This window comes from Maylandia zebra, linkage group LG20 (assembly GCF_041146795.1).
Source record: "Maylandia zebra isolate NMK-2024a linkage group LG20, Mzebra_GT3a, whole genome shotgun sequence".
In the NCBI taxonomy this organism is placed as follows: domain Eukaryota; kingdom Metazoa; phylum Chordata; class Actinopteri; order Cichliformes; family Cichlidae; genus Maylandia; species Maylandia zebra.
The window spans coordinates 1,389,447-1,675,792 of record NC_135186.1 but is presented as its reverse complement, the minus strand read 5'-3'; the positions used below and the strand labels follow the sequence as shown (position 1 = coordinate 1,675,792).

Sequence of the window (286,346 nt, the reverse complement as noted above, 5' to 3'; positions counted from 1 at the left end):
GTATAAAGGTATTTTAAATGTCCAAACTGAGCTCTGTCAAAGCGAATTAACAACACGAACTCACACTAAATAAAAGATCTGAGCAAATTTAGTCACCAGTCAAATGACTTGACTTTAAGTTTTAAAACTGCAAATCTTTGATTCCTTTAGATCCTACCAGACTTTGGGTGTGCCTATTCAAAAAAAAAAAAAAAAGGGGGGGGGGGGGGGGGTGCTCTCAGCACTAGACTGCTGCGTCCAAAGCACCATCATCTCAAAAGACATTACGCTACAAGATGAACCATTTAGCATGGGTCATAATAGCAGTTTGTGGAGAAACAGCTGGAGGCAAACATGTAAATCTGTTTGCAGCTTTCCTTTTACAAACTGTGGCTCCATCTCAAATACTCATCTTCCTCATGTAATCACACATCAGCCAGCAGCAGCTCCCCTTCCGGACAACCTACAGAAATAGCATCAGTACTCTGTGGCACGGGGAGGTGCCAATGTGTACCGTTATATTTGAAACTACAGTATGTGGGTATTACCATGGAAACTGCAGAGAGCTGTCCAGATTACATACTGCATCTTGTAGAGGCTTGTGGTTCCAACGTTTCAACAACTAAGACTTTGTTTTTTACACTAATGCACCAGAAATTTGCTTCCAGCTATTTCTCTTTGGGTACCATTAAACTCCCTAATGTGACTTTTAAAGAACTGTTATGATATGATTGTGAGTGCTCATAATAGGCTATTGTGGCTTAATAATGCTCATACTGTAGGTGAAATGTTCACCCTACCCCGGAGCTCGTGCTGTGTTTTCACAGCGTACTGCACCCTGGGGTGAATGAACTTGCGAGGGAATGGCATGTTAAAAAGCTTAAATCCCTCTTGTGTGATTTCCTGTTGCACTGTGGGAGAAAATAACTTGGGTCAAAGTCCATTTTCTTAGACTGCACCAGAGGGGACAGAATAATAATGACAGCAGATTAAAATGAAGACTTAATATATCCATAAAAAACAAACGAGAAAACAAAATCTTTACATAAATGATGTCATTATTCTTTAACCGTAAAGGGGAGGGCCAATTTAACGGTTAAATCCGTTCAGCCAATAGCGTGCAGGCGGTGGCACCCGAAAACACTGTGCGATGTTTAAGTGCAGTTAGACTTTTTTAAGCTCAGCTTTGGGAGAAGAATGCAGTGTCTCACTCTCTGCCGAAAGTGTCTTATTTTCGCCAAAGGGATGCAAGAGTTTTTGTTTTTGTTTTGTTTTTTGCAGTAAGGTAAAGTGATGAGAACCACTAATACAGCTTGCATCACTGCTTGTTCACATCTGAAAATAGGGGCAGCCACATTGAGTATTATGTTGCATGGAGTATACGTTGACACATTGTATAAGATTTGGCTTTTGCCTGCATTGCCAAATGGTGTAGTTTGTAAATTTATAAGAATTTTATATTGCATCTTCATTCCAGTGCAAAAATTGCAAACATTTTAGAATCTCTGATGTGAGAATTTCATGCTGTTCTTTACCATCTACTAAATAAAAGAAGAAACAATGGAAATGGCATTTCTACTGTCTTACACACAGCACTGTGGAAAGCTGTTTCCACCAGAAGCGTTCCTGTTTGTTTGTTTGTTTGTTTGTTTGTTTGTTTGTTTGTTTGTCTGTCAATCAATCAATCAATCAGTCAATCAATCAAGGCTGTATTCGCCACGTGCAGGTTGCCCTGCAGTGAAATAGAATCCCCCCCGACTTTACACACACACAACACAGACATCACATGGGGATACAGGTCGGAGATCGGTAGCTTTACAGAAAAAACACTGAAATATACACTACAATGGGAAAGTTCAAGAGGAAAAAAAGAGACCTCTGCTTATGGTGGGCTCCTGGGAGGACAGCATGAGGACAGGAAACATTCGCGCTACCATTCCAGCGCGGGCTCAGACCCGCCGAGTTCCCAGGAGGGAACAAGCATCGAAGGCGTTTGGAAAGGGAGGGGGGATGAGTGTGTGCATATCAGTGTATATGTATGTGTGTGCGTGTTTGTTTGTTTGTTTGTTTGTTTGTTTGTTTTGCCACCCATAAGTCAAAATTTCAAGTCATTAATTCAAAGTTTCTACCTTATAACTCCAAATTTCAATTTGCTCTTCCCATTCGTCTTATTTTCTCAGAACCTTGAGTTAGACAGTCGATTTTGTGACAAATTTGTGATAATTATACATAATTATGATAGTTATAGCTTGCTTTTGTTTTTCAAGTGGCGAAAACAAGCTTGTTGACAAAATAGCAGGTAGTCGAAACACTCCTGAACCTGAAACCAAAAGAACTTTGAGTCTCCGAGCGGTCTTTGAATGCACCTGAGAGGGAGGGTCTAGTCAGTTATCTGTAGGCTGCTTCTCGGCCGTTCATTCTGATTACGGCTCCTCAGGAAAAAGGGCGACCACAGGAGGGGAAACACGGAGCTCTTCGCTACTTTGAGAGGATACGTCTGAGAGAGGTAAGGAAATAAATGCTTCTATACTTACGCTTACTCGGCTGGAGCTCCGAGAGCCGTGTAGAGTGAATAAAGCGCTTGAGACTAAAAGGAAAAGTAGTTAAGAAGCACCGCTTCGAGTGGAGCGATAACCTTAGTCATTTAAGATTCCAGCAGCACCTCGGTGAGTTGAAACCTGTTACTTGTTTAGAAGTTTTCCAGCAGTCTTTAAGGTTATTATTGTTCGTTTATTCGTATTATTATGTTTAAAATGGGGCAAAGGAGAAGGACACACGGAGGGCACACCTGTTTGTTTTTCTCCAACCATATCCTAAAGAAGATGTTGTTGTTGCCTTTCTACCCACTCGATACTTGCGCAATTGAACTAAATGGACTTTAACTGTGGAGCCTTAGAGCCCGTCTTTAATTGCTGTGAGAAAGTTCTTTCTGTTTGAGAACCTGTTTGTCCAGTAAGCTGGAACAAAATGTTTTTTTGTTTTTTCTTTATTTCTTTTAGGCAGGAATACTCGGAAAGCTCAATTATTCGAATACATGATACCGACTGTGTGGCTTTTAAAAATGTAATTATCAATATTTGGTGACAGAAGTCTGTCCTTTTCACCTGAACTAAAATAAAAAACCCCAAAAGACTACATTCGTCTGTCCCGAGGAAATTCCTCTCTGGCAGTCACCACACCCTTGTTGTGCTGCTCGGCTTCTGTAGCGCAGACCCTCACATCTCAACAGCGACTTGTTCCCTTGTCTTGGCATGTTCACCATAACAAAACTGCACTGCCGGTATTTGGGTCTGCGCCAGAGTCAAATCTGCAAAACTCTGCTATTCTTCAACTCAGCTGCTCCCATCTTTCGAGGCTGACGCGCACACTCAGGATGTTGCACGTGAAGAGTCCTCGAAAACGGGTCTTCTCGGTTTGTCCACTGCGCGCGCGCGTGTGATTGCAACGTCAATATTTTTGTGGAAGAATGATGATATATATATATGTGTGTGTGTGTGTGTGTGTGTATATATATATATATATGTATATGTATATATATATATATATATATATATATATATATATATATATATATATATATATGTGTGTATGTGTATATGTGTATATATATATATATATATATATATATATATATATATATATATATATTTTGTAGCAGAACTGCTGACCCAGCAGGTAGTGGACAGAAGTGAAAGTGTTGTCCAGTGTAACAAGCAAAACAAAATCAGTGCAGGGAAATGTAAAGGAAATCCCCGATCTGAGGTATTAAAGGATGTGGCCGTGTGACGAGATGTAATCCACAGTGTTAGGGCTGAGAAAGTAGGGATATTGTTGTAGACCATGGAGTGGATATACTATTGAATGCACACGGGAAAGAGTACACACACACACACTCAGAATCCATACAGATATTATGAAGTTAAAACATAGCATTAGTTAATGCATTGCAAGGTTTTCCGATAATGCGCTGGATAAACATGATAACCCAGATTACACATATTTCTTACTGTTTATATTGCATCATTAATCACAGCAAAGATTCCACAAAGAGTTTAAGCAGTGTAAATATAATAACCAGCTACAAAGGCAGTAAAGGCATCCTTAGCGGTATTTTCATTACTGATTAAGCTGAGAGTTATTTTCTTGATTAATCGTTTGGTCTGTAAAATGTTGCATGCAAAGAGCCATGTTGATGCTTATTGTTTTTGCTTGAATGAGGATGATAAATCAAACTTAGCTGCTAATTAATTTTCTGTCGATCAACTGGTTACCCAATCCACTTATTAATCAGAAGCATAGACAGTGTAAAAGAGGGATATCGCTTCTGGGTTTGAGAAGTGCCTTGAACTGTCTTTTTTTGGGGGGGGGGGGGGGGGGTTCATAGTGAGCAGGAGAGACTTTCGGTTGTATAGACATCTATGGGAAATAAGTCCTCGGCTCCCTTCACATGTGACCTCAGTTAGCACTTTTCTTATCTTTATGGTCTTGGTTGCTAGTTTCATTTTATACTGAATAAAAAAATGGGTTGGATAATATGGTCGTTATTAGAGTCGCAAGTGAGGATTAGTCGCAAATCATTAGCCAATGAGAAAATTTCCCATTTCCTCCAGTTGCTCATCAGTTTTGTTTACGGCAGAAAAGCTCGACTTGAGGGGGAGTAAAAAACAAATGGACAACTACACGTCCATTAGGCCTTAACTATTACTGGAACAGGCCTTGTTCTTTGTATAGGATTTAAGTTGTCCTAAAATACTCACAGAGGACTGTATTTCCTATAAAAATAAGACGTTGTCTCCAACTGATGGAACTGCCAAAGATCCATTTATTATTTATTTTTTTTAGTATGTGACCTTTTCTCGTCTTTTTCCAGTATTGAGGCCAGACAGACAGCTGAATAGCTTTGTAGGTCATGAAAGCTTTCATGAAAGACTAATGTGGATCAAAAGCTGCATGTATGCCTTTATAGCCAGAGGTCCTTTCACCCTGGTGTTTGCACCTCGTTTTGTTCCTCTTGACATTTGACTGACCCGCTCTGCTGTATTTTTACTTTTCAACGATTGATTGCGGCCACCTAACCTTTAGGAAGCACACTACTAGCACTCGATAAAAACGTAAAACGCAACGATTTAGGAAGTTGGTGCTAAAAAATGGGAGGGTTTGTTTAGATTTGAGTGCTGAGATTTGATCTTTTTTCCTTTCTATGGGGAGTTCGAAGGTTGTTAAAACCATAGGTGTTTATCAGCTGATGTGCTTATAGATCTTCAAAGTATTAGAATGGACCACCTTCCAATAGTAGCGATTTCCAAGAAAGCCAGTCTTCCTGGAAACGGATCAAACTGGAGCTTGTTTTACACGCTGATGAAGCACACATGTTTTTCAGTTTTCTAGTCATTTGTCTGCAATCGACAAGCATGGCTGCATGGAAGATTGCATCCGTTGGATGTGGGGTGTACCACACATGGGCAGCATGCAGACAAAAAAAGAGAAAAAAAGTCTGGGAGTGTTTCCTGTTTGGATCTTGGGGTTTGAGGCTTCAGGAAGCCTTAAAGGGATAATGTAAACATTTTTTTTTCTCCTGACAGACTTCAGAAGTACTGCTCTCTCAGACTCTTGTAGCCTGTTCCATGTTGAGTCAAGATTCCCTTTGGGAAATTGCTTGGATCGACACTGTATTTGCTCCAGCAGAACGTTTGGCTGCTCTTTGGTAAATGCTTTCAGTTGGTGTCACCAGTTATCAGTTCTGATTTCTGCTGGTTTTTCCCCGTCTTTTGTAGTACTGACTGCATTAAAAAAGCCATTTTAAAGAAGTCCTCTTTACACTGCATTGCCAAAAAAATATGGACTAATCTTGAAAATCAATAATGAACATAATTGTTCTTTGCAACCCTCCGTTTATATTCTTTCAATCCTAATAGTTGTGCAATTGGCGCTTCAGTTTTTAGCCTAATTGGACTGCAGCTATTAACTGGATACATCTTTTCAGACAGTGTAAAAACATGTTTTTGATTATTCTTGTCAGCATCTAAAGATCATGCCTTTGTAGTTGGTTTGTAGTTCTTTTCGCCTTCAATTACTTCCAACTGTTGATGGCTAAACCTAATAAGATTTGATGAGCTATTTCAGAGGATTCAGTGCTACATTCGATAAAATGCACTCGCTTCACAGGCTGACAGGACAGATGAGAGACACAGTTGGAGGATTGACTCCATACAGGCTGTGCACATGTGTGTCAGCTTTCGTTTTCAGATTTCATTTGTGCTGCGTGTGTGAATCAGAAAGAAGCAGGGATGCGGCGCCCTAAGGATATGCAACATTAGCTCCCTGATGGTGACATCACACTGCAACACAGAGGGAGAACGCGAGGGATGAGATGAGGGCTGATTGAGAACAAGAGCCTGGAGGAGGATGGGTAGAAAAGAGGAGCTAAAAGAGCAAACAGAGTTAGGAACAGGGTGCAATCAAGTCGGCTCCTTCACCACGCCGAGCTGAGGTGGTGCGTGTCTGTGCATATGCACACTTTATAATCTTGGAAAGCGAAAATGCATTCCTCATTTCTATCCAAGTCCTGATTAGCTATTTTCCCAAGACAGCCCATGACTAATTCAAAGATTTGTTTATTTTATACTCATGGAATATTAATCAAAGGCCTCATTGCTGCACTTTAATGCTTTTAAGTTTCTCCATATCGTTTGCTGCTGCAGCAACTCGTGTTCTAGTTTTGACCACAGTGCTTCACTTTCCTCCCTCCAGCTTTCTGACTTTTGTTTGTACTGCAACCAAGAGGCGGGTGAAGGGATGATTCTGTGTGAGATTTCTCTCTTTCGTCCTCTGCTCTCAGCCGAGTTGTGTGCACGGTGATAAATTGGGTTGGGTGAGTCTCAATGGCTCTGTCCTATTTTGGGCTCCAGCTAGGTTCTCTGACTTTAGCTCCTTCCCTGGCCTGGATCTTGAGCAGTCACTTCTGCTCTTAAGTTTGATTCAACCTTGAAAATGTTAGCTTGGCTGACCAGTATATTAGGATATACTCTAGAGATAAAAGTTTAAGTAGCTTGAAAGGAAAGTGACTCAACGTGAAGACATTTTACCTCTAATACAAGATGCTCCTTCAGTTCAGAACTGAGAGGGGAAAATGTCTTTACAAAACTTAAAGAAGTCCAGTCAGTTTCTTTCCTAGCTCTTACTACCATGACCTGGATGACTGACGAACTACATGGACTCGAGGGATAAAAGTTCTGGGGCTGCCTTCACATTTTACCAAGAGGAAGTACTCATCCTGGAAACCCGTGCCATAAAGTGGCACATGTTTTTGTGCTGATGTTAAGAATGGTTTAGATGGTCTGCCCCTTCACGGCTGAGTTGCTGTTGTTCCTTAACACTTCCACTTTGCAATAAAATCACTCGCAGTCGATCGTGGAATATCAAGGTGGGAAGAATTTTCACAATCTGACTTGTTGAAACAGTGGCATCCTGTTAAACCACTCAAATTTAGTGAGCTCATTATAATGATGTGTTCTTGCAGATTGCATGGCTAGGTGCTTGGTGAATGTGAATGTTGGGTATTACAGGTGGGTTTGTTTTAACAAAGCAATTCATCAAAGCAGATTAATGAAAAAAGAAAATATCCAGTCTGAAATTGCCAGTTGTGATACTGAAAGTGCTTTTAAGACACAGTTCGAAATATCAGCTGTATTTAGACTACCAATAATTTAGACTTTGTTTGTTAGTGCTTTGGTTTATAATCAGTATTTGATTGATAGATTAGTTGATTGGCAAAAAATAATGTAAATGTTTTTTAATGACAATGTTTAAGGAAATTTAACAAAAATGCTGATCAGCGTTATGCATGGCCCCACTTAGGGATTGGTAATTAATCGACTTTCATTTTCGAGTTGTTGTTTATGAGAACAGGTTAATTGACTTAATTATTATGGTAAATGGCCTGTATTTGTATAGCGCTTTACACAACCAGTCATCCACACATTCACACTGGTGATGGCAGCTACATTGTAGCCACAGCCACCCTGGGGCGCACTGACAGAGGCGAGGCTGCCGGACACTGGCGCCACCGGGCCCTCTGACCACCACCAGTAGGCAACGGGTGAAGTGTCTTTCCCTAGGACACAACGACCGAGACTGTCCAAGCCGGGACTCGAACCGGCAACCTTCCGATTACAAGACAAACTCCCAACTCTTGAGCCACGATCGCCTGGTTTTGGAATGTAGCTGTAGTTTTGTGATGTGCTTTGAATCCTGTTTGTACTTTTCCTTAATCTGTGATTTATAGTACCAAAAATGTTGTTTGTTTGCATATGGGTTTCCACAAAGACAGTGCACAGAAAGATGACTATGCAACTTCACCAGGAATGGGAGAAGCACAAAAACCCTATTAAAGATTAAAAATATATTTAAAAATGTAAAAAATAAAATGATGATAATAATAATAATAATAATAATACAGCTTGAAAAAATGTAGACAGTGGCTGCAGCAGACACTTCTGATTGTTTTTAACTCTTCGTAATGTTATAACGTCACACTTCTCGACAGCTAGTTGACAATCCAATGGCAGCATAAACAGGAGTAGCCACAGACTGGTTGTACCTAGAGCTGGGCGATAGAACGATAACGATATGTATCGCGATATAACTTTTACTCGATAGAGAAATTAAGCTATCGCGATAGACCTCGCCGCTCTTGTCCTCTTAAAAAAAAAAAAAAAAAAAAGGTCAGCCAATCCAAATTAAGTAGCGCAGAGCCGAACCAATCACAGCCGCAGCGTCACGTCGCGTGACTTGTTACGTACAGCACAAGTGCCAAGCCGCACGTGTGTTTGTTTGGGAAGCAGCCAGCGCGTAATGGAGGAAATGAGTGTGCCGACTAGAAAAATCAACCGAGCGTGACCGAAGAGAAAACAGATGATGGTTCCAGTGCCGGAGAGATTGTCGAACGGAAGAGCCATAGAAGTTCCGTAGTGTGAAGGTATTTCGGCTATTTCAAGTCTGACAAAAAACAGAGTAGCGTGCACTGTAAATTGTGCCGAAAGCAAGTCTGGAAATACAATGAACTGGTGCATGCGTCACACTGTGCGCCACGTTATTGTTTCGGTGAAATGAATTTCTACAATACTGTTACTTCTACTCTCTGCAGTGTTTAAATGCTTACATATACACACAGTTACTGTCCCTCCACACATACGACTCGGTTCTGCTTCTATGCCCCAGCTTTGTTTACTTTTTCCCACCGAGGCTTCTAGACTTCTGATTGGCCAACATTTCTGCACGGTTAGGAATCTAGCACCACCTGCTGCTTTGGCATGTTCATAGCAGCGTTTTCCTTCATTTCTGCCTTTATGTGTGGACGGGATTATTTTTAAAACGAAAACAGAAAATCTCCGTTTTCAAAAATACCCGTGTACGTGTGGACGTAGCCTCAGTCTCTGACTGGAAGCGCTAATTCGTCATTCGGCTTTTGTCAGACTAAAGTAACTGTTAAAACTGTTTGAAAAGCTCAGCTATACAACAAGGAGAGATTGAGAATTTCCTTTTAGTTCTCAGTTTATTTGATATTGACAAAAGTTAGTCAGTTTTGTCTGTTCTTCTGTAAAACAAACTAAGATTTATTTTTAGAATTAATATTTTGTTTCTAAGTGGAATTGACAATTTAGTCTGTTTCGTTTGTTCTATTTTGAAACTTAAACGCTTTAGCGGCTGCCTTTTGTGTAGTTTGCAATATTTGCCTTTATTTATCTGAAAAAGTCTCATGTTCCTTAAGTACATCTACCCTGTTGAACTTATTATGGGAAATAAATATTTAAATAAAAACAAGCTGCTGATTATTTCACATTTTACTTGTGAGCAACGGCACATTTAAATCTTACAAATATAGTTATTTGGCTTATATCGTGATAGATATCGTTATCGCCTGAAATGAAAAAAACATATCGTGATATGAAAAAATCTCATATCGCCCAGCTCTAGTTGTACCACATACTTTGTACACTGTCTCCATCGATGGCATACACTCCCTGCAGGTAGACGGATAGTCCCCGATCGCTTTCGCACTGAAACTTAGTTTTGCTGTCTCTGTCATTTTTTACTTCAGCTCACATTAATTTCATGTTTACATTTCAGACATCACACAATTAATTAATCAACCAATTAATCAAGAAAGTAATCCTCAGATTGACTTGAAAAACATCAATGATCCTAGAAAATGTTTGTTTGTTTTCTGGCAGACAGAAAGTTAGCGATGCTGTAGAGGGATGTTGTGTGTTCAGAAGAAAAGGGTGAGGGGTGTTGAAAGTAGGTGAGAGATTCCTCATGGCTTATGTATTCCCACATTTTTACACAGTCAGACAGGGCTGTGTGTGAGCGCTTAGTGACCCGACATTAATCATCGCATGGAATGCACTTTGCAGCTTTGGCCAACCACTGTGTCAGATTGTGAACTGCTAATACCCAGTTAATATTTTTCTTTAACAGCTGTTTGTTCATACATCACCTGGAAGTGTACAGTCAGTTTACAGCTAGCAGGGGTGCGCTGTGCTGCTTCCCATGGAAAAGGAAAATATGGGAGATGAATCTGGTCACACGGAGGACTTGCTGACGAGTAAAATGATGATTTTATGATCAACTAATTCTATATTTTTTCCCACCTTTGGTCAGATGCTGGTAGTCTCTTTAAGTGAAGATGAGAGATTGAGTATCGTCTCCCTACCTCTGAACAACAGGAAGTTCAGACACTCAGATAATTTAAATTTTTCTGTTTGCACTCAGAACAAGTATGTTTCTGCCCCTTTCCTGCTTCTGCGTCAGACCTGATGGAAAATGGGATTGTTGGTACAGATCTTCAGTCATATTCTCAGATTTGTCCTGAATCACCCCGGTTTTGCCTGTTTGGGCCTGTGTACTCTCTGGGTCTTCAGTCTGAGTTGTGATCTAGTATTTTGGAAGACATCCGGCAGGCGACACGACTAACAGGAATGTATAAGGCACGATAATCCCTGTGGCATGTTTCTGAGGGGGAGGTGAACGTGTGCATTCCTCACGTCCTCTGCTTGAGGTATTGGTGACACATTAAATGTGATTAATGTATTTTATCTTCAACAGTTTAACTGTCAAGCTAACTGCTGTATAGCTTAAAATGTGCAGCCCACATCTCTAAACTTCAGACCTAACGAAGCCTGAAATATAAAACTTATAAGAAGCAGAACTGCTGTCTCCAGGTGACTTTTTCCTCAGTATGTTGTCTATACGAACTTGCTGTTGTATTATTAAGTTAACATACATCTTCAAACTTGGAGATATTATTTTTCTGTTGCGCCCACACTGGACATCTCCTCTAGAGATGCCCAGCAGAGGACGAGGATGGAGAGTGGGGGTGGGGTTGCATAAGTCGGAAGAGTTTTATTGAAGTAGAGATGCAAACGCTGCCGCAGTTTTACAAAAGAAACCTTTATGTAACAGCACCAGTCTATGTCAATATAACTGATATTGTCTTAGACTTTACTCTTTCAAAAATCCATTGTAAGAATGCATGCTGACGTGTCATCCAGCACTAATCACTGTCCAGTAAAGTTAAAGCCCTTCGTTGTTTTTTGGCTACATTGGCAGAGTGAATGAATTTGCTCAAATGAATCAGAAGCTGCATATACACAGGTGATGAGCATTACATGGACATTAAAGTGGTTTATGATGATTTTTGTAATGTGTTTTGTAGAACACAGAAATGTTCGTTGTGGCAAGAATAAAATATCGATGTTCAAATAGTCGTCATTTAAAAGTCGAAGCTCCTCTGGAAACAAAAGCTTTTTTTAAACCCATATCAGCTCTGACGGTGTTGAACTCCGCAGTACCAATTATGCAAAACAGCTGCCTGTTAACAAAAATCAAAATGCAGCTTCACAGTTGCTTCACCCACTCACAGCGCTGTGCTTTTCAACAGCACAGCAGGGTGTTATACAGCAGCTGGCACGCTCGAGACATCAAGAGAAGGAAATTGAAATCCACTGGGCCATCTATGCCTCTTTTCCACTTGCACCTACTCGGCTCTGCTCTACTGTACTCTGTCCTTTTCCATTGCAGTTGAGCACCACATCAATGTGGGTGGGATCATTACAGTAACACGGCCCAAAAAAATCCTGTGATGTCATTTGTATGCAACACAAAACAAACAATGGATGACATGGAGGTGATGGTAACGTCTGCACCTCATCATTGAAGCAGTGTTTGCCTAGTTCCAAAAATGGCAGGTTTGAGACTTGTGAAGGAGTGGTCAATCGGTGGCATGCGGTCTGCTGATGTCTCATTTTCAGCTCGACTCAGCTTAATTGAAACCTGGGCCCTGTTTCAGGAAGCCGGTTTAGTGGAAAAACTGAGTAAGTATACCCTGAGTTAACGAAAACTCTGGGTTTTCGGTTTCAGAAAGCGAGTTCAGATGAAGCCTCAGTGAGTCACTATGACGACACACTCCGTGAAGCTAACCTGCCCCCTAGCAGGTTTACTACAACTAACCCTGACTGTCTCCGCCCCTTTGTCGGAAACCTGACAGTAGGAAGTGTCGGACATGGCGTGCCCCTTCCTTGAAGAGCCAGTAGATGTTGAAGCCCAAATTCTCCGCAGAGCTCTCCGCCGGGAGAGAGTGATTAGAGCGCGTTTGGACATTTTATCATTTCCTGATGATTTTCTGTGTGAACGTCACCGTTTCTCAGCACAATCTATAATTTATTTGGATAACATCCTCAGGCCATATATTACGCATGTGACACATCGCGGACATGCTCTCAGTTCTGTACATATTATTTGTATTGCACTTCGGTTTTTTGCAAACGGGAGCTTTCTGTATAATATTGGTGACGCTGAGCACGTTTCCAAGGCTACCGTCTGTCGGGCAGTCAGGAATGTTACAGTTGCACTGAAACGTCTCCTGTACTCGTTTGTGGTGTTCCCCGGTCATAGACCCATAAGATTTATCAAAGAGGGATGCCACAAAATTGTAGGTAGCAGGATGACCAAAACTTAATTTATGATGTGGTGATACTTGAACTACTACTTAAATTTTACATTTATTTTCACGGTTCCCAGGCATCTGTATAGATGGCACTCACATTCCAATCATTGCTCCTTCAGTAAATGAAGGAGACTATGTGAACAGGAAGTCTTTCCACAGCATTAATGTACAGGTACATAGTTCCCTGTAGCATTTCAAACTAACAAATTATTTCATCATAGTAATGGATGCTAATTTGTGTTCTCTGCACTGTGAAGATCATATGTGATGCTGCCAACATTATCACAAATGTGGAAGCCAAGTGGCCAGGCTCTGTCCATGACTCACAAATATTCCGTGAATGTACACTGAGCACAAAATTTGGACATGGTGAGTTGAGAATACTTTAAAATATATAAAGACCAATTGCTTCAGGGACATTTGAACTGAAGTGTATCCTTCTGTCTTAGGAGAGTTCACTGGCTACTTGCTTGGTGATAGGGGGTATCCATGTTTACCCTATTTGCTTACCCCTTACTCTGACCCTGAACCGGGCCCACAGCAGCGATATAATCTGGCTCATTGCAGGACAAGAGCCAGAGTTGAAATGACTATCGGAATGCTTAAGGCCCGGTTCCAGTGCCTGCAAAGACTCAGGGTCACCCCAGAAAGGGCATGTGACATTATTGTGGCATGTGTGATTCTTCACAACATTGCCACAATTAGAGGAGAACACTGTCCTTCTGAACCAAACATCAGCAGTGATCCAAACCATGAACATCCTGACCCTCCCACGGACATACAAGATGGAAGCGCAGTCAGAGACACCATATGTCACAATCATTTCTTTTGACCCATCACCTCAACATGTTGAAAGAAGAATAAACAGATTTTTTGTTCAACTGGCTTTATTGGTCACCTGTGTTTCCTGTACACAAAGTATTAAAAGATGTAAACCTCATAAAGTGTCTCTGTTGCTTCCTCCTCTGTAACAGCTGTCAATGTTTCTTCATTATTTTCCTGTAGTAAAGAAATAAACAACATTGCTGGTCTACTGTACACTCATATAATCTGTGGAGTATTACTCACAACTGCATGTTGGTCTGGCTCAACAGGAGGCTGCACCAGATGCAGTACACCATCACCATCAACTGATAGAATATGAGGTTTATACAGGTCACTTATAACTTACAAGGGACCAAATGGCAATTAACAAACATACCAATCACCTTACACTTCATTGTCATTATGCTCTCAAAGACAACCAAGACTGAGGGAAGGCAAAATCAGTAGGAAAATAACTTCACTACAAACAAATTCATTATGGTGAAGAGTTTATCAAATGAATGAGTAGCACTGCGAAGGTGACTGTGAAGAAAGGATGTACGCACATCATGTATTATTTTGAATTTACCCCTTATGTAGGCACTTGTGTCTTGCGGGGTTATTGACTCAGAGGATGTCCCTGCAGAGATGCCTTCGGCCACAGGGCGCCCACTGTTTTGGCTGAGGGCCAACTGCTCAGCCTCTGTGAGTGGTGGTGGTGGAGGACCCCCACCTGTTTTTCGGGCCTCCGCTTTTTTTCTGTTGGCTATAACGGGCCACATTTGAGCATACAGAGTAAGCAAATATGTACTTGTAATGTGCTCAGATAATTTCAATAAGTGCTTACAGAAAGAAAATTAATGTAGCCTCTAACTGCAATTGATTTACATCGGACAAACAGACCAAGCACTATGGCTCATAATACAATTACACCTTACCTGTTTGGACTATATTTTTATATTTCATTTTTACTTGCTGCCAGGAACGTTTGGGGCCTGTTGGGTTGCACCTGCGCTCACATCACATCACAAAATAAAATGTATAAAATAACAAATAAAATAACATATGATAAAATAACGTGTTGAATGGGTGGAAATCCCTCGATCAATGTTTAAATTAACACTCACGCATTGACTCTGTCGGCTATGTTTTGCCATGCATGCTCCCTGTCTTTTGCAGCTGAGCCTGTGTTACTTTTTTCCGCGGAATTTGCATGTTATCGGCATATGCTGCCATCAGAATTTCGGCCTCAAGCGCTGTGAAATACATTGACCGCGCCTTCTTTCCCTCCGTCTCCATGGTGACTCGCTTAATCTGTGCTCCGCTTATCAGGGCTTTATGTATCCTCGTCCGCGCGCTTCACTTGGGGTTGACGCAACTCCGCGTTGATTGAACTAATTGTTATCAGCCTTTCTGAAACCGAATATTCCGAGTTGGACAGTTCGGGGTTACTCAACCCTGCGTATCGTTTTTCACTCTGAGTTTTCTAAACCGGCTTCCTGAAACAGGGCCCTGGTCCCAGGTACTACCACCAAATGGAAAACCCCCAAAACAGTGACACTGAGCCAAGCCTGGTAGGTGTTATTGGAAGAGAAGCTGTTTAAAGGTTTGGGTGAGCTGGTCAGAAGATGATTACCATCTTTTGGTGCAGAATGATGAGCTAAATTAATTCCTTCTAAAAGGTTTTTTGCTTTCGCACTGAAAGCTGTGATCAGAAATATCTCTGCTGTCTTTCAGAATGCTTGTTTGCCCTCTTGTTTTGTTGGCTGCCACTGTCTTCAGTTCAATAACTTACAACTTTGCATTGCATTATATTTAGTGTTGTCCTCACTGTTTCACAACAAATAATCTAGCTTTGTAGATTTGGAGCCATTTGGAAGTTGTTGTAATAGATTTATTGATGAGATTCATGCAGTTCATTAAATAATTGAGATTGTGAGCCAAATAAAATAATATAAAACATTAAATCACCCTCCTCTGCTGTACATGATAGCAAATCAAATGAGGTACTATGTGTAGGGTTGTTTGAGTGCCTTGAGTTTGTGATTAGAGGTCAGTCCGTACGTCACGAAGAGGAAGATTGTTTTAAATATATTTATTTTTTAGTCTTAGTCCTTCTCCTGGTGTTTCATGACAATTTTTGTGTTTTGTTTTTTTTACCCCCACCACCTGAAGTGAACAAGACTGGCTAATGTGTTACCCCTGCAGATATGAGTCACAACCTGCCAGCGAGGAGAAACGAGGGAGAAAACGGCATCTGTGCTGCTTGTGTGGGAAATGAGAACTTTGTCCTTTGCTACTCCACGCAGGGCAAATATTATGCAAGAACCGCTCGTTCATCCTAAGACACGTGCGAACACGCACGTTGATATGACCTGTTTGAGGCTCGTGTGCTTAGGCCGTCGCTGCATGTGCGCTATGGCTCATCACTCAGGATATGTTGTCATTCTTCTTCAGCTCGGCCTTTGTCTCTGTGCTTGTTCAGCAGTGATCGTAGTAGCACAGAGCTTGCTACAGTGCAGTTATTCACAAGTGCATTTTGACATACACTGGTCACATGTTTTGTAAACGTGATATATGAAGAGCGCCTTGACTGGAATTTTCTCAAATATGACCGTAAAGTTTACTTGCACCCAAAGCTTAACAGTTGATGTTTGTGTTTAAGGTGCAAGGCCACTGTGACATCACATGGATCCCATTCTTGTAACTGTGACACACCCAAGGCACGCTTACTGATTTTTGAACATGGCCTAACATGTCACAATAAAACTGTAGGAGGTTGAGGGTGGGATTTCTTGCAATTGCTTTTTATGAGGTTAATGTTGTGGTTTTATATCATTGTAGTTTGTTAAGTGTTTTAAATGCAGCCACGTGTACATTTAAAGCTACAAGCAGCACAACAAGTAACCTAACATGCTTAACTATGGGAGGCCTTTGTGCAGTGATCAGCATGGACAATGTTACTACTGTAATACAAAATGGTTGTTTGCTCCGTTTCCAGTAAAGCTTATTGAAAATGACCCAGTGGAAGAAACTCGGTGAGGAAGAATGATGGTAAATAACAAAACTGGTGAAGTCCCACAAGCTTCACTTCTTCCTCTCCAGTTGCTCTCATGTTGTTCTTACCAGGAAGTCACTTAAAGGAGTCTAAAAGATAAACGAGAAAGATGATTGATAATAGCAGAGGCAATGCTTGGCAGTTATTTAAATGTGTAAGGATGACATAAATCACTTTTTAGGGTGAGATGAATTGATCAGAGTTCCTTTTCTTACCTCCTGAAAGAAGCCTCGGTTCACTACTTATCTCTGAGAAGACTCCTCCTGTGGTCAATCTGGTTATTAGTGTTTACTTACTGTTGTATTAGTTCATTGATTTGCTTTTGATCTTGCATAATACATGAGAAAAAATGCAGATGTTATATGTGTGAATATTTTATAACCGTGTATGGTATGAATATTGTATGAAGGTTTTAAGTGAATTGTTTCTATCCGCAATCTAAGGGTAATGGAACACACCGGTATGTAACTCTTATTTAGGGAACGAGCGCTCGTAGTGCCTGCTCCTGTCCTTGTCCTGGCACAGTATGCACACACAGACACATTAATGCAAAGTAAAGGGGCCATTATCCCCAGTAAGCACCATTTGCTGCCACTGTCACAGTGGGGAGCCTGCTCTGAGTGCCACGATCATCAATATGCCGCATTATTTTATCACAGCACAAACTCTGCAGGACTAGCCCCATTTTGTGAAGCTTTCTGGGGCTGCGCTGTAGCTCCAAGTCACGTGTGCATGTGTTTCTGGATGAGTTTGTGTGTCTTCCCTCTGGCAGTGACAGTATGATGTATGGGGGAGCAGCAGCCTGCTATCAGAGAGAACAGGTGGCTCTCTCAAGAGACAAACTGACAACACACTGTCCTGATTTAATGTGTAGGAGAAAAAAGAAGACGGAACGATCGTCTTTATTCTCGTGGTAAAAATTAGTAGCTGTTATTCCCACGAGGGGAGGAGAATGACTGAGGCCCACAACATGATGGAGGCTTGTTCAGGGTCAGTGGTTCATTGTAAGTAGGCTTTCAGAAGCTACTAGAAAATATTAGCTTCAGCTTTTATGAAGGTTTAGAGTCCACGGCGACACGGCGCTCCACCCACAGAACATTTTTAAGGAAACAACTTTTTTTATCTTTATTATTCTATTTTCAATGATATGAGTATTTGATAGGACTTTTGATTAGTGGTGATGAGTCACTGGCTTTTCCACTCAGGCTTTTCCTGGTGGCACTCATGTGAAAGATAATGAGAGGTGTGGCATTTAAGTCTGTGGAAACATCCTGCAACAGGAAGATGGCGGTAAAAGTAAAGAACTTCAACGGAAAGTAATTTGCAGAAATAATCAGCAGAGTATTAATTAACACTCCCAGACGCACACAAACCCACACACTCTTGTCGTTAAGCTTTAAAAACCCAGAGGCATTTCAAGATGGCTGCCAAGCGCCCAGACCTGTTTCACAAAGGACTGGGGCGTCATGCCTCTGATACTGGGATGCTGGCATGCCATGTGAAAGCACGCACTGTAGTGGCGTTATGCTGTTTTTGTTTGGTATGAATGAGCAAAGGCAACATAAACGGGTCTTTTTAGCCACACAGACCACCATTTCTGTCTGAAAGAGGCTTAAACGTGTGCTCAGGTGTATTTGTGCTTATTAATCACCACGAGTTTTCATTTCTACCTGTGTGTGCCGTATCCCTCGTTTGGTCATTTGGGAGTAGAGGAAACGAGCCCAGAGATATTCTCACCTTTCAAGTAGCAAAACAGTTGTTTAACAAAACTTCCACCGAGTCCAAAGGTCATCCTGTCAGTTTGGCCTCCTGAGGGAAATGTCTGACTCGTTACTGCTAAACTCTGTTCACCAGGTACTATAAATTATATTTGGTGTCGAGTAAGTCGAATTCATTCAATTTTTACCAGCAAAAAATAAATAAACAAATCGTGCTGCAGGTCATAAAACAGAAACAATCAGCAGATCTGGTTTTTTATTGGTTCATCATCTCAAGTGACTACTTTAAATAATTGGGAGATATTACTACATCTTTCATCAGTTATTACTGTGTGTGTGTGTGTGTGTGTGTGTGTGTGTGTGTGTGTGTGTGTGTGTGTGTGTGTGTGATTGCAGAGGTTTTGATCCTAATCTTGGTCCAGGTAGTTTGAGGCTGGTGGAAGCTGAAGCTGCTGGCAGGCAGCCAGTGTGTTGTCCCATCTCCGGCTGCCTTCCCTCCATTATTGTCAGCCCGTGGGAGATGGCTATTGATCTCTGTGTGTGTGTGTCCCCCTCTTGGTCTCTGACTAGCCACATTTCACTCAAATCTATGCCTTTCAGGGATATGAGAGAAGAGAAATGTGTGCAGCATCGAGGTGTCAGACCAAACCAGTGTGAGCTGTATATCACTTGGCCACAGGGATGTAGAAGTGACATGTTAAAGATCATTATGATTGTGGCACAGAGGTCATGAGTGTACAGCAGCATGTAGACCGCAGGCGATGCAGGCAAGCTGGCATCAGTATTTTGTGCTGTGCTGTACTCTTTACAACTCTTTATATAAATCCATCTGAGATCACATCCCTGCACATCTGTTCTCCTTTACCTTTGTGTTTGGTGATTTGTGAGACAAAATTCTGTGGCTCCCTTCCCTGTTTGAAAGCACTTGATTCTCACCAGTTCACTAATCATCACAAACGTGTTTACTAATCAAACTGTTGTGTTTTGTAGATGGCTGCAATCAGAAAGAAGCTGGTGATAGTTGGGGATGGTGCGTGTGGGAAAACCTGCCTGCTTATTGTCTTCAGTAAGGACCAGTTCCCAGAGGTCTACGTCCCCACTGTGTTTGAGAACTACATCGCTGACATTGAAGTTGATACCAAACAGGTACGTTGTAGAATATATATGTACTGGAAGTGCTGGGTATACAAGTCTGGCCCAAGTCTTCAGTCAGAAAGACTGCTGCAGTCCAGGAGTCTAGTTCACCGTCTTTAATGAAGCTTCACAGAAGAACTGGTTACAGCAGGGCTTGCCAGGATAAATCCAACTGTGATGCAGCCAGATATGCACTTCTAATTGTGGCAGATGCAGTATAGGTGACTATAAGCATGGTTGTCTGGAAACAGAAACAGGTAATACTATAATTAGCAGGGTCAAAGATATCCAAGCAACAATCAGAACACATCATCTACTCAGACACAGCAATATTTTACAATGTCCACTAGGGGTCGCCGTAAGACCCGAAGTTAGCTAAATAGCGCAAATCTTCCCAGTTGCTAGTACTAAGGCACAAATGTGGCAAGCTAACAGCAGCTAAACTAAACAATAAACAACAGAAAAATCCTTTAACCGCGGGATGTAATCATTGGAGGAGATTCTGGCCACTGGTATTAACTTAGTGCAAATTAATTAAATAAACCTACTAACGTGATATCTGTGTACCGGGGCATAACTTTAGCTTTAACATGCACAAACAACTATAACTATTTTCATACCAGTTAACCTGTCAAAAGTATTAACACTTACAGTTTCATTGACGCACACGGAATCGCACAAACTGCGGGGAATTTGCACATACGTCGTATTTGAAATATCGGTTTTCAGTTTGAAGACTATGAATAATTTAAACTATTGAAATAGAAGTAATAGTTTGACCTTTGTGTATTTGTAACAACTTCACTTAAAGAGGTTCAAGTTTCCATTTGACATTTATTTTTTGTTTGGAAAAGTAATAAAAGCTTCTTTTTTTTTTTTCTTTTTGTTTTTTACTCAGTGGCTCTCAGCCATTTATTTGTGATTCTTACAAAACATCAGCATCTATTTGGAGCTCCTTGTCACTGTTTAAGACATTTGTTAGGTTTTAGTATTTCCCCTCCAAGTTTCTCCTGTGGTGCCATTTAAACAGTAGTTAGGTTGTTTCTGAAAAGTAGAACAAATAAGAGTCCAAAAAAACGAGTTTGCAGATTGTTTATCGCGTGCTTTGGGTACTAATGTTCTCTGTGAACCTTCAGTTATTAAATGAAGAAAATGAAAGTATAAGGATATACTTTTGTAATAAAGGAGCAAAGACTGACTACACTGTGTATGTATTGATAATATTAATAGGAGACATTTTATATTAGAGGTATTACTCCTACTCTCACTACTTTTGCTTATATAATATTTACACAAGTGCAGAATCTAAGAGCAAATTTGAGCTGTTTCTTGGAACAGGCAGGTTTATGTGACACTCTTTGACTCTGTTGATTGTGGACCACATCCCATCAAGATTGACGGCAATAAGTGCCTGCTCTGAGAGAATATTTGTGCCAGAGGTGGGACCAAGTCATTGTTTTGCAAGTCTCAAGTAAGTCTCAAGTCTTTATCCTCAAGTCTCAAGTCAAGTCTCAAGTAATGTCAGGCAAGTCAGAGTCGAGTCTCAAGTCACTGGTGTAAAAGTCCAAGTAAAGTCACAAGTCTGAAATTTTGAATTTCAAGTCCTTTCGAGTCTTAAAAAAAAAAAACGAAAAAATAATGTTGCAGTTATGCTAAATGTAAATATTAGACCATGTAATTTTTAAATCTGTGTTTTTCTCAACACATGACAAAATAGTGAACTTAGAAAATATACACAAATTGTGAAATTGCACCTCTTTAAAATGCAGCTCAATTAAACCTAGCTCCAAGAATAATTTTCACCGACAGTTCTGAGATAAGCTGCATGTTATTCTTGGATGCGCTTGTAGGACCGGCTTTAAAATCGCATGACAAAAATATCATACATAAATAAATGATATTTTTTTTAAAATATCATTTAAAAAAAAAACTGCATCACCAACGTAGCCTGGACAACATTTGCTAGTTAGATGAAGTCAGCTATCTCACCTTAGCATATTTATATGCATATTTATAATCATACGGTTCTTGGAGTGAGTGCATACACTCATGAAGTTTAGTAACTTCCGGTCACTGCAACAAGCCCAGGTACAGTTTACCGACGGATGGGTGCAGGACCTTGAAATGCACCGTGTAGAAAGTAAAGACCATCGTATGTATCATAAGTTTACCAGTCTCACAAATCGTCGTCATAAATACACATTCGTTAACCGTTTATTAATATAACCTTTGAGCTCAACGGTAATTAATTAGCAGTGGAAATAATTTCTGGTAGCATCACAGAAATGTAGCAGTGACAATAATATTGTATGCTGTAATCGCACTGGGCAATTAGTGATACAAAACAACAGTTTTATCCTGTGAATAAAAGTATATGTTTTTGTCAATGTACCATAATAACAGAAGCGAAACGCAATATTGTGTCAGGACAATTCACTATTTATGCACAATAAACAAAGGAGCATAGCGCGACAATTTCTGTTCAGCGCCAGACTTGCTTGTAACCTATATCACCAATTATGTTAAGAAAAATGACGCATTAACTACAACAGCAGACTGACCTGTGTGGAAATGCTTGGAGCAGACTAACCTGTGAGCTGGAGTGTTCTGGGACGTTATAATTGGTCTTTGAATGGCTGCAATCCAGTCGCCTCTTTATTACTTCGGAAACATGGCTCGAACAATTTCTCTTCAACGACGTAATCCGATAACAACCGATCTCTTTACCCGTCGGCTTCCCGTGGCTGTCATGCGACCGGCTATTGCAGTTAATAATACAAAAGCTTCTTGACATTTTTGTGTTTCTTTTTATCGCTGTATAACTGATTTTAATTGAAAGCCTGCGTGCGCTAGTACCGCTTGCCACGAGTTCCCAGAATCCTTTGCGGTTCTACCCGTGAATGACGTCACATTTTCAATCTCTATATAATATGCGTGTTAAATTTTATATTTGGGGTAAAATATCAAGTCTTTTCAAGTAAACCGGTTCAAGTCCAATTCAAGTCCCAAGTCATTGGTGTAAAAGTCCAAGTCAAGTCACAAGTCTTACAACATTTTTTCAAGTCAAGTCTAAAGTCATAAAATTAATGACTCGAGTCTGACTCGAGTCCAAGTCATGTGACTCGAGTCCACACCTCTGATTTGTGCTATTTCATTGTTATAAAGCCGCAGATCTCCAGCTAGCAACAGGAAATGGATCAGTGCCACCTTCCTGTGCAAGGTCGGGACCCCTCTCCTAATACATCATGACTAATGTCCCGTTTCCTGTTCCTTTTTCCTGTGCTGTAAAATTGGGGATCAGCTGGTTTTTACTTCAGTAGGTTGAATGTGATGGAAGAATTTAAAATGTAACAACTTTATTTGATGCAGTGAAATATTTTATAACACACTGTTTGACCTTATATTACGTTACAGTTAACATTACTAAGAAAAAAAGATTTCTCTTGGGAACCTGACTCCTGAGAGACATCTACTGGTAATAGAAGCAAAGGGCAGCTGACTGAGGTTCTTCCTGGTGTGAAATAGCTTATTTTACAACAGTTTACGTGTTATATCTCATTAAATATTGAAAATACCCTTCCTGTGGTAGACTGTAAGTGCGGTGTCTGGGCAATCTTGCTAAGAAGCTTGTGAGCCAACAAGAAACATGTGAGATGTAAGAAAAGCCCAGAAGAATTGTTGAGGTACTGTTGTTGCACTCTGGACTACAATCAAGATGTTCTCCAGCTGTGATTAGTAGAAAAAATACTGCAAATGAAATCAGCAGAAGAATAAAATGCATAAATAATGCAGTTTAATCCTCAGTTTAGTTTTGACTTTAAAAAAGCCATAATTTCCTCATGAAGTGACATTTCTAGGCTAGTGTGTACTAAACATTCCTATGTAGTTCCTTGTGGTTGCATTGTAATTAGAGCTACAGCTCATGCTGACCTCTCGCAAATGATTTTTGCAAGCGTTTTCTTTTATCTGGAGCAAGCGAGGCGCTGAGGGATTTCTAACAGCTTGATTAACAGCTGAGATCCTGTGGGAACCACCTCCACCTCTGCAGACTTGCTGTTTAGGCCCGATAGTGGAGGATTGAGTTGTTCTCAGTTATGTTCCTCCCTCTGTCCAATGGGATTTATTTTGTTGTCTGTAATCTGTTTTTGTATTTTAATGCTAGCAAGTGTGTGCTCTGTGTTGGAGCTGCTTGCTTCATATGTTTTGTTCTTTGTCTTCCTCTCTCTCAGGTGGAGTTGGCATTGTGGGATACAGCAGGTCAGGAAGACTATGACAGATTGAGGCCTCTCTCCTACCCTGACACAGACGTAATCCTCATGTGTTTCTCCATAGACAGTCCTGACAGTTTAGGTAAGGCGGCGGTGAAAGTGTGTTTTAGTTCATTGCTGTGCCCCAGTTAAGATATTTTTCTGAAATCAACAAGCAAAGTCTCCGAGTTCCTGAGACAGTGTTGTATTATTCTTTTGTAAGATTACTTCACAACAAAGGTCACCTGGCAGGGAAATGTTCCAGATTTTATCTGCTCATGGGGCTACATCTTCTTACAAAGGGTTTTCCCACATATTTCATTGGTATCGTAACCTGCTGTTGAAATTCCATCTTCCACTGTCATGGAAAAGTCATGACTTGACTGGTTGAACTGCATTACAATGCATTAATATGTAGGCACACACGAGATTACAGTCGCTCCTCCAATGAACTTTAGGAATGAAGTCTGGGCATCAGCAGACCTTTGTAGCTTTGATTGCTATGGTAGACATGACGGACTGGACAGGGTTCACCAGGAACATGCAGTTACTATGGATGAGATGCAGGAAACTTTTTGGGCGCAGCTTTTAAATGCAGTTTCCTCTACCACCTCAGCATCTCCTCAAAATCTCAGCAGGGAACTTCTTTTATAGTCCTTAGGTGTTAAGCAAAGCTTAGCAGAGCGTCACGGTCTCTGGGCTTGGTTAGATATGTGGAGCAACCGGTAGTGTGGGATGCTTGTGTTTACTTTTGTTGTGTTGTCAGTCCTTTAACATTGCCATGGCCACAGAGAAGACAAAAGTCACGAAGTACTATAAATGTCTTTTAGAAGAGCGAAAATAAGGGTTGTAACTTAGCATTACAGCCATTCTTTGCTTTCCTCATCCATGCTTTAGGATATTCCTACTCTAACACAAAATGTAATCTCTGTTCAGAGAGAAATCGCTTGTTTTGCCGACTGTGTGTGTGACACTAGCTCTCAGTGACCTCTTGGTATTTTTTTTTTTTGTGCACAGTCACAAGGGAAACTAGTGACTGTCCTTACAGGAGGAAAAAGGTCTGGTGCAAAACTAATGCTCTGATTTTCATATATGGAGTTTTTCTTTATTCTTTTAGAGAACATTCCTGAGAAATGGACACCTGAAGTGAAGCACTTTTGTCCCAATGTCCCAATCATCCTCGTGGGCAACAAGAAGGACCTTAGGAATGATGAACACACACGCAGAGAGCTCGCCAAGATGAAACAGGTCTTGTATTTGGGGGGGGGTTTTGGTTTTTGTGTTAAAGGAAACACATCCTCTCAGTAGATAAATGTCCACGCACAACCACTGAAATTTTAACTGGCTTTCTATATATGACACCCAGGAACCAGTAAAGCCTGAAGAGGGCAGAGACATGGCCAACCGCATCAGTGCCTTTGGCTACCTGGAGTGTTCAGCCAAGACCAAGGACGGAGTGCGGGACGTGTTTGAGATGGCGACCAGAGCGGCACTGCAGGTGCGCAAGCGTAAGAAGAGGGGTGGCTGCCAGATTCTGTGAACAGCCAGAGTGTTGGCCACAGCACCTGAGGGAGGACTAGCCCCTCCCCGACACACAGAGCAAACCTAGCGAAACCTTAAATCAATGGCTTCCATGGACTTCACAGACGCAGATGTGCCGCCGGCAAATATGAAAGACTGACACACCTGTTTAAAAGCAAAACAAATCAGCCTTCTTTTTTTAAAGCAGCCTCCTCTGCAGCTCACTCTGTTATTGCTTCTTTCCTGTTTGTTCTCTACCAGAACACAAGCTTGTTTGAAGGACCAACCCGCTTACTTTACTTTTATATGTATGTTTGTATTTATGTGCATATACTTTATAAATGTCATGCATTGGGCACTGTGTTATGTTTGTTTACAGAGAAGGGTTTTGTGGACTTTCTCTCACAGCTATGAGCTGCACACAGCTTTACGTCTGCTGTTTTCCTCTGCTTCTCTTCAACCTGTGTGTGCCACTTAGTCTCCTTTTATACATCAGCTTCAGTCCTGATTCCTTTTTTGTCAGACAATTTATTTTAGACCCCGAAAGTTCTATTTCACCAAGTGCTGTGTCAGCAGAGTGCTGTTTTCCACAGCTTTCTCTTCTGACACAAAGGACTAAATTTACAGCCTGTTCACACTTCATTAATCCACTGAAACCTACATAAAGTAATGCAGGAGCGACTGTATGGAGAGGCTTCGGCCTGCACCTCGGTCTCTGTCTTTCTCCATGGCGATGGCTTAAACTGGCACTGCAGACAGTGGTCTATTGTCTTGGACACAATATGTGCAGTCGTGCTCACACTGGCTCTGGCAGACGTCATTACAGCTTCCCCCCGATGAGCCCTGCATCCTGCCTGTACTGTTTGAGGTCCAGTATACAGTCATCTCACAATACTGTGTACTGGACTCACTGTGGATGAATGCACACAATATACAGCCATATTAATATTACATAACATCAGCCTAGTCTGTGTGTAAAAGTAGCTGACAACTAGATTAGCAGCTCAAACATCATTGCGTGGTGTACAGGAGCCCTTAGTCACTGTATGGTCGTTCTTTGAGTTGTGAACAGGCAAAAACCAGAGTAACAGTGATGTCTTTTGGCCCTAAGCTAGAACCGTAAAGATGAAGAGATTTTACACCAATGTGACAAAACTGTAAAACAGAATTTGAATAAAAAAAAAAAAAAAACATATTGGGGAATGAAACGCCAGAGTTTACGCATGTGTCTCCTTCAGAGCCAAAATAAAGAAGTACAGGGCAAAGGCTGTATGCACTCCTGCTCAGAAAGAGCCCAGATCAAATTGTTTGTGTATTACATCGTACAAATATTCATCTTGCCACAATAACAAAAGCAAGACATTCTTCCACTTGGAGTGGGCGTGGGCTAATGTCTGGCCAGTGGCTCTGTCTTAAATGTCACAACGAAATTTGAGAAAAGGTTGATTGAAGCTGCTTTACAAACAGGAGCAGGAAGTTTTGAATGTCTGAAACATGACAAACATGTTAATAAAGTATTTTTGAAATACTACTTTGGTTTGGTTTTGGAGATGGTTTTAATACATTTACATCTCAATAACGGTTTACTCTTATTTATTACAACTGACTTCTATTCTATAAGTAAATCAGCATTTAACTTTCTTTTGGCATCCCCTTGGTATAATATTTAAAATGAGAATTAAAGAGACCTCAGACTTACAAGTAAAAAAACAACAAAACAAAATTGGTAGGTTTGAACATTAAAGTGACCTCGTGTGTTGTCATCTTAGATTTATTTAAATAATTTGATTTAAAATGAACCTTACAATTACTCCATTGATAAGAAAATGAATAAAATTGCTGTTTGGTAACTGTAATTAAGAAATACATTGAAAGTCTCATACATGGGCAGGCAACACTATGTACACTATGACATGTACATTTCAGTTATTTAACAACCAGTTAATACTTAAGCACAGATTGATTTAAAACTGTAAATTCAAGTAATTTGCTCCTTCGCAAAGTCAGGCGTGGTCCCTAACTGCTCCTTTTGGATTCTATTGATGATCAGATGACACAGAAGAATCCTTGCATATAAAGTGCACGTTTGTAAAGCACACTCGGTCCTATGCACAGACTGCTTCATCTGTTCTCCTAGTGCTGGAAAAGTGCACTTCTGAGCTGCTTGAGGAACTTTTCAGTCTCAAGATTTATTGTCACCATGTAATTGTGAGAAGTTGCTGGTGTTAGTGGTGCAGTTCCCTGAGACAACATAGTTGCTTTAAACACAAAACAGTTATGTCTATCATTGTCTTTGGTCAAGATTATCTAGTAAAATATACTTTGGTTATTCTCTCTTGTTTTGGACATTTGATATAGCAAAGTGTTCATTTAGGACAGTTTGATGGTGCTGAAATGAATTCCTCTGAACAGCTTTTGGGGCTCTCCTTTGGCTCACATGTCATTCCTCCACTCAGGGTCCAGCTGCTGCTGAATGACACTCTCTGCAGTCTCAACTGGTGTGAAAAGCAAAATTCAAGGTGGAGAATTTTAACATGTTCATATGAGGAAGGTTTTTATGAAAGAATTACCCTCAGTTTCATATGTTTTTACTCAGTGGCACAATTATTGTAATTAGCCTTTGTTTGCTACCTGTGGGCTCAATTGAGATGTAAAGTGCTTGAAGTCGAGCAAACACATCTACATCTTCCTCTGCCCGAGTGAATCCAGTGTAACCTCCTTCATCTCTGCAGTACTGGATGAAGCTGCAGGCGAACAGAGAAAGAGTGAACAAGAAAGTCAGCACAGATCACTCGTTCAAATTTAAAGCTGAGTTTAAAATTTAACGTTTGCTGAAAGCGGAAGTAGGAGTGTGTCACGTGCCGGGCCCAGGTGGAATCTGTTTCCAAAATTCTGGGGTTTCCCACCACAATCAGCAGGGCTTTAGCTCGAGTCACAGCCACATTAAATCTCTGGACAACAAAAGAACGTGTCACAATAATCTGTAAATGCAGGCTCTTCATTTTGTGTGTCTGTGTATGGGATTGCGTTATTTACCTTCTCGTTTTTGACAAAGCCCAGGTTGAACTTTTTGTCCATCTCTGTGTAATTGGGGCTGCTTCGAACTGTAGACACCAAAATCACTCTCCTCTCCTGGCCCTGGAACTCCTCCACTGAACCAACCTGACACACACACACAAATATGCATTTCTGACACACTTGCTACTCTGTGTTTTGAAGTCTTTTACTCTCCAACATTTAGTTACCTTAAGGTTTTCCATACTCATAAATTGAAATTCTTTTTCCAGACCAATTTTTTCCAGTGCCTTGCGGATTTTCTGCACCTGTGTGACACAAAGAAAAACATAACCACTAACCACACCTTTAAATCTGCATCTTATCCACGTGTGTTCATTTGTAGTTATAGCAAAGGTTTGTAACCACTACATAAAAAAAATTTAATCACACCTGCTTCCTGTAGGGGGCGATGATGCCTATGTCTCGGGGTGCAATCTTTGCCACGCCCTTCTTGCCTTGTGCCTGCAGCAGTTTCCGCACATAGTCCATCAGCACCTCCACTTCAGCTACATTGAAGAAAGAAGGACTGCTGGCCTCACGTTTGTCAATGCCAGTCACCCCATGGAAGATCACTGGGAAGTTCTGAAAGACATAAATTTTGAATTGGTGAAACTTTTAACTACCTCACTGCTCTGAGTAGTTGCAGCAAAGCTTTTGTTGCTTTGATTTCCAAAAGCAGTAGAAGAAGACTGGATGTGTAAATGAATTATGTGGAGATATCATCTGAATTTCAGGAGCGGGACCACTCCTCCTTCACGCCCCCTCCGGCCTCAGGCTATAAAAGCCCCCCTTCACCAATACCTGCTGTTCTCATTTTCATGCCCCCCCCCCATTTTCCCTCTCTTCTCCTCTTTTCCTTTCATTCATTTCTCGTTAGTACCTGGGGATCTGCCCGGCCCGGGGCAAGTTACTTTGAAAAAGTAATTAATTATAGTTACTAGTTACTTCTTCAAAAAAAGTAACTGAGTTACAATATTCTAAAAGTAATTAATTACTTGAAAAGTAACTATTGCGTTACTTTAAAAAAAAATGTTTAACCCTCTGGGGTCCAGGGTATAATTGTCCATTTTTAACTACTTTTGATGTTTCCTCCACATCTCACCTTTAAAAACTGTTTACTTGTTTGGTCTCATCCTTTTCAGCACAACCTCACGTGTCTGAATCTACAGTTATGTTTTCATTTTTTACAGACTGTATTAACACAATTGATCTAAAATCAGACAAAAAAAACTAAATCCGAGGAGAAAAGGTGATATTTTTTACTGTAACAACCACAAACATGTTTAATGAATCATATTTCATAATGTTAAATGCAAATATAAATGTCAATTTTAAAATCCTATGCACAAGTTTTGCAAACAACAAAGTTATTTGCATCCATTTACCTTTTACCTTGATTTTTTTTAAATAACCATTTCAAACTATTTACAGAACAATCAGCTGTTCTTCAATAAGATGCCACAAATTATTTGTGCCACTGCAAAAACATCATTTCTGTCCACTATAAAGGAAACATCACAGCCTGATACCTGCAGCTCTGACAGCAGCAGGTGTATCACTGCTGTTTCTACCTGGAGACAGCAGTCGCCTCATTGTTCTGACACACAACACAAAACTATCCACAACACACTAACTACACAAGACAGCACATTAACTACACACTCCAAACACGCTAAACGTCACAAATCTCTCACGTCTCAAAACTCGCTCGCTCTCTTTTTCTACTCCTAAAACTTCCCCTGTTAGGGAGGGGCATAAGAAGAGAGTGCTTGCTAGCGCTGTCCTTACGTGACGACACTATTGAGGAATAAACAGGCATATATCTTGTTTATCATGACTCTGGTTTTAAGTGGCCTATCAACACAATTTAAAAACTGGTATATGTCACCTTGTTGCTTTGTCTTTAAGTGGTCATGTGATTGGCTTACCATGACTACTTTATTCTTGCTCAGTCAAACAGCAGCACTCAGGTGTTGTGATTATCGTCCGCGGGAGCGCGCAGCTGCTTAAAGCTGCAGCGTCCAGATTACTTACAGCTGAATACAGCTTCAACCGTCTGTTTGTTGAAAAATAGTAACGGACCGCGTTTCCTTGTTAGTAACTGTAACGGCATTGTAACAATCCGGTTGTTCAGTCTGACGTCACTAGCCGTGTCTGGGCCTAAACTCCGCTGTAGGTCCATATATCAAACGATCACTATGGCATTACTGAGAGTTGAAAAACTGTCTAAAGTCTTTCATCTTTAATAAAATGATCAGCGTTCTGCTCTACCAGGTGTAACAATTGAGTTTAACATCCAGGCATCCGTGAAAACGGAATTTATGACATTTAACGGAGTTAGAAGTTAGCAGGAAGTTAGCTCGCTAGCTTCTATCTAAATACAATATAGCATGTCCTGACTGCGGGGTTTTGGAAACAAATTAAAACGTACAGCTCTGCTATTACTTCCAGCATAAATGAAGACAGAAAACTAAACAGCAGTGACGTTTGTAGGGTTACTGAAGTTTGGCTAGCTGGTATATAATGATGTGCTACGTGACCGCTAGCGACACAGCTATGTTAGCATAATATAAACAAGCTAACTTTTTTTCCACTCGATAAAAGTTAACGTGAGTGTTCTCGGTGGTCAGGAACAAATGTAATCGCATGGCAGGATGCTGTAAAAGGACCAAACTTCAGCCAGGAGAACAACTGAGATAATCCATCCACAATACAAGGTTAGTCATTCATATACTGCTGCATGGGCTGGGCTGTAGCTACATCCTAAGGTTTTAAAAACTGAGCTTAAATAAATGATTAGCGGTAATAAAAGCCGAGGGAGGTCAACAGTGATCACTGACTGTTTTAGGAGCTTTTTGAGATTAAATAAAAGAAAATACAAAACATTAAACATGTTAACAACACAAAAGCCACATTAAACGCAGACTACTTTAGACCCGGAAGTAGGATTCGTCGCGTCATCACTGAACAACCGGATAGGAATAGTAATTAGTTAGATTACTTGTTACTGAAAAAAGTAACGCCGTTATTCCCATCACTGGTCGCCAGTCCCCTTCGAGGCCTTCCCCAAACCGCAGCACCAGTTCACACTTCCTCATCCCTCATCGCCCATCATTACAGAGGATGTGGTCCCAGCTAGTGAATTGTACATACACTGCACAGTGCACACTTGTTAAAAGAAGAATCACTACCTTTTTTGGTAGCTCTTCCCAGTTGCAGTAGAAGTTTCGTGCGTACTCATCTGCACAAGCCTGCAGCTCCCCGTCATAGAAAAGCTCATTGGGAATTTTGAGAATGGCAGGATGAGACCTGAAAGAAAAATGCACATTGTTGCAAATCAAGCAAATCAAGTTTTTGTCACCGAGCATCCTTAGACTCTCTTCTAGCACACCTGTAGTTACGCAGCAGCTTGGTAACAAAACGTTTGCTGAACACACCATCAGCGTTCTTCTGGTACACAGAGAAGTTATTCATCAGCCGCTCCAAGAGGGACACTCCTGTAGACAGCACAGAGTTTTTAAAACCAAATGTCAGTTTGCTACACACAGGGAAACAGTTCCGGGCAGTATCCATCCATTCATTCATCTTTTTTTTTTTTAACCACTTGTCCAAGCCAGGGCCATGGGGGGGGGGGGCTGAAAGGCTATCCAGGGGTCGCCACAGTAGCTCATCTGCCTCCATCTCACTACATCCATGAATCTTCTTTGTGGCCTTCCTCTTTTCTTTTTGCCCGTTCAGTCCACATTCAACATCTTGTGTCCAGCATATCTACTTTCCCTCCTCTGCACATGTCCAAACCATCTCTGCTCAACCTAAGCTGTCCCTCTGATGTACTCATTTCTAATCCCGTTTATTCTGGTCACTCTCAAAGAAAATTTTAATATGTCAAGCTCAGCAAGCAAGAAGGAGATCAGAGCCAATCCTTGATGTAATCCCACACCCTTTACTCCACACCTCACCACTGTCTCGCTGTCCTCATGCACCACTCTCACATATTTCTCTGCCACTCTTGACTTCTTCATGCAGTACCACAGCTCCTTTGTTGGCACTCTATCATCTGCTTTCTTTAGATCCACAAAGACACAGTGCAACATCTTCTGACCTTTTCTGTACTTCTCCATCAACACACTCAAAACAAATGTCACATCTGGAATACTCTTTCTCAGCACCTTGTGGCCAATTCAGAATCCCCAAAAACACGCACGTCCTTGGACTGTGGGAGGAGGAAAAATACTATGTAGCCTTATTTCTCTGTATTACAGTAGATTTGTGCGCAAGGCAACATAAGTGTTCTTACGTCTGTACTTACCCATGCCGTATTTCAGAGCATAAGGAGATCTAAGAATGGGGCCAAGCTGCTTGGGGTCTCCAGCCAGAACAACCTGACCAGCCGTTGCATCAAGCAACCCTTTGGTCCCACAAAATAACAAAAATCAATCATCATATAAATCAAATTTAGTACAGCTCTAGAAAGGAAAACTCTTTGTTGTTTATACCTGCCAATGGTATTATACACTCAGTCTCCACAGCATGTCCAGCCTCATCAATAAACACATGAGTGAAATGTTCTGCTGGAATGTCACCTGAGACGAATCTGCACAGATCAACAAATCTTTACATGGCACAAAGTCATATTTGCCACGTTCATCTGTCATGTTTAATGTTGTGTTAATGTTATAGACAGTGTCATGCAGATATGACTGCAGTGTGAGTCATTCACTACCTTCCGGCAGTAAACAGGGTGGTGACCATGATCTTATACGTCATCAGCTCTTCTTTAGCAGGGAAAATGTAACACTCCCCAACCAGGTTAGAGCATTCCTGTAAAGTGCCATCGTATCATAAACCTCAGTGAGACTTAATACAATAGCATCAAGCACTAGAACGCACATCAACACTGTGGTTAAGAAATGAGTGAGTGAGTCCTCATTCAGTGTGTCATGCATGAACATTACAGTCATGAAGTGCATTTCACATATAGTAGATACTTAAATGTAAACTACTGAATGAAAGTTTGCTCTAATATCACAGGTGAATGAAAGGTAATGCAGAGTTAGTTTCTTGATAAACTGCATCTCCATTAAAAAAGAAAAACAAATCATTTTCATTAAATGAACTCCCAGCACTGACCATTAGTTCATCAGGAACAAGTTTTGGGTCCCAGCTGCTGGCATACATGCGATATACTTTACGCTTGTCCACATGCTCCAGAATCCTCTTGCAAAGCAGATCAGCAGCACTGTTGGTTGGAGTGCATGCCAGAATGTAGCAGTTAGCTTGTGTCTTCTCTATCTGCTTGATGGCCTCCACCACAGTCACTGTTTTTCCTGAATAGAACAGGAAACATAAAAACGGCATCAGCTGAGTTGCATTTTCAGACTTATGATAAGTTCCTTCTATAGCAGCTCAAAAGCAGAGGGTAGCAATCTTTGGGACCCAGTACCAGTTCCAGGTGGACCAAAAATCAGGTAGGGGGCAGGTTTGGATGAGCCAGCTACAATGTGTTGTACTGCCTGATATTGCTCTGGATTTTTCTCCAGCTGCCTATCAAACAGCCTGTTGATGGAAAAATAAATGGAAAAAAAGGAATAATTTTAGAGCTGAATCACATGCCTGAATCACTCCTGTCATTTCAGGATGATTTATACATTTTAAGTGTATACAGAGAACCAAAATTTCAGCCTCGGCTGAGTAGTGCAGCACTGATGATCATCCATTATTTATTTACATGTAGAGAAAAAGGATAACACATGCACTGTGTATTAAAAAAAGTATATGATCAGTCCACTAGAGTTTCTAACCTGAGATTGGGAAGGTCCTTTGGCTGAAAGGACATGTTGGGTTCAGCAGGAAACAACACGCTTTCCAGTCTATATGAAGAAGCCAGTTCTGCCGCTCTGTGCTGGAGACGCAGAGTCAGGCGGGTTATAGTGAACTCAACACTGAACTTCATACCTTCTACAAAGCGGCTGACCAACCTGTAAAGAAATTCACAAAACCTAAGATGCCACAAATATCACTTTACTAGAAATGTATTAATCTCCCTTGATTTGTACTTTTATAATGCTAAACAGTCATCATCTTACTGGGAGCTGAAACCCAGTTTAACACTGTCCAGGTGCACACTGTGGACGTAGCCACAGTACTTGACCCCTGGTTCTCCAACAGGATACACCAGCAGCTTATCTCCTCGGAGCACAGAGGGACGGTTCTCAGCCACACCAGGCACCTGGGAAAAGGGACAAGAGCTATCTGTCACAAGGATAACCGTGATGACACAAACATGAGCTGAATGTGTCCCACAAGCTGCCACAAGCAGTCAAGGTTGTGTAGAGGTCCTTGTCATTTTTAGGAACCGACATGAAAAACAAGCTTAACATATGAATGGGTCAGTGAAGAATGACCATATTTAGGTATGTAGTATGTTTTGTATGAGTTTGATATGGGTTTAAATGAATGACCTTCATAACTGAGGGGTATTTTTCCGTGTTAATTTTTATAACTCTTCATGAAATGAATGAAACCTTCAGTTATATGCTCACTAACAACTTGCTTATTTCTTTAATTTTTCAGGTGTTGTACTGTTCTTTCTCACCATATTACATATAGCACTAAGAGAGGCTGAGCTGTTAGTTGGTCTTATACATTTTTATAATTGAACTAATGGTAACAACTAAATGTGATCAGAATCATATGTCTGACATATCTGATACATTTACCTCCAGAACAAGAAGCTTCTTGTTCGTTTTGTCTTTAGTCATGGTAGCATGTCCTCTGTCAGTGTTGGGGATGTTGTATCTCTTGATGTCCACCTCCATCTGAAGCTCCTCCAGATACAGCAGCACCTGGAACCTCTCTGTGTAGTTCTCCCAGTTCAAGGGACTCTCCAGTATGGCTCTTTGAGACACACCACATGAAAAACAGATGACATTGTATACTGCAAATCATATCACAGAAGCTGAGTTGAGATTAGAGGATCTCAGTAGATCACATCAATTTCTTAATTGCTGATCATTGCTGTTTGTCACCAAGATTACACAAAAACTACCAAGCTTGAATTTTATGAAAAATTGAGCCATATCACACACAAATTTAGGACAATCTCAGGAGAATGAGATGACGTGTTTTCCACAGTCGCCCTTTCTCACATATAGCAAACAGCAGTGTCTTTTAGAAGGATTGTCACTACTGGAAATACTGGATATGCAGGGAAACTAGACATCATGCCCACTTTCTAGTGGTAAAAGCACCTGCTCCTTTCCCACAATGTGGAAGACCAACTAACATCCCATCCAGCTGGGAAGGACATTCACATACATTTACGATCGATAACACACAGAAAAGTTGTGTAAAACTGCTTTGGTGGAAAGGTGTTCAAAAAAAAAGAAGAAGACTAAATTAGTTTTAGTGCAGAATGGAATTGAAATAACATTGCCTTGGTGTATGTTCTTCCACTGCCCCTCTAGTTAATCTATGTTTTTGTCCTATTGTCTCAAAAGAGATCATTGTTAAATATCATAAAAGATGTCACCAGATTAGTGAAATCAGAAGACACTGACAACAAACTGATAACACTGCAATTTTTAAAACACTTTAACCTCATAAAAAACTAATGGAAAATAAACATGAGTGAGGCAAACTACCATTTAACATTTACCACAATCTCAAGGCTCTTTCTTACCTTTTAGCATTGAATGATGAGTACTTCAGTGATGTAAGGAGGTTACGGATGTATGATGGTACTCGATACTCTTTCAGCTTAACCACGTATTTTAGATGTATTAATGCCAGCCTTAAGGAGACAAATAAAGGTGTAGTATTATAAAAGAGACAGAAAATGTATTTTTGTACATTTACAGAGTACGTTTAACAGCTAAATAAAGCTTAGTACCCTTCAGGTGGCACCCCTTCCACAGTCATGCAATCAACCTCAGGAGTCCAGGCGGGGATGGAGCGAGGTTTGTAGGGGGCTGTAGGTGCTAGCTCCAGTCCCAAGGAAGTTACACACTCAGCCTCAATAAAGCGCACAATGTAAAATGCAGCAGAGGATGGCTGCAGGTCTGGTTTGAATTCAAAGGCGAGTGTAGCTGGATAGAAACCAACCAAGCTGAAGCGGAAGACAGCCTGGATTTTATAGCTGTCACCTGAAACCCGGATGTTGAGTGCATTAATGGTCAAATTCAACCTGTAATCTGTGAGTCAAATGTGAGTCAAACGAGCTAGCTTATCTGTGATGCTCGCGTCACCTGGTTTTAGTGTCAGGGGGTTCTGTTTGGTCACTTTCTGCTCGTCAACCAGCGACAAGCACTTGAGCCAGTGTAGAGGTGTGTAGTAGGTGAAATACACAGTTTCTGTTCCAGTGTTCTTCACATGCAGGGTTATCTCACTCTGTTAGCAAAACACATCATTTTGTAAAGTTTTTTCTTTGTTTGTTTGTAAGCACATGTATATATCGGGGAACATTGCAATCTGATGGCTTAAATACCTCAAAGGTCTCTTCCACACGTAAGTGAAGTTTTCCATTCTCAAACGAACGTTCGGATGTGATGCTGATCCCATTTTTGTCAGATATGAAGTGGGTTCTGTAGGTGGGAGAAGATCAGAGGCATTGATTCACTGTTTTACTGCAGGGGTTCAGGCCACTTCTTTCACGTTTGCCTTTCTTTTCTAGCTGCATGCAGAAGTAATACAGGCAGCAGAGGCGGATGCTCTGAGTGAGTGACAGAGGTTAATGGACTGAAGTAGCCACACTCGCACCTCCATGTTCTGCATACATGCCTGGCCTGTTTGCCACAGCACATTGTTGTGATATTTTGATACCACGGTTAGCATTTACAGGATATTGTTTTATACAGGAAAACTGTTACTCAATAAGGCCCATCTACTAGTTGTTTTTCTCTTTCTCTGTGACCCAAGAATTAATGTGTAAGACTCACAAGCTGGTACCCCAAGGTCGAAAACACCACAGAGACGAGACCACTTCCTTACTCCCATCCTCCCTTTTTCTTTATCTCCTGGAAAAGGCTCGTTAAAGGCTAGGTGGTTTGTTTCAGAATTCACTAATGAAAGAACTCTGTATTTTATGTCTAGGAGTGTATTTTGCTGGGATGATCATAAATTATAGCTGAACTGATAAACCACACAAGGGATACTTTGCTCAGAAGGCAGGAAGACGTTTCCTTATTTAGTCTGTACCGGTTTGAACTGGGAAAGCTGACACACAAACCTTTTTTTCTCTATATAAACTGCTGTGTACCAAATAAACCTTTGAGTTGATTCTGGGAAAGCAATCTGAACAGTCTCTGTATCACTTTGTTCTCCTAACTGCTCCCGATATCGTAACTAACCCAGCTGAACGGCATACCTGAGTGTTACTTTGAATAATTAGGAGTCTTATAAGGAAAGGACAAAACTCTGGTTATCGCTCACGCCACGGAGGAAACCCGGGACGGCAATTTCCTTCACACATGAGTTGTGTTTTCCCATGTTTCACATTTCATTTACTCATTAAACAAAAACATTCCTAATGGTTTGCCTTAAAAATAAAAAGCATGTTCACACTGTGAGTTGCATTGTGCCAGGTTACCTCTCTGACTTGAGTTTGTTCATCAGGAGACTGGCCGTTTTCCTCCGGTATCTTACTCCTGTCTCTGCCTCATCTGCAGAGGCTGCTGTCTGTCCCATCCCCGGACTGGCTGCTCCATTCTGGGCAGGCGTCGGTTTACGGTCTCTCTGCCACTGCCACTGGTCCACGTAAAGAGCTTTGACCTGTGTGGATCATCACTTCATGTCAGTTTTATTTTAGGATTTAGAAAAAGAAAAACCACTGTCACGTTTCTGGCTTTATTTATCTGAGCTTATAAAGTTGCAACCAAGAAAGAGAATGAGCGTCATCTTAAGAAACTCTGAAGTATTTTCTTCAGACAACAGGATGTATTTTTGAGGAAGTGACAGCATCCTGTCCTTACGTGAACTCTGATTCCTTAACTCGCTTTGACTTCAAAATTTTAAACTGATTCCTGTGGACAGTTTAAGAATATTAAGTCCTATAAAATGTTGTCCTATAAAAAAAAAAGCTATTTTATTTTAACCATTGCTAACACAATTAATGATCCTCCTATTAACAAATACAAAAAAAGAAGAAGAAGAGCAAGCTGAACCAGTTTTGTTTTAGACAATAATAATACCTTAATGTCTTTTAGAACCTGTTTGGCTTTTTACTATGAGGTGAGGTCAAACATGCTGAAAACAAGGAAACAGTTGCCCTCTGTCAATAGCAAACTAGGGTAAGAATGTTTACTGTAAATATGAACTTTGCTTCCACTTGCACCTCCTCTAACACTGAAGTTAGAATACATGAGGTGTACAGTAGATGGCACATCATGATTTAAAACTCACAATACCAATTTCAAAAGCCCATTTCAATAAATTTCTCTGATGTAACATTTATGTTGCTAAAAGAACAGATTGCAGCTATACCTTTGTGCTGGGATAACCTTTATTAAGTACTCATGGCTCAAAGCACACTCCCTCCAAATAAATCATCACTTTGATTTCAACTGTTACACGTGTGTGAAGTTCATGATGGTCTCTTAGATGGTTTTAGTGCTATCCTGCTGATAAAATCCTTCCAAAGGCACGAAAACAGCTAAAAAGTGCTCAAAATGCTGAACGGATGGACGGACGGACAGACACAATAATACACAGAAAACCCCAACAATCAGACGACCCCTTGTGAGCAAGCAAGAGCCAAGCAACGGGGAGGGATATGAGATAAGATATGAACACTCATATATATCAACATATAACAGGTTGAGAATAGCTTTACTCTTTGACCTCCTCTGTGATAACCAAGAAGTTTGCCTTTTTACATTAAAAAAAATAAGCCTGCATAGCCCAGATTTAACTCTGTGGCATTCTCAGGTATGAAAATGGAAGGGCAGATAACTGTTTTATTGGTACGGTTATATTAAAATACAAAAGTTATTCTGGAAAAGTCACAGAAGGAAATTACCAAAATGATAAACACTGTCAGAGAAACTACGACTACTATCAATGACCTGTATTATATCTGTAAAAACATCACAATTTGGAAAAAATTGTTTCATTTATTCATTTTATTGTCAAATGTTGAAAACATAAAACCTTGAAAACCAAATAAAAATATGTTCACTATTGTGCACTGGAGAAACAGGAAGTAACAGCTAACAATGAAGTCTTTGCTGATGCCTAAGTGGTATATATGCCTCACAGTCACTGTAAAAACATTTGCATAATGTCAGCGGATTAGCTGTATCCTGACGCTTGATGTAAACACAATTATGGAATAGATATTCCAAATAAAGCCCTGTTCTTCTTTATACTGTATGTTAGGGAAAATGTTCTAAAACACTTCTTCAGTAAAGACTCAGAGAAGAGAAACACACAGAACTTCTTGCTAGCAAGGGTAGCCTCCACTCTAAGAGACTCCAGTGTGTGTGTGTGTGTGTGTGTGTGTGTGTGTGTGTGTGTGTGTGTGTGTGTGTGTGTGTGTTGATCAAAGGGTCATATAACATGAAAGCACAAAAGGTACATCCTTGGTCATAAAGAGGGTAGTCTCCCCCACCCTAGATGGCACGGTGAGGAAGTCCAGCAGTTAAAGCACTTAGACTAAAACAGACATAGCTACGTTAAAACAATAAAACAAGGTACGACCTCTCCCATGCTCCCAGGATGTGGGGGTGAACCAAGCCTGCTAAAAATCACACATCCTGTCACTACCAAATAACTACAAACAGCATCCTACCATAAGCAAACTTATATCACTAAAAGATTATACTGACTACTAAATACAATTTTCCATTGACACTGTAGCACTGACTCTAAGGGAACATCAGTGTGGCACGTGATCACCAACTCAACACCAGCACCGCACCTACCTCAATCCACGAGCTGCCATCTGGACTTTACCCAACAATGACTAAAGGCTAAGATTCATTTCATTGGGCTATAATCAGCCTCCAGTATTTTGTTTTTGTTTTTGTTTCATCAGATAAACATTATTTACCTGTATGATTAACTGATTTTAAATTTAAATGTTTCACTTGAAGTTGTATCACTGAGAGATTCTAAAAAAATATCAGACATGCCTTGTTATCTCAACTACAAGACTGAGTGATGTGCTTAAATAAAATGTGAAAATGTAAGTTTTATGGTAAAAAATCAATCAATCAATCATTGAAATCAGTAATTGTTAAGAAACACATGTACCGTTAGAGATTCTGGTATAACAGATAATGAAAGAGGAGTAGTGCATACCTTGGAGTTGAAACGAATAGTGTCTCTTCGTCTTGTTATTTTGTTGGACACTTTCAGGGCATACAGGACTGACCCAAAGTTTGGATCTTTGGCCTCTGGATTCCTGAAGTGTTTACAAAGAATATCATTGGTAACAAAGTAAGTTCACTTTTCAAGTGGCAGAAAATATCAAATGCAACATTTCTATTAACTCAACAAACATCAGCAAGAACACAAACTGTGCGCAGTCTGCCGCACAGTGTTGCTAACGAAAGGTCCAGCTGCTGTACTGCTGCTTTTTCAGGGAGAGAATTCTAACTTTAGTCAGAGATGGAGAAAATTGTAAGACAGACAGGAGACAAAAGGAAAAAGAGGGGTTATGTGTAAAGGGAAGGACTGCACAGTGATTTCTGATACAGATTTAAAGATTAATGTCGTCATTTTCAATCACATCTGTGTATGACCTGTAAAATTTATACCAATGCTGTTTGTTTAGGAAATGGAAAAAAGCCGAGATAGGTTGTGAAACATCTGCTGACATCTTGTTCAATTCATTTCTGTAAATCCACAAAGAGCAGCAGGTTAGCCGATCATAAAATTGTGAGTTATCATTCTTTTCCCCACTAAACGACAACAACTGATCTTAGGGCTTCCATACCAGCCGAATTCCACTTTAACCTCTGATTGTACTCAAGGCAAAGTCACCCTCCACAATGTAGACATCAGAAGAAAAATTTATAAATATAAATTTGTTTGTTTTGCTGGTATCCTACATAACAGACTGATTTCAGTCTTATATTAATTTGGCACAAGGTTCAGTTGCACAAAAATTGGTGGTAGAATTCCCTCAAGGACCTACTTTTTTACGTTCTCACTTTGAGTACATTTCAGAGCCTGCACTTTTTGGCTTTTACTTCAAGAAGTCGATTCAGTACTTCAACTTTTACTGTAGTTTTTGGTTATGGATACTTTTATAAATAACAGTGATCAAGAACCCACCTCATCCGGAACTCATTGTTGTAAATGTCTCTCAGCTGAATCCTGTCTGTGATGGATACTCGATTAGTCTCCTTCAAAAACTCGAAGAACTCGAGTCCAATTTGGCAGCGGATAGATAACTTCACATTAACCATGATCAATAGTTGATATTATCAGAGTATATCCTAAATCGTCCGTGCCGATCGTCTAAATGCGGATGTAACGCATCAACGCACAGCTTGTGTTTATTTCATAAAGCAATACCCTAAGACTGGGCTTTAGCTTTCCATTCCTTGACCGCCCGCATGGGCGGAGCACCTCTATGCTATCTGCTGCGTACTGAAACAGTCATGCTCGGAGATTAAAAGCAGGCACACCCAGAGAGTCAGTCAGGCCGGAGAAATGAAACTTAACGCGCTGAGATGCAAAATCATCTGAGAGCATCTGCAAACAAAACATAACAGCGCAATAAAGCGATGCCATAGGACGAGGCAGTCTCTGCCACGTCACTATTAATTGCGTGACTGTTATCTCGCTCTAATATCTGTTGAAACCACGTACTGGTTGTAATGGCACGAGACAAGCTGAGTTACCTTCCTTGAACTTCTTTCCTTGAATCAAGATGGGTCAACACAACGCCCATAATTAAATTTGTCTTAATTTGTTTTTGTTTTATTATTGACTCAAAAATAGAAAAAGAAACATAATGAATGGTATGGCTGTAGCGTGCATTGAGCTTTATGACTTAAAACACGACTTATACTCTGGCCCATCATCCCACTCCTAAAGTGGGATCAAGGACAGAAAGGAAGACAGATATATATTCGCTTAAAATGATATGCAAAACATTGCCATTAGGTGGTAATAACAAGCCGCCTGTTTATCAAAGCCATGGAAATTCAATAACAGCGACGAACATGCTCGCAAACAGGCCTCGACCTGTAATCTGACATATCGGGCATTTGCCCTGTGGCCCGACCCACTTGTGGCTGCGCACCGGCCCTACAAACACTGACAACACTGACAGCAGCCCATTGGGTCATTTTCTGTTCTGAAACGGGATTGTCCAATCAAGTCTCCTAACGCAACCGGCCCCTCCCCTGCGCGCTCGTGCACGTTGTAGAACACATATAAGTGCGGAAGAAGCGGTCCCAGGAGATGAGAGACAAATAAAAACGACAAAATAAACGTGTTGTTATGTCTTTCGATGAAAACACAAATAAGCAGTTTGATGCCGTTAATGAGGTGTCTGAATGCATGTCAGTGCTAAAACAGGGCTCCTCTGCCTGAGTAAGAGTTCACTCTGAGTCTGACAAACTGAGTTGAAATGCTGAGCATGCGTCGAGTATTGTTTATAGTACGTTCAGTTAAGACTTTTTAAATTATACATGCATGACTTTTTTTTTAAGTAAGGCCCTAAGTCGTCAAGGTTTCAGCCAGAGAAACCATGATTTTTTAGCTTTGACACCACAGTCTGTATGAGTCACATCACACACAGAACAAGATGTTCAGTGTTGCTTTTCACGAGTCTAAACAAAGAACCACATTCTGGTTGTATTCCTCAATCTCTGTTGTCAGCAGAAACCATTTATCTTACAGAAAAAACAGGATACTTAGACTCTTCCTCATTTTTTGACATAGTTTAATTTTACACTACATACACTTCACACAGAGATACTTATCTGCAAAAAAGAAGGAAACAAGTTGTGTGATTCAGTACACAGTTGTGTGGAATAAAAACTCTCATCAAGCCACTTCCTGTGTTAAGAGGACTGTTCTATATTGATTTGATTGTTTATGCCTATTTAGCTTGATAAATAGTGTTTTTAAGTGTTCATTGAGCATTAACACCTGTTAGCTCAGCCAATTAATAATCATTATTAATCATTACTCTGAAAAATAAAAGGTAAACCCTTTTTTACATTACATAATGCGTTTGAGTGTTTGAAAAAACTGAACCAGGTACAAAGCGAGTACCAACAGCCCTGTGACTCTTCTACTTCTGGTAATAGGGCAAAGAGAGACTTCTTGAAAAACAAAAAGAGGACACAAAGAAAGAGATAGAGCCCCTTAAAGGCCAAAGTGCAGCCTTTACACACCAGTGGAAACTTTAATCGACTGCAAATGAAATTAAAAGGGGAAACCTTGAAAATGAAACCTTGGACAAGATAAAGATAAAACAAGATAAAACAGAATACACAACCCTACTGACTCTGTGCGCTCTTTCCCCTCTCTGGTGTTGTGTAGGAGGCAGGCAGGTGTGTGAGGCGCAGAGACAGCTCACACCTGTTGGCATTCAGCTAACTGTTTAAAAAGACTTGGAAGCTAACATTTTCTCTCTAATCTCTCCAGCAGGCAGCGCGTTGTTTGTTTAGTTTTGAGTTTCTTTTTTTAGTTTTAATTAATTAATTAATTAAATGTTCTTCAAAGCTTCTTGGGATGTGTGAGCTTCTGTTGGCAAAATCTGATAGAAACTGAGGTTCACACAAACGGGTTGTCTTTATGAGTTTCAGTAATCTCTGCAAAAGGGTCAAACAACAATGCAAACTGTATGACAGGAATCTGCATGCTTTGTGACCTTGTCTTTATAGAGACAAGTTTTCCATCTTCCATGGTCACACGATACAGCCAAAACATTGCTTATCAGAAGCAATGTCCTTGTGCATGGACATGTGGCATATTTGAAAGATTACATAGACACAGAATATAACAACAGGGTCAGCTTGACAACTTGTCTTAAAACCTTCCTTTTGTTTTGTCTTGGCTTTGAGGTGGTTCATGAGACAAGGAATAAGAGTTTTATTAAGCCACAAAGAAAAGTTCAAACAACTGATGGGTTCTCAATCAGAACCTGTCCCCTTGGGGCATGTGTTGGGCAAGAGCAGAGGTTTGCAGACTCACACTTTACACAGTCCTGTTGGGAAATGTAGGGCCCAGATGTGCCCAGTGGGGTTGCCCATGATGTGGGTTGACTGTGGACTGCCCACACTAAGCAAAGCAGAGAGGGGGCCACAATGGGGGCTCATGTAGGCCTGCAGTAAACTAACAATATGCCAACACTGTAGGTTTCGGGCACTATTTGGGCCCCACCTAACAGCACAGGGCCAGATGTGCCCCACATATCCAGTAATGGGGCCTATAGTGGGCTGCCCACCTAAGCCCGATGGTGCTGGGTCCATATGTGCCCTATGGTACATTACCATAACCAACTGGTTTGCAGTTCATAAAAAGAATCCAAAGAAAAGCTACTTTCAGCTGCTTCCTTCACATGGGGTCACCAGAGCAAGTAGCACCAAATCTTTGTTGTATCACATTTGATTCCTGCTAAAACAACCTCCAAAGGATTTGTGCATCCTCATAACCTCAAACTGGGAGTATTTTACGTATTAGATAAACATGTAAACCCTTTTTTATAAATACCCTTACCCCCCAAAAAAGAAACAAACTCAAGTCTTATCAAACAAGTCGGCATGTTTTAGAAAATGGAATAGGGCCTGATAACTTTAACTGAGGGTTTCAATCAGTCGCCTTTTCTGCGCCTTATATTTCTAAGAGTGTAAAAAAATATGTTCTATGTTATACGATTTTCACATTCCCCTGTGTGGTGCTTCCCTATTATATATACAAATATAATAAAAAAAAATGTAAAAAATACAACAAATTAAATAGAAACCGCAAACCCCAAAATGCACGAGATTAGGAATTAAAAAATATTTCATATGAATTCAAATGCAGAGCTTAAAGTGTTCTGCTTCTACTTATTCTTCTTCTGACTGCTACCTTCAGGGTCGGTACAGCAGATGTCTCTGTCTCACCTTAGCATGTAACAGAACAGGCCTCTACTATTAGACCTTTACTACATCAAGTCTTTTCTCCGTCTTCTTCTTTTTTTCTCCTGCCTGTCAGCTCCATATTCACCATGTTTATTATATCCACTATCCCTCCTCTGCGCATGTCACAATCAGCCTTGGCTTTCTAACTTCATCTCCACACAGCTCAACCTGACTCTCTCTGATATATTTCTAACCCTGCCCACCCTGCTCACACCAAACAAGTCTTAGTATCTTCCACTCTGCCACCTTCAGCTTCACCTCCTGTCTTTGTTAGTGTCACTCTCTCCACACCATGCATCACAGCAGATCTTACTACCATCATGTGAATCTTCCCTTTCACTCTTGTTGCCATCCTTTTGTTACATATCAAGCCTGACACTAGTCTCCATCCTGCCTGCACTCTCTTCTTCACTCCCTTGTGCATTCTCCAGTGCTTTGAATAGTTGACCCCAGGTATTTAAACTCATCCATTCTTGATCTCTACACCTTGCGTCTTCACTGTGACAGTGTATGTGGTCTTGTTTCATCCCTCTTCTCTCCAAATCATTGCTCCACTTCTCCAGGCTCTTCTCCCTCCCCCTCCTGTTCTCAGTATAGCTCACAATGTTGTCAGCAAACATCAGTTTATTGAGACTTGCCTGACCTCAGGAGTCAACCCATCCATCACCATTTGTTAGAGATTTTCTACATTATACATTATAACCAAATCTCTATAATACAATATAATCAAGTAAACCTTATATTCTAACCAAGTATGCCTTATATTTTGTGTGTTCATATATTTTCACATAACCAAGCCTATTGTTGAAGAATCACCTAACCAAGTCTATTGTTAAAGGAAAACTGATGCATTCCTTACCTCAGTGTCTGAGATGTTTGACAGCATGATATAATGATGCATTCTTTTCCTTTAGTGTCTGTGATGTCAGATAAAGCATGATATACTTCTGTATTCTTATCCCAGTGTGTGAAAGATCAGATAAGCTGATTTAATGTTTAACCTCTTCCCTGACAGTTAAAAGAGGAAGTACTATGTAACCCATTTTTGCCTTATAAATAAAGCAAGCGAGCCTGTGCTCGGTGTGTGTGTCTTCTCAGAGAGACATTCACCCGTGCGCACGTTTCCTAATTACACTCTGAGTCGGTCTGCAGTTGTCTCATTTCTCTTACTTGTGTTTGAACAAATGTCTACCCTTGACACCATTGCAAACAAGAAGAGGCACTGATCGTTCATGTAATACCACCCTGTTAGGAAAATATATTTTATGTTTTATTTGCTGTGTATTTTGTCTTATGCATTTAATAACGAGGCCACCTTTCAGTTATAAACTGTGCCAGAGGTCATTAGGTTCTTTACCCAGACTGAAACTATGCAGAGCAGGAAGCTTTGTGCAGAGTTGCAGAGAACATTGCCTGTTGTTATGTATTGGTTGTTTATTCTCAGCACATCAAAACTGAATCAGGACAACCCCCACCTCAAAGCCATTTATCATTCCCACTGCACGTATCACTACTGTCTCACTGTCCTCATACTTGTCCTGCACCACCCTCACATACAGAACCACAGCTACTCTCTTGGCACCATCCTCTGTTTTCCATAGATCTTTAAAGACACACTGCAACTCCACACATTGCATCTGTGGTGTTTTCTGTTAGCATGAAGCCAAACTGCTGCTCACTGATTGTCACTTCTCTTCTTAACGTACCTTCATCAACCCATTCCTATAACTTCATGGTATGGCTCAGCAGCTTTGTCCCTCTGTAGCTACTACAGCTCTGCACTTAACCTTTGCTATTAAAATCAGCACCAGTGCACTTCTAGATTTTTCAGCATTTTCATTCATTTTTATTCAATTTACATATGAACTTTACACAATAACTTACAATAAAACAGTTAAATTAGGTGAGCTATTGTCTGGTAGATGTGTCTATGTGATGTGATTTAAAAAAAAAAAAAAAAAAGCGATGACACCTAATTAGTCTTCAAAAAAAGACGACCAGTTAGCACTTTAGTTGTAGTGTTGCTGTGGGTTCACATGGTGGTGCAGTTTGCTCACCTAAAACAAAGCACATGTACTCAAGGGTCCCACAGAAACCCTGAGGTCAATGTGTGTCAGGCTTGAAGTGTGTTTGCTTTGGTCTTATACACACAGAAGTGCAGACCCACAATAAACTACTATTACCTTTTTGTTTTTTTTACTTTTTGCTGTGTTTAGGTTTAAAGTAATTAACTTAAGCAATTAAATAAGAATGACAATAGGATGCCCGCATGAGTGGTAGAAAATAGAAGAATACTTAGATTTCCATTTTTGACACCAAAACGTCAGATTTACATCAACATAAAATCCAAATAATCATAATAAATAAAGTAGATGTGTTAGAGGTGTTTGGCTGACACACGTGAACCTCGAAGGAGAGAGATGAGAACATTTGCACATTTGTGAAAAACGGCACAGAAAGTTCACAGAATACTCAGTGATATCATCTTTATTTAAGGCTCTTATCATGATTTAACCCATTAAATGCTGAAGCAACAGTTCAATAGTAACACCCCCCCCCCCCCTTTTTTTTCTCTTGCTGTTTCTATAAATCAAATTTCCATTTGAACGTTTTTATTTTATTTTTAGTTTTAAAATTATTTTTTGTTGTTCACACAAATAATGAAATACATTTCTAATTTGTCTGTTTATCTAGATATTAATAGATTTAAGTCAAATTTATTTATAAAGAACATTTAAACAAAGCTTTCACTGACTACCTATACACAAATGTGCATGTAATTATGTAAAACATGGACACGGAATTAAGAGGCCATCGGCAATAAGCAAATGAATAACAACTACAACAACCACCAGAGGACAGCAGGAGACAGAGTTACAGAGGTAACAGCAAACAGGAGATAAGTGGGATGGAAAGGACAGAGAATAAAGATGAGTTTTGAGCCTATAGTCTCAAAAGCAGAGATGAAGGGCACTCCTTTTGTGTTAAGCTGTAGCCAATTTCACAAACGTGGTGCAGCAGCTGCAAAGGTCTGTCACCGTTTCGTTTGAGGCCTGACCTTAGGACATGTAAGAGATTTATGCCAGTAAATCTGAGAGACCTGGGAGCTGAACATAAACAAACGACACTAGTGATATAAACTGGGGTCTGTCCATTACGAGCCTTAAAAGCAATCAGTAAACTCTTAAGCTGAAAATGGACAGGAAGTTGGGCCAGGACTAGAGTGTAGTACACATGTGTTTCATATATGTGGATCCCTTGTATTAGATTCATGTTTCAGTTGAGAAAGAATACCATAAAAAGATAAAGGTGAGTGGTATATTTACAGTAGACGAGGCCTTATAAGTAATAGATTTCATTCAAGAAATGGATTTTTTTTAAATTGATCCTGTTTGCTGTGTGGACAAAGTGTGTTTGTGTTTTTTGTTTGTGACTCTATCCAAAATACAAAGGATTTGTTTAAACCTCTTCACTGGGGCACTAAGTCTCAGCAATAAGTCTGAGGTACACCTTGGCTCCAAAGGGTATGTGAAGTCTGTCGAAAGGAAAGCTGTACCCCGAGAGATCGCACACACCAAATGATCCAGTGCAGAGATTTCTGGTACAAAGGGACCAATTCTGACAAAGAAGAGTTTGAAAAGACAAACACAAAATGAAGAACTGCAGAATGAGCATAAAGACAGGGAATAAAAATACAATCAACCAGAGGAGAGTGTAGCAAAAATCTAATAAAGAAAATTTAATTTAATAAAGAAAAGAGAAACATTTGGTACAACTACAAATACCTGAAAGAAGAGAAGAAAAAATGGGAAACCATAAAAAAATTGGAGGGTGAGGAAGAGCAAAAAACAGAAAAAAGGGGGGAAAAGACTGATGAGAAATGTCTGAAAAGATATTTCATGACCTTCAGTGAGATATCATATGGTATATATCAGTATAGGCTGACTTGCTATTGGCTCTTCCTGTATAAATCAGCTGTTAAGTAAAAGACTTTTCTCTTTGTGCTTTGATATGAAAAACAAAACAAATATCAATGCTACTTGATGTTAGATAGTTGTGGAAGGCATTTTAGTACAGTAACCTGTCATGTTCAAGAAACCAGTTTGAAATGATTTGAGCTTTGTGACGTGGGTAGACTGTAATTATCAAAGGATAGACATCATCAGCAACAGTACTCAGGTAGCCTGTGACATTTTAACAATGCTCAGTTGACACAGGGAGGCTAAAGGTGTGCCAAGAACGTAGTTCTAATCTTATGTATCTATCCACTTCTGTTGTCCCGTTTTGGTGAGCCTGTGTGAACTATAGCCTTGATTTCCAGGAGTGGCAGCTGGTGTGGTCTTCTGCTGCTGTAGCTTCAAGATTCTACATGTTGCACATTCAGAGATGCTCTTCTGCATACCTTAGTTGTAAAGAGTGATTATTAAATTTACTGTTTCCATTCTATCACCTCGAAGCAGTCTGCCCGTTCTCTTCAGACCTCATTTTTACACAGAAAACTGCTGTTTATTGGATATATATTTTAGGACCATTATCTATAAACCCTAGAGATGGTTCTCTTGGGAAATCTCAATAGATCAGCAGTTTCTTAAATATTCTGACCAGACGTTCTGACATCAACAACCATGCCACAATCAAGGTCACTTAAAAATGACTTTTGTTCAGTTGATGCTCAGTTTAACTTCAGCAGGCTTTCCTGAGGATGTGTACTGGTCTTAAGCGACTTGGGGTCCTGCTTTGTGATTGGCTGATTAGGTTTTTCCATGATGAGTAGCTGAACATATGTACCTGATAAAGATGTAGGTGAGTGCATGCCAATATGATTGCACAAGTTAGCACTTAAGTTATTTGGCATTTCTATTTTATATGAATTTTCTAGCAATAATGCTATTATTAGCACCTTAGCTGTAACCTGGGTACGCTATATAAATCTGACAATAGTTAGCTTGTACAGCTGGTAAAGTAACTAATAAAAACAGCTAGCTAAGCTACCACCTAGCTCAACCACAGGAGTTCAGATTATCAGTATTTTATATGTTGGTATTTTCTACAGCTGTGTAAAAAAAGCTAGCAATTAAACTGTGATACAAGACGAGCTAATGTTACAGAACATTAGCCAGGAGAAAAATGATTATAGAAAACACCTTTGGTGTAGTAGTCCACCATAAAGTCCCACATAAAACACTATACCGGTGCATGTAATGCAGGCTACTGTGCACCCCAGCTGGTAGGAAATGACTTTGATAAGGCAGAGCTCATAAGTTTCATACATTCAAACTTTGGCCACTTTGCTCTGTATAAGGGACACACTGTTGACTTTCTCTAATATTCAGCATCCATATTTCTGATAAATGTAAGTATACAGTTAAAACAAACTGTAGATTATTTATGTGCAGGGCAACCTGCCTGTGACAAATAAAGCTTTGATTGATTGATTGATTGATGTGTTTTTGATGTTTTGAAGTGTTTAAAGTTGTTGTATTAAGCTTGCATGTAGAGTATTTCTGCAGTGCTCAGTGATCATAGAATGAGGGTCTTGTAAAATGTCAAATTTAAATGTTTTGTTGTGGTATATTTATTGTATTTTTTAAGTTCAACGATTTTTTTAAGCTATTAGATTTCTTGCAGTGCTGTGCAAAAGTCTCAAGCCACCCCTCATTCCTTTATACTTCTATAGGAAAATTGGAAACCGATCCTGTGATTTATTTTGAAAGTGAATATTTGGTGTGACCACCTTTATTCTTTAATACAGCTTGAAGTAGACTTCAGGTATAGTTTATAGGTTTTTTGGAGAAGGACATTCAAAGCTGTTCTTTGGATACTGGCTGACTTTTATCATGTCTTCTGTCACGATGTTCATACTTTGCTTCAATAATTGTTTTTTCCATGCTCTTGGAAGACCAATCCATGACTGGGTGCATCCCACTGTGTTTTTCTATCTATGTGTACTTTTACTTCATTGGCAACATGTTTGGGATCATCGCCAACCATCAGACACACTTTATAGTGTCTGATGGTTGATTCATGCAATACTTTGACCTGTGAAAATCGTCAGGTCTGAAATGTCCGAAGGAAACCTGGAGAACTACTGCTTGAGACCACTATGGCAAATGGACTGGTATTTATATGGCATTTTAAAAAATGGAATTCAAAGCACTTTTTACTACAAGTTTCATTCAGGATATCACCCATGTGTTTGGTAGAATGAGGTGCTTTTGTATTAAAATAAATTACATTGAAGGCACAGAAAATATCACATGAATTGGAAATTGTTAAACCTGTCAAATCCATTTAGATGTCTCTTAAGGTCGGATGTTAAAACACAAGCAGATGGAGGATCTGATGATCAGTGATTACTATTCTAGATTTAGCTTGTGGTTCTGTTTTTCAGGATTTTGATCCTAAGGTAGCAGAACAAGAAGGGCTATTGATGAACCCTCACCACACAGACTATAATGTTATTCCCTACCCCAAGACGGGCTAAGAACAACTAAACTAAGAGCAAAACTCTGAAAGTTGGTGCATTTAGAAAAAAGCAGAACAGAGATGAACTGAGTTCAATAAACCTGAGCTTTACAGTATGCTCATTAGGGTTAGGTAAGCTTTTCTGGAAGATGTCGAGTTTGGTGGTTTATAAGAATTATTTGGTGTGTGTGTTTGTAAGTGTGTGCAAGCGTAGGAGGTGTCTACTGATGACACCAAAGGATTAGTGGAACAGGGGGGTCGGCTTTGTTTGACACAATCTTCTGAGCATCCCGACGTGTTTGTTTACTCTGATCAGTGTTTGTGTTGTGCACGCATCTGTCGTGTGTTTCTGTCAGCCTCCTATCCATCTACTTGACTACGTCTGTGACTGTGTTTGAAGCCAAATTCTGTAACAATGGCTCCGCCTTCCAGGCTGTCTTACTGTACCGTCTGACATCCATGTCCACCATCTTCCTGCCCGGTCAGCCGTGACCCCACATGAGCCAGACGCCCAGACAGCAGGACCTGTGCATGTTTCTGCTGTGCGTGTTGGAGGGAAACAGTGCCCCAGATAGCAGCGTGCATGTGTAAATGTTTATCAGTCGACATGTCAGCGCATTGTGTGTTTGTGTGCGTGTGTGTCAATGACCCAGAGAGACAGCAGGGCCAAGAAATGACTTAAATGGCCACAGCTGCATTTCCATGGCAACAGGGTGTTTTAATAGAGGAACATTATGGGCTAGAGCGCAGGGTAATGACCGCTTTGGCTGTCGGAATGCCTTGATCTTATCACCATGGCAAGAGGGGATGCTCCCACTTTCTGATGGTCTAATAGCCCCGGCTCTAATAGACAGGCAGACTGGGCCACTGGGGTCACCCGGAAACACAGACCTTCCCAAAACACTCACAAACCAGTAATGCTGCTTGACTTTGTCCGTCATTTGTTCTATATCTGGTTTAAGCGTCTACCTATTACAACGCTGTCTTCCTGAGAAATAGGCTGCATTTTGCAAGCGTATTTGTGATGGAAATGTAATCAAAAGGCGTTTCTTCCAGCAGACGAGAGGACGAAACAAGGGGATGGATGAGGAGAGAGCAGGAGATAAGAGCTTTGCTGAAAACCTGTTTGTAGAAGAATGTCCTGTCACTGTTTTGGCACACACACAAACACACTCATACTTGCTAACCCTCCCGAATCTCACACAGCTCGGCCGAGTATATACACGGACAAATCCCATAAGTCCATTTGAATACCACGACGGTCGTCTTCTAATCTGTTTGTTTGAAGCTTGTGATGAATCTACAGTTTTTCAGCGGACCCAGCACAGGCCTAATATCCACACTTATTTGTTCATGTTAAGGGTTGAGTTATTTCTCCACACAATTGGTTGGATGCCAGCAATGGAGTGTGTGTGTGTGTGTGTGTGTGTGTGTGTGTGTGTGTGTGTGTGTGTGTGTGTGTGTGTGTGTGTGTGTGTGTGTGTGTGTGTGTGTGTGTGTGAGAGAGAGAGAGAGAATGTGGCTCTTTATCTCACTCAATGAGTGAGTGGAGGTTGGTTGTAAGGCCATCTGTCCCTCTCAGACACCTAATCTGTCTCTGTCACTGTGCGCACACACACTTAAATGCTTGTACCTACCTATACAAATGAAATATCCTCTGCAGTGATGCTGCCTTTATTAGATGCACCATCGCTGGACTATATGGTGCTACTCAGACCATAAATGACTATACAAACTAACACAAGTAAGCAGTTTTTCATTTGAATTTTGTTGTAATCAAATGAAAGTCTCTGTCCTTCATACTCTCAGACAGACGGTGCTCAGGGTGAGAGCTGTGCTTCTGCTGAAGTGTCCCATTGAGTTTGGTGAAGTGGACTTATCTCCTACCATCCCCTCTCGCATCACACTCACTACTGGATCCAGACAGGGCTGAGTGCCACACTGATCCTGCCCTCCTCACACCAGAGAGGCCTCTTTCTTCTGGGCTCTGTCCCACACTCAGACCCCCTCAACCTACCGCCGTCCTTACAGTTGTCGGAGTGCTGCATATTGCTAAAGGTAATAATCGTGTGTGTGTGTGAGGACTGGACAGTCGATGGTTGTGATAATGATGTCTGGAGATGCCAGATGATACTGTTTTTTTTCCTGACATGACAGTATACACACAGGGCCTGAGAGAGGCACGAAGGATCCTTGGTGCTATAGAAACCGGCCTTAGCAATCTATGCAGACTTTAGCAGATAACATTTATCAGACTATCTGAACATGGTCTGCTCTAAGATTCCCAACCAGGCCTCCAGTGCTTGCTTCTTGGGTAATTGCACACGTGGCATGCAGATTCCACTCATATTTGCAAAACAGATTGATTCATTTACACCAATTTTGCATTTTGGATTTTCATATTAATCACATAATAGGATTTGGATGTGCTGTGTCTGTGATTTTATTGGCCCCTTTCTTCTTACATATTGAGAAAGAGAAAGGGAAAGAGATTCAGTCAGTTCTAAAACCATCATATCCTACAGAAAATATGTGGCTCAAACAGATTTGATAACATACAGTAAATGCCACAAAAATGCTCTTTATGCCATCCAGGATCCCTCTGATCTCTAATTTGTAAAATAAAATGTCAATCTTAAAAAAATAGAGGTCATATAAAGACTTGTAATGTACTTTCCTTTTAATCTTCCTCACTCTTGACTTGGTCTCCCTCTTTTCTTCCTGTCTAGCAGTTCCATCTTCAACATCCTTGACTAATATACCCACTATCCCTGTTCTGCCCATATCCAAACCATCTCAGCTTTAACTTTCTCTCTTTGTCTCCAAACTGCTCAATCCTTTCCATTTGGGTCACTCCCAATAGAAATTTTAGCATTTTCAGCTCAGGCTCATGTCCTTTTGTTGGTGCCAATATCTCCAAAGTACGTAATTGAAGATCTCAGTACCTTCTGTCCTTGTGTCAAAAATCCCCTCTGATACTTGTCTCCACCATTTCCACCCTGTCTGTCTCTCATTTTTACCTTTCTTGCGCTCTGTCCATTGACCCCAGGAAATGAAACTCATCCACCTTCACTTCCTCTGTTCTTTCCGTCTTCGCTCTCTCTCACCTGCTCCCTAATCTGACTACAGTTCATAATGTCATCTGCAAACATCACAGGATGCTCTTGCCTGACCTCATCTGTCACCATGTCAAACAAGGTGGGGCTCTGATCAGATCGCTGATGTAATCCCACCCCCACCTTGAACCCATCTGTCACTCCTACTGCATACATCACCCCTGTCTCTCTGTCCTCATACATGTCCTGCACATACTTCTGTCCCACTCCTGGCAGTACCACAGCTCCTCTTTTGGCTCCCTATTATATGCTTTCTCTAGATCCACAAAGACAGAGTGCGACTCCTCCTTACCTTCTTTGTACGTCTCCATAAACACTCTCAAAGCAAGCATCACATCTCCAGTGCTATTTCTCAGCATGAAGCCACACTGCTACACGCTGATCGTCTGATTCATCGTCACCTCTCTCCCTAACTACCAGTAAACTTTTCCTCCAGGAAAAGTTTCTCAGGCTTCCTCTCACTCAGAGATTGTGTTAAACAACCTGGTTATTTAACCTAAGCATGAAAAATATTCTTACAAACAGCAGTGCGGGAGGTCCTTGCTCACAGGACAGACAAAAATAGCTGTTTGAAATACTGCAACTGTCCACCTTCACTCACCCCCCACACGCACACAGACTACAGTATATACAAACACTAAACCTCACATGTCAAATTAAACAAAGAAGATAAAAATTACTAAATTTAATAACAAATGGTATTTAATCTCATGACTTAATTTGTGTAAATCTCCACATGTGAAAAGTCTAACCTGGTTATAGAAAGTTACACAGCCCAGACAAAACAGCCTGGTTCCATGTAACCAAAGCAAGTTGTGTGTGCACAGTTTAGACAAACATGATAGTGCTGTCGAAACATGAAAAAATATTTTATTATTTGGTTAAAAAAAAGATTGTTAGTAATGTAGTCTGCTGTCAAATGTTGCTTAAGAATATAAATAAGCTGAGACAGGTTGTCGAACTGAAGAAGATTTGATCCGTCCATACACTTACTGACCTCTTTATTAGGTACAGCTTCAGGGTGGACGGCCTTTTGGCTTCAGAACCGTCTCGATTCTTCTTTGCATAGATTCAACAGGGCGCTGATTTTGGTCCACATTGACATAACAGCATCAAGCAGTTGCTGCAAACTTGTCAGCTGGTCATCCATGATGCAAACTCCCATTTAACCTCATCTCAAAAGTGCTGTTTTGGACAGTCACCAGCTCTCAGTTCAATAACTCAGTGTCCTGAACTCACTGACATGTTCAACAAACCAGTGTGAGATTATTTGAGCTTCTATCCTGCTAGAAGGAGTCGTTAGAAGATAGGTACACTGTAGTCATATAGGGATAGACATAGTCAGGTAACATTGCTCAGGTAGGCTTAAACAATGTTCAGGTGGTAATATGGGGCCAAATTGTGGCAAGAAAACATCCCCTTATGGAATATCCCCCATGTGGTTTAGCTCATCTGATGTAGGATCGATGTGCTGTTCATTCAGAGATGCTCTTTTCCATACTTTGGAAGTGGTTATTTGAGTTACTCTCGCCTTTTAATCAATTGAAAGTAGTCCATTCACCTCTGACCTCTGGCATCAACAAAGACTTTTCACCCAGAGAACTGCTGCTCACTTTTTTTTGGACCTCTCTGTAAACCCTAGAGTCAGGTAGAGATGGATAGAGATGTGAAAATCCCAGTAGATCAGCATTTTGTGAAATACTCAGACCAGCACATCTAGCACCAACAACAATTCAAAGTCACTTAAATCACTTTTCTTCCTAATTTTGACAGTGAGTTTGAACTTTAGCTTTTCATCTTGACCATGTCTTCATGCCTAAATGTGCTAAGTTGCTGCCATGTGGTTGGCTCATTAGATATTTGCATTAAAGACGGGTACCTAATGAAATCGGTATTAGCACTAACATCTGAAGCAGGAAGAGCTGCACCTACACCACACAACTGTTCTAACTTTGCTGCACAATATGCAGTTTTGCAGGTGTGTGGTGCTTTGTTAACTCCCCACCAGCGCTGGTTCTAACTTTTCAGTCTTTGCTTGCTGCACAGGTTATGCAAACAGTGTCTGGTAGTGTTTCCCACCACTGAATGCAATTTTTCCACTCGCAGTCTTAAAACAAGTTTTAATGTTAAGACTAGTAACTTTGAAGTGGCTGGTTGGTGAGGTTTTATGAGTTTTAAACTATGCCATGCAAGCTATTGTAAGCCATTAAACTAAACTCAGTTAGTCTAAGAGACTAACTGAGTTTAGAAAATGCATATTAATTATACGGGCTTTAAGCATTTTGTTTTTCATCCAGCTCACAGCAAATTAGCATACAGTAGCTCCCAAAACATCCCACTGGTTTGGTTTTGGGTTTTTTGAATAATGCTCAGATCGTATGTTGGAGCATGTCATTATTCAGAATGGATGAACATGGTTTCATGCCATAAACGTTAGTGTTTTGTTTTTATGATACATACAGAATGTTACTTTTAGGAAATTGTTTTTATGTCATTTTCATCCACATCTGAATTTAAAGAAACTATGCCTTGAATTAAATTATGTCTTTGAAGTAACCTGGCATTCTTTTCATTAAATCCAGTTGTAAGAAGCATTTACTCTATGCATAGTTAATTTATCAGTTTTTATTTTAAAGCATGGCTGCATGCCTCACTTTCTTCCTTCTGGTTGATTGTCTGGCACTGTATTTATTTGTCAAAATGCATTAGGCAATTTGTTGATTGACTGGCACTAGTAGTAGGAAACGTTAAGGTCTCACTCTCCCTTTCTCTGTTGAAACGATAGTGGTATATTGCAGCAGCTGGATATTCACATGGGGGGTAACTATACGTTCACATTCTCCCAAACATTTCAAAGGCAAAGCCCTCTCAACATCACCTTTCACTTATACTGTGCAGTGCCATCAGACTGCATGTCCTTGGTGCTGTTGTTGTATGCGTTTTGGCTCTCTGTGTGGTAAACAGCTGTTGGTGTGTGCTTTAGTGCCTGATAAACACATTAGACTGTTGTTTACTCTCCTCTAAACTATCCCAGTTCAAACACTTGATAGATTTGGATCTCTTAGCCAGTAATGAAGATGTGAGTGCGCTTTATCTTAGCATTGTACAAAATCACGCTACCCTCTCGTGTTTAACACGTGCATGCATAAAAGTCATGTGCAGTTAACATCTATGCCTCTATGTTGCCAGAATGGAAAACGTTTCTGATATGTCTCAAATAATTTTCCAGCTTGCAGCTTTCTTTACCGTAATATCGAGGCGTCCATCATGCAGATGCCATAAATTCAATTCTATGACCCAGTTTTAGTGTTTGCATATAGCACATGTGTTTGAATAGAGCATCTGGTGATTTAGTGAACTTGTATGCTGCTGCACAGGTTTTGCAACTGTGAAACATATATGGAGGATAAGACGAAATGTTCTTTTAGATAATTTATCAGTTGCATGTAACACTGTGGGCATGGGTCTGTGCATGAACAATGTATATACAACACATTCATAAGTTCCATGTGTTATGCATGATGTATACTAACTATAGTGCTGCTGGCTGCTCCTACACTCTCTGCACGAGAGGAACAGTTTTCCATTCTGAGATGGATCAAAACAATGTCAGTAGCTGGCTGTAGTTACTGGAGAGAGATGTAGACACAATGGAGTATTGCCAAAAGAAGGTGTGGTGTGCCCCTGGGTGCAATTTAAAATACCACCACTCTTTCAGGCACTGGGGCACCAGTCACAACACAAAGCTTCTATTTTCCACCTAAACCTTTATCTGCAATAATGCAGGTTGTTGCACTGCGTTATGATGTCATCTTTTCCACACTGCTTTAGTTTTGAGTTGTGTTTTTTTTTAAATGTCCAAATAAACCACGAATGTTAATTTAGAACAACATTAAACTGATTCACTGTTTAGCAGTAAAACTACATCCTCTGATTTTCATTAATGTCAAATTATGAACAGTAACTTTAAAACCTCTCATCTGCTGCTGTGGTTCAGGATGAAATGCTAGATATATGAGATCAGGCTCCAGGTTTGGTCCGGCAGCATTAGGATTGAAGCTCGTGTGAAAGCTCTATTATACTTGATTGAATTATCTCCTTACACAGAGTGGGAGGCCAGAGTATAAACAAGTCACTCCGAACAGGCAGAGGGACAGATGAGTTTCCGTCAGTTGTTTTTGTTAGGCCAGCACTTTATTGTAAAACTGAAATGATATTGTTCCTGTGGCAGCTCTATGTAAATGTTTTGTGTGCAGTATTCCTCCATTTCATGCCGAGCGCTTGCTCTGTTTACCACTGTTTACTGAGCGATAGGGGCTACTGTACCGTGTCCTTGCTCCTGATCAACTGTCTCAATGTGGGTAGAAGGTGAAATCACGACAGGCGAAGCAGGGAGGCTTGCTGCTTCTGCAAATGGCTGTAGATGGAAAAGTAAAACAGACATGAAGCTAAAGATAATGTCAGGTTTCTGTAATTGTGTGTATGGACCGACTTCTGTGCCAATGCAAATTTACAGAGCGTTTGGGGAAAGAACACTGGATAAATGTGCACCTCCGAACACAAACAACAGCCTCCCACATTCCACATGGAGAGTGTTTGTTTGTGCGGTCAGAGTTTGGGATCCGTCACATGGCTGAAACTGTGTGTGTCTTCAGTGGTTTGTGTTTTTGAAGGTGAGGACGATTGGAGACTGACAGAGGGATGTTGACTCCAGTGACTCGACACATCTACACCACTCTCAGCATCAACAAACACACAGTTGTGAACGTGTTTGAGTACAGGTATACACTCCAGTGGATGCTTTTACTTTCTTGCCTCTTAACATTGTTATTGAGATCTTTTAAAACAGAGGTGTCCAACGTAAGGCCCAGGGGCCAGAATGGGCCCAGCAAAAACTCCAATCTCACCCACATGGACATTCACATTACACCAAAGTGATTAAGTAACATATAATCAATTAAATGAGGCGGAAAGTCATGTTTTTCCACTTTTGGCTATATAAATTTGTTTTTCACAATTCCACAGTAAAATAAATAAATAAATAGGAATTTTTCTGTGAATTAACAGAAACTTTTTATAATCACAGGACAGTAATTTCAGTCCTACTAACAAATGTTTCTCAGCTCAACCACGACATTGCACGATAAAGCATTTCTTTATCATGTAGAAAAGCTGGGATTATTGAAATTTCACTTCTTTTTATGAAAATTAGAAATCCCAGAGATTAAATGTGCAGTTAAACTACTTTACCTCAACAAAAAAGGGACTTTTACTAAGATCAGATTGGACGGTTTGTAACACTGGTAACACTAGATATTGTTCCCACTTCCAGAAGTCTGAGGAACAAGGATAGCTTTGTGGCACATCACATGCTAATTAGAAGCCGTGATTGTGTGTGCGCTCCAGGATCTATCTGTCAATGCCACTCAGGTAGCCATGCTATCACTGTTAGTGTCAGCATCAGTGTGAGTCAGCTGGTATCACTCATTGGTATCTGTATCTGTGAGGCCTACACCCTGACCCTGTATCTCTCCCATTTCCCACACCTCTGTCTTGCTTGTGTATTGTCAGCCTAAACCCCAGATTTCCTGGTATGTTGGTGGAATTTCGGCTATTTTTCCAGGTCACTGTTGTTTGTGCCTTGCGAGGTGTGTCTGTAAATCCCCACACAGGGAGGGAGATAAACACACTCTCACTGTCACACACATATACAAACCTCGTCACATTGCAGCCCACACCTTGTACGGTGAAGAATTCACCGTGACTAACTCTCTAACTGTCTGACTCCGGCTCAGCACTGAGCTCTCGCCTGTGTATTCTTCAAGCCAACACTAAGCTTGACTTCTGGCCCAGCAGTCAGGAGTTAAATCACGAATATATTAGTGATGACAAATTGATGATGGACCAGGTCAAACAAGCTTTCTGCTCTGGAAAATTCCTTTAGGTCCACTGACATATGCTTGTATGCGTCAGTTGGAGCAAATTGCAAAAGCAAGGGAAATATTGCATCTACAACAGTATGTGTGAAAGAAAAAGTTTAGAGGAAAGGTTTTTTTGCCAGAATTGATTTGGCAAGCCTCTCAGACCAGTGTGTTGACTATAGTTTTGGCGTTGCACTGCTGTACCACAATGCTTTGCAGTCACTCAGCTACATGAGCGGCTGAGCAAAGGCAGCAGTTAGTGAAAAACTGGACAATTTGGGGGTTGGAGGGCAGTTGCAGTGGATCTCAGCAGATAAATCTTTAATGTCATAATCCCTTTTTCCACTTAAAGCACACATCAATTCATACTCGTGCTTTTTTCCTCCCTTTCTGTCTTTACACTCCTCAGGCAGGTCTCAGGAGGTCACGTAAATATTAGTTTGAGCTCCCTAACAAATCTGCACCTCCTGCTGCTCCCAAAGGCCCTCCAATCCAACAGTGTTTCTGCAAAGCTACACCGTGTAATACCTAATGGCTGACACCCACCACATCAAATAGAGGCAGAGCAAAAGAATAAAAGATGAGTGAAGGAGTTGACAAGAGTGAGCAGCTCACTGCAGGCCAGATTTAAATCCAGCAAAGCAGGTGTTCTCCTGAATAGCTTTACCTCATTGCTGGCCAGCCTGAGGAGAGCTTAGCTACATGAGCAAGCTCTTAATGTTTAGGAGGTGTCAACAGGCAGCAAATCGCTGCTGGTCATTCACAGTGCCAGAGCTTTTCTGTTAATATGCCTAAACTTTATGACCCCCGACCTTACTAGACTCACGTTAAACCTGAAAACAGGTCCTTCTGGCCTTGAGGCGTAAACTCATCCCACTGCACACACACACAAACACTTGTATGTTGCGATGCATTGGTCATGATCGGTGAGTGACACAGTAGGAAGGACCGCCAACACGCTGAGGGTTTTACCAGACAGGTGATAGGGTAGTTCAGGGAGCAGTGATGGGGTGCTATACAAGCGTGCAGGTACGTACATGTGAATATGTGTGCAAAACAGATCGCATGGCCGACACCCAGACCACCCCCAAGGTGGATCTCCGGCTAGATTCCCACCAACAGGACGCCTGTATCGGAGGTGGTCGAGGGAGGGGGGAGGTGGATGGAGGGCGGTCAAAGAGATGTGCCACACGGGGCGGGTAATGATGATGAATTGTGAGGAGCATAGTTTGGCTCAGATTAGGATCTGCTGATAAACATGCCCGCCAGCTCTCTGGGTAACCTTATACATTTCTTTCTCTCCTAAATCTACCAGTTTAAGTCAGCGTCTTCCTCCCCACTGTCATTAAAATCTCTCTTCCAGTGTAAGCTTAAGTTCTGCCTATGTACCTCTAGCATGAGTGTTCACGGATTTATATGTAACCGGAGTTCATTCTCTATTCTCAGAGTTGTTGTCATTTGGCTCCCAGAGCTCAGACTGACACGCATTACAGCCGGGGCATAAGGTTTATCAATCTTTTTAACTGTCAGTACTGAGACACAGGAGGAGTTTAGAGAGCAAGACAGAGAAAATATAGAGCAAGTGTTTAAAATGAAAAAACACTCAAAAATTTAGAAAATGTGAAAAAAAAAACTGTAAAAAAAAAGCGAGAGAGAGAAAAATCCAAAGACACTTACAGCAGCATTTTTCATTATACCAGTTTGAACGCTCTCTGCTTTTTAAAGAGAAAATGCAGAAAATTCAGCTCCATCTGAGCAGCGCTTGTACCTTGTGACTTTACCACAAAGCTCCTCTCAAAGCAGTGATCCAAGTCAGGCTACTTGGCCTTACGGGATTAACGGATAACTTTGATTTACTACAGCCTAGATTTTATGTTACAGCTTTGGCCATTGTTTGTATTGATTTTGATAATAGCCCACTAAGTTAATTGCTGAGAACTGGAAACATGGCAAGCGCTGCTACAACAGGGGAAAAGGGGTGGCTTCTTTATTTGGAAGTCAGAACACGCTGGCACACCTGTAATGTCAGTAATCATGAAATAATTCCTCGCTGTACTGGAAAACCAACCACCTCCAAAAACTTTCCTCGAGATGAGCGGTGCAGTCTCTAAAATGTGACGGATCTTTGCAAAATTGTGTCCTACTTTTGGTTTGTTTACTTTGGCTATTCTGCATCTTACTGTTTGTGTTAGTTAAGCTACCCAATTAAAAAAATCCTAAATGCAGCAGTTAATTTAGTGAGTAATCCTAACCTACTGTGCCAGTAACCAAACAGGAAAGGATCTAAGCTGACCAAGAAAATGATGTATCCTTTAAACCCTCTGTGTTGTTTGATGCTTTATTTGTCCCCTCAGTTAGTACAGCCTCCCTCTTCTCTTCCTGCTGCCTGCCAGCAGCAAAGAGTAATGGTTTGCCTGTCATACTCTTGAACTGGAATGCTCCCAGCCTGGCATCCAGGACACAGATAGACTCTGCCACCGGACGCTGGCACTAGAATAGTCTCAGTGACTGGAATGGCTTGATAAAATTACCCTAAGGGACAATAAAGCTTATCTTATCTAATGATATTGGCCTCCCATGGCTATTAAAAGACCACTGTGGTCTCCAGACCACAGCCTGCAGATGCAGAGAGCCCAGAGATGATCTCTCCGGGCTGAGGAGAAGAACGGATGGTTTCTGAAACAGCTTCAGGTATTACAACCTTACATCAAAAAATTGTAATAAGACAAATTTTAGCTGTGGTGAAGAAGCAGCAGTTCAAAGCTTTATCTGTCAGGTCTTTTTGTTCTTGTATGTGATATCCCGTACATCTTATCGGGAGTCTCTGGACTCTCTAATATAACTGAGACTGAACTGGACAGAGTCTGGGGAGCTGAGGGGGCTGAAGCAAAGAAGATTGCTGGAAAAGTATTCCCTTTGATAAGCCGGCCAAGAAGCCTTTGATTAAATGTGGTCCCAGCAGGAGCCCACACTAGGTCCTCTGTGGCACAACCATGTCCAATCACCAGCTATCAACAGCCCCGGGTAATTACAGCCATCTAGTCATTAGCCTGGGACCCACCTGGAATTCCACATAGCGCAGGGTGGGATAGGGCCAGCAGGGGTTGGGGTTTAAGCTGGGCCTTTAATCAAACACTTCCCTCCCCTTGACTGATATCACACACCCTCCCCAACCCACACAGAATCAGCCTTTGTACTGACATAGATTGTATTATTAGTGCTCCATTGTGTGTGTGTGTGTGTGTGTGTGTGTGTGTGTGTGTGTGTGTGTGTGTGTGTGGGCAATAACACGGCACGTTATGACAGCATGTAATGTTTACAGACTGGCTCTGCAGCCTCGATATGCTCATCTGAACAAAAAACCAGGATTCCAGTGTCAGACTAATGCACCATATATTTCATATGAACATCTGCTTAGATAAGGCAATATACACAATGTTATACAAGCAAGATGAAGAGCAAAGAAGTGAAATCTGTCTGATGTTATGGTTTGGTGTGACTGAACAGCCATCAAGGCCTCGGTTTTCTTCATCTTCTTCTCAGCAGCAAGCTGAAAACTGGAGCACACCAGATAATCACAGTAATGGGAGTGCTCTTCTCTCTCCTTTTGTCAGCCAATGTAGTGCAGCGTCTTCCTCGAAAGAGAAACCAAACAGCACTTTACAGCTTAAATAAATCGCTTTAAACAGCTTTTTTTCCTTCTTCTTCTGTTTTTTTGTTTTCGCAGTCGCATTCAAAGTTCCAATAACACAATGTCTGTGTCTCCGTCGTCTGTTAGTCCTCTGTTTGGACTGCTTGGCCGCACACAGCCAAACTTACACTCAGATGTCCACTCAAATTGCACTTACCAAGTCCAACCTAGTATTCTTTTTTTCGTTTTCTTTTTTAGGTAAAAGTGTGTTTCCCCCAAAACGAAGCAACGTTATGTGAGTATATGATGTTGTTGTAATAATACTGGATATGTCTGAAGGCTCAGTTAATGTCAAAATTCGTCTTTAAAGCATCATGAAAGCAGCAAACCATTTCAACCCAACAACTGAGTCTTCAGTGAAAGCCTAACCCACCTGAACCCCAAAGGTGGTATCACTGTTCATCTGATCCCAGCAGTTCAGTCTCAGGGCCTTTCACAAACAGGGGCTAATGGGTATTAATTCATATTGACGGGTACTGAATTCTAGTGCTTTCACAGAGACGGGGAGAAAAGCCATGCATTGAGTCGAGGTTGCGGGAAAGGGGAAGGCGGAGATCCAGAGCACTTTTGGACAAACTTTCCCAGAATGCCGTGTTCCACAGGATATCCTGCACAGGGGAAAGGGGCGGGGTTGCTTTGCAGGGAGCGTAGGGGGCGTGTCCTCAGGTCTGGTCCAGCCATTCAGCTCGTTTGGGAGCCTTGCACGTGTGTATGTCTACAGCTTCCTCACAGTCCTTACACTCCACAGAGCAGCACCACTTGAACTTGCACTCGCACTTGGTGATTTGCTTGACTCTCGTGGTGTCGTAGCCACGCCCACAGCACATGACCTCACAGCCGTCTGTGCCGCGCGATGTCTTATTGCAGACCCGTCCGGCTGTGCCCAGGGAACCTGCAACAGAATGGCAAAACAGAATTTACTGGTCCCGTTTCACTTCTCTGCTACTTACTCAGCTCTAAACACAAGGCTGATATCGATAGAGTCACGCTGATGATTTACAGGTCTCAACTTGTGCATAAAATACCATACACTAAAAGTGTTCTGAATTATTTAGATTGATCATAATTCAGTCATCCTTATCTACACTCTTTTTTGTCTTCCCCTCCTATTTTCATATCTGAAATTCATCTGGTCGCAACATGGCTGCATTTACGCATTGGCTCCTTTTGTTAGTAGCTGTCAGCAAAAGTAAAACTTAATTTCCTAAAAAGTTAAGACATTGTGTATGTTTTTTTAATGAATACATAATTTAGAGCTTATAAAATATATATATATATAAAAGAATGTTGCAGGTTTTTGAGTAACATAGGCTGCTGTCCAAATTAAGTCTTTTTCAGGCAATGACTTGCTTATTTCAGGAAGACAACAGCAAACCACATCCTGCATGTATTACTGCAGCACGGCACCACCAGGCTGCCTGCAGTGCAGAAAACATTCAGCGCATTATAAAATGATGCAAAGGAGGCCTTGATATCTAACAAGAATGGGAAAACATTTTAGATCTGCAGCAGTCTGCTTAGCTCCCAAACATTTACAGTGCTGCTAGAAGAAGAGGTGAAATAACACAGTGGTAAACATGACTCTTATCCAGGTTGTTTTTAAATATATTGCAAACATAAAATTAAACCTTTAGCATCTTGGGGTTTTTTTTGGTTTTTTTAAAAAAAGAGACATTTCTCAAGCACACACAGTTTAGCACACCCAGCAGCCCTCTCGCCAGATACTTTCCATCAGGTGGCAAGACATAACGAGACCGAGACAACGGGGAAAAACATTAGGAAGAGCATGTAGCAGTTAGGTCACGTCTCCCGATGGCTGACCAATCACCTGCCAAAGCAAACTGTCTTTGGGAAGTATAAAGAGGATGAAAATTGTGCCATAGAAGGTATGAAGTGATTCTGGCACAAGGATAAACATGGAGGCAAGCAGGTAACGTCAGCCCTGCAGGAGCACACCTGGATCCAATGTGTTGAACATCTGATAAATATCTTTGTCTTGTTTTTCAAGCAACCAAAATCTTTATTAGAAACGTGGCTGCGCAACAAAGAGGCAGAGCTGCATGTCTGAATTATAAAACAAAAATGAAATACAATAAGATATGATCAGAAGATAGGTACTCTGGCTGCTAAAAACAGAAATATGTAAGTACAACAATTTACTTTTTTTAAAAATTCACCATCTTTAAGTACGTCCCATAAACACGTTTATCTTTGCCTTTGCAATCACTGTAATACAAATAATAATCTTTTTTTTAATTTCTGCAACAGAAGTCAGAGGTTTGATCAGTGCAACGTGTTGGCCAATAGTGAATGTATCGTAGCGTTGCCGTTTCATATCGTCTGTGTCTTATGTGAAAGTCACCCCAAACGAGATTAGCGCTCATGTTTGGTGTGAGAAGCTCCCTGTTTGAACTGCTACCTATCACAACAAGCTGCCCGTAGAACAACAAACCCACACACACAACTATGCGGTGTTGGTAGAGTGGCCTATAGTTACACTGCCTTTCCCAAGCCACTGCTCCCTTTGAAGCCACCCTATGTGTGTGTATGGGTGTGTGTGTGCGGGTTAAATGGACAGTGGAGCGTGACAGACAGACAGGCTCTCACACTCTGAGGCCCACTTTGGCCTCCAGCTATGCTTAGTTCAGACAGACAGAGAGGGAGAGAGACTGTGACAGACAGAAATTAAATTAGCTGCTTGTGTCCCTAGGCTGTGGATTCCACTGGGAAGGTGAGAAAGAGGGGGAGGACAGATGAGGGGCAAAGGAAAAGGCAGACAAAGGGAGCAAGGGTGAGGGAGAACTGGGAAGAGCTTCTCGGTGATGCGGGCATTGATGTCAGTGCCCCAAAAACTGTCTGATAGTAATGCATCCATCAAAGAGCCAATCAGAAACGGACATAAATGATCAGGTGCATTGTGCAAAGGTTGATGAAGACATCCCCGGACCATGGGGTCATGTGTATATGTGTGTGTGCGTTGACAGAGACTGACAGAGGTCAGGTGGTCACGGCCGTCAACGGCTGTTTCCCCAGGGTACAAGGATATTAGCTTCCACAGACATCACACAGGCTGTGTTATCTGACTACCATTACACACACACACACACACGGACACACACAAACACACTAGTCATGCATGAGTATACACACAGCATACACATAACACCACTAAAACATAACACAGTCGGGGCAATCCATCAACATCCATGAGAAAATGCTTCCCCGTCTTTCAGTTCTGCCGTCTTACCTGCTGCTTTGTCCTGCAGGCAGTAATCCGGGGAGCTCTCAAAGTACACCAGGTCATTTTTGGTAGGCTTCCTGAAGTCCTTGTTAGCTACAGTGAGACCTGTCCCATCTTGATTCATCATCACCTCGATAGCCCCGTTGTATTTTCTCCTCAGGTAGTCACCCGTCTTCCTGAAGTCTGACATAGCATTCCAGCATGTCCGTAGCGTACAAGAGCCGCTCACTCCGTGACATTTACACTCCAGCTTCATGAAGCGCTTCACCGCCTAAGTGAAGGAGATTTTGCAAATTCTCAGAATGCAGCACCACTGCAGGATTTTTTATTTTTATTTTCTTTTATGCAAATTATGACATATTTCCTCATTAAATGCACCTCTTACTACACCCAATGTCTTGTGGGTAGTTTTAGCTTTGTTAGCTCAGATTTTGAGTTAATTAGCTTGTTTTTTACTGAATTTCCCAACGTCACTGCCATCAGCAAATTACCATGGGGCTGGATGCCATTTCCAGAAAGAGATGTTCTACTGAATTTTGTAATGAATCCGATTCACATCGGATTAGAATTAAAGACAACACCGTTTTCATCTCTGCCTAGATGGTTTCTACGGTGGCCCTGAGAGGTCAACCACACTGCAATTTAAGAAAAAAACAGCAAAAACACACAAAACACAATGGAAGTGTTTTTGAGAGACATTAATGTGATGAAACAGCTGCAGAAGTGACAAAAACCAAAACATGTGAAGGATCGCACTGAGACAGAATGTTTGGAGTAGTGAGGGAGAAAAAGAAATGCAGGGTAACGTGTGTTTTATTCACTAGATTCTAATAAGACTGTGTGTAAATGTTATACAATTATTGATTTGTTGTTGTGCTCTTCCAGATTATATAAGATGTCAAAATCTTAATCTGGAACACCCCCACCAACCCTAAGTCCCAACAGTCCAAGTGAATGTAAACAGTACTAAAACTCTAAAACTTGCAACTGTTGTGTATTTGTGAGTTGCTAAATAAGCCATACACAGAGCACTGACCAGGCTCTATGCATGAAGGTGCTGCAGCCGTGCTTTTAAGTGGAAAAGAGCAAATATGCTGCATTGCTGGCTGTACATGACTGGTTCTATCCTGCTAATAACCAAAACAAATCCTGTTTTCACTTTTAAGACTTTACCACGGGGCGCTCGTGGCTCAAGAGTTGGGAGTTTGCCTTGTAATCGGAAGGTCGCCGGTTCGAGCCCCGGCTCGTTCAGTCTCGGTCGTTGTGTCCTTGGGCAAGACGCTTCACCTACCGCCTACTGGTGTTAGCCAGAAGGGCCGATGGCGCGATATGGCAGCCTCGCCTCTGTCAGTCTGCTCCAGGGCAGCTGTGGCTACAACTGTAGCTGCCTCCACCAGTGTGTGAATGTGTGTGTGCTTTGGGGTCCCTAGGGGGGACTAGTAAAAGCTCTATACAAATACAGGCCATTTACCATTAGCGCTGTAACGCGCTAACTCGTTTATTTGTGCTTTTGCAGCATTTTTCTATTTTGCTCCTGTTTTCTTAATCAGCAGTGTTTTTAACCTTTCAGGGCCACCATAGTTTTCACATGTAGATTCAGTAACAATGTAACTGTGAAAGCCACTGATGATTATCCAGTTCGCGAATATAAAACTGAAAGTGTCTGTTTGCTTTTAAATGTTGTTAAATGTACGCTTGAAACATCCACATCAGGGGTTCCTTATGTTCAGTGTGTCTCAATGCATAGCAGTCACACACTTACTGTTCTGCCACAGCGGTTGTTGTGTAGGTTCATGAGTGCCCGAGCATCTCGGACCGTTCTCTCTTTGGCATCTATGAAGGTTTTGGAAAATTTTATCCCGTAGTTGATGTTATCGCTACAGCCACCCCAGTCAAATTCTCCTCTATCGTCTTTATCTCGTCCGCGTTTGTGTGGGTCGCAGTTGCACGTCCTCAGCTCCCCCTGGCTGCAGGCTCGAGTGAGCGCGTAGACTACTCCTGCTGAGGAGATGGCATAGACGAATGCTGCTTCACGGCTGCCTGAGAGTAAAAGCAGAAAAGCCAAATGAGAAACAGAGGTTAGATGGGGGTAGAGGTTAGAATAACATAATCCGTTTCTGAATACGGAAACTGCAGTTACTCATATCATGCCATGCAATAGATTCTCTGAGTTCCAAAGACTTTGCAGCCCACATGTTATCATGCATACACAAATATACATAATGCTATGACAGGGCCTAGGTATGAGGACACTGAAGGTGCAGCTGACAGGGCATATCAGGCTTGAAGTAGAGTATACACCAGCTCTGTTTAAATATTATCATGGAAATAATCCTAGCTGTGGGGCTCTCCTCTGCTCACATAAATTGTTTGAATACAGACACAGTGATACCCCATTAATCAGCGCCAGGGTGATGTCATGACAGCATTATCTACCATTGCTCTGCTCATCTGTTCTTTTCTGGTCTCTTTCGTTCTTTAGAATATGACTCATCTTTTGTTTGGCCAAAGACACAGAGAGAATTAGATATAGTGTTTGGTCACAGTTGCTTTTTGCAGCACCTCCGGGAATGAACAATCCAAAAAACATGGCAGCAAGAGGCAAGGAGCTTCTTCATTTTTAGACAGTTTATCGACGGGATAAAAACCATTTTTATTTGGTGTCTCTGTGCTCAAAGTTCAAAGCAAACGGGAGAACCTGAAGTGAAACTGAAATGAGGTCGTTAATCTCTATTTTTAAAACTGGCTGCTAGTGAATTTCACAAGCAATAACTTGGCTATTTGGTCTGTCAGTTTGCCCAGGTCAGGATATTTAAACAGAAATTAGCCATGAAAGTCGATAAAGATAAAAGCCCTAATGATTTCACAATCTCGCCCTGAGAAAACAAGTGGCATTTAACAGAAATCCAAAAATCATTAGTTGGATGGACTCAGTGAGCATCATCTTGGAACATTCAGCTCCTGGAAGTATAAACCGTAATTGAGACATTTGCATTTTGATCCAACGCACTCAGGCTAGAAAAGCGCTCAGGTTTATTTCTCATGTTCATGTTTGATTTGCACTTCATATCTTTAGCTGAACCACCGCGTGCGCCCTCCTTTTAAAGATGCTTGCATTTGTCTGATAACCTGGAAGAAGCTAGGATACAGTAATGCTGACTGCATTCATCAGAAGCGCTTTTGCATTTCAAGCTTTTAGCACCTAGCTGCATTAGTGAAGCGAGACCTTCTTCTCAAAATGTGTCAAAGGATTAAGTTTCACGAAATGAAAATACCAGCACTTTAGCTAACTAAGGGTGGGACACTTCACATTCACCCTGCTCCTGAAGAGTTTGTGCGATCCAACCTGCATGCTCTGTATTCACTGGAGTGTCCCATTTCGTCTGTGAGGAGATGGGGGCAGTGGGGGTGGGGCGGGGTTGTATGTGGGAGAGGGCTGGGGAGGGCACTGCTGGTCATCTTTCAAACCTGCGATGTTTGTCTGACAGTGAGAATATCTCTCTAAATATTTACATCTACATTACTGTTTATTCCTCTCCACCCCACACACACATGCAGCCTTTATCTCCATATCTGCTACTTTTTGTTCCATGCATCATCAGCCCCCACACATGCTTGGGATAGCAGTAGCAGGCCACGGAAAGTCAGTGATGTCAGAAACCGAGTTCGCAGATCATTACATGGAGAAACCTTTGGAATGCAAGCATGCTGATCCACACAGGTATGCACACATGGGTATTCACAGACGCGGACTAAAGCTTTCTTGGCTGCTGCCTCAAAGCACACTGTGCGCTGTCTATCTTGCGTGCTGCACAATATCGTTTATTACTTAGTAAATACTGATATCTATGACTAGCTAGTTTATTGTGATGGTGCTTTGTTTTCTCTATTATTATGTTGCTCTTTGTTGTTTGCTGTCTCCTCTGTTTGTTTTTTTTGTTTGTTTTTTTTTTTCTCCATACAGGTGACCCAGGAGTTCTTTTTTTTTTTCTCTCTCTTCCCCCCCCTTCTCACCGTCTCTTCTCCCCTTTGGTTTTCTTTCTTTCTCTCCCCCTCTTTCTCTCATTCATTCCCCCTGTCCTATTTATTAAAAAAAAAAAAAAAAAAAAAAAAAAAAAAAAAAAGACAAAGGATGAACTGAAGCTCTGCCATCACGTAATGTCGCATACTGCTGTTTCTGATGTCATTAAAAAAAAAAAAAAAGAAACCGAGTTCGCGGAGACAAACAACCTGCGCCCCGACACAACAGTGAGCAGCTGCTAATGGAGGATTTCCTTCTATGCAACAAAGTGAAACAAAAAGCATAATCCATGCATATAATTTGAAGGATTAGCATCACAGTGACACTCCTTGTACCTGTACCCATGCTACATTCAGAATGCAACAATAGTCATTTAGTGCTGAGAAAGCATTTGGGAAAGAAAATAATTATGAATAACGTATCATTTAATCTTCAATGCTAAATCACCAGGTGATTGTTCTCACTTGTAAAGGTCTTCAAGAGGATGAATTACACATCCGCTGCCTTAGAAAAATATGTATGGGACTGTGCCTGTGTGTATGCATGACTGTGCAGCAAAGTTGAAATTTCTGGCAGGGGCTGAAAAACCAAATGACGACAATTCCACGTCTTGATGTGTGTGTGTGTTTATTGATGAGGCATAAGCATTACAACAGTCCATTGCTGACTGTAAACACGGCGTACTAGCATACGTAAAGTAGGAAAAGCAAGAGAGAACAAAGAGAAGTGAAAGAAAAGGAAGAAAAACTGAACGAGAAAGGTGAAAATGAGGATTCCCATAGTCACAGTCAGAGCTTGGCTTCACCCTCCATTCCCTCTGGCATCACATTTACTTTCCACACACACGCAGACTTACTCCTCAGCAGGACACGTCCAAAGACAGTGTGGTCACGGTCCAGTGTGCTGCAGTTCCATCGATGGTGTCTGAACTGGTGCTGGCACTCTCTGATCCACTCTTTGGTTCCCTCCCCAATTGCCTGCATGATGTCAGGGTGGCGTTGGCAAAGCTGCCGCTGCTTGTTCACCAGGCCGGGGATGTTGTCACAGATTACACGGGCACCGAGTGCGCCGATATACCTACGATAAACAAACAAACACATTTAGAGCTATTTCAAACTGAATCCACCATCCCCTGGCCATGCGTACTCAAAAATCAGCAGGCAAGAGCGATTGATTATATATTGTAACTGATTGCTAAACCCTGGTGCCCTTATGAGAACATGTAGGCACAAGTGGAAAAACGCACCTATAGGTGGTGAGCAGCAGTTCCAGTCCTCTGTAAGTCAGAGTTCACTACACTTAACAGTTTAAGGTTTGCGAGTAGGAGGGGAGTGGAAACCATTTACTCCGCTCTCCAAATAAATAAGCACTTAACCTCTCCCCACAAGACCTGTGTGTGTATGTGTGTTTAAATGTTTCCCAAAGACATAGTTGAAATCATGCTGTCACAAATCAGAGCAGGACGTCTGGGGCCTCCAATAACCCTGTCAAACTAAGAACCCATTTACTCACTTTATTCCTCTCTGTCCTCTGCCTGATTGCTCTCATCTTGCTCACTGTTCCCCTGCATGCCTCTTGCAGTCTCTCTCCCTCGCCATAATAAAACAGACTTTTACAATGTCCTATCAAGATAAATGGTGCATTGAGATTGCCCAGAATAAACTCTAATTGTGATAGGCCTCTCGGTGTGTGTGCGTGAGCGCGAGACCTCTTGCAGCTTCGTAGTCACAAGGCTTTGGCGGTTCAGTGAGGAGAGGCCAGGGAGCCTGTAGCTGTGTGGCCATGTTTTATGAGGCCGGGCAAGAGGATGGAGACTGGAGACTCTACACTCCCCAGAGAGGGATTAGAGGGGAGGGAAAAAAGAACAGAGTGCTCATCAAAGGAAAGTGCCAGAGCAGCAATTCACACTTAATTTTCTCTCTTCGCTCTCGCCCTCTTTCTGAGAGTAAGGAGGACTTGTGGATTTTATAGGATAGTAAATCATTATCCACAGGTCTAAAACAACTTTCTGCACTGTGGGTCACCAGAGGAAGACGACTGGGAGACATGGTGACACCGAGCTGGGCTCTGATTTTAAATGACACAGACAGAACTTGTAACTAATGCAAAAGAAAAAGAAAACAGACCAAGTAAATATGAAATTACTTTTCTTTTCTGTTACATATAAGGAACCCAAGTTAAACTTCTGATAGAGGCACGCACAAAGGATGAATGTCAGCAACACACACTCACATCTCTGTTTTATCGTCCCCTCCCAATTAATACAGCAAAGTCTTCATTTCGGATGAACATATACAGCAATTTTATTAAATCGAACATATTATTTTGCTCATTTCTGAAGTGGCTACAACAGCCCGTAACATTTTTGCTCCCACCCTAAGGTGGTACAGCTCCTGATCTGTCCATGTCACCACTCAGCAGCCATCCACCAAAAACAAACAAACAAATAAATCTATGAATAAATATAAGGAACAGTTAGAGGAAGCAGTATATCTCCTACACACTGAATCCCACCCAAAGTCAGTAATGCCAAGTCAAAGCCTCTACCCATAACTGCTTTCAATCTACACAAACTATTAGGCATTCCATCATCGCTACGCCTGCCCACACACAGACACTTCTCCTGTAAACACACTCACAGGCATGGACATTTTCACTTATGTTAGTGCGCAGGCACTGAGATATTTTTTAACCCGTTCGCCTACGCTCCGCGCGGCTGGTTTGGGTGGTGTTTTAGTGAAGTCATGTGTGTTTGTGAGTGGTACCTGGTGAATTAATGACTGCTGTGCCTCGTCCAATGCGGGCTCCAGCTGAGCCGAACACGCGCTCAGCCAACAGCGCCGACATAAATTACGTTTATCGCTCTATTATTATTCCAGCACACCGACACGAAGAAAAGGCATTTTAGAAGTTTGAATCTTACTCATGAACTCATACGATTTTCTTTTTCTTACTTTAACGTCCTGTCGTGCTCTTTGCTCATTTTCGAGTCAGTTGGAATTAAATTGGACGATGACAGAAAAGCGCATTAAGAGTTTTTCTTTACACTCACTACCTCGTAAAATCAGTCGTGAGCGCAATCTGTGGTGGCAGATATGCGACTATTACAACCCAGCACATTTAGATTCTGCATAAAATTTTCTAAACAAAAAAAGAAAAGAAAGGGAAAAAGAGAGTATTAAAATGTTGCCATCAGTTCCGATGAGAGAAGCACTGTCAGCTGTGCAGTGCGTCCGCGATAATAAATTAACTGATCCAAACCCTCATAACCGCCTTTTCTGTTCGCTGCTGGAAAATTAGCTGGAATGAAGGTTTTTGGGGTTTTTTGTTTCTTTTTTGCTTTCGGAAAAAAAGCGATTAAAATAATCTTCATAAGTTACAGTTGATCTCGCTTTGGATCCCTGAACAGTTTTCTAGGGAAAGAAAATAGAGCTGAGTTAAAGCTTCAGTTTCGTTAGAATAATCCGTTATATTTTGTGGGCATTTGTATTATTTAAAATCGTTATGCTGAATTATCATTAGCGTAATAATGATGATGATGTAGTAAATAAATCAGTGTAGCAGGTAGGCCAGTATGTGTGATGGATGCAGACTCACCACCATGAGGAGTCCACCCGAGGCGTCACAAGCAGCAGCAACAACAGACACGCGCAATAAATCCTCGAACTGGCACCGGCGTTCTGGCATGAAGAAGATCGGGGTGAGAGTCTAGCTCCCGCCGGCGAACCACAGCGCTGAATCTGAGCTGCACGGAGACTGGGAATCCTGTTTAACCCCAACATGACTTTTCCTCACTTTTTTTTTTTTTTTTTTAGCCCAAATGTACCAAAAAAGACCACAAAAAAAATCAAATCTCAGAAGAAACTCCAAACTTCACTTGATATTGTGAGGTGTGAGAGTAGCCGTGCAGCAGGGAGGCCTCATTATCCAATGTTTGGCTTCATGGAGCGCGGCTGTCAGCAAAGAGAGGAGCGCGTTGTCGGTGCCATGTGCGCACCAGACTCTCCACTGAGAGCTTCTGGATGCCAACTGGAGGTTTACCTGGAGAGGCGAGCAACAAGTGTCGGTAGTTAGTTCCCGCACAAACACTTATCCTTGTTTTCGTTTCGTTTGTTTGTTTTGTTTTTAACTTGGTTCAGGGGCAAAAGTAGGGTCCGAATCAGCGCTGGAGCCAAGTGTTTTCAGACGAGAGACTGCGGTTCTGTCGGCTGTGTGCTGGGTCGGATGCTAGCACCGGATCTCTCCTTTATTAGTGCACGGTGGACAGTGTCCGAGCTGAGAGAGAGGGGGGAGAGAGAGAAAGAGAGAGAGACATGAGGGAGGGTTCGCGCTGATAGCTCCTCTCGCTCATTGGGCAGAAGAAGGGGTTACAGAGTTTGACGAGGAAAGAGATATTAAAAAGGATGGAGAAAGGTGCGCGCGTGTGTGTGCGTACGTGTTGGGTGGAGGGGTGGTGATGATGCTGAGGTGGAGAGGGTCCTATTGTGCGCCGTTGATCCGTAACCACAGACAGAAATGATTATAACTAATGATTTGTTTTACAACCCTGTAAAATCAGATAATTCAATCCTAAAAATATTTTACTTTTTATTAAAGGAGTTTTCGATTTTAAAGACTATTTTTTTAAATGTTTTTCTATATATCTTTAAAAAAAACACACATATTGTGTGCCAGTCATTAATAATTTTAGTGACCCAGTATTGTGCTGTTTCTTCTGTATCCTGTTGCTTATTATGCTGTTCCTGCCCTTTTCAAAAACTTCATTTTGAAAGATCGATCATAAAAGAGACTAAAATAAACCTCCAGCCCAGAAAAACGTTTATCAGATATTGTTATAAATTACAATGATTTGTAGGCTGATAAATAAATAAAGTAGTTCAGTGAGAGAAGTCATTATACATATTATTATATTACGCCTAAATATTTATGAAATCTGCTCCACTTAAAGCCGAGCAGAAGGAGAAAAACAGGGAATGTGCGATTAGAAGAACAGAGCCAAATCGTCCAGTGGAACAGCACTACGGCTTAAATACGAACCACATGTGTAAGTCAGAGAGTGCTGAGGCAGCGCTGGATACACACACACACACACACACACACACACACACACACACACACACACACACACACACACACACACACACACACACACACACACACACACAGTGTCTGGAGTTTACCACTCTCACCTTCATCCCCATGTTTGTTTGTGCGTTCGTGTTGTCTTCAGGTTTTGGCCGTTGTCCTGTCATCCTCTCAAATCACTCCTGACAGATAAAAAGACCTCGGAAGCATCCAGAGATCTTTCACAAGCTCAAGAACCACTTCTTGACTTTTTGACATGCACAAATTCAGTTTTCATCAGCCGGAGCTGAACATTTGTAGGCCTCTGACGTTGGAAAATAGGAATACCGCAGTTGCTTCAGCTGACCCCATTAATTCTAGCAAACGCGTAAACAAATCGGGAAAAATCCCTGTCGGAATTGAAACTATTAGAATTAGCAATAGCTGCTGCAAAGTGTTACTTCTTCAAAAGCTTGAGAAAACAGTTCCCCGTGTTTATGCCAAAGCTGGTGTTAAAGCTAAGCTACTTTTGTAGACATTTGTATTTCTGCTTAGAGCTGGCCAGACAGGCAGCTACTGTCTTTGTTTTCAGAGAGAAGCACATGCACGACCAGACAGGGCAGAGTGGGTACAGGTTTGCGAGAGGCCGCGAGGTGAGGCAAAGAAGCTAAGCTCTGGAGAATATTTGTGCACTGCAGTTTAGCTCACAATTTTCTGCAAAATCAAAAGGTATTAGGGAAGCACAAACACGGCTGAGTTATGCTTTCCCTCCTGGGGCTGGAGCTGGAACAGACTTTCTCCCTCTCTTTCCCTCTCCCAGCCTGTGAACTTGACCCCAGCTTTCTCTTCATAAACAATAACAGAGTCAAGTGCCTCCTTGTCAGTTGGAAGAAAAGTTTGCCCTGATGTACGGGGTCCAATCTGGCAACCATCTCCTCAGAAGAGAAGTACTGAAGGGGGGTTGCTTTGTTTAAACGCTGAGGTGAAAGGGGGATAAAGGTGAGATTTACAGAGGCTGAAGGTTAGGACTAATCTAGTTAAATTATATTTCGATAAATTGTAATTGCTTGGGATTAATTTCTGATGGAAAAGTTGCTGCTGGAAAAAGGACTGGCTCGAATGGGAGACCTAGAGGCATGCAGTGAAGCTGGAAGAGGTATGTTGTTGGATGCCACCAGCCAGGCAGCCCAGGGATGAGCTCAGTGTGTATTCCCATCCCCTGGCAGGCTGCAGGAGGGAGAACAGCCTGTCGTCAGGCTTGGCAGATTCCCATTCTGATGGGACAGGTGGAAGAGAGACAAAGACGTACGGAAAAGCTGAGACATCTTCCAGACTGATACCAAGAACTTCGAAACAGTGAAGTGACTCATTTGCTACAAGTCCAATTTTTTAATCATCTTGTCTAGATAAGTTTTTTGATTAGACATCTTTGTTGTCTGCGCGTTACACACGTGTTACAGTATTTGGAATGAATCCGTTTTGTGATTTTCAGGGTTTGGTTGGGTTTAGGCACAAAAGCAGCCTAATCAAGTGTTGTTAAAGAGCATAGTTTGAATTTGATTTTGAAGACATCTGATTTGGGTTAAAATGACGTCTTCACTAAGGTTTGGAGGCCGTTATCTTCATGGCTACAGTAATAAATACTTGGATAAAGTTAGGGATTAACCATCGTCATGTTGACTGTTAAATTGAAATGAGGAACAAGCAGCAGTCTTCTCTGTTTGTTGATCCATTCACGCACGCCAGCCTCTTCTCCACACAAGAACGTCACCTCACTTCCTCCTTTGCTCCCAGTAAAATTTGTACAGACGCATAACGGCACTCGCTGATGCGTTTAAAGACAATTTCCTTGTTTGCCTTCTCATAAAGCACTTTGAATACGTTATAACCTGGTTTCCCATCCAGAGAGCATCGTCCATGCTTCACGGAAAAGAGTTAGAAAAGAATATCCATGACCTTTGGGGATCTCAACATGTACTTCTGTTGTTTCATTTATTACAGACAATTGAACTGTGAACTACACAGTGATCCTCTTTCCTCTTCTAGCATAGCTTTTGAACAATCACCATCTCACGCAACTTGCTATTGGATCCTGTCAACGGGACATCGTAGCCTCTCCATTGGCTGAGTTGTCGCTCTATAGGCTGAGTTTTATTCAAATGGACCATATTGTTCAGCTCAGAGTGCATGAAGCTTCTGTTTATAATCATAATACTGATCATTTTAGATTATTTTACTGGAACTTGTCTTAATTTCTTGTAAAGTAAAGTAATGTAAAGTAGGCATGGTGATAAGATGAACTAGCCTAGTTACCTGAGTAAACAACAATCATCCTGAAATCCTTTAGCATTATGTATAGATCTAATGAAAGGTCAGAATACTACCCACACTCTAAAAATATACAGTCCTAAAGGGACGGACAAATCACAAAGTGTGTGTGCACGTTGGCACACATGCATGCAAGCCACCCGGAGAACTAGATCTGAGTCTTGTAAATTTAGATCTGTGGACAAAGATGAAGTACCTTGAACAAACACAGCTTCACTGGAACTCCAGAAGCTTCTGAAATGTCTGGCCAGCGCTCAAAGAAGGTGTCAGAACTTATTTTGAACCACTTCACCCCTTGGTGCAAACTGTGCAATATTAGACATGTCCATTGAGAGAAAAATTGTGTTTGCACGGGTGTAAAAACTTTGCATGCACGCACATATCCGTAACTGCTACTCTGTGCACCCTCGTGTTACATCATGGTTGGCCCCTAAGCTCTGCATACTTGTATACTTGTGAGCTTTTCCTTCTTTATCCTCAGGACAGCCTGTCATTAATAGATTTTATAGCTGCCATGAACACTCGTAAGTGTCCATAGATGTGCTTGTGATAACTCTATAATAGAACGTTTGCTGGGTCGCTGGAGGATGCCGTCATGCTAAACAGGTCCGAAGCATGCACTCACATAAACATGTACAGAAAAGAGAGCAGGTGACACAGATGACATCAAAGAGATGCCCAGGTCTGCATGGCCTCTTTGATGTTTAATACATCTCAGGCCCTTCTTTGGAAAAAACAGGTATGCCCCGGGCAATGCAAAGACTGATACGCACAGAAAAACACACAGCGATCAACTTGCTGCCTAGATACCGCGTTTCTATTCGCAACGTTTACTTTTTAAAAGAGTCAGATGTTTGAAAATGATCTCATTTGAAATTTACCTTAATAAATGTTGGCCAGCTTTACAGCACACACAGAGTCCTTGTTCCATCTGAGTGACTCTGACTTTGTGCTGAGTAGTTTCCTGTTTTAGTGAGAAACCGTCTGCGTGACGTACGCTGCAGGTCATAGGCAGCTGGTCACATGGTGGCTGGCTGAGGTAGCACAATGAAGAGTGAATCAGTGAATTGAACACTTGTGCAGTGGATATTGTTACTGAAAGAAGAATGTAGCAGTTTGTGATTTTCATTTATTATTTTGAAGTTTAAGAAATCTGCCATTCTGGGTCCAAAAAAAGGAAAACCCAGGTACGTTGTAATAAGGCTTTTGCATAGTTGTGTACGGGTAGATGATTGTAGGGATATGCAGATGACAGCTAAATTATCAGTTTTTCATAAGCATTTCATATAAGCTTGATTAATTAATAAAACATGGTTTCTGCAATAACACTTTCTGAATATTCCCTTTTTTCTAATACATCTATTAGTGGAATCATGACAACTGATATTGATGATAACTATTACTTCACCCTAGACTATCAGTAAAGCATTCATGATAATATAGTTTTAAAAACCTGCTTGCTTTCATGTCTGTTCCCCTGTTCGTGTCCATCCTCTCATTATGCTGTGTATTTAAGTTTTCCTCTGTTGTCATCTCGTCGTCATTGCCTCCTCGATTGTGCCCTGTTTGCTCTGTTATGTCATCAGTTCTAGTTTTCAGTTTAGGTGGCTTTTCTTGTCATTTTTTATTTTATTTCCTGAGCTATAAAGCTGTTCAAGTTCTGTTAAGCCTCTCTGTCAAGTCCTTTTGGGACTACACCATCTCAAGACAGTATTCAGCAGCAACAGGTGGACATACGGTGGCCCAGAGAGGCCAAACAGACTGCAACTTAAGGAGACACCAGGAATAAGAAAAACGCTGCAAAAGCACACAAAACACAACGGAAATAGGGAAAAACAGATTTCCAAAAGCACAAGGGAAGTGTTTCTGGTGTTTCCGTTGTCATTTCTCCTATTTCCATTGTGTTTTGTGTGCAGCGTTTTTCTTATTGCACTGCCTTTGATATAACCAATGTTGGGAAATTTTGCATGATTTGTCTGAATGGGTGATTGTAGATTGAAGTGTATATCACTCCTAGCTCTGGCTAAGACTGAAAGAAAGAGCCATTCACTGGTTAATAGGTGTCTAAGATGACTATTTCTCTCATACTTTGGTATAAAGTGAAAATACAGATTAAATGAGAGCTGTATTAGACCTACAGCAAATTCACAAGTTGAAAAGAATCATGACTGAAAGTGACATTTAATATCATTCTGTTCCTGCCATTTAATTTAAGAACTTCATGAAATAACGATACTCTGCCTTTACAAACACTGGGGAAAGATTTGTTCTAAAGAGCTGGATTTGAGCGTGGTAGTGGAATACCACGTAATACAAGTCTAGAAATTCCATGATCAGCTGTAAGTGGTCTTATTGGAGAATAGAAACAGTTATTAACCACAGCAGCTCAGCTGCAGAGCAGACTGTATACATTTCCAAACCTCCTGTGGCATCAACATCAGCACAAAAACTGTGCACAGGGAGCTTCATGGCATGAGTTTCATTACTCGTCTCTGTCATATTTAAAGCTGTTGCTTCGTCTGAGAAAAGGGGGAAAAACCTGAATGGAGGTTTAATAATCATGTGCATATTTCTGCCTTGATTACTGTATATAACAAGTAACTCTGATCTGGATTAGGTTCACTAAGCCTCCCTGGTGTTTTAGTCTCATAAGTCTTACCTTAAAAACTCCTTCTACACGTAGAAAGCTATAAGCTGAGGGGAGTTGGTGTGCGCTACATCAGTTGTGCTTTTCGAGGTCATTCCAGCAGATTCCATGATGAATTAAGAGCCGTTCATTCTGCTCAGACCAGTTTAAAAAAATGGATCCTAGAGAGTTTAATCCCCCAACTCACACCACAGTACATACAGGAATCAATGTTCTTAATAGAGCATGAATGTGTACATAATCCATGCATGTAATATGTAGTATTTCAAAATATTTGAATATGTACATGCAAGCTAGCGTTTTCCTCTTCTCCTTTCAATTGTTCTTGACGGTAAGGTATTTTTATACTCATGTTGAAAAAAGTCACAATATGAATGTTCTGGACATTCGTTTCTTTAAAATTGATAATTAAACAGAATAAAACACATGAATGTGTTCCCTTCTCTGGATTTAACTCCTTAATGAGCTCTTTGTGACCTGTGATGGAGTCTCTGTGAATTTTCTGTGATCCATCAAAATGTGTGATTGGTTTTCATTTTTGTGTTGAAGGTTGTACAGGTTGCCTGGTATTTTAGGTTGAATTCTTGAGTGGAGGCCATCATGGCCCTTTGGCACACGGATATGTGGCGAGGGCTCTGAGTTGTAGGAGAGGTCCCTCCACGCCCTGAGTGATGAGAGCAGGGTTTAACCGGCTGCAGGTGTGCTCAAGACAGGCGGGTTGGGCCTTTGAAGTGGAAGCCAACTGGGACCCCAGCCCATCTCTGACCAGCAGCCAGAACAGACACATTCGCTTTCAATTAACACTCTCCCTTCTTTCCCAATCCCTGCTTTTTATGCTTTGTGCACATTTTTTTGTGCTAATATATGTTCAATAAAAAAGAGCATGAAAGTTGTGGTGGGGTCGTGTTCATGATTCAAGTAAATACTTATTCCTACTGAGCTGACGAAGGCAGTAATCTGCCTATGTGCATTCAGCTCTTGCTTCACCTCGTGAAGCTCAGGGCCAGGTTGGATGTCCAGAGGACTGCGAGTTCTCTGACACCCTGAACCCTCAGTCATCTTTATACAATGAAATCATGTTTCTCTGGTCACACTCACACCCTGTCTTCTAAATGAAATGCATCCCATATTTAGTGCTTCTACAAAACGGAAAAAGCTATACTAACCCTGCTACTTAAGAAGAAGAGTATAGCAAATGCTGTTGTGGCTTATAAGCTGTTTTCACGAAGCATACATGCTTACATGCCCCTCTCATTACAAAGAGTGAAAAGTGAAATAAATGGCTGTTTCGATGGTAAGTTCCCTATAGGCAGCTACATCTGGCTCCTGTTAGTCACAAGCGTATAAAAAAATGCGGTTAAGTCCCAGGCATTCTGTATTACAGACACACACACTGGGAGGTAAGAGTCCAGCATGGTGGTCACCCCCAGTACTCCCAGTCTATGCAAACCCAGCAGACAACAAGGGGCTCAGACAGAGACTAGTATTGCTGCATAAACAGTAACAATAACCCATATACAGCCTGTGTATGAAATATTAAACCCCCATATATTTGTACCTGCCGGCTTCTGCTGATATGTCTGCATGAGAGTCGGTGTCAATAATTGAAAAACGCAGCTCTGTCTGTAGAAGCAATAATGGACAAAACCACAGCAAAAGACTTAGAATGCAAAAGTGACTTTGTGGGAAGACACAGTCGCGCTCTACGCTGTGTTTGTTTGGGAGAGGGTTTGTGTGTGTGTTCCCAAAGCTCGAGCACCTACCCACAATGCAATTTGACCACCAACAGTTCAGGCTCAGTTTCCTGTGTGCTGTGTTTCTCGCAGCTAATGTCGCCTCAGGCAGAGAAAAGCAGACAACAGAGGTCTTGCACGCTTTCCTGACACGCTCAGCAAGTTCTCAGGTTTGACACCGTTTTGTTTGCAGTCGCATACGAGCTTTTTCAAGTTTCTCTGTGAGGGTTTTGTCATATCCATCCATTTTCTTCTGCTTATCCTATCAGGATCACAGAGAGGCTGGAGCTTCACCCAGCTGCAGTAGGGTGAGAGACGGGGTCCATCTTAGACATGTCGCCATTCCTTAGCTTGTAACATTAACATCAGTTAATTAACGGGTTTGTATTTTGAATTAAAAATGTACTTTTAGCTGCTCCTGTTGCAAAACCCCCAAAAGTTTTTGATTCTTAACTATTGAACAGATAAAGGAAGCTAAAATGTTTCACCATATACTCAAGTATAATGATAATAACTTTACTTAGACGCCCACGCCTGGTGAACTTTGGATTACAAGCCTGTAAAATGAATGAATATGAAAGCATGCCACCATTCAAAAGAAGAATGCAAAGATGATCAACAGGATGTAACAGATGTAAACATACAGTCACAGACAAGCAAGTGAACTCAAGACAGACTACCTCTACATCCCAGAAGTCCAAACAAGTCTGTGTACACTTGGTGACACATTGCCGTGCGATGCTTCAGTACAATTGTGACTCACTGATCAGTCCTCGTTATCACAGCCGCTGATAGAGAAACTACTGACACAGACTTGAAGCATGTGCCGGGGTGTATAATGAGCATCTGATTGTGTAAGTGTAATGTTGACAAAATCATTAGCAAGAAATGCTTATCCCTTGACAAGTCAGACTCAGAAGCAGCTGGAAAATGGTGATGTTTATAAGGTTTTTCATCTTTTCGCCCCATTAGAGACTGAACTTTGATTTTTATGTGTAGTGCAAGTATTCTGGTAGTCTCTAAATGTTACTAACGTCAAAGCCAGCTAATCTTGAGCCAGCAGGCCTGTCTGAATAACTCAGAAGCCCTGGGAGTCTGTCTCTATCCTTTAACCTCCTGCTGCTTTAAATCCTGGACAAAACAGTTCTATTGATGTGATTTCAAATTAAGTGGGTTCTCCTAACAACTTTTGCATTAGCGATATTGAAATTCGATGCCGGAGTAATGTCACCACTATGTTCTGACACAAACAAACCTGTTCAAAGCTGTTAAATAAGAGAACTGGTCATCATCAGAAGTGTGCACATCTTTGGGTCTTGACAGTCCTGCTGCTGCTGGCATTATCTAAAGACTCACACTGCCCTGCAAGGAATAGCGACAACAGTGTGCTAGCCTCATAAATTAGCCTTCGTGCATGCCAAGCTGATGTAAACAAACTGTAAGAGACCACCGGCATCAAAATCAAAACTTTTTTCTTCTTGGTAAAGAGCAGCGGCCTTCACGCCATATTTTAACAATAGATGTGTTGTGGCTACCTGAAGCAGTCCAGTAAAAGCTGGCATTTGTCCTGGACTGTCAGAGTGAAATGTTGCCCTTATGTCAGCTCTCAGTAAACTCTCTGACTGTGATGGACGGGCCCTCTCGTGGTCTCCTGAGATCTAACACACTGTAAGATACACTGAGGCTTAGATCAGCCTCTGGAGTGCTTTAAAATCCTGGAAGCATCTCCTGGCTTCTTGCTGCCAGGTTTCAGTAAATGGTGAAGTTCAGAGAGTTTGACGCCTGGTTGAAAAGTACTTCAGGCAGCAGTGGAAGAAATACTCATATCTTTACATGAGAAAAAGTAGCTATTTGGTGTACTACTTAAGCAAGGGTACTAATTAAGAAGAGGGATGTGACAGTTTTAGGTTAGCATTAACACCTATGTATTATTGGGGGGGGGGGGGTTATGTCTCTGAGTGGTAGAGAGGGAGCTATTGTTTACTGTATTGTCAGAGATTCCCAATCTAAGGTTTTATTTGTTGACTTTATATTTTTAAAAATGTGAATGACTTTAATGCATTACTAACAGTTTTTATCCCTGATACATGTCATGGGCCCTGAATCTTTTTCCTTGAAATGGCCATAAAGCCAAAACTCAAACTGAGAAACAAATTAAATGAAAGTACAAATAGCAGTGCTTACGTAAATAAACTTTCCATCAGTGAAGATTGGAAGGTTGTTGGTTTCTTTTGGTTCTTGGCTTACTTACATTTTGGAATTAGACTGAATTCTGGCTTGTGTCCCGCACTGTTGTTCCTTTGAATCCTGTCAGTCTGTCCATCCAACGGGTGGGTCAGTTCAGAAAGTTCCAACAAAAACTGGTCATCTGGCAAAATAAGTGGAACCCAACTCAACTTTTGTTTCAACGCAACACAACCTCAACGAACCTAGACTGATGCTGGCCAATCACATACAGATAATAGCTGGTAGATTGTTCTATAACGTCAATAGTCTGCTACAATGTGAATTTCCAACATTAACCTCATGATTACAACAGAGAAAGAAACAAAGAAAGATGCTGGTGTAACAACCATTATTCAATTCAATTCAATTTTATTTAAATAGTGTCAAATCACAATAACAGGTGCTTTCTATTGTAAAGTAAAGACAATAATACAGAGAAAACACCAACATTCAAATGACCACCTATGAGCAAGCACTTGGTGACAGTGGGAAGGAAAAACTCAATTTTAGCAGGAAGAAACCTCAGGAAGAAAATTATGCAGTGAGTTTTCTGGGATTTTTTATTCTTTCCTTGTAGCAGCATACTGCCACAAGTGCAGCCTTGTGTGTCGTTTTAGTGCAGGCCTTTAGCCTTGCATGAACTGCTGTCACTGCAAATACTTAAGCCCTTGATCCACTGGGATTCTTCCAGTTCACATCTGAACTCCACTACCAACTGTGGTCATCATTCATCAATGTTTCTGTGCATGACTGTGTAACCTTGTGCTTCTAAGCCAACTCCATGGTCCTCTTTGTTGGTTATCTGTCGCTCTAATGTTTCATCAGTTCGCTCTCTCAATGAGTTTCCTTCACTGTAACATTCTTGTTTTTCCACCCCAAGTCCTTAACTTGGCAATGAAACTTGTGCCTGACACAAACTCATCTTTCTGAAGAAAAAAAAGGTAATCCAGAAAGCGTCCAATTAGATCACAGAGCAATAGATCCATCCATCAGTTTGTTTCCGCTGCTTATCTAGGTCTGGATTGCATGGACAGCAAGATGCCCAGAGCTGCCCAGAGGAACTGGTGGAGGTCACTGGCAGGAGGCCAGTGACCTCCACCAGTTCCTCTGGGCAGAGAGTGAGGTGTTACCAAGCTAGCTGAGATGCATGATCTCTCCGGTGTGTCTTTCCCAGGGTCTCCACTAATTTGGATATGCCTACAACACCTCACAGAGTCTACCTGATCAGATGCCTAAACCACCTTAACTGGGTCTTTTCAATATGAGAGTCCTTCTCACTCTAGTGGAGAACCCCAACACAATTTGGAGGATGATTGTTTCCACAACTTGTATCCAACATCTCATTCTTTAAGTCACTATCAGCAGCTCGTGGCCGTAGGTGAGTGAGTCTTCCAACAGAAGACTATAGTAAATCAACAGCTTTGCTTTCAGGTTCAGGTCTCTCTTAATCATGCCAGTCTGCTACAATATCTGAATAATATCTGTCAACAATATCTGCCAATCTTCTGCCCCCTTCTTCCCTCACTTGTGATATACATGAATTACTCAAAACTCTGCTCCTTTCCAACTGTGAACCATGAGGTCAGACTTGGAAGTGCAAAATGTTCCTCCAGCTGCTTTGCATTTGGCTGCACATTGCCCTAGTACAAGCTGAAGGTCATTGTTCAGTGAAGAACCACATTGTCAGAAGAACAACATCACTCCAAAATTCAAAGACTCAGGCTACCAAAACCAGTACCCTATTATATACTCAGTACATTAGCCTATGCAGTCCAAAAACTTATGAACAAAAGCCCTGGCGAAGTAACTTACTGCCCAATACTTTATAATCCTCAAACACCCCCTACAAGTCCAAGGAAGACATGTAGAAAGTTTTGTAAACACCCATGCACCCTCAAATATCCTCAAGAGAGGTCCGGTGTTCCATGACCAAGAAGGAAACCACATTGTTCGTCCAGAATCTGAGGTTGATCTCAAAGATGGACTCTTCTCTCCAGTAGTCTGCACTTCCCAAGGAAGCCGAGTGTGATATCCCTAAATCTGAAATACACCTCCAAAAGCCAATTTATGGGTAGGGGGACACCCACCCCAGTTTGAAGGGCACAGTCCGCAACATCCATGCAGTGTTGCAGATGCATGTCAACCCAAGAACATCCAGAGCTTTAAAGGATTAGGTGGAGCTGATCATTCCAAGGGGTAAAATCACTGGAGAGCAAACTCTGCCTCCTCTCCAGAGGGTGCTGGGGCTGAGGGTTGTTTTTCTATAGACTTCTATAAAACTAGAAGGCATTTTAGAACCAGAAGAATTGCATTCATCTTTAATACTGTCTATGGCGGTGGGCTGTTATCTGTTTTTTTGCCTCAGATCTTTTGCTGAGGCACCAACTGCACCTAAACCAAAACGTTTTATGTCGTTAGAATGAGGCTGACATGGACATTTATTTTATGTGTTATATGTGAGAATGTCCATTCTGACTCACCCCAGTATTTACAGGAGTTCATCTGTAAAACCACTTTTGCAAATTATAAGCGCAGGTGTTTCTTGGAATATCAGTTCTGAAACTACCAGATAACTTCTTAAAGGGGGCATTGCTTCATCTACTAAGATTGAGCATCAAGATAGTTTTTTGCAGGCTGATAGAGATAGACTACAACAGAATTTGCATGACGTAGCATGAACATTAAATTAAAGGTCTTTTAAATCAAACAGACTGCCTTATCAGTCTCTGCATGGGATTTAAAACAGACGCTGTAGCAGAGAGAAACACATGTCCACGTTAAGCAGTTTCACTGATCAAGCTGATATGAGCTATGAGAACCGAGCTGGAACGTATCCCCTCCTAGAGGTGCTGCTGCAACCTGTCAGGAACCATACTTACTCAGTCTTTTCATGTTGTCATTAAAACTATCAATGTGTGATGCTGCTTTCATGAAGAAGGTAACTAGCAATGATCAGACAACATGTAATTTGTTGGGATGTGGATGTTTTGGAAACAGATGATATAAATTGTTTTGCATTTCTTTGGTTTTGCGATCTGTGTTGGGACCATCTCTGCTAAGAGAAGAATGAAGAAGAAAGAAATCGAAAGCAAAGAGCAGAGGAGTGACTGATTGCAGGGCACACAACCAAATGGGAACCAGAGACTGTGAGTTGTCAGCGCTGCTACAGATTTATACTTTACCTGCTACCCTGGGATCTGCCACACATACACCTGGTCAGAACAGAACAAAAGAGGGGGGGGAGATGTGAAAAGGTTTGTGCACGGAGTCAGAGGTCAAACGGTGTGATAGGATTAGTAATAGATGCCTACAAAGATGATAAGAGATGGAGAGGGCTGGCTCTGGGGCAAAAACAGCAACTTCAGCTGGGTCTTATTTAGATCAGCCTTTTGTACTCTGGAGCCCTGTGCGCCCGCCTGTGCATCTGCCCTCCGCATGTTGGACAGCACTGGGTGGGTTTTTCTGCCTTTTCTGCCCTTTACTCACACACTGCCCTATTTCTTTCTCCAGAGTGTAAGAGCTGAAACTGTCTTTCCAAGGAGGGTATTTATTCTTTTTTTCTGATTTAAAAATGACTTAAATCAGTTAATGATGACTTCCTATTGAATTTGATTCTGAAATTAAAACCGATAGTGAAATAAAGGTATAATAATGCATAATATGGGACAAAGATATTAGAAGCACCCTGTTCAATTAGTTAGAGTTATAGACTCTGAAGGCTGATCCTGAACATCAGGAAGGCAAAAGTTATCCAGCATCTGCAACAAGCTCATTTCCCCTTTCATTATTAAAGTTTCGTCACAGCTTAAACTAAAGAAATACTGAGTCATTGAAGGAAAACTCACAAAAAAGTGTTTAAGAGGCGAAATATTAACCAAACTGGGCATTCTCAAAGCAACACTTTCCATTTGCTGAACAGGACAAATATTTGGATTTCCAGCCTACAGCAGATGCATCACAACTCTTGAGTACCACACAAACATGCAAACATACTCAACTACTTAGTGTTGGATTGGATCTCTAGAAAGCCTTTACTGTCCTTGTTCTCTGCGAAATACAACAAATTTAGGAGTGCAACTCCCAAATGGTGCATTAAAGCACCAGCAACTGTGAAACACTAACAATAACTTCCCATGTCTAATCAACACACACACACACAACATATCCTGCTGATATTCTGCTGGTCGCATCACAGCCCTCGGGTTTGAAGACTTAAAGCTCTGATCTTATTAATGTGGTCTGGCTCGCCACAGGCAGCTTGTGGACAGCAGTATATGAAACCACTGAGTGTAACTGACAGACACAGATGACAGAACATGCCCAGTCTACAAGTTAACACACCGCAGAGCTCCTAACTGTTACTTTGACTCAGGTCTGGTCTGAATTAGATCCTCTCATCCCTTCTGCAGACCGCATACCCTGATTTAACCCCAACACCTGGATAAACCTCAACTGGTCATTTCTGAATCCCAGAATCGGTGCCTTTTTATTGGCTTGTTGGTCAGCTGGTCTCTGCTCTTTATCTCTTCTATGCTCTCTTATATTCATCACTGAGTTAAGTTAAGAGGAGATGCAAATGGGCATATCCCACCTGTACAGAGTTAGCTCTTGGGGGGCCTGCAGACAAGACTTTTCCTGAACACATCTGCAAAATCTTTATGGATATGTCAAATAAATTTTTAACATTCAACCCACTTAAAGACTGCTAAATGGTTGCTCATATTAATTGTGACCAACGTTTCTAACAAAGAGATCAGGTCATCTAAGACGCACAGCTTTGACTATGCGCTAACAGCTTGCTCACCCATTTGGTGTTTAAACCTTCTGTTTGTGAAGGGCAGCCAATTAGAAGAAGGATGGGTTAAAGGGAGAGCATTTTTCAAATTGTGGGTCAACTGAGGACCTCTACCAAGTCCCAATTTAAGATAAATAGGAATTACTGTGAACTCTGAATCATTCAGAGCTGTTCTAATAGAGTCCAGGAATAAAAAAAGAAAAAGAATGGCGCACCTTTTAAAGACCGACTGATCTGACTACGTAATGTTTTATCTACAGGGAATGGTGGAAGTATAATGCATAAAAGCTATGGCAAGACAAGAACAGGTGGCAGGTGTATGTGTGTTTGTGTGTGTGGTCAGATCTTGGCAGTCAGTCACTGGTGGTGAGATATGAGGCTTAACTGGCTTTATCTTAGATGGTACTGAAAGGCCACACTGGCTGCCAGACGTTATGAAGGTATAACTGCTTGAGAAGAAGTATATCCAGATGTGTGCTGGTGTGCACGCTAATGGCCCTCAGTTACTCTCAGATTAGCGAACACACCACCCACCCACACACACACACACACACACACACACACACACACACACACACACACACACACACACACACACACACACACACACACACACACAGCCCAGCAAACAAACACATAAAAGTACTGTCAAAAGAATCTCCTCAGGCTCCCTCACAGGAAGGCCCCATTAAAGTGTGTGCATTGATTAGAAAAAAAAAAGTCTGCCCTGTGGCTCCCGATAGCCATCTCCTCCCCTCATTGGGTTTCTACTCAAGCTGCAAGCTGGGCAGCTCCAAGTCTATAACTGCACCCCCCAGGGGGAAACACTATAATGGAGTTAAGGAACCTCTTTAAGCTCCAGATAAAGAAAATGTACCCATACTTAATGCCAGATTCCCCATGTTGCTTGTGGGCACATATATATTAGCATGCTGTGTTTTAAATGTGTTTAGTAATGGAAAAAATGGACAAGTAGAGGGATTCATGTGCATTCAAACAACAGAGAGTAAGAGTCTCTCATAAAACATTAAGGTGTAACTCAGCTGGTCTTAGAGAAACACAAATCTGAAAATTCATGTCCTTTTTATACACAGAATAATCTTGCATTAAGTAAAGGGGGAGGTGTCAGTCAGTTAAAAGAACTTCCCATCCTGAAGACAGAAAAAGTGTTGAATCATTATTAGCATTTCCTCTATGCTGCCAAAGACTGCCATAAACCATTCACTTCCTGATGGCACAATTATTAATGTTGGTAATAAGTAGCATAGGTAACATTTTCAGAGGAGCCTGACTTTAATGAGCAGCCTCACTCGCATCTGCCACACAAGCAATACTATGTCTTACATGGGAATTCGACTGAGAGCCTGTCTTTCCCCTTGCAGTTGAAGCAATCTCATCATGACGTTATAATGTAGATAGATGGCTCTGACCTGGCAGACTATGCTCCATAACTGCTAATGGAAGAGAAAAGCAATATTTTACTTCTTGTGCAATTCTGCTGGCAGTCAGTCTGAATTACAAGGCTGTGGACCAAGACCGCCTTTGCTTTGTATTGATCTGTCCGAAAGCAGCACATCTAAGACAGTGAGAGAAACAGCGTACCAGATATGCATCATGTTAGTGGCAAAACAATGTCTCTCACCCTTTCACCAGCTCTCTTGAACCTATAATTTCAGTGGCTCTAATCAGCCATAGGATCAGCCTTGATCTCCACTTGACCTGGAAACCTTAATAAATTGCACTCTTTGATTGACACCACATTTGTACACTATACTTTTTCCCAGTGGCCCAATAAGTTTGTGGCTTATCTTTTTTTTTTTTTTGACTTCTCATTTTTGAGCACAGTCACAGTGTGGAGGAGTCATGAGATTTCCTTTAGCATAGCTAGACTTTCCCATGCGTGAACAAGCATGGGAACCACTTAGTATAAAGTTCTGTCTTCACACTGAGCTAACATTTTAAAATCTGATCCTATTGTCAATGTTTCTCAATAGGAACAACAAACAGGCCAGAGGGAGCAAAACTAGCTCCGGTTAAACACTCAGCGACGGCAGTGTGTGCAGCAGTCCCTCTCCCTGTGAGGGATAAACACTGTGTCGTGGCCCGATCTGTTTACGAGTTCGCCTCTGGCCGGCCAGGGTCGCAGAGGTTTTGTGTGTGTGTGTGTGTGTGTGTGTGTGTGTGTGTGTGTGTGTGTGTGTGTGTGTGTGTGTGTGTGTGTGTGCGAGAGAGTGTTGGGGAATGTGTGATAGAGGGATTACAGGCGAGCTAGCCGTCGCTTTCATGAGGAAAAAAACAAACACAAGCAGAATGCTAGACCTGCTCCATGCATAGCGTTTATGGTTGGGAAATTAAGTTTTGGGGCTTGGCAGACTCATTCTCTCATCAATGCACAGTGTTGATGAGCTTCAGTCTAGGATGACCAGACAGAACAAATAAAATGTGGGGCAAAAAGTAACCTGTGTACACCCACTGTGGGGGGTTGTTGCTAATAATCAGAGGTTAACAAATAAGTTAACAAACACACATACACAAACAATGCAGGTGTTCTCTTGTTCTCTGGAGACCATCTATCCTCTGTTTCCTTTGTTCTGATTTTCTCTTTTATCTCTTCTTTCCCGGCAGATTTGTCTTTTTTTGTTCACCTGTCATATTCCACCTTTTCCCTGAATGACGCATGTTGAACCCCTCGGAGAGGCGAGCCGAAGTCGTACCAGCCCTCCTGGCAGTGCTCAGCTCTGGCTCCTGATTTTGCAGCTGTTCCCTGGAACCCAACTCGAAGCCGGTTTTACCGCCCTTCTAGGGAACGTGGAGCGGCCTGGGATACATGCTTCTGAACTTACCCACAGGGATGTTTCACAAGAGGCCAGCTGGGAAGTCAGTGGGAGCCAATAGGAAGGTGAGGGGGGTTGAAGGAGAGGGTCAATACCAGAATCCGAAGAGAGTTAAGAGAAAGAATTGGAATGGGTAACGGATGGAGAAAGATTAAAGAAGGTTTGCTTCTGGTTCTGGTTTGTGTGTGAGAAAACCAGAAAAGATGGTGAGTTAGATGACGCACTTTTGATTTTGTTGTCATAAATGTATAATGACAGCTTCATTTTTTCACGTTTTTAAGCCATTTCATAAGCATGCAACAGTCAGCAGGACAACAGCTCACTTCAGAATGCAACCAGAACTTTTCATATGTATCTCCTCTCACTGCGGTGGGATGGGGCAGGGTGTCACCTCTGAGCAAGAAGGTCCTCGGTTCAAACTCACTGGCACACTGGAGCCCTTCAGTGTGGACTTTACATGCTCGCCACTATGTAAGTGCCCCAACATGGGGTAACTTTTATATGCTTTCACCATGACTTTTACCTCTACAGTAAAAAAAAAAGTGTACGCACAATGAAATGGACTGGCCTTTTGTATTCAGTGAAACAAAGCATTTTTTTCCCTTTCTTTGACTCTGAATTCATGCAGACAGGGTTTATGCACGATTTAAAAAACATCACATTGCAACAAACTGAAACTAAAGTACATTCAGCTGGTCAATAAAGAGGGCACGGTTCTACAATGTGGTCCATACTGTACTGATCACAGCTGTGTTATATTGCTGGTGATAGAGCGACCCCTACTGGAAAGTTATGTCTTTACAATTTTCAAACATTCTGAGTTGCTTTGGTGCAATTCTCAAATTCTGTGCATCATCCTACTGTTATGACAATTGTGAAATATCAATGATTTGGGGGGGGTTAATCAATCCAATTTTTTATGACTTAACCAATCAACTTTTTCCTTAATGGTATGACCTCATTGTTTTGTATTTCTGACCGATTAGTAGTATTAAAAATTCAAATGTTTTGGTCCTCCCAGGGACACCAGTGCATGGGCGTAACTTTGTGCTGAACATTGGGGTGAACAACTTTCTGAGATGTGAACTTCAGAAATGTGCCAGACATACAGTCCTGTGAAAAAAATCTATTTGCATGTTTATATTTGCCATAGTCATTTCCAATTATGATAACTCCATTCTGTAAATACTCCAGTTATCTTTGTCTAATGTTAAAATTTGCCTGATGATCTGAAGCATGTAATATTGACATTATTTTATTAACTTAAAAAAGTAATAAAAACTATTTCATTGTAATCATTTGAAGTATATGAGCAGGTGATATTTGCAGGTAACACACGATTGCTTGGGTTTTTGCCCACCTGCAATACCTTCATGGCCCACGAGGGCGCGTAAAGGGGCCTACATTTCGGCTATCGCTGAAACAGCCAACATAAATATACTTCAGTGCGGTAGGGGGCGGAACATAGCAGTTGCCTTTCATCCGCCACTACACACAAAGAAGAAGAAGAAGCCGCACTAACAGAAAGCGAAGAAGAAAGCGATCACCGTAAGGTGTTTGTTTTCGTGTCATCACTGGTAATCTGCCATCTTTATTTCTTTTAGATTATTGGAATAGCAGATGCCAACTTTTATGCATTTATATGAGGTAAGTTGGACATTTGTGAGCTATAGGCACCAACTGACTATCGCTCGTATAATGTAGAATAGTTAAATTCAGGTCCTGTGGACTTGCACGATAGCTACCTGATGCTAGTTATCGTTCTAACGTTACTGGGGCGTGTTAATGTGCGTGCTAGCTAAAACAGTGCTATCTATCAGTAGTAGCATTGGCGACGCTTAGTTGAATGTCCCTGACCTGTTGGTGATTGTTGTCAACAGTCAGCTTTGTAACATTGCAGTAATAACAGTATGGTTGCTTAAATCTAATGGACTTGCAGTGTGTCCTTAAAAAGAATCATGCAAAGGTTGTATCCAGCAAAGCGCTGACACAGAGCCTGAGAGAGGTGCAGTAAGTGTCCACATCCATCTATAAAACACGGTGAGGGTTCGGTAATGGTTTTGTGCGGCATTTGAGACACGATGTGTTGTGAGTTTCTCAAAATTGAAGGAAATATAAATGCAAAAAAGTACAGTCAGATTTAGATCCATCGTGCGCTATCATGTTGAAAGGATCTGATTCACAACAGCTTCATTTTTCTGAATTGCAATGATCCCAAACACACTGCAAGGCACTAAAAGCATACCTGAATGGAAAAACACACAAGTATTCTGAAAAGCAGCCAACATCCAGAGAAGAGCTTTAAATGTCCTGTAAGAAACCTGGACAAATGTTCCTGAAAAAGTAAAGAAATGAGAAAAGCTTGGCTAACAGACTTCGAGCTATGTTGAAGAATAAAGATGGTCGTGTCATGTGACCTTACAAAGCTGTTTATTGTCTTAAATGAATGTATGAACATAACATGTGGTAAACTTTTCTTTCTTATTATTTTATCCAGTGATGGAGCCCGATTACCCTCCAGAAACACTACATACTGAAAGTGATCATGATAGCGTTTGCAACACCTCCTGGGTCTCTGTGTGTCCCCGAGGCCTCTGGAAGGTCCACCAAAAGCGACTAAACAGTCAGCAGACAGCTTCTGATCCAGCAGGTGTAACACGTATGATACTCATTTGTTCCTTGTTATAATGAATGAGTTTTCTTTACTCCAGCTAACAAATATTTCTTTGTATCTTACAGCAATTTCATCAAATAATTGTCCAAGGTTGGGTTCGCTGTGTAGAGTCCAAGTGCGTCTCAAAGCTAACAATGATGAAGCAGAGAATGTAGCATGTGAAAAAACAGGTGAGAAGCTGCCAGCCCAGCCTGATCCGTTCACCGCTGAACTTACTGAATCTGGTACCACACCCTTTGTGAGGTGTAAAGACTCTGTGCTGCAGGTCCCACTGGGTGACTGGACAACACTGAGGCTAGGGGATGGTCAGTGTGATATCACAGAGGCGTGTTTGGAGGGAATGAGAGCTGGGGAGAAGTGTGAGGTAAGATTTAACTGAGTATTGAAGTCTTTGTTTCAGTATTCTGTTTTTTGATGGATGAGGCAGAAAAAATAAATGTAAACTTCATGAAATAAGAAAAGCTTAAAGTGTATTTGGTGTCACAGAAACAGGAGTATTTGAAAACTTTCTTTACAGTTTGTATTCTGTACTATATGCATTCTGGGATATCTGTCTCCAAGTCCACTGTATCAAGTCTGGGATCAATCTTAGCTTGCAGTAAATGATAACCAATCAGACGTCAGGGTCAGTTGACGAGCCGCAGTGATGATTTAAATTGTTTCTTGATTCCCTGCAGCAAAGGAGCCATGAAAAAATGAATTAAATAGACAAATAATTAAATATGTGTAAAATAAAATTAATTGATATTTTAATAAATTGAAATTTAATTAATTATTTCAGCATTAATTAATTTGTGACACATTTGCCCCTTATTGATAGATGTATTTAATTTCTTTAATTTTGGCACTGCTTGACCTCCACAGTGTTTCTTATTTATTTATTTATTCCACACTTGGTCAACAGTTTGCACAGTTAGTTCTTTCAGACAAACCAACCACACTTTCTATCAGTAAAGCACTGCAACCACGTGTGAAAAGCAGCAGGAAGAAGAAAATATTCTTATTAAACCCTGCTGCCTATCTACAATCCAACTTATATTGCAAGTGGGCACCAAAAGTCAAGGAACAAACTAACATTAACATTTATCTCCGGTCCTAACAACACATTTCCAATCAGAATATACCAGAATAATATATATATAAAATAAACGAGGCAAAAAAATAATGGATCCTTTTTCAATTAACTCCAATTTCATTCACATTCTTCATATTGAGTTATCGTTTTAGACATGTAACACTTTTTAAAACAATATAAATTTATACAACTCTTTAAATTATAATGAAGAGACTTCCACAGTCGTATACTCCTAATCGTTGGACTCAATAATCTTTGTGTTGTCCTAGCTAGCTGATGCTTAAAGTAAAATTTCCTTCTGTTGTCTTCTCCCCCCGAACACCTTAAAAATACTCTTTGTAACTTAAATTAATATCTCCAATTTCTCAAATTGATCTCTAATTTCTGGCTGACCATCATTTGATAGCTCATCCTAAAACACACATTTCTCTCAACCTGTGTAAATACTGTTTTGTTTAAATGATCTTTCCCTTCATCTTTCTTGATGAAATCGTGATGGCTAAATGACCGATGCTCTGTCGTGTTTATCCTTGGTTTTGTTTTTAACTGTCAACCGTGTAAAGATGAACGGTCTTAACATTGTATTTTGCTACCCAGATACAGCTTTCTCCTTTGGAAACTGGACCAGATGCTGCTGTTCCCCACCCCTCAGATGAAAGCCTTCCCTTTTTTGCCACAGTGGAATTGCAAGCTTTCACACCAGGCAAGGAAGCCTGGGAGATGTCTCCTGGTGAAAAATGGGAATGGGTCAAGTCACACAAGGACACGGGCGGAGTGAGATTCAGGAGCGAGGATTTGTGGGGGGCCGCGGACAGCTACAGCAAGGCCATGAAACTAGTCATCACTTTTTGTAATCACGTTAGAGATGTGGCGAAAAAGGGATGGGAGTATGAAGCTGAGGAGCAGAGAGAAGCAACTCTGGAAACACTTGATCCTTCAGCTGAAGAACTCAACAAAATGAAAGCTGACCTCCACTCCAACTTGTCCCTGTGCCAGCTAAAACTGAACCAACCAGAGCGGGCTAAGGCCAATGCTGCTAAAGCCACTCAGCTGGAACCTGGCTGTGCCAAAGCCTGGTACCGGCTGGGGAAAGCATGCCAGATTGTGAATGAATTGGAAGAGGCCAAACAGGCATTTAGGAAACTGCTGGAGCTGCAGCCAGAAATGCCTGCTGCTCTGAAAGCGCTTAAAGATATTGCAAGTAGAGAGAAAGCAACAAATGCACAGCTGGGACTGAGACTAAGCAAAATGTTCAGCTCAAGATAAAATATCAGTAGAGAGAAATGTGTGTTCTCATGATTCCCCATTAAATGTAAGTGCATTAACAACCACTGCCTCGATCTAAAATAAAGCCACTGTGATGTTGATTCATGTTTCTCCTCCAACTCTGTTCTTCCTTTCTTGTGAGAGATGCACGAAGGTAGAAATCACACGTCAGAAGGTTTATTTGGAATTGTAGTTGCAGGAGAAAGAGACAAATGACACCATGACAACATTTCTTTGTAGCCTATCTTTTATATTATGGTCTACATCAATTCCCTCATTGCCCCCTATTTTTTTTTTCAGCTTTAAAAATGCATGGATAACAACAATAATTATACTTTAGCATTATAATATAATTTTGATACAAATCCTCCTTCACACCGGTAGATTAACCACGCTAACATAAGAAATGATTTTGGTAGTTACCAGTGCTGAACCAACCAGAGCGGGCTAAGGCCAATGCTGCTAAAGCCACTCAGCTGGAACCCGGCTGTGCCAAAGCCTGGTACCGGCTGGGGAAAGCATGCCAGGGCAGCTATGGCAGAAACCCTACACTGGGTGGTGGTCTAATTTTTTGTTTTATTTCTTGTAAAAGAAAAACCAGTGTTGCCAACTTAGCGACTTTGTCGCTATATTTAGCGAGTTTTCAGGCCCCTTAGCAACTTTTTTTTCTAAAAAGCGACTAGTGACAAATCTGGCGACTTTTTCTGGTGTTATTGGAGACTTGTTTATGACGACTTTTTGACGTGAAAGAGCGTGTTGCTCTTACTCTGAACAAACAGCGGTGCTGCCGTGGGCACCTCACCCGTGCTAAAGCGCTCACGGGCGGAGGATAGTCCTCCCCCAGCTGCAGGAGATGTTCACACCTATGCGTCCAAACTGCAAATGAATCGCGCATGAGCGAAGCCGCTGCTCCGCACTGAGCAGTCAGTTCTTATTTTACTGTTATGCTGTTTTGTGGATCACAAGGTTTAAAACTACTTATAAACACACACACAAAGTAACTCCACCAGAGTGCCTGTTTCGGGTCACTTTTGCCGGTCCAAGACCGCGGTAAAGTGAGCCGTCATTTGTGAGCCGCGGTCAAGCCAGACGCCTCCTATCCGCCGCATAAATTTCCTTGCGCTTTTACACCAGTCTTTACGGTAGCGCCTTTCGACTGAAAGCCTAGACTCGCGCGCACACACACAAATTACAATGGAACAGCCCAATCCGGTTGTTCAGTCTGACGTCACTAGCCGTGTCTGGGTCTAAACTCCGCTGCAGGTCCATATATCAAACGATCACTGTGGCATTACTGAGAGTTGAAAAACTGTCTAAAGTCTTTCATCTTTAATAAAATGATCAGCGTTCTGCTCTACCAGGTGTAACAATTGAGTTTAACATCCAGGCATCCATGAAAACGGAATTTATGACATTTAACGGAGTTAGAAGTTAGCAGGGAGTTAGCTCGCTAGCTTCTATCTAAATACAATATAGCATGTCCTGACTGCGGGGTTTTGGAAACAAATTAAAACATACAGCTTTCTTATCACTTCCAGCATAAATGAAGACAGAAAACTAAACAGCAGTGACGTTTGTAGGGTTACTGAAGTTTGGCTAGCTGGTATATAATGATGTGCTACGTGACCGCTAGCGACATAGCTATGTTAGCATAATATAAACAAGCTAACTTTTTTTCCACTCGATAAAAGTTAACGTGAGTTTTCTCGGTGGTCAGAAACAAATGTAATCGCATGGCAGGATGCTGTAAAAGGACCAAACTTCAGCCAGGAGAACAACTGAGATAATTCATCTACAATACAAAGTTAGTCATTCATATACTGCTGCATGGGCTGGGCTGTAGTTACATCCTAAGGTTTTAAAAACTGAGCTTAAATAAATGATTAGCGGTAATAAAAGCCGAGGGAGGTCAACAGGGATCACTGACTGTTTTAGGAGCTTTTTGAGATCAAATAGAAGAAAATACATAACATTAAACATGTTAACAACACAAAAGCCATATTAAACGCAGACTACTTTAGACCCGGAAGTAGGATTCGTCGCGTCATCACTGAACAACCGGATACAGCCATCGTGACAGTCTGGTTGCATATTCAAAAATTCATTAAAAATCATTCTTAAAAGTTGATGCCAAGCTTTCAACACAATCCTCTTCTCGGACACCTACTTTACCTCTGGGCCAGGTTTTACCCAGATTTACTGTAATATTACTCAGAAATCACAGTAAACTCATATTCAGTGCAATACAGTCAATACACTACAATTATGTTTATTTCAAAAATTCATTAAAAGTCATCCTGAGTAGTTGATGTCCAACTTTCAACACATCCCTCCTCTGGGACACCTACTGTACCTGTGTGCCAGGTTTCAGCCAGATTTACTGTAAAATTCCTCAGAAATTAAAGGACATTTATATGCAATTCAATACAGCCAATACACTACAATTATGGAAATTTCAAAAATTCATTAAAAATCATCCATAATAGTTGAGGTCCAACTTTCAACACTTTCTTACTCTGGGCGTCCTACCGTACCTCTGGGCCAAGTTACATCTCAATTCACTGTAATCTTTATCAAAAATTGAAAGAACAATTATATGTCAATGCTGGATGTGTGTCCTTTCAAAGTGACACTAAATAACAGAACTCAGGCACATCAGGGAATAATCCAAAAGGCAGATTTATTAAACAAAAACAACATACAAAATAGCTCTAACCCATACTACATAACCTAAAAAGAAACAAAGGGACACTTAGAAGCACAAGGAAACAATACTGAAAGGGCAAGAGACACAGTCCAAACATAATCCACAACTAAAATGCCAAAAGAACAAGTCATCCCACATAGCAGACGGGTCTTGCCTGGATCTGGTGTCAAGCCGGCACTGCTGGCTGACTTCTGGCATGGTAAGATGGCACTGTTTATGTGATGGCATGCCACATTTGGCCTGATTGGGTGAATGTGACATGTTGTATAGAGCACTTTGAGTAATATGGGTGAGTAAAAAAGCGCTGTATAAGAATCAGTCCATTCACTGTCTGAACAGAGTTTCGTCATGTTACTTTTGCACTATTATGTTCCAGCACATGTTGTTTATTACATGGCTTACATGGCTAAGGTACACATTAGGCTGACATCTGGGGCCAGAGCTGAAACTTGGCCCAGACGTACAGCAGGTTTCCCGGAGGAGGGATGTGTTGAAAGTTGGACCTCAACTACTCAGGATGATTTTTAATGAATTTCTGACATTTCCATAATTGTAGTGTATTGGCTGTATTGAATTGCATATAAATGTCCTTTAATTTTTGAGGAATTTTACAGTGAATCTGGCTGAAACTTGGCACACAGGTACAGTAGGTGTCCCAGAGGAGGGATGTGTTGAAAGTTGTACCTCAACTACTCAGGATGATTTTTCATGAATTTTTGAAAATTGAGAGAATCCTATTGTATTGACTCTATTAGATTGAATACAAGTTTCCTTTAATTTCTGAGGAATTCTACAGTACATCTGGCTGAAACTTGGCACACAGGTACAGTAGGTGTCCCAGAGGAGGGGTGTGTTCTGAGCCCCCTGCTGTACTCTTTGTACACATATGACTGTGTGGCCACTACCAGCTCCACCACCATCATCAAGTTTGCTGACGACACCGTCGTGGTGGGCCTGATCTCTGATAACAACGAGACGGCCTACCTGAAGGAGATTAGGAATCTGGAGAACTGGTGCCAGAGGAACAACCTCCTTCTAAACGTCAGTAAGACAAAGGAGCTGATAGTGGACTTCAGCACTAAGCAGGAGAGGAACTACCAGACCCCCGTCATCAACGAGTGCCCAGTGGAGAGAGTGGACAGCTTCAAATACCTCGGAGTTCACATCACGTAGGACCTGTCATGGTCCTGTCACATCAACACCGTGGTGAAAAAGGCCCGACAGCGTCTCTACCACCTCAGACGCTTGAGAGACTTCCAACTGCCCTCCAAGGTGCTCAGGAACTTTTACTCGTGCACCATAGAGTGCATCCTGGCGGGAAACATCTTAACCTGGTTCGGGAACAGCACCATGCAGGACAGACGAGCTCTACAGAGGGTTGTGCGGTCAGCTGAGCGCACCATCCGCTCCGAGCTCCCTGACCTGCACTCAATCTACAGCAGGCGGTGCCGGACCAAGGCCAGGAAGATGGTGAAGGACCTCAGCCATCCCAACAACAGACTGTTCTCTCTGTTGAGGTCAGGAAAGCGATTCCGCTCCCTGAAGACCAACACAGAGAGACTGAGGAGGAGCTTCTTCCCGCAGGCGATACGGTCTCTCAATCACACCACCACACAGTACTGACCCACACATATGGTTCTTACACACACACTGGACTTTCTGGACATTGTTTTCACTTCATTACTTAAATCACGCTGCTGTTATTGTGTATATATTTATATTTCTTCATACATTCTTATATAGTTCTATATTGTGTATTTTGTTGTACAGTTATTTTATTTTCAACTTTAATTTATATATTTTATCTTATTCTTTCCCAGTTAAATTTACCCTTCATTCTAATTTGTGTTGTACAGTTATTTCATTTTTAACCTTAATTTATATTTTATTCCTTCCTAGTTAAATTTACCCTTTTTAATTTTTCATATTTATTTCCTATCTTATTCATAGCCTTTTCCTTTTTTGTTTTCTTTAGGTCACGAGCAGTTGTCCAAGCATTTCACTACATATCGTACTGTGTATGACTGTGTACGTGACAAATAAAATTTGAATTTGAATTTGAATTTGAAAGTTGGACCTCAACTACTCAGGATGATTTTTAATGAATTTCTGAAATTTCCATAATTGTAGTGTATTGGCTGTATTGCATTGAATACAAGTACCCTTTGATTTTTGAGGAATTTTACAGTGAATCTGGCTGAAACCTGGCACACAGGTACAGTAGGTGTCCCGGAGGAGGAATGTGTTGAAAGTTGCACCTCAACTACTCAGGATGATTTTTAATGAATTTCTGACATTTCCATAATTGTATTGACTGTATCGGGCTGTTTCATTGTAATTTGTGTGCGCGCATGTGCGTGCGACTGTTCGCGCGAGTGCACGTGTGCGCGGGTATAGGCTTTCAATCGGCACATAAAGCGAAAAGGCGCTACCGTAAAGACTGGTGTAAAAGCGCAAGGAAATTTATGCGGCGGATAGGAGACGGCTGGCTTGACCGCGGCTCACAAATGACGGCTCACTTTACCGCGGTGGTCCAAGCCCGGGTAAAGGAGCAGGGTTGGAATTGTGACATTAAAAAACAATAATTGCTAAAATAAATTTAATTTGTAGTTATAAATAAATTCTAACTGCATTTAATACGTTTTTTGCTCACTTTATGTCTCTTCCACGATGTTATTTCTCTCTCCAACAGTTATATTAGCATGACCCATTATGCAAATTAGGCGATGACGTCATTTAGCGACTTCTAGCGACTTTTAGGACAGCCAATAGCGATTTTCCTTACTGAGGAGTTGGCAACACTGAGAAAAACTTCCGTGTGAACTTTGACAAGACTGTGGATTGCACAACACTGGTCACTACATTCTTCATTTCCGGTTAATACTTGTACAGCTGCTGTTATTGTGTGTGTGTATATATATATTTATTTATATTTCTTTATACATTCTTATATAGTTCTATATTGTGTATTTTGTTGTACAGTTATTTTATTTTCAACTTTAATTTATATATTTTATCTTATTCTTTCCCAGTTAAATTTACCCTTCATTCTAATTTGTGTTGTACAGTTATTTCATTTTTAACCTTAATTTATATTTTATTCCTTCCTAGTTAAATTTACCCTTTTTAATTTTTCATATTTATTTCCTATCTTATTCATAGCCTTTCCTTTTTTTGTTTTCTTTAGGTCACGAGCAGTTGTCCAAGCATTTCACTACATATCGTACTGTGTATGACTGTGTACGTGACAAATAAAATTTGAATTTGACCCTAAACAGCCTCGACACAGTTTGCAGCACATTTCAGGCTAATAGATTCACATTTTTAAGGTATTTTTACTGCTGTCAAATGTAAAATTAGGTCACATTTGACACAAACCGTGTGTGAAGGGTTAAAACGGTAAAACGTTCTTGTACGTTTTACTCCCCGCCGGGTGGAAAGCCGACACACCCAAATACACGGTTGCATCAAAATGCCGAAACCCGGGATCGAACCAGGGACCTTTAGATCTTCAGTCTAACGCTCTCCCAACTGAGCTATTTCGGCACACGGTGTTGAAGGTTACCAGGGTCTACAAACTTTTAAATTGGCTACAAGGCAAAAAAAGATGTTTTCATTCCTGATGCGTGATTAGTTTGAGAAGAGCTTAGCCTGTCTTAACTCGTCGAGTTTAATACGTGACGTGATTTAGCCCCTCAGTTGTATGGTTCCGTTTCACCCACGTGAATATACTCAAACCTACATTATGCATTCTCGTTAAGTAGAACGTGGACTTATTTCAGCTTGGTTTTAATTATCTTCCGAGTTCAGAGGCGAATGCCTTTAAATAAGTAAATCGCTGCAGTCACATGTGAAGTCAGTTTGGTTCAAACGTGCATAAGCCCCAAATGTTAATTATGAGCTGGAAATGGTGTAATCCGTAATCACTGAACAGGGTGATCCGAAGGGCCAGCTCTGTTCTAGGATGCCCTCTGGACCCAGTGGAGGTGGTGAGTGACAGGAGAACGGCGGCTAAGCTGTCATCACTGTTGGACAACATCTCCCACCCCATGCAGCAGACTGTGACAGCACTGAGCAGCTCCTTCAGTGGGAGACTGCGGCACCCACGGTGTGGGACGGAGAGATTTCGCAGGTCTTTCCTCCCCACTGCTGTCAGACTCCACAACAAAGACTTTAACTGAACAAACACACACATCCACACATGTGCAATAACACTAAGTGCAATAATCTTTTCTGGCATCGTTGTATTTTTACTCAGTTGTATATAGCATTCGTATTCTATTTTTATCTTATTGTATATTTTTATTCTATTTTATTCTACTGTATATAGTATATTATTTTATTCTATTCTGTACAGCTGTGTACTGTATTTATTCTTATTGTATTCTAACTTTTGCACTGTCCACTTCCTGCTGTGACAAAACAAATTTCCCACGTGTGGGACTAATAAAGGTTATCTTATCTTATCTTATCCACTAAAGTCTATAATGTTGGCCACGTGACAAAGAAATAATACAGACAATTCCATGTGAAAAAATTAGAAATTTAAAGTTTTTGTCAAAATGTTCGCAAAGACATTGTGTGGTGGACCACTAGAGGGCTCCACTCACACCCAGTGTAAAGAAAGTCTGTTGCTGTGTTTTGGAGCGAAACGTAGTCAGTTCTGTTGTGATGAGGAATAAAGCAGGAGTTAGAATCGAGAGCTCTCGTGTCGTCTGTGTTTACCTCCACAATAGCATTTCTAAACATACTAATTACATTAAGAAAGATAATTATTTCAGGGTAAAAAAAATACTGGGATCAACTATTTTACCCATCTAGCCACAACACAAACCACTGCTGAGCAATGATGTGTTTTAACTTTGTTAACGTCAAAGCTTGTAAAATCAAGTTAAAACTGAGGGTTATCTTCCAGTTTACATACGTTATAAAAACCTAAGCAAGGTTTTGAGCTGCCACTTGAGAAAGCATCGGTTTAAATGTGAGAAAAGCAATCGTTGATGCTTACAAAGTGTTCACTGCGTTTCCAAGTGCTGGGCAGCAGGTTGACTGATCTGCATGGAGAGTAATTTGTGTGGATGGAGCTCAGATGGATGCTCTCCAAGATAAAGACAATGCTGGATACCTCCCACGCAGTCCATGACATGCTGGCTGGTCACAGGAGCATGTTCATTGAGAGACTGAGATTACCAAAAAGCACCACTGAACCACACAGGAAATGATTCCTGTCCGTGGCCATCTCCCTGTACAACTCCTCCAGCTAATACACTGTAAACTGCAAATCGATCAAATATGAAGGAGGTTGGGATGGCTACAAGAAATGACTCCAGCAAAAAGGATACACAGTTCACTGTTAGCATCAGAGCAGGCTAATAATTTCCATACTGGTAATTTTTGGTTCATGTGAAATCTCTTCTTCTTCTGTGGTTCACACCACCCTCACCCTCATAGAGCAGAAACATTCCTACATCCGTATGCTCTTCGTGGACTTCTCATCTGCTTTCAACACAATGATCCTACAGACACTTGTTGATAAATGACTGACTCTTGGACTGAGCTCTACAGGGACACCTGTATCATGAAGGACCCCACTCACCCAGCACACTCACGCTTATTTTGCTCTTCTCAGAAAAGAAGTTGCCAAGTAAAAAAAAAGAAAAAAATCAAGGAACTATTACTTTATCAATATGAATGTCAGCAAAGTCTCATAATGACAGAGATGTAATGTTGCAGTATTAAATGCCCCCCCTCCCATACACGCACACACTCAGTTCTTCTTATTCTTCTGAGACTTTGTGCTGTCCGTTTGCCTCTGGGCTGCTGACAGATGTTTCCATGCATCCAAAATGAGCGCCAGCGGTATGACAATCCACAGGGTGTTCATAAACACAAAGTAGAACCAGAAGTAGATTGGATGTCCCAGCTCGCTGTGGGCGTAGCCATCTCTGTGCTCTGTGAAGAAGTAGAGTACCGCTCCATATGCCTGGCCTGAGTCAGATTACGTGAGAAGACAAAATAAAGCTACAATTAAGCAACAATTTATTTCCACCTGAGGTTGGCATGAAGATAGCTTCTGTCCCGTCTTACCTACTGAAATGATGAGCTGCAGGAGAAATCTGTAGGGCTTATTGGTTAAAAAGGCATAAACAGCCCAAAAGCTGAATGGACCCCACAACCAAGCAGTCACAGTCTCCATACAAACAGTAAAGTTATCAGCACTAGAGAGAAAAGAAACATCAATCGCAACTTTTTAAAATCATTTTTATGCACAAAATTGAGAGCAGAAATGAGCTTACATTGCATATCGACTGTCTCCCTTGCAGTACTCTTTCCCTGTGAGAGAAAAACATAAAACACATTGACCAGATTTTACACACACGCACACACACGCACACACGACAGGTAGGTTATGCATTTTTCTAAACACATGTTCTCCGTTAGTACTCACACAGCTGTGACAGAAAGCGCTGATCTCCTGGAATTATATCATAATATAGCGAGAACCAGCCCTCGATTACACAATGGATGAAGCCACAAACAGCAAACCAGCACACAGCCAGGCGCCTCCATGCGCCCAGGCTGCTGGTGGCCTGGCCGGTGATCAGCCAGGTCACCAGCATAAACAGCCCAGACACAGAAAACAGAAACACCAGAATCTCTGACATCGACCGATCGTTGGCCACATAAGTGGGAATTGAAAGGTCCCGAGGCCAGTAAGGGTGATGAGATGCTTCAGAGGAGTCCATTATCTGTTTGAATACAGAAACATAATCAGCACTAGACTTAAAAGTGTAGAGTTAAACATTCTCTGTATTACATTATATTACATTCTGTTCTAGTTAATTCACAGAGTTAAAAGTGTAGCGTTTTATGTGAGAAGTTCATCGGTGTGCTTTTATCCTTACCGTAGATGCCACCAAATGGGTGTTCAGCTCCACAGGTAATTTGACCTAACACACAGCAGGTCAAAGATTCACTGCTATCTAACATACCCGCGCACATAAACTCAAACGAGGAACTCCGTGCCTGGGGGACGTTACCCGTGGATCACAACAGCCAATCAAACATCTTTAAGCATAGAGCTATTGCACATGAGATCTACTGGCTCACTGATTGGCTCTTCCTCTCGGAACATGGACGTTGTCTATGACATCTACCAATGAAAAGGGATCAGCCCTCTTTTTCAAGGCGAAAGTCATACAATGTTTTAGGGTAGGGTAGAAAATGGCCTTCAATCGGAAGATGCTCCATCTGATAATGATTTAGTAAGGAAATATTTACAGTTAACCTTTCACTCGCATGGACTGAAAATGACGAGAAACAAAATGTAGCTGAAGTAAAGCCCTCTTAAATATACAAACCTAACGTGGAGTGCACCCATGTGATTTCCGATGATCATTTGGTCTAAATAGGTTAAAGGAAAGACTTGTAATTACCCTAAAAACCTTACATTTTTACTTTAAAGTATACGAAACAAAATTTGCTCTTTACGGCATAGTAAGAAAAGAGTCGTCCCAAGCCGTGCCAGGGTTTTATCCCTGCCGTGACCCGGATTCGAACCGGGGTTGCTGCGGCCACAACGCAGAGTACTAACCACTATACGATCACGGCGCGCTACTGGGAGACATGCTCAACAGTGAAGCAGAAGCGTATATGTAACTGTGTGAGCTGCGTCGTCGAAGAGTGGTTTGACGTCTCGCGGCAGACGACTGCTGTTTAAAGTGACGTTGTGACCGTGTGCGGATCTGCTTTCCGTTAAAAATAGTTTAATTAATTAATATTCTAATGTGAGTCCTGCATAAATAGTTTCTTTTTTAATACTGAGAGTCGTTTTCATCTTAGCTGAAGTTTTTTTAAGCTGTTTTTTTAATCAGTTCTTCAGATGGTACCTGTCAAAGCTACAAAAAGGAGGAACAGTAGTAAATATTAAATGTCACTTAAATACTAAATATATGTACAAATAAGTCACAGTTCCATATATATCCTTCATCTATAGATATGTAGTGAGGGCCGTTATTGCTCCCATATGGTCTAGCGGTTAGGATTCCTGGTTTTCACCCAGGCGGCCCGGGTTCGACTCCCGGTATGGGAACTTCGTTTTTTTTTTTATGTTGGTTTTATGGTTTTATCAAATTTGGAACAAAATGTTTTGTATTCATACTTTAATGAGATTCGACAATTTACTTAATGACTTAGAAAGTCAGTTACTGTAAAACAGCAACAAAAAATTATGGGAAGGGTAATCTTAACAATATCTCAATATTATTGCTTTCGTACAGCGTTTCTTCGAGTCCATAACAGTACATAGGATTCCAGGACTCATAAATGATTCAAAGTCACACTTCACAAAGTGTATTAGCGATATGTTTGGTATTAGTATTTTCTGTACGTTTGATATATGAACACGTGATGTATACCACGTGGTTACGTGTCACGTGACGGTACACGGAAGCACTCAACAGATTCTGTTCGGTTTACTCAAACGTTGTACATCAAAATAGCGGTAAAGACTACCCGCGAAGGAGGCTTAAATTGGCGCAGAGAGTGAGTATGGGTGTGTCAGAATCAGAGGAATCTTCTTTGTTACTGGACGAAAAGCTGCTTCGTTTCATGGAGCAGCTGGAGTTACTGGAGGAGAAGCGAGCCACTTTCAACTCTCTCATAGAGCAGGTACCTGTAGTGTCCTTGTTGATAAATAGCCAACATCAGACATTTAAGTTCAATTTTTGCTCCCTAAGAATCTGTAGGTAAAAATATAGAAAATAAATCAAAATGTATATGGCATTTTGGGCTGTAGGTGTTATATAATGGGAAATATCTTAGTGTGGTATATTAACAGACTTTAGGGCTATGTTGACTGTGTTTAAATTCCATAAAAAGCCATATAAGGATTTTCAAAAATAAATTTACGCAAAAAAGGTTTGTAATAAAAATGCTCTTTTTTTACATTCTGCCTGTATAATTTGACTTTACCATTTTCCCCTCAGGGGTGGTTTTCTATGAGCAAGGCACGATATACGATGGGAAACAAACAAGTCTCTGCACTTCAGTATGCAAGTGAGATTGAGCCACTAGTCTGTGTTCAAACTAGGTGAGGAAGCAGTAATTTTTATGAAAAACGAAAAGTCTGTTGATCACTTTAATTTGTTTAAAAGGCTCTTTTAAAACGTATATTTGTATGTAACAGGACACTGGACAATGGTGAGGTGGAATTCACCACTGAAAGATGTACACAAACGTGTCGTAAAGAGTCTGGAAAAGATCAGAGAGCTATAGAGGATATAGGACCTCAAGAAGAAGGTGATGCAGTATTAAAGATGTGTGTCGTTGATGTCTACTATTAACTCTGTTATTGATGACACTATTTGATTTACAAGGTGTCAGGAGAAGAAACAGACCAAAAAGAGAGATTGGAGAAAAAGAGGAAAGCGAGAGCACTGGTAGCGAGAAAGCTCCAGCTGGAAAACGTGACCAGAATCCTCAGCAAGACCCACTGAAGTGGTTTGGAGTTTTGGTGCCACAGTCTCTAAAACATGCACAATCATCTTTCAAGCAAGGTATGTTACATGCCAAAGGACATCTTAGTGTTATGGTTTCAGGTGACACCTACTCTGCCTCAACTATGGATGAGATTATACTTTCAATGTCTGCAAATAGGCTAGGGTCTGCTGTCATCTGAGATGGAAATTTCATGATCGGATGGTGAGCACGAGGGTCCGTGCGAATGCAGAGAAATTACCTTATACTACACATGTGTCCCAGCTGGTTGACTTCACAGAAGTATAACAGGAACCATGTGGAGTAACATGTGACTACTTCTGGACATATATCAGATGAACCAGTCTTTGAATTTGATCCATATGTGCCAGTATTGCCATCTCAAAACAATGCAGCTAGAGAGATCACAACCACAAACACAAAAAATAAACAAATCTACAAAACTGACGATATGCATGAATAGCTTTTAGGAAAAAAAATATGCTACAGAGAAATCAAACACAGGAAAACTGAAAAACATAAAGAGAACACGTGCAATATAATCTGCAGCACATAAAACGCCTTTTTTATTATTGTGTCTATTACCATGTAATGCAAGACTCTAGATATGCAAACCTTAACTCATATGCATATGAATCAAGGTTTGCTTTGTGCAGCTTGTTAGATATGAATAGAGGTTTCCAGAGTCCTGTGTATACTCACAGCACGATGGCTACAGCTTCTGTTGCATAAGTAAATTTGGATATGGGCAAAGATATTTCTTGAAGGTAGGAGAAAGCTCCTGCTGTTCTGCTGCTCCACCACTCACCAATTTAATTGTTGTTTTCTGTCATTACAGTAATAGAACTGTCTGCTGAGATCGCAGCACTCCAGGCTGCAGTTTTGAGCGCCAGACAGGAGCTGAAACACAGCTTGCAAAACAAGCACACTCCAGGGGAAAGGCTCAGCAACTCAGCTGGACAAGGTAGCAGACATAATACTTCTGCTGAGTCAAAGCAGGAGGAGGCTAAAAAACAGCTTTCAGCCAAGGACAGTCAGTAGATGATGCTTCAGGGGCTCGTTAACTAAAAAGAGAGCTTCCTGGTGGAGCTGGACGAGCAGATCCCAGCAGTTCAAGCTTTCTGTGGAAATCATTGGTAATTTATTTATTTCATCTCTTTTTTTCCTTTTAATTGAGATGGATGTGTTTGTGAAAATGGTCTTATTACACATGTTGTAAAATCATAAAATGTTAGCAGAACCTGTTTAAATGTTTTCAATAAATGGCAAGCAGTGCTTTGGCATAAGGCTGCCTGTTTTTGTGTGTGTGCTGTAACTAATTACTTTATTAATTGTTAATAAAAGTGTAACTTTATTTTATCAAACACAATCCATTAATTAAAAAAAGTTCAGGGTTGGCAGCTTGTGGAAATGTTTCATAGATGTTGTTTTCATTTTGATGAAACACATTAGAAATAGTATATTCTCTGCATTTTCTTTCCAGGCGTATTGCTCGTGGAGCCCAAAAATGCTGAATACTAAAATGTAAAAATATATCGAGTAATTATATACATGAAATATACAAATGAACCAACAATTTTTGAAAATGAAATCACATTAAATTAAAAAATATACCTCAATCATGCACTATTAAAAATGTCTGAACCTCTTTGTGTCTTGTATTTATAGCCTAACAACAAGTCAACACACATTTACATCCCACGTCTCCGCAAAACCTCGTTTAAAAACACACGAAAAGCTGAAAGATGTGTTTTGTTGTGTTTACTAAATATTATGGAAAGTAAAAGTCACCGTGATTTATTGTCTTTAAAATGCGCTCAGAATTTTCACACCCACCATGTTTCATATGTAAAACACGACACGATGCTATGTGCAAGTCAGTATGAGTGTTTTCTATTTATATGTTTTCTATTTATATTATTACCAAGCCAGAGACGCAGACCTAATTTACATTTTTGGGAAATGATGCTGTACATCCGGAGAAACTCTGGCTGTTATCATACCGACATGAGCATAATTGAAAACATTTGACCGAGCGCCACCACCCTCCGACGCCAGCAGTTTCACTGGGGACAGCCGAACATTACCGGGAACTACCGAAATGGGAACCGAAAGTCCCGTTTATTGTGTGTACTTCCTGGTCCAATTATAATACTCCCTATATGCCTCCGTGAAACGCAGCGCTTTGCGTCCGAACGACGGATGGGAGCGCAGAAACAACGGATGTGGCCTCAGTGTTATTATTGATGTGTCCAGACATCCGCAGCAGACTGTGCAGCCTGATCGTGTCCGATTTTGGACGTGCGAGCGACGCAACTCCTGCTCGAAATACAATTTTTCTTTTGTCTGCGCAACTGGGAGCAACATTTGTGATGTGTGATAAGGGACTGAGAAGTAAACACTCAGGCCTGCGCTCATGATCAGAGACGAGGTGAGATTGATACCTCGGACTCAGATTGCCCTTGATTGCAAGTTGATTTCACTCCGGAGCGGAGGAACTGTCTGCTCCAATGGCGTCAGTTTCCAAGGTCTCTATTCTGGATTACTTTAACATTGTGTTCGAAGGGGAAAATGGGAAAATCGAGTCCAACTGTAAGGCTTGTGGCACCAGGATCCAGGCGAAACGGAGCGTCACGTCCAACTTCGTAACGCACCTTAAGGTAACGGTTTCCGAATAAAATTGTGCATGTGGCTGTTAACATCTGGCTCATCTTGTTCTTGTCAGGAGCAGCAGAAGCAGCTGGCTCTACGACAGCTCTGGAGGATTAGCTGTAAAAACCTGACTGTACAGGCAGTCTGTTGCTTCTCTGCAAGGGGAAACAGAGTGGAGGGGAGGGATGGGGGTTACCTATACCTTATCATCTCCTGCAGAAATGTACTCAGCATGCTGTGTAGAGGTATAGAAATGAACTACAACAACCTCATGCTCCTCTGTCTCTCTCCATTCAGCGTAAGCACCAGGCTATGTATGATGACTTTGTCAAAAGGAAGGATATGAAGAGAGAGGGCTACTCCTCTGCTTCCCTGCACAGTTTCAACGCCAATGGAGGGAATACCCGCTACACACTCCCTATTAGTGCTGGAGTGGGAGGAGGAGGTGGAGGAGTAGCAAGTGGAGTTGTTGGAGGAATGGGAACTCTTGAGGGAGGAGTAGGAGGAGGCTCTGGAGGAGGGGTGACCAAATTTGACAGACATGATCCACGTCAGGTGTGTTGTAGCCCGTTAGCGCTGGAGCTTGCAATGTTGCAAATGTAACAGATGATTTATTGAGACATTGCAGTAGAATCATTAGCTATTTTTAAAAAGTGCAATTTGTGGTGTTTCTTTTTAAACTACAGGTTCTGATTTCTGAGGCTATAGCTAAGATGATCGTGCGTGATCTCCAGCCAGTGTCCATAGTGGAAAATCAAGGCTTCAGAGAGTTGCTTCAGCTCCTGGAGCCACGTTACACCCCTGAGCCCCAGCATTACATCCAAAGCCAACTTCTTCCAGCCTACGCCTACCAGGCCCAGCTGGCCACCCGTCAGGCCTTGGCCTCAGCACACGCCCTTAGCCTCAGCCTGGATCTCTGGGGAGGATTATCTGGAGTCACTTCAGGGTAAGGAGGTAAAACAAGCCAGAAACTACAAAATGGGAACTTGGTTTGAATCCCTTTACTGAAGACTCCACTTCTCTCTCTCTATAGGTACCTTGGTGTCACCTGCCATTTTCTTACATCTGAGTGGCAAATGCGCTCAGCTCTCCTGGCGTGCCTTCCACTGACTGGTGGCAGCTCTGGGAATCGCATACTTTCCGAATTTGATGAAGTATGTCACTCTCATGGCGTGTCAGGCAGAGCATTTCGTGTTGTGGCAGACCCTCTCCTGCCGACGAGAACAAGCGGAAAGCCATGCTGCCTTCCCGGTTTTCTGCTTTCACCTCCTCTCGGTAACGGCCAAGATGGAAATGATGAAGAAGAGGTGGACGGTAGTAACAATGTGGAGCGAGAAGAGATCAGGAATGGCCACGGCGACGCTGGAGAAGAAGGAGAATGGGAATACACATGGGAGCAGGGTTTGGGCGTTTCTCGGGTGGACTGTTTCTCTCGCTCTCTTGAACAGTGTGTCAGGGAAGGGCTGCGCTCTTGTCCACAGCTCTCGTCCACACTGGCAAAGGCAGCCTGTTTCTACAACTACATTACCTCTGCCGTCCCACCTGAGAAGCTCAGCCAAGTGTTCGATGGTCCAGGGTTGATGATGGGGGGACAAGGAAATTTCCCAGAGGCAGCACAAGACTGGGCTGCTCAGCTTAAGGCAAGTTAACGTTAGGGTTACATATTAGTAATATCACCAAATAAACAGATTGCATCAGCTTCAAACATTTAACATGAGCAGTATGTTAAGCAGAAGGTGCACAAAGAAAGTGTGGCTAGCAAAATAAATGCATAATACCATTAATTCAAGGTTTACATTATGACACTGAGATATGACCACAGTCTTGGTTGGCATCGTTAATAATCTTTATGTATTTGTCTGCTTTGATAAAGGTCCTTCGGCGGCTGCTGGACTCTGTGGATTTCCTGGAGGAGATGAGCGGTCCAGGGGAACTGGGGCTGGGTGGTACAGAGAGAGCCCTGCTGAGGGAGTTCACGGACACTCTGGAGCCCTTCACTGAGGCCTGGGATATGGTGCACGGAGACAGACAAGCAGACGCACAGACGGACAGACATGTGTCTATCAGTCTCGCTCTGCCTTGTGTTCTCGGCCTCCGCAAGCATCTGTCCGAGACGTCCACCCCCCACTGCCCCTCCCTGGTTGTGGGCCTCAGCCAGGCTGTAGAGCGTCTCCTTGCGCCTATCCTGGAGAACCCCCTCTACATCACTGCCACCACCCTGGACCCCCAGTTCAAACTTACTTGGAGCAGTAACCCTGACTGGCACAGACAAGTTATCATAGAGGAGGTATCCAAACACTCCACAGCCTCCAGCCCCGTAAATCTCAACACAGACCTTCATCCACAGTCCCACACTCCTCCTGCCCCAGCTCCATCACCGATCTCCTCACTTTCTCGGCCCTGCAAGTTGTTCTCTTTCATCAAGCAGAGACCCACGACACAGGCCAAGAGCCTAGAACAGGAATTGGCTATCTACCTACGTGAGGAACCCACAGACGAGGAGGCTTTGCATTACTGGCGACGTAAAGCTATTGACTTCCCTCTGCTTGCCCAGGTGGCCAAGAGAGCTTTTACCATACCTGTTTGTGGTACTGTGGTGGAGAGCATTTTCACTACAGCTGGACGCTTCCTGCTGCCAGAGAGAGGCTGTGTCTTACCAAAGAACCTGGAGACGCTCATCTACCTCAAAGCCAACTACAGATTATTATGGACTTAGAGCTCTTTACACTTGCAGTAAAGTAACTTCTTGGATTCTAACCTCCATACCATTCTAAGGGAACCTGAGCTAGCACCATAACATAATCCTCATACTGCACATGATTTCATATCAGATAGAACGAATCACCAAGAAGAATTTCAGAGCTGCAGCTCATTTTAATCCTCGAGATCGGTTTTCCCGGCTACAGCGGGCGTGGATGGCTGTCTGCTTCCCCTCGTAGCCTACAGACTATCGCACCACATGCTGTGGACTGAGTTTGCTGGAAGCAGATCCATACTAAAGCATTTACTTTGACATTATTTTGCCTGATCAGGGTCTCCAGACAACCACAGATCTCCCTCTTTCTCATGTATCCATCAGTCAACACTGACAAACCAACAATAACCAGCTAGTCAAGTTTTGCACACTGTAGCAACTCGTGTTTTTTTTAGCTTTAGGTTGTGATTCATTATTTCGATTTTTAAAGGAAGTCATCAACTGCTCAACAGTATGTTAATGCGGGGTTCAATCTTTGTTTTAACTATGTGTGTGTGTGTGTGCCTCATCACTGGGAGATGATAATAAATTAGTTTCACTTACTTTAACGCTGCGGGTGTGTGCAGTTTGCAGATGTCAGTGAATGCACATGTCCTCATGTGACACGCTGTTTGTTATATACGGTGGACCCCCGACTTACGAAATGAATTTGTTCCAGAAGGTCTTTCGTAAGCCAAAATTCTTCGTATTTATTTTGAAGAAGACATGGATTGTGCTTCATGTGTATCATTTTGACCCTTATTTATATCGTCCTCTGTCAATCCTTCAGAGGAGAGGTGAATTTCATTTCATTTTTATTATCAGCACCCCCCACCCTCCTTTTTTCAATTTCATGTGAACTTTGAGGAAGTGAAATGGGTTTGACCCTGTGTCTGTCACAGAAGACTAGCAAGGAATGACTGTTTGTGCCACGACAAAGATTTTTCTTTGTTGAACTTCACATAGATATTTTGAAATAATTTTGCAGAGCATCCTTACGAAGGAAAACAGGGAATAAAGTAGTGTGTGTTAGCCTTTTTTTGCTTTCTTACTCTGGGCTGGGCCTGCAGGGAGGCTGGGTAATTGCAATAATTCCATTACAGTTAAATTTGAGTCAGCAGGCAGGCAGCAGTCACATCCTGCACCCCCTCCCTCTTCCCTTATCACAGGCAACAAGCCTCACAAAATCTTATTTCTAAAGACCTGAGAAATAAATGTCAGGACTGCATGCAGCTACTGTACATTTGTTCTATAATACCACATTAAAGGGATGAAGCGTTTCAGTGCCTCAATTAAGGAGCTATGATCAATAAAGTGACCATAAACAACAGTATCAGTCAGTCTAAAGATGAACCCCTGATAGTGCTCTCACAAGGCTTACATCTATTTATTATTATTACCTGCAAAAAAAAGAGAAAAAAACCCAGTGTAACAGTTTTTGTTTTTGAAAATCAATGTGCTAATCTGTGGGCGATACAAAGAGATCCCCCTCATAGATCATAATTATCAAAGATTGCTGTGATCTTAATGGTTATCACCCCAGGACGTCTCTGGATTTAGATATGGAACTAGATATCTGTGTGGACGTGCCACTGTGTTCATCTTTGAAGCGCGTGTTTTCCCAGCTTTCCATGGGTGTGTTGTTGTTGTTCTTTGTTAGTATATGTGGAGCAGCTTGAGGCACCCACCTGCCCCTCCCCAGCTGTGACAGCTCATCCATTTGAGTTAGACGACTGGGCTGGGATGCAGCCCTGTTGGTAATTGCCTCTGAAATGAATTACTTGGCAGACAGTGAGACCGGGGGAGGGGGAGGAAATTGTAATTGAACTGCCCCCTCACTCCCTCCCTGGTCCTTATACCTCAAGTTATTACATCTGCAGTGCAGAAGGACATTTTCCATCCGCACACAGACACACAAAATGCTCACACCCTTACAAAACCAATTCTTCCCTCTCCCCTGCACGATGGCCTCAGCAAAGCACCATATTGATGCAGGGTGATTTCATAGATTGATTGTTCACGGGCACATGCACACTAGGCCACTGCACACTCTCGCACTCTTATTCACAGCACAGAGACAAACCCTCTTTTACACACTGAGTTTGCATTTGCTTGTGCTGCTCTGCTCCAAATACTCTCCTATTTGAGGTGCCCTTTAGCTGGCCTTCCTAATGCCTAATGGGCTGCAGGACATCGGAGTTGGCACAAACAGAAGCGGTGTTTAGTATCTTGAAAGCCCTGGTTACCCCGTACACACAGACACGCACACTCAGCCAAGCAGTGTTATTAATAACCTGCCTGTTGCTGGCCTGCTGACAGTTAGAAAGCCTGATGGATTGAAAAGCACTCGTGCTTGAGGCGGCACATTTGTGCACGCTGTTTGGTTTGTCTTTCATTTTTTGGACATTGCCTAAATTATGGAAGAAATTTAAGGCTCGTCTTGTCCCTTTCACCACACGCACACACTGGCAGTCAGTCATGTTTGGTCATTTGGCCTTTTAATAGCCAGGCCACTGTAGGCAGGGGACTTAGTTAACTGAGCCACCTACCCCCTACCCTGGTCAGATATGCACATGTTTTGACTCCAACCTTAGCACACAATAGGTGCTATTTCTGTAATGCACTAGGGTCATGACTCCACTTATACCCTCCACCCCTCCCCATCTGTCTCTCTCTCTCCTTTTCACCCCTGCTCTTCATCCGACACCGTCACCTACTTGCACAGAATCATGGCGGACAGAAACAGCCGGTTCAGCGTCAAGAGGAAAGAAAAGAAGGCGGAAAGCAAAACGAATAGTGAGAAGGACAAAGAAAAGGAAAAGGTGAACGAGAATACGGCAAAAAAGCCAGAAAACCCCCAGAAGAAACCAGAGAAGGTCCCTGAGCAGCCAAAGACAGATGAAGAGAAGAGGAATGGGGAAAGTGAGGGGGCAGCAGGCGCAGACGCAAAAAGCAGTGATGAAAATGGGGAGTTTCAGCCTATAGAACTGCCTCCGTTTGAGATCGTCACAGGGTGGGTAAAATTTACTGCGTATGCCATAAAGGAGTTCAAAACAGTGTGTCCCACTAACCTGTTTTAGTCTTTAACACAAGCATGTTTTATCTTATAGATGAAGTCCTTTCTATGTATAAGTCATATTGTTCTAAAGTGCATGTTCTTTACTTGATTTCAATGAGACAGGAAACTGGTGACTTGCACATGCTGTTATTAGCGTAGTGGTAAGAATAGGGATGAGTCACGAAGTGAACACTGAAGCCGGCCCCAGATATATCCCCCTGCCTAGCATCTGTTTCCCGTATCTGTCCTATGACTATGTGCTGTCAAAGCAAAGCGCCATCAACATTATATGAGATCTATTTTGTGTGATCCATCTGGCTCTCCTTGTGCAGTAGAACAGTAGATTATTAAGTCCGGGCAGGTGGAGTTGGCTGGTATAGGTTCTTTAGGCCATAACGTTCAGTCGTTGGCTCTTTATTTTTCATTTTATTTATTACTTTAGTTTGGATCATCACAAAATGAGCAACCCATGCTTAGGCAAGCAAGTGCACGTCTGCCCACCTGGAAAGTCATTTGTGACTTTTTCTCACATTGCACTGTCATGAACCACAATGAGAGGTGACAGAGGACAAACCTTTTGACCCTGATAATGAGAGCAGTTTCTGCCAGTAAACCACTTCCTTTTAGATTCACTCACAAGGCAAAAGGGCGTCTTTGTTAAAACTCACACTTTTACTCTACCAGGGAACAGATGAGCCCATTCTACTTCAAGTTTCAGTTCAGGAATGTGGAGTACTCATCAGGGAGGAACAAAACCCTCCTGTGTTTCAGAGTGGATACAGCAGGAGGCAGCGCAGAGCCTCTGAAAGGTTACATGGAGGACGAACATGCCACCGCTCACGCTGAGGTGGCCTTCTTTGAACAGGTAATGCCATTGTGCCCAAATGTGAACTCTAGTTTTCTCATTTCTAACTTCATAATACAAACTAGACTCAAACCTCGACTCCCACATCTGTAGGTGCTCCCTAATGCCTCTCTAGAGTGTGATGTCACATGGTATGTATCATCTAGTCCCTGTGTGGCCTGTGCAGCCAAGTTGGCCAGCATCCTCCAGCAGCGCAAAAAGATGCGTCTTTGTATATTCTGTTCCCGTCTCTTCGAGTGGGAGGAGCCAGAGATAGTTGAAGGGCTTAAGGGCCTGGTGAGAGCCGGCTGCAAACTGCGAATGATGAAGCCGTCTGACTTCCTGCATGTGTGGGAAACGTACGTGGAGAAGGAGGATCAGAGCTTTACACCCTGGGAGGATTGTCAGGAGAACTACAACTACTATATGGAAAAACTGGCAGATATCCTCAAGTAGATGTGAGTCAGTGTGTGTGTTGTGCATGCAGTGAGCCACCATGCTGTTTTTGGTTCATCACAGGTTTATTTATAGATGGTAACTTGGTTTTCCATGTGGATTCTGTCCTCTTTCTTGTCACTGCTACAGATGCACGGACCTCCCCACCGACTGATCCACAAATCGCACTACTTGTGAAATTCCCACTGGCTGAATGCGTGCTTCTTGCAGTCACACGGTGCAGAATGTTGTTAGTTTATGCACTCTTGGCAACATTTTATACTTTTTATTAACACAATTCATGTGGAAACTTAAAATGCTTGAATTTTTACATAAATACATCAACTAATCAACATCCAAGTGGTTAGAAAACGAAGCAAGAAGCAAAGAACAAAAGTGACATTCATCGTTACGGTAAAAATAAAGTTTGGACAACACCACAGCCTGTGTTACATCTGCTGACATCTGCTGCTTGCTCGGAGAACTGAAGATCTAACTGAAGAACAACGAATAAATTCTCCTCCACGTCATCGTACATGTAAAATATATACAGCAACTCAAAATGAACAGTGGTTATAAATGATGTTCAGCTCATAAATAATGTTTTTTCTATTTAACAGTGCCTTAAAATCCAAATTCATTCAAACAATGTGAATTAAACGATGCATAAATCCTCAACAGTTTTGTGCTGTTTGGAAATGTGTGTATAAAATATCTGTTCATGCATATTTTATCATATGTTTATTTTTTTCAGTAGCTGGTTTTTTAAAACTATCTCGCCCTGAAGAGTTTCCAGCTGTCGGGCCATGACAGAGTACGTCTAAAACGAAAACCTTTCACATCAATTGTAATGATCTTCAGCTGAGTTTCAGATGTCCTGTGACTGCCACATCACTAGATCGCACAAAGATGTTGTTTTCTGGTGTGCACTGACCATTAAAGCCTCACAGAGCTGAAGTACGTCTGCTGACTCATTGATAGGCCTGTTGTTGATGCAAAGACTTCGTCATTCATTTTAGAAAAGAACTCAGCCCACCGTTGGTTTCTGTTGTTTCCTGGTTGTCAGTCGTTGCAGCTAAAGACCAGGTTTGTGGAAAAACAGAGAAATTGTGTTTTATGTTTTAGAAACGCTGACACAGGATCATCATCATCATCACCGCAGATTAAAAAAATAAGCGCATTAGCAAAGTGCATTTGTGATTTAAACTTTATTACCTTGGTCCTCCTGCTTGGTTATTGGTAAGGGTGTTGTTTCACTGCAGACTGTGCCATTCTCCTCCTCTTCTTCTGTTCAGACGGATTAAGAAAGAAAAGAATCAGCATCTTTTACGACAGCTGAGCGCTTATTTAAGTATGTCAATCAAATCTTCTTTGCTTACAGCGATTTTCTTACTTTTCAGTTTCAGACTTACTGCAAAATATGACATTTAAAGGAAGTATTTTGTTTCTCCCAAGGAAGTGATGTATTCTCAGTTTCCTCATATTACATAGTTACAAAAGCAGCAGATGAATCAATCATGATAACGACTTCTTCGAAAAAGGACTTATGTGCTCACTCATTACGAGATTTATTTATTTTTACCTTTAGCTGGTGCATTCAGAGAGGCATCAGTGATGTACTCAACCAGTGGACACGGCACATCTGCAGTAAGAGGAATAAAGAAGTTAAATACAGGAAGTCACACCTAAACTTTTATGTGCAAGTCGGTAGTTTCCCAGCCTTTCTTTTTTTTTTGTTTTTTGTGGCGGCCTCTATCTACAGCATACTTGGAAAGGGCGACCAAAACCACGTCACTGACATGGTGCTAACTTACCAGTTATCTTTAGCTCGGCCATTGTCGGAAACAGGTTGACCTCTTCCATTTTGTCATCACGACCATCTGTGTGAAAATTAACAGCTCAAGTTTTTGTGATACTTGTATTGATTTGGACATTTATATAAGTTGGGTGTCACCTTAATACTGTGCTGATTTTGGATTCCATTAACCCTTTAAGATAATAGTTTATCTTTAGCTACAAAATGATTCACTAACTTACTGGTACGTAGTCTGTTTAATAATGTCGAGTGGGAGAGATGCCCAAGAAAGACACTTTGAGAGCAGTGCGAGGGTAAAAGTGCAGGCTGAATAGATAAAATTTCTGCACCTGTCCAACCAAATGCAGCTGCAGATTTAGGTGCAAATCGTTTTTCTAAAGGTTTTTTATTTCACTCTTCAGTTTGCCCACTTTCATTCATTCTAAAAGTTATGATGTTGGTTCTTACAGAGTTTTAGAATTTGCACAGTCAAAAAGATAAGAAAGCATACTTGGTTTGCGGAAGACTCTCAGGGCCACGCATCCTATCAAGACCGCAGCGATACCAAAGACGATGCAGCCAGAGATGGAAAGAAGCACCCGCCTCTTTAACACTAAACATTAAAACAAAACAAAGCACAAGATTAATGACAGAATATTATTTTGAGAGAAGATTCATAACTAGCAGAGCTCAGTTGTACTTACGAAGGTTCTTGGTCTTGAAGGAGTCACTGGATTTTGAGTATAAGGGTCTCTCATCAGCATGTGCACAGCAGGTGTAAGTACTCTGGTCGGGGTCATTGCTGGGAGTTACTGTATGTGTCACATTGAATGAATCGATTCGTTCCCCCTCTTTGAACCTATTAAAATTCAGTTTATTGAAAATCTGCATTACTGCTGAATTTTCCTAAAGAGCAGAATCTACACAGGGCACTAATAATTATGAACATTGTTATATTACCATGTGTAATGCATCCAGTTGTGCGTGCTCTCCTTTACTTCACATTTTAGACTCAAGCTATCAGTGGAGAAGACGTCTGACCAGCCAGTTAGCAGGACTATAGAAGCCTTTGGGCGCTCTGTAATAAACGCAACCAAGAAGTGAATAACGAACATTCAAAACCAGAAGAATGAAAGGAGGAAATCAAAAAACGTACCTTCAACGTTGAGCTTTATTTTGTTACTGTAGCTTGAATAGAAGACCCTTTCTGTTCCTCTGCTAACTTTGCATTTATATGAACCAGAGTCTTTTGTTGCCACAGAAGTGATGTTGTATTTGCTTCCAGATAAGTCTAACTTGCTGCCATCTTTGTACCACAGATACGTCCATCCAGAGGAAACATTAACGTGACAGTTAAGGGACACTGAGTCCTCAGAGTGCATCAAATTATGTGCCGGATTCTGCTCCAGTGTGACTGTCGGTTTTGCATCTGAGGGTTGATAAGAATCAACAATAAGAGTTGTACAAGAGCACTGAAATACAAGTCAGACGGCGTACCTGATCTAAAGGTAAGACGACCATTAACTAGTCTGCACTGCTTTAAATATCCATTTTCTTAACGAGAACACTTCTCTGCCATGATGAAAAAACTTTTTTATTTGAGGTAGTTACAGAGTTACACGATGATGCTGCTCCATCCCTATGATGCTACAGTAAACACAACAACATTTTTAATGTACTTTTTAGTGTGTAAATACAATAATAACTTTACTAGACTTCATGTGAATTAACCGCTGACTTCCTGAAGACTTTATCACCTTTGCATTGAATGAGGTTAACATGGGTGTTTGTGTTTTTATGGCTTCTCTAATTTTCAAGCCAACCTTCCCCCTCTGGTGTGATCTCATACTGAACATCGCATTTGTAAACGGGTCAACACTCTCACAGTCTAACTGTTAGCAGGAGAGTAAACAGCCTTACATTCGCAACATTTTAAACCTTTACTTTAAAATTACAGCTAACACAGCAAAACTGAAAAAGACAAGTTTCAATGAAGAACCGTGTCAAAAATCAGAAGAAGAAAACAAATCTCACCATAGACATGAAGATTTAGTGGAGAACCTTTGGTGCTGTAGACGTCCCTGCTCTTCAGTTTTCCTGAGCAGCTGTAGTTTCCCCCGTCTGAGGTTGAAGCAGAGGTGATGGAAAGATTTCTGCCCTTATCTGAATTATAATGCTGGACCTTTGTGCCATCTCTGTAAAACGCGTATGTCCAGTCAGCGCTGTCCTTCTGCATCTCACAGCTCATATTTACACTCTCAGTGGGGAACACATCTGGCCATTTGGTTACTAGCTTCAAAGTTGGAACAGGAATTTCTAAAAAATAAAATATAAGAGACTTGTTAATCATTTTACAAATCATTAGAGATTTTCTGTTTTGATTCTCCCCATAATAATACCCCAAAGTATCTCAAATCACATGATTTCAAAGTGTCTTTCTTTAGCTCACCAGAGATTTGTACGGTCCGCTGGTCACTGAATTCTGTGTTGAATCCTGTTTTGTCTCTTTTGGCCTTGCACTTATAAACTCCCCCGTTTAACAAAACGAGTCCTTTCATTTTTAAACTGTTGCTGTTGTTGGGAATTGATGCTTCATCTTTGTACCAGTCATAGCTCCATCCATCTGAGTTTTCAACTTTGCATTCAAAGGACACGTTTTCTCCAACGTAAAGCTTTTTAGCATCTGGCTGTTGAGTTATTGTAGGCTTAGGCTTGTTTTCTGAACAGACAAAGAAGAAGTAGTGTTTTTTTAATTTTAGACAGAAGCAACTGAAGTGTTCATGAAAAAGGTTCTGAAATGAAAGCAGGAACAAAGCTGCTGGACTACAAACAGATATTCTGAAGAAGAGTCAATAGAAACTTACGTTGCACTTTAAGTTGTTTAGCTGCACTTGAATCAATGATGAAGGCTGAATTTTGACCTCTTGTTGCTTTGCATGTATACGATCCCTGATCTGCTGTTCCACGAATTTGAACTTTAAGTTTGTCTGATGATCCAGTAACCTTACTGCCATTTATGTACCACAGGTACGTCCATTCAGACTGGACACTGATGGCACAGCTGAAGGTGACCGCTTCTCCAGCAAACATCACATCGTATTCTGGATCTCGTGTCAGTGTGAGAGTGGGTTTCTCAGCTGAGGGGATATGAACATGACAATCAAAAATTATGCAGTATTTAATGTGGACATTGTGACGTGCCTCAAACAATTACTCTTGTATTTTGATATAATATTTGATATGTTTTATACCTGAACTTGAAAAAGTTCCTTTGTAAAAATACACAAAAGCATTTGTGATGTTGTGTAAATTTCTAAAACTCACCACAGTGAGAGAAACTTCAGAACAGTTTTTATAAATGAAAGCAGAAACAAACCTGCTGGACTACAAACAAATATTCTGAAGAAGAGTTTATATAAACATACCTTGCACATTTGTAAATGAGTTATCACTGTCATTCTCTAACTGTTAGCAGGAGAGTAAACAGCCTTACATTTGCAACATTTTAAACCTTTACTTTAAAATTACAGCTAACACAGCAAAACTGAAAAAGACAAGTTTCAATGAAGAACCGTGTCAAAAATCAGAAGAAGAAAACAAATCTCACCATCGACATGAAGATTTAGTGGAGAACCTTTGGTGCTGTAGACGTCCCTGCTCTTCAGTTTTCCTGAGCAGCTGTAGCTTCCCCCGTCTGAGGTTGAAGCAGAGGTGATGGAAAGATTATCTGAATTATAATGCTGGACCTTTGTGCCATCTCTGTAAAACGCGTATGTCCAGTCAGCGCTGTCCGTCTGCATCTCACAGATCATATTTACACTCTCAGTGGGGAACACATCTGGCCATTTGGTTACTAGCTTCAAAGTTGGAACAGGAATTTCTAAAAAATAAAATATAAGAGACTTGTTAATCATTTTACAAATCATTAGAGATTTTCTGTTTTGATTCTCCCCATAATAATACCCCAAAGTATCTCAAATCACATGATTTCAAAGTGTCTTTCTTTAGCTCACCAGAGATTTGTACGGTCCGCTGGTCACTGAATTCTGTGTTGAATCCTGTTTTCTCTCTTTTGGCCTTGCACTTATAAACTCCCCCGTTTAACAAAACGAGTCCTTCCATTTTTAAACTGTTGCTGTTGTTGGGAATTGATGCTTCATCTTTGTACCAGTCATAGCTCCATCCATCTGAGTTTTCAACTTTGCATTCAAAGGACACGTTTTCTCCAACGTAAAGCTTTTCAGCGTCTGGCTGTTGAGTTATTGTAGGCTTAGGCTTGTTTTCTGAACAGACAAAGAGGAAGTAGTGTCTTTTTAATTTTAGACAGAAGCGACTGAAGTGTTCATGAAAAAGGTTCTGAAATGAAAGCAGGAACAAACCTGCTGGACTACAAACAAATATTCTGAAGAAGAGTCAATAGAAACTTACGTTGCACTTTAAGTTGTTTAGCTGCACTTGAATCAGTGTTGAAGGCTGAATTTTGACCTCTTGTTGCTTTGCATGTATACGATCCCTGATCTGCTGTTCCACGAATTTGAACTTTAAGTTTGTCTGATGATCCAGGAAGCTGACTGCCATCTTTGTACCACAGGTACGTCCATGCAGACTGGACACTGATGGCACAGCTGAAGGTGACCGCTTCTCCAGCAAACATCACATCGTATTCTGGATCTCGTGTCAGTGTGAGAGTGGGTTTCTCAGCTGAGGGGATATGAACATGACAATCAAAAATTATGCAGTATTTAATGTGGACATTGTGACGTGCCTCAAACAATTACTCTTGTATTTTGATATAATATTTGATATGTTTTATACCTGAACTTGAAAAAGTTCCTTTGTAAAAATACACAAAAGCGTTTGTGATGTTGTGTAAATTTCTAAAACTCACCACACTGGGAGAGAAACTTCAGAACTGGTTTGGCTGGTGACAGCCCTGTTCTGGATTTTTCCACTACACATTTTTTCCTATATGACCAGCTGAAGCAGAGCCTCATTCACATCTAAAGACACAGTACCATCAGCGTGGACCTGCGTCCCATCTCTCTACCATGTATACATCCAGTCACAGGCGCCCTGCCCCATCCCACACTTGAACTTCACACTCTCGGTGGGGAACACATGTGCCCACTTGAGTGTGTCTGTTGAAGTTGGAACTGGAATCTCTGACGAAAGCAGACGCATTAACCATTTAACATAGCATGCTTTTACAGTTGCAGCTAGCAATGATTTCTATTATTTAGTGTGTAAAACAGGATGTGTCCTTTTACACAAATGATCTTATTCTTTCCCTCACAGCTCCACCTATGTTCTAACACCCTGACGGCTTTTGAGGCATCCCTCTGTGCTTCATGCTACGCCACAACATCCTGTTTCGACAGACGATGCAGAAAATAACGGAAGGAAGATGCTCTCAAAATGCTGTTTCACGGAGTACAAAGAAGTTTTGAGGTTTTAATAACAGTATGGACAACGCAAAATATGACCTGCTTATACACAAGATTAGCATTTTGCATATTCACAATACCAACTGCTTATTTACAACAATAATTTTACTTGTGTTCACCTACTGTTGTGGTGAGGTTTGAGAAAACTGATAAGAATCTCATGTTCGTCTGTGAGGTATATATGAAGCAACGCAGAGGGCCAAAACAGACTGTTTGGCTCTGTCCACAGTGACAGAATCACCCTGTTAGCCTGTCGTACTCTTATTACTTTGTTATTTCTTAAACTGTTAATGCAAGTTAAAGTAATGCCATGCACATGCAAGAAAACTCACCGCTAACTTGGATCATAACCTCGCTGCTGAATCCAGAGTTCACTCCCCTAGATGTAAGGTGAGCTTTGCAGGTATATGATCCTTTATGCGTCTGACGGACCGGGTTGATTTTTAATGATGATCCGTTCCCATTAATGATCTCAACTGGGTTATTTTGGAGCTGCTGCTTATTTCTGTGCCATGTAAACGTCCAGCCAGGGGTGCTGCTGACAACGTGACAGCGAAATTCCACCGCCTCACCTTCAAACACATCTTTCCAGGCAGTCTGAAGCTGCAGACCTGGTGTTGGTGGGTCTGTAACACAAAAAAAGAGAACTTTTAACTGCAGGTTAAAAGAGTATCAGTAAGAAAGCCAAATTGCTATGTACATCATCCAAGTACTATACATGCATCCAAAGTTACACACAGCTTGGGTGTGCTTGCTGCTCAGGACACAGAAAGAAAAGGGCATGCTTCAGCAGTCTACACTCTCTCTATAAACACAGCACAAATATTGCAACGAACCTTACCATAAACTGTAATTTCGACAGGTCCACTTTCTTTAGTTTGACTGGGCTTCTTTTTGCCCTCAACCACACAGGTGTAATTTCCAGAATCTTGTGTTGATGACGCTGTGATTGTAAGCACTGACTTATCTGGGGACGGAGACAGATTTGGACCAGAACCTAGAGGGCTTCCATCTTTCTTCCATGTGATGATCAGCTCCGAGCTGCTAGTGGCTTTACATTCTAGCACTACTTTCTCAGAAGAGAAGACGTCTGACCAGGAGGACGTTCGCTCCAGAACTGGTACCGGAGGCTCTGAAAATTGATTTAAAAAAGTGAAAGAATGGGAATGAATGAGGGTTTACACTCCTAAAAGAAAAACAACTGGGAGTTTAGATTCCATTCGTATATCCAGAATCTGAGCAAAACCCCCCTAATGATGGCTACAGACGTAATATAAAAATATCAGTAAATCTAAAAGAATAATCACAAACGAAGTACACAGAGGAGCATCTGTGAATGTAGAACGCAGTAAAAGCTGAAGTAGATGTGAGCACAAAAACACCAGATGCTAATCGTGTCAGGTAAGAACAGGAAACCAAAGTTACCAAAACTTGACAATTAAAGACCGGAAAAAACATTTTGATTGGTTAGATTTCTGTAATGACACAACCTCAGAATTGTTGCGTTGAATGGGGTGTTTTATGGGTCAGTAGGAAGTCTTTAGATACTCTACAGCATCAATCAGACATCACCTAAAAAGCTTACTCAAGTAGCCCGTTGTTGCTGGCCCTGCCCATTCCTTTACTGATAAATTGTACCCATCTATTCAACAGGACGGCATGCCAAAGCTCAAACACTCGCGCTGTATTCTTGAACACAACGAAGTGTTCACTGAATTCAGATCTGACTAGATGTCAGTGAAATACGTCACCTATCGGATGTGGTTAAATAAAACAAATCCATCATGCAGGTACTGCTGCCCACTAATGCGCAGGCTGTGCATGATGCTCGGCATGCCAGTTAAGGTAGCTCTGAAGCCAAAAACGAGCCCGACATGTTAGCGGCACAGTGCAAGTGGCGTTTGACGAGTACATATGATCAAAAAAACTGAGGTCATAATCTCACCAAAAGGAGGAGGTGCTGTCGATTCACTTTCTCTATAACTGTAGGTGGTTGCTGGATGAAGAAGAGAAAAGATGTGGAGAGCAAAGTTTAGATTTTAAAAAAACAAGGTTTGAGTCATATCCACAATGTAAAGGTGAGACTTCATAAAAACACTGGTAACAGTTAAATCAGAGCTCCAATCTCAAACTGCGATGCCTAATTCTTTTTTTAGTAGACATGAATGATTGAAATGAATACATTTTTCACAACTTTTAAGAACTTTTAGTTTGACAAAACAATGACTTAAAAACACTTCTCATGTAGAAAAAGGAGGAAAACATCCTTTGTGTCCTACATACAAAACAATTACACAATACATCCACTCTCAATACTGTCAAGTGAAACCTACGGCATGATGACAGGAGACTATTGAGATTAGGCTGGCGTGAGGTAATACGGACACATGAGTTTATAAGTGTGTGTATCTAGTTGTAGGAACTTTCAGACTCATGACAATAAAGTACTTCATGTTCCTCTTGTTAAATTTACCCAAGTTCTACTTCCTAAACATTGCTCTTGCTCGACTCAGACTCAGCCATGTAGGCATTCAGTGCATAAATGTTGGTTTAAGAGACACTTTATGATCTTAACAGTTAACTTCTGTACTGAATCTGGTGTTTTTGCTCAACATGAAAATGTTTTAAAAAATCTTTTTCCAAAAATCATCTTCAACTTCTAAAACAGTGCAATCTGCTCAAATGTGTGAAAATCTGCTCTCGGCATGAAAGACAGTTTTTCCTACCATCGTTATCCTCAGAAGCACAAACAGCAACCGCATCTGTCAAAGAACCAAACATTGTTCAGTTGCATTAAGATTTGCATGTAAGTGAAAATATTCTTTATAAACTACAGAATTGAACATAAACGCTTAAAAACTTACATATTACACTGAAGACCTTGAACAGCCACATTTTCCATTGAGCTGCACGTGTAGCACATGTAGAGACTGGGTGTCTCAGTTGACTCATTTATCTGCTTCGCTGTGACATTCAGTAAAGGAAATAGAGCACAGTTGCAGTATAAATGGGCGTATGTGACAGCTTCATTTCTGAACTCACCTCAGGACAGCAGCTTTCCTGTCGCTCTCTGACAACTGCCTTTTTTTGTTAAGGCAACAGGAAATGTGTTGGTGAACCACACTCAGATGTTTGTTGTTGATACAAAGTTGAACTGCTGATTTGTGTGAAATAAAAGGAGGGTTTAGGGAATTGAAAGAATGTGCAAGATGCTAAACTGTTGACAAAGCTCGATATTGTGCTCAATTTGACGATTTTAGACCTAAAGTCGTCTATGACTTAGCCAGCATGTCGTAGCTGGGATATTTCATTGTGCAGAAAAAAACTAAACAAAAGAAATAATTTTAAAAAACTACCGACATCAACAAATGCATTCCTAAAATCAAAGTTATCCTTTTACTATGGTGCAGGCCATTTGGAAACTGTAGCTGAGGCGTGATTTGAGGGGATGAACGGAAACTGCAGGTTATTTAAATTATACTTTTTTTATAAACTTATATGAAACTAGCGTCTAACCACAAACTGTGACTTCCTTTTGTCTTCAGCTGAAAGTTGCTCTCGAAAAACAAGAAAGGAAATTTCTTAACAGTTTCATTTTGACTGAAAACACCTTTTAGAGCACACATGTAACTACATTATATGTAATATTCAAAACAGCCTTAACGAGCACATCAGTTTTAATTATTACGTGTTGAATGAATCTTTCTCTCTCTGGTGACTTCCTGTAAGGCTGGGTGTTTTGCACCGAGATGCATCACATTTCAGTTCCTGTGTAAGCGAGGACTTCACTCACCCTACTCACCACAAGGTGTCTGTATAACACAGAAAATCCCGTTATGTCATGTCAAACTAAAATAAACCTCGGTTCATATCAAACCTGGGAATAACAACCATAACCTATCTTTAAAAAAACATTTGTATATATCAGTCTTTTGATTTATCCAGTTTATTAGAGCCTGATTATAATGATTAAATTTCACCAGGCCATGTATACTCGGTGGCCACTTCATTAGTTACACCTTGCTAGTACAAAGTACTTGGACTGCTCTTTTGCTTGCAGAACATCGTCAGTTCTTCATGATACAGATGATATAAGATGCACTGTTGCACTATATAAATAAAACTGAACAGAATTTAATTCGATTGAATTGAATGTGGACGAGAAATCGAGATAACTGCATGATTTGTCTAAAGTAGTATTTAGTGAATCATATGTTTTGGAGTAGTTTTATTTTGGTATTGATGCTATTACTACTAATAATAATAACAATAATAACAAACAATAATAAACAGGCACTTACAGGTACTGTTATCGGTGGCTTGAACCACGTACAACAACCTCGGCTCTGTTTAAAACCGCAGTTTAGCGGTTGTTAGTGTGTAGTTGACATCAAAAGTTACCGGTGCTGTTGTGTCGCTTCTGACACCATTAATACGTCAGCAAACATCTTTTTTTTTTTTAAAGTTACATAATGTAAAACTTACGTTGTCGTTAACGTTACTGTCACACACAATGATGCATTCACGGGTCGGTTTCACTTCCAGAGCGCACAGTCTCCTTCCTGTCTTCTAAACTGGGATTTCCGTAGTTTTTCTTTTCCCAAACTTTACTACTTCCCAGTGTTGCCAACTTAGCGACTTTGTCGCTATATTTAGCGAGTTTTCAGGCCACCTTAGCGACTTTTTTTCTGAAACGCGACTAGCGACAAATCTGGCGACTTTTTCTGGCGTTATTAGAGACTTATTTATGACGACTTTACTCTCAATAAGCAGCGGGTGCTGCGGTGGGCACCTCGCCCGTGCCAAAGCGCTCACAGGCCGCTATCAGGGCAGGGCTCCCGCACTGACTGTAACGCAGTCAGTTCTTCTTTTACTGTTATGTTGTTTTGTGGACCACAAAGTTTAAAACCACACACACACACACACACACACACACAAACAATAACTCCCCCAGAGCGCCTGTTTCGGGTCACTTTTGCCGGTCCAAGCCCGGGTAAAGGAGCAGGGTTGGAATTGTGACATTAAAAAAAACAATAATTGCTAAAAGAAATGTAATTTGTAGTTCTAAATAAACTCTAAATGCATTTAGGACGTTTTTTACTCACTTTATGTCTCTTCCACGATGTTATTTCTCTCTCCAACAACATAGGTTACAATTACATTAGCATGACCAATTATGCAAATTAGGCGATGACATCATTTAGCGACTTCTAGCGACTTTTAGGCCAATAGCGATTTTCCTTACTGAGGAGTTGGCAACACTGCTACTTCCAACATCGCAAACATCGTGCAAACAGCGATGAGTAACTGGACTGTTCCTGTCATCAATGTGTAAACAGGCTAAACAAAAGATGCTTCCAGATGTATGTACAGTTTCGTTTGACATTTTCCCCCCAACAGGACCTCAGGTGATTCTGGCAAAGACAAAAATGGGCAGAGTCGTGGTATTTCCCTTGTTTGTCTTAAGGTCTCGCCAATCCTGGAAGCTGTGCTGTGCATCTGGACTGCATACTTCTTTTCTTTTCTTTGTTACCTTCATATTCAGGTCCCGTTCAGTTAAACTGTTTCATTATTAATAAAAGATAATGTACAGTCACTCACTGTTCCTGATGAAACACCGGTGCAGTGTCAATAATATTACAAATATTAATACTAGTAACGCTAATAACTGTTTGAAAACTGAATCATGAAGTGGTGCTTTTTTTCTTTCTGGGGATTTTCGAGAAAACATTTCAAACTTAAATGTTTTTTTCACAGAGGCAATGGTGGGGAACTCTTCAAAGAGTGTACAGTTGAATAAGATAGCTCGGCAGATAGTATTTCATTTCAACATTATTGTTTTTTAGAAAACAATAGATGTTGTACAACATTAGCTTCAAAGACAATCTTGTGTTTGGTGGCAGAAGTTGAGGGGCTAACAGAGAGAAACAGACATGTGCCTGCAGCCAACATCGAACCACCAGTTAACCTGACATACGTACATGTAGGTCCATATATATTTGGACACTTTTTACCTGTATACTTAAACATATTCCAATTATTGATACATAATGGACATGGACATAATATGCAGACTCAGCTTTCATTCAAGCGTATCCACATTCAAATTGGATGAAGTGTTTAGGAGTACAGGTCCTTAACATGCACCGCCCTCTTTTTAAAGGGACCAAAAGTAATTGGACAATTGATTTAAAGGCTATTTGATGGGCTCATTGTTTCATTACTAATGAAGCAGATAAAATGACTGGAGTTGATTTGAGCTGTGGTGCTCGAATTTGGAAGATATTGCTATGAACAGCATGCGGTCAAAGCAGCTCTCCATGCAGGTGAAACGAGCCTGCTTAAGCTGCAAAAACTGGAAAAAAAAACCTCATCTGAGACTTTGCTGCAGTGTTAGGATTGGCAAAATCTACAGTTTGGTACATCCTGAGAAAGAAAGCATTGGTGAGGTCAGCAACGTAAAAAGATCTGGATGTCCAAGGAAGACAACAGGTCTCTCCAGGAGGTAGGTGTACCAGTAACCAACCATGAAAGTAAATACAGAGTTCACTGCAAGGTTCAAGCCACTCATAAGCCCCAAGAATAGAAAAGCTGGATTGGACTTTGCTAAAAAACAAACAAAAAAACAAAACATCAAAAAAGCCAGCACAGGTCTGGAAAAATATTCTTTCGAGATGAAACCAAGATCAACGTCTCTCAGAATGATGGCAAGATGGCAAAATTATGAGACAGCTCATGATCCAATGCATTCCACATCATCTGTAAAACACAGCGGGGCGGTGTGATGGCTTGGCCATGCATGGCTGCCAGTGTCATTGGGGCACTAGTGTTTGTTTGTTTGTCTGTGTTCAGAGACAAATTGAGCTCAAATTGAGCTAAATGCAGTCAGAGTGATTGGGCAGCATCATAATACAGATGGACAACGACCCAAAACATGCAGCCAAAGCAACACAGTTTATTAAAGCAAAGAAGTGGAATATTCTTGAACTGCCAAATCAGTCACCTGACCGTAACAAACTGAGCTTTTAACTTGCTGAAGACTAAACTTCTCCACACAAACAGCAACTGAAAGGCCTGGCAGAGCATTAACAGGAGGAAACTCTTTTATGCAATCTTTTTGTTCAACCCACTGAATTAAAGCTGAAGGCCTGCACTTCAACTGCATCTGAATTGTTGCATTTAAAATTCATTGTGGTAAGGTACAGAAGCAAAATTAGAAAAAGTTGTCTGTGTCCAAATATTAATGGACATAACTGTACGTTTGGACTGTGAGAGGAAGCCTGGAAACCCACTAAGTCACAGGAACAGGAACAGAAACTTAACGAAGGCTAGAAACATCTTATTGAGAAACAACAGTACTCACCACTACGCCACCAGTAACCAGAATTTCATCAAAATGCCAGAGAACCAGTCTACAAAGGCTGTTTCATTAAATGATAGCAACTTGAACTCTCATTATTGAAATCCTATGAATCTCTTAATAACTGTAGATAACTCTAATAGCATATGGGACACTGTATTATAAGCATCTTTAAATTTATGTTTTTAAAAAGAAAATCACATAACATATAATAAAATATAACCTTTATTTAACATCCCTACAGGCATCGCATCTCCCAGGATTTACTGTTTCATTGAGCAGTACATGTACCTTATATATACTTACTATAACAAACAGAAAAAACATGGTAAATATAGCTTTACATACATGTCACCAACTGAAATAACATACAACGTTTGGCAAACGGGGATGGGCTGGATCTTCCATGCATGCTGGAGGGAGAGTCAGGGTGTCTGATTTGAAATAGACATGGAGATGTTGGTATGGTGTTCTGCCCATTTCTTCATTATGTACACACTGCCGCACAGCCAACTTGCACCTTCTCAAACACTCTGGAAGAAATAAGAGGGATTTATAAGGTTTGCACACACGCAGTCATATTTCCACAGAGGATATAAAATTGGCATATTGTGCATTAATTTAATGAATTATTTTACCGGTAACTGAATGATGTACACACACACACACACACACACACACACACACACACACACACACACACACACACACACACACTCTTACCTTAAAACATAAGACCTGGACTTCTGCTGGTCCTCTAAAGCCAAAGAAAGGTGGAAAGATAATTAAAGGAAGAAGACATTAAATGGAATCATGAGATATTGGTAATCACTTTAATCAGAAACATTCTGACAGAAAGCTTGACCGTTCGTTTAAGGTCTTGCTGTCTTGTAGGTCTGGGTGTGTCCTTATGTGTGAGATTGCTTAAGTGCGTATTTTCCATCAGGGATTATCTGCCTCAGTTTCTGCTCTCTTAGCCCATTCTCCCCTCTTCTCACAGCACTCGGCCTGTTGACTCATGGTAATGTGAAGAGTTTGGCTGTGTGTCAGATCATCTGGAGTCATTTATAGAAGCTGTCGAGTGCCGCACTGACATCACCCCTATCTCTCGCCCAATGGCCAATCCTGCCTAATCCTTCTTTCTCCCCATGCGGGGCCATCCCATGTAAGGCTGAGCTGTATGGGATCACATACTGACACCTTGTAGAGACTTATAAGCAGGATCACGTCATTTATAGGGCACAGTTTACACTTGGCCTGAAAACGCTTTTTCAGTAATCTGATCACAAGAGGACAGCTGTACATAAATACAGGTGTGAACCCATCCAAACACACTGGAGTTGCATTCGGAGTAGAAAGGTATGTGACCCCATTTACGTAACAGCATGATGTGAAGACACTTGTGTCCCTGACCACACTCAAGGTCAAGTTTGAAGTGTGTATGTATCATGGCAACTATTTTATTCCCTCAAGTCAAACAACTAAGAAGGACACTGAAACTGTTCAAAGTGCAAAAATAATGCACAATGGTTGTTCTCCTATATTGCATATTACAAAATGTAATTGGAGCTGAACAGCAACATTCAATCACAAGTGGTTATTTTTAAATATAATCAGTTAGAGTTTCGTCAGGATCCCTACACTCTGAGAAGATTTTGTTTGCTGTGACTGCTTTCTGGAACCTCTCCATGGAAAGCACATAGCAGAAAGAGCAACACCATCACAGCAGGTATCAAGAGATTTGACACTGATGAAGTCAGATACAGCATAAAAAGAAAGTGGGTTGCAAAGCTGCTTGCAGGTGAGCATGAAACTTTAGGCAGGCTAAAGCAACATAAATAGAGCGTTCTGTTTGAAATTTAACAACAGGCTGTGTACAAAAATAACAGAGTGAGTTATCAACGGATGTGAATCTGCTGATGTGTCAGATCTTAATAGTTAAAAGGAAATTTTTAGCACTCCCTGTGAAATTCTACACCACTGGAGTAATTAAAACACCAAAACACAAATGTGGCAGTCTAAGAGTGAGGATATAAATAGCATAATAAAAGCAGTGAAAACATCAGATTTGGTATTTCTATTTAGCCATCATTAATCCTCGCCACATTACCACATCTAAAAGCAGGGCTTGCAATGTACAAAATGCACAGAGGATAAAGGCTGAGAGGAGACATGAGGAGGGAAGAGGAGAGCAAGAGCGGCGTTGCTTTTAAACTGATGAGTTTGTCACTGCAGCTCATGGCTGGTCAGTGGCTCTGCAGGTTTTATCAGTCTGTCCCATTTCATCTCCAATGACAACTGAGCCAGTAAACTGGGTTTGCCAGTGAAAGCTTTAATAACAAATACTTTGTCATAGTGATGTTGCATAGCATACAGGGAGAGGCCATCATCATCATCGTTTATTTATATAGCACTTTAAAAAGAATATATATACAATATCAGGGGACTTCAATCATGCCTCTTTGGACTCCACACTGCCCACCTTCACCCAGTATGTGACCTGCTCAACCAGAGACAATAAAACACTGGACTTACTGTATGCCAATGCAGAAGAGGCATACAGTTCATCACCTCTCCCTCCACTGGGCAAATCTGACCACAACCTGGTGCACCTTGTCCCTGTGTATGAGCCCTTAGTGCGCAGGGAGCCACCAGCCACCCGCACAGTGCAGAGATGGTCAGAGGAGAGCGAGGAGGCTCTTAAGGACTGTTTTGAGTCGACTGTGTGGGAGGTGATCTGTGACGACCATGGAGAGGACATCGACAGCCTTACTACATGCATTACTGACTATATTAATTTCTGTGTGGATAACACCGTACCTACCAGGACTGTACGGTGTTTCTCCAACAACAAACCGTGGATTACCCCAGAAATTAAAGCTGTCCTCAAGCAGAAGAGGAGGGCCTTCAAATCCAAAGACAAAGAGGAGTTGAAAAGGGTGCAGAGAGAGTTGAGGGGACTGATAAGGAATGGGAAGGACAGCTACAGGCAGAAGATGGAGAACCAGCTTCAGCAAAACAACGTTGGTGAAGTCTGGAGAGGCCTCAGAACCATCTCAGGCCACAAACAGCAGAACTCTCTGCCTGGGAGGGATGTGAGGTGGGCAAATGAACTGAATCATTTCTTCAACAGATTTGATTCAACCATGAGACAGTCTACAACATCGGCTGCAGACTCACCCACCCCCACTGCTGCTGTTCCACCTCAGACACTTCACACCTCCTCTATTCACCCTGCTCACTCCTCCCCACCCCCAACAACAGCATCCAATACACACTCAACACAAGGCTCCAGCCTGTCTCTCTCAACCACCCAGGTTAGGAGGGAACTGAGGAGGATTAATGGCAAGAAGGCAGCGGGTCCAGATGGCATCAGCTCGAGGGTCGTCAGGTCCTGCGCGGACCAACTGTGTGGGGTGATGGAGCACCTCTTCAACCTGAGCCTGAGGTTGGGAAGAGTCCCACAGCTCTGGAAAACCTCCTGTGTTGTACCAGTGCCAAAGACTTCACGCCCCAAGGACCTCAACAGCTACAGGCCGGTGGCTCTGACATCCCACCTGATGAAGACCCTGGAGCGGTTGGTCCTGGCTCAGCTTCGGCGCCTAACAAGCTCATCACTGGACCCACTTCAGTTTGCCTACCAGCCTGGCATTGGAGCGGATGATGCCGTCATTCACCTCCTACATCGTTCCCTCGCTCACCTGGAGACCGCTGGAAGCACTGTGAGAATCATGTTCTTTGATTTCTCCAGTGCCTTCAACACCATTCTTCCCTCGGTTCTGAAGGACAAGCTGGAGAACTCTGGAGTGGACCATCACCTCACTACCTGGATCCTGGACTACCTCACCGACCGACCACAGTATGTGAGGACTCAGGGCTGTGTGTCGGACAGGGTCGTCTGCAGTACGGGGGCCCCACAGGGAACGGTTCTGGCTCCGTTCCTCTTCACCATCTACACTGCAGACTTCTCCCACAATTCCACCCAGTGCTTCCTGCAGAAGTTCTCTGATGACTCTGCAATAGTCGGCCTCATCACTGATGGGGACGACAAGGAGTACAGAGGACTGACTCAAGACTTTGTGGACTGGTGCCAGCTGAACTACCTCCAGATCAACGCCAGTAAAACCAAGGAGCTGGTGGTAGACTTCCGCAGGCACAAGCATTCTCCACTGCAACCACTGAACATCCAGGGTATGGACATTGAGGCTGTGGACAGCTACAGGTACCTTGGTGTTCATCTGAACAACAGACTGGACTGGACTCATAACTCAGACGCCCTCTACAGGAAAGGGCAGAGCAGGTTGTACCTGCTGCGGAGACTCAGGTCGTTTGGGGTGGAGGGCCCACTCCTGAAGACCTTCTATGACTCTGTGGTGGCTTCTGCTATCTTTTATGGCGTGGTCTGCTGGGGCGGCAGCATCTCTGCTGGGGACAGGAAGAGACTGAACAGGGTGATCCGAAGGGCCAGCTCTGTTCTAGGATGCCCTCTGGACCCAGTGGAGGTGGTGAGTGACAGGAGAACGGCGGCTAAGCTGTCATCCCTGATGGACAACGTCTCCCACCCCATGCAGCAGACTGTGACAGCACTGAGCAGCTCCTTCAGTGGGAGACTGCGGCACCCACGGTGTGGGACGGAGAGATTTCGCAGGTCTTTCCTCCCCACTGCTGTCAGACTCCACAACAAAGACTTTAACTGAACAAACACACACATCCACACATGTGCAATAATACTAAGTGCAATAATCCTTTCTGTCATCGTTGTATTTTTACTCAGTTGTATATAGTATTTGTATTCTATTTTTATCTTATTGTATATTTTTATTCTATTTTATTCTACTGTATATAGTATATTATTTTATTCTATTCTGTACAGCTGTGTACTGTATTTATTCTTATTGTATTCTAATTTTTGCGTCATAACTTTTGCACTGTCCACTTCCTGCTGTGACAAAACAAATTTCCCACGTGTGGGACTAATAAAGGTTATCTTATCTTATCTTATATATATAACAATAAATATAAATATAGGAATAAAATAGCAAAAACCAGACATAGCAATAAAATTAATAAAAATGCCAGTTACCCACAGAGTTAAAAGCCAGGGAATAAAAATAGGTTTTTAATCTGGACTTAAAAACTGGCACTGATGTAGTCTGTCTAATAAGGAGAGGAAGGCTTTTCCAAAGCATCGGAGCCGCAACAGAGAACGCTCGGTCTCCTCCAAGTTTCAGCCGTGACTTTGGGACAGAAAGCAACAGTTGCTGACCGAAGCGCAGGAATGGGGACATGTGGCTTCAACAAGTCAGACAAACAAACAGGTGCCAGACCATTTAGAGATTTAAAAACCAATAAAAGAACTTTAAAACGGATCCTAAATTCCATTGGAAGCCAATGTAGAGGCCAAGACCGGAGTGATGTGGTCGAATTTCCTTCTGCCAGTTAAAAATCGTGCCGTGGCATTTTGCACTAGTTGCAAGCGTGAGTGGGATGTGTCTAAGTAGCATGACTGCCAGGAAGCAGAATATTGGATTGGAACATGATGAGCTAAAATGATGATCCATATCAAAATCATCCATTTTATCTGGCAGTGGTTTTATTTTTATGGCCAAGTGGTACCACAAGAACTTACAGTACAGGCCACCTACAGAGAAATAGGGAGACACCTCGAAGAGTAAACAAAGCAATAAAAACAAACTGAAACAAAACAGTACAGGTAGATGCAGAGCACAGGGGAAAGCTGTCTGCTTGTTTACAGATGGATGTTCACAGTGTCCTATGTTACTAAGGTATTTACAGTGAGGGTTTAGGCAAGTGAACAGAGGTAAGTTGCTAATGAACTTACCTCTAGAAGTTTAGATAATAGTTTATTTCCCCTTCTCAGCATCTGGAAGAATGACCTCTGTTTAGGAAAAAAAAGTGTAGCTGTGGTTAAAAAAACTTCTGCTTTTCAAATTGATGTAAATGTCTTTTTATAGTTACAATAATTCACAACAGCTTAGGGAGAAAATATTGAAGAGTAAATGTAGAAATATTTCCCCATTTGATCAACAGTAGATACATACGTTTGACCTCGAGCTTGCAGGAGACGGTGGCCTCTCCCTGGGCATTTTTAGCTCTGCAGGTGTACACACCACCATCAAAGCTGCAGGGCTTTCGGATCTCGAGGGAGCAAATGCCCTGGTTGGAGATCTGACGATACTTGGGGTCGTCACCAATGACCATTTGATTCTTCAACCACTCGATCTTAGGCTGAGATGAAAGAAAAATGTACAAAATAAATTAACTTTACCACAAAATTACCAAGACTGATGTTAATGAAAATCAACATCTTGCATGAATTATCATGATAACAGCAGCTGGGATGTACGAGGTTGATCTCTTCTGCAACATGAGAATATTCATCGGACACATTCAGGAACCAATCTGTAAAGACACGATGACTAATAGAGACACGTGAAAAAGTGTGTGACAGTTTTGGCCATGAAGCATGGTTAAGGTAGTCAGTTGGTCTACCACTTCCAAGCTGAATACTCAACAACTATTCGAAAGATTGCCACGAAATATCAAGATCAGGTTATGTTTGTAAGTTAATTAAATAAGTTAATTAAAGACATCCAGGTTCTGTGCACCTCGGTTTATTTCAGATTTCCCCAAGACTAGACGAACCTCCCAAATATACACATTGGTCACACTGTCATAGTGTATATTTGAACATGCTGATTTCGATGTTAGCTCTTTAACCTATGTAAAGCCTTAGAGAACTGTTGGCATGGCAACGGACTTGGTCACCAGAAAAATGGTTAAATGGCGAAACAGGGAAAATGCAAAGAAATCCAGTAATTTCTACAGGTTAAAGGTTGATTTTCAGACCAATTCTGTTTTGACTGAATGTGTCCTGTGTGACAAAACACAACTGGCGTCTCAGTAAAGCCTAATAAACCCCTGCCAATAGTCAGTGAATGTTACCGTTTCAAACTGGTCTTTAAATCTCTTAATCCTGGCAAAACTGACATTTGTGGTCCGCCTCTGTAGCTTCACCGATGTGTTTTTTTCCACTTCAGTTTTACATTTCTTACTTTAAACTGTCGTGGTTTTTCTTTCCTGTCTGCTTGGTACAGAGTGAGCTATTTAAACTTGTTCTGCAGCTGTGGTCTGTTTGGGCGGCAAAAATAGTGCTTTCTGTGTTACAAACACATCTTCAATCACCCATGAAAGGAGAACAATCTATACTTCTTATCACTGTCTCTTTTTCTGTCCGCCCTTCTTATCACGCATCTCTCACCCCCTTAATGCAGTCCCCTACTCTATGTGACAGCTCTTTATCAGAGACAACAGGACAAGCTATCACACTACTGAGCATGCCTTTGTACTGGACCTCTCCACACTGAACTCCATGCCAGGGAAGAGGAGGTGGCTCGATAAACACATGCTATAAAACACTTCAAGCCCACTTACAGGAGTATAAGAGATTTCAATTTACAGTGATTATGTAAAGACGTGAAGTTAAAGTATCGGTCATACAGCGGTTAAGTAGATGACCAGGTGTACCCTGCCCCCGCCCTATGCCCAGTGGGATAGGCTGGATAAGCAGAGGACGACAGATTGTTGGACGCATGGTTAAGCAGACATACAGATGATACAACTACTTGGAGAAATCTTTTTACACCACAGGGAAAGGCAAGAAAGACCTATTTGGCAAGGACAGCTCTCAGTCTGTAGATACTAACTTGAAGGAAAATTGCTTTCTCATTATTCTCAGCTACAGACTTTGTCTGTGATAAGTTTCACTGTCCCAAACTGTGGCATACTGTCATAAAACGACTAATAAATACTAAACGCTGCAAAAAAGAACAAATACAAAGCTACAAACAAATTACCCATCAATCCCTGTTTTCTTCATTGTCTAACGTCAGCTTTTGTGCCGTGCTGTACCAAATTTGTTAGCTCTGTCTCATCTACACCGGCACGCACAGGGCAACTAACTGCTGCTGTCCTGGGGAAAAGCCAAGGACAGCTAGGACGAATAATCAACTGCATTTCCATTCTGAACTGCCACTTAATCTGCCTGCATCTGTCAGACAACTGTAAAGATAAGTTTAACCCAAGCAGTTGCTGCCAAACAGTGAGATACATTCTGAAAATCCCCATAAACATACCAGTGGAAGCCCTCCCTGAACTCCAGAGTGCATCCTTTTTTAACTGTGGCACTAATATCATATTTAAAGTGCATTTGTGAGGTTTTCTGGTGAGAATAAGACCGCTTCAGTTCAAAAAGGAACATTTGCTATGTTTGTGTAACATGGAAAGTCCCCCAAATCTCAATAGGCCAGTTCTATTTATAACCAGCAGATGCTTCCATGTGTCCTCCTAGCTTTGTACCTTTAGTGTGAGCATGAGCTCTAAATATCCAGTCAACTGTTAGGATACCACCACGATACCAACTGATAAGATCTAGTATCAATAAATTGTTGTATAGACACTGCTGTTTATATAAGATGTTGGTGTTTTGGATGTTTTTGTTGTTAAAAATGTGAGCTCTAATATTAAACCACTGTCATAATAGTTCCCTAAAATCTAAGGCGTCTAATTACAAATGTTTTAAGAAGACAAACTATCATAAAATACTAAGCAAACATTCAGACAAGAAAAAAATATGAATGAAACCTTTTTGACATCTGTAAATGAGAGTAATGCACGTCTAACCTTAGGACTCCCACGAACAGAGCACAGCAGCTTGGTGGTGTATCCCACGGTGGCGGCTCTGTCGTTGAGGGCCGTGGTGAACTTTGGAGCCTCGTTGAAGTCATGCTCCGGGTACTCAGGAGGTTTGTAGACAATACCTGTAAAGGAAGCAGCGTTAAGCTTTTATGAGCCAGATATAGTGCAGATCCTCTTTTTTACTGCATTATGTTTAAAAGTGGAACTACTACACACATTTGCTTAAAGAATAAAACACACTGTAACACAACTATGGTAATCATCTTAATGATTTCACAGCCTATTTAAATTTATTTCAGTAATAGCAGAGCACTTGCCAAGAGAGCTATCCACTTATGTTTAAAGCAGTGCCAAGGCCATTCCCACTCCTCAAGTCTCCACTTCAGATTCTTGCAACTAACCACAGCTCAATAAAATCTAAGTATCCATTCGTACTGCAGCCGTGCCACTAAAACTTTATGCAACAGAAACAAACTGATGTGAGACAAATGAAAGTACTGTGTGCATTCAGGGGGTCACCTGTCTTCTGGATGGTGGCCACTTCCTTTGTGACAGTGCTCTTCTCGCTCATGCCCACTTTGTTTTCAGCAAACACTCTAAAGGAATACGAGTTACCCATGACAAGGTCTGAGATGGTGGCACTTAACCTGTGATAGTGCTCCAGCACCGTGAACCATTCCTGCGTGAGACAGCAGACAGTCGGATCAGACGTGTGAAATGATAGCAAGACTGGTCCTTACTGGACTGAATTCATCTCTATTCATTTCGTGTAGATTATTTCAATTTTCAAGTATACTCAGTATACTTACACATGTAATATGTGAAGTCCCTTCAAGGCCCTGCCTACACTCACACACAATTTAAACATTTATTTAATCATAAATGGCGATCGTGGCTCAAGAGTTGGGAGTTCGCCTTGTAATCGGAAGGTTGCCGGTTTGAGCCCCGGCTTGGACAGTCTCGGTCGTTGTGTCCTTGGGCAAGACACTTCACCCGTTGCCTACTGGTGGTGGTCAGAGGGCCCGGTGGCGCCAGTGTCCGGCAGCCTCGCCTCTGTCAGTGCGCCCCAGGGTGGCTGTGGCTACAATGTAGCTGCCATCACCAGTGTGTGAATGGGTGGATGACTGGATATGTAAAGCGCTTTGGGGTCCTTAGGGATTAGTAAGGCGCTTTATAAATACAGGCCATTTACCATACCAGGGTCACAGTGGCTGCTTTGTTGTGTAAGTTCTAATCCTGCTCGTTGTAAAACAAATACGACTCCAGCTGAAAAATGTCTTTGTTTCACTAACACACTTCAACAAAGACCATTTTCACAAACATTCTGGTTAGTGCATTTCTGTAAATGGAACATTTATGCCTCGTTCCAGCTACCTGGATGTCAGAAATTGAAAAAGCATTTGTTTTGGTTTTAGCAAGGTTGAGTCTTTCATGCATCACTACCAATACAGCACAATACCTGTGCTTTTGCTCTGAAAAGCACCGCTGCAGCACATCCCCGAATAGTGGCTGCTCTGCAAATGTCTTATTAGCAAATCACAAATACACAACAGGGGCTGTACAAATGAAAAGATTTAGATATCCACTACTGGTTACATTCACTGCCGCCATCTTTGATTGTTAACTCCTGCTCTGAATTTCCGAGTTGGAAATCCCAGTTGAGGAGACAATCCAGATGAAACTGTTATTGGGAACTTGTTAATTCCGACTTCAGAGTTAATCTGAAATTCCCCAATAATACAGAACCTTTATAAAACAGATCAATATGCTGCAGTAAGGCTTCACTCTGACTGCATCATATTGAATGAAACACTGAAAACCGAGTTAAATGCACATAAATGTGCATCTTTCTGTGTCGTGTTAAAGATGCCAACACCTGTGGGGCAACTCGACCTCAAACTATGAATAGAAAGTGATGCTCTGGGTTTGTGAGATTCATGTCAACATTACTGATCTGGTGTAACAGATGGGTTTTGTGCAGTTTGAGTAAATCTCTACTATACCCCAGTCTTCTTGTCAGCTTTCTGGACAGTGTATCCAGTGATGTCTGTGTTGCCATTATCCTTGGGTGGAGTCCACTCCAGAGCAGCATTGAAGCCCCAGGCATCCACCAGCTTTATACTAACAGGAGGACCAGGGCGCTCTGATGAAACACATTACTGTAAGTATCACGGTATTACAATCATAATGAGAAAACCATCTATTTAAACTGTATGTATTTTAAGCAGTAGCTGGCACAAGGCTCAAGCACTCTGGCATCTTTGTCAGAGATGTCATTTATGTTGGCTAATACCCAGAGAAAGTCACAAGTCTAGAAACAAGGAAGTCAACACGTCAGCTGCAAAGCCAGTTGAGCAGATTTAACAGGAAGGCCTCGCGTGAATCAACAGTTTGACACGCTCACATATTCCTTTGTGTAAATGAGATTGTTTTATGTCTCATGTGTCACTCACCCACAATCTGAAGGGTAATTGTGCCTTTATCTTCAAAGCTATCCACTTTTAGGGTCATCTCATAAACACCAGAGTCCTCCCTCTGAGCGCTGCGGATGAACAGGATGCTGTCCTTGTCACTGTTCCTGATATTGACCTTCTTGGTATCCACAGGCTGACCATCTTTCAGCCAGGACACTGCAGGTTTAGGCTTTCCCTAAGGAGTTGAAAACGAGAACGGTTAAAAGCAAAATAAACCGAAGTGTTCAAAAATGTATCTGTCAGCCTTTTATGTTTCCTCACTGACTAATGCAGTGAACGTGCACACTAGCCCGCTTACAAGAAACGGGATGACGAGGTTGATCTGCTCTCCGACTTTCTTGACATAGCGGGACCTGAGAGCCCGAGGCAAGCGGATCTTGGGACGGTCTGCAAAGTCAAATCAAGCATGTTTACTTTTCACCTCGTCCGTCTTCTACAGTCTGACTGAGCAGATTTGCTGCTGATTTACTGAACAGTTAACATTACATGCTAACAGCATAAAGCACGGTGTATACACATCCTGTCAGACTCTTTAAAGTGTGGTCACACATGCATATAATGGCAGGTCAACAAGATCTAAATAGAGCAGCTACTGCTGCTGCAAAGTCTACAAGAACATGATTGAACAGGCTAAAATTAACCCACAACAGTTTTAACAATGCAAATTCATGACAGAAAAATAGTCATAACAGCCGAGAAGCTGACAGTCTATTTAACTTTAGAAAGAGCAATGACTATAAAGTGGAAAATGCACTGTTAGCAGGACAAAACAAACTAATTTGAAACAGCGATGTGTGCGAAACGCATACAATTAAAAACTAACTTGATCATCAAAGATTTTTTAAAGCGTCAGCTCGTCGCACTTTCACTTCAGTTTTTCAACGTAAAACATTTCCTTAAAAACATAAAAAACAAGCTAACATGAAATCTTTTCCATACTGATGCAAGTAGACCTGATACATCGTCACACTCAAGCCACCGTTTAAGTGCTTATGCCTCATGACCCAGTTTTGCAGGACCAAACAAAACAAAAAATGAGGTGAAATCTAAACAAAGGTTGTGTGTGCTTAAAGAAAAGTGCAGTATCTGGGCAGGGAGAGCCGAACAAGTAAACCAGCAGCTCCTAAAATAGCTTTAGTGACAAGAAAGACTGAACCCTGAAAGCACAGCCCTCACGTCGTGCCCAAAGGAACCACAAATACATGTCAACGCTTTCAGCTGAGCAGTGGTTGCGATATCACGTCTGCAGATGACTGCAGCAACTCCTGATGTGAATTAAAATCAAACAGGTGAAGTTGCATCGCAGACATCTAGCTGGGGTCTGTTGGATGGTTTCCTTCACGCCAAGTGCTAAGTATCAGGAACAGCATCTCTCACATGTTTCTGCATAAGCAGCAAATGTCTGAAAAGCTCTCTGGGCTTAGAGGATAAATAAAACCACCAGGCTCCTGCCCTCCCTCACCTCATTCACCCCCCCCTACAGCCTGCTTCTCCTAATCCACTCAAACTACCCTCCCATTGGGCACCACATCCACTTCCATCTTCTTCTAGCTATAAGAGTGTTTACATCTTCTCCTTCTGATGCACTAAATCTAACCTGATATCTTGCCTTCCTGTTCTTACATTTGTCACCGTATCATTGCTTCTCAGGATGGGATCTTGCTTCTGGAACAACCATTTCCCAAGTAGATCAGGGCTGCCTCCAGATTTGGCTCAAACACTAATCCTTGCTAATCAGCACACTTCCCAGCAATGCCCCGAAGTGTTGCAGGCATTGTGGCATCCAGGAGCCTGTAAGTCCCCCCTGCAAGGAATCTATAATCTGCCATTGTCTCCGGATAAAATGTCTTTGTAGGGGGCTTTCAGCATATGTAGGTCAGCATGTCTTCCTCTAAAGCTTAAACCTGTGGATGGGTGTCTGGTCCGGACAGCTTGTGACTGACACACAGCTGAATTTAACCTCAACAAGCCATACAGAATCCAACAATTAGGCTCATGTTTCACCAACCAGGAAATACGCCTAGAGACAGTAAGCTGTGGGTAACTGGGGCATGTCAACTCAGGTCGGCACTACGTCAGTGTGTGGGTTCAGAATCAGAACTACGGAAAATAAACCAACTGTGGTTTAAACCACAGAAAAAGTACTGTGAGCGAAGTGTGGTGACAAGAGAGTCTCTGTGTATTCTGGAGCTGTACTTCTCAGTACACAGCACACCACAATAGTGAAGCAACAGTTAAAGTGAGGAATTTTACAAAGGTCATAATAACCATCAGCCAGATTTTTGCATTTTTAACAAGAACGCATTGGTCAAAGGGGAAAGAATAGTTGTTGATGCAATCGTAAGCAAAAAGGCTGCATCCATTATTAGTTATATAGTACTAGGCAGTCTCTTTTTGTGCTTGGAGTCAAATGCTTTAACACGTTTCCCATGGTAGTCATGCTAATATAACAATCTTAGGGCAAGCATGTTAATATTTGCTAATGAGCCTATTTGGGCGTGGTGCAAACGCCTACTTACTTCTAGCTATAACCGTGTTTGGCCTTTTTTTGAGTAAACTGTGACCCAGTGATAAGTAAATGAAAGACTGTTTTACACACACAGTTCATGAATGAATGTACCAAACTGTATCGGCAATACAGTACTGTGCAAAAATCTCGAGTCAGCCTTCAGTTTGCTTTCTTGAGCAATAATTATCGAGTCTTTCAAAGATTTAGAAAGACACAAAAAGTAACACAAAGGTCAAAGATAACACAGTTTGATAGACATAAAATTGTATTTTTGCACCAACAAGGTGATTTATGGAGAGCAACCTCTCACGATACCTTAGTAAGATTTTGATCCATCACACATTAGTATCTGTAAAACATCTCTGGCAGCACTGCCAGTAATGTAAAAGCATTCCTGGATAGAAAAACAGACAGTGGAACACTTTCAGTCATGGACTCAACCTCAACATGACTGAAGCAGTGTGTGATCAACTTGACTCAGAGCAGAACAAAAGGCAGCCAACGTCCAAAGAACAGCTGGATGTCCTTCAAGAAGCCTGGATTCCTGAATAGTACTCACAGAAATTACACGAACGTTCGCCTAACAGAGTTTAGGCTGCGTTGAAGAATAAAGGTGCTGATAGCAAATACTGACTTTTAACCTTGTTAGAATTGTGCAAACTCTGTTTTTGCTTTATATGCAGTGTTTACATGTATGTGTGGATATTTCAATAAAATGCTGCAGCTAATTCCCATTTTCCTAGCAAATTGCAAAGAAACAAGGGGCGGCTTTTGTACATTACTGTATGTTAAGTGATATTATAGTCTGGACCAAAGCTGCAAACTGATTCAAAGTGATTTAGTGCAATTTAGTTTTAGATTTATTCAGTTATATTTAGTTTAGTTATATATTTTCATGGATGTATAAAATGACAGGAACATTCTGTAAATTGAAAGTGTACCAACCAGCAGTCTTGACTGAAGATGTGCGTACATGCAAATGAAAGCATGACTTACAGCTAATGAAAGCTCTTGTCAGCACCTTTGCGATTTATGTGCTTGCATCTGTGCAATCCATCTGAGGCACCAGCAGTTAATACCACCTCTACCTCACTGGTTGTAACATGAGTATTTTAAGGATAGGTCATAAGTTACAACTATGTTAGAGCTCCTGATAAAGAGTTGGAGACAGTCATTTTACCAGGTGGCTGCACAGCAACGGAGAGCTTCGTAGTAAGGTTCTGGTGCGGGACGTCTTGTGCAGAGATGAACAGCATATTCTCTGTGTTAATTCTCACTATGAAATAGAAATTCTCATTGTACTGTGCAAGCAAGCTTTGCGTGGTTCCTTCTCCAAACAGAATAATGTCACGGGAGCTTAGCAACAAAGGTTTGAAGAAACCTTTTAGGAATTATGAGACGTTTTTAGAGTTGGTTTGACACTTTCTACGAAGACTAACTTGTAAGTGTGTTATGTGATTTTAGACTGTTTTTTAAAAAAAAAAGCTGTCCAAAAAAAGACAACTTTGCTGGAAGCTGCCTGATAGTGAGGTGCAATAATGACTCACCAACAACCTCGCGGATTGGCACAGGGTCAGCGAGTGTTCCAGGTTCGCTGCGGCCACCGGGGTTTACAGCCACCACGCGCACGCGCAGCAAATCACCTGCTTTCAGATTTTTGATGCAGTATCGGTTAGCTGCAGTCAGCTCCTCGTTAGCTACGACCCAGTCTGTTGCTGTTGGGAAACCAAGGATCTGTGTTAGTGAGAGGCTTTCAGGGTCATTATTCCATATTATGAAAAGAATGCAAACTATCCGCTTTTTCTCCTGATGGTTTTTTATTTATTGCAATTTTCCTGAATGTTAAAAACCCCTCAATTAAACTTAACTGGTTTATCACCTGTTGACACCAGTTTACAAACAACCTGCCCATAAGAAGTATACTTTGGCTACCGTGACGAAATCTCAGAAGGCATGCCGTCATCTGAGCAAATGAGTGCTTCTAAAAGTGGTGTCGGGAGATACAGCGACAGCCGGTAAACTGATGCCTGCCGTATACGGCCCGGACCCAGCAATGAGTATATTTGCCCTCTGACACGCTGGGGACAGGTGCAAGCAAACACTCTCACATACATGTGACACACATATGCAGACTTACTTCCATCCTTGCAGTACTCGATGGCGTATCCATCCAGGCCCGAGTCTCCGATGGTCTCTGGTGTCTTCCACTTAATGGTGAGACTGGAGTCGTTAACATCATCCACAGACACGTCCAAAGGAGCACTGGTGGGGACTGTGAGAGGTTTAGTGCAGTGAAGCTTGATAAAGCATTCTTAATATAGACAAAACAGTTAAAAGTACACACATAATGGGAAAATTAGCAAGATACTTTACATTCTAATGCATAAATATGTGGAGCTGCAACTCAGTTATTTTTATTGATAATTATTATGGAAGATTTTTGTCATTTTCACAATGAAGCATTAGAAAAACAGTCAAACAATATGTTGATACAAGATCTGATTTAAAGCCAAATTCATTTATCATTTCCAGCTTTTTAAATAAGAGGATCTCTTTCTTTAATTTCTTTACATACAAGATAAAGTCAAGTCAAGTTTATTTATAGAGCACATTTAAAAACAACCAAGGCTGACCAAAGTGCTGTACAGTAAATACAGATAAAAATACAATAGAACACAATTTCGTAAAACACCTCACTGATCAAATAAAAAAAATAAATAAACAAATAAATTAAACCTTTCTAAAAGCCAATGAAAAGAGGTGAGTTTTAAGAGCAGTTTTAAAAGTTTCTAGGCTTTTGGAGAATCTGACGTGAGGAGGTAAACTGTTCCACAGTCTGGGTGCAGCCACAGCAAACGCCCTCTCTCCCTTTGTCTTTAATTTATACCTGGGAACATCTAAAAGCATCAGATCGGCTGACCTCAAAGATCTCCTGGGGCGATAAGTACTAAGGAGTTCTGACAGGTAAGAAGGTGCAGTGCCATTTAAAACCTTAAAAGCCAGCAGTAAGATTTTAAAATCAATCCTAAAAGCAACTGGGAGCCAGTGGAGAGAGCAGAGAACCGGAGTGATGTGGTCTCTTTTTTTTGAACCGGTCAACAGGCGAGCGGCAGCGTAAAAGTGAATATAATTGTTTTAGGAGATTAATGCTACATCTGACACACAGCAGGATCAGATGTTAGTGTTACCTGCAGGAGGTGGTGGTGTGGGGGCCTTAGGTGGCTCCTCGACTACAGCAGGTTCCACTGGAGCAGCTAGCAAGAAAAAGGAGAATATTTACATTTTTATAAGCAAATACAAGAAAAAAAACCTGGTACTTATCCACAGTATTTTTTCTATACAGCAGCATTCAACGATGCAAATGTCCAAACCTTTGAAAAAAACTATTTTACTGCAGAGAAAAAGGCATCAGGAAGTTACCTTCTCACAGATTGGGAAAGTCATGATGGGAAGCACTTATTTGTAATAACGATAATGTTTACCGTCTGCCGGAGCATCTGCAGCAGGAGCAGCAGCAGCATCTTCAGCGGCAGGAGCTGTAGCTAGCATTAAAACGCCGTTAGGGAAGCCAGTTAGATACGAACAATTTGACATTATTAATGCAGGTAATTGAACGTTTTTTGGCATTTTGATAAACTTACAGTGATGTGAAAAAGAAAGTTTTCACAGAACCTTTTGTGAAAACTAAATGTGTATCATATTACAGGACCACCTTTAGAAGTGATAACTTGAAGGAATCCTTGACTATCAGTGTCTTGTGGAGGACTTTTTGCCCACTCTTCTTTACACTGCTTCAGTTCATTGAGACTTGCACTTGAATTTCCCAGAGGAACCCACCCGAGGGATTAATAAAGTTTTATCTTATCTCTGGGTTTTTTTATGCACAGCTCTCTTAAGCTCCTGTCCAGCATTTCATTCGTGCGAAGGTCAGGACTTTGAGTGGACCATTGCAACATCTCGATTCTTTTGCATGCTGTGTTTGTCATAACGCACAGCACCACATTTGGGGAAAAACAACAGCATCTCCACACTAAGTCTTGTGGGTTTTTTTAGATGCTACTTAGCAAGCCTAAGATGAGCTGCCAAGTTCTTATAAGAGAGAAGAGGCTTTCTTTTGGCAACCCTTCCAAACAAGCCTAATTGTACTGTCATGAACTTTAACATTTAATATGTTAATGTGTTGTTTGGAATTTATCTAAGAATTGCACAGTCTGACCTTGGGGTGAATTTGGCATCCACTCGTGAGACGATTCTCGCATTGTGTTAACACAAGCATCTGAATGCTCCACACCAGTCAGCTGCCAAAACTGCTGCTTTTATAGAGGTGCTCAGACTTGCGAATGATCAGTTAACCAGCATTTGATTACCAGAAACCTGCTGCTCTTTACCCTCTTCATTCCTTTGGAAACTGTTCTTTCCAAACAAGTGCACAGAGTCCCACAAAAGCTTTTTTTCACATCACTGTATACTCTACTGAGCAAGCAGCAGGAAAGAGCAGTGTGGGTACAGCTGTGTTAGAACAAACAGGTGACCAGATGTCCACAAACAAAAACCTCAGCAGTTAAGAAAGGTGGAAGATGAACACACAAACACATTTACAGACAGAAACACAAGAAGTGCACAGTGGAACACAAACACATGTTGCATATCAGCTTGCATATGTGTGGAGACAGCCTGTGGTGTAAGTTTACTCTTAGTAGCTGTTCAATCTCCTCTGTCTTCTGTCATATTGCCATCAGTTAAGGTTAAGGGTCATGTGTCGAGGTTTAAAGCCAAAAACACATTGAACCAATTCTTCATTTTATTAGAGTATTGATACAAGAGGGTAACTTGTGATCCAGCTTTCGTTTCAGTCTGCAAAAAGGCTTCAAGCGCTGGTGTTTACAGTTAATGTGTGGTCAACTTGGGGTAAATTACTGAACAGGAGTAGAAGCATGAGAGATTTGTTTTTAAAGAAATGTGTTGTACTTTGCTTATGTAGCACACACTGTAGTTTACAGTGTTCAAGTTTCAGATTGTAAAGTAAAATTTAAAACACTACACAATGTTTTGCAAATCCTTTCAACACTAAATTATATTTAAAATAGTACAAAGACAACATATTAAATGTAAAAAAATAAGAAATCCGTTTGCTTTTTGAAAAAAATGTTTGTGTAACTTCTTGGAGGGACATCTCCCAACTAATAAGGCTCTCCACAAAAATGCCACCATGCCAACAAATTCAAGTCGCATGCAAAACAAAATGCAAGATCTAGAAATTCAGCTGCGTTTTCTTAGCTCAGACACATTTAGGTCTTTTATCTGTGACCTGACAAACTGAGATTAGAGGGTTTTGTTTTTTTGTTTTTAAAATGATGAGTATTTTTAAAATTTACTCAGATTTAGAGCAACAAATGTTGCCATTCAGATGACATCATTTTCAGGGAAAGCCTTGCTTATGTCGGCAACACATTCTCCACATATTACAGCAGCATAGCTCTGTATTAAAGGGTCCCAAATGGCCATGCCAGCAGTCCACACCTGTCACCTACTTAAAACATATGAAAGAAAAAATATGACAAAGGAATGCTGAACTGTGGAACAGCTGAAATCCTACAGCAAGTAAGAATGGAAACCATATGGCTTGTAAAACCATTAAAACTAGAGCAACTGGTCTTCTCAGTTCCCTGTCACTTATAGAGAGAGCTGCTTAAAAGGGAAGGTTTCTGCTCTAAATCGGTATGCTTGGTCTCGTTCAGGTTTTTCTTTTAAGTTTTCCTGGAATTCACATCCCAACTTTGTGGAAAGGGGAGAGTGGGGGTGTTGCACGTGTACTCGGATCCACTGCTAGTACAGGCAGTAAATTATGGCAGCCTTGCTCAAAGTAAGTACTTGTAAAAACTAATGACAATTGTACTGTTACTACTCACTTGATACAATTAGGAAGCACTTTGTTGCACTGCATTCACTTTAGTTTTGATCACTGGCTTTAGGATGCTTCAAAGCTGTCTGATGCAACAAAAGCGTAGAACTTCCTAACTTGGGGGAGAAAATGTCTGCTTATATTCTTAATTAAATCAAACACTGTTAAACACGAGAGCTACCCACGCATAGTCACGGTTAGTAATATTAGCTTGCAACTCTACTCCGTTCCCAAGAGTCTATCGAGATACCGGGAGCGCTTCCTTCAGCAGCGGGGGTGTCTTCTGCTGGAGGGGCGGCAGCTGCTTCTGCCTCGGCTGGAGGAGCTTCAGCAGGTGCGGCCTCGGCAGGTGGAGCCTCCACGGGTGGAACGGGCTCAGGTGCCTTCTCCGCAGCCTTCTTGACTGGTGACTTCTTGATAGGTGCAGGTTTGGCCGGCATCTTGCTGGCGGACGCGAACTCCTCGGGATGAGGCGGTGGAAGAGTCTTAGGTAACATATATACTGAGGGCTGGTGGGCTGCTCCACCCATTCCCATGACTTCTACACCCGCCTACCCACTTAAGCCACATCTTCTATGGGAAGACTGAAGGTAAAGAAATATAAGGAGAAAAAAAGTTGTGTACCTTTAACTCAGGTAACACACCTGTCGATAATTAAACTGATAATTAAGAAACCATCAAATACGGTCCTTCAACTTAATTGAGTAGTGGCCCATTAGCACCCCCTAGTGGATTATAAAGAAACACGTAAAAAACAGGTAGTGATGTGATGAATGGCATGACTTTATTGTAACAACTGCTCAATGTTAGACATATGGGATTTAATGTGGTTATAGAGACATGCCATACAACCTTTACCGAGCCCACTTTTAAGCCAAGTGCTCCTTCCTGCTGGAGGAAGACAATACAACCACAGAGGACGCTCATTTTCTGCATACGCGGGCCCAACTTTCTCTTAGATCCCTTAAGTGATTGTTGTCGCAGACGCAGTGACTATTTACAGTGTTTACAATAGTGATGTAATGTACAAAAGAGGAAAAACAAAACATCTTTACAAATATTTGCATAAGAAAAAACACAAAAACCCCCACGTCTGCTCTTAAAAACAATGTGAAAAAGAGGAAGATATCCAGTTATTTAAAAATCCCTCCCGTGATAAGGTTTAAGTGCGGTAGGTCCAATGAAAGGAAACTTTGGGAATACACCAGGGATACATGCATCAACATCACATCTCTAGGCTTGCATCTGTTCTCACGCAGCTTCCCATTTCTCAGGCAACTCCCCAATGACGACAAGACCTTCAAGCTTAAGTTGAAGATGGTGTCAAATCGTGCAAAGCAGCCTAGTCATGATACACATTCGCATTAACTGCAGTTTACTGACACACACATCATCTTAACTTACAGCTTATCACATAACTGCCTGTCAAAGGCTCCAAATATATCGATAACCCACTCGAAACCCAAATTTGGGCATTAAAGTGATGACATGGAAGTGACATCAGAGTAGGTCAGTGGAACTAGTTATGTTCCCTCTAGATCGAGGCCTCTGTGTGGTAGATCAAAGCAGCTTTTTAGGCCAAATTGTGTTTCAGGCACAGATAGACTTAGGCATCGTGCCTCTACTTTACAGCAGTAGAGGAACATGTGGGCAGAGTATGGCAGTCTGAGGTACTTCAGGGTCAAGCTAAGGGGTTTAAGAGTATCCCAGCAACCTACAGTTCCCTCCTCTTACACCGCTCTTTATACTTTCTCACTTTATCTCAGTTAACAGTCAAGATGTGAGCAATAAATACTGTCATCTACTACCTCTAGCATATTTCATGTGCAAACCAATGAAGAAACAAAACGGGAGGAAGTCACATTTAAATATTAATCAGTCTTTTCTGACGGTAACTCAAACCATGTGAGAAAAGGAAACTGACAATTAGCAGAAAGTCACGTTTTAATCAAAAGATGGAAGTAAAGGAAAGAGGAAGGAAAATGTTATGGCTATTTTTTGCTAAAGTTTTCTGCTTCTGCTTCAGGGATGATGACACGGGTGATAAACGTCGGCATACGGGCGATCACTGAAGATGACTCGGTACAAAAAATCCTACAAAATCAAGACTTTGAGAGCTGTGTCGTCAGCTATTACAAGAGAAGTCTGTGTTTTAAAACTGATATCTAAATACAGAGTATACGCAAGCATAGCCAGAAACGGTGCTCAATAAACAAGCAGGTCGTGGGTGGTTTTTTTCTTCAATTTTTTTCTCTCTCTGTGTTTATAATTCAGTACATTGACTTCCTGTGGTTATAATATCAGCATAACACTGGTTACCGAGTCCACGTATGATGACATTCTCTTTACAGACTCAACCCAAAATGAAATCATCACTCGTTTCAGTTTTCACCTCATGCACGTTGCTCTTTGCAGCTTCGCAGTTCTGTTTATTCGATAAATGACAAAATAGCAGAACTGAAAAGAAGAAAACATTCAAGGCCTTTTTCATAGTTGTGTTTTTGAGTGTGCGTTATGTTCTACCAAGCACCTTTAGTGAGACTGAAAGCGCACCATGAACAGAAGAGAGGCAGGAATCAATAGATGCTGCCATCTGGAGGATTTACTAGTGAACTGCATGATTTGGCCAAGCCGATCCCCCCATTTGATACACAGTCACTGACTCGGCCTCCTAAAATCCAATTATTACAAGTAAAAAAATAAAGTGCATTTTGGCTGTAGTCAAGTGCTGGTCCTACTTTTTGGGGAGTGATCAGACTGTTTTTCTGTAGTCTGCATTCCTGAAATGACGCATGTGCCTCCAAAATAAACCTATAAGCACCAATAGTTGTTGTGAGGGTTGCGGCAGTAAAAAACAAAAAAACAAAACAAAGGGAACAAATATTCAACGGGGTTATAGGTAATATTTTGTTTTATACTATTTTGGTCACCATGCACTTGCAGATTCAACAACAGCCCATCTGATACCAGCTGAGAGCAGAAGGGAGAAAAGACACCATCTTTCCCCGCCGTGATCATCGCAGCTTCCTGTCAAAGCGGTTTCATCATCTTTCCCATGTTCAGATATCCGGGAGGAGCAAACCCATTGTCCACTGTCCATAATCCTCCTACTCCCTCTCTCTGTAGATTCTTTACATTAGCTTTGTAACTGCTCACTGAGCACACATTAAAGTTCATCTTGGAGTCTTTAAATTCTCATTTGAACTGCATTTGTGAGAGCCGCGCTGTAGAGTCGACAGTTCCTTAGCTTTATCGACAGTCTACTCAGAGTGTAGCCTGCAGAGTGGGATCAAGACTGCCTTCCCTCTCTGGAGACTCTATGCAGTTGGCCGACTCCTGGAGCTTCAGCAGCATGGCCATCTGTGGAGCAGGAGGAGACACAGAAGAAGAGTTAGCCACAGAGAAGATTGCTACATGTGTAGCAATCTTCTCTGTTATTAAATTATTCTAGATTAAGTTATTCTACGTTTAATCCAATAACTGCTCTGCCAGCGTTTTTGACTGTCTTGTAATCAGGCTCTCCTTTCTTATGTGTTTCTAATGCTAAAGATATATTTTCTGTGTCAGAATAAAAGGACTCAGTTGAGGAAACAATCGCAGGAAATTCAGTACATTTATTGAGAATTTAGTACTGATAGACAGTTTTAAACATTCCTGTGAGTATGGAGCACGATGGCCCAGTTACAGTGAGCTGCTAGATGAGGTGTTGCAGGCTCTACACCAGGGGTCCCCGATCCCAGTCCACGAGGGCCGGTGTCCCTGCAGGTTTTAGATCTCACCCGGGGTCAACACACCTGCATCACATGATTAGTTCATTCCCAGGCCTCTGGAGAACTTTGAGAAGGTAATTTATCCATTTAAATCAGCTGTGATGGATCAAAGACACATCTAAAACCTGCAGGGACACCGGCCCTCGTGGACTGGGATCGGGGACCCCTGCTCTACACTCTTCACACCTTTCGCAACATGAACTTTTTTTGCACCATGGTCAATTAATTCAATTAATTGACAGTCTTATTGAAACAATGTCAATTTGTTTGTATTCCCGGCAATATTCTCCACTCTCAGCAAATCAAAATGGACTAAAGCACATCTAGGCACAAAAACTAGAAAAATTTGCATTTCCTGCGAAAATGCTGTGTGGGTGCCTTAACGCTGAAGATGTCGGCTGAAAAAAGCTGAAAAAGTTGAAAAAACAACAACAAAGCATTTCCCTGAGCAGGATTCAAACCTTTTGGTTTCAAGGCGGCGACTCACCTCACTCCGCCAAACTCATTCTCACAAAGAAGAGGTGGAGAGACTGACAATTCTGGTGAAATTAGCAGAAGCTGCTTAGAATTGTGCTGATAAGAGGTGAAAAGGCTAAAAGTTTTGCAGAAAAGAGTTCAATCAGCAGAATTTCTGCTGAAAAGAGGTTTTTGCTGAAAACAGCTGAAAAAGTGGTGAAAAAACTTAAAATTGTGCTGAAAAGGGGTGAAAAAGTTTAACTGTTAACTGAAAGAAATTTTGCCATAAGCGGGATTTGAACCCGGGCCTCCCAGTCTGAGAACGGACGCTTATCTCACTGAGCTAAAACACAGGTCAACCCGGCGAGGAAAATCAGTGAGGCCGCTGATAATGTGGCAGAAATGGGCAAAAAATATTGCAAAAAAAATTCAATATCTCAAAAAGTATAGAAGTTATGAGCACCAAAAGTCATAGCACCCATTAGCAGAAACAGCAGAATTTTTTAAAGTTTGAACGGAGAAAATCGGCTGAAAACTGAGGGAGTAGTTAACGTCCAAAAAACGTACGGAAGCAACTTGCAGAATAAAGAAAGAGGATCTCAATAGTGTGGATGCCTATGGCATCCACACAATCACTCACCAGTGGGTCTGACTCCAGTGTGCTGGGTGGAGGTATGTCTTTAGGAGGCTTCTTCTCCTCACTGAGTGGACCTATGCTAGGAGGAGGTAGGTGAAAGAGCCTGGACTGATCCTGCTGTGCGTTGGGCCAGGGGAGGGTGCCTCTCACCCACTCGACCGGATCCTCCCATACTGATTTATGCCCATGGACCTGACAGGAAGACAAGTCCATAGTGAAAACAATGTTGTTATAGAGGGGGTTATTGTTTGTTCCACTACTGTTATATTTTGGAAATGTGTGCATGTTCACCTTAATGCCATCTTTGGCTCCTTCCTGCAAGTACGGTATGATCGAGTGGTTCCACAAGTCAATGAACCACTGCCTGAACTCCGCCACTGACACTGGGCATGACAGGAAAAAGCAGGGACCTGTAGGAGGCAGGGTTTTTTGTTAACAGGTCTTTATCATAACAACTCTCTCCCAAGTATCCAAGTCGGACTTTGCTCACTCTGTCTGCTAATATCTCACCTATGAGGAAGTCTGAAGTGCTGTGTTTCTCCAGGAAGGCGTGCAGATGGTACCAGAGCTGAGGGATCCAGTCGAGAACCTGGAGGAGCTCCTGGTGGCATGCCAAGTCCTGCTCCTGGTCCTGGTAAGCCTCTACAGCTTTACGGTGCAAGTACCTCAGCAGAAACCCATTTGCTGGTTCTACGTTGTTGGAGAACATCACCATCCTGTGGCCACATGCAAGAAACACTTACTTTCTGCGTAAGAGTTAAACAGGGTCACGGAGTATGCTTCATCCAGTCCTCTGCCTACCTGAAGCTCAGGTGCAGCCCATGGTTAGACGTCATTTTCACAGGTTGATTGGTCGTTCCAATTATGTACGGACTGAAACAGCAACAGAGAAAATCTTGTTACTCTTCGATTAAACAAATCTTATTGAATTCTTTGGTGAAACAGAGTAATTCTCAGTCATTTACCATTTGTGATACTTGCAGGTGAGCGCTCCATTAACAAGCTCAGTGATGGCCGCTGAATCGCTAATATCATCGATGATAACGACCAGGGGAAGTTCCCCTCCACACTCTCTGTCAATCTGATTTGCTAGATCTGACAGATACAACTGCAGCTCCTGTTAAAAGGTGAATACATATTTTCATACTTGCTTGTGAAAGAATAAGAAACAAAAAAACCCACCAAAAATCCTTAATCAGGTTTTACCTTCTGTGATTGACGGTGCATGTTGAAGGTGATAGCAGGGCTGCGACCCAGGAGACCGGGCTCGTGGCCGGCTTCAGTCGAGTCAGTGCGGCTGCGCTGCAGGAGGTAGTGGGCCAGACGCTGAGCTAGGTAAGTCTTTCCTGTCCCGCTGGGCCCAGACAGAACAAGGCGCCTGTGCTTCATCAGCAGGCTGATATAGTGCAGCATCATGGGCTTAGGAATCAGGGTCTCAAACACCAGTGAGTCAACACATTTTTCCCGGAGACCTGAAGAGTTTCAGACACAGAGGGGAGGATGAGCAAGACGATGTATGTAGCATTTATGAATAACTAAACTGTCTAATTTTATACTAGATCCAGTACTTAAATTACATCAGTTGGTCTAGGTCTCGGGGGGCTTAACCAACATGAAAATAGTCATTTTAGCCCCCCCAACCTAACAATAGAAGAGGAGCTTTTTTCTGTCAAAGCAGGAACCACAGTGAAGGTTTGGGTTGCCAAACCCTGGCCCAGATAAACCATCACATGCTTTCATTACATTCCCAAAGTCCTGCTTTTGTCTTGTGGCTATTTAATAGCACTCTGGCATCCACGACCCTCGAGCCAACCATTTTCATTTACAAAATAGGCCTCAGATTACACTCAAAATATGTGTAAGATTCCTGGAGACTAGCACCATGTAAAAGTTAAAAAGCTGCATGTAATTCATTTAAGAAAATAGACGTCAATAAGAGTTTTGAATACAGCGTTTCAAAGCAAAACAAACTGTTTTCAGCTCCATTTTTATTCATATAGTCCAAATATTGCAACAACTTTTACCTCGAGCTGCTTTGTATTCAAAGATAACAATACAAATAAACCCAAACAATCAAAAAACTCCATGTGAAGCAAGCACGAGCACAGGAAAAACTCTGACCACTCCACTCCAGCCAACTCTGGGAGGGGCAGCCATCCGCTGGTGAGAGGGGGGGGGAGACAGGACATGGAAAAAAAAATGCACTGAATGCACTTATATCTGCTAACCTTTCAAGGTGACAAAAATACGAGCGGGACCATTGCCAAGACATCGATAAGGTGAGCCTTGGGGTTTGTCCCCCCCAATCACCCTCAGCCTGCCCTGGGTAAACTGGTACATGTGCAGGGAGTCACTGGTCAGACCCAAGCTGGCTGTCGGGTCCACTTGACTTAAATAATCCTAAACAAAGAACAAATATATCACAGTTAAAAGTTTACGGTTGAGCAAACAAATCGCAGCCGGGCTACTGAACCACAAATGTCCACTCAATAAAAAAGGAGACCAGATTTACAAGACTTACTTTGAAGGTCTCGGCTATGAGGGAGTCCAGACAAGGCCAGTCAGTCCTCGCATTAATCAGCACTGAGCCAAGGTAGTACTCCTGCTGCTGTTTGTCCTACAGAGAAGAAACAGACGCTTAATTTCCAGAGTGTCCAGTTAAAGCTCTTGACATTATCGGACATTGTGAGTAATAAAAGTGTTCCACGTCTACCTCTGTTTGGTCTCCGATACGGACCAGCAGACGTGCACACACTTCTTCACGCTGAGAAGACACGCTTAGCGTGTCACCTTGAGACGCTTCTGCAAGAGAGGAGGAAATGAGGAGGAGATGCACGCTGCACTTCTTTATGAGGTAAACATTGTTTTAAGGCTTTGTTAGTCTCTGACCTGGATCTTTACAATCATTCAGACTAAGGCTGAAGGATTTGGTGAGGGACATGCTCATTGGCTGCCTCAGAGAGGGCCCCAGGAGGGACGCCAGGCCTGAAGGCTGGGATGTGGAGGAGGTGGGGCCAGAGGCAGGGAGGTGATGCTGGGTTCCTGTTTTTAAATTGACATTTTCTGCCTTCAGGTTCTCCACCGTCGACTGAAACATGAGCATAAAGCTTTAAATTGTAATAACAGCTTTGCAGGTAACTGAACAAAGACACGTGCAGTAGGCAAAACAAACCTGCATGTTTTTCATGGCTTCTCGGAGCTGCTCAAGCTGATGTGCAGAGTCTAAGGCTTCAAGTCGAATATCTGTCAGTTCCCTCTCTTTCACCCAGAGCTCTGAGCGCAACTCTGATACGGCGCTTTCCTCGCCGTCTCCCTCTTCTGTACTTTCCATGATCCTGGAAAAAGCCAAGGAGCCCTTATAAGAAATTTTCATAGACGAAAACTGCACTGCTGAGCTGTGCGGTGGAGTAGGTGTTGTGTACTCACACAGAGGAGGTGGCTGAAGCTGAGGTTTTCAGGGAAGGCAGCATGCCGTCTCCTCCTTCTCCCCCTTCATGAGGCATCTTGGGAGAGTTAGGAGCTGAGGAGTCGGGGGTGGCAATTTCCTCAATGTCAGAGTATGTTTTGGAGCCTTTCTTAATGCTGAATGCTTTGTTGAAGGAGCTCCTCAGCTACATAGAAACAGAAGAGATAAACCGATATAAAACAGTCAAACGATGACTTCACATGACTGCATTCATAACTGGAAAGAAAAAAAAGAGGGAATAGTTAGAACTGTTAATGTGACACATGCTAAGTACAAAGAGTATAAAAAAATAAAGGAATAGTTTGTCATTTTTCACTGCAGATAAAAGCCAAAACCCCCAATCTGTCAAGTATAGTTTCATTTTATATAGAATGAATAAACGAGATATCATCATGTGCATTTGTAAATCTCACAGAGCAGAATATTTGTACCTTTGTTTTAAACCAAGCAGCTGGTGTTAATCAAAAACAAAGAGCCTTCCCCAAAATGACAAACTACCGCTTTGAACTTTCAGTCGTTTTCTGCACTGAGTCCAAGCTCCAATCCGTTTTCTGCACTTAGATTTAGCAGCTGGTTTAGTGAGGGTTACATGGTAAAAGAAAAAGTCATGTATTCTCTTACACAGGGACAAAATACAGGATAAAGTATGATGTAGCAGGGGAGAAACATAACTGAAAGATGCGTTAAATAAACCCGATTAAGCCTGAGCGCTTCGCTTCTTACGGAACATCATTTCTGCTGCCAGCCGCTCTAACTGAATTACGGCCATCTATTCAAATTAAATGGTCACATGAGGCAGCCAATCAGCAGTGTGGGAGGCCAATCAGCAGAGATGGAGGGTACTCGAGGACTGTGCTGCACTTTTAGATGGTCCATCATGCTGTATGACAGGAAATTAATAGAGGTTTTATAGAAACACAGTGACTGAACTCACCTCGAAGACCTAAAAGAGCAGAATAGCACAACACAAAGGAGGGAAAGACTGGTCATACTTCATCCACGCTGCTTTGTCATTTTCATTAAGGAGAACAGACACAGACCATGCAGTGAGAATAACATAAAGCCTCGCAAACAGCTCTTACCCAGCTCTTTTTCTTCTTCTTCTTAGCATCTTGGTCCTTCAAGCTGCCCACGCTGGACATGCTGGTCAAACTGTTCAGACTGGAGATGCTCTCACAGGAGTTCTGACGTCTGATACACAGATCTGGGAAAAAAATAAAGAGAGAAAATATTGAATAAAAGTGCTGTGGAGTGAGCGAGAGATAAAAGGATAACCTGAATAGTTTACAGACCTTTGCTGTTATCTGGGTTGTTTAAGGCTCCGTGTATGACAGCCTGGGCTTCTTCATTCCTGGTCTTCAGAGCATCAATGGTCTCCCGGAGCTCCATCAGCTCAGAGTCCTGCACAAACATTAAATAAATGGTTTGAGCAACACTTGTTTGTATCTGCTTTGAAAATCGAGCCGAGTGATAGCTTGTACTCGTCTAGTTATCATCCAAAAAATGCTGCATTTTCATTTTACTGTTTTTTATAACTGGGGATTTTGTGCTGTAATAAATGAAAAAGGTTTTTATTTAAAAGTCATGAATACTTTCATTAAATAACTGAATATGTTATTTATGTAGTGGGAGTGAGCTTTTAGTAATGCACTTCAACTCAAACCAATGCAAAGTGAAAAGTTCAAAAAGACAAGAACAACAGTGCCGCTCATTGTCTGCTAAAATCGATGCCACTCCACTCTAAATAGAGCCGCCCGGCCCATCTCCTCAAGGTTAAAGAGTCTGTGCTTTGGGCTGAACTGCACAGGTCAGTGCACTGGCACAAACAACAAAGACCTTTCCTGGAGTGGTCTAGACAGGGCTTTCAGAGGGAGCAGCAAGGCATGAAGCACTGAGAAAGACTCTGCACACGCATGCTCACACTAAACAGCTCAGGCACCGATCGATTCTTTTACACCAAAACACACAAAGGCAGAAGAATGCAGGAATGCGATGTTTACTTTAGGTGCACATGCAAACTGTTTGAGTCTTTCTTATCATTCAGCCTTTAGAGATTTTTAACACACTGATCCTCCTCCTTTCACACCGAGCCACCCTGCAGGCCTGCAGCCAGGGGCCTCTAACCTAGATTCAGCTCCCACTGCAGGATTCGATCAAAGTCACCTCCGTATTAGCTCTTAGCCGAGTGCTCATGAGAAATTTGCGGTGGTGAAACGCAGCTGGAGCTCAGGTTTTTGTTTGTTTGTGCTTGAAAGCGGGGCTGGGATGTTACCTTCTGTTCGTGGCTTAGCGACAGGCTCTGCAGCCGCGCTGTCATCAGTGCCAAACTTTGCTCAAAGGCGGCCACCAGGTTTGCCTGTTTAGAAAAGACGAGAGACAAAAACAACAATTTAGATTAAACTCAATTTTTCTCTATATCAGGACATCAACGTGTAGATGAACTGGTATTTATTTATTGGCCGATTCGACAGAGCATCGTTTAAAGCAGACATTACGCATAGAGGGACAGATTGAATGGATTTTGTCTGACCCTTTATCCCTGCATAAGAAGTGCTAAAAGGCTGAATGAGGCACAAAGGCTGAACAGGATGTCGTCTGTGCAAAATCCCCCTCCTCCCTAATCTCCTCACACACACCCAGTTTAGCCCAGAGGAGGGAGAGAAAATTACTTTCTATTCTCCTTTACAGAATGTATTAACACAGTAAAATAATGGATTCAGCCCAGTCATTAATCCAGCACATAATCATGCTGTGTGTCGCGCATCTGTTCTGCACATTCACTGCCCTCACATGAGAAGGTCAAACAATGTGAAAAAAAGGGGGGGTGTGCACACGCACTGATTGATGTCTCCTGCATGAAGCGGTGCATAATTCCTGCATTTTATTGCCGCAATCAGACGCATTGAAAATGCTGACTGGATAGTTATATTGAAACAAGGGAGGAGGAGGAGCGAGGCACATGTGTACGTGTGCGTAGTGAAGCTAAGTGGCTTTTTAGAGGGGAAGATTAGCATTACTTAGACTCAGCAAAGATAAGAAACATCCTGAAAGTGCAGAGAGATGATCTATGACCGACATGACACAGGTTCTCTCTCTGTTCGCTTTTCTATAAAGGGTCAATTACTTGAGTAGTGTGATATGCAAAAAGGAAGTCTCGCAATAAAAAAAAAAAAAGCTTAACATGCTTTGTGCAAAGCAGCATCGACAGAAAGTGCATACGTTTGACGTGAGCTGTGTCGTTAAGTTAGAAACCTTCTCCTGCGATGACTCCAGCTCTCTTCTCAGCTTGCGGATTTGCTGTGAATAAAAGCAGGAATGTTCCAATTATAAGACGGCCGAGGCCACTAAACCGGACATTATGCAAGTGAGTGGATGGTGCAGATGACGACTGACAGGCTTGTTCTCCCACAGACAACAAGGATGAGAGTGGATGGGAAAGGGGGAAAAAACCAGCTGAGTAGAAAGAGCTGGGCAGAAAACACTTACCTCTCCCTGGATCCTTTCCTCAGCCTTGGACAGCATAGGGGATAAGAGTAAAGATGTTAGCAAAGACACAGACGAGAGGAGTGGGGCCTGATAAGGTACAGGCTGCAGTTTCAAGTGTTTAAAGCGTGAAATAAGAGGAAAGCGTCATTGCACCAACATACATCCACACATACAGCATACGCTGAGCTGTAGCTACCTGAGTCTGCATGCTGCCCAAACTCACCGAAGAGTAGCTTGATGAGTTGGAGGCCAAGGAGAGTACAGAGCCATGAACTGAGCATAAATAAGAGTAACACACACACAAAGAAAAACAAATCCATTAGAGTTGAGATGAAGTCAAACAGATCCTACTTATCAGATGACAAAAACGTTCAGAAAAAATCACCATCTTCATTCGACTCCCTGTCCCTGAAGGATCCGGAGCGAACCATTCCCATGCTGCGGGGACGTTCAGCCAGTGACACCGTGCTGCCCAGAGGCGATGCCCCGTACAGCTCCATAGAGGCATCGTGTGTCGGGATGCTGTTGGATCGAGTCATCCTCGGCGGGCCGCCCACCGGGCTCGGCACTGTTATAAGAAATAGAGTTACCAATGCTCTGCAATACACATCAAACAAATGTATGCGTGTCAGCATTTATCATTTGCCATCATAGTGTGTGTGCTTGTGTATCTACGCACCCATGCTGGTCTTTGAGGTTCGGGGCAGGGAGGTGGGTGACGACAGCAGTGGAAGAGCGAGCGAGTCGGTCATACTGAGAATAGTATGAGAGTGCCTCCTCTCTCCTTTCTCCTTCCCATCCTCCTCGATCTGGGAGGCACTGCTGAAACTACAGTTTAATGGACCAAGTCAGTGTTGGCAGTGGTAAAAGTCAGCTGAATATCTCGACGACCAAAACACACAAAATGCTCCTGGCAGGGCTCATTGAGAGGGAAATGAGCAGCAGGAATGATGTTTCATAGAGCTGTGGGCAAGATCCACATAATCTGCCACACAAAGGGCATCTTATCAATCAATCTCTGTGTTTGTGCGTGCAATTTTAACAAAAAACACACATTTAAAGTTTGTGTGTGGAACTACTTACCTTAAACCTTTCTTTGGCAGCGTGTTTCTGTCTCTCTGAGAGCTGTGGAGATTAAACAGTGTCATTAATTAATCACTAGTGCAGGGAGTTATTAGAGTCTCAAGCACAGACAGCAGGCACAAAGAAACGCAGTAAGACTGGAAGATGGGCAGCGTCAGCTAGTAATTATGACTTCAGTCAGTAGGGCTAGTACAACACTGATAACAGCCCTGCAGTAATAACAGCCCAGCAAGCCTCAGCATATCTCTCTCTGCTTTAGTGTGTGTCTGTGTGTGTGCACTGTTTGCTTTATTTGTTGGCTGAGTTTAAGAAAAACACATTTTCATCCTTCTCATTAAGAAAGGGGACAAATTATCAGGCAGACTTTAGGGCTCTAAATTTGTCATATTCAACATCGCATTCAGAACGATTCGTTTTAGAGCTAATGTTGTGTTGTTCTCATATCCACACAGGGCTCCTGCAGAGAGGGCTAGTTTAAAACTCATCATCACCATCAGCACTCATCATCCAGGATGATTAAGCAAGCATTGCTAAATATTTTCAATATTTTTAAGGATCTCCTCGTCATGTTGTTCTTGGTTTTTATAAATGCCCGTTGTCTGTATGACATCTACCTGGTTGCTCGATTCTGGGGGGAAACTACAGATTATCAAAGCTCTTCCACATCCCTTCTGCTTTCCTGAGCAGTGAATAAAGTTGGTGCACTTCCTCAACTGACCAAAAGGTGGAGCTACTCGGTTGCCCTCTATTTAAACCCTGGGATAGACTCGGCTGAATATGCAGTGTGTGCAGCATTATGGATCGTATTTGAGTAGAACTGAACTGACCTGTCTGTGGGAGTCAGTGAGACTTTACTTCCGGGTGTCCAGCTAGAGGGCTGGCCGCTGTCATCGTGTCTATCTTTGACTCGGGACTCTAAGGTGGTGTATCCTCTCGTCAAATTCTCCCCCCCTTTATACTCCTCTCTCTCCTGGGGCTCTGGGGCCAGGCTCATCTGAAGTGGCAGAGACTCCAAGCTACGATGCAGCCCAGACATCCGAGGGTAGAGCAGGGGAGAGGTTCTCCCTTCATTGCTTTCTACCCCGAGGGAAGTGACCTGCCTGGGACCCAAACCTATGCCAGAACTGGAAAAGCAGGCTGAAGAGTTCACATTTAGTACAGGGGCAGGGCTGGGGGTCAGGCAAGAACTAGTGGAGTTGCCTGCTGAACCAGAGAGGTCTTGAAGCTTAGAGTAAGGAGGAATCTTAGGAGGCAAAGTGTCCCGAACCTCAGTGTCCAGGCTGTTTGAGTTCAGCTTGTCGAGCTGAGCCATCGATGGAGGCTTTGCCAGGCTACGCACTCCAGACAACCTGAAGACAGAGAAAGACAATGTTGAAGCAAGTGTGTATTTTAGATGTGATCGTCTGTTTATGTGGAAATGGAAGCTAATGAGTTTTGATACCTGTGTGTGCTGGGAGATGGGAGATCCATGCCCTTGCTGCTGCTGGGGGGCCTCAGCCCTTGTACTTTCCCTCCGTTCTCTGATGGGGTCTGAGCAGGACTTCCCTTCATTGACCCTCCCCCACACTCAGAGTCAGAAACCACAGCTTTAGCTTTGGCTCTCTCCTTCTCCTTCTCTCTGTCTGTTTGATTGACAGGACTGGGGATGCCACGTCCTCCTGGTTTACTCAGTCCTGTTCCAGAACCGTGTCCAGAGCCCGGCTCTTTGAGCCTTGAGCCCTGTGATGCTGCGACGGAGGGTTTGATGAGTCCAGAGCCGGTGTCCATGGTGGTGCTCACCGGGCGAGCTGAGCTCGGCCGTGTTAAAGTCAGGGTGCTCGTTTTTGCGGGGCGGGGCAGAGAGCGGTACTGCAGAGACGTTCTGGCATTTGGAGACAGGAAACCACTCTGATCGCTGCTCGAAACATCGAGACTTGTCTTTCGTCCTCCACCACCAGCACCTGGCTTCACAGGGATACCTGACGTTTTGGGAATTTTCCCTACAGTTGCAGAACCGCTGGGTATGCCGCTGCTAACTGCACTTGTTACACTGGGCGGACTTGAGTTGTTTGTGCTATTACTGGTAGCTGCTGCTGGTTTCTTGAAGCCAAAGTTTCCACCAGTGGAGGGCCTGACCAGGCCGGATGGAGGTTTACGCTGCTCAGCAGCTCCGGTGCCATTTCGATGGTCTTTACCAGCATCAGAGGAGGAGCGCTGAAGACTTGAAGTCTTCACTGCTAAACGGGACTTATCCATGGGCTTCCCATCAGACTTCACGGTACCTAAAGCAGAAAAGAAAAAACCCTGATGAGCAGCTTGAACAGAGTTAAGTAGTGTGAAATGATGACTGAAACTAAGCACGCCACATTAGGAGACAATATCTTATCTACACACCTACGATGTCTGACTGTCAGCTGATAAAAATAAATCCCTGTCTGAGCAAGGAGACAGTTTGTAGACCAGACTCACAGCCAGCTTAACCCTCACATGTGCTGTTATCAGGCAGTTACTCCTCTTTTCCATCCTGATGAACTGAAAAAGTTTCCTTCTTCCAGCAAGTTTTTTAAGCTTTCCAGTCAGTGAACAGTGACGTCACAGCTGTAGAGTGGCAAAATGAACACGTGCAGCATGGTTGTTCACGTTCATGAAGCATGTCTGCAGGCACTAAACTGCATCAAACAGCCAACACGACTGAATTTCCCCCATGTTGGAGGCTCACTGGGGAAAGGTGAGGCAACTTAGTGAAACAGGGTCCCCCATTTGAACACGTCCCAGTTGGCAAATTAAACGGACTTGTTTGGAAGTTATTAAGAGAATAAAAGTCTATTACACATGTGCACTGCATGCACCACCCACACAAGTCCGCACTACCAACACTCTCTTAATGTGCATCTGATGGGAGTAGTTATGTGAGGTTTATATACAAGGCATTAACAGAGTCAAAGAACCGCTGTTGAATGAGACCTACCGGCATGCTGCCTGGGGACATCTGGAGACACTTAAGAGTATTTATAAACCCGCAAAAGACAGACACACACACACACACACACACACACTTGCAGTTCTTAGTGATTGGATCTCGCAGAAAGCACTGGGTTATTTCATATAAGTGAAAATTGGGTTTACATGTCAAATCAAAAGCTCAATCCTTTGTGTCACCGCATCGTAGCCTGTTCCATGAACACTGGGCTGAAGAAACACACACTGTTGGCATTGAGACACACCGACAAAACTCAGGCAATTGTATTAATTGTGACACAAATGAAGCCTGATTTACCGACACGGGCTTGTAGAGACAGTGAAGCTCACGGCTTCACACGGTAAGCGCGTAGGAGAGGTGATGAATCACTGCGTTTCTCAGCACAAGAGGCCAACATGTCTGAAGATATGGAGATGTGAGCACAACGCTCAAATTCAGAGCGACTGGCAGACAGAGAAACCTTTTTCAATAAATCATCAAAAACTGGCTTCTCTGGCTCTTAAAGGAAAGTGGCTCACGTGTAAATGCTCCTTCTTCTGCTGAATGCCACTTTGGTAAAGGGGAAAGATTGTATCTATGCTGCGCTCGCTACGTATGGAAACCCACCCTAATACTCTTATTTGTCAATAATACCAGTCTCCCGGGACTCACCACTTTTTTTTTGCAAGACTTGAAAAATCTGCTGAAATCATCTCTCATCAGTCATAACACCGAGACCATGTGTGGCCACGTATATGTTGTTGTTAAGATACAGTATCAGTAGTTATTTGTGTGTGCGTAAGAGGCTGGCGAACGTTAGCTGTAGTTTGTCTCCTGTGACAGAGGGAAAAAGACATACAACCTGTCCACAGCTCAGCGATAACATAATGACGAACACTTGAAAATATGCAGTGTGCTCAGACTTTAAAAAAAAATCATTTTGCTTACTGTGAGATCCTGGTACACCATAACTCACAAGGACAACAGAGAAGATGCCCTTTGTGAGCGAACCGAGGCTCCAGGGCTCCACTAATAAAGTCTTCATTTCTATATCAGTCATGCGGAGACAATTCACAACTTCATCTGTGAGCACTTCACAGTTTCAACGCACCGTCTTATTTTTAGAGATGACACAGTAAAGGAGATGTTTACTTTCTGAGAAGTAGCTCCTGCAAAAGTGCAATATGAGAGAACGGGAGCGAACAGAGCACATGTGATATGACGTCAGTTTTATGGATAACACGGGTAGGTCACTGACAAATTAGACCCTCTCTGAACTATTTGCTTACAACTGTCTCATACAAATAATCAGCAGCTGAAATGACACTTAAAATGATCTTTAGCTGCTGTTTTATCTTCTGCACTTACTAAAAGTATGGTCTGTGCTGTACACAGACACATGGAGGAGACAGAGATAGTATGGAAGTGCATCACACTGCTCATCCCAACATGCTGTCGCTTCTTCAGAGTCACACACTCTGCGTCTCCTACAATTCCACAAAAATGCAGACGCATAACAAACGGGGCGCACACACCGTGACGCACAGCACCCTCCTAGCCTCAGCGATAGACTGCGCTCTGTGAAACTCTAAGAATGACTGCTTCTCATGTGACTAAACCCCGGAGCTTCTCCGCACACCGACAAGCAACAACAAACTTTTTTTTTTCCCAAATCTGTTTTTGTTCGACTTCACCGCCTGATTTATTACAGCCTCACACTCGGTGGCGCATCGAGCAGATAGCAGATTCAAACTGCTGACATCGATAACAATAACAGCCTGGCACAAAGATCACAGGCGAGTTCAACACATCTGTCATTTCAACAGCTGGCAGTGCAAACGCACCACCGTTCCACAGAAACAGGACTGTTTACACAGACCCCTGGCTATCTGGACTGGCACATAACACCGCAACTAATATCCTGCTGTTTCGGTTGTCTATATGTGTGCAAGTCTGTGCGTGTGCATGCGTGTGCATACATAAACAACACACAGATGGTGTGCCCAAAAGGCAGCTGCACAATCCCTACCATTGTGCTCTTTCTGTGCGAGTGTGTGTTAAGTGTGATGGGTGACAGTCTTTAAGGCTGGCACAATCTCAGTCATGGCTGCACTCACAGCACACATTATTAGAAGCACACGCGCTCTTATAAAGGCCCTTATTTTAGCACTATAAATTATCTCTGTTCAACACAAAAATAACGCTTGGCTAGGAAGAAGCTATAGGAAGAAAAACACTGCTGGTCAGTGTGTGGTGTGTGTGTTAGTCACTGGCTGGCAGGCAGCAAGGGTGTGGGTGGTGATGGGTGTTTGATACATGGCACCACTTTCTAAAGGCCCGGAGGGTGGGCTGCAGCTGTGGATGAAAGTGTGTGACAGAAACAGAGTGTGTCTGTGACTGTGTGAGTGAGAGAGAGAAAGGACTATTTAAAGACAGCCTGAGAGACGTGTCAGGTTAAGAAACATTTCAAGTAAAACTATATGTTCTATACATACTTTTCACACACAGTATTTGTGTTTTGCCACTCACCTGCCACTTTCAGCCCAGTTTGAGAGGTGTGTGTGATTGGGGAAGTGACTCCCACAGGTGGGTTTCTTCCTTTCTTCAACACATTTCCTTGACCCAGGGTTTGAGGTTTTCTCAGCTCACCCTTCCCACCTTCCGGCCCCTCCCCTTGCGGCCGGGTTTTCTTCCATTTATTAGCGGATTCGGACTTGAGGCTTCCTGTATCGTAGATGCTGCTGCCCTGGCTCTTGCGGCTGGGTTTGTTATCATCGGAGTCCCAGGACAGGCCGCTCTCCACTAGAGATCTCTTCTCTGCATCTGTACGCATCTAGAGTAGAGAAGAGACAGACGCATGCTTTGAGACACTGCGTCAAAAAAAGTCTGGATAGCCAGCACGTGCAGTCTGACCAACAGAACACGTACACAGCAATTACTTTCCCTATCTAGCAGGTTTGAGTCATTTGCGCTGCCAATTTTGCGCTTCTGAGGCTCATCTATGAGCGTTTTGATCGTCTGAAAGCTGGTTTGGAAAAGAAATATATATAAAAAACCCACATTTGCGTCATGTCACACTTTTAAATATGAAAAAAATAAGAGACAACAACATGGTTTTAAATGTAAAGACAGTAAAATGAAAAAATAGATCCCACAAAATAGAGTAAAGATGCCTCACAAGCTAAATCTATTCAGAAAACTGCACATGGATAATTGGCCCAATGCATGGCCTGTCGTGCTTTTTACATGTAACTGTCATGTTTCTGGTCTTCAGATATGTACCACGGCCCTGCAGCTTTCTAGCAGTCAGACTGGATATTAAACTCACACGGTTCTCTACCCTAAAGCCTGTGTAGTGTCCATTTGAGCCTATGTGAGAACAGCACAGGTAACGAACTGATGATAGAAAAATCTGCTGTGTGTGGAATCATATCAAGCTACACTTTCACATTTTAACTATTATATGCATTTTGGCAGTTGTTACATGTTTTTAGGTAGTTTTGGTGGACAATGTAACACATAACACACGCCTGGAGGCAACTGTTGTTATGATTTGGTGCTGTGTAATAAATATGAATAAAACTGAAGAGTAAGTTAAACATTAAACCCAAGTTGACACCAGTTTTAAAGAACCTTACTCCTTTACCTAGTTCTTCAGACTAAACCTCAGAACTACGATATACTTCCTCTTGCAACTACTGTGAAAAATAGGCTTGGTACACTGGAGTGAAGGACCTCTTAAAAGGTGCATTACTGGTTGCAAAAAGGAGAAATGTGACGTTCAGACAGATCCACACACTTCGCCTCATCTTAAAGCCCTTTGAGCAGACAGTGCACAACTCCGTCAACCCAACGACATATGGATGTCTCGTCCCCTCCGTCTAAATCCTATTGTAAGCTCTGTTTAAAAACTTCAAAAGGAGAAGTGGACTGAGACGGCTGGAACAGAAACCGCTAAAAACAAAAACCCCAAAACATATCTACACAAAGAAAGTAGACAACACTGCGTAACTATGAGAATGTCAAATGTCAAACTAAAGGACACGTGGAAATCAGGCCGTTGTAAAACCAAGGTCTATTGTGTGTGAAGGTTTATGACAACAGCACTTTTTACAGATTATTCTCCCGCTGCAGGAGGTCGCCAGTTGCACAACGGATTAGAAAGTGTGTTTGTGTGAGAGAGAGTGTGTTTGGGACATTGCACCTGATTCTCATGAGGACTCATGCTGAATTCCATTTTTTATTAAAACCAATAGACCCCATGGGCAGGTTTGCATGACACGAGGAGGAGCTCGGCCTGACTGTGTGTTGTATACACACACGTGTGTATCCTGTTTGAAAGACCTCGCTGATAAAACACTGTCATTTCCTCACACACATTCCTTGTTTATTGAAAGATGGGGTAGTGCGGGTGAGATACACATCTGGTCAGATAGCTGTGACCAAATGATTAACAGACAAACAGGCAGACAGTGAGGCAGACAGGAGCATGCACAAATACACAAAGGCATGAGGAAAAACTGCATTAACTTGAGGTCTTGTTCCAGGTTTTTCTACTACCTACATATAATACAGCCTAACTCTGCACAGTCTCTCTTTGTGCCCCCTTTCCTAGATTATCTTTCTCTACCGCCCCCATGCCTCTGCTCAGGATGTTATACAATATGTAGGAGGGAGATGAGGGATGGATTTGCCTTTGTCTTTAAGGAAATTAAAAACAACAGCAACAAACAAGGACAGGATGCAGTGATGGAGAGGAGACAGGGAGACAGAGAAATGGGACACAAAGACCAAGAGAAACGCATCAGCTGAGAATGCAGAGAAGGCACGGAGCATGTGCATTATACAATGTGGGGTGCATGACGATGGGTGATGGCTGGTTGCCATGGTAATGATGCCATGGGGTGTAATGGTTGCTATGACTCTTGCAATTAGGCGTGGAGGGAGGCGCCCCGGTTCTTCCGCCTCGCTGGCCCGGATGCAGGACTGCAGATGGCCCTGCTTGTATGTGTGTGTATGTGCAGATGGCTTCGCTTTAGACCTGTCCTACAGTATATGGGTAAAGACAAAGCCTCTGCTCTCAGCATCCCTGCACTTTGGTTGCTATGGTTACACTGATTCCCTCTGTCTCGCTCGCTGTCTCGCTCCCTCTAAAAACCCACCACTTCAGTCACATAAACCACACTGCGGAGGTGTGACCTAAATCAGACACTCGGGGACACACACACACACACACACACACACACACACACACACACACACACACACACACACACACACACACACACACACACACACACACACACACACACACACACACACACACACACACACACACACACACAGAGTTGGAACCCATATAGCTACAGATGGATCTTGACGAACTCAGCCAGGCTGTAAACAGGATTTTAAGCAGAGGTCATTGGTCCCAAATGCTTCCATCACCGCAATAAATTCTAAGGACTGCAGCAAACATACAGCATATAAATGCATAGCGTGAACAACCACGATCACTCACAACAGTTACTTCTACCTCCAAGCTGAATATACCACTGAACTAAGCCACAACTACAGAATCGGCTCAATCCAGTGGATTTAAAATCGTAGCTAGCAATGAGCATCTTACTATTTTAGCTCATAATTTGAGTACAATACTTAAAAGATTTTTAGAATACCTAAAATTATTACAGATTAGTACACTAGCTAGTTGTTGGTTAGCCTAAAAGAAAGGACACATTTAATAGGTTGTCTTTTTCCACCCAAAATGAATTTGACACTCCTCCACTAGTTGAACATGTTCCTAATGTATCTGAAAAATTCAGCTTTCAACAAGTGAGCACTTCTTAAGCTCAAACATTTCTGAAAATATACACATCTTCATATATATGTAATGAAAAGAGAGACGCCACGGAGCAGTGCAGTGTGTTTGCGGCAAACTTTGATTGCTGCAGATGTGACAGATATTATGGGCGTGTGCAGAATAACTAATCAGGCTTTGTCTGTGATGCCAGGGTCCTGCTGCCTGCGTGTGTGTGTGTGTGTGTGTGTGTGTGTGTGTGTGTGTGTGTGTGTGTGTGTGTGTGTGTGTGTGTCTGTGTCTCCTCTGTACACTGACAAAGTGTGTGCATTCAATACCTTTGTGGATTAACAGCTTAATCAATACTACTGTAATCAGTGCACGCACTTCTTATCCGTCTGTGTCAAACAGTTGCGCGTCTCTATTTTGTGTGTTTGTGTGTCACTCACCACAATGCTTGAGTTTCTGCGGGAGCCAATGGGAGTGGTAGGAAGAGAGTTGAGAGTGGGACTTGTGTTGAACTCTTCAGAGCTCAGGTTGTCTGAACCGTCACTCAGTCCACTGCTGATGGAGCTGCTCTCATCCCAACTAAAAGAGATCATGACAAGGAAAATATGTCAGCTAACATTAATGTGTAAAGTAATTCCCTTCTTAAATGCTTAAAATAAAAAGAGAAGAGGATCTGGATTTCCTAGCGTACAGCAACAGTAAACAAAAGTAATATAAAAACTGTTTTAAAGACAATATTTGCAGACACTTTGAAAATAGCTCCAGTAAAGGATTCAATAGTTTTTACATGAAATAACCGTATGAAGCCATATGTAATAAGAGAAAAATGAACCCTGTATCTTCTAAATATATATAATAAACATCAATTTTGTAATGTTAAAACAGACGGGGTTTATTTCTACTGTCTTGCACTTTAAAATATGCGTCACTTTTCTTTTTTACCACAAGTTGTCCTGACATTTTTAGGTGACTTTCATTCTAAACGAGCACAGCTGCTGTGTCAGTTAAGAAGTGCTTGTGAACAGTGTGATAAAGGAGCCCATCATTTAAAGACACCATCATCTGTGATCAAAGGTGTGATCATTTCATCATCGTTACAAAAGCTTTTCTTTATTAAGTGCAAGTCTGTGACTGTGCTACAATAACTAGGTTAAACGCTGCGCTCCTATTTTTGTTTCACAAATGTGGGCTGGTCTCCTTCACCTGGTCAGCCAGAGTTTAAGTCCCCGAGGCATCAAGCCTCCACTTTTATCAAAGTGTCCTTGATCAAGATAGCAAACCATTCCAAGTCTGTGCGGTGGTTTACCGTCTGCCCCTGTAAGGCCAATCATGTATCACACATTCAACAGAAAGAAAGCAATCTGTGTCAGTTCACTGGTATCGCCTTGAATCCATTTATCGCATCAACTACCAAAGCTCCATCAGCTCGGTTACCACCTGAGGTTGGGCTCATTCAGCTCTGTGTCTCTTAATTTGTCTTTTGATTAAATGTTCAGAGCGACAGAAACCTTATTTAGAGCACCGTCTGCTCTAAATACCCAACTTTTGCACTGAAACATTTGGCAAACTGAAATCTGGAGCACTCGTCATCACATCATCTCAACCCACACACACAAAAATAGCACTGAAGAAGATGCATGCACCCACGAGTGCATACAGGACTGCATCAGAAATATGAAGTCCCCTGTCAGAAATCTACCTCGCTGTCTCTTTTCCCAGTGAAAAGCCTTCCTGTGTGACAGAGAGGTTGTGGGTGGTTCTTGCTTTATTTAGGTCTAATAAAAAAAATCCACAAACATCCAACTTTAAAGTTATTTCAACTTCAGATAATGCTGACACTGAGTTTCACGTACGTGAGATACAATTGAATCGGCAGCTTATAGATTCATGTGCTCGTATACATGAATAGGCCATGTTTAGGAAGTATACGGGTTCGATTTTTCCTCTTATTAAGGTCAATAAGTAAGACTGATGTCATGTAATAACGTAAAACAAGTTAAGTGGGCAGTGATGGGCTAACAAGGACAGATATAACGGGGTGCAGGGGGTGGTGTAGGCAAAGGAAGCGGTATGATCCTTCCAGTTGGGTGCCTGTATGGGTCACACTGTACCCTCAGGGAGATGGTGGTGGGGGTGAGAGGGAGTGGGGCAAAATGGAAAGCCCTCCCCGTCTGGCCCGTGGATATCTTGGATACAAAGAAAAGCAGATCAGATTTTCCAGTGAGAGTGGCTGTCATGCTGCTGTCTATATGCCGCTGTAAGATTAAGGGCAAGTTTAAGATTGAGTCAGACACATCCAGAGATCTGACCGATACTTTGTGGCTCGATGGGAAACGCAGCAAAACCAAAGCAAATGTTACTGTTAAGAAAACAGAAAGAAAGAAACAACAATGCACTGATGGATTTTGGTGCATTTTCACATTTAAAAGCATTTTATGGCACTTATATGGTGTATTTCTAATTTTAGTGACAACTCCAAGTATTCCACTTCACCTGTTCACACATATTCAAACAGCACTTCATTCTATGCACTTAAGTGCTCTATCTATATTGCATCCACCCCCACGGCCAACTGAGAATCACCAAATAATCTAACAGCTCAGAACGTGGGAGGAGGCCGGGGGAAAGCATGCAGGCAGAAAACCAGCCTGAGAATCTGCTTGCTGTGAGGCAACTCAGGCAACCCTGTGCCACCCAGGACGTCTAATTTTGATTCAGATGTTATTTGAGATGAATTTGTACAGAGATTGTATATATTCTTCCTTTTTTTTTTAAATAATAAGAAAAAAAGAAAACTTATTGGACTATCAAACTGCCAAATTTTGCACAAAAATTTATGTTTCCCTTTGCACAAGACAACATTAAAAAAAAAGTGGAATAGTCTTCCAGATGTTAGCCACAGACCTTTGCGCTCTCCTCGTTGTGGACTGCACGCAGGCCAAGCCACGCTGTTGTACAAATTTCAACTCATCTGACAACAGAAAAGTTTTCCACTTAGCCACAGTCCATTTTGAAACAGCTTTGGTGCTTGTGGATTTGGCATTTGTGGATTGCACGGCAGACTGTATTCACAGTGATTTCTGGAAGTGCTCCTGAGGCCATACACTGACTTTCAGCCCTGTCCCTTGCCTGCAGCGATTTCTCCAGATTCTCTGATTCTTTAATGATATTATGTACCGTAGATGAGATATTCAGTCTTCTGTAAGAACACATAGTTTATGGTAGACTCTTGGCCCATCTTTGCTTCTGAGGAACTCTGCCTCTCTAAGGTCTTTTTATAACCAGTCATGTTACTGACTTGCTGCCAATTAACTGCAAAATGTTCCTCCAGGAAATCAAGGTATTAAAAAAAGCTCACTGCTGAAACGCAAACATTTTTAGATAGACAGCTGTGGTTAACCATCTGTAGCTCTCGGGAAACGCTAGGCTGTCCTTCATATCCCATTATTCGCTTCAAGCTATCGGCTTGTCCACCAGCGCTTCACTGAAAGATAACACACCTCTATGGTGAATAATTCAGACGTGCCAGAAAACAGAACAAACACAGCCAGTGCTGGGTTTGGTGTCACTCAGCTGACAGATATGGAAATACAAACCCACAGAAAAGCGAGGCAAGGTCAGAGGTTGAACTTTACCAAAAGCATTCATTAAATGCACTATATGCAGTGTAGAAGTAAATAAAATTTGAAGCTGATGATTTAATTTAAAAAAGAAGAAGTTTTATCTTGATTGTGGAAAGTTACAAGCTGCTGAAAAATGAAACTTTCAACTCTATAACAGATATTAACAGAGACTCTCTACTGAAAGCTTTTCTTTACGATGCCAAAAATAAAAGACACACACACATACATACCTACCTATATCTATCTCTAGTTATAGATATGAAACATTTTTTTTATTTCCAAGTCAAAACTTCTAAGTAGCTGCACCTCTCTCTCTTTTTAAAAGTTCAATGTAATGAAACCTGAACTTGAAAAGAGCGGTCTGAAATACAAAGACACTCCAAGAGAAGCGGGTAAAGTGGCGTGTGCAGAGAGAAGAAAGAACTGAAAGGACACGTATAAAAGACAGGGCCTTTAGTGGAAAGAGAAGAGCTGTTAATGCTTAAAACTTCCTCAGCTTCTCAGGACATGATGCACTCAGTGAAGAGGATCATCTCACACTCATAATCTTTCCTCCCTCCGCCTTATCTTTGTACATTCACCATCAGCAGCTGCAGAGACTGAGGGATATTAGCACCCCCTTCATTTACATCAACACTTTTACAGATTAGTGCTGAGCAGGAAGCGCTGCTTTAGTCATGCCACTTGCCTGTAACGGCTCTTTTTATTTTAATTATCTGTTAACTACAGTTAACTATGTTCCTCTCGCAAGCAAGGTAACACTAGAAATGTTACAATTTCCACCAATATGTAACAAATGATAACTCTTAGTATGCTTATATAAAACCGAATGAATGCAAAAATGGCGATGTCTCGCCTATTACGCTAAAGAAATTTGGTTTTTTGTGACTTCCAAACTGATCCCAGGCTTCAAGAACACAGCTGGTGGGAAGCACAGTGGTCAAGATATTGAACAATGGTATCCTGCAACAGTAACACTGTGAGCAAAATGAATATCAATGCTGATTCAATTAGGCTGCAATAAATGTCTATTAAGTTGAGTTGTGCTTGATTAAGCTCCTTCTTCACCTCCACCTGACAATTTGAGTCATGTGCAAGCCAAAGCACCGGGCAGAGTAACGACTACATCACACGGACACGCTGTGCACGTCCTCTCGAGCCAGCTGTGGTTTCCTGCTGTACCCACCCTGACAGGAGAAGCCACAGTGAGGCACTCTGCAGCCTGTGGTCTGTCCAGAGAAATGTTATCATCTTCTGTAAAGCGAGAACTTTTCAAGCATTTACAGTCATTTAAATGGTTTGGATATTTGTCTGTCATGTGCTGCATAAATAAAAGTCATGGTGGTCACTGTAAACAACATCCTCCTTTCACAGAAACATGATTTCTTTGTGCCTCGTTTTCTGCATAGATGACCGGCACACCCACACAAACACTAAGCCTCACAAGCTATCAAGAGAATAGCTGAATAGTTGCTGCTGAGTTAAATAGCCAGCTTTTATTAAGAGGCTTCTGCATCCCCCCTCCCACACACACACCCACCCTTGAACCCCTCTATTCAGACTATGGAGCTAATTGCTCTCATCTCTATGTGAATGGTCTTTTTTGCCGCTCCTTATAAGAGCTTTGCACTCTCTTCCCCTGGTCTCATCTCCTGTCCCACTCATTTGTCCGCTATCTTGAGTGAGAGGAGGAGGAAAAAAAGTCAGTGAGACAAATGTAGAGACAAAGCAGCTTTGGCTGTTTTTAAGAGCAGTGCTTGCTGGGAGTTGAAGTCCCGACAGAGCCAACAGAAATGGTGCGATGTTAAGGTTTTCATCTCGATAAATATTTGCTGATCCTGTGTCGGGAGCAGCTAAACTTTAATTTTTGACTTTGCTGCTTTGTCTGCAGTAGTTCAGCTGCACCAAAGCAAACAGCAAGTCGACAACAAAATGCCGTTATCTAATTACACTGCAACAAAAGCAGACATTACACTGAAGAAGCAACATGAAATTATTATGAATGCTTCGTACTGTCAATGTAGCCGATAAATAAAAAGCAGCGAGGCCCATTGGGAGCTGGAGGGAAGTGTCTAACAAACCAGCCGGACCACATTTTAGCAGATAAGATAAGGAGACAGGAATCAGTTGGAAGGTGTCAGCTTGGGAAAAGAACACAAAAATGACTCAAGAGCTTATGACTAATATAACACAGATGCAGTTTGAATATAATGGTTCAACTTTTTGTTCCCTCATGGGGTTAAACACGTCTTATCCAGGGTGATATTTGCACACTGTCTCCACCGCTTGTGTAAATGCATGGAAAATGTTTCTGCAGTCCCTCGGTGGACTGGAACTTTCCATTCCTATTAAAAATGAACAGAGTCACATGTCAAAACCCAAAATGGCTAAATCAGACCTGTTCTTGGTCAAAGTGATGCATTTTCAGACAAATGGAAAGTGGGGCACTGCCAGACTGGCACTGGGCAGTCAGCTAAGAAACCAGAGGGGGCAAGCATGAAAGGGCTGTTGAAGGCATTACATTCTCTAAAGTTTAAATATGTGAGGCTATGACTGATGAGCGATGGTAACTGGGCGTGATGCTTTGCCCGTGCGTCTCTCTCTGTGCAGCTCAGAGTTGGAAGATACAGGTCAGATCAGCCTGAAGAGCAGGAGCAGCAGGTGTAGGTTCATAAAGTTAGACAGACAAAAGCTGACGAGAAAAAGAAAAGGGTTAACCCAAAAGAGAACAAGCTATTCATCATTAGCAGCTCACTGTCTGCTGTTTGTGTCTGTACAAGTTAAACAGGACATGTTAAACCCAACTGACTGTTTTCGCACAAATACCCACAATCAAACTAGTATAAACACATACCCACACACACTGCCGCAAAACACAATGACTCACTTCCAGAAAAACCAGCATGACTGGCCCCACCCAGTGTCAGTGTATCAGCGTTTCATATCTCCAGCGTAGCTACGGTGGCTCTGACCGTGTGAGAAAGAAATCTTAAATGATGGATGGAAGATTCAAGTGTGAGAAATTTTGCAATAAAAATCAGGCTGACTGCATGCATGACCTGCCACCAAAGATGTGACGCTGGGAATCTACCTGATAAGAGGAAAAAAGGAAGACTGTGGTTGCTGTGCACAGATGGCCTACAATATGTGTCCCTGGACCACTTCAGCAGCTTATCACCAGGAAACAAGCGCGCGCGCACACACACACACACACACACACACACACACACACACACACACACACACACACACAGAGATCTGTGAAGTACCTTATTGGAACAAAGCATATCATAGCCCGGCAGTACAATAATAATTTTCCAACAGAAATAGTTTTAAAAAGCACAGACTGAGAGCACAGATTCATCTTGGCTGGCTTAACCTTTAAAACACTCGACAGACTACAAAGGTTCCTAACATGCTGCGTTTGCCATCGGATAATCCATCACTGCAGCACCATATAGGGCCATAAAGACTTCGCTCTGCAGGCAAGGCTCTTACTATAGCCTGACAGCTTCAAGATCCTCTGACACATAAAGCCAAACAGATTTAGCATGGCGTGAATATCCACTCATTACAGACATGCTGTAGCTTCACATTACCAATAATTCTACTCAAGATGCAGTCTTACTGGTTATTGCACTAGTTACCTTTATTAATGATAAGCCATCTGCTGCATTCTGGAGTCATGCTATGTTCTTATAAAAGAAGCCCTACATGCCACGTGATGTCCTGACATTACCTCGTACCTATAAATAAAATGCCTCTGCCATTTTTTAACAATGTCATGTTGTTGTCTGGGAGTTGAGGCACTTGTAAAGTAATTAACAATAAATCTGTCATTAAAAGTGGCTTTTAATTAGCTGCTGAGTGCAGGTTCTCCGTTGTGTTGTAGTGTTAAACACTCACAGTAAGTCACTGACAAGACCCAATTAAAAACTAGATTGTGCAAGCAGCCCGTCTTTGGCTAAATACTGAATAGAGAAAGTAAGTCTCCAGTATTATTTATCATTTCCTCTTTGTCCTGTTTTCATGATGTGGAGTGGCATACTGTGTGTGTGATAGCTGCTTGGACACACGCATCCACATAGACAAAGAAACTGCAGTATCTGGGCTTTAAAGGGGATTACAGAACAGGCTGGAGTTAATGAGCTCATAATTACTGCTAATTCCATGCACCACCAGGATCAGAGCAAGCCAGAGGTCCCAGCTAAAGGTACACATATATATCTCTATCTATCTATCTATATGCGTGTGTGTGTGTGTGACCATGGAAAGAAATAGGAGGTCACATCCCTAAATGGCCAATGCAGAAGAGGAATCCTTTTATGCCTTTGACAGGCATAAAGCTGACAGCAATGGCCAAAGGGGTTAGGACACACACACACACACACACACACACACACACACACACACACACACACACACACCCACCCACCCACCCTGACTGGAGCTTGAACTAGCTGTCAGATGTGCGTGGTGGTAGCCAGTAAAGTCTCTGATCTACTGAGGGTTGAACAAAGACAGCCTGGGTGTGTGTTACTGTCTCAAGGTGTGTCTGTGTATAAAAGATTATTGAGCTACATCAATATTTTACAGTCAGAAAGGATTTTATCAGGATTTATTCCGTTTGTTTCTTTGTCGTTTGGATTAGAAAGTTATGAAGGTGGAATGTTATAGGGTGTGACTCGACTTAGAAGTAACCCCTGGACTTGATCCAGATCTGAATCTCGATGTGTGTATTTTTGGAAGCATTCTTTAACATTTTAATATAAAGCAAATTGATCCAGAGATTCAATCCATGGATGGTTTGGAGAGATTTTTGAGCGTTGGCAAAGGCAGGCACTCTCAGACTGCTATTGTTTTTCCTTGCAAAGATGAGGGACACATTCTACAAATGCTTGGATGTTCTGGATGGAAAAGGCTCGGGAAAAGCGATTGGAAGCATCAGAAATCCTTCCCCATGAATTTTTATTTTCTTTTTTTCCCCTGAGTGTAGGGAGGTGGAGATGGATGGACAGAAACAGTTTAAAAAAGGGGGAACTGCTTCAGCAAAATCCTCCTCAGACAGCAAATGTATCTCTGCATCTCGTCTGTCCTTATGACCTCCCCAGAATGGATAAAGTTTTCTCAGAGTTCAACACTGTATTTGAGAGTTGAGCTGGCTCTGCACTTTTTTCAGCCCTGGTGAAATAAAACAGGACATTTGAAACAGTAGATAGCCGTATATGAAGGTTGAAGCTAAGAAGAATAAAAAAAAAAAAATCGTGTGACTGCTCATGTTGAAACCGACAGGGTCATCTTGAGCTCCTCGTGCTATCAGCCCCAAAAAGGAAAAGAGTAGGAGCTAGGAGAAGTGTGAAGATGATTCCTTGAAAGGCAAGAGATCAACTATTGTCTGTCATCTCCTTAGTCGTCCTACACAGGGTTAAAAAAGGAACATTACTGGACCTGCGTCTGAAAAAAGTGGCTTTAGGGATTTGAATGCAGTGCAGATAAAAACAGTGCACTGACTAATTGAAACATATTTCATATAACTGCTCAGCAAGAATGGGGGGAAGTTTAAACAACTTCTCCCCAAAGTGTTCTTGTGTTCCTCATGTAGAGAGCGGAACAAAACGGGTCAGAGAGTGTTTAGTAAAAGAATATTGAACGCGAGCTTTCTTTTGACCAAATAACCTCTGACCGTCCTTCTCTTCTTCACAAGACAACAGGAAGCAAAAGAGGGACAGCACTCCTGGGATAAGGTGGCCTTTTAAATCACCTTCATAAGTAGTTCAGTCTGGGGTGCAGTGTGGAGCACTTCCCAGCCCCAACTGAATGGCTGAGAACCAGGGAGGAGCTCATAAGGGGAACCCCAGCACGCAGAGGCCCAGGACAGGGGTTGGATCCTGGGGTAGAATTACCTCAGGCCTCCCTCCAGACATGTCAGCTGACTTAACGGCTGTGAAATAACGGCGCACGGGGATGTTTTGGTTTGAAATAGGGGGACTAGTGAGAGAGCGGAAGGGAAGGCAACGGAGGAAGAGAAGGAGAGGGTGGTACTACTTTTGAATGAAGCACGCTTCCTACAGGTTACTCTTAACTTGAAGCAGCTGTGCAAAAGATGGTGCCACAGACATGAGCAGAAAGCAAAAACACATACATGCAAAAGCATTTCCACTGGCAACTGCCCTCTGATCAACGGAAAATATTGTCAAGTAACACAGCATGGAGGAACTTAAACCAGGCAACAGACAAGAAGAGGAGCTAAAACAACTCAAACCTGCCAAAAACAAAAGCACTGACAACAAACACTGAAATATGATACCTGCTAACCGTTGGTTCTGGGAAGGGACAACACTGCACAAACAGTGATAGCAACTGAGAAACCGCATAGTGAAAGTTTGGTATTCATTTACAGAAAGGGTGATAAGATCAAATGTCTGCAGCGCTACCTAAAAGTGTTAAAACCATCCTGCTACAATGTCAGGACTGAGGAAAAGTCTCGAGCCACCCGTCATTTCTTTACATTGTGCTGGAAAAATGGAAGAAGGCTGTAGTGATTTACTGAAATGTGTAAACTTGCATAGAGAAACAGCAGCGTTTGTACATTTCTAACAAGCTTTAGAGCCAGTGTTTATTCTTCAACACAGTATGAAATCTCTTGGGCAGGCTTCCTTGTCCCTTCTCGTCAGTTCTCCAGGCTTCTTGAAGAACATTCAAAGCTCTTCTTTGGACATTGGCCGCCTTCTGTTTCATTCTCTGTCGAGATGATCCCACACTGCTTCAACAGCGTGAGCACTGGGAAGTTCAATCCATGACTGATAGCGTTCCTCTTTCCAGATGGTGTCGTATGGTGGATCAAAATCTGATGGTATGTTTCTATCAATTTTTCAAGATCTCCACTGGGGTTCATAGATAGCTACAGACACTCACTGTTGCACCTCTCTCCTGACCTCCTCTCTGCATACTGATGTGGATATGAACTAAAACTATCAGATGTGGTTTCATCCCTTTATAAGCCCTGTTACCTCTGATTTTCAGTCCAGTTTTTGTACTTTGGCACACCTCAGCCTTTTCTCCCAGTTGACCTTCTTGAAGAATGGGTTTTTGACAGCCACACTTCCACTGAGATCATTTCTAATGAGGCTTTGCGATACTGTTCTTCTACTGTAGATATTGTTGAGCCTGCCATTTCTTCTTTTGTCCTCCACTTGTCCAGTTTCCTCAGAGGTTTTATGCACACACTACATACCATGCCAAGATATGTCTGTCCAAGAGCTGTCTGTGTAGAGATGTGTAGACACAAAACTGGTTCATCTCTTGGGTTACGAGCATCATTTATGACTGATCAATTCATAGGCCAGTCTTAACTTGCTTATCAAATAAAGCAACATGCCTCTGAAAATGTCTGGTATAAGGACTGGACTGAAAATGAGTGACAAAGCGGCTAATGTCAAAGAAAACAACTTAAACAAGCATGAAGAATTATTGCTGCAATGAGACGGGGTTCAAGATGTTTGAAAAGTCACACATATGTAGGAACTACGATGTCAGCGTGATATGAGTCTGTGTTCAAGTGAAAAAGGATTGTGTCTCAACAGGGTTACCAATGCCTCAGCCAGAACAATTGGTACAGATTTCCAAGTAAATTTTCAGAGGGCCTCTACACAAGAAGCAATCCTATTTAAAATATATTCTTCCTCCTCTGCCTACATTGTCCTGGGTCGTCAGATAAAGGATGAAGCTCTCTTCAAGCTTTTCAGTTAATTCGATAACTGAAACATTAACTGAAAATGGACAGAGAGAAAGAAAGGGAGCAAAAAGTGAATCAAATATGGTTCATAACTTCTGTTCACAGTGAGCTGCACAAAGAAACTACATAACCAACAGAACACCACTGAGCACCTGCTGGAGGTCGTGCAGACACCACCTGAACAAAAAAGGAAAAGAATGAAAGGTCCATTGACTCGAGGAGAGATGCTTTCTCACTTCTGCTGCCTGATATAAAACAGACACCTACTAAAACACACACACACACACACACACACACACACACACACACACACACACACACACACACACACACACGCGCTGTTAAGGGGACAGACCTGTCATTGTAAAACCTGTCTGGGAAAAAAGTTGGGACATTGTTTGAAAAGTCAAGAAGCAAAACTTTATGATTAACAGATTATTTAACCCCGTCTTTAATGGAAATAAGACCAAGTCTAGCACTGAAACCTTATTTTGAACTTCCTGCCAGCAAAAAAAAAGGGTGATGTTTACCAGTGTGCTGAACTATTTCTTCTTCAGTAACAATTGTGGTAATTTCAGTAACAAAATACTTCCTCATTGTTTGACATATGATTGCAGATTTCGACTTGTTAGGGGGAGGATGGTGGTGTGATGGTTGGCACTGAGGTGTCACTGGGGTTTTTAATGTTTTCTGGATAGATTTGTTAGGCAACAGGTCTACATTACACTTGGATACAGTGCAGCTTCAACCCATATGGTCTTTCTACAAACTTGCAGCATCCTGCTGTACTTAAATTTTAGACTGTCACAACTTCTTTAAGAATTAGCTTGTGTGTGCATTTCTAGTGCTCTTGTTTGTGTACTTGCATGTGTGAACACATGTGGCAGTGACCAGCGAGCCTAAGGGCGCACCCTGCAGGAGCCCACGCCTATCACCTGCTGTCAACTTATAGCACACACACACTCCGGTCATGCCACTTAAAGCTGTTACAGTGAATTTGGGAGGCATTCCTTGCCCCGCGGGCCACTCAAAACACACACTTCACATTCCAACGAGTGTATTCTGGGGTCCCACTCCCTAATCATTCAACATATGCAGACGCACATATGCATACCACAGCACGAGTGCGCAGACATACACAGGGATAAAATGACAGTTCCAGAGGTTTCATTAAAACTGTAATTTGCAGCCTGAAGTTCCAGTGCAAGCCAGAGGAACCACCTAACTTTCCACTGAACTCAGAAAAACCCCTGGAAGTTTCAAAATAAGACACTGTGGTTTTTACTCTTCATTATCAGGCAGAAGCGGCATGTGTGCATGTGTTGTCTGGCTATAGGTTCTTCTTTGGCTTTGAAGTAACAGAGGAACTCACTAAACCACAGGAGGGACCACCTCGAGAAAATACAAGGTCTGGTCGTGAACACTGGCTCCCGTGTGTATAATTAAAAAAAAGCGTATGTGGATGTCTTACAAGCACAGGTTACAAGCATCTGTTGTTTCGCTCACAGGTCTTTCTAATGACCTGGTAGGCAGGGACAGTAAACTAATTTGCACATCACGAGTCAGTGGTTGCACGAAAAGACTCAGGTCATGTGTTTTTCTTCTCCTCCATCCGTGCCCCAGGATTTGAAACCACTGCAAATTAGGCCGGTGACTCCGCGAACAGTGAAGAAACGTTCCTTGATGTTTAAAGTGCCACTGGTTTGTCTGGTTGAATAAGAAGGCCTATATGTGCTCAGAAGGAGAGATTTAAATATTTTGACCAACTCTGTAAATGGAGACACCCTAAGAAAACAATACGTTTGACATGGATGGACCTGTTTGTGTGTTTAACAGTATTAAGTTCTGTTCATACACTATGATTCACGAGGGTGTAAGGCAGCTGTCGCATCCCAGTCATCCAGTTTTGAGTCAGCAAAGCGCGTTTCCAAAACAACTTAATCCATCTTGCGTTGAGTCCCTAAATCCAGCACAATCACAAAGAAATTGTTTGTGTGGAATGGAAACGGGGCTGTTTGAAAGCAAAAGTCGCAAACTTCCTATAGTTGTGTGTGATATAGCATAAATGCTCTTGATAGGAACAGAAATGAAATAAGAGCCTGAGCGATTTATCACCGTCCCAATATTATCGTCCGGCATTAGCTAGTTACAGACTTTCAGTATCGGCAGACAAATGAAAACTGAAAAAATAAAGAAGAATAGGAAAAAAACACCTTACCATATTGTCACGAGTGCTGACATTGCACACTCTGTCCATCACAAGGCTCTCAGCAACTTTCCTGTTGACAGCATGTGTTTAGACACATACACAACAACAGCTGACCCAAGTAAGTCAGGCAGAACGTAAATGAGTAAATAAACAGCTCCACATGGCAAATTTTAGATTAACTTATTTATGCTTCGTATGTTTGAAGAAAAAAATAAAGATGTCGGCCAACATATGGGACTTTTTAAACTCACCAAATATTACTGTTAGACTTCAAAATCCTGTATCAGTTAGGCTCTGCTATAGGAATTTGAAATATGAAAGTTGAAGGGCACCAACAATGTCAGCAGAAACGTGCAAAGCGATAAAGGTATTCAGGATTTCCATCAGCACGGTAACTTTGCAGTTCTCCTCCTGCCTGTGGCTGTGATCGAAATCTTTACAGATATCATTTTTAATTACTACATCGTACCTCTAAGGTGTAGATCACACTTGGTTTCAGAAATAGAGACAGAAGCAGACGTCAGGGACATGAGGTTGTTCTTAGTACACTACTGTTTAGTGTACTTGGACTGCAGATTGAGGAAGCAAGCACGAATCAGTTCCCTTGTTATGTGGTTGCTGTCTGTACAAGTCTACACGGGGTTTACTTCATAGAGCCCAACATAGCACCTCTGATGAAGGTATTTATGTCAGTCAGATCCCAACGCATGCACAGATGTGGAAAGTGTAACACTGAGTCAATGAAGCAGTTGGGACTCTTAACTCTGAAAGCCCAGTTATATGTGCTGCTTAGCCAGTGACTACCCCACTGCAGCTAACTGACATCAGCTATGGCAAGAGCCTGATCTGCATCACAGTGACATATGTTCCATTTTTATTTGATTATAAGAAACTGGGAAGATTTCAGAGTGATGCACACTAAAGAGTGACATCACTAGTATGGGAATGAGTTATTTGGCTGAGTTTGAGAACCAGCAGGTGAGACGTGCTGAGAAGGCTATTTGTATAGTTTTCAGATGACACCACATTCAAAAACACACAAAGTGACACTAAGTTGATGTTGGCTTGACTACAATGTGACTAACAGAGTTGAGCAAATCTTTGTGTTGGCCAGAAGTGGTCGGCTAATGGCGCATGTTTAATGTTTGTCCACACACACACACACACACACGCTGGTGCCCACACCCTGGCATATACATACTTGGACTCACACTCTCACTACCACCGTCTCTGGCATCGATCATACAGTTTGGTGATTGCCTGAAAGCTTTAAGTGTGTTCCTGTCAGTTTCTATGTATTTGTAGGTTTATCATTCTTTTGACAGCCAGTCTGTTTAAGCCTGCGTGCCCAAGTCAAACACACTGACTCAACCCACTAGATGGTCCGGTGGGACAGTGTGTGTGTGTCTGTTATGTGTGCAACTAAAGTCACTCTAATGCTCTAATGGGTTTACATAAAGGTTCAATAGAAGCTCTGGGGGTCAACTGACCAAAAAGAGCAAAGTCGACCTCCATTTACACACACCCCCCACCCCACCACCACCACCACGCACAGCCACACAAGTAGAATCAATACCATCATAGCATCTTGGCAAATGTGTCTGTGAATCAAGTCAACTTCAGAGTCGTTGTCGCTTTTTCAATAAGAGCATCTCTCTCCACATTTCTTTCTTCACCATTAACAGCCTGCAGCTATCAAGTGGCCTATATTAGCCCACACATTCAGACATAGTCTAAGAGAATTCTCACATGGTGTGGGCATAAAGATGATATGGAGGAGGCTTGCTGATTTTCACCCAATCACAGAAGAACGCTTCAGCTGAGAATGTAGGTCAGCTGTTCTGTAGAATGCGGTCCAGTCCCGCAGCGGATCAATATGAACACACCCACTCACATCACAGGCTACCTGCCACTGATGAGTGACTGAGCCACAGAACACCGTCAAGCAGATGTCATCGCATCCACATCCACAATGAAACAACAGACCGCAAAATACAGACACTTAAGGCCAACACGCACTTCACGCGCGCGCGCAGTTATGCTGCATTCACATCCACTCTTCAGCGCTGTAATTAGATGTTCTCCTCAGATATGGATTCAGGCTGCAGAGTCTGCTGCTTGAAATCAGTTGGTCTACGAGCAGCAACAATAAAAGGCAGTGCTGATTCAACATATGGCTTTGCGCATTGAGGTCTGCCTATAAACGGCATGGCAAAGAGGCAGCTCCATCTATACGGGGATCAAAGCCCTTTCTTTACTAGGTGTCTAGACTGATACATACCATCCCAGAACAGCCCCGGCGCAATCTATTCAGCACACTCAAACGTGCCACCACGCAGCTGTTGGACTTTTATCAATGAGACATGCTGCCGATTTTTACGCACAGGCTCCGCCGGAGCCTCTGCAGCACTTTTGCGACGACCGAGCACCGCCAGTTTGTGTCATTAACGAAGAAACACAACCGCACACGTGTGTGTCAATTAGCTTCTTATCCGGCATCCCCACTAGTCACATGCAGGTTCTATTCTCATTTATTACCTTGACAGAAAGTGCATTGTCCTCCCTGCGCGCTGCGGAGCCGGGAGCTGCAGCATTTTGCCGTGTAGCACGCGTCCGCTCATTCTACAACCGTCCAGCTTTCAAGCCGCTTTGTTCCCGTTAAACATATCCCGCTGCCAGAGCTCTGAGGCCAAAGAGAATCCACCCGGTGCTTTCCGCAGCTCTGATAACCAGGGAACCGCCTGTAAGAGTCAGCAGCGTTGACTGACTGACCCACTCCCGCAGTGCTTCCACTCACAGACACACACACTCCCCCTCATGGAGGGAGGGAGGCACGGAAGGCAGGCAACACACCCAATTCCTCCTCCTCCGGCCCGTTTCACTGATCGCGACCAGCTGCGCGTTTTCCAAAAAAGCGCAGAGGTTTAAACACGCACTGAGCCGTGGGACAACCACGGAGCCATTAAATTCTCCGAAGCCACACGTCGAAGACGTTTCCACACTCTTCAAAACTCTAATCGGCGCACAATACACAAACCCCTGACTCCGGTCTAGCAGCAAGTCTCTGCTCCACTGAACTGAATTTGTTTTCGTTTTCTAACAGCAAATGTCGGTGGAAAAAGTCTTTACCTTCAGTACCGGTGACACAAAATAAAAATTTCCACTACACTGCACTGAGCTGCTGGACTCTCTAACAGTATTTACCAGATTTCTTCCCAGCTGAAAGCACATGGTCTTATGCTTTGGGGTATGATTTTGTAGGCTACTTCCAATGAAAACCCCAGAATTGTATTTTAAATCCTGATGCACTAATGTAGGATTGACTTAGTACCTCTTGGCAACCCACTTAGCTGTAACACATATTTTATTGATGCGTTATAGAACATCAGTTGCCTGGGGTATGTGTGTCTTCAACAGCAGAGTTTGGTTTGACAGCTCTTTGGCTTTCTTTATTTCTTCTTTTTTTTTTCTTTACATGATCAAAAAGACTCTGGCTCTGAGGCCAAAGACTATGTTTCTATTGTAGCACTGTGTGTTTTTGCTATTGGAGACTTTCAGAGCAATAGACTTGTATTGTGTATCCACTCCCCTCACAACATCCAGTGGTGTTTAAACACTTTAAGTACTGAGTGGACCCCAGTGAATAGATCTGTCTGTCTGCTGTTCAATAAGTGAAAGAAGGGCAAAAGGAGAGAGACAGTCAGAGGAGGGGGAAATGAAGGCAATTAACAGTGTCATTTCAGTAAAATCAGGACACTGAAAATGTGTGAGAGGCAAAGAAAGAAAGGCGAGAGTCAGAAATAAAGAGGAAAATCCCAACACAGGGATAAAGAGAGAGCGGGAGAAAGCAAGAGCTCATTAACACCCTGTTTTTAAGTGCAGCAGGAACAACGACAGGATTCTTCAGGGCCCTGCTCGCCCGTCCCATGCAGGGCCAGGTGGGCACACAGCGCTGGTGTGTGTTGCAGAATGTGACTGGCACATTGGCATGCTGGACCGCAGGTGTGTGAAGCTGCTGCCATCGTCGTTGCCTAGCGTTACTAATATAGAGAAAGGAAAACAGTTGCTATGTGCGCACACACGCACACACACAAAAGCACAACACTACTCCCACATTCAGCATTAGCTTTTATTTATGTCAGCTCTCAGAAGGGTTACTTGGACAGCTCTCAGTGTCCGTCTGGCCAGCTTTTACTCCAACCACTGACTCATGTCCAGACATGCCCTCTGTCTCCCCCTGTTTATTTGCCTTTACTCATCAAAGACAGTCACTCTGTCTCTTTTTTCCTTTTTTTTTTTTTTTTTTCTTACTGCTACCCCCCTTTCACCCACCACCTAAGAGCACAGTGCTTGTTTTCAAGTTTTCAAGACCCTGTGTGTCTGTGTTGGTGCAGGAAAACCTGTGTAATTAGGTAGTGATGTAACTATGTAATGACAGTGTACAGACAGGGTCATCCATACGACCCTGGGAACTGGTCACTCCCCTCCTGATGAAAGAGACAATAGACCTGGGAAAACTCATCCCCCTTATCAGCGCAGGAACACACACGGACATGGTGTGTATCCATGAGCTGGGCTGTTGTATGTTTCCATGTGGAAACAGCAATGTAATGAATATAAACACACTTTTTAAATCCCTCACAGACTTTGATCATACTGAAAAACTAAGTTTTCTTATATTACACAGAGCTTTCTCTTTTACCTTGTTTCAGTTTCAGTTGTCTGCTTTCTCACTCCTACCTGGTTTTATGTTTCTCTTCCTGTCTGCACTCAAAAACACATCTATATGTAATTATTTCCTAGCCAGCTTCCTTTTAAATGCCGAGTGTCATTTTGAATATCTCTAGCATGCGTTTAATTTAACAGCACTGAGTTGTTCTCAGTGAACTTCTTACAATGAACTAAGAGGCCTAAAGCCCCTTTCAAGCATGACATACAGTAGACAACATAACTGGCTCCATCATCCCTTAAAAGTGACTTCCTGCTCTTATTTAGACACGGGGCACATTTACACCTACAGTGATGGAGAGGTCCATTGTATGGTCGTGATTTTTGGCATATGCACAAAATACCGGTTGTACTTGTGGCATTGTTGCCTCCACTGATGATTAACCATGTATTAGAATGTGTCGTTTCTCCCATTTTTACTAAGAGTGGTGATTTTTTGTGATATTTTGTGTGTTTATGCTGCATGTCTGACGTATAACGTTAAGTACAGCTGCCTGTTGCCACCCCATGCACGTAAGCTTACATGCTCAAAATGCACCGTACGGCAAATTGGCAAAAGATTTGTTGAGATTAAAGAAAGATGGAAGAGACACAGAGTGCAACTGTAAGCCTGTGCATGCCTCGCTACTAAGGTAATGCATGCAATACAGACTGGTACCGCGATGAAAGTGATGTAAAAAGTTTCGAGATCTGACCTAGCAAGACTGTTGTAGCAACTCTTCCTGGAAAGTAACCAGGATGCTCACTGGGACCTGACAGACAAGCTCAGACAGCGTTAGATGTGAAGTGGGAAACCTTCAGTTTGAAATACAATCTCACCACGACGTCCATGAGCAGCGGTTTAAGAGCTTTTGATTTTTAAACTCTTTTATAAGTTTAACAATACAACAATACAACAATACACGAAGTTTGTTGACTGTGAGATATGTAAAAATGACTCTGAAATGTGATATTTGAACTGGTCTCTGAAACATTTAGTTTGTACTGAGACTGCGTGCTACTTTGTGTGGATGTAGCTTAAGAGTGGTGCAGTATTCCTGCAGTCTGCAGTGTTTTCCAACATGGTCATAGACTAAGTCCTATATACTATTTATATTTAGACATATTAGACAAATTAATAACCAATACTTTTTATACCAACCTGCAAAAAGTCTGTAAACTGGTTAGAACTCCATTATGATGCACTCACAGTTACCACAGAGTGCATTTCTTGTGCTTAACTTTTGGACCTTCCATGTCAAAGAACCTCATTAGGCACCTGCTTGGAGAGGATGCTATTCCTGACTTCAAAGATGCTTTCCCTCTTAAGAGACAAAAAAAAAGAAAAAAGAAAACGAGGTGGGGAAGAAAAAAAAATCCAAAAGAATTCAAACGCAGCTCGAAACATTTGTGCAGCCAGTTTAGCCCGAGTCTGCTAATGAGGGTATGTTCAGTACCAGGAGAAGTGGTGCGTGCTTGAAAAGAGATTAAGACACAGTGTAATGAAGTGAACAGGAAGGGAAAATGATGGCAGGAGGGCAAAAAGAAAAGTGTGTGACTAACGTGGAAACAGCCCCAGAGAATAACACGGTAGGAGTCAATGGGAGGGAAGCAAGGCTAATTCTTATGCGCATTACCAACCCCCGTCACACCCTGCTGTTACACTTCCAAGACTGGGCTTTACTGCATATATTGCAAGTATGCGTGAGAGTGAGACTGCACTTGTAGCGCAGGTCTGAGACCGAAAAGCTCTCAATAAGCTTAACCGTGCATTTTCATTTACCCCCAATAGATGAACCCAGCGTGCTCTTTACAGGCTCTGTGGATGTGAAGGGAGGACATGAATGAGTTAGATAAAGGTTAGCAAGAGGGTGTGTGTGTGTGTGTGTGTGTGTGTGTGTGTGTGTGTGTGTGTGTGTGTGTGTGTGTGGATGGAGGGGATCGGGGGGGTTACTGTGGGAACCAATCTTCTCAGGAATGAACCTGACAATTTCCTCAAACATTTTTTATTTTAAATAACAGAAACCACTCATTTGGAAGTTACGAAAGGGGAACAACATTTCACAACAAGCTGTTTAAAGTTTCCGATGTCTCATGTTTATTACTGCCATTCCAGATTTAATGAAAGTGAATGGATTTTTTTCTATATGCTGCTTACAGCATTAAAAAAAACCAACAAGTTTCAAGCAAAAACAAAATTCTGCTGTTATTTCTGTTTCCATAAACAGTATCCTTGTCACTTCCTTCTTACTGTGATGTTCCACAGAATATACCACCAACAGCTGAGGGCAAAATGGAAACAGCAGCAGGAACAACAGAAAGTCTACAGGACCAGCTATACTAACTATAAGCTTAACTGGCAAGACTCTGCATAGCAGACAAAAGTGGCCGACCAGCTGCTTTTGATCCTAAAAATCAGTTTACATGTTCCTGCTGAACTCATCACAAGACTTCAGAAAAAGAAAAGACACAAGAAACATCTGCTAGTTATTATTGTGATAATACAAAGAGAAATGATTCTGAATAATTACTGCTGGTCACTTAACACGACATTTCAATGCAGTGAGCACCATCGTGTTGGGGTTGAGCAATATGTTTTCTATTAAAGTTGTTGCCAAAAAGTCCGATATATTGGCGGGTTAAGTGGTTTAAAGTCGGCTGCTGTTGTTTTAGTATCATGTTCACTGTTTTCAGGTCACTTGCCTCTTTTCATCTCTTCTGTAGGCCGAGTGTGACTACGTCATAAGAAAAAAAGTGAATTTCAAACACCTCCAGGAAGAGTGGCGTTCATCTCTTTCCTTAAAGGAAATGGAGTGGAGTTGGTCAATGGGTGAAGCTGTGACACTTTGACCTCTGTAAGTTAAGAAGCCGAATGACTCGCGCACAAACTGTTCTCGTCATTCGCTTATACTGTTGTCATGGTAATGCATCCCTCTGAACTATGCGGGGGTCCTGCACACTCACACAGACCCCCTTATCCTTGCAGTCTGCTGACCAAGTCCTTCACTCCTCTTTTGCTTTTCTGAACCCTGCCATAAGAGGAAGCCAAGGATTAGGAGGGACTTTGCCATCGCATCTCCATAGGGGTTTACCAAGCCTCAGCGTGGGGGGGTGGGGGGTCCAGGCAACAGTAGCTCCCGACAGTGGTTTTTGGAGTTTGCTTGGGTGGAGGGTGGAAAAAGGGAAGTTTCACAGCATGGCTGAAAAGTATCTAGATGCACCTTGTTTTTTCTTTGAGTCACTGACTTTCCCAAAGTTTTTTTCTCTCAGGGAGAACGTGAGAATAATCTGTCTGGGCGATGTAAGAGTAGCTCCCAAGATCCGATCCAGAACATGTGCTTGTTGCTCAACAGTATGTTTCACAATAATGAAATGGCAAGTAGCCAAACTAAACATATCCATAGAGACCAGCAGGAGTCCAGCCTAGCTGAACATTAACACCAGCATATGTGTGTAATTGTACGTGGATATGAGTAAATGTGTGAGAACAGAAAAGGAGAAAGTGGTGAGAAAAAAGGGTCAAAGCAAATACTTTGAGTACCGGTTAAACTGAACTGAGAGAAATGTTCATTCATTCAGTTTGTGCTTTGTTTGTTTAGTCTTAAAGGAAACAATGTCGCATAATGCAGGGCAATAAAAAGGTTAATGATAAAACCGTGAGGCTCACACAGCCTCAGCAAACACACAAGAGTACAACATGAGTTAAGGGCATTGTTTGCATCGAAATAGGAGGAGTCAGGGGGGTTTCTAGGCCTGCAAATCCCTCATGAAGCCCCATATGTTACTCTCCGCTAATTCTTTTAATGTGTTTGCGGGTTGGTGTCTGTCTCTTTCTATGTGTGCATATGATTAGATGTGTGGGTGGATGCTTATCTGTCCCATATTAACAGACAAACAGATTAATGTCATTATTGTTTGTCAGCAACCTCCCGCTGTTAGAGCTGGAGGTGGTTACATCACCCCTTAGAAAAATAGTCCGGCAGATGCACAATGCAGCTAAATGCAAATTCAGCTAGATGTGAGTTAAATCGAATTATCCTGTACAGTAAAGTGCGGCTGTTGTGGTTAGAAATCTCCATACGACTCTGTTGATCTATCCTAAAGCAAAATGGCTGCGATTAATTAATAGATGGTGTTTTTGGCCGTCTCTGTGTGTGTTCTCCGTGGGAGTTCTCGCTAGTGTTTGGCCGCACGTGCTGGAACAAAAGAAAGTCCCCTCCATAATGACAGAAAAAGTAATTGATTACACGCCACGCTGAGCAAACAGAGCCAAAGGAGCATGGCACAGAGGCAGAGAGGCCGAGAGAGAGAAGTAGGTGGTGTAAGACAGCGCGCCCCGCCAACCTCCTCAGACTCACCTCAATCTGCCTCTCATCAACTTTTCATGTGAATCTGCCTCCGACACACAACACCATACTAAAGTATAGGTGCACAAATACACACATCTGTGCCCTGTAACGTTCTCATACTGTATGAGATACACATCTTATTGGTGTTATGGACAGATATGGGCAAATAGAAGACAGCATTTACTGATCTGCAGGCGATATTTGTCAATTCTGTGACGACTAAATGTTCATAAAATATGCAAACAGGCTTAGATTTCTTTGTTTCTCTGAAAAAAAAAAACCAGTCTGATCTTTTCTTTTACAAAACAGACTGAAACATTCACTGTTGGCATCAGCTGTCGGTCAAAATGTCCGTCAGCATCAGCCTAAATATGTTGCATCCCCAGTTCCTAATTCCTTAGCCAATAATTTATGTAAACTATGAAAAGCAAACAGGCAGCAAAAATCGTGGGAGACACTGCCAACATTTCCAACAAGCATCAAGTCGACATTCAGAATTTCTTGACACTTTCACTATCGACTCACGGCTGTTCAGCTTAAAGTCCTTCAGTCTTAAGTTTTCACACATACTTCAGCACAATTAACAGAATATCAACAAGTAATTAAAATATTATATTTATGCAAACGTGACTTAACTTCACTGCAATAAACATTACAACTGCATCATCTTTAAAACTCAAGAGAAGGCCTCAAAACTTGCCTTAAAAGCCATTCAGGTCTCTTTTCTTTAGATTCTTCTGACCATACATGCGTCTCACCTTTAACATCCTAACACGGGAGAGATGTGAACACAACTGTGCTCATGCTCAGAAGGGAAAAACCCCCTCAAAAAACCATTGAATTTAATGTGTTTTCTCCACGTTTCTCCCACTATATTTCATTTTAATCACAGCTGAAGTTATAACAACATTTAGAGTGGAGCAGAGTGCTGTGCTGATTTTGGGAGGGGTTTGTAATTGGACCTCAGTGTGAGTCACAGTGTAAAAGTTCGGGGTCTCAGCAATAAGGAAGACCTACATGGCTGAGAGTGAATTAGTAACCAGGTCAAAACCAGATGCAAGAAAAAGAATTCATGAATCAAAAAGTTCAGGATGTGTCTATCTTCATGCTAATACATGTATATGTGACACGTACGTTTTTGGCCAGTAGATGGAGTTGGTGACCAACAAATTTAAGCTGCAATAACATTCATACCCACTCAAAGTACACATGTAGAGGAGTTTGGAGTACATCCCAGTAACACAGGAGATAAGGATCAGAGGCAATGATAAGGTCTATTGAATTACACTAAATTAATAATGCTTTAGATTTAACTTTACCTCTAAAGTGTCTGTGAGGCCAAACATTTAGTCGCCGTCACAAGGCTAAAGTAACCAGTGATGATCTCAAAGCCTATTCCAGGCCTCGCTGGTTTTCAAAACACATTACTTCTCTATTAAAACATTCCTGTTTGTGTTTCACTTCTCTGTAGCTGAAGTGACAGAGAAGCCAGCTCACTGCTGTTGCTTTAGAACGCACGTGGCACTAAATCAAAGCACTCAGACAGAAATGCTTCAGGGAGCTTAGAGTGCGTGCGTGCGTGCGTGTGTGTGCGCGTGCGTGCGTGTGTGTGTGTGTGTGTGTGCGCGTGCGTGCGTGTGTGTGTGTGTGCGTGCGTGTGTGCGTGTGTGCGCGTGTGTGTGTGTGTGTGTGCGTGCATGTCTGTCCTGCTCCACGATGTTTTCATAATTCAGACATTTAGTGCACTGAGCCAGCCTGTCTCGCGGTGTAACCATGGAGACTATGCGTTTACTAATGGGAGGTCGCTTCCACCCAGAAGCTAAAGTGTCTGCACCCAGCAGGGTGGAAAACAGCGCACACTCAACCAGTTGTTAACACGTGAATTTGCGCATGTAGGCCAATTATCACCACAATTAACGCTGTCCATCACAACAATGTGATGCTCAGACACAGGCGCGCTCATTACAGTCACACTGGTCATGCACGTATAGTCACATGCACACACAAACTAGAACTAGTCTGAGCACAATATCTTAGCTCCAGCTCAAATATTTTCAAATACTTAGTACAGAATCGACCCCATTGCTCTTTGTGGTGTTGGTGCCTCTCTGCACACCGGACTGTTTGCACTGTGATGAATATGTAATGATATTTTTTTATGCCTTTAAATGGCAACTTACCTTTGAATATAAAATCTATGAGAGCAGAAAACAAAAAGCTGTTTTTCCTTTAATTTAAAAATGGCACAAACTCTCAAGTTTATATTATTGTCCAACTGTATTTTTACTTAAATGAATTAAAGTAAAAATCAAATAATGAATGCTTCCCGTGGCTGTATATATGCAAACATGCTATTGATCTGCATTTTCGTTTATATTTGTGCAGGTTACACAAAGTAAATCACTGCAACAATTGAACAAATCTGAATGACGCGTACATGAGTGGGAGTCCAGGGGAAATACTGGGAGGGGGACTTGGCTCCAGATGTAAGTAGAGGCCCAGGCTTGAAAAGCACAGGAAACAGATAACTGAGTGACGGGATCATGACTCAGCGTGTGTGCGTGAGAACAGGGGTCTGTGCTCAGCCACGTATAGTCACGGTAAACTTAGTATGTGCATGTGACTCATGTGAGCCATGATGAGTCCAGCGGTGAGTCACATGGTCATCTGTACATGTTTAAGGACAAAAATGAGAATGTTGTGAAAGAATTTTGTTTGTTTCTGTTTCACTTTCATTTTAAAGAACAAAGAGATGAGAAATACAAAATCCAAACAATGCATAATGCATAAGGGGAAATCCTGTGTATTATATACAGGAGGAGATATGTAGTGCGACCTCTGTATGACAGGGTGGTGTCTGCATGTATAATGGATAAGTATGTGTAATAACTTATGGGCTAAGAGGGAGAAATGGAGCACTGGGGCTCTCAAAGCTCAAAGGGTGGAGGGACCAGCACAGAACAAGACAATTCTGCCCTCTAGTGGTAAAATATATATATTAGGTGTGTAGTTTAAAACCGCAGCAAGCAAACACCTGTGTATTACACAGGTTACAGTATAACGGAGCATTAGGCACGACCAGACAAGACTTCTTGGGTCATGTAAAAGTTATTTGAAAAAAAAGAAGATGAAGATGAACATTTCAGGGCTTCATCCCCTCTGTAGGACTCGGTAATACCACTGGGTGTTTATTTACGCAGTTATAGAAGCACACATTTAAACATGGTCACCAGAACACGTACAGAATCGCACACAGAAAAACTGCTGAAACGTTTTGATAACTTTTGTTTTAAGAAGCTTTTGTCTTTAAGTTTGACTCTTACCAACATCCATCGGATTCCAATTCAGGACAATACAAATTAACCAACCGTAAAAAATAAAATAAAGCTTAGTTAATCTCCAGAACCGAAATCTCACAAATCTTAACCTACATTTGGACAATAAGTTAGAGCCTATGTGTCAGCACTACCTTTACCCCCTTGCTAGAAACCAGTGTTTAGCCCAGCTTTAAAGTTTAGAGGATCAACCCTGAATCATTACTATTGTATTTCTGTCTTTCACAGTTCTATGTTAAACAGAAGGCACAAACAAAAAGGCTGTTTTTCCCTTTATGTTTGCCTCAGTATGAGTTTGTGAGCCTACTCTGTCACCGCTGTCACCTCTGTTTCTCAATCTTTTTCCTTTAGTCTGCCAACTATTGTTGCTCCTCTTTTAGCCTCCTAACACAAAACACAACATAAACCTGTACAACCACTAATCAGCCATGACCAGATCCCCAGTAACGCAATAAAGGGATGTGAACTGTGTCGCAACTGATTTCCTGGTGACTGGGGGTGCATTTTTGCAGTTACTATGGAGATGTCAAAGTGTGGCCAGGACAAGCTCTTTTTAAAAAAAAAGGTTTAGTTGGACAAGCTCTGCAGGTTACACCCACACTGCCAGACTCACAGTTTATAAGATAATGCGTTTTTGTTCACGGTGCTTAGAGCTGGCCAGTGAAATGCGACGCCGCGTCTACAGTTGAGTTAAAACTGTTGTGTCATATCTGCTCATGGTGGGGCAAGAGCTGCAAGTTGTCCAAAACTAACCGAGAAAGTCCAGAGAACACAGCTTAGGTCATTCTTTAGCAAATCCTCGAAACTTGATTTCTTCTGTTGGTGAATTGTTGGGCGTCTTGTAATTCTGCACGACTGGTAATGGCGTCACCAGGTAACGATCGCCAGGATGGTCACTCCTATGACCCGTCCATCTAATTCGAAGAACTACTCGAGTTCATGGAGGAACAACACGCAATCTTGTCAGTAATTATATCAGCGCAAAAATCCGAAAGCACTCTCATTAACCTCGATCTGACTGGGATTATTTCACTCTGGTCTAATTGTCTGGCTGATAACAAACGAACATAGCGACCCTCCTCTTATAAACTGCTCAGTATTTGCTGCCACAGAAACACGGGGAACAGCCAGCTGTGGTCTCTAAGGGGTTTTGTCTCACATCATAAATACTCTTTTTTTGTCGAGCTCTATTAGAAAAGAGAAACAAAGTTTCGACTGCGTGGACCTCCCCGGGTTAAAGCTGCTACACGACACAACAAACATGCTGATGAACAGTTCTGGAGCTCATGTTTTGTTCTATGATGTGACCTCACCACAAAATTTAATCATTTCTTCCAAGAAATCCATGGCTACTTCAAAACAAAAACTATTCTGGCCATGACGAGCTCTGGCTGCGCTCTCATTGGCTAGGCAGGTTTAGTGACCAGTTTTCCAAAGACATTTGCATTCCAGCTTTGCCAGCAGGTTCTGGTGAGCCAGCGTCGTTAAGGGTCCTGCACATGGAAACCTGCTGGTGAAGCCAGTGGGCCTGCAGCTGAATGACAGGATGATCTCTGTGAGGGGCTCCATAATGCTGACATCATTTTCGGACTTTGCCTCAGGGCTGCTTTCTGACTATAGCAGAGCCAACTGCACGAGGGGGGCTACAGCTGACAATGTCATGGCAGGCATTATGAAAGAGGGCTTGTGATTCATTGCAGATGGGCTCATCAAGACTTTGTTGTGCTGGCAAACCACTAACTCCACTTCTGTCTGTGGCTCTAGGATTGTAACAACTGGCAGGTGGCAGGATTCACCTCACAAGAAATGGTAAGACCATTAATGTGGCCTGTTTTCTTAGTTAGCTTTCCATGTGCTGTCCACATAAAAGAATAACTTACCCATTGCCCAGATCATCAATATCATCATCTTCGTCATCATCTTCATTTGGGCTCTTCCCGCCGAGGTCACTGTCGCTGAGGTAATCTCCCTTCAGGAGGGTCGGGTTGGAGTCGTCCAGGGATTCGATAAGGTGGATACGAGATGCGTGGCTGATCCTGAGGGGCACTTCTGAGTGGGCGTTACCCGTGGACGGAGCATCACCAGCTTGGAGACGAGGGCTAGCTTGACCCTGACGCCATGACAGCGGAGAGGAACGATTAGACAGACTGGAAACTGAGAAGGCAGCGGCTTCATCGCTGTCGTAGCACATAGTCCCCTCTGCACAGCTGTGGAAAGACAAACAAAAAGACAGTTTTTAGGTAATGAAAATAATTATTCACAGCTACATTTTTAACAGACAGGAAATGAATATCTGCGTTTCATTTCCTCTTCGATTTCAATCAATCTCTCCCCACCCTGTATCCTCCTCTCTCAGTGGAACATCACGATTTAAAAAGCATGCACGAGCTGAGATGTGCATGTTTGCATATATGTACACATGCAAGCTACATGTATATGTGAGGTGCATGTGTTTTCACATTCCTTTGTGTTGCTCTATGCTCCACGTAAATACGTGCCTACTTTATGCAGGCATATATTTGTATAAATGTGTACAAAGTGCATAAATGTCCTGTTCCAAGCCAGCGCAGCACATCGACGCTTAGTGTCTGCACTGACAGTGATGAGAATTAGCATATTAAAAGTTGCTAGCGCTCAAACTGTGTGGCAGCACATGCATTTGCTTGCTACATTAAAATTAATCCTCTCTGCATGATACAGAACAAAGCGGAACCAGCCAATAATAAAGACAGTTTTAAAAGTGCTAATGTTAAACAGGCAGAAAGGAAGTGGAGCCGTGCCCACTCAGATTTTCACAGGCTTTCTGTTTGTTATGTTTATTCAGTATATCAAGTAAAATATGTGTAAAGAAAACAATTTGCTTGCTCACTAATCCGCTTGTTGTATTCATATAAATGTTCCCTCCTAAGTACCCTTTATTCACCGGATATGCGACATCACGCTCACACGTGAATCTTCCATTTTTGGCATAACAGGGAGAGATTCAACGTTATTACCGTGAAATAAAAATATGAATGGCAAAGGAAATGTATTCCAGCAGGGAAGCATCTGCTGATTTACTTTACATGAAGGGAGACTCCCACTGAGGGACACAGATAGGACACATAGCAGGAGACTCATGGACAGGCGGACGGAAGCTCTCAAGGACAAAGTGTGGGGATATGGCGAACTCAACTAGAACCCAGCCCAGGAAACAGAGGAAGCACCGGTGCAATTAATCAGCGCATCATTGCTCGTCTTCTTGTGTGTGTAGATGTGAGTCGTGAGTGTGCATTGGAAGGGTTTGCTTTGAAGCCAGCTTTGAGCTAATCCTGCTTCTCTCCCATTTCAACCGACTCAAAGAGAGCAAAGAGGAGGTGGGAAATTACACACTAACTTACTCACAATACCGATCTTGATCTCAGAGCCTTCATGCAACCAGCTCACCCCAAAACACACAACAACCCGCCCATCCTACCTGTTACTATTTTTTACTCTGACCTGCTATTTTTCTTTTCCTTTGCTTTGGAAATCGGTTTGTCTGCATGCAGTTTGTTCCAAATTAATACTTTTCTCAGTAATCAAAAATGATGTTGTTACTTCACCTGCACAATGAGCCTTTTCCCGGCATCTGTGCTACTATCAGTTATTTTCAGTTCATGTGAAGAGAGGAGAAACAACCCTGACACTGCTGACCTGTGGCTGAGCTGCACGCCTCTCAGGCTGGTCATGGTTTCCTCCAGGTTCTGTCGAAGGTCCAGAACATTCTGCACCGTCCTTTTCCTCTGGGACTCTGGGTCTGCAGGGGGTACACACACGTGAGTGATCTTAACCACAAAAAATTGTCATGCTGCAACTTAAAAATGTCCATGTGCGTTTGAACAGGAGCTTAATGAATACAGATGCACAATAAAATATTAATTGAAACCCAATCAGTGAAGTTTTTCTATATTAGAAATGCTTGCAGTAGACTGCATAGGCTAATAATCATTCAATGTTCAATTCATCCACCCAGTGGCAATATCTAGGATTGCATGCAATAATGAAAACAAAGCCAGAAAAAACTCTACAACTATGGACTTAAATGGTGAAACTAGAAGGACTCCCAGATAAGAGAATGCAGAGTAAGCAGGTTTATTTTTCCCCAGATGGTAGTGGAGCAAAATAAATTAAATATGATGCAGACAGACGAAACAACAGGAGGCCTTTAAACCCACACAGCTCTAACACAGTGCCCTGGTGTTTGCTTATTTCATAGTGCCTCCTTGCCCTCTACTTTGTCACTGCCAGAATAAATCAAAAGCCTTTTACACTTCAACCCATCAAGGGACATACTGTCATTTGTCTCACCCCTTCCTAATATGCTATAATCTACTGAGATTACGCCACGTGGCGTCATGCTGAGTGGTGTAGCTACACTGCTGTTTCACACATGTGTACATGTACCGTATGTGTTTATGTGTGAGTGTGATTGCAGATAAAACTGGATGAAAATTCTTAATAAATCAATGCAGATATCCAGTATTTATGCTTAGGAATTTACTACTAATTAATTGAACCTAATTTTACTCAAATGTGTCAAACTGCTTCCACTTTTACTCCATGTAGCCAGAAACAAAGACGCCTCACTGGCTTTGACCCCTGCTCTCTCCGACTCCCTGACATGTTTTTGTGTCGAATGAGGAGAAGGTAATAAAAGTGTTATGGTGGCAGATATGGGGCACTCAGTTCACCCCGAGGTTCAGTTCAATAGACCATTAGAACTGACCAGCTGGCTCCTAAGCACGCACAGCACATGAGGGATAACATCAGATCAGTACATCCATCACTGTCACAGAGTCGTTCTGGCCGAGCAAATACGTGATATCTACGCTTCACGTGTTCATGTTTACATATACATTTTGTTGCAATATATTTAAAGTTGCTTATATTACTGTAGTAGTAGCTTCTTTTTCAGCTGGACTGTTGCATTAAAATTTACAGCAAACGGGGCCTAGCTGCTGAAAATAGCCACACACGTACACACAGACAGCAGGCACTCCTAGGAATCAGTCCAGCTGGTTAGTGAGGAGGTGATGGGGTGGAGAGGTCATGCCAATGAGTGAGGGGGGGCTAATTATTAACTGCCACTCTCAACAACAGCTGCTGAATGAACACGTACATTCGTACGTTGCGTCTCGTCACGTGCAAACACACTGAGACACAGTGAGGAAAACGTCAGAGCAGATTTATGAAGCTGGATTGATTTTGCTTTTTCCTATACAGGACGGCCACATAGACAATTGATTGGAAGGGCCCTGGGGACGGGCAGCTCAATGTGGAGTCATTGAGATGCAAACCTTTGCGGCTCACATTCACATACACACACCGACACACTGGGAATGTTTAATCACAAAAATAGTCCGGCTTTGTTATGTGGGAGCACTCGTGTGAAAGGAAATCCGAGCTGTAAGAAGACACTTTTTATCCTCAAAATGTTCGTTTTAGGTAATGCGGTCATACAAAAGGTTTAGCAGGAACAAAGAAGCCTGAACACATGCAAACAAAAAAGTCTGAAATGCTCACGTGCGCGCGCGCACACACAGACACAAACACACAACTGCAGGCTTTAATTGGGCGATTTTAATTACCTTAAATGGGAGCTTTGTTTAACATTGGCGTCAAATTGATTGGATACGGTCTGTGTTATCGTGTGTATGTGTGAGTGTGCGCGTGACTTCCTGTCCTGCCTCTGCCCTGGCCTCGGTGGTCCCAGCTGGCGTGTGGGGGGGACGTAGAGGCAGTAGCGTTAAGGGAATTAGGGATGCAAATATCCCTGTCAGGGCTGGCTGCTCCCCAGGGCTGCAGATGAGTTACACTGATTTGGTTTACACTGAGTGCGTGCGGATCCACCTGCCTCTTCTCGACACACTCGTGAACACGCTCCTGCTCTGAAGAGCTGGCCGAGGCACCTTTCATAACGGCCCACTCAGACGCTTGAAATGAGAGTCAGCGAGTCTGAGCGAGACTGTTGTTGTAAGTGCACACACAGGCCAGTATCTCCATCTTAATGCGACTCTGCTCTCAGTCAGAGACACAAAACAAACTGACAGACTTCAAAGCAGCTTTGGTACGAAGGAGGAAAGTGAGCAAGCGTTTTATTTTTGGAAGCCATACTCTGCCTACTGCACCACAACAAGAGGACAGATGGTAAGGCAACACAAATGTACATCGATACGCAAAAAAGCCCCCTTTTTTAGTTTTTTTTGTCCCGTTGAGTGTGGTCAGGTCAAAGCTTGTTAAAATTCATTTCTGCCCTTTGATTTGTCAGATTTGTTCAGGAGCCACGTTCCTGACCCTTAAAAGCAGCAAAGCCAGATGTTTATACGGTCCTCAGGGCTTCAAGTGGTTTGGATGGAGACTGCTTTCAGCTGCACACAAATATTCAGTGGGTCTGTAGAGCCGTGTACGTAGGACCGACTCAAAATGAATCGCAGTGCCTGTCTTTACTTCTAATGATAGAGACCGACACTCAGTGCAACAGTGACTCATTTATGGGTTTTCTTTAATAGATTTATAACCGCAGCGGAGGACGAGGAAGGAGCTGGTGGGTGAATCCATTTCAATTTTTTGTCTTTTTGATTATATTTTATGAGAATCACAAAGGTGAAAAACAAAAATGTCGCTAGCTTGAAAAGAAGAGCAGGAGGTAGGAGTGCCGCAGTGATTATTTGACGGGCAGCAGATGCAGTGAGTGAGAAAAGTGAGGAAAAAACTGCCGTCCACTTGGTTTTCTCTCTTGAGTGACTTGACTCCCCTCTCCATTAGAAACAAACAAACTCCCCACAGATACACTAATGGCTCCGTCCTTGCAGGAGTGCTCTGCTATTTTCTGTGTGTGTGTGTGAGTATGTTTGTGTGGCAACATCCCATCCTTCTTTGAAAGTGTGCTTCTGTGTCGTGGCTGTAAAATGAGGGTTTGTGTATCTGCTGGCACACGAGTGTGAGAGTGTGTGTGTCGTCACCAGTGAAGGGATTCACTTTTGTGGAATATGAATGAAGGTTAGAGTAATGACTACCATTTCTATTCTTTCCTCCTTCCCTCCGGAGTTCATCTGTCTCTGTCCTGTGCACGTGCGTGCACACATGTTACAGCCACGATAACCTTCCTCAGGCCACGAAACGCTTGTCCTGGGATATATTGGTGTGGTTGAGCGTCACTGGTTTTACACTGTAAAATATCTGTACTTACAGCAATGTGTGTACTTCCAGTGGTGGCTTTATGCCTATTTGTGTGCTGCAAAGACAATCATTATAGCGTTCCTGACAAGTGACATGCAGAAATACGACAAACGGGATGCAAATAAAACCTGTGAAATTTTTTTAGATTTAGGGCATGCTTGCAAAACATGTGAAACAGGTGTGTAAGAACTTTTCAATCTAATGAGACGGTCATTTATTTTGTATTTTGTTCCCCCTCCTGTTTATTTTTTTGTGAGCTCCGACTCCACTCAGCCTAACGTTACAGCCCTCGGCTGACCCCAGACGGTTTGCAAAACAGGAAGCATTACAACATTCAGCCATTCCTGCACATCTGGACAGGACGGACAAACACATGCTAAATCACACAAATGTGCTTTCATGCATTCACACACACATACACAGACACAGACACACACACAGACACACACACACACACACACACACTTATCTGCTTCACTGGGATGTTGCAACAGGATATTAGAGTCCTTGAAGATCAAGTCTGATATGTGACATGAATGGTTAATGAGTTTGTCAAATCTCAATGTGGCATCTGTGCGAACAAAATTTGAGCAGCTTTCTGACTCAAGTGTTGTAACTGATGCACCACAGTACAACAAGTGTGTCAGTACACATTTGTGTAAAGAACGGGGAAAATCCTGAGAGTCAGTCGGCAGCAGTTCAATAAGCTGACTGAGAAATCCACTTAAAAAAAGTCAGAAATCCATAAGCAGGTGAAGCTTCCAGAAGAAGGGCGGAGGGGATGATTAAAACGCACGCCTGCAACGGCAGAAAAGTTTGGACATGATGGCTGAAAATCCACGGATTTTATGTTAAACCCTCCAAACTTCTGTCTTCCATCCTGTCCACCAAAACCTGGCTCTCTTAATGTTGACCCAAACACACAAACACACTTGGCATATTTTCTTAACCACTGCACTATCTGCTTAAAAAGTCGCCACCCTATCCGCTTAGAGAGTAAGATGAGGAAGCTCTAAGCAACTTCAGAGAACTTCAGAGAATCTCACCTCTGATTAAAGTTTAAAACACAAAGACGAGGGACAGCGTGTGTATTCCTCTGTGCTGAGCTAGTAAACATGTCTGACTTGCTGTGAGTGTGTGAGGTGCTTTAAAAGTGACGTAGAAACCTCACATATAAACACACACGGTGTTCAGATGAGGCTAAAAAAAATCAGCTACAATCATCTAGGTCGACGTGTGCATTTGTGTGTGAAGCATAAAAGAAGCCAAATCTAGAAGTTATCTTAGCAGGATCTCTTCAGCTTTTGCTTTTATGTCGCACACATTCAAGCAAGCACCCAACAACATATTTATGCACATGCTAAATAATCTAGGCAGCGTGCCAGGGCGGCCCATAATGCATGGCAGTGTTTGGGTGGATTTCTGTTTGACAGAGTTGTTTCCTGTTAAACTTTATTTTTACAGTGTGCTTAAAGCCAGCTGCTGCACATGTGACACAGACAGTCGGCACTCTGTGTGCAATCCCCCGCACGGTTAATGAGGCGATCGCTGAAACAGTAGAACAGATGACATGTAAGTATCTCCAATAAAGTGTTCCAAAAAGCAACACATGAAGTGCACACATGCACACAAATCAAATGATGTTTTGAAGCAAATGAAAGCCAAATAAACCCCAGAGATGGAGGACGGTGATCGCAGTTTGTGTAACGCTGCAAAATATCCAACAACTGACAAACTTTGTATTCCTCAGCTCTAACTGCATGTATTTACAGGACATTTGGGGCTTCAAGCTTTTTTTTCTTCGCTCTCCCACCCAGTTTTTCTTCTGTATTCTCAGCTCTGTTTGTGCCGAGACCGTACAAAATTCAATTTCCAGTTCAAGCCTGTCGATGTCCAAACTCCCAGAGGAATCAGAGATCTATAAATCTAGACTAGATGTTTTTGAATGTTACCATACCTGACTGTCAGAAGTGCTAAAGTGTTTAAAAGCTAACCAACTAATGATTTATGGTTAGTTTGACATGAACTCTGACATATTCAGCTAAACAAATATAGTGGAGGTTCCCCTTGTTAGTTTTGCTTTAGCCTAGATTACTCACTGGTGCAAGCTAAATGCAATACTGTCGCAACACTCTGCGTGTGTGTGTGTGTGTGTGTGTGTGTGTGTGTGTGTGTGTGTGTGTGTGTGTGTGTGTGTGTGTGTGTGTGTGTGTGTGTGTGTGTGCGTGTGTGTGTGCAGCTGACACTACTTCCTTAAAGCAGCTAGAACATGCCAGGAGCTGTGACAGGAACAATGGGCACTTTTATCTGAGACTTTTCACAAGAGGAAAACATAAACAGAATAAAAATAGATGAGTACTAAGTATTTCTCATCACAAGGCAAAATGCATTAACTCTCCCTCTGCCTTTATCTTCTGCTCTCTGTCTTACACACACACACACACACACGCGCACACGCACACGCACACACACACACACACACACACACACACACACACACACACACGAATGAAAGAATTCTATATTTTAAGTTAAGTTTGAGCACAAGTGCTCCAATTTGATCAATGAGCACTTAAATCTTTAACAACACAAGTCAAACAAAATACACCCCTGCCACTGTCAGCATGGTACATTACAAATGATATAATGGCATCACTGCAATAACTTACTTGTTTTTAAGTGATAGGCAGTGTGTCTGTGTGTTGTTGTGCAACAGCAAATGAGACAAAAACAAAGTGAGTACTAATATGATTTAGAGGAGGACGGCAGGAAGCAGACAGCACTAATGCAATGGCTCCTGCATTAGGTCTTTAGACGCTAACCACAGAGCACTGAAAACATGCGCACACACCAAATGAGAATAAATGCATAATCATATAAGAACCTATATGCAGAAACATCCCTTTCCTCTGTGAATACTCGCTGTCACATTAAAAAGATGTCCTCTGTCCTCCTGCTGAAACACTGGTACCACAAATATCCTCTCTGCTGTCTGACTTGTGACAGAACACTGCTGCCCGTCAACTCGCATCAGAGTTGAAAAAGAGGAGGAGAAAGCGAGAGATTTGGACAGATGCTTTATTCCTCACTTTCCTTGGGCATTTGTGTTTGTTTGCTTCGTTGCCACCTCCTCAACGGGAGGACTACTGCCCTGAATCCTTCAGTCAGCAAAGCCCGGGGTGTAACCAGCAATCCGACCGCACCCGCATGACATTAACGACTCAGCATTGCCATCACAATGGAGGAACTGATTATGAAAAATAGCCTGCCGCAGCCGAACGGATGAATACGGCAGAGTATAGACAGGAGAGCGTATCTGGAATATGCATGTGTGAGCATGTGCAAGCTTTGCTCTGACACTTTTTCCTGCAGCGCTTTTAAGTTCTCTTGAAGGCTTGTGTGCTCGTTTGGGTTTGTGCGTCTTCCATTTCAGGCTTTGTCGACTTCTCTGTAGGGTTTATTGTTCCTCAGACAGCTGATGAGCACACAAAGAGGAACCATCAACCACACAAACTTGCCCACACACTCATACACAAGAGAATGCCAAACTAAAATTAAATCACACCAGTAGTTAAGGCCGCATTAATGAGCATCCATGTGTCACCGAGTCACGTTAAGTTCCCTTCTGCTGAGTCTTCGTGCTCGGCCAAAATCAAGACCACACAGCATCTTCAATCTTCTAACCTACATTTATATTCCCTATCCCATCCGAAAAGTAAAACTCCCCCAAATCTCTAACCAAACAGATGCCCTGAGGGCTTTAATCTTTAATTCATTTTAGTCTTTATAGCTGGTCTTTTCTAGGGTGATAGATCTGCGATTAGTGGAACGGGGTTGAATCTTCTCATTATCTTTATGCGAGGTTTAATCCGGATGCTTGGTTCTTGTCTTAGGCTGGGTTCTCTGTGGCTGTGCCTACCCCATGCTGGGAAAGGCCACTGCTTTAGGGGCTTACCCTCTCACACACACCTCATTATGGGTGCTGGATGGGACCGGGAGGTGTCATTAGTGGCAGACATCTGAGGTTCAGTGCGTTGGATTACTCTGGCGACCTATGCTGCTCAGTGCCGCTCAGATCGATACATTTCACTGAAAGTAATGTTTATAATTCTCAACTTGCGTGTCAAACTTTCATTTTAATGCTATTAACAAGATATCATATAATACAAGCTGCATTTGGGGGGAATTAACTCTACAAGTCCAGAGCTGCTGTCCGTGGACACGCAAGTCAAGTAATTCTCTAAATCCAATTAGTGTAAAGCGCTTCATCACTCAGTGGTTAAACATGTATGTCCGATTACAGAAAAACAGATGATGCGAACAGTAATCCCAAATCACCTCACAAGATAAACATAAAAGCCAAACCTTGAAATATCCGGATTGTTTTTTCCTCTTTCTTTTGGCGTGTGGGAGGGGTTTACCCCTTTCAAGCACACAGCTGATGGTCTTGGGTTACACATCCTCATTATAGTTCAATGGCATCTTCATTATCTTTACCTGTTACTGTAGGCTCATCTCAAAAGGACAGCGTCTCAGTGCATGTGGTCTGATGTCATGTAAAATGACATGCACAAGACACAAGCACATATTTTACTCGCAGTAGCTCAAAGCTAGCACATAGCTTCCATAACGACAAGGCCTTGACCAAATTAAGGTTCATTTATCAATTCGTAATACGGTACACTACAGGGATCCATCAGGCTCGTGTCTTCAGGACGTGGAAAAGCAGAAGGTGAGACTGTATATAGGAAGAAGAGTGGATATCTGGGAATGATCCACTGAACATCCATAATCTATCTTCCATGACAGAGCACACGGAGCAGAAACCAATTAGCCAAGCGTCCCATCGGAAATGGAGAAGCAGATACGATAAAGGATGAGCCCACAGCTGCAAGCTACAGGGCAAGTTACAATTAACCTCTCCCTAACACACATACAAGCACAACACACACACACACACATTTCCATGAGTATGCACACAAAGCTACCCTACATACTTGCCCATTTCAGTAATAAACCTCTGGCAGGTAAGAAGAGACCGTAATGACCCAAAGCTACACTGCATTCAGTCATTTCAATCTCAGATAGAAATATAGGTCATCGCCTATTACTATTATTTTCCTTCAGGGTGTCTCTTTCTTTCATTTGTCTCACTCCATGAATCACATTATACCCTTTCCATTTTTTTTGTCGCTAATCTCCATCATTACCAGGTTTTCCTGTCATCCTCCTTTTCTCTTTTTATCTCCCTCCTCCCTACCTGGCTGCCTCAGTGTAGGTGTGGCCAGCAACATCACAACAAGGAACAAGGTCACACACAGATGATACAAACAACACACACACACACCATGTACAGTAGATACACACACAGGGCTGCTGGGGCAAGGTCAAACATGCTGCGATTTGGGGCCGTGCTGCAGGATGCAGGCTTGTGTAGAGTGAAAGAGAGTGGAGCAAAGATAAAGGTTTGATGATGAGCAGAAAATGACTTCCTTGCATCAAGCGAGATATTACGACCTACTGCACTCCTCTTCTCATCTCACCCGTTCTCTGATGCTATCTGGTACTCCTAGAGGGATGGAAAGAGAAGGAGCAATAGAGAAATGCTCTCGAGTTTGTGTGTGTGTGAATGAATAATGGATGAAAGGTGCAGATTCAAACTCTGTTTTGACCTATTAATCACAAACTCAGTCACCATCGTCACGGCACACCCACAGCAGCAAGAACTTGGAATATATAATGTGTCCCAGCGCTGCCATGGACAATCTGAGCACACGTGTGACCGCGCGGATGCTCGAACGCTACCTGCCCATGCCGCCACCCACTCACTTTCCCCTTACTCCTCATGCACGTTGCCCCCGGTAACAGGGGGATGGGGTGGGGGTGGATAGTGACCATCTGTCAGTGGCCCGGAGATCAATGAAACTAGAGGGGGTGAGGGGGTCGAGGGAGCGAAGGAGTGGTGCGAGGCTAAATAGGTGGCCCACTGTGACCGGAGCCTGGCTCAATATGCGGCCGTTTTATTTACAGACTGAAGGACAACACTCCCACCAGTCCCACTCGCACGGCCTTTATTAACGACTGACCAATTTTGGCAGGCCGGCAGAAAGATGCCGTTTACATACAGTGATGCAGTAGCCAATACATACGCTTGCTGGTGTTAAAATGTGCTGCTAATTTTAGAATACGTTCCCATGCTATCGAGGTTGCTGCAATAGAGATGTAAACATACACAGAGATCAGGGAATAATGGTGCATTAATGTAAATCTAGCACACTGTGGCAGTGGGTCAAATGAGAGGAGGCAACACTGCAGCGTATGTTGACTAATTTATCAACAACACAACAATGTCAGCCCGGGGAATGCTTACTCCAGCTTCTTTGTAGGAGCACACACTGCTTGTACACATGCACATATACACACACGTACAGACACAAATGCATACGGCACAAGATTGATTTGGCACATTTGAACCAAGCTTGTGTAACTGTTTACAGTGTTGTCAACAGGGGGAAATTCACCACTTTCAGATCAAGGGCTGTCACTATTTTATAGTGAAAAGCACTAAAATAAAACAGCACAGACACACTCAAATACACATACACAGTGTAGTGTGCTGCAATAGAGACTGGACTCATTTAAAATGCACTGTTGATGCTGGTGCTAGAGCCAGAGCTGGAGGAAAAGGTTTGGGTGTGGAAAGGAGAGAAGAGCAGAGATATTCAGTGTGTAGAGTCACAATGCTTCACAGTTTGTTTCTGTGTTTCAGTTTCCACTAAAACAGTAATTAACCTCACATCTTTGCAGCCAATTGTAAGTGAGAACAAATAACCCAAAGTAACCAAAAAACTGGGACAGAAATCACAGACTCACCCAGTATTTGGCTGAACAGCAGTTGTTCCAGGTCTCCCAAGACTGTAACCACTAACTCTGGATCCACCTTTAAAAAGCTCTTATCGTCCTCACCCTCCATCCCCTTCCTCTCTTTCTTTTCCTCCGCTGACAGAGCCGCAGGTTTGGATTTCTCCCCTAGTTTCTTGCCATTAGTTCCAGTAGTCCCAGCTCCATTGGAGTTTGCTTTGGTTGGGTGATCAGCTGGGTCTGTATCTGCATTCTGGGCTGTCTCAGAGGCCTTGCTAATTGGCTTGACCTCAGCATAAGGTCCCCGTGGTTTGCCAGGTGCAGGGATTCGACTTGGCTTGCCTATATTAGAAGTCACAGAAGGGGAGCAGAAAGACTTTGGCTTCCCCTGAAAGAGAGACTGTTCTGACTTTGAAAGTGTCCGGGACAGTGGTGGTCTCCCACCACCAGCTTGACCTGCCTTACTCTGCCCCGCTTTGTTGGTCACAGTGCCAGGACGGCTCGTGTCATCATTCCACCTGGTAGACTGGTACAGGTGCAGCTTCTTCTCAGCATCGGTGAGCACAGACAAGTTGCTGAGTGAACGCTGTTTGCGAAGCCCGGACTGACTGGGGATTGGAATGGGGATAGATCCGGAGGTGGGCCGGTAGACCTTGAGCTCTGACCCAGAGGGACGCACAGGCCCCTGGGGCAGAGCAGAGGGCTTGGCGGGTGGTTTCCTTGATGCCATGGCCTGGGATGAAGTATCCTGGCAGGGGACAGCAGCAGACCTGAGGTCCAGCTCTCTGGGCTTAGCCGTCATGCTAATGTTAGCCACATTAGCCTCCAGCATCCCTCCTGCAGAGACCCAAGCAACAGCATCAATGATACACTCTGACACAGACACAAGCGAAAAACACTGAAAGACATGGAGGAAGGAAGGGGAAGCCAAAAAACAAGACAAAGACTGTCTGGTCTGCACTCCCTCTTCACTCCAGGGTCAAGACAGCCAGACTCCCCGTAGTGAGAGACTGTGGCTTCACCCCTCTATTGCAAATGATGAGTGGGTTAGCAGAGTGACAGCCTTACTCACTGCTGGTAATCCATGGATCTGCAGATCTGCGTCCAGCGCCTAAATCCACTCCCTCACAGCATGTCTGCAGCTCCCGGAGCCGCACAGATGACAATAGTGCTGCCAGAATAAAGCACAGCACTGACCAGCGTCTCTCTCCGTGTCCCCCTCTGCTCCTCTCTCCCTTGCTCTGCGCTCCCTCCTGTTCGCCAGGCACACAGCAGCCGACTGACAAGAGAAACGGTCGCAGCAGCGACGTCCCCCACCTCCTTTTTTCTCTCCTCCCTCTAACTCGCCTTCACTCTCTGCCTTGCTCACTCTACCCCCGCTGCCTCATTCACCCTCCCTCTCCTTCTTCCTCCCCTTTCCATCCTTCTTTCCTTCTTCTTGTCTCTCTCTCTCCTCCCACTCGCTGATTCACTGCCTCTCTCTCTCTCAAGCACACGCCGCATACGCTGCGTTATGCTGCACACCAGTGAGTGCAAACACAAGGGCTTGACGACAAATTACCAGCATTTCCCATAAACTCAGCTTTTTGCTGTTCCTGTTTTGTAATAAAAGATTTCTTTTCATGAGGGAGGGATGCTCTGAATGCGAACGCTGAATTCTACTGTCCCCATCCATTTATATTTAGGCCCAGTTATTTAATAACTTCAATGCTTTTGAAGTTATTAAATAATTTTGAATCAAAACATGCCCCACCACCCCAAAGAAACACACACACTGTTCCAACCCCTCAGCAATTATTCATAATCACATTAACTGCTCTATTCATCCATTCATATTTAGATTTCCTTACGTGCCCTGATCACCAGAGGCCCACCCGTGATTAAGCTGATTTAAATTATCTGGGGAAAAAAAGCCATGACTGCAGGATCAGCCAAGGAGACGAGGATATGCATTTGTCAGTGCTTAATACACAACAACACAGGCCACTAAACACGCTTCAATTAGTAGCTAAAAGACCCCAAATGGTCATCATATAGCTAAACGCCCCCTCCCCACCGGCCACATATCACCACACCACTCCATCGCTCTTTCCTCATTTCCCTTTATTCCTTTCCTTGTTTCCAGCATCACCCCCTCCCTGCCTTCTAGTTAAATCAGATGCACACGCAATTAAGTTTTCAGGGTACAGATTCATCACATTCGAAATCCATCCGACGATACCTCAGTGTTTAAAGCGAGCGCACATGAGCCTGCGTGGCTAAAGTGAATGGATGTTGACGTCTTTGTTTTTGTCCGTCTTCCCGTGCGTGTGTGAGTGTGTGCGTGGGCTTTTCTCTATGAGTGTGTCACATCGATGAGACAGGCCCAGAGAAGCCGAAGCTCCGGTCCTGGGCCTTGGGTTGCTCTTGCATGTTTAGCTATGTCACTTGATTGCGGTAGACATGGCATTTCAATCAAAGAAGGACCAAGAAGAGCTTCTTCTTCCTCATCCACCTTATCATTTTATTGTTTAGCAGTTATCATCGTCATGCCTGTCACTGTTCACTTCAAACACCTGCAGAATCTATTCTCCTGATTTCTCGTAACACACAGGACTTGCTTGAGATCTGATAATACAGCACAGTGATGTATTTGTTTTAATTCCCCATTACAGGTAATAATGACAGCAGGTTATAAAACGAACTTCAAGTCCATCATAACCCATTAACAATCAATATAGCTGTTTGCGCCATCATTTATTTTTGCGTTGTAATGCATCCTGTCTGAAAACTGGTTCTCAGAGTGGAGTGTTTAGGGTCTGGGCGTATTACCATTACTGTATGTCGATTTTCTGTAATATGCAGGCAGTAGTGCCTGCAGCTATGACGTTATCAGGCCTCAAACTGCTGGGAGCAGTATTCAAACAAGCAGGCCGTTTTCTGTTACATTTGCATAAATCAGTTGACACTAAACCCGAATGGAAACAAGCAACGTCCTGTTTGCACACTTTCCAAACTCAGTATTAGAGAGGCGCTTTAAATAACGGCTCGTTTTTTATCAGTAACCAAACTGGCGCCAGCCGAACCTAAAAGTGACGATGACAGGCTCTTAGTGTGCGTGCTCGCCCTTAGCCTAAAAACTATTTGGCCTTGAATGTGTGTGTGTGTGTGTGTGTAATACAGTAGCTGAGTACATACAAAAATACAGACGCTCTATGGATGTTTTATTGTGAAAAAGCTATAGCCATCAATTAGAGGCAGCAAACTTTAATAAAGGGCCAATGTTGAGGTGGTTATGCCACACTGAAGCCAGAGGTGCCTGGAGACAGTTATGGGGGCTCTGGGGGCAGGTAGCAGGCCAGCAGTGCGAATGAGGAGTGTAATTTAAGGCTAATAGGTGCTGTATGTCAGCTCTTATACCTCCCTGATGAGGGATTAAGGTTAGTGAGTGACCACATACAAGGCAGGTCTGTGGTGTACAGATGCGTGTGGTGCAGATACGCGTCATTGCTCTTGAAAGCATATACATGCAGGTAAAGTGTTGGCAGCACACAGCCACTTGTTTGTTCCAGTGCTGGTCTCTCTGGCTCCACAGTCTAATCACCTTTATATGGCTGATGTAAACATGCTGTATATTCTCTCCCTCTATACACACACACACACACACACACACACACACACACACACACACACACAGTCTGTGCACCCTGACTAACTGACCTGAGCAATCTGGCCTGACATCAAAGACACTGGCAGTTTCAGAGTGTGATGAGTGCCAGTGTTCAGCAGTAGGCTACACATTCAGCACGGAGCAGACTTGTAGTGTGTGTGTGTGTGTGTGTGTGTGTGTGTGTGTGTGTGTGTGTGTGTGTGTGTGTGTGTGTGGTCGCGTATGTGGAGGCAGGCAGACGGAGGCTGACCACAGTGTCTGAACCCTTGGGAAACTTCTTATGACATCAGGCAAACAGTTTAATTCCAATATAAAGAGACTTTTAAGCAAAGTTAAGCAAAGGCAAGAGAGACAAGTACGAATAACGTGTGAAGAGTGAAAGGATGGTTTGAAAGCAGGGTGAAACAGAAGCAGAAAGAGAGGCAGACAGACACAGACAGAAGGAAACTGGCTCAGTGCTTTGCATGAATATACTTGGCCTAGCATCTCTAAACAGATCCGCCACTACTCTGATGGAGGAGTCATGTGAAGCAGCCAGTAGGACACGCTTACTCACAGACACTGTGTACCACATTATATTCATGTTTACAAACTTGCACAACATTTCCACCTTTAAAGGAAAAATACTGCGAAGAGGAAAGATCTGCAGATCTAGGTGCAACTGCATGTAACGCGGACCCCTAAACTTGTAGAGGAACAGTTCCCATTCAGGCTAAGCAGATGGCATGTGTTCTCACTTCTCACGCACTCCCTCTAGGTTCCTCTTGTTTTGAGTTTGTTTTCACGAGTAAAAATAAAAGTTGCTATGAAGATGAGGCATGCAACAACGGAGTGAGGACGTGAGAAGAAAATGACGAAGTGTGATTGAGAATAGAAGATGCAGAAAAACGGAGCAAGTCAAAACAAGGGGAGACCCGAGAGCATCAAAGAAGCCTAGCAGATGATATTAGTGGGGGAAAAGTAAAAAAGAAAAACAGTCAAGTTATAGCCCAGAAAGCAAGTCAATGAAGAAAGTGAGAAGAGGAGGAAGAGGACGGGTGAGGAAGGATCTCTGTGTGTTTGCCAGAGAAGCAAAGGAAGTCTGTAAGACAGAGAGGGGATATCCTGCTTCGCTGCCTCGCCACTCCTGCTACATTTGCTTTTGTCCGCTAACACACCAACGCGTGGGGTCCACAGGACACACAGAAGAATACCAGACCATGACACACTTCTCCACGAGGGACAGCTCATACTCACACACATGCTGGTACAGCGCAAACACAATGACATGGCTATTAATGTCCTGTTTACACACAAAACACTGAAACGGCAATCTGACTGATACATACAGTGTGTGGCTTCCTAGCGGAATTGCGTGAATGAGGGAGCGAGTTGTTCACAATGACACCTCTTTAGTGGTCTTATCGAGCGCTGATGATGCACAGCATGAGTCACTGGCCTGAGCATTTGGGAAATTCAGCTATCAGTGACAATAATGTGAGTGCATCAGTCAGCTAATCCAGCGAAAACACCACCAGAGCGAATGCCAGACGTTGGTCAAATCTCCCGCTAAACCAACTAAAATGCAGGGAATATTTGCAGGATGTGAAAAGGGAGAATTTGTGTGTTTTAAAAGGTATAACTCTTTGTAGACGCTCCCTCATACATGCCCCAATGTTGACATTATCAGCACATTTCCCAGGAGTATCCCATAATGATCTGCTCCTGAGTGTGGTTGCCTAGCTACAGCGTGGTGTGCAAGCAATAGTGGATCATCATGCGTATAAATGTAGACGAACAGTAGTATTTGCCAAAAATAAATAAATAACATTAATTTGAAACCTCCTAAAGCTACAGTGTGTGTTTATATGCTGGTATGTGCGTGTTTTTTGATTCCCCGTGGGTTATTAATTAGATGTACTTGTGACTTCATTCCTGTGTCCGTGGGCGTGTGCTCCAACATAGACAGGTTACACGCATGAGTGACTTAACTTGACTCCCTGGGCTAGGAGTCACCCCACAGGTCAAGAAGCATCTTGCGTATGCACTCATTCACCCGTTCCTCAATTCACTCTTCTCCCTCCATTCTCTCCTCCTTCATCTCCAGCTCTGTAATGCAGCTGTGCATTATTGTGTTCCCTCTTCATTGTGAGGAAATGACCCTGGGAGGGAGCAGACAACAGGAGGTGGCTACTCTGACATAAACTGAAGACTGGGTTGTTTTTCTGGATTTTAAAAATATTGGAAATATCACTTGACTGAATGCGACCAGTTATTTTGTTGCTATTGGCAACGGTAACTCAAAACACATGCCTTTGACCTGCAGTGGCTCTCAGGGATCAGTCCTTGGCTTCTTATCTGCTGACCTCTACATGCTTCCCTTAAAAACCCTAACTCCATATAACCCGTTGCTACTGATTCTGAGTCAAACTCTTGGGCACATTTCACTGAGACCATTTCTGGTGAGGTTTTAGTGAACAGTAGACGGGTCTATTGAAGGCCCTACGCCAGGTGCTCGATTCCTATTTTTAAAGGAAATGATTTTCATATCCTGTTCATGTAAGACAGATGATGTTCATTTTGATTTTTTGAAGATGTAGCATTGCATCATGTATTAACTGACTATTACAAGTTTACCAGTCATGTAATAGCAAGAAAAAAAACAACATTTTATTATTTTATCATCTTAAAATCACAACCAGACTTAAGTCCATCCATCCATTCGCTTCCGCTTATCCTTTTCAGGGTCGCGGGGGGCGCTGGAGCCTATCCCAGCTGTCATAGGGCGAGAGGCGGGGTACATCCTGGACAGATCGCCAGTCTGTCGCAGGGCTAACACATAGGGACAGACAACCATTCACACTCACCTTCACTCGCACATTCACATCTAGTGGCAATTTGGATTATCCAATTAACCTATCCCCACAAGTTGCATGTCTTTGGACGGTGGGAGGAAGCCGGAGTACCCGGAGAGAACCCACGCAAACACGGGGAGAACATGCAAACTCCACACAGAAAGACCCCACCCTGATGGTGGAATTGAACTCAGGATCTTCTTGCTGTGCGGCAACAGTGCTCACCACCGTGCCACCGTGCACGACTTAAGTCCTCTTTGACAAAATGGTTTATCTCTGTTAAAACGGAATATTGTAATAGATGGCATCCTTAAAAGACAGTTCACACCAAAAGGACCATATTACTGTAGTTCTTATGTCTCTACATTTGTTGCCCTAAGTCACTAAATTCATTTTAAGATTTTTATGACTTACTTACAAAACCATACATGGAGCTTTCCCTAATTATATTAACCTCCTGGGACCTGCGTCCACATATGTGGACATCACATTTTGGGTTATTCAGACCAAAATACTAAATTTTGTTCTACAAGGGCCTGATATCCACTTACAAGGACATTATACTGCTACTGTTCTATCGAAATTTTAAATGAATATCCTCATATGTGGCTCTTATTTTTTTTAAAAAACAAAAATAAGGTAAAAAAAAATCTGGTAATTCTTTGTTTTTACATTCATCGGGCCCCAATGTGCCCAAATATCAAAGAGAAATTAAAAATGCTGCCGAGGAAGAGTTCGGGTCTTAGGAGGCTAATGCTATGCTAAAGCAATTTAACACTTTAAGACCTCTTAGATCAATGGGAACTGTATGGTAGTGGTGTGTAGTGCGAAGTCAAAACAAGGAGAAGTGGCATTTAGTCTTCAGCGTAGCGTCTTAACCCTCTCCAGGCAGGCGTTGCCGATTTGCAACAGTTAAAAACTAACAACCTGATCACCCCACATACATATTTTATGAGATTTTTTTATTCAGAAGTACCACTGCAGGACTTGGTTGTGCATTAGCAACAAAAAGTTTAATTTGAGCCTGAGAGGGATAAACCAACTGCCTATTGCACAACAACTACTCCAAGAGATATGTTGAAACTGGAGGCTTTTATCATTATACCCCAACAGTGAACAACAGACATCTTGAAAGTTCAAGGTTTGGGTCAAATATAAAGTAAGGCATGACATTAAACCATAAATAGTGATTGCTGCCTCACTGCAGGCGATGAGCACGGAGATAATCTAGTCCATTCTTATGTCTGATCATCTTCCTAAAGCTACTAAACCACTCATCACTATCCAACGCCAACTCGGCATATGTCTCCCCGATTAGATTGGCCAAAGAGGATTACGCACTGTCTAGTAGATGCAGTCAGGTTTACCAAAATGCTATTCGCTTGACTGTCCAGGGGCATTAAAGGCATGGCAAGCATGACATCTATAAACAGTAAGTTGATTTCAAACCTTCATTACTAAAGATTTCCCTGTTTCTAGCTTAAAATGAAAGGCACTGAGGGGTTTTTAACATCTACTTTGCTAAATGAGATAATCCCAAACTGAGGTAAAAAAAGAAAAACGCTGACCTGCAGGAGGGTAAATAAAGATATACCATAGGGCTGTGCGATATGACCAGAATCTCATATCCCGATATAAGACATCTATCGTCCGATAACGATATAAATCACAAAAATGCAACATTTTCTGTAAATTCTGTGAATCTCGGGCAGCTCGACTTGCGTGAAGTGTTTCCAGCTGGGTGTCCTGTAGCTGGAGTCGAGTGTTTTAACCGATGCATGAAACGATACATTTTTAGACATAAGTTAGGGCTGCTCAATTAATCAAATTTTAATCACAATTACGATCTGGGCTTTCAACGATCATTAAAAATGACTGAGCCGATTATTAGCCCCTCCCTCATGCTTTACTCTCGCCCTGCTCCGTGTGGCAAATCGAGCGCACCTCTCTGCATTTCGAACATACGTCACAACAATGAAGAGGACCCGAGGGAAGCTCGGAAAGCTCAGCAGAAGTTATTTGGAGAGGAGAGTGACTGCTGTTGGTTAAAAAGAGGTAAAAAAAACTTCAGTGGTGTGGAAACATTATGGGTTCAGTCAGACGTGGATCAAGTAGACACAGTGTGTAAACTTTGCTACGGTGTCGTAGCTGCACCACAGAGCAACACTGCAAAGTTCACTAAACATAGATGTTGACATTTTTCATTGATTTCTTATATTGCAAACATTTGCACTGTTATCAGTATTTGCACACTGTTTTATATTATTTTTTAAAGTCATTATTCAACACATTGTTAACCCTTTAAAGCCGGTCAGAGCAGCACGCTCCGTTTTGTGTGACTATTTTTAAATCCCTGTAGAACCTGAACCGTGTAAGCTAGCGCAATAATTTGTTTTGCATATGAAACCAGAGGAGTTGTACTTACATCTTATGTCATCAGCTTGTCCTCGGTCACGGTTTCCTTCCCCATAAAGCTTTGCAAAAATTGCATAAAAGGCGCTTGCAGCAACAAAAACATAATACTCCAGAAACACGCTTTGGCGATCCGATCAGCTGTTCGTAACACTTCCCACATTGACACAGACGTCACCCTAACTATGCATGTCCGCCATTTCCTGCCCGAAACCGGAAGTGACGTCATTTCGCGGAAAATGTAGTTTTTTACTTGTAGGCCTTAAAAGCCTATACTGGTGTTTTTATAAGTCATGTTTGACTTTTCTGAATAGTTGCTGGGATGCTTAGAACTCGAATTGCACTGCTGGAAATAGTTTATTTTGATGCACCTGCTGTTTTCTTTGCAAATTTGCATCATAGGATTGTTTTTTGTTTTTCCCTGCAGTATATAAAAATTGCTGTATCTCCAAAATAAAACTATGAAGACACTCAAAATAAATTTCCTGTTGTTGTAAACTATTTTTTGCAACTTTTTTGTATTTAAAGTTTTGAGGGATAAGCCTCTTAAATTTCTCCAAGTAGAAATATATGTAAAAAAAACAAAAATGATTTTCAATTTTTTTGTAGTTTATTGCACTTTTTTGCAATTAATGTAATTACTATGGACTTAATGCATACATATTTTTAAAATATGGGCTATAACAGTTGTATTGATGTATAGCAACTTGAAATGCTCCCACAAATGGCACTACAGCATGTAAACATATAATATAAGCTCTGGCGGACTTGGTTCTATGGTAGGTCTTAAAGGGTTAAATAAATATCGTCAAATAATCGAGATCTCAATTTCAGTGAAAATAATTGTGATTATCATTTTTGCCATAATCGAGCAGCCCTAACATAAGTTGTAACGGCCGCCGTTTTCTTTGTGAGTATTTATTACTGCTGCGGGGAAAAGCCTGTTCTAACGTTTGAGTCTAAGGTTTATTTTTTTGCTTCTCATCCGTAAATAATCTGCTCTTTCACGTGATTCAGTTTATTTTGAAAAGTCTCAACAGGATCTTGAGCTTTATTGTGAAAGGTTTATGTGGAACGTAAAGAAGCGGACACGCGATGGTGTTACCGTCGTTGTTGCTAACGACAACCCATAAAAACAGGCGCTTGTCCGTCCGTAGTGTGGTGATATTAAATATAAGAGAAAGAGAGAACTTTAAGAAATGAATATAGCCACTACAGTGACCATCAAAACCATGAAAACATATTGCCGTAAACAGTTTATTTTGCGACACCACGAAACAAACGATAGCGTAAAATGAAACGATAGACGTTTTTATATCGTCATCCGATATATATCGTTATATGAACAGCCCTAATATACCATATTTGTTTATGCAAGCTTATATGTTGATATGTTGATTCTTAAATTATAGCCATGTATTTTAAAATTAGCCAGTCATACCTCGATTTCTTTTTTGTTTCCTACATGTACTGGTGTCTGTGGTCTGTGTGGGATGATGTGTGATGTTTTATATCCTTCACTATATGAATGGTGTTTGTAGGTGTCTGTACAGTGTGTGTGTGTGTGTGTGTGTGTGTGTGTGTGTGTGTGTGTGTGTACTTGAGACTGCGACATTTTGTCCATTGGGAATTTTAGGACAAAATATTGCAGGGATGAAAAATGATACACAACCCACGTCACATTTATCTTTCAAAAGCCATCTGTGCACTGTCACTTGTGCATACATCAGCACACATACACACACAGCCTCGGATAAAAGCCCATTCTCAGATACACCTCTCTAGAGAGTAATAGGGTCAGGAGTTCTGGGGTCTAATTGAAAGAGCACATGGTCCTACAATCACATTAAACGTTCAGATCTTCATTAGGGTATCAGTTAAAAGATGTAAGAGCGGATCGCGTTTCCCTGATTCAATCTAACGCATATAGAGAATATTACATTTAAGGAGATCGACTCTCGCCACAAAGAGCAGCCAGTCCCACATCAAATAACTGGGCTTTATCGTGTTTGCTCACCACCAGGAGTTTGTAAAAATTTAACCAACATTTAATAATCTGTCTTTTCATCTCAGTGCACACACTTATTGTTTATTCTCTGTCCTCCTTACACAAAATGAAATTCATCAACCCACTGACCTCATTGGTCTTCTCCTTTCATCTCTCACTCCTCTCCCTCCTTCCTTCCCTACAAACTTTGCTTTCCACCCCGTTTCCCTCCCTTCCTCCACTTGCTAAATTACAGTTATTACAGTGCCAGCCCACCATCCATGTAAATGCAGCTTCAGAGGAGTCAAAGATGCTTTGGTTCTGTTTCTAACGCCTGCTAGGCACCAATTAAAAGGCCAAAACTAGCCCCAAGACAGCAAGAGGCCCTTAAAGACTAGGGCTGGTCCACCACCAGTTCCCATCCCCCTTTTCCACAACCAGATGGTTAAAGGTTTTATAAAGGTTTCATTTGCAAATAACTCTATTCTTGTGACACAATGTATGTTCAAACTCAAACTACTGCCTTGAGCTTGTAGTTCTGTGCCAAGCAGCCAAGTTGTACTTTACAGCTATCTGTAGAGATGCATGCGCTGCAAGAATGGATGCATGGATGCATGCAATGGATGCATCACCACCTGGTATGGCAACAGCACCTGCAAAGCTCTCCAGAGAGTAGTGCGGTGCTCTGAACGGATAATTGGAGGTGAGCTTCCCTCCCTCCAAGACATCTACAGGAAGCGCTGCCTGAGGAAAGCGGGGAGGATCATCAAGGACTCCAGTCACCCCAGCCATAAACTGTTCAGACTGCTTCCATCAGGAAGGAGGTTCTGCAGCATCCGGTCCCGTACCAGCAGACTGAGAGACAGCTTCTTCCATCAGGCCATCAGACTGCTGAACACGTCATAGACACCTCAGCTTCACTACTGGAACTTCAACATTATGCACTCCACACTGTATATAAATGCCACTTGTTTTGCACATATTCAACTCTGTATATTTTATATATTTTATTATTATTATTATTATTATTATTATTATTATTATTATTATTATTTTATTTTTTTACTATTTAATTTGTAAAAATGTGTATACACACACACACACACACACACACACACACACACACACACACACACACACACGTAGGAAAATATTTAGTATACACATCCAGAAATGCATACACTATTATATATTGTACATATATTTATTAGTTTCAGGTTGGCCATTCTTGTATTTTGCTCGTTTGTGTTGTTGTGTTTGCACATCTCTGTTGCTTGTGGGGCTCGCACACAAGAATTTCACTCGCATGTGCTGTGCCAGTGTGCCTGCACATGTGATGTGACAATAAAAGTGATTTGATTTGATTTGATTTGATTTGAAATGAAGGCATCCAGCATTTAGCTAATGTAGGCTGTCTGTCTGTTGCTTGCCAGGTATCCATGTGTATTTACTCTGGGTGAGTCTAGAGGACGCCGTAAATATTTGTGAAAGGACTCCAATCCAAGTTGATGAGTCAGTGAAGCTCGCTTCTGTTCGATGGCAGCAATACTGAGGTGACTTGTTGACTTTTCTGTTGTTAAGTGTTGCTATTAGCCTCTGATAGCTACTGTTAGCCTCTGTTAGCTGCTGTTAGCCACTCTTAGTGAAATATTCTTGGTGGATCACTGTGACACTCAGAATGTAATCAAAACTGCTTTCACAGGGAAACTGTGATTTTTAGGACACTTAAGACTAATTGACATATTGTTAGCTTACAGCCAGCTGTTATTGTTGTTTAGCCAATATTTAGTCAGCTGTCCAGACAAGGCAAAAATATTGGGAATAAATAAGCATGTTTGTGCACTTTTGTGCATTAGAGCTCTAACTTCAGTTCAGTTAATGAGGCTTGGGGTAAGGAGGAAGAGGTTGAGAGATACCAGTCGCATCTTTGCTTTGCATTTTCATTTCCTTCATATCTTGAGCCTGAAGGTGTAGACACTGATTAGATTTTGCCTCCACAGCACGCCTACAAGTAATCTTCTCCTCTGCCTTTGCTCTACTATCTATGTGGCCAGTCTCAAGCTGCATAAATAAAACATGAGTAAGGAGAACAGCGATCTCCATGTCAGCCACTGTGTTCAAGATGGCGGGTCAGCATGGCGGTTTGCACAAACCAGTACCCACTCCTGTCCATTTTTTATGGATTAACTCTAAGTGTATAAGAAAGGCTCAGATTTATGAATTCAATATTCTTTCTTTTTCCACTAATTAATGACTGACTGTACCTTTACAGGTTTAAGTTATTAATTAATTGACACTGTGCTATATTGTCCCTGAACGTAGACATTACATATAGAAACAGCTGTAATTCACCTAATATATGGCACAGTGTGATGCATATGTAAACCCAGTATAACTATTTCGGACTACACTGTGCATATTTTAACATACATATAATAACTAAAAAGCAGTTGATCTTCTTTCCGTTTAACTGACACCACATCAAAAGGAATGATTCACTAAGCCACTGAAAAAGTCATTTCTCAGAAGCACGTTGACATTCTTGGGCTCAGACTGACCACTACAATGCGTAACTATAGCCGTGCGTACAGAGCAAACCATTACTCAAAAGCCACAGGATCAGGACAGGGATGGGGTCATGCTGGGACTGTGGCTTTTTAGGTCAACGAAATCTGAAAAGAGGAACTGTGAGAGGGAAGAATGGGTTCGAACTCTACAACAGCTCTTGGATGAATATGAAATCAATGTGCATATAATGCTGCCTGGCAGCAAGTTAAGAAGTGCCCCATTTCATCCCATTACTGACCCACATCACCAGTGTCAACATCCTTCATCCTAACATCCTGAGCACATCTCTTCATCCAGGGACTACGGTACTCAGCAGAACCCCAGGCACACAGAAAACTACACCACCTAACTTCAGACATGGCTCCTGACGACTGATGAATTGCAGCGTGACAGACATACATTTGGACAAAGACTGGTTGTCCCTTTCACTGAGTCTATTCAGGTTCTACGATGAGAGCCAAAGGTCAGCCACTGGCTTGTTGTGTCTGACGCCACTTATGACTCTGTCGCAGTAAACGTCTGGCTGCCAGAAAGCACACATCACTCGTACCTGCCAGAAGTGCTCTTGGCATCTTGGTGCCCTAATATTAACGAGGCAGAAAAAACTGGACCAAATTTTGTTTAGCTAAGGGAAGGGAGAAAGGACAGGAGATGTGTGTTACTGCTGTGTGAGTCTAACCTGGTGTCAGGTCATCACAGCAGACTTCTATGGATCCAGATGAGCAGTCACTCAGTTCGTCCACAGAAAATTCACTCACTTGTGCCTGCAGCCTGTCAACACATCACAAACACAGCCATCACACATCTGTTACTGAACATGCAAATCATATCCTTTACAATCAAATGCATAACCTGCTGTGTATGACAGTAGAAGAAGAGAGGCGATGACCATCTCAATTATTTCCACAAAAGCAAATCATATAAACAGAAAAATGCTGAAACAGTTATGTGCAAAGAACTGTGTATAATCCTGTCATTAATAAAGAAAAAAGAAACTTCAAATGTTTTATTAAATGTAGATTTTGTACACTGTGCTTCTAGTAACATAAAAAACTGTGTGCATGGGAGTATACGGTGTCAGCCCAGGGGCTACAAGAAGACACTTTAACAATCAGCTCTGCTCCAGAAAATCTCCAAGTGTGTGTGTTGCAGGAAAAGATACTGAGGCCTCTGTGGCAGGTCTTTAGTGTCCTGAGGATGACTTCTATGTGTAAAGAAAATGATCACATGATAATTACAGGGGGGGTCAGTGGTAAAGGACTCATAATGGAAGGCTTTATAACTCTTGCTTCAGTTGTGCTTGTGTGATGAAAGACCCCTTACCTGTGACTGAAGGGAGCCACAGCAGCCATGTTGACTCTGGGTATGTGTGTCTCTTCAGATGTTGCCTCCCGATCCTGTGTATCAACAACCTGCTTGGATGTTACTGGCATGGTAAATGTGATAGCTGGCAGCGGTAAGGGAAGAGGAGAGGAAGCTGGACTGCTATCCTCAGGAGTTCCCATTTCCTCATCTGATTGGCTGCCAGAGTCACTATGATCTCTGATGGTGTGCTGGTTTGAGTAAAGAAGAGTGGGCCGAATGTTACAGTTGCTGAGTATGACAGATTTGGCTGGATGGTTTTTTGGAGGCTCTTCCTTCCTTCCTGGTATCGCATCAGCCGTTGCTTGGGTTACAATGTTTGAATTGTCTCCTCTGCTAAAACTGAGCGGTGGACGTAGGTTGCCGGCTCCATACGCTTGATTCTTATTTGCAAAGGTGCTTCTGTTGCGATTGCCATCCTGGGGTAATTGGGAGAGGATTTGCGATTTTCCCAGGTCTAGCGTGTCTTTGGAGTGTGGCGGATGTACTCGGCGCTGGGTCAGCGGGCTGCTGTAGGCAGATCTTGACACCTGGGGAATTGGAAGAGCTCCGGTTCGCTGGAAGAGCTGACTTTTAAGGCAGGCATCTCTCAGGGCATCTGTGGAGGAAGGCCCAGGGATACTGGAGTTTCTTGGACAAAGTGACGGGGAGTGTGCAGGTGTGTTCGCTGGCGTGTGCTTAGGGGTCTGTTTCGAGGGCTTGGGCAGGTCACTCGCCCGGCGGCGTGGTTCTGTTTTAGGAGAGGAAGGCAGAAGACTGCGAGGGAGGGGTATTCCTGATGAGGGAGGCCCACGGGGAACTGACTTCACGTTGACCCCCCCACTCATTGTGACCTAAATCAAAAGACATAAAGACAACAAAAAGTTAAAAAGTTAGGTGAGTGCATGTTCACAATAGCATGAGATCATTAAAAGCCTTCCCAAAGGGTTTGGTTATACATTAAGAGTCAGTGTTAAAGTTCTACTAATCTAATCAGGCTGAGAATTTGCTTTTCCTTTCACAGAGCTGTGCAATGTGAGCCAAGTACATATGACAAAATGAGTCATGGTAAACCACGAGGTGAACTTATTTTCAGCGGAGCATGGAGTTTCTAAGAAATCAGATTTGCCTGCTAGGAGTTAAAAACACAAAACCAGCTTTTTACACATGCACACACACACACACACGTGCCAGCTTTTTATACGCTTGTAGATCCTTATGTTCTTGAAAAACAAATACTGAAAATGAACTCCAATACAACATCACACTTACCCCGGCACAATGCATACATATAACAGTTTCAGAGGAGGCACAGGATGTTGCTCACCTTATTTGCTTTGACTGTCCTTGGTTTTCTTACTCTCTTCTGTGTCAGAATGACAGAAACCCTCCAAGAACTACGAAATCCTGCTTGAGCTTTGTGAGCCCGCCTATGCTAATTCTGATCAAGTGAAACGTTTCATATAATTTTGCTGCTTCGTGCTGCTCTGCTGGGAGGGGAAAGGGAGGCAGTGAGTTTGGGAGAAAGGCAGGGAGGGAGGGCAAAAAAGGCGGAAAAAACGTCAAGTGCACGTATAGCTGCTTTTTAACGTAAGTGTCGGCCAACAACATGGCAGGAGCTCAATTCCTCTAATATGTAGACATTCTCAAGACGGCCTGCTGAAGTTAGATAGGTGATTTAAGCGGCTGTAAGTGAATGTGGCGTGACTCTCGGTGCCAGCCGGGCTGGTCTGAGCATTTCAAAACTGCTGCTCAACTAGGACTACGGTTTACAAGAGAATTGTCCAAAAAAGAAAAATATACAGTGAGCAGCAGGAAAAAAAGCTTTGTTAATAGCAGAGGTCATAGAGAGTGCTTTGAGTTGGTAGGAAGGCAACAGTAGCTGAAATAACCACTCGTTACAACTAAGGTAAGCAGAAGAGCATCTTTGAATGTGAGATGCTAGTGAAACCCTGAAGCAGATGGCTACCGCAGCAGAAGACCACACTGGTGGCCACTCCCATCAGCTACATACAGGAACGTGAGGCAACAACTTGCACATACATTCCAAGATTGGAGTATAGAAGATTAAATATATGATGTCTAGTCTGATAAGTCTCTAAGATTCAGATGGTAGAGTCCGAATTTGGCATACTCAGCATGAATCCTTCTGCCTAGTATGAACTGTTCAGGCTGCTGGTGGTGTAATGGAGTGGGGGATATTTTCTTGTTATACTTTGAGCCTCTTAATACCAATTAAGCATCTTTTAAAACCACGGCCTACCTGAGTATTGTAACTGACCACGCTTTAGGACCACAGTGCAGCCACTTCCTGATGCTATCATGTCAACAAGGACCAAAATATCTGACGAATGTTTCCAGCACATTGTTGAATCTATAAGAGGAAGACTGACGATTGTTCTTAAGGCCAAAGGGGGTGCAACTCAATACTAGCACGGTTTACCTAATAAAATGTCCAGTGAGTGCATATATTGAAATGTTCAAATTCACTCTAGATTCTCTTCCTGGTTGCACTTAAAAAATGGTCTGAGTGTGTGTATTATAATTACACACACACACACACAAACGCAGACATACTTAGAAATATACTAGAGATTTAATGCTTAACCCTACTTGCCCCGTCTTAAAAAAGCAAAACTTTTGCTGCCAGAAGACTTTGTGGGAAGCTGTCTTTAGTGAAGCACTGATGTATCAAATTAAGCCGTCAAAGTCACAAGGATAAAGTGCTGGATTATTTGACAGTGCATCTAATCACAGCATTGCACACAGTGTCATGTGGATCACTCAGACACACATTTCCAGCAGTCTGAGAAAAGCAGGAGAAAGAGTGACTGCTTGAGCTTGAAACTCCGATGAAGAAAAAGGACGGATTCTCTGCAGGAGGCCTTCCTTCCACCTACTTATAGAATCAGACATACTAAGACAAGCAACTAAGAGCTGTGCAGCATTTTGATTGATGCTAATGTAGGCCTGCGCAGCAGCGTACAGCTGCAGTGATGCAGCAGTAGGTAAACAGAGACAGATGTGATCATCCATCCTCCTTTTCCCCTATTACTCCCTACAAATTCCTCCCCCTCCTCATTGTCTGTTTCTGTATGTCTTCCTCACACACTCCATCTCTTGGGAGGTCCAGACAGAAAATGAGCATCAGAATTTCTTTCTGTCTGCTGTAGGTCCTGCTAGGATTTCCAGGAGCACAGGTGTGGGCTGACTCGATGTCTATCTGTATGAAAATTTGATTTTCCCTTGGGGATATGCCGGGGTCACACCAACACTTCTGCAGGCTGTATAAGAACATACAGGGGCTCAGCTGCTGATGGTGATGTGTGTGTGTTTGTGTGTGTGTGTGTATTCATATCTTTGTGGGGACTTAAAAAGGGGAAGTTTACTATACTTATGAGGACCAAAATCCTGGTCCCTACAAGTTTGAAGGCATTTTTCCACAGTCAAAATGTGGTTTAGTGTCAGGGTTACAATAAGGTTATGGTTAGGTTTAGAGTAAGGTTTAGGCATTCATTTTTCAGGGTTAGGTTTATTGGGCGGGGCTAGGGAAAGCAGGCTGTGTGTGTGTGTGTGTGTGTGTGTGTGTGTGTGTGTGTGTGTGTGTGTGTGTGTGTGTAAAAGAAGGAAATACAAATAAGGTGACTGAAACCAACAGGTGTAAGTTATGGGAAAATAATCTAGTTTAGTTTGATTTCTTTCAGTTATGTTATTATAGGATAGTTTGCAGTACAAACGTCTTACATGTGTTGGATACATTGTATTTGTCATGTGTTCAGACTTACAGGCTTCAAAGTTTGTTCTGTATCATCCTGTCACATAAAAAACTTTACAATACACCGTCTGTTGGCTCCTTTCACTGTACGTCTAACTCCATGTGATGTCTGTGTCTAAAGGAATGAGTTTGGTCTAAGAAGCGTTTTTATTTTTACTGTTTGAGGCACGTGCAAACGCAAAAACATGAAGCCATGTTTATATTGCTGCTCATTAGTTTGACAGTTAGCGCTTCATTAGCATCAGAATCAGCTTCATTGTACATATTTGTAAAGCTTCACCTTAGTTTAATATTTCATAGTATTTGCAAACAGCACTTTAATAGCTAAAAACATAATTACATATCTTATTGTGTGACAAAATAGTTGAACAATCAATCACTTTTGATTTGAATTTAAATCATAAATCAATCTGCCATCACTATCAGTCACTGTGTCTTTAGTTCTGCAGACCCGGGCCTCGGGGCTGACATCATGATTTAGCTTTCATACTTAAACCAGCTGAAATAAATAAAACCCTTTTCCCTGAGGTTTTGAAGGACATCATCGTGTTTGTACACTGACGCAAACACAGCACAGAAGCCTACAGAGAAACTGGGGTTTTGCTACAGATCAGTGTAGTTATTGTGTGGGTTACTGCATGGACCGACTACGGTCTCTCCTTCACTCTGCTAGGGTGGTGCTGACATCTACTGGGTACTGTCTGCAACTGCAGGAGCACAGCGTCTCATTCATTTCAGTTCCGTATTATCATTAATTATAGCTGCGAGGTGAATTATGCAGGCTTATTAATAGCATCTTTTACACTTATCAGAAACATCAGCCATATCAGGTTTATCTCCTGAAGGACAGAAGAACAAGGATAGCGTTGCAGCCAGCATTATGCTACATGTTAACAGTGTAATTTAATAACATTACACTGATTTCGCTCAGCTTTCCCATGGCGGCCTGTGGCTGACCTGAGTTACTCTATATCTTATGAGAAAAGCGTGTATATCCTCTCTCACAGACATGCACACTCACCCTCGTGATGAACACCCTCTGACTCATCACAAAATCAATACATGAGTTGGTAACACAGGCCTCTCTGTCTGTGAAGGGCATCAGCAGTGCCTGTGTGTCACACAGGCTGGAAACTACAGTACATTGAATTAATCACCTCCACTATGACAGCAGCCAGAACAACAGCAGTAAAGTCCTGCCGTGGAGCAGAGAAGCTAGTGACACCCAGTGGTACAACAAATTCCTGGGAAGGCAGTTTTCTTAAAAGAAAGTCATCATAAGATAAACGTGGCAATATTTTTAGCTCAAAAAGAACATACGAGTCAATTTCAAGGCTCTGCTGTGTCGCACGAAAGTCTTACCTGTCAGTGCGCCGTTGGGCTAAGCAGACGGAGCCGGCCAGAAGCAGGTCACACTTCTCTGACGTCCCAGGAACAATGGGCTGTTTTTTCCTGGATCACAGTTGCATCCTCACCACTGCTTTCCCATTGGTTCACAGCTCCTCACCAAGACAGGAAGCTTGAACAAACAGGAATGACACATTCAGCCAATCAGGGGCCTCTCTTTCGAGGTGACTCATTTTCAAAGTGACTTTCTTTGATTCTAACCTTTCGCCAAAAGGAAAAAAAAAGTCATTTGGCACATAGATTCAAAGAACACAGTCACGTATCTGCGACCTCAGAGGGCATTACACTAACCTAGATTCATTTTCTGGAGGCTTACTCTAAACAGCAAGCTCTCGTTGTAAAGTATCGTGTTTGACACTCTGGGGAACAGCTTTCGTCCCCATTATAAAACAAAAGAAACACACCATCATTATGTGACGGCGTAAACAGGGTTAAGCTCACACACTGTGAGTACTACCTGGACCACACGCACATACACACAAGAACTGAAGAGTGTTTATGTTATCATGACTCATTTGACCAAAATGGAAATGTATTTGGCATGAAGTTACCCAAAATGACACATAATGTGTCACCATCAGAAATCCCACAACACAGCACAAAGTCATCTCCGAACCTCGAGTCTCCAAATTGCACTGGGACAGTAAAGTAAATGAGCCTCGCTGGGACCTGGTGTGATAAAATGGGTTGTGTGAGTATTTAATGTACTGAGGATAGCTGCTGTACTCCTTTAAATAAAAAAAGATCTTTGTCTAACACGTCCTCTGCACATGCTCTTATTATAGAAGCCAGGGTACAAACACACGCACCCACAAAGTAAACAGGAGAAAATATAACCCGACTGCTGGCAATATAAATATCACCATGGGAGCAGCAGTTTGCCTCCATTCTTCTCAATATCAACCAAATGTACCACACGCTACAATATGTATACCACACATGCTTTACTGAGTCATACATCCAAGCTGCTGACTCAGGTCAACTGCCAATCATTTCATCCTGTAGATACTGCTGCTCTCTTTCTTTTCGTCTTCACTGGCCCATCTTTTCTCTCTTATTTTTCTAACTGTCACAGCACCATGAACATAGTCCTCGTATTAGAGTTTAGTAACTCTGCGCTTTTAGAATCAACAGGAAATATATTCAACAAGAGACACAGATTCATCAGGAAACAAGACAAAAATGTACTTAGAATTAGAGAAGGATCTGAAATATTAACTAGCTAAAGTAAACACGAGCCTTCACTCACCTGCCTCAGTCTCCAGTTGGAGTCGGATCTGTATGCTGCAGAGCGTGGCTGGCTCAATCCCTGCCTCAGCTCCTTTCTACTTTTTCTGGCTGGCCTCTGAGCTGCAAGCATGTGTGTGTGTGTGTTTGTGTGTCCGTCATTCTACTCCCCTATCACGTCATGCCGCTCTGCTGCTGCCGCAGTACGCCTGTAGCCGTATCCCCACCTCCTTCTTTTTTCCTCCCCTCATCCCGGTCTCTCTCCCCCTGTCTGTCTATGATGCTCTCTCTCAATAATGGACCTGTTGGCTTCGTTCCCTCCCTCCCTCTCCCTGAGTGAAATATAAGCCCAGCTAGCAAAGACCCGGCTGGTCCATTAGCTGGATGAGTGCGGTTTGTGTGTCTGTGCGAGCGCAATCACGGCTGCCTCTATAGTGTGAGTAATACATGGTAATTAAGCAGATGTAGCCACAAATGTGAGAAGCCTAAACCCATCATCTGGCTTTCTAGACCTAATTGGTGGTCATGGAAATCAGGATGACAGGAAAAAAAAAAAGTGCCACCTTAATGACAGATTTTCTGACGACAAATGAGAATGTGCACGTCACTATAAACACACATAATCACACAAACGGGCACACACATAGACACACATCCGCCCTCTGTATCTGTTTATATATCAGTGTGCATGCCTGAATGAACCAGCATCGTGAAGGAGGGCAGCTCATCCATCACTCCTCTAATTTGTCCCACGCTTCTAATGAAAAGAGGGGAGGCGAGACAGAGTGAGAGATAAGTGATGCAAACGAAGGCGAGGAAAGAAGAGCAGGAGGTGGTGTGATGGAGAAAGAAGCATGTGCAGAGTAAACCCTTTCCTCGCATCTTTTCCCAGGTGACATACTCGGAGTAACATTACAAAAACATCCCAGATACCTGACCTTGAGCTTGTCTTCCAAACTTTTCAATACTCAAACTATGAGGACTATAAAGATCTCATCAGACATTAGGAGGTCTACTTGAATTAAACAATCACATCAACAGAGAGACAAATGCGGTTAAATCACTGCTGTTTTATGTCATTTTACTGCTGGGCAACATCTCTCTGGTCATCTTTACAATTTATTCACAAACTCTTATGAATTTATCAAAAAAAGCACTTCTTATTGTGATAATTCTACGTTTGTTACCTTTTGTAATCATCGGCCACATTTGTGCCTCTCTCTGCATCTCTGCTCATATTTCTGCTGTGCTGGCCAAGAGTTCGAGCCACTATTATAAGAGCCAGTGCTGCATATTTAATGAAGACTGTGACATGCAACAAATTCAGAATCCCATCCTTCCCTTTTACAAAGTAGCTTATGGATCAGCTTCAGTTATTGGTTACGTCTTAAGAGTTTCTAAGTATGGGTGAGACTTTGGGGTCTGTTAGGTTGTTTATAGTCTTGTTTTGGCAGGAAAATACAACCTGAGCCTTCTATGGCTGATCACATATTGATCAAGAATTGGCTCTGCATGCTGAGAGATGCATAAACAATGAAAACCAAGCACAATAACTGGATGTTTGCTATTAGAACACATGCATACTGCACACATCCCCCCTCCCTCCTACTACAGGCACATACTACAGCATTCCCTTCATGCTTTCGACCACAATCACTTTACTGCTGACCTCCAAATACTCACTTTAATGCCACGGTTGCTCCTTTGCTTTCCAGCTACAGAGAGAAAAGATTAAAGTGTGCGAAACTTCTCCAACAAAGTCAGCCAAAAGCAGAAAGAAACAAACACATGATCTGTTGCTTTGTCTCATCGTGAAACGGGAAGTGACTTGTGACTGAGGATTATGGGTAGGAGTGTGCAGCCATCTGCATTGATGCATGTGTGCGTGCATATGTGTGTGTGTGTGATGGGTGTTTGGGTGGGGGTTAATGTCACGGCTAATCTTCTGACGTTCCCCAAGGCATGTATCTCCCCCCCCCCCGAGAGACAGACCCTGACAGACGCTGTTATGACAATGAGACACTTGTGTCACTGTCACCCTGAGGGGCATACGGTGGGGTGGAAGGGGGGCCCCGCTCTAACATGTTGACCCCGTGCTGTCTGGAACACGGAGCCTCAGATGGGCAGCTTGACCGAGACAAATGAAATTAAGAAAAACAAAAGAAGGAAGGAAGCACAAACAAAAAACAGAGCTATTGCAGCTGAGGGGAAGTTCATAGTTCTCTGTGAAAGTGTACACAGCATCTAATTAGAACAGTGCTTCAGCATCTGAGCTTGTTCCTACTGGATTTATGACTCTGCTTTGTCTGAATGTATGATTGCCACTAGATGGTGGCAGAGTATCATCTTCATATTACAGTATGTTAGTTTGAGACCAGCAAGTTCAAGCAAAGTCTAACCGGTGGAAAAGCTGTAAATCACAACGCCAGAAGGTTTAGTGAAGGTACAGAATCAAGGCAGACCTGCTAATATTATGTTTTATTGTTAAATATGGTAATAAATATGACATGCATTACCTATATTTTATTATTATTTATTTAATGTCTCAAGAAAAAATAAGAAGCTCTGAAATACTTAAATAAAAAAGGAGGTGCTGTAAAAATGAAAGCTAAATCATTACACTGATCACTGCAGTTACACAGTCTGCATATAAAAACTGGGCTTTCCCTCTGGGTCTACAAAATGAAACCAAGAATGAAGTGCCTAAAACCTTTCTAATATCCAACCACTTTTTTGGTTTTACACTAAATCTGTACGAGAAAGTTTCTACTGATCACTCGATCTGTGATCTCACTGAACAAATTCGGCACGTTATAGCTTTTGTCTCCATGTTATTCTTCCCCTTACAATATAAGGAACCTTGAAGTGACTGAGGCTGCACAACACAACAAACAAGAAGGCTGTTCTTTCACTACATGACAGACAACGATCAGTGGATGTTGCAACATTACTGCAACCTTCAAAGTCTTAGGTTAGATACAACAACATCATGCACACACTTTCCAGAAGTCACAGCTCTGCAGATCGCTGAATACTGTTGGGTTCATCTTGAAGGCGTTAGCTGTTTGTGTCAGGGTAAACTTAGCATAAGGGACAATACAGACAGCAGTTGTCCTTATTTGTATTACATGTTAATGACCAAACGATGAAGCAAATAATAAATGACATATAGAAAACTGCAGAATGCTGCTCATGTGGTGATGCGAGGCTGCCCTGAAGTCAGTGGCACTATGAAAACGTGAGCACTGACTCGGCACACAACAAGACAATAATGAATCTGTCACTTGATGTCCTGAACTGCAATTAGTCTCATTTATTCTATGCATGCTGCACGAGCTAATCCCATTTCACTTCAGCTTGATGGAAAAGGGGAACTGAAAGAATCTGACTGCATTCATCAACACTGCCTGTCATTGAATCTGCCAGCACCAAATGCCACCAACAGAAAACGGCTCATTAAAGGGCTCCTCTTGCACACTTTAATGTCAAGTGGCTTCCACTGAGCTTTGCTTCTTTCTGCAAATTAGTACACTCTCACTTTAGGCCATGTATAATCTCAGCACATAATTAAGAGGGAATGCCCACATCATTATTATTATTATTATTATTATTATTATTAATCTGCTCAGGTGAAAGCTGAGGAAGAGGTAATGTAATTGGAGCAGTTTGTTTGTCTCTCTGTGAAAAACGGGCAAAAAAGAAGCCATTAAAATAGCATGAAGATCTACGTCAGTCACTTCTAAACTCCAAGCGATGCTGTGACTGTCTTAAAGGGCAGCTTTTCACACCTGCAGCCCTCAAAAATCCCTCTACACATATGAATAAGAAAAATACTATTAGGTTTGTCAGCCGTGGTACTCTAAAACACTTGGTTGTACTACTTAACTTTTATTAAATGAACTCAAACACTTTATTGCAACAATGACAACATCACAGGCACCGTGCCACCCGGGCATTGAAGGGTATCATATAAACAAGCCGATTAGTTTTGAAAAAGCCTTGAAAACTTTCTCCTTTTCTTTTTATTCCCAGAAAATGACAGCACAAGTTACCCAGTAAATTTCCAAAAAGCATCTAACATTAAAATCAGGAATGCATCCTGCTGATATTACCCATCTTAACCACATGATGGCAGTAGCGTGAAGTCAGGTTAAAGCTGGATGCTTCATATACACATTTTCACATCTGTTTCTGTTGTTTCTCATCCATTAAGCATATCAGGGTGACCTTTTGCTGCTCGTGCCTAAAGGTCATTAAATGCTCTGGTAATAAAATAGAATCACTCTGAAATTACATCACGCTGAGAGCTGAACTCAAACTGATTAGCTGTTAAAGGTTAACCTGTGAGCAGGTAGTAGAACAGAGTAAGAAGTCTACTGATTGTGAAGCTTGTTAAGATGAGATGTCACAAAAACACGAAGACACAAATACTTTAGAAATCTGTCAAAAACGAAGCTAAAACGTACATTTTTATTTATGAGGCAAATGACAAAACGAATTCATGGTTTTATGCTCAAATCTGAGCATAAATCTGAGCCAGCTAACTGCATTTCTCAGCAAAGTCAGAAATTTGACAAGCATAACATTCAACCAATAAAACTAAATCTTTTCTGTTCAGAAATACACGTAAATAACTGTAACTTAACATCTCAATAATAATAATACTGTTAATTTAGGGCAGCTGTGGGGTAAACCTGACATTGGGTGCTGGTCTAATAAAAATGCTAAGCACCGTATTAAAACATTAACAATAATCGAATAAGCGAATTCTCTGTGCATTTATTTCAAAGGTCACTTTTACACATTCTTATTACAACTTAAAGAAATCTAGGAAAGCCCTGTGTTCTGTCTGCATTTCAAGAAAAAATATCCTCCCTGATCACAGTTTGGAACACTAATGTTTATGCATGATGAAAGTCTTTCAGCAATGTGAAGTTCATGTAGTTTAGTATCACGGTTCAGTGTTTGTTGGCGGCTGTCTGACAAATTGAAGGGCAGCCCTTGTGCAAGAGAGTTGCAAAACACGGAGTGCAATCAACAAGAAAATCTCTCGGCTGTGCGAGCCAGCACACAGCTTTTGAAGCCCGGCTCACTCCTGTTCAACCCCACCTCTCGCTCTCACTGCGTCTGCTCTCACTTGGAGAGTAAGCTCCCCTGATCCTCCACACAGACTAAGTTTACAGGCTGAAGCAGCAACAGCAGAAGCTCCTCCCTTTCGACACATCTGGAACAGTGTTAAAGCGGAGAGGAGCGCACCAACACTCTCCTGAAGGATAGCAACACAGTAAAAGTTGTTCAAATCAGGTTTTTAAGAGGACTGACCTTTTTATTTTTCTTGCATACTTAAAGTTAACTGTGGACAGCTGGTTTCCTGAACATACCACACAGCTCCATTTACGCTACTCTGACCTGTGAAAGATCTTCCTGCCCATCATCCCTCACTGACAGCTTCTACTTGCTGCAAGTAAGTAAAGATTTTTTATTTTGAGTTCTGATGGATTCTGTTTGCTTCTGTCTAATTTCTTATTTTGTTGATGCATGATGGGAAAGACACTTGCAACACTTATGATACCACAATACCACAGGGTGCCTTTATGTTTCCGTTACAGCAAAGTGTTTCAGAGTGAGCAGCTAAACATTAACGCAAGAGAGGAATAGTAATGCACAATAAAGAAAATACAGCACAGCAAGTTCCTACTAACTTTCACCAACATTACGCTCTGCCTGAATCACACAGATATCACATGCTGTCACATTAAATTTGTTAGTGGACTTCCTGATTTGTAGGAGTTTCCAGTCCTTACTGCTCCTTCCCTAAAGCATTCTCATATCTGCGTGTCCTTGCAGGTCTAAACATGCAAAGCCACCACAATCAGCATGAGCTCGAATTCGTCCTGATGGAAATAATTTAGCAGATACACAGAATATTTATGTAACGTATATGTAAGGAAAACTAATGTCTCCAGTAACCTTTTCATCCATCAAGTGACAATTCTCCCACTTCTCTATGAATTTCCCCTCCTGTGGTCAAACTGACTGTCAACTCAGTCCCATTCTATCAGTGAACAAGCATCAACAACAGCACCACACAAAGTTAAGCAATTACTGATAGCCTTGATTATCCACGAGCATTTTCCTCACCTTCTCATCTACATACTCGGTCCTGAAGCTGGGAGCCGGGCTCATTGCTAACAACAAAAGCTTTTAACCACTGATGCTGATTGTCACCCTTCCAAAATGACATGGAAGACTGAGACATTTATTTGAGATTTCAAGTCATAGTTTCCAAAGTCGGCAGCTGGAAAACTCTAAAATGTTTCCATCACTGCTTGGTCCAAAAACATTCCCGGCATTTCTGCTTTAAGTGGGATTGAGGAATGTTCCAAGACTGTAAAACTACGCAAACTGCCATCCTTTATGAGCGGATACTGAAAATGCCAGCTAGTCTCCATCTTCCTCATATAAACATTTACGATGCAGACCTCTCACTTTCTTCTGAGCTATGCATCCAAAACTCTCATTCACCACTGCTTCCCTAAACTTTACAGTTTAGACTTCCGTGGCTGTGCCTGTGGTCTCTTTGTGAGTTGTAACTGTGACTTTTTCAATTTCTATACAAGACAATATGACTGAGCTTCAACTTAAAGCTGCAAAGCAAAGCCATTTATCAGTGATTATCAAGCAACACAGCCCTGTTTTTATAATTATTTTCATTGATAGTAGCACTTTTAAATTCTACATGAAAGATGTAGGGTGCAGAATAATTTAACACACAAGAAGCCATGTGACTGTACATGATATGTATAAATAACTCGTATAATTTATAAACTGGAATAAGAGTTTTCTAAAGGCTCAGCTACATCCAAGAAAACTGCATTAGTTCCCTTAACAGAAACTGCGTTTACAGTGACAAAAAAGGCAGCGTATGATTCTGTATCATAGTGAAATGAGCTCATATTCACAGTAAGTATAAGTACTAAGTTATTTTTAACATTTTTAAATAGAGTCAGAGGCCATGTGGTACCGCCTGTTATTTCTGAGTGAGTCATACTGTATATTGTGCCCAGAAGTCTTAGGTAATCTAAGTTAGAAAAAACAAGCTAACCTTGATGGAGTTGTCAATTTTTTTGACATATTTTGAGCCGTATAAAACACAACTGCAGGTATTAGGTGCTGTGTGGTTACGGGCTGAAGCTGTAGATGATAAATGTGAGACATGACCATGAAAAAGGGGGAGGAGGGTTTACACGGTCAGGAATGTGGAAGTAGATATGCAAGAATGGACAGGGAGGGAAACAGACTGGATGGCAGGGTTTTCACATGCCATCGACTTTAACATTCCTCAGAAAATCATGCTTACGCATAACTTCCACAATGACTGCTTCTATTTTTTTAAGAAAGAGACCTTTCGTTTTTGGCCCTTTTACAGAAAAGAACTCTTCTAGAATTTTCCACTGCAGTTCTGGCTTGATTGTCCGTTACAGAAACCACAAAGAACTGGCAGGAACATAATTACTAGCCTAGCCTTACAAAGCCAGATGTACAGGCAACCAAATAAGGCTGTTTAAATAGGTTTCCTAAAACAATAACTGTTTGCGTTTCCATGATGGTTCTATTTAACAGTCCACTGATTCATCTGTTTTTCTATTCAGGGCCCTTTCCACTCATTAATTAAAGCACCTTTAAGGTCCTTTTGGTGCATTTCCAGCTGTTTCTACCGTCTGTTTTACCAAAAGCTTCATTTCATATCAAAATATGTCTGTTTTTCTGTCTGTGTAACATGGATCACTAAAGGATGCCTTTGGGAGGAGGAAACAAGTGTGGCCGCTGTTCAAAGACGGTTTACTTTGCAGAAGAGGTTCTCTGTGACGGGCGGAGCTTCCATAGATCCTGCTTCCTGTGCAGTGAGTTAACCGATTGCTGTTTCCTGTGATTGTGGAGCCCAGTGAACTTTTGGCACGTATTACAGGCACATGTAATATTAACCTAATGTGTATGAGCCGTCTGTATGTGCAGACAAAGACAAATTGCTGTATAAGTCTGGCTGAGCTATATTTGAACTACATCTTGGTCTATTAATTTTTGTGTGTGTGTCTCCTAGAAACTGAGCCTTAAGCTGATCAGTTCCCCTTTCGCTCTAACTTCCTGTCAGAGTCTATTCAGATGAGCTGCAGAGAGAAAAAATATCAACACATTTCAGGATTAGCCAGTTTCATATAAAAGTCTTGTATCTTTATAAAATCCAGTTATTTACATTGATGTGTTAGCACTACAAAACCTTTTTATCTTCCAAGGAGTCGCACGAGCAAAAAGTCTACTAACCTAGAGGAGTCCTGTGTCTTTATAAAATGTGATTAAAACAGTCTGCAACTAGGCCGATGAAAAAACCAAAAGGACGCCGGTGTATTTCTGGCCTCTATCGACTTCTAGATTGGTTTCCTGCTTTTTGTAAACCTCTGGGACCATTCCTGTTATCGCTGCGTCACTCCCTGGAAGTCCACTTCAAAAACTAGGAAGAAATAGCAGCACATTTCAGGTTGTTTATGCTGAATGTTCTCCTTAATATGCATCAGGATGGTAGAACTACCAGCGATGAATTTAAGGTGGAGAACCCAGTAAACCCCGGGCGCCATCTTGGTTCAGGTTGCGCTCCTAGTGGTGCTCCTGTTTTTGGCTTTTTCTGGCTTGGACACTGATGGCTCTCACACTGAAGACCACTGTTTAGTGTCTATTTGAGCTTTCTTTTAGTTGTTCTTCTTCTTTTGGCTTTTCTCTTTAGGTGTTGCCATAGCCAATCATCTGCCTCCACCTCTCCTGAACTCTTGCAAACCCTATCCTAGTCAAAAGTACTATAGTTACTGGCCTTGCACCGATAGCAGTTGTTAACCCAGAAAATATAATTCTTGACAATCTGCATATTTCATCTGCCAACGATTTTATACCAAATACCCATCCTGACGCATGCATCCCCATCTGTCCGAGCTTGGGCTCAGAACTAAGAGTACACTGACTTGCTGGGTTTGTCTTCACCAGTTATGATCCCCAACATGTAGTTTAGGTCAGCTTGGGTCAACAAGTTGATGTTTGTTGAGCTGTCTGGTAAAACTGCAAATATGCATCTGCGAGTAATGGAAACAGGATTTCCTGGAAGTGATACAATCTAGCAGGATTGCTAAAATGCTCACAGCAATTCAAAAAGGAAACATCAGACAAAACATTTTGACCACTCCACATACAAGTATTCATCTCTTGTGTACTGTAAATCTTTCATAATGATAAATTAGATATCTTGAAAGAAATGTGGGTTCATGGGGTTTGGAGGAGTTATTTGTGTTCTCGCATCACAATCAAACATTCCTGTGATGGAATTTAGATGAGAACATGTTCCTTCAAACAAAATGTTCCTTATAAGGCAAACAGTTGGGAGCCTTTATAAACACATGAACGTACTCAACGAAAAGTGCAAAGGTATGCAAAACAATAATAACGTGTCTCTTTGTACAGTGGTGTGTGGGAAGAATTTGGACAGCACAACTGTTGCTGTTCATATGGATGAAGTCTACTGCAAGGCATGCTATGGTAAGAAATATGGGCCAAAAGGCTATGGTTATGGCCAAGGAGCAGGAACCCTCAGCATGGACAAAGGAGAGTCCCTGGGAATTAAACCTGAAGAGTGAGTAACACACAGGCAAGCATACTTTTTGATGGTTTTAAGGCTCCTTATCCACATTTTGTTGCCTTCTTTACCCATCAGACCCGGTCCCCATCGTCCTACCACCAACCCAAACCCCTCCAAGCTAGCTCAGAAGTTTGGAGGATCAGACAAATGCCCTCGCTGTGGCAAGTCTGTCTACGCTGCTGAGAAAGTGATGGGAGCTGGGAGTGTAAGCAAAACACAAGCATATATGCGCGCATGCAAGAAAAACACAACTGCTTTAAAACGAGGCTTGTATATGTTTACAGGCATGGCATAAGTCTGGATGTTTTACATGCGCCACTTGTGGGAAGAGCCTTGAATCAACCACACTAGCTGATAAGGAAGGGGAAATCTACTGCAAAGGTAAAACTCTCTCTTTCAAAGACTTCTATAGAACCAGACAACAGCACTTACTGCCACCTGCTGGCCTTTAAAAAGAATGCAGGTGTAACATACCTCCACATTGGGTCCAAACTTCAAACATTTCCCATGGGTCAATGACTGTCACAATTAAGATGTGTTTCCATGGGCGCAAAGCTAGGAAAGCTAACCCATTCAGGCCCAGGAAGGATCTGAAACAGATAATATAGGTGATAGGAACACTAAATATATATAACTTGGGCTGAAAGAAAAAAAAGTCTTTATAAATGAGGCTTGTGGTTAAAAACGAACTCCTTTTTTATAAGAATGGCCAAATGAGTTGTAATAAACCCTAGAATACAACAGAGGGTGCAGTTACTCAGAAAAATAGAAGTTTTATGATTTCAGTTGAACTCTAAACCTGGGATTCAAAGTTCATGCCTGCAACAAGTTAAACAATGACTCCGAAAGGTTCTCTTCATCAAAATCTGTAAGCCTATTATAAATTAATTACACAAACTATGCACTGTATAGCTATCAAGCTATGTGCTAAATGAAAAAATAACTTTATCTATTACTTTCTGACTCATTTCAATAAATACCAGCAAACACTCACCAGCCACTTTATTAGGTACACGTTGCTAGTAATGGCTTGAACCAATTTTGCCTTGAAAACTGCCTGAATTCTTCACATCACCGATTAGACGAGGTGCTGGAAAGAGATTTTGGTCCACGCTGACATGACAGCATCACGCAGTCGCTGCAGATTTGTCCGCTGCACATCCATGACACAGATCTCCGGTTTTACCACATCCCTAAAGTGCTCTATTTTTGTAGGGTCTTTAACTATAGTAAGAAGGGCTTTGAGGTAACTGTTTTTGTGATAATGTGCTACATAAACAAAATGAACTGAACTTAATTATTAGATTGGGATGTGGTGAATGTAAAGACCCTTTGAGTGAATTCACTGTCATGTCCAGGAAACCACTTTGAGATGATCTGGTGAATTACTCTGCTGAAAGAAGCCATCTGAAGACAAGCAGTAGCACTTGGGTAGGCTGTTTGTGTTTAATCAGTGCTCAAGCTGTACTAATGGGCCCAAAGTGATTCAAGAAACTACCTCTTACACAACTACACCATCAGCAGTCTAAACTGTTGATAAAAGGCAGGATGTACACCAAATTCTGACCCTGCCATGCCATCCAAACGTTGTAGCAGAAATTAAGGATAGACATGTTTTCAATTTTCTATCATCCAATTTTGAATGTTTGCACATAGTAGCCTCAGTGTCACAGTCTCGCTGAGGCAGACTGTATGTGTTGTGAAGAGTGGACCCAAAATGCAGACATGAACGAACTTGGAACAAAACTTGAATATTAACAAAAGGCGAGCCGTTTAATAAGGCTGACAAAAAGACACAACAATGAGCAAAGACAAACTAAACATTAACCTAAACAGGTGAACTAAAATACAACATGAAAAACCCTGATAGTAACAGACCTGGAAACACGGTGAAACAACAGATGACCTGACAAAGACTGAGTGAGAGAACACGGACTAAATACACACAGGAGGCTAATGAGGGAAGTGGGAACACAGGGGGAAACAGCTGACACACAGGAACATAACAACATCACAGGGGAAACATAAAGCTGAATACACTGAACGCAGGAACACGGGACCTCTTCAAAATAAAACAGGAAACATAATGAAACGCAGACGTGACAACGTGAACTTGACAACAAAGGACATGAAACATATAAAGGACAAGAGAGACTTAACACAGGGGTTGAAAACACAAGGGGAAACTAATAAACAAGTGAACTTAGAAAACCCAATGAACTTAAACATGAATCATAAACATCAAAATAAAGTAAAACTCAAAACGTTGGGTCAAAAAGACCCAGGATCCCGACACTCAGTGCCGTTATTAGCTGACAAAGGAGACAGAGGTCAGTCAGAGAAAGATGTCCTTGGTTGTAACAAGTAGTTATTTGAGTTATTATTGCCTGGCTATCCGCTTGAAACAGTCTGGCCATTCTCCTCGGACATCTGGCATCAAGAAGGCATTTTCTTCCAGATACATGCCACCCACTAGATATTTTCTCTTTTTCAGAGCATCCTCTGTAAACCCTGGAGATCGCTGTGTGAAAATCCCAGTAGATCAGCAGTTTCTGAAATTCCCCATAGTAATTCTACAGGTCATCTTGATCACATCTGCATGCTTAAATGCACAGACTTGCTGCCATGTGATTGGCTTATTGGACATTTGCATTAACGACCAGTTAAACATGTGTACCTAATAAAGTGGCCGGCAAGTGTATAATCCAACAATGTTGTTAACACAACATCACAGGCTCATATTCGTTTTTATTATTTTGTCACAATACCTTGTAGGTGTGTACTGTAAATTGAACCCACTGGTGATGAATAGCGGAGCTTATCAATGCTCCCAGGGTCCAACACCTTTCAGCTCAATATTCTGTTATATGGGCACATTAACCCCTTTATTGTGTCTGGGACAACCCAGCCCCATGTATAGGCACATACAGAGAAACACGTTTTTCAGGTACTCAGTATGGGCTATGTAGCTGAGGAATATGAGACCCAGCAAACAAAGTTCAGAATTAAACTGCTGAATTAAAGTGTTTACTCATTCCTGCAATCTAACAGCCGCAAAGGTGTAAATCTAACGCTGGTATCATGTTTCAGGGCCGAAACACGCCACAGAATCTGCACTTGAGCGGTAACACTGAGCATTTAGAGGCGCACAAATGAAATAGTCTGTATATAGAAGAACCAGCATGGGAGCTGTGGTGCAATATATTCTTTAGTTTGCTCATATGTAAAATTTATTTGTTAAGGCCGTTGCTAAGTGGTGCACACCAGCTTGAGCTAATGCTAACTCAATCTGTGAGTCTGTAGATCCAGAAGACAGCATGGGATAAAAAAAACATTTGAGGGGGAAGTCAAAAGTCCTTCTACCAACAATCCTGAAGAAACTTTGGTCCCTGTGAGGAATTCAATCGAGGAATATCATGTTTGCCAGATGGAAATCAAACACTCAAATCAAAGCTGATCCAAGCAGGCCACAGTGAGCTTTGTCTAATATATATGGGAGGATGGCAAAGTGTGGAGTCTTATGGCATTACCTTTGTTCTCAACAGCTTGTTACGGCAAAAACTTTGGTCCCAAAGGATTTGGCTATGGACTGGGAGCCGGGGCGCTGGCGCACACTCAGTAGGAACCGCGTATCTTCAGCAGCACAGCTCCAGATTACTGCACTGCCTGGCTCTTCCTGCAGGGGGCAGACGACCTATATCCACAGACGCGCTTGATAGAAAGCTGCTTTTATAAACTGTACAGTCGAAAGGATGACACCTTCATAATCCCATAGAAACAGGTGAATACTATTGCAGTGCTGCCACATATGCACATTTAGTGAACATGAATATCTATGTAAAACTGCATGGGTGATTTGCACTCAAAAATATCGTCCTCTCATTAAGAATTATTTTTTCTCTCAACACTTGCAACCCCTGGTGTTGTCATAAAAAATGATCGCCTGCCAAAAACGATTTCCGGTATTTGGCCCGAAATTATTGTTCGTACTTAAATGGTTGTAAATCACTTGTTGGTCTGTGAAACGTGTGTCAAACATCTCTCTTGGTTGATATCGAGCCACTTGAAGTCAGAAGATATATTTCTGTCATGAGGTAGAAGCTGCAATCAGAGACTTTTATACATCCTTTAATAACGAATGTAAAACTGTCACTGCAGCAGAGGTTGCACCAAATAACACAACAGTTATACAAAGATGTTTTAGGTGGATTGATTATATTATAGAATATAGAGTGTGTACAATAATGTCAAAAAGAAACCTGCTAAACAGATGAATTTTTTATTTTATATATAACACCTTCGTAAATGGTGCTGACTGCAGACTATTTATCAATATAAACAGAGATATTAAAAAGAACAGCACACAAACACACACAAAAAGACATACAATCAACGGAAATCACTTTTTGTCAGACGATCACCTTTTAACATCACAAGATAACCTATACAGCCATCTAAAATTTCACAATTGCGGTATGCTTTCTGAATAGCATGATGATAAATAAACTACAGAGAGAATGTATTTGGTGTCATTGTTTTTATTGGCACAAAGTGAAGTGAAACTGCCTCCTCGGCCTCCTTGTCTCGGTTTGTGTCTGAGGCGAGTATCATAGGTGGTGGTTTCTGTTTTAAGAAACGACACGTGCAGGATACATCGTATCCATTCCTCTCACACCACGCGACACACTGGGACCAGGTAAGTCCAGTATCTTGTAAAATTAGGGGAATCACAGATACACTCCACCCACAAAGCTTATCTATCACGTAAGAATGTCAGAAAGAATTTACCAACAAATTCCACCACATTAGTTCGACAGAGAAGTGAAAGCGGAGCTCTAAAGTTATGAAAATATAATCTGTTAATCAAATGAAATATACATTTTTATTTCACTAGTTGTAAATATTTCATCCTTAATGTGAAATCTGTAGATGAGGCAAATTGGACATCTTTGCGTGTAGCCCTACCTTGTAACGACATTGTTTCCAGAAGGTGATGATCACTAACCGGCTGATTAGTCATTCAGCAGTTTGAACTCTTTATCCAACTTTATCCGCCATGCCACCCACTCACATTCCAGCTCTCAGAGAGGCGAGATTACATAGTTTCTAATAAGGAGTTTCAAGGCTTATAAATGAGCGCTTATTGCACTTTAAGCATATTAGCATTTTAGTTTACTCATTTATACAGAAAGGTGTGTTAGCAGGTTTTTCTACAGGTGCACTGCGACCTCAAAGGGAGATGGTCAGGCCTGAACCCATCTACTCTGTGTTTACCTTTGTTGTGGAATTCAGTTTTTAAAAAACGTTGCACTTTCCTCCACAGCTCTCACGTTGATAACGAGTTACTTTGAAGATGAATAGCATAAACAGAAGAAAAAATGGTAACCAATAATCAAGTTAGGCCCATAATTACCACTGGCAGCATTAAACATGAACATATGGTGTACTCGTAATTATAATCCATTATTCTGATATTGGCCATTCTGCACTACTTTTGCTTATTTAATACTTTTTTCTTTTTACTTGAGTGAGGTAACTCGTAAAGACTAAGAAGTATATTTACCCTGGTGTTGCTATGTTAAAGTTCTGAGCACTCTCTCCACCACTGAAACACATAAAAAGGCTGCTATGCAGAGTGCTGTAAAACACAACTGTCAGCGTGCACTAACTGACTCTCTGTGCCTGTCTTTCTTTCGCGCGCACTGCACGCTGACGCACCCACTCAAGATGGGAATTTCATAAACAGCCCGGATCTTCTCCTGCCGTCACTGAGAAGGAGGCGGGTGCTAGTTGAAAGGGGGAGAAGGTCCAGACAGGAGCCGGGCATGTTCAAACATATCCAGGCAGAGCAGCCTACCAACCCGCACGGTGTCCTGTCATTGCGCACAGACGGAACTTATTCACAAACCTTGTTGTAATAGACAAATGTGTTTAACATCATATTTACTGTAGCGAATCTGTTTCCCCGAGGGACGTTGATACGGCAAGACACGCGATGCGTATTTAATAGATTCAGTATCTATCAGAGGATTAAGTTGTCTAGTGTCTGGTACTGAAGTGGTTCCTTCAGCGTGGAAATGTCCTTCGCGGCCAAGGCGATGAGAGACGGACTGCTAGAGAAGCGCAGCAGCGGACTTCTCCAGCTGTGGAAGAAGAAGCGCTGCGTCCTCACTGAGGACGGGCTGCGCCTGCACAACTGCAAAGGAGGCGGCGGTGATGCTCCGGGTTTGGCGTCGAGCTCCAAAGTCAAGGAGCTTCACTTTGAGCGCATGGTCACGGTGGACTGCGTGGAGTATAAGCGAGGGCTGGTGTACTTCACTGTGGTCATGGTTACGGGCAAGGAAATTGACTTTCGGTGTCCGCAGGACGGCACAGCGTGGAACGCAGAGATTGCTCTGGCTTTGGTGCGCTATAAGAACCTACAAGCCGTGCAGACCGGGAGGAACCGGCACCTGTCTACGGGACACCTGGGCAGCACTGGGGAGGACGAGGAGCTCTGATTGTCGAAGGTATCCTAAGTTGTTGTCTGGTTGGACTGAAATAGCTAGAAGTCAAAGTGTGACTTATTGGCGTGGGAAAGCTTTTATTTCATTTATGTAGAAATCATTTTAACTGGGCTCTGGAGAGAGTGGCACCACACCCTCTCATTGCTCAAATATCCTCAAGTTCACTCCCAGTAACTGAGACTGGCAGTGAATCCCAAGCAAATACCTCAGCTAAACAAACATCATCATCATCATCATCATTATTATTATTATTATTATTATTATTATTATTGGTTTTTCAAGCAATTGGCAGCTAAACGCACAGCCGTGTGCCGGCAGTAAAACACCTGACTTAACATGTTATTTCCTTTTTGTGCTAATCACCAAACAAGTTGTTGCAATAGCTGGATGGAAAGGAATGAAAAGACCGAGACTCTTGGGAATGAGGTGACACAGAGCTGAGAAGCACTCACGTTAAGCTCGTGCTGAAGGTTATTTACAAGAACCACTTCAGTGTTTAGATGTTCCACCGAGTTAGAGTCCTCTCCGAGTTTTTCTTACTATGCTCATCTGCCTGTACTACACCTCAGTAGACACAAACCAGCTTCACTTGAGGACATAATTAAGATGCAACGTGAGCCTTCAAAATAACATCTGCCTGCCCCTCCCTCACCAAGCAGTCGAGTATTTTTAAACACGCGCACAAACACACACACTGACTTTCCTTATGGGTTTAGTTGACATGAAGCAGTGGGACACTAAGGGTGTTAAATCTGTCGTTGTGACTTTTGAGATCAAGGGTACAGTCGTCACCATCTAATGGAAACAGAGTTATTTAATGAAACCGGTCATCTCAAATGAACTCGTGACCCAAATGTGTGAGTCTGAACTATGAGCTCACAGTTTAGGAATCTGCAGCGATGGTTCTTTAAGAGAGCAGCTCTAGTCAAGTGCCTAAATTAACTTAGGAGCCGTGGTAACAGTGCAATTTAACTCATTACAAATGCACTTTTGAGCGACCCTGCTGCTGAACATAGACGTTAATAACCATATCTGTGCGTGTGTTTTAAATTATTTATTTCGTTTTTCAATGGTAAAAAATAAAATAAATAAAAATCTTTTTCTCTTCCTTCAGCCTTCCTACTTCCTTGGAGGGAATCAATAAGAAGGGGAAAGTAGTACAACTCACCAGATCCAGAGGATGCACAAAAAGGTCATCAGTGACCATGGAACAAACGACTGAGAACAAGTGTCACAGAAACTCATCTTGTCTTCCCTCATTCACTTGCAAAGTATAGGAATCTGATAAACTGTGGATAAAGACTTTGTTTCTGTCCTGATCTCATTGCTTAAGGACAATTTGGAGACTCCTGCATAAAAAAGCTGTTTTCTGGGAACAGTTTACCCTTTGTGCCTTGATGTTTCAGTAGCATCTTCATTTTTGAACATCATTTTGCGACAGTTTTTGACGCTGCTGAAACAGGAGTCGATTTGTTCTGCAGGCTTGTTTTTGAAGGATTGGTATGACTTACTTTGAAAACTTTAACTTACAGAATGAGCAGATCTTTGAGGTTTTCTAAAGATGGAATTGAAGTATTTTGTTTCTGATATATTGCACTCTGTATACTACATATTTGCTTAAACCATGTACAGTATTAGAACTGTAAAATAATAATAATAAATTTTTGTAATCCAGATTTTTCTGACATATTTTAGTTGGTCTTCTATTTTTAAATGGTGTTTCACTTCATTTCACTGTTCACTGGGAAGTCTAAAGTCTTTTAGCACTGAACTGTCAGCCACAGTTTATTTTAGATTCAGACCATTAATTGCTAAGCTCATCTGTTTCCGGTTGTGCGTTAACCTTGCTGTTATAGCCTCTGGAAAACACACACACACACACACACACACACACACACACAGTGGCATGGTTTTCCTGCTATTGCGTGTGTGCTGAAGTCAGGGCACCTTTTGTTCTGAGCGGTTTGGAGGACTAATGAGAAGCACAGTGAGCCTGAGGCATGTGCACACAAACATCCACCCACACAGATTCACCTACAGGAACGTGTGTGCACACCCAGCATGAAGTTCATCCAGACCTAAGCATCAGCAGATTCTTGTCAAGGAGACATAGAATTTATTGTTCATTTAATCATCTTGTGCATGTTTTTGTGTGTATATCAAGAATATAGCAGTCTGTGTGTGATATGTTTAGCTGTGTGGCTCGGTGCACTTTTAGAATAAAGGGCTAGTTGTATAGCAACTTCTCGTGTTCCTGTGGAAAACCCCCATTGCCACACCGCATGAGTCAGCAAAGGACAAGGAGTGCTGCAAGAAGTAGAGATGGATCATTGTATTAAGCAGTATGTTTGTGTGTGTGGATTTGTGTGGAGAGCAGGTTTCACAGAGAATATATGTGAAGTAGAGCCGTGGAGAGGTTACACCTTTAAAGGTACAGTGTGTAAAATCTCACCACTAGAGGTCAGCAGATTGCAGTCAACAGAATTTAGTGGCTGTTCATCTGTAGTGAGTGTAATCCAGGGGTGTCAAACAATGAGGTCCGGGGGCCAGAATCGGCCCAGCAAGAACTCTAATCTAATCTAATCTCCCCACAGTCATTAATACTACACCAAAGTAACTAGGTGTATGTGTCCCCTGATGTAAAATGAGTTAGAATGCCCTGTTTAGGCTTTTAGTCTGCTGTTTACCTCAACTGCCAATATACCTGTGTCCACCTCTGTTTACTCTGGAGGAGGCTGTGAAATTTAAAGTGTAAAGCTGATGAGTCAGTGAAGCTAACTTCTGTCTGATGAAGGCACTGAGGTGAGTTTTTGTCGGTAAGCACTGCTGCATTGCAGGTGTTAGCTGCTTGTAGCTGGCGTTTGTGAAACTTTCTTTGAAGAGAATCTAACATGGTAGGACTCGGACACTTAACAAATAGACTCTCATATGATGTGAGAATGTAACTAAACTGTTTATCAGAGGGAAACTTTGTTTTTTAGGAGACTTGAGACTAACATTAGCTTGCATAAAGGTAGTTTTTAACCAGCTGTTATTGTTTATTTAGCTAGCTAGTTGTCAGCTGGTTGGTGATGGTAAGATTACATTTATAACCCTCTGACAATAAGTAATTGGGCCAATATCTAGAATAAATAAGTATTTAAAAAAGTGTTGTTTTGGGGGGGTCGACTAGAATGTGATGGAACAGTTATGAAAGTGACAAGATACCAGCTAATAGCAAACATGTATCTACAGTATTATATGAAAACATACATTAACTTGCATCTTTTTCTCCCTCACAACACCAAAGTGTCATCCACTTCTTTTAAGCGTGTCTCAGTGCAATTATTCATTTCTATATGGGAGCTTGAGGGTCCTGCACAGTATCTTAGCTGTTCCCAGGACTGCGCTCTTCTGGACAGAGATCTCCGATGTCGTTCCCGGGATCTGCTGGAGCCACTCGCCTAGTTTGGGAGTCACCGCACCGAGTGCTCCGATTACCACGGGGACCACCGTCACCTTCACCCTCCACATCCTCTCGAGCTCTTCTCTGTTTAAACATCATCTTTCCAGGGAATCTGACAAACATGGAAAATAGAGCTACAATTAATTAAGAACCAGAGTGGTGTCAGATGTGGACTCACAATGTTCTCCTGATGTTGACACCAATGGGACCGTCTGTTGATTAGTTTATGTTGGAGTGCATTCTTCACTGACCAGAGCTCACTTCAAAAATCGTTGGCAAGCCTCCAGCTTCTCAGCTTCTAGAGATGGAGCTGCTGTGTAAATATTAAACCACTAGAGGTCTGTCTCGCCACTTTTAAGTGAGGAAAATGTCCGTGTGTGTGTGTACACCAGTCTGTGTGCATGAATCTGTGTCGGGCTTATCCAAGTTCTCAGATAATCTGTGTGTTTAAAAAGTTTTTTTCTGTTTTTTCCCTCTTTGGTTTACATTCTCCATTATCTGTTGTCACACACTGTGCAGGACTGCAAACAGAATGCCTTTGTGTGTGTGTGTGTGTGTGTGTGTGTGTGTGTGTGTGTGTGTGTGTGTGTGTGTGTGTGTGTGTGTGTGTGTGTGTGTGTGGTTGACTTTTATCAGTTTCTGGAAATTGCTGTTGGAAAGTTTGGCCCTCTCTTTCTTTAAATGTTGTTTCAGTTCAGTTTCCAGGCATTTATTTGTACACAGCTCTCTTAAGGTCCTGCCTCAGCATTTTAATCAGACTTAAGTCTAGACTTTAACCGGGCCATCGCAACACCTGAGCAGAAGCCGTCTCCTTTCAGACAAGCCATATTTGCTTAGCCTTTTTCTAATTGTACTGTCGTGAACTTTAACCTTTAACATTCTCACTGAGGCTTGTAGAGTCTGAGTCACAGCGCTTAAGTTTTTTGCAATTTCACTGAGCATTGCTGATTCCGACTCTTGAGTTAAGGTTTATTTATCTCTCAGTTTACACATTTTACACATAAAATCATCTCATCAGACAGCACCTCAAATTATTAGACAATATGAATATCTTTGTATATATCTGTAGGAAACTCAAGCAACCTATTTATAAGTAATAGCAGACATGTGTTTAGAATTTCTGTGGTGGGTGCAGCCACCCTTTTGTCTTCATTTGGATTACAGACGGTGTGGCGAGGTTTCACTTTGTCCATCAAAGACGCCCTCACATGCATGTCTGGCATTTTAATCTCTCCTTCGAGGTTCAGGTGTTAGTAAACAAAACCATGCCCCAGGTTCATGTAGCTGTACTCACTATGACAATATCACGAGTTAAATATGTTAAGCGTGCTAAGATGTTAATATGAGAATGTTAACATAATGTTTATCATTGCTGCCTAAGCCCTATTATTATCACCAGAATGATTGCGTAGAGAAGTCTGGGACTAATCCCTCCTCAACATGCATGCCTCGATCCAGAAGGAAAGGGACAGACTGCAATGTCCTTTATTAAATCTCCTTTTAATATGCAGTGTGAGAACTCATTTTTTGGTGTATTTGATGGTTTAACTTCCTGGTCTACAGTTTTGCACTTATCAGTTATAGATGATCCTGGAAACCAGATAAATAGAGCCAATATCTCCCCAAATAAAGCGCCTTGAGGCGACTGTTGTTGTGTTTTGGCACTATGTAAATAAAATTAAATTGAAAATTGAATTGAATATTTCTTTTGTCTTGGAAGAGGGTCTCTTCCCCCCTGCCATGTTCAGATTACCCCTTGTTTATCTGATATGGGGTAGATTCGATATGATGACAGACGTCTTGGCACACTGATGCCAGTTTATATTTTTCCATTTGTCAGTGTGACATCATGCTTTTTATTGCACTGATTGCTTGCAGGGTCGTCTACAGTATGCACTATACAGCTATCTGCAGTCTGTTAATAATGCCTCTTTGACACTCCTAAGAGGTGATTGACCAGTTTGCATTTGTGCATTGGTCTGCTAGTGCCATATTAGTGTCATAATCACAAAAACTCGATGGAAGTTTAACTCTTGATTTTCACAAGCAACGAATAAAGTGCAAAGTCAAGATACAGGGAAGTATTTAGTAATGGAGCGCGGTGCAGGGACTAAGCCGTGGAGCACCAGAAGACTGCAGGAGAAGATAAAACAGGTTCATGGCGTTTTCAGGTGAGTCTTGAGAGTCAATTTTTTATTGAGGATTTACTGGAATTGAGGGGAAGCATGCAGTGGTTTTAGAGGACATGAGTTTTCCAGGTGAACAATTTATTCAGGTTGTAGGTAACATAACTCCAACTGAGAGAGAAAGGTCAGATAACCAGAAAGCACACATAAAACGAGTCATAATTTGAGAGTCTTATTACCACCACAAGGGCAACAACAACCAGCCAGAGTGCAGGAACGTACACTGGCCTTTTATCCCTGAGAGGTGATCAGCGAACGGAAAGCAGGCGTGCAGGCAGCATTCAGGAGCCGAGGTAGACCCACCCACGGACAGAACAGCAAACCAGAGCACTGCCCAAACTCCACCTTAGATCAAGAGACTAACTAGTCATGAATAAAAGTATTAAGCTTGTTTACATTTCGACCCAATCGTGGTGCAAGAGGAAAAGTTCATATTCCCTAAAGGGAACTTAAATATCTGCCCCAAACTTTGTACCACGCCTGTTAAGTTGACTCAAACAGAAGAGACAAAGTCATCATGGATCAAAGACACGGCACGGGATCAATACAATCAAAAGGATTAATTCCCTGTTGACCATAAATCTCCTCATAAAATATAGTGACATTCCACCCAATATTGGTTGAGGTGATTCTCTGTGGATTAAAGTGCTGGAATGACAAACCATAGCTGCCCTTTGTACAGCTGCTACTGGCATGGCTTAAAAGTCACGAAGCCTTCAGCGTAACCACATAAAGGACCCCTGTCACTGTACGGCACAGCTAGTGTTACGGATTCAAATATTGGGGATGGACACAAGAGGAAAAACCACAATAACAACACTGGTCCGGCCGGGTTGAGTCAAACGATGATTTTAATGGTCACACGCGTGGGAGATGGACACCGTACACAGACAGCATCAGATCTCAAAATGGTGGAGCATTGATCAACCTCTTATAGCCTCTCGTGGCCCCCACCTTATCATAAAAGCCTAAACATTCACATGCTTTCTCTCACACGGCGCCTAAGCTACGACCTTGGCTCCCTGTTTATCTGCTCCTGCTGAGATGGGGCAGAAAACTCCAGCATGTTCTGTTCTCTTCTAATCAGACAAATAAGGCGATGACTCTCTGCGAACAGTATTTCTTATAACTCAGCAGTATAATGCATCATAAAGCAATATCATTCATTCACAATAAATCAGCAGTCTAATGTAATGCAAATCAGTTTAACAAATGCAATAGTTACCACCTTCTTCTAATTCAGGAGAATAATGCAAACTAAAACAACATAATAATTCACAATCTTTAATTAGGGGTCTAACATGGCATAAAATAATATTATAATCCCACAGTCCCACCTACACCCTGCAATCCAGTGTGGCCGGGTTCATTTCTTCCTACCCCTGAGGCCCTTTGTCCCCCTGTTGGGTGAACCATATGTGAGATGACCTCTGTGTTTGCGCAGTTCAGATGCAAGAAAAACTATTATTACAACAATAGCCGGCACAGATGACACTCCCATCACTCCCCAGGTCTCCCACAGCTTTATTTTGGTGCTACCTTATACCCTTCAGACGTACTCAGACTAGAACCTCTGTCCGAGGAGCTTTTAGCCTTTATTTTATTGCTGCAGCCACCAGTGTCGTCCAGTCGGGTGATCCTCTGCTCTTCTTTCGTCAGCCTCAGGGGTTAGACAACCCTTCAGTCGTGGCACAGATCAGGGGATTATTCTGCCCCGATTTCAAACAACGATCTGTGTATCCTCGGGTCACAGCTGTGGCCCCCAGAGAAAGGAACAGGAATGTGTCCCCCTTTTGCCCAAGAGCCTCTCGAACCTCGTTGGTCTGGTGTTCCTGGATTTTCGTTAACCCCTTCATGGTTATTGCTGTGTTTATGGGATCCATCCTGTTGAGGTGACTAATCTGAGCCCAAACGCCATGACACTTGAACCCAGTTGGTGTCTCGGCAGTCACTGTGTCTGTCTCTGCTGCGAAGGATCCTCGTATCTCCGTGACCTCGTCTGGTGTCTGTTCCTGTCTCTGTAAGAGACAGAAAACCAAAACACCTCTCTGCCTAGCTCTAATAATCTAATGTTGTTATCCAATGTTCCTCTAGTGATTCAAAATCGGTTTAGCACATCATGTTCAGGACCTCCTGACCAGTAACTTATTCTAATCACAATTTATGTGTATAAGCGTGTTTGCATTTAGCCCTCTGCACTCAAGGCATTTCCTACAGTTCATCAGTCCGGACCATCACGCCGAACGAAGCTTACGACCTTCAAAAGACCGAGTGCCAACTCATTATAAGCACATTTGCAAGGTGTGTCTGAAAATTATTAAAACCACTCATTTTAACAAAAGACATCAAAAACAAATTAGCCATTTTAAATTCTAACATCTGCCCCCGATTTTCACAAAAATCATGTGTTTGCTTCCGCCTACCGTCCCACGGTTTCCTCTCCAGTGTGGTACTCAGCTTCTCATGGTCACGGGCATTTTATCTTCTAAACGCTATTCAGTTCATTTTAATGATTAATGCTTAAACATGGAAATAATGATTTATGCTTCTCACTGGTTCTCTAAAAAAGTCCGGAAACCTTTTGGGTCACTATTAGCTTAAGTTTCACCGTACCTAAGTTATTAAAACACAAGTCATAAAAATGTTCATATAACCCTTGTTTGATGTTAAAACTCAACTTCCCCCCCTTTTTGACACATGGGAATGTGTCAAAAAGGGGGGGAAGTTGATCATTAAGTAGAAGTTGATCAGCACTTCTACTTAATCTACTTACAAGTGTTTCTTTCCCCCTTTATTTATTTATTTTTTACATAATTTCCTTTTCCATGCAGTCTATAGCCAGCTTATAGTTCATATTCATATTCACCTACAATTTGTCATTTGAGTTACTCTCATCAGCCTTCAGGCTCCAACTATATTGCCATTGTTTACATGAAAAATGAGCAGAGCAGGATTATGTACCAAGAAGGACGTGGCTGACTAATAATAGCGTCCACACAGAAAAGAAAGAGAGATCTGGACAATGGGCGGTGCAGTTAAATAGAGGGCTCATCTCTGATCTGTCCATCGAGCTGCATCCATGGTCACATTTCTCCTGCCTCTGACTCTGGTAAGTTCCCTTCATAATACGCTCTGTGTGTAGAGTTAGACACAAGTTTTATATCTGTGCTTTCTTGATTTACTCTCCTGATATTTAGACTGTAGTGTTGATATTTTAACCTTTGCATTTGTCAAAAATGTGTCATGCATCTCTGTACAGTGAGAATACAGATTGATCTAGTGTTAGTTTATTCAATATGTCAACCTGGTGAACAGCGGGGACATAGAACAGCAGAGACATAGACAATAATAAGTGTTTCAGTGCTATTTTGCTAGCAGCCCAGGTCCATCTTTGGGCACAGACTGTGTGTACACTAAAGCTGTGCTACCATAAAGCCAAAGCAATGGGATGATCAGCTGAAATAATACAAACTGGGGAGTTTAAATCTGCAGCCAAAGCAACTATGTTCAAATCCGAGGTTGACGTAAACTTTCCAAAACACTTTGGGTGGGTTTTTTTTCATTGCCAAGTTGGCCGCACCACAGAGGGTCATAAGCATCCATGAGTTACTAGCAATAAATCCCTGATCCAGGCTGGGCACCCCAGAGCACAGTCACCCACCACAGCTGTCTATCAGTTGTCCCCTGGTCTATTTGGGGAGACAGGCCACTCTAAATTCCTCTTGGCCAGATAATCCTGAGGAGAAAGACAGGGATAAGGGACAGAAGAGATGGATGAGGGACGGCTATCTGTCTGGAATTTTCCTAATCCGCTAAGGCAGATTGTAACCCCATCATGCTAGGTGGTCTTATGTGGTGCCATTCTCAAATGGAGCCAAATAGTGAAATGAGAGGGGAGGTATGAGGAGAAAGGCTGGCTTAAATTGAAAGAGTGAAAGGGTGAGTGCTGCAAATCACTTGCAAATTTGATGAAGGACAAAGGGCACGAGACTGAGGAAAGGTAAGACCAGGTAATAACAAAAGTGAAAACAACACTTTAACAATGAGGTGTGACGATAAATTAAGTATCTTAAACACATCTTAGTGGTGTTAATGCGTCACTGTTTTTTATGGCATGTGGTAGAAAAGCAAAACTGCACTCGGTAAGTTCTGTGAAAAACTAGCACACTGATTCCACAAACATTTTGTGCCTGTATGATATTTTCATGCACAACAAACACATTTTCTTAAACATGCATTTAAAAAAAGACAAAAAAGCTTCAGCAACCTCAGACTTTAAAATGGATTTAAGGTTGCCTAGACCAGCAACTTCCTTTTGTCCAAACAGGTGAAGACCGCTTAACACCTCTTATCCTCTGTCAATTCATTATTAACAATTTCCCCACCTATTGTTTGGCTCCATTTCTATATTGTTCGGTTTTAGACTTTTATAATCCATCCGCACGTGGATTTGTATATTTTTTTTATCTGAGCCGCTGACAAACAAATACTGCCAATGGTTCAGGGTGTGTGTTTCTGTGTGTGTTTCTAATCTCTCCCGTCTCTTTTCCAGTGAGATCTCAACAGCAGGATGCCTGAACATGTGTGAGTGTTTTCTTACTATAGATACACAGACATTAAAAAACACAAAAACAGGTATTTTAAATTATGTATGTTTCTCTTCTTTTACAGCCAAGAGGTAAGACCATCTGGCTGCTAACTTGTTGATAGAATATTCAACAATTTTTATAACTAAGTTAAGCTACTAAACTACATATACATCATATTTACGGATAATCTTGTGAATCATCTGAACCATGCAGCGGAAACCCAAGATCTCAGCCTCAAGGAAGCTGATGCTCAAGGTACGAGAAATCATCTGCAGACTTATTTGATTTATTTGTGTAATACATGTGTTCAGCCCACAGGAGGGCAGCAGATACAGACAACTGAAAGAAAGCCAGCATCTGAATGTTTCACTTGTCATTTGAGAAAAAATGATGTGATGAGGTGTTTTGAAAGAATCTGAACGCATATGGAAAACATTATTTTATGTTGGTTTGACAGAGTCTGATGGTGGCAAAGGCCAAGGAGGAATTGGAGCAGGAGATTTTAGACAAAGAGGAGGAGAAACATAGGTACCTGGCTGAGAGAGCGCCTCCTTTAAACATGAGTGGCCTGAGCCTTGGCCAGCTTCAGGTATGTTCCCTACAGATTCCCCCAAATCTCTCATTTTTCTTTCCATCCTTTGCAGCTACAACTTAGATCATTCCCAAATTATGTCAATAAAGCAAATCAGGACAAGAAACCAAGTAAAGAAAGGACTGCACATGGTTTCATACTAAGTTTTCCTTTGTGCATGTGTAGGATCTCTGCAGGGAGCTACATGCTAAGATAGATGTAGTTGACGAGGAGCGATATGACATTGAAGCTAAGGTCATGCTCAACACACGCGAGGTTGGTACACTTTATTATCCCAGCGCATTTCCAATAAGTAGAATTTGAAATGTTTCATATCAGTTATACGTATATTATGCAACACTATGAGCACCATGAGAAACTCCTACATCCTGCTCCCTCCACTCTGTGTCACTCGACCAGATTAAAGACCTGAATATCAAGGTGCTGGACCTCAGGGGGAAATTCAAGAGGCCTAATCTTCGACGTGTCCGTGTGTCAGCTGACGCCATCCTTCGCTCGCTGCTGGGATCCAAGCACAAAGTCTCCATGGACCTGCGAGCCAATCTCAAGTCTGTCAAGAAAGAGGACACTGAAAAGGTGCATGAAAAATGGATAAAAGAGAAGATGCAATCATGCATATGCACACAGAATACAATGAAACCAGCCTGAGCAATGTCTGTGCCATCCTTGGAGCACAGATATGCATTCAGGTACTGTAAGATACAGACATGATGTCAGCGCTTGAGATGTCATGGAACACCTGGAAACAGTGTGTGTGAAAAGTGTGTTTATTAAGACACCGAGTAGGAAGCCACTGCAGGGCGGGGGCCGTGTGTTTGTGAGAGAAGGCACCGAACACAAGACAATGATCCCATTGTACACCGAATATAAGCTTTTGTGGCCACGTCTCCCAACTCCTGAGTGCATGCATGTGCAGATTAGCTTGTTCCGGTGTGTGTATACCTGTGAATGAATGTGTGTCTCTCCAAGTGTGAGGTAAACCAGTTATACTAGTATGGTAATAAACAATTCTCCAAAGGGCTTCCCATTGAATTGAACAGGTCTCAAAGGCTTAGATGCAACAATAACATTTTCTGAACCTGCTCTACTTTGCAGCCTCTGTTTTTAGTCTTTTATACTCTCTGTTGCACAATCCAACTGTCTCCCTTATCTGCAGAAGAGGCCAGTGGAGGACAGTGACTGGAGGAAGAATGTGGAAGCCATGTCAGGGATGGAGGGAAGGAAGAAGATGTTTGATGCCGCTAAAGGTTCTGCGCAGTGAAGCCAGGAGGTGGGCTGGGGTCACATCAGTGACATCACTCCCCTACATCTGAATCTGTCCTGGTCTTCCTGGGTCTATTGTGGCGTCTGTGTTGTTGTTTCGCGCTGATGTCCCTGCGGATGCTCCTGCCATGGAGGTGACAGTATGCCCCCACACCCCTGAAAGGCTTTCAACTATTCTGTCAGCTTTGTTTTTGATAAGGTGTTCAAATGACTCTGTCTGTTATGTAAGATTATTTGTACTTTTCACACCATGTTGCACCAAAGCCTCAGACAATCGGCCTGATGTTTGTATGGCGGACAAATGTGCCAAATTAAACTGTACGTGTGATTGTTTTGCTTGGGGATAAACTTTAACCTTGTAATGTAGATTATCAAATAATAGTGGTAAAAAAAAAAGGTGCACTTCATTGGCTGGACTGAAAGGGAAAAAGAACGAATAAAATATCAAAAGTATACTTTACATGAAACATTTTTCTGTGTGATACTCCTTCATGTGTGATCAGCTGCTGTATTCAGATATATAAACTGCTTTTATAAACTCTGAGAATTTTAGTTTCTGTGATCCTGTCGCAGTAGGACCAGCTTTTTATTGCAGGTTGCAGACAGCAGATAGAGCAAATGCACATAAGAACACGTGCAGTTTAAATGGTCTGTGTGTGTTCTTATGGCTAAAATATCATCCACTACTAAAAAATGCTTATTTCTACTCCAGTCTGAACACAATTTGTTCAGTCTGTGATGCCAACCTTGCCAACAACTCCCATATGGTTAAGACATTTAACTGCTAGATCATACTGACTGGGATTGACTCCCAGGACACCTGGGATTAATGGGAACAATACCTTGCTGTGCTCAACCTCACTAAAAGAAAGTTCCTACTTTGATCCGATGAATCCGCTCTGCAACCTAATATATACTTAAAAACGGCAAGCATCACTACTGCTAATAGCTTTTCAATATTGGTTACAGTTACTTGTTAGTTTGAAGGATTACTGTTTGCTGCAACAACTTGTACATTTGAACTGATATGCTTTGTGTGCATGCTGTCCAGATGTAAAGCACTTCTGTGTGTTTTGCATGTCCATAAAGCACACTCTGCTTCAGTACTTTTTAAAAATCGCCTTACCCAAATGGATGCAAAGCACCCGCAGTCGTCTTGTGTCTGTAAATATAACTTTTGTTGGGAATGCCTTTCTGTTTTATTTCCGTTTGTTTGATCAGGTCTTTCCTGAAAATGTAAGACTAACTTTAGACACAGGAACATTAGAACAGACTGAATGGACACTGATGCATAAACACACAGAGTTCATTACAGGACCTAAAATGATACAGCACCGGTGCAGGCAGGGGCATGCAAACTATTTCCATAAGATAGCAGATGCATGATAGACCAACAACGCATGCTATAAGACAGCCTCTTCTTTAAATAAATGGGAAGCAGACTTTCACAGGTGAAACTTGAAAGAGTCTTGATATGCATCTTATGCTATGCCTCAGTTATCAGTTACGATAATATCTAACTTTGTTTACTGAGGAACTGCACAGAGTATAACAGACACAGATGTGATATAAAGAGTGTAGGTCAGAGTCCAACACACATGGGCTCCAGAGAAAGGTGTGGACTCACACAGCAAACACTCTGACTCAGACTGTAGTGAGAGTCCAGTACAAGAAAGGATAACATATATTTGTATGCTTTATTATTATCATTTAATAAGAGTTTGATTGCTATTAACTACTTGTTGTACTTGTACAGGTTTTCCTTTTAGCTACAGCCTGTAAGATCCACACAAACAAAATGAATACAAGTGTAAGATTAATTATTCTGGGATGTTTTATTGCCATTGCCCGAATAAGCGAAGTGTCCAGGGGCGGGAAAGGAGTGCCAGGTACAGGTATTACGCTTTCCACACTTCCACTTCCACCATACAAGGTGCTCTCTGGCGCGCGCTCTCCCCACCCCTCACTCAGTCTGTCAGGTGGGGAGCTTACTTTTGTGGTCACGTGACGCGTCTGTGCGCTGCACCGGGCTAAAGGTGGACTGCTTTGTGCCGAGGTGACTGTAATTCGACTGCCGTCGTCTGAGTGTCAGTCGACTTCGTCTGTGATCGTAGCTGGAAACTATTTTATTTTCTCAATATGTCTGTAAGTCGGAGAAACTGGTCGGCTTTGTCCAGGTAAGATTCAAGGACTTCTGGGTTTCTGTAGCGACTAATTACCTGTGTTACCTGCGTTTCAGAGCGATGCCCGCGCCTATGCTTTTTAATAGATGCTGGATGTTTAGGAACGCGCATAATTGTTGCATGTTGCAGGGTTTTCACTCTGGCAACAAAGCATCCCAATTTGGAAGAAATGATTTATTACATTCATATAGTAACTGTGTAACATGCAGTCAAACTGTGTCGGTTGGTGTCACTGTTATACTGTCACTTCTGCCTTTTTTTGCCCGTTACAGTCTAGAGATAACGGAGAGTTTTGTTCTGTTTGGCCCTTGTTGAGCTCAGTTAAAAAGGAAACACCAGCCTGCCGCTCTGCAGCTGGCTGATTGAATCCACTGATAATTCTTTTTAAACAGGATGCAAAATACAGCCACAAAAAGCGGTTGATGAACAAGTAAAGCAGGTTCCCTGTAACACTTATTAATCTTTTCTTTTAAAGTACAAACCAAAAACAAATAGTGTGGAGGATCCACTCATCAAGTTCTCATGTACAGCACGCTGTTTTACATGTGTCCACCACCCGTATCCTCACTGAGCCTCTGTTGTTTTTGTTTGTTTGTTTTTCCATATTCGCTGATTGTCTTGATTCAGCCTTGCACGACAGTGGACAATGGAGGACGAGGAGGAGGTGGAGCGGGAGAAGAGGAGGAGGGTGAAGAGCTCAAGCACCAGTGCTGACCAAGATGATGACTTCAGCCCCACTCCCACTCCTACAAACACATCTGCCAGCGAGAGCGCCTTTGGGACAGACTCCTCAAGTGAAATGTCCCAAAGCTCCAACAGGTTGTTCTCATAGTTTAGTAAAACAAATATGTCACGTTGGACTCATACGCTGTCTAAACACAATCCTCTTTGTGGACTTTGTCTGTGTGACTGTTTTGTTCTTTTGGTTTCTGAAGGCCTTTTTAGTGGTTTCAAACTAGCAAAGGGATGATTCTCACAGTTTTGCCCCATGGGAGTGTTTCTGTATACATTTCAAACCCATGAAAACACCTGATACTCACGCAGGGAAAGTATGAAATGCTGTCAGAAACCCCGACAGCTGAGTACCTGTCTTCAAAGAGCCTTTTATAATAGAAACCTGATCAGATGCAGGAATCTTTTTAGGTCTCTCTAGAGACCATTCATCACATGTGTTGGTCATTAATGTGCACATATGTACTGTTTATTGCCAGCATGGAGCAGGTACAGCTTGACTTTGTGGAGATGCTGCGAGTGCGTGACGAAAGGCGAAGGATGAGGCACGTGGAAACGTTGAGACAACAGAAGGATGGAGGGGAGGATGAAGCTGAGGTCAGCAAAGGAGGAGGTGCCAGGGTAGAGCTGCTGGGAGACATGGATGAAGAGAAGGAAAGTGTTGTCAAACCACAGCCACCAGTAAAAACATCTTCTCACAGTCCCACCAGCAGCAGCAAAAGTAGAACCAGCATCTCAAGCAACAAAGTAAGAAGGAAGTTGCTCCTTAATTTCTGGAAGAAAATCTAAAGAAAAAAACATCTCACAGATCTTTTAAATGTGCTTGAGTTTCACAAGACTGCAACAGTGAAAGTCTGTAAGTCAGCTGCCAAATAACGATGTAAATCGAGATTTTTCACGTGATTATTTAGAACTTTTGTCCACCTGGAGTGGAAGAAACAAGGTCATAACCTCAGTTTTGATTAAATGACCAACAGAGAGATTTTGTTGATTCTCTGAGAAACGTTACAAATGATAAAACATGAACTGACAGATCCTTTGACAAGAAAGCACCAATCTTCCCTCACACACTAAGTCATGACACCAGTAGCAGCACCCTGTACAGTTAACTGCTATCCCACACAGAGGGGGGAGTTAATTATTCTCTAGATTTTACAACAACAAACCGTTTTTTGTAGTGCAGCATATGATGTCATTTTTGCTATTAAAGACCAACGCTGGTGTGGGCATTTTCCTCCTGTGCTCACAAGAAGAAGTTAGAATCTACTTTTAACTTACAGCTTTAGAAAAAGAAGACAACCCTTTACTCCCCGTCTTGTTTCCGGACTTGAACTCTCCCCGCGAGTCAAGTGACCATGCAAATCATCTCTAAAGCTTTGATAAGACGTGCTTAAGGCCATAATTTGAACTTTATCTTTTATTACCTTCGCAGGCTGCTTTAGCTCTGTGTATCTGCAAATGAGGCCATAACCGCGCCGTGTTATGTAATGCAAGGTGTGTCGTCTGTACAAAAGCTTGTGTGCTATGTGCTCATGCTGATTGTCTGCCTGTTTCTTCCTTTGTCAGCATGAAAATGAAGAGTCATCAGGCAAAGACCCTGATCCAAAACCCTCCTCCAGCCCAGCTCGCAAGTTTGTCAGGTTAACAGTGACATTTCTTTTTTGCTGCTCTTTTGTTCTTTGTTGGCTGATCACCTAAAAGGATCAAATGCATTTTATTTAGATAAAGGTTACTGATTCCACAAATGGAAATGAAAGCACCAGAACAATGTAGAAATATAAAAGAGAAAACAGGACGTATAAGATTGTTTTGTATAGATTGTGAACCACATAAAGATAACCAGAGAATAAGATGGAAGAGTAAAAAAAATCTGCCTTCAGTTTTCACGTTAGACGCACTTTAAGATTTAATTTAGGCAACAGATCAGAGAAAACTGTACTTTCAGTGGTCACTAGTTCCTTTCTCTTCAACTTCTCCTTAAACTCACTTCTCTTTCTTGCCTTTCAGTTCTGTCTCCATCTCACTTGACAAGAGTCCATCTGCCAGCGGGCGCACAACTCCCATGAGCCCCGGTTCTCCGTCAGCCCCCTGGTCACCTCGCGAACACTGGACTTCCCCCCAAAGCCCTGTTCACAATGGGCACACAGAGGAGGTAGTTCACCACACACACACGCACAAAGAAACACAAACACAAATAAACTGACATGTTCGTCTCAGCTTCAAGCTTTGCTTGTCAAATGCTGTATAAGGCCAGGTAAGCACTGACGCTGCATCTTATCAATCCAGTGTGGGCACCAGCGCCCTCTGGTGTTATAAAGGTTCCTTATGGCGGTAAAAACAGTCTTGGCTCCAGAGAGGTACCTGCAGCTAAACAGCAAACCTAAGTTGTTTTAATTTCTCTCAGACCGGCGTGAATCGCTCCACCAGTGGAAACTTTGAACAGGCAAACAAACCTGCCTTCATCAGACAGAGCTCCAGGACTGTATCTTTCAGGGTAAACACTGACACACACGCACACACAAATACATGCACGAGGACACAAAACCATTCAGGCATTCTTCCTGGCAAACGTCAGCATGAACTTTTGCCAATTTGACTGTTAAAACACGATTTTATCTGCCGTCAGCTTTCAGAATATCAGTTCAGGATAATTTGCTTGTGCCAGTCAAGCTTCCAGCTCATGTTAATAGCTACATGAATATTGACCAGCTCTTACTGCTGACTGGTTCCTTTGTTAACACCCAAACACATCCCCGTGCAGAGGATTATTGAGCAGGTCACTTGCTGTAAGTGCCGCTAACACGCACTCACACAGGCTCGGTCTTCCACAGGTGATGAGAAAGAAAGAAGAGGATCCTTCGCCGCTCCAGAGGAGGTAAGGAAACAGCCTTGTGTTCATTTTGTATCAGCCTCGCTTAGTTGGTTTGCTGACTTGCTTCTTCTGTTGTAGCTCCAGTGTGAGGATGGCCTCCAAGAAGTTTGAACCCAACACCGTGAGATAACTTTAATTGACTTTCACCTAATATGATTGATAATCAGTAATCATTCATCGCTTACCCATTATTTTCTTGTTTGGCACTTTACAAAAACACAATTATATTTACAGTTATAGGATTATGAGATCTGTAGACCTGCTAGCACTACACACAATGTTATGCACAATTTACAGTGTTGATTGTCTTTGTTTTGAAGCAGGACCAAAATGAGGATGAAAACAAAGCGTCATCTTTCCAGAGAAAGTGAGTTTGACAATTTTTTAATCTTTATTTATTTGTTTATATTTTATTGAGTGTAACTGATTACACTTGTACATTAATGTATTCTGTCTTCCCAGCTCTAGGCAGAGGATTTCATCTAGATCCATCCAGGAAAAGATGGAGAGGCTGGCTCAGGCAGCGCAGGTCAGCCTCTCAGCCCTCCATGTACTAAAGGGGAAATTATGTTCCTGTGTTCTGTAGCAAACATCAACTGTCAGTCGCCAATGGTCTTCTCTTGGCTCTTCATCCACAGAAGTCCGAGCTGACGCGATTCCCAGATGTCACCCAGAGGACTCTGGTCCTGCTGGAAGAAGTGTCCAGGAAGAGAGAGATCTTTGAGAAGGAGCAGCAGGTGCAGAGCCCCACCAGCCCCGGAGTTTCCAAACAGGTACACTCATCATTCGCCCAAAAGCTCTTTTCAGTATTAGATGTGTGCGTAGCGTTAGTTAACAAATGATTTTGTAACTGTTGTTGATTTCAGGAAATTAGAGGCTTGACATCAGGAATGTCAGAGCGGATCAACCGCTGGCTCCACAAGAGCAACAAAGCTGGGTCTTCGCACAGTCCTGCTGTAAGTGCAGTGTATGGAAGCCAGGGGGCAGTATTACTCTTTGAGCTGTAAGTCCTGGCTGAGCAGGACGTAGTTCGTTGTTTGTGTTGCCTACATTAAATTAAAGAGTTTGCCATTATGTAGGTAACTACGTAAAACGCATGACTGTCGTTAATCGTGAAGAAAGTTCTGATCAATTAATTCTTTTTAAACACAGATTTTTTTCTACTCTGGTAAACTCAGTAAAGTCATTTAGGCATTAAATGAATGGGAACGTTTCATTTAATTTCAAAAGTAGCTCAAAGAATTTGATCTTAAGAATTTAGAGTTGGATGTTTAACTTAATTAAGCTGTTCAGAAAGCTTCATACGACATACCCAACTTGCTGTTAGATTTAGCAGTGCATGTTTTTGGCTGCAGAAATCTTATCTTTGTTATATCTGAGCAGAAACAATATCTATCTGGGTAAATTCATAAGCACACTTTAAAGCAGAGGGTCGCCTACAGAAACACTGGCATGACTGACTTCGTGCTAATCTGTCCTAACATCACTTTTGTCAGAGTAGAGTGACCCGTTCCTCCTGCTTTGTGCCATTGGCTTTTTAGCAGTTATCTACTGAGCATGAAGAAATGCTTAACCTTCCTGCCTTCTTGGGACCTTTTTGTGCCACTGCTATGTGTTAAATGGCTGCCATTTCCACTGTGTTCAGTGGAATATAACCAAACTTGCCACAGGATAGTTTTTACCTGTCAATGTTAATATTCCAGTGTGAATTCCTTAAATCAGCCTAAAATGGCTGAGCAGCAGAAATCCCCACACCCATCACCCTGGGGACCATTTTCTGCCCATTGACTTCCATTATAAACGCTATTTTTCAACCCCAAATTATCATCATATGATTTTATTTTTTCTTCTTTTCTTGGATGTCAATGAAGACTCAGGGCCTTGAAGTTTTAATTTTTAAATTGCAAAAAAAATGCAAAAAAAATAATGGCAGGTCAAAATGTATGTTGGTGCCAATCTTTGGTCCATCTAAAGGCCTACTTATAATGACAATCACATATTACTTCAACTGGTTTTTTGTGGAAATATTTAGTTTCGTTTTTTGGTTTTTGGGGCTTATAACACAGGGCGCTCATGTAATAACACTGGGATTTGAAGGGTTAAAACAATGAAAATATAATTGAAACTTTACATGAATATTTCAGGGAGGAGTAGTTTTACAAGGTTGGCTAATTTAAAGTGGAATAAAATATGGATATATGGTCTTTTTATGGCGTGGCTGAGAATGGTCCCTAGGGTGATGGGTGTGAGTTTTTTAAAGGATGGCAGGAGGGTTAAGTCAGTCCAAATTGTCAGACGACACAAAGACCATTTTAGGGTGTGTTTACAAAACTATTTGCCCCGTAAGAGGTCCCTGCTTCAGAAATATTTCAAGACTCCAGATTTAAAGAGTGTTTTTTTCTTTCTCTTCACTGTAATAAGAACTGATATAATGATTCTGTTTCTGATTTGTAGGATTTGAGACATGTGGACATTTCTAGTAAGAGGAGCCTGTTTGAGAATAGCGGTGAAGACAGTGTCTCTAAATCCAGCCCTGGAAAAATCTGAAGTGAAGGAAGTTTATTTATAATGTCCAACAGGTAAGGATACAAGTGCTACTGAGTTAGTCTTACATGCTGTGGAGGCAGATTTACCAACTCCACAAATGAAGCAAACAAGAGGAAGCCGTACATGTTTCACTGAACTTTAAAGGCGCTCCTTCAATTATAAATTGCTCTTATTGTGCTTGTATTTGCAGGATTGCAGGATTTTAAGATGGCGAAGGGAGAGGCAGAGATTTGGAAGATTAACGGATTTGATGACTGAGTGATTTTTTTTCCCCTTTGCCGTCAAAGCACAAATGTAAAACAGGCAGGAGGAAGAGAGAGAAATGGCCTGTTGGGTTGTATCTTTAGAGGACTGAAAAGGAGGAAACTGCTTTTAAAGTTAAAAAGCTTCTATCTTACACTTTTGCTTTGTTTCTTTAAAAAATAAGTGTGCCTACTTTTAACATTAAAATACCCCCAAAAAAACGTGTCAGTGATGTTTTATTTGTTCGCCTTAACGTTGTGTAATTTCTTTGAGCACTTTAAACAGGTGAAGGTTTAAGGATTATATCTTTTACTGAATTACACTGCTGGGATTGCTGGAGTTGTAATATGTGTGTGTCTTGTTTAATTTGCCAGTGTAATTTTTTTCTTTTTTTTTGGTTTCATCTGGACTTGTGGACGAGATTCTGTCTTTCTAAGTAATAAAATGTTTTACTACCATAACTGTCTGTCACTATTTCTTTTTAAATAGCCCTGGATGAATAAACGCACTTTACCTTATCTCAGACCGGGATGCATATAGATAAGCGCTCCGTGCCTGTGTTTCGTCTACAACAAGGTGCCATACAAGGAAACCAGAATGTGCGTGTGTGTGTGTGTGTGTGTGTGTGTGCGAATCAGCTGTCTGTGATCTTTTTGGCTCTGCAGCCCACAGTCATGCTCACGGCGGCCTTTTTGGGAAATGGTGATAAAGGAGAGTACATGCTATCTAGAAAGTTATTAATAACACAACAAGGGGTCCTAAAGCCTCATCCGCACAACACAGTCCGTCCTTCACCCTCTGACACTCACCCCACGCTCCCGTTAGAGAAAGTGGGACCTGTCTTGTGCTGCAAATCCACTCTCTCCGGGTCTCTGTCTTGATCCCTTCATCTGATCCTCAGGTACGATTGACTAACTGTAACGTAACGTGTGCACACGAAAGAAAGTGTTTTAACTGGAAAATATTGAAGCTTTTATTGATTTGAACAGAAAGTGAAAAATTCATGATTGGCTTTTTTTCTAAGTAATCAGATTTGCTGCCGCGCACCTGAACGCGCCCTGTCATGTCAGACAACGAGGAAGTGGTGGAGGAGTATGAGGAGTAGGTTGGATTTTTCTTCTACTTAAAATACTTCTAAATGTATCCCGAGAGTACATCCACCGTTTGTCACTGACACGTGGTTTATTTGCAGCAACTGCATGATCATTTTACACTGTCATGCATTTGTCTTTTTGATCATAATAGTAACGCGCCTATGTGATTCATTTTCACAGGGAGGTGGAAGGTAAGACCTCTCATCATAACTCATACACAGCGCAGTCACTCTGTGGTTAAAACCCTGTTGTGCAGGCAAATGCTTTCTCTTGGCTAATCCGACGAGCGTGATGTAAAAACTGCTGTACTGTATACTCAGTGCGCTCTTATAAGGATTTAAGAGGAATGTAAAGACATGTTGCTAATTGTGTGTAGTTTGAATGAAATGTCAAGATCATCCATAAATCAAACGTAAATGTTCTGCCTGTTTGTCAACTCCTAATCAGGTGTAGGAGGAGGTTATTATATGTATGTGTGAGAGTTACAGAATTACCGTGTAAAACGTTTTTCATGGTAAGTTTAATTATAATGCAACACAAAAGCACAAATTATATGTGAAGTCAGGAATCGCTAGTGGGAAAGGTTTGCCTTAAGGACTTCCTGCCAGAAAGTTTTCTTTTCTATTCTTTTGTTGCAGCTCGGTGTGGTTTAGGTAAGGATCACAATCTGGATTAAAAATGAGCGAATCAAATGCTTATATTATGATTACTCGTAAGTCAGTGTTTCATTAGTTAGTATCATTAATTGATTTGACTTTGTGTGCTAGAAACAACAGTTTGTAGAGTTTGCACTTCTGATTATGTGAAAAGATTGTTCACGTGTTTCTCTCTGCGGTTTCTCCGGCTGCACGACACAGAAGAGGAGGCCGCTGAAGGTACTGACGGCGCTGATATTTATAAATGAGTGTCAAGGTCATCGATGAATGCTTTTGTCACGTTTCAATAGCACACATCAAGGGTGATGTGGAGGAGCGGTCGACAGCAGTTATCCTGAGAGTCTCTGGGATAAATAGCAGCGCTGTGACTGAGCTTCATCTATAAACACATTTAAAGTGATTGTGATTAATCTCACTTTGAAAGAGATTCTTTGATGTATTTGCTAACTTACTTTGCTTGCTCAGCTATTCTTATTTATTTAACCTCCTTACATTACTTTAATTACTTGACTTACTCTGTTTACTTACTTCACCTACTTCTCATCGCTTTGCTAACTACTTTTCTGCTTTGCTCATCAGAGGAGCAAGGGGTAGATGAGGAGGAGGAGCAGGAGGAGGAGGAGGAAGAGGAAGGTATAATTGGGCAGATGTAATGTTTTTTCCCGGCACAGTGCATTGATAGCAACCTGAGGGTGAATTTGTTGATGTGGAAACCACATACTATGTTTGCTCGTTGCCTGTTTGTTTATAGAGCAGTTTCAGTCTAAGAAAAAGAAAACAAAACGATGTGGACGCAAAACATTCAACAGAATCAGACAAGACAGAAGATATCAGTTATGTTCACAGGATGACTCCTCTCGTCTCTTTCCCTGTGACTGTACTAAAGAGGTTATTGATCAGGGAGAGTGATTATTCAGGCTTAGTGAAAGTTAACATTCTTTCTGTGATAAGTCATTATTTGCTTCCTTCTCCACCAGAGGCTCCACAGGAGGAAGACAAACCTGCTGCAGAAGAGGAGGCCAACGAAGAACAAGGTAGACGTTACTAAAAACTTAATGCAGACTTTCCCCAAATGGGGGGGGGGGGGGGAAGGCGCAGAGCCATTGCAGCAGGGGTGCGCGGTATGAAAAGGAAAACAAACAAACAAACAAACAAAAAACAACAACGTTTGGACACGACCTGGGGCTCCCACACAAACGCAAAGCAGGAGATGAAGCATCGCTGAATATGTTTCCAAACCAACTTCATTCTAAGCCAAAGACTAGAAAATCTGGTGAAGCAAATCTGCCCTTTGGCTTCACCTGCACAGGTGCGGAGGTAGGTCTCCCTGCAGGGTTGCTTTTCCCTGCGTGGGGAGCAGCGCTGGGCTGTTTACATCACGGACAAACAGGATCCCACAGCTGTTTATGTTTTTAAACCCATTTTGCACAGAGAAGCATTTTTTTAAAATGTATTGATCGCAGTGTTGAACATTATTACACAGGAAAAACAACTACATTAAAAAATAATGACACCGTGACGCCTCTGCCTTTGTAATGGAGGGACAGTAACTGCGTGTAAAACCTGCAGATAGAGACACAATACTGTTAATCTGACTGTCTGCTCTTCATCTCATGTAAACAATAACGTGGCGCACAGCGTGACGCGGAAAAAGGCACATACCTTTAACTTTGCCTGATGAGCTCTGTATTCCACGTCCACACATAAACGCAAAAAAAGGAGTTTTAAAAATCTCCGTTCTCGGTGATTCGAAACGCCGTTTACGTGGACGAAACGGCTGCGTGTTCAGAAACACCCGTGTAGGTGCGGCCGCAGCGTAAAAGAGTTTATTTTATTACCTGTAATTTATTGCAGATTACTTGTATTTGCTTAATTGTTTACTAAATGTTTGAGGTGTAAAATAAACCGCAATGGAGCAAAATGTGTGTGTGTGGTTGGAGGATGTGTGCGTGCGTGTGCGTGCGTGCGTGCGCGCGCATGGGGGGAGGGGGGCGCGAACATTTTTCTTGTAAAACAAAGGGGGCCCAGCAAAAAAAGTTTGGGAACCACTGATTAATGGGAGAAATGATAGCTTTGGGCCTGTGTTGACAGCACAGTGAAGATGAGTAATGTCGTTTACCAGTAACCATCACTCACAGGCAGGGAGATAACATGCTATCTCAGACACATTTCATTTTGGTATGTGACAGTCTGCACTTGAGGATCAAGCATGCAGGTTTTCTTAGTCACACCAGAAGGGCCAGCTGGGCTGAGAGTAGTCCTCCAGCCCCTCCCAGCCCCAAGGCTTTCATTTCTTAGTCAGAACCAGGTGTTTTTCACTGTTTCGGTGTCTCACCTGCTCCCACTGAGATCATTTGAAATGGGAGGGATGTTAGACTTATTCTTACCTTTTGGCTCCTTTATACTGATAAACACCGTGTGAGCTGTCACTTTCCACAAAGACAAAAGGCAGGCGACTTGTTGACGTGCCAAAAAAAAGAAAGCACGACTACACCCTTCCCTTTACCAGTTCAGGTTCTAATTAACCAAGTTGGTAGCATAGGAAACTAGTCTGGGCCTATCAGCTGACTGGACAACGTTTTAGGTTTCAAGCACGGTCTAGCTGTCCTCTATTATTACGAAAACAAAAAAAGAACTTAGCTGCTTCTTTTGCAGAAAGCTAAACTAAAACTAAAGTTTTTCTGGCATTCACTCATAATTATTTGGGTCATTCAAAGGTCACTGATCCCAGACCTTCTTGAGAAAGGAACCATTTGCTATCAGTGCTTGCATCTCTAGATAACGTCTCGCTTGTCCCGAGTGCATTCATGCAATGTGGCACATGAAGCAACACTTCACAGATGAGCGCCTGACTTCCTCGGTGCTCTCTTTCAGTCTTTCCCCGTCTTCTCACTTACGCTCTTCTGTCATGTGGCCATCATCACTCACTAAACGACTGTTTACTGTGGCGTAATGCTCAGTCATTTGAGATGTGCTCTCACAAACCCTCTCTCAAGCATGTTATTTTGGTTTCAGATGGAGAAGGCGAAGCAGAGGAGGGAGAAGGTAAGTGAATGGGAATCTCGTTTTGTGGCTCTGTTGTTCTTGGATGTTCTCCCTGACATGAATCACACATCATTACTTTTATTATTAATATCAGCACAAATGGTGTAAACAGACTTCAGTGCCATAACTTGCGGGGGGAACTGGCAGAATTTGTGATTTTGTGCAGTCTCATTATTAATGTGTGGTCTGCACTAACTCATTCATACTTTCTGCTTGACTGTCTTTCATTAACAGAGGAGGAAGCAAAGCCCAAATTCAAGTAAGTAAAACGCACGGATAAACACGTTTTACGATAGCATGGTTATGAGTAACAAACATACGACGCATAAATAAACAAAGAGAGGACTCACACCACTGTGATCCATTTGTTATGTATCATACCAGCAGCAAGCTACGTTTTCACAACTCAATGAGGTTGCTTGATACGATCCTTCTACATCAACATCTTAAGCTCAAAAGTCACAAAGTAATTTCGTTTTTACTTTGTTTTAAAATCCAGGAAGTGCCCCCCCCCCCCCCTCGATTTAAACTCAAACTGTGGAACGTCGTTCCCCTCGCTGCCAAATTAGCTCCCTTCATTAAATCTATTAAAACTCACTGCCATTTGAGTCTGTGTGATTCCTCATTGTGTATCCTGTGGCTTTTTAGAAATGTCCATTCCACCTTTTCTCAGCACGTTGTTTTTTAAATGTGCTTTACAAATACACTTGTGTTGAGAGTTGCATTGACCATAAGTGGCCGTTTTGATTGTTCAGATTTAATTACTTTGATTTAATAAAAACATTTCCAGAGATCTCTAGGCTGTGCCTCTCTGCTCCGGCACTAAGAAAAGAAAATCCCAATTTCTGTCTACATATAGTGCAGTTTGTAGAAACTACAGATATGCAGCTACTTCTGAGCAGCAACAGGCAGCAACACGTGCAAACACAGAGGGGACATTTGTTTGGCACATGCTTATTGTTTTTGATCCTCATTTGACACCAACTGTCATCACAACTCAATTTCCCTGTTATTGATCTTTTTTTTTTAACTGAATAGTTCTTATTTAACCCACGCTTGTTAACTTAATATCTTTTCCTGCTTTTTCAGGCCATTCATCATGCCAAACCTTATTCCCCCTAAGATCCCAGACGGCGAGAGGGTGGATTTTGATGTACGTGACACAATACAGTACTTACTGTGCATGGGCTTTTGTATCCTGGTGTATTATGTACAGGTCTCAGGGTGGAGTAGACATGTCTTCACAGCTTTCACTCTGTATTTTTCTAGCTTTCTCTAAGCCTGCTTTTAATTTAGGACCAAAAACAAATATGTGCATCAGTATAACATAGAACTGGGTCACTGAATCCAACAGGATATACATCGCAAGAGAATGGAGAAGGACCTGATGGAGCTTCAAACTCTAATCGAGGTTCACTTCGAAAGCAGAAAGAAGGAAGAAGAAGAGCTCGTTCAGCTCAAAGAAAGGATTGTGAGTGCCCCACACTACAGCCAGTCAAATGTAAACCACTTCCCACCTCAGACATTACAGATCTGCTTTAGGATCTGTTTTAATGAGATGTGATGATCTGTTGCTCAGGAGAAGCGTCGCTCTGAGCGAGCAGAGCAGCACAGAATTCGCAGCGAGCGAGATAAAGAGCGACAGAAGCGTCTTGAGGTAGAGTCCTGTTCTACGCGCTTTAACACGGTCTATAAAGTGGCACGCGTTTCACCTCGGATCGTCTTTCTCTCGGGGTTCTAGGATGAGAGGATTCGCAAGGAGGAGGAGGAGGCCAAGAAGAGGGCAGAGGATGATGCAAAGAAAAAGAAAACCCTCACCAGCCTCCACTTTGGAGGTTACATGCAAAAGCTGGTGAGTCAGTGGAGTTTTAACAGTGGGGGTTTTCAAAAAGCTCCACTAGTAACTTTTATAACAGAAATTATTTTATTTTTAAAGACAGACAAACGGAGTGGCAAGAGGCAGACAGAGAGAGAAAAGAAGAAGAAGATCCTGAACGAAAGGCGCAAATCTCTGGACATCGAGAACATGAGTCAGGAAAGACTCAAGTAGGTTCAGACGCACAGAGCAGGACTTAGAATCTGTAGGTTTGTTCACTTACAAAGAAATGTGGTTTCATTTTAATGGAGAGAGACGAATATGAACCAAAAATTAATCAATGCACTGCCTCAACTCCCTGTGTGTATCAAGAACACGTGTCCATTACATGCAAATCATCTGATAACATTTTGGTCATGTGGAGGTTTTATTTCAGGATTTTAGTTAATATTCTGTCTCCCTCCATTAAAACAAATACTACCATTAAAAATAGAGACTCTTCATTTCTTTGTAAGTAAGCAAACAAATTCAGCAGGGCATCAAATAATTATTTCTCCCACTGCATGTTTCATTATCTCACACAATAGCTATTGCATTTTTTCTTCACGACACACAAAATTAAAATAATAAAACAATGAAAATAATTCTCGTTATAATAATTTGTTTTCCAGAGAGAAAGCTAAGGAGCTGTGGGAGTGGATCCAGCAGCTGGAGGCAGAGAAGTTTGATCTGCAGTACCAGTTCAGCAGACAGAAATATGAGGTGCGCTCAGCTAATTGAAGAAACAAAGACACGGCATCAGTGAGACCTGGTCACAGTGTAACAAAATGTTTTCTTCATTCCAGATTAATGTGCTGAGGAACCGTGTGAGCGACCATCAGAAAACGTGAGCACAAGCTCGAAATCCCATTTTAATTAAAAGTTTAAAACATGTAGTTACCATAGAGCGCACATATGATGTCACACAGGTGTAACAAAATGCAACAGACAGGTGAGGTTTGGGACAATAACTTGATTGGAGAGTGTCAAGCTATGTGTGTGTGAGAGCATTAGAGTCATGGGAATTTAAAACTTATAGTGAGGCGGGGTTAAAAGAAAGAGAGAGGGAGTGTAACACTTTGTTAGTAACAATAACCAAAAAAAGTAATATAATTAACAAACAAATGCTTTAAGAGGTGAGGAGAAATCAAACAAATCATATATAATAATTAAATGAGTGATCAAGAAAAGAAAAGAGCAAGTGTGGACAAAGCAGCAGGTCACCACTGGAGAGGCCAATGAGATGAGTGAGGAGAGGCTGACTTTTAGTTGCAGCTATGAGTGAAAGCCCTGAACGGTCGTGCATCTCCCTTAGAGCGACTTGACAGAGTTTTGCATGAATCCCTTCTTCTGTGATTCATGCCGGTGTTTGTGGGGGAAGCTTTTTGTTAAGAAACGACCGTCTCTGAGGCCCAAGTGGAAAAGCTTTTTGTTTTCAGACTCCCTGCAGTGTCACCAAATATTGTGTATTCACAATCTCACAGCCGCCTTGTCCTAACTCGGCGAGCTGGCTGCGTTTGGTCATCTGTCATACCTGTCAGGGATAAAGTGAAAGAACATGATGTCACTGTTATTTTTGAACAGGGTGCAGGAAGATTTCAAAACGTAACCGTGCAACCTCGCTACGATCTGTGCCACATCAGTTGTGTCTGAATCACAAACGCTTCTGTTTTTCAACAGGTCAAAGAGGACCAAGAGAGGACTGAGGAAATAGATGCTGATGTGCTGAGTGACAAGTATTATCATCCGCCCTGTCATGCAGCCACTGCCTCAAACCAAGCCCAGGCTTTACGGCCACACCCAAGTCACACTTATCTTCTTACGGTTGCCTTAAGCACAGCTTGGGTCCAGTTTTCCAGCCTTATCTCTCGCTCTACTTTTTCAGGATAATGGGGATTTAAAAGTGTAAATAAACAGTCTCACTTTAATGACCCTCTTTTTGTTCTTCCATAGTGTGCATGAGTTGCTTTGTTGGCAATGAAAAAAAGTCATGCAAGACCCGATGACAGAAAGCTTAAAGCAAAGACATCCTCTTACTGAAAGACAGGCTCTAACATGACTGGAGCTGACATGATGCTTTTTGAGCTGACGCCCAGACATCCACCCAAAGTTCACCTATGAACACACCCACACTAAATTGAAAAAGAATGAATAATTTCCATTATGCATATTGCAGGTGGGAAAATCCTTCTTGTCCTGTAACTTCTCAAGTTACAGGACAAAATAAAGAACTGCCAGGTAATATTCAGAGTATGTTTTTTTTGAAAGAAGGAAGTTATAATTTAAGGGGTTTTTGTAACTTCAAAACAATGAAGGTACGTACTACAAGAAAAGGCTTTTGTGTTTCTGTTCAAGGAGTGAAACTATGGAACAAACTGAATATGGAATTAAAGCAACGTCCAAACATAAAACTGTTCAAAAAGAGTTATAAAAATATGATCTTCTCGATCTATAAAGAAAAGGAAAATATTTAAATTAAGTGAATGTCTCTATTTAAAAACAAACAAACAAAAAATTCATGATGTGATATTATAGTATATAGTATATCAGAAATCTGTTCACTATTTTTATTACAAATTATATCAGTAAGGAAGCTGACTAAATATTCACTGATAATTTATGGCAAAGGGGTGGGATTAAATAAGTGTATACTTCTTCCCACTCCCTTTCAACATGTAAATTAATCAGAATGTTTTTTTGTATGTAATTTGTATAGTATATTTTTTTTTCTCTCATTTCTTTTCTAAATGTACTTGTATATTGTTCACATGTTGAAATAAATTACCAATCAATCAATCAATCAATCAATCAATCAATCGTGTCACCAAGTTTCATATGAGAAAAACTGCAGTTTCTCAGCAAACAGGCAGATACAAGCCCAGTTATTTAGTCTGAAAATACTCAAAATATGCACAAGAAAGAACAAAAACGCTGAAATGAGACACTGAGAATGTCTTTGTGATGGCCATGTGGTGTATAACTGGTCACAGGAGCAAAGAAAATGCACGTCATGTTTTTAACTGCTTCTCCTCAGCAAAGCAACAATTTTTTTTTTTCATTCATTTATTTATTCATTTTCAGGCACAACAAATACCTATATTGAACATAAAATACACAAAACAAAAAACAAAACTTGCCTGAAAAAGGAGTGGGACGAAGAAAACTTATTAAATCCCACCCCTATACTCACTCATCAACAAAAAAAACCAATAAACTTCCCGCAGCTACGCCCATCATTGCATACAGACCCATCAACAGCCCCGGGCAGATACAAGCATCTAAGCGGCAGCTCGCAACCAACAATTAGAGCCTTCATAACTGAATACAGAATATATAAATTATAAATTGCATTACCACAGGTAACAGGCAGTAATAACTACAAGTAACAGACACACATACATATACATACATATATATCTACACACACAAGTACATATATGTACATACATACGCACACTTTATTTTTTATTTTTTATTTTGGAATCCATACCAGCAATGGTAAGAGGACAGACATTACAGAGCACACTAAAACCCATCATTGAGTATACTGTGACCAGACCAACTGTTTGTAGAGAAATTTAAATCTATGAATATTTTTGCATTGTTTCAATTGTAAACTCAGACTGTTCCAGATTTTCACACCACATACAGACACACAAAAGCCTTTACGGGTTGTTCGAGTTCTGGGTAATTTGAATTCTCCAAAGCCTCTCACATTATAAACCTTTTCTCGAATTTCAAATATAATTTGTAAATTTGCAGGTAAAAGTTTAGTAAAAGCTTTATACAAAATTATGGATGTATTGTAATTAACCAGATCCTGGAATTTAAGTAACTTTGCCTGAAGAAAGAATTTGTGAGTATGATCTAGATAACCAGCCTTGTGAATAATACGCAGTGCTCGTTTCTGTACTGTGACTCATGGATTAGTTGTATTTTTATATGTATTTCCCCACACTTCCACACAATATGTAAGATATGGAAGAACCAGAGTACAGTACAGAGTACGAAGTGCATCTTTATCAAGGAATTGCTTCACTTTGTTCAAAACTGCGAGGCTTCTGGAAATTTAGGTTTTTATGTGTCTGACGTGGGGTTTCCATGAAATTTTATTATCAATTATAACTCCCAAAAATTTGTTTTCACTCACATTATCAATTGGTACACCTTCAATGATAATTGGTAATTCTATATTATATTTTAAATTACCAAAAAACATTGCTTTAGTTTTATTTATATTTAATGATAATTTATTTATGTCCATCCATTTTTTTATTAATTTTAGCTCCCTGTTTACAGTCATTACAAGATCAGTATAATCATTGCTACTGAAAAATATGTTGGTGTCATCTGCGAACAGTATGAGTTTAAGTACTTGAGAAACATCAAAAATATCATTTATGTATACATTGAAAAGTTTTGGTCCCAACACTGACCCTTGGGGAACACCACATGTAATACCAAGTTTCTCTGAATGGTAATGCCCTATGCTAACATATTGTTCCCGACCTGTTAGGTAACTTTTTAACCAGTTACCAGCTTTCCCTCGAATACCATATCTTTCCAATTTATCCAGTAAAATTGAGTGATTGATTGTGTCGAAGGCCTTTTTGAGGTCAACAAAAATACCAACTGCATATTTATTTTTATCCAGTGTATCAGTAATTTCTTCTACTGCCTCAATTATCGCCATTGAAGTGGTTCTTTGCGTTCTGAAACCATACTGACCAACATTTATTATTTGATGTTTTTCAAGGAATTTTTCTAATCTTGAATTAAAAAGTTTTTCTAGAATTTTTGAGAATTGAGGCAGTAGAGAAATAGGCCTATAATTGGTAAAACTGTGTTTGTCATTACTTTTATATAGTGGTATTACTTTCGCAATTTTCATTTTTTTTGGAAAACAACCGGACTGAAATGATAAATTACAGATATATGTTAAGGGACTAGCAATATTCAGAATAACCTGTTTAACTACAGACATATTTATGTCATGATAATCCATTGAAGACTTACTTTTACATTCTAATGTGATATTTATTACTTCTTGCTCATTTGTAGCTGAGAGGAACAGTGAAAAGGGATTTGATTTTATATTACTGATATTTTCATTTTTATGACACGGGATGTCCGCTGCTAGTTCAGGGCCAACATTTATGA

General features: G+C 42.0%; 16 protein-coding genes and 3 non-coding genes across 33 annotated transcripts; 11 read left to right on the top strand and 8 right to left on the bottom strand.

Moving 5' to 3' along the window:
- Positions 1-2,326: 2,326 nt before the first annotated feature.
- LOC101476261 (rho-related GTP-binding protein RhoA-D) lies at positions 2,327-26,998 on the top strand. The gene is made up of 5 exons (XM_004558820.6): positions 2,327-2,485; positions 19,556-19,711; positions 23,929-24,049; positions 25,064-25,194; positions 25,313-26,998. Exons 2-5 carry the CDS (start codon positions 19,556-19,558, stop codon positions 25,484-25,486), a joined length of 582 nt encoding a protein of 193 aa, XP_004558877.1. The 5' UTR covers positions 2,327-2,485; the 3' UTR covers positions 25,487-26,998.
- Positions 26,999-27,194: 196 nt separating this feature from the next.
- On the bottom strand, positions 27,195-42,168 carry LOC101476831 (putative helicase mov-10-B.2). The gene is made up of 23 exons (XM_014408814.4): positions 41,800-42,168; positions 40,822-40,924; positions 38,111-38,292; positions 37,010-37,106; positions 36,771-36,912; positions 36,416-36,668; positions 36,206-36,316; positions 35,244-35,421; positions 34,611-34,753; positions 34,326-34,502; positions 33,968-34,080; positions 33,655-33,851; positions 33,248-33,345; positions 33,021-33,118; positions 32,834-32,932; positions 31,916-32,021; positions 31,716-31,833; positions 28,915-29,106; positions 28,713-28,790; positions 28,504-28,629; positions 28,330-28,418; positions 28,099-28,211; positions 27,195-27,962 (listed from the first exon to the last, which is right to left on the bottom strand). The coding sequence occupies exons 1-23, from the start codon at positions 41,931-41,933 to the stop codon at positions 27,901-27,903; spliced, it is 3,009 nt and encodes a 1,002-aa protein (XP_014264300.3). The 5' UTR covers positions 41,934-42,168; the 3' UTR covers positions 27,195-27,900.
- A 22,321-nt stretch (positions 42,169-64,489) lies between these two features.
- LOC101476551 (protein Wnt-2b-A) lies at positions 64,490-80,416 on the bottom strand. The gene is made up of 6 exons (XM_004558821.2): positions 80,340-80,416; positions 75,664-76,341; positions 72,923-73,143; positions 69,808-70,085; positions 68,052-68,316; positions 64,490-65,696 (listed from the first exon to the last, which is right to left on the bottom strand). Exons 2-6 carry the CDS (start codon positions 75,846-75,848, stop codon positions 65,467-65,469), a joined length of 1,179 nt encoding a protein of 392 aa, XP_004558878.1. The 5' UTR covers positions 75,849-76,341; positions 80,340-80,416; the 3' UTR covers positions 64,490-65,466.
- A 14,775-nt stretch (positions 80,417-95,191) lies between these two features.
- On the top strand, positions 95,192-98,809 carry fkbpl (FKBP prolyl isomerase like). Of its 4 annotated transcripts, none has more exons than XM_076878491.1 (5): positions 95,192-95,340; positions 96,191-96,343; positions 96,433-96,537; positions 96,619-96,731; positions 98,040-98,809. In XM_076878491.1, the coding sequence occupies exons 2-5, from the start codon at positions 96,193-96,195 to the stop codon at positions 98,706-98,708; spliced, it is 1,038 nt and encodes a 345-aa protein (XP_076734606.1). In that variant the 5' UTR covers positions 95,192-95,340; positions 96,191-96,192; the 3' UTR covers positions 98,709-98,809. The 4 variants fall into 4 exon arrangements, with proteins under 4 accessions (XP_076734606.1, XP_076734604.1, XP_076734603.1 ...); XM_076878489.1 differs by having other exon boundaries at positions 96,191-96,352; XM_076878488.1 differs by having other exon boundaries at positions 96,433-96,731.
- Positions 98,810-104,888: 6,079 nt separating this feature from the next.
- trnaf-gaa (transfer RNA phenylalanine (anticodon GAA)) lies at positions 104,889-104,961 on the bottom strand. Its single transcript has one exon. It is a non-coding gene; the product is annotated as a tRNA-Phe (tRNA).
- A 2,117-nt stretch (positions 104,962-107,078) lies between these two features.
- On the bottom strand, positions 107,079-108,456 carry ebp (EBP cholestenol delta-isomerase). Its single transcript, XM_004558824.3, has 5 exons — positions 108,321-108,456; positions 107,864-108,164; positions 107,712-107,748; positions 107,503-107,633; positions 107,079-107,403 (listed from the first exon to the last, which is right to left on the bottom strand). The coding sequence occupies exons 2-5, from the start codon at positions 108,159-108,161 to the stop codon at positions 107,183-107,185; spliced, it is 687 nt and encodes a 228-aa protein (XP_004558881.1). The 5' UTR covers positions 108,162-108,164; positions 108,321-108,456; the 3' UTR covers positions 107,079-107,182.
- Positions 108,457-108,954: 498 nt separating this feature from the next.
- trnah-gug (transfer RNA histidin (anticodon GUG)) lies at positions 108,955-109,026 on the bottom strand. Its single transcript has one exon. It is a non-coding gene; the product is annotated as a tRNA-His (tRNA).
- Positions 109,027-109,435: 409 nt separating this feature from the next.
- trnae-uuc (transfer RNA glutamic acid (anticodon UUC)) lies at positions 109,436-109,507 on the top strand. The gene has a single exon. It is a non-coding gene; the product is annotated as a tRNA-Glu (tRNA).
- Positions 109,508-109,835: 328 nt separating this feature from the next.
- vma22 (vacuolar ATPase assembly factor VMA22) lies at positions 109,836-112,561 on the top strand. The gene is made up of 5 exons (XM_004558825.4): positions 109,836-110,085; positions 110,403-110,506; positions 110,603-110,715; positions 110,793-110,972; positions 111,752-112,561. The coding sequence occupies exons 1-5, from the start codon at positions 109,966-109,968 to the stop codon at positions 111,952-111,954; spliced, it is 720 nt and encodes a 239-aa protein (XP_004558882.1). The 5' UTR covers positions 109,836-109,965; the 3' UTR covers positions 111,955-112,561.
- Positions 112,562-112,945: 384 nt separating this feature from the next.
- Positions 112,946-116,980, top strand: si:dkey-109j17.5 (zinc finger BED domain-containing protein 4). The gene is made up of 5 exons (XM_004558826.6): positions 112,946-113,573; positions 113,863-114,120; positions 114,252-114,511; positions 114,599-115,205; positions 115,439-116,980. The coding sequence occupies exons 1-5, from the start codon at positions 113,424-113,426 to the stop codon at positions 116,279-116,281; spliced, it is 2,118 nt and encodes a 705-aa protein (XP_004558883.3). The 5' UTR covers positions 112,946-113,423; the 3' UTR covers positions 116,282-116,980.
- Positions 116,981-117,735: 755 nt separating this feature from the next.
- On the top strand, positions 117,736-121,593 carry apobec2b (apolipoprotein B mRNA editing enzyme, catalytic polypeptide-like 2b). Its single transcript, XM_004558830.4, has 4 exons — positions 117,736-119,312; positions 120,042-120,222; positions 120,316-120,659; positions 120,787-121,593. The coding sequence occupies exons 1-3, from the start codon at positions 119,029-119,031 to the stop codon at positions 120,655-120,657; spliced, it is 807 nt and encodes a 268-aa protein (XP_004558887.1). The 5' UTR covers positions 117,736-119,028; the 3' UTR covers positions 120,658-120,659; positions 120,787-121,593.
- On the bottom strand, positions 120,908-132,520 carry LOC101478140 (cell adhesion molecule CEACAM5). Of its 3 annotated transcripts, none has more exons than XM_004558829.4 (20): positions 132,361-132,520; positions 130,740-130,839; positions 130,602-130,637; positions 129,821-129,871; positions 128,717-129,007; positions 128,208-128,501; positions 126,860-127,132; positions 126,445-126,714; positions 126,039-126,311; positions 125,296-125,568; positions 124,881-125,150; positions 124,466-124,747; positions 123,588-123,860; positions 123,392-123,509; positions 123,136-123,290; positions 122,943-123,044; positions 122,451-122,516; positions 122,219-122,278; positions 121,852-121,923; positions 120,908-121,711 (listed from the first exon to the last, which is right to left on the bottom strand). In XM_004558829.4, the coding sequence occupies exons 2-20, from the start codon at positions 130,825-130,827 to the stop codon at positions 121,647-121,649; spliced, it is 3,312 nt and encodes a 1,103-aa protein (XP_004558886.4). In that variant the 5' UTR covers positions 130,828-130,839; positions 132,361-132,520; the 3' UTR covers positions 120,908-121,646. The 3 variants fall into 3 exon arrangements, with proteins under 3 accessions (XP_004558886.4, XP_004558885.4, XP_076734865.1); XM_004558828.6 differs by lacking the exon at positions 132,361-132,520 and adding an exon at positions 130,918-131,025; XM_076878750.1 differs by lacking the exons at positions 126,039-126,311; positions 126,445-126,714; positions 132,361-132,520 and having other exon boundaries at positions 130,740-131,430.
- A 2,290-nt stretch (positions 132,521-134,810) lies between these two features.
- Positions 134,811-155,396, bottom strand: mybpha (myosin binding protein Ha). 3 transcript variants are annotated; one of them, XR_013095044.1, is made up of 14 exons: positions 155,089-155,395; positions 152,419-152,478; positions 152,125-152,190; positions 151,074-151,208; positions 150,484-150,651; positions 146,726-146,814; positions 146,407-146,602; positions 145,957-146,096; positions 144,473-144,632; positions 143,939-144,075; positions 141,298-141,484; positions 141,078-141,134; positions 135,959-135,992; positions 134,811-135,768 (listed from the first exon to the last, which is right to left on the bottom strand). XR_013095044.1 is itself a non-coding variant. In XM_076878751.1 (13 exons), the coding sequence occupies exons 1-12, from the start codon at positions 155,372-155,374 to the stop codon at positions 141,100-141,102; spliced, it is 1,659 nt and encodes a 552-aa protein (XP_076734866.1). In that variant the 5' UTR covers positions 155,375-155,396; the 3' UTR covers positions 134,811-135,768; positions 141,078-141,099. The 3 variants fall into 3 exon arrangements, 1 of the variants encoding a protein (XP_076734866.1); XR_013095045.1 differs by lacking the exon at positions 152,419-152,478 and having other exon boundaries at positions 155,089-155,393; XM_076878751.1 differs by lacking the exon at positions 135,959-135,992 and having other exon boundaries at positions 155,089-155,396.
- A 204-nt stretch (positions 155,397-155,600) lies between these two features.
- nav1a (neuron navigator 1a) lies at positions 155,601-248,570 on the bottom strand. 8 transcript variants are annotated; one of them, XM_076878743.1, is made up of 35 exons: positions 248,373-248,570; positions 247,853-247,968; positions 239,383-239,414; positions 236,428-236,584; positions 231,273-232,144; positions 230,629-230,720; positions 216,512-217,336; positions 206,114-206,216; positions 204,319-204,645; positions 176,921-177,059; positions 173,204-173,507; positions 169,178-169,997; positions 168,564-169,085; positions 167,737-167,778; positions 167,333-167,481; positions 167,039-167,221; positions 166,850-166,926; positions 166,654-166,677; positions 166,387-166,464; positions 165,440-165,523; positions 164,460-164,568; positions 164,250-164,371; positions 163,128-163,312; positions 162,874-163,036; positions 162,591-162,789; positions 162,415-162,503; positions 162,223-162,318; positions 161,930-162,101; positions 160,908-161,173; positions 160,667-160,818; positions 160,503-160,574; positions 160,212-160,417; positions 159,993-160,111; positions 159,705-159,893; positions 155,601-158,198 (listed from the first exon to the last, which is right to left on the bottom strand). In XM_076878743.1, exons 5-35 carry the CDS (start codon positions 232,136-232,138, stop codon positions 158,103-158,105), a joined length of 6,870 nt encoding a protein of 2,289 aa, XP_076734858.1. In that variant the 5' UTR covers positions 232,139-232,144; positions 236,428-236,584; positions 239,383-239,414; positions 247,853-247,968; positions 248,373-248,570; the 3' UTR covers positions 155,601-158,102. The 8 variants fall into 8 exon arrangements, with proteins under 8 accessions (XP_076734858.1, XP_012776640.3, XP_076734861.1 ...); XM_012921186.4 differs by having other exon boundaries at positions 166,877-166,926; positions 248,373-248,454; XM_076878746.1 differs by lacking the exon at positions 166,654-166,677 and having other exon boundaries at positions 166,877-166,926; positions 248,373-248,459.
- Positions 242,840-251,900, top strand: csrp1a (cysteine and glycine-rich protein 1a). The gene is made up of 6 exons (XM_004558832.6): positions 242,840-243,163; positions 245,494-245,603; positions 247,204-247,372; positions 247,454-247,583; positions 247,663-247,759; positions 250,924-251,900. The coding sequence occupies exons 2-6, from the start codon at positions 245,495-245,497 to the stop codon at positions 250,998-251,000; spliced, it is 582 nt and encodes a 193-aa protein (XP_004558889.1). The 5' UTR covers positions 242,840-243,163; position 245,494; the 3' UTR covers positions 251,001-251,900.
- Positions 251,901-253,153: 1,253 nt separating this feature from the next.
- phlda3 (pleckstrin homology-like domain, family A, member 3) lies at positions 253,154-255,560 on the top strand. The gene is made up of 2 exons (XM_004558835.6): positions 253,154-253,887; positions 254,999-255,560. The coding sequence occupies exon 1, from the start codon at positions 253,456-253,458 to the stop codon at positions 253,876-253,878; it is 423 nt and encodes a 140-aa protein (XP_004558892.1). The 5' UTR covers positions 253,154-253,455; the 3' UTR covers positions 253,879-253,887; positions 254,999-255,560.
- Positions 255,561-262,572: 7,012 nt separating this feature from the next.
- Positions 262,573-266,428, top strand: tnni1a (troponin I type 1a (skeletal, slow)). Its single transcript, XM_076878597.1, has 7 exons — positions 262,573-262,624; positions 264,068-264,099; positions 264,187-264,359; positions 264,562-264,693; positions 264,862-264,951; positions 265,096-265,272; positions 265,853-266,428. The coding sequence occupies exons 3-7, from the start codon at positions 264,312-264,314 to the stop codon at positions 265,955-265,957; spliced, it is 552 nt and encodes a 183-aa protein (XP_076734712.1). The 5' UTR covers positions 262,573-262,624; positions 264,068-264,099; positions 264,187-264,311; the 3' UTR covers positions 265,958-266,428.
- A 1,537-nt stretch (positions 266,429-267,965) lies between these two features.
- Positions 267,966-274,997, top strand: lad1 (ladinin). The gene is made up of 14 exons (XM_004558837.4): positions 267,966-268,136; positions 268,770-268,961; positions 269,354-269,621; positions 270,441-270,514; positions 270,882-271,026; positions 271,279-271,368; positions 271,706-271,749; positions 271,825-271,867; positions 272,070-272,113; positions 272,209-272,275; positions 272,385-272,519; positions 272,613-272,702; positions 274,201-274,325; positions 274,484-274,997. The coding sequence occupies exons 1-13, from the start codon at positions 268,099-268,101 to the stop codon at positions 274,291-274,293; spliced, it is 1,323 nt and encodes a 440-aa protein (XP_004558894.1). The 5' UTR covers positions 267,966-268,098; the 3' UTR covers positions 274,294-274,325; positions 274,484-274,997.
- Positions 274,998-275,295: 298 nt separating this feature from the next.
- Positions 275,296-283,114, top strand: tnnt2a (troponin T type 2a (cardiac)). Its single transcript, XM_076878185.1, has 16 exons — positions 275,296-275,437; positions 275,561-275,637; positions 275,811-275,821; positions 276,488-276,505; positions 276,866-276,919; positions 277,264-277,320; positions 279,302-279,331; positions 279,566-279,590; positions 280,421-280,484; positions 280,686-280,802; positions 280,911-280,988; positions 281,073-281,183; positions 281,268-281,377; positions 281,819-281,909; positions 281,993-282,033; positions 282,867-283,114. The coding sequence occupies exons 2-16, from the start codon at positions 275,600-275,602 to the stop codon at positions 282,898-282,900; spliced, it is 879 nt and encodes a 292-aa protein (XP_076734300.1). The 5' UTR covers positions 275,296-275,437; positions 275,561-275,599; the 3' UTR covers positions 282,901-283,114.
- The last annotated feature ends 3,232 nt before the right edge of the window (positions 283,115-286,346 follow it).

Bases quoted from the DNA above. Each gene is read 5' to 3' on its own strand.
- LOC101476261 (XM_004558820.6), top strand. From the start codon at position 19,556: ATGGCTGCAATCAGAAAGAAGCTGGTGATAGTTGGGGATGGTGCGTGT. The intron at 24,050-25,063 runs GTAAGGCGGCGG...TTATTCTTTTAG, and splicing joins AGACAGTCCTGACAGTTTAG to AGAACATTCCTGAGAAATGG. The intron at 25,195-25,312 runs GTCTTGTATTTG...TATGACACCCAG, and splicing joins AGCTCGCCAAGATGAAACAG to GAACCAGTAAAGCCTGAAGA.
- LOC101476831 (XM_014408814.4), bottom strand. From the start codon at position 41,933: ATGGTTAATGTGAAGTTATCTATCCGCTGCCAAATTGGACTCGAGTTC. The intron at 34,754-35,243 runs GTAAATGTATCA...CCCTTTTCCCAG, and splicing joins AGAAGCTTCTTGTTCTGGAG to GTGCCTGGTGTGGCTGAGAA. The intron at 29,107-31,715 runs GTAGTGATTCTT...TATGTCTTTCAG, and splicing joins GGGAAGAGCTACCAAAAAAG to AACTTCCCAGTGATCTTCCA.
- LOC101476551 (XM_004558821.2), bottom strand. From the start codon at position 75,848: ATGTTGGGGTTAAACAGGATTCCCAGTCTCCGTGCAGCTCAGATTCAG. The intron at 68,317-69,807 runs GTAAGTGTGTGA...TCCTTCACTTAG, and splicing joins ACAACCGCTGTGGCAGAACA to GCGGTGAAGCGCTTCATGAA. The intron at 65,697-68,051 runs GTAAGACGGCAG...ATTCTGTTGCAG, and splicing joins CCTGCAGGACAAAGCAGCAG to GTTCCCTGGGCACAGCCGGA.
- fkbpl (XM_076878487.1), top strand. From the start codon at position 96,193: ATGGAGCCCGATTACCCTCCAGAAACACTACATACTGAAAGTGATCAT. The intron at 96,353-96,432 runs GTATGATACTCA...TGTATCTTACAG, and splicing joins TGATCCAGCAGGTGTAACAC to CAATTTCATCAAATAATTGT. The intron at 96,732-98,039 runs GTAAGATTTAAC...TTTGCTACCCAG, and splicing joins GAGCTGGGGAGAAGTGTGAG to ATACAGCTTTCTCCTTTGGA.
- ebp (XM_004558824.3), bottom strand. From the start codon at position 108,161: ATGGACTCCTCTGAAGCATCTCATCACCCTTACTGGCCTCGGGACCTT. The intron at 107,634-107,711 runs GTAAGCTCATTT...TTTTCTCTCTAG, and splicing joins GGAGACAGTCGATATGCAAT to TGCTGATAACTTTACTGTTT. The intron at 107,404-107,502 runs GTAAGACGGGAC...AATCTGACTCAG, and splicing joins GCAGCTCATCATTTCAGTAG to GCCAGGCATATGGAGCGGTA.
- vma22 (XM_004558825.4), top strand. From the start codon at position 109,966: ATGGGTGTGTCAGAATCAGAGGAATCTTCTTTGTTACTGGACGAAAAG. The intron at 110,086-110,402 runs GTACCTGTAGTG...TTTTCCCCTCAG, and splicing joins TCAACTCTCTCATAGAGCAG to GGGTGGTTTTCTATGAGCAA. The intron at 110,507-110,602 runs GTGAGGAAGCAG...TGTATGTAACAG, and splicing joins CTAGTCTGTGTTCAAACTAG to GACACTGGACAATGGTGAGG.
- si:dkey-109j17.5 (XM_004558826.6), top strand. From the start codon at position 113,424: ATGGCGTCAGTTTCCAAGGTCTCTATTCTGGATTACTTTAACATTGTG. The intron at 113,574-113,862 runs GTAACGGTTTCC...CTCTCCATTCAG, and splicing joins ACTTCGTAACGCACCTTAAG to CGTAAGCACCAGGCTATGTA. The intron at 114,512-114,598 runs GTAAGGAGGTAA...CTCTCTCTATAG, and splicing joins TTATCTGGAGTCACTTCAGG to GTACCTTGGTGTCACCTGCC.
- apobec2b (XM_004558830.4), top strand. From the start codon at position 119,029: ATGGCGGACAGAAACAGCCGGTTCAGCGTCAAGAGGAAAGAAAAGAAG. The intron at 119,313-120,041 runs GTGGGTAAAATT...TTACTCTACCAG, and splicing joins CCGTTTGAGATCGTCACAGG to GGAACAGATGAGCCCATTCT. The intron at 120,223-120,315 runs GTAATGCCATTG...CCACATCTGTAG, and splicing joins AGGTGGCCTTCTTTGAACAG to GTGCTCCCTAATGCCTCTCT.
- LOC101478140 (XM_004558829.4), bottom strand. From the start codon at position 130,827: ATGAGTCAACTGAGACACCCAGTCTCTACATGTGCTACACGTGCAGCT. The intron at 125,569-126,038 runs GTGAGATTTGTT...ATATCCCCTCAG, and splicing joins ACTAAATCTTCATGTCGATG to CTGAGAAACCCACTCTCACA. The intron at 122,279-122,450 runs GTAAGTTAGCAC...CTCTTACTGCAG, and splicing joins GGCCGAGCTAAAGATAACTG to ATGTGCCGTGTCCACTGGTT.
- mybpha (XM_076878751.1), bottom strand. From the start codon at position 155,374: ATGGGAATGGGTGGAGCAGCCCACCAGCCCTCAGTATATATGTTACCT. The intron at 146,815-150,483 runs GTGAGTCATTAT...TTGACTTTGCAG, and splicing joins GCCAATCCGCGAGGTTGTTG to ACCGTCCCAAGATCCGCTTG. The intron at 144,076-144,472 runs GTGACCCCCTGA...CTTCCTTTACAG, and splicing joins GGCCACCATCCAGAAGACAG to GTATTGTCTACAAACCTCCT.
- nav1a (XM_076878743.1), bottom strand. From the start codon at position 232,138: ATGAGTGGGGGGGTCAACGTGAAGTCAGTTCCCCGTGGGCCTCCCTCA. The intron at 162,504-162,590 runs GTCAGAGACTAA...CCTCTCTTGCAG, and splicing joins GAATGATTGTAAAGATCCAG to AAGCGTCTCAAGGTGACACG. The intron at 160,112-160,211 runs GTGAGATATTAG...TGCCTCCTACAG, and splicing joins CACTTCAGACTTCCTCATAG to GTCCCTGCTTTTTCCTGTCA.
- csrp1a (XM_004558832.6), top strand. From the start codon at position 245,495: ATGCCTTTGGGAGGAGGAAACAAGTGTGGCCGCTGTTCAAAGACGGTT. The intron at 245,604-247,203 runs GTGAGTTAACCG...CTCTTTGTACAG, and splicing joins TAGATCCTGCTTCCTGTGCA to TGGTGTGTGGGAAGAATTTG. The intron at 247,584-247,662 runs GTAAGCAAAACA...ATATGTTTACAG, and splicing joins AAGTGATGGGAGCTGGGAGT to GCATGGCATAAGTCTGGATG.
- phlda3 (XM_004558835.6), top strand. From the start codon at position 253,456: ATGTCCTTCGCGGCCAAGGCGATGAGAGACGGACTGCTAGAGAAGCGC.
- tnni1a (XM_076878597.1), top strand. From the start codon at position 264,312: ATGCAGCGGAAACCCAAGATCTCAGCCTCAAGGAAGCTGATGCTCAAG. The intron at 264,694-264,861 runs GTATGTTCCCTA...GTGCATGTGTAG, and splicing joins TGAGCCTTGGCCAGCTTCAG to GATCTCTGCAGGGAGCTACA. The intron at 264,952-265,095 runs GTTGGTACACTT...TCACTCGACCAG, and splicing joins TCATGCTCAACACACGCGAG to ATTAAAGACCTGAATATCAA.
- lad1 (XM_004558837.4), top strand. From the start codon at position 268,099: ATGTCTGTAAGTCGGAGAAACTGGTCGGCTTTGTCCAG. The intron at 270,515-270,881 runs GTTAACAGTGAC...CTTGCCTTTCAG, and splicing joins CCAGCTCGCAAGTTTGTCAG to TTCTGTCTCCATCTCACTTG. The intron at 272,703-274,200 runs GTAAGTGCAGTG...TCTGATTTGTAG, and splicing joins GGTCTTCGCACAGTCCTGCT to GATTTGAGACATGTGGACAT.
- tnnt2a (XM_076878185.1), top strand. From the start codon at position 275,600: ATGTCAGACAACGAGGAAGTGGTGGAGGAGTATGAGGA. The intron at 277,321-279,301 runs GTAGACGTTACT...TTTTGGTTTCAG, and splicing joins GGAGGCCAACGAAGAACAAG to ATGGAGAAGGCGAAGCAGAG. The intron at 280,803-280,910 runs GTGAGTGCCCCA...TCTGTTGCTCAG, and splicing joins TTCAGCTCAAAGAAAGGATT to GAGAAGCGTCGCTCTGAGCG.